The 288,358-nt window shown below is 39.2% G+C and overlaps 3 protein-coding genes across 6 annotated transcripts in view; 2 read left to right on the forward strand and 1 right to left on the reverse strand.

The window, feature by feature from the left end:
• Positions 1 to 18,643: 18,643 nt before the first annotated feature.
• On the forward strand, positions 18,644 to 33,369 carry LOC150087416 (nuclear receptor-binding factor 2-like). 2 transcript variants are annotated; one of them, XM_090372058.1, is made up of 4 exons: positions 18,716 to 18,731; positions 23,153 to 23,237; positions 27,660 to 27,781; positions 32,457 to 33,369. In XM_090372058.1, the coding sequence occupies exon 4, from the start codon at positions 32,474 to 32,476 to the stop codon at positions 33,143 to 33,145; it is 672 nt and encodes a 223-aa protein (XP_090228184.1). In that variant the 5' UTR covers positions 18,716 to 18,731; positions 23,153 to 23,237; positions 27,660 to 27,781; positions 32,457 to 32,473; the 3' UTR covers positions 33,146 to 33,369. The 2 variants fall into 2 exon arrangements, with proteins under 2 accessions (XP_090228183.1, XP_090228184.1); XM_090372057.1 differs by lacking the exon at positions 27,660 to 27,781 and having other exon boundaries at positions 18,644 to 18,731.
• A 22,490-nt stretch (positions 33,370 to 55,859) lies between these two features.
• LOC150087417 (uncharacterized) lies at positions 55,860 to 205,370 on the reverse strand. 3 transcript variants are annotated; one of them, XM_090371168.1, is made up of 2 exons: positions 205,247 to 205,370; positions 55,860 to 58,237 (listed from the first exon to the last, which is right to left on the reverse strand). In XM_090371168.1, the coding sequence occupies exons 1-2, from the start codon at positions 205,311 to 205,313 to the stop codon at positions 57,225 to 57,227; spliced, it is 1,080 nt and encodes a 359-aa protein (XP_090227294.1). In that variant the 5' UTR covers positions 205,314 to 205,370; the 3' UTR covers positions 55,860 to 57,224. The 3 variants fall into 3 exon arrangements, with proteins under 3 accessions (XP_090227294.1, XP_090227295.1, XP_090227296.1); XM_090371169.1 differs by lacking the exon at positions 205,247 to 205,370 and adding an exon at positions 155,691 to 155,920; XM_090371170.1 differs by lacking the exon at positions 205,247 to 205,370 and adding an exon at positions 104,203 to 104,731.
• Positions 205,371 to 263,746: 58,376 nt separating this feature from the next.
• The window catches only part of LOC150087418 (uncharacterized), a 99,106-nt gene continuing 74,494 nt past the window's right edge, over positions 263,747 to 288,358 (forward strand). The window contains exons 1-2 of the mRNA XM_090371171.1: positions 263,747 to 264,040; positions 280,942 to 281,064. Of these exons, the coding sequence (XP_090227297.1) occupies positions 263,849 to 264,040; positions 280,942 to 281,064 (315 nt within the window). The 5' untranslated portion in view covers positions 263,747 to 263,848. The remainder of the gene's footprint in view (positions 264,041 to 280,941; positions 281,065 to 288,358) is intronic.

Consider the following 288,358-nt stretch of genomic DNA (forward strand, 5'->3'; position numbering starts at 1 on the left):
ACAGCTGGGGTGCTGGACCTGATTCGTGGTGTTGGGTCTGGTGCTCTGGTTAGTTGTCTTTTGTGCTGCGATCATGAATACTCCATTCTGGATTCTGCCGTGCTGGATCAGATTCATTGAGTCGGGTCTGGTGGTCTAAAGGTTCTATTATCCATGGCGTACAGTTGGAGATTGCTGGATAGCACCGTTATTGGTTTTGGAGGTTCCAGTGCATGTGAAACAGAAACTGAGGAAATATTAAGTTGAACTGTGATTTTTGAAGTTTATAGTTGTGCCATCCAGACTATTGAATATTATTGTTGTTTTATTATATATATATATATATATATTATTATTTTTTTTTTTCCCTGCTGGCTCCCTGGTATGGGCAACCCGGGGCGCGGTATTGCTGGCACTCACTGGTATTGCACTACCTCCAGTGGGTGCGGGATTTCAAGTGCGAATAGCGCTACAGTAAAATCAGACTCAGGTAATTTAACATACTTTTTAAGGGCTGCTTTGTAAAGACTATATATTCCAAGTTCTCAAGGTAGATTTGGGCTTATGCCTGGGATCTACCCTGAATAAGAACACACTTGCACACACACACGAGAGTTTAATGTTTGTCAGAGCATATAATTATATGTAAATATATCTTGTATATAAATCATGTATATACTTTTATGTACATAATTTTGAGACTATATTGTGTGTAATTAATAAATGAATGAAAAAATGAAAAATGCTTTCATATTCTAGGTAGTAGTAGAGACATGACGCAAAAAAAACTTATGTAGCATCAGCCAAAAAAATACAAATTATTATATTAGGGCCACCCGTAATTTCTAACATATACCCATTTATACTGTATATTATGTCTGTAAATTTCGTGTGTTCTTTGGTCGATTTGCCTGTTTTGCTGGAAGAAAAAAACCCCGATTTCTGGGGGAGAAAACCTTGCTCTCTACGCCTGAGATCCACTAACTCAGCCACGGAGTGAAAAAGGCCCATTAAAGTTCCTTGCGTCATAGATGGGATTCCAACCCGGGCCTTTTCCACCCGGTGTGGGGAGGACGGTGACGATACCGTTGTACTACAAGCGCAGACATCATCAGTGCGTATACAATCATCTGTGTCAAACAAGACTTTTCCTTAACAAACCCATGCTGCGTCTGAATTATTACTGTAGTCTTGTCTAGATGATCCTGCAATGCTTCTTTAACCAGTGACTCCATTATTGTCCCCGGAATAGAAGTTAAACTAACAGTTCTGTAATTACTCAAAGCCCCCTTTGTGAATTGAGGATACATTTGCACATCTCCATTCCATGGGGACTTCCAGTGAGTCCGAAGATGCTCTCATAATTATGGCTAAGGGCTTGCTTACTTCCTTTACTGCCACGCCAAGTGCCTCTCTTATGTTTAACTTCAACAGTTTCTCCTCCACTTTTCTCTCAGTTATTGCAAAATCATTAAGCTCCCTGTTAGAGTTTAATAAGCTTCTGTACCCCACTTCCCCACAAAATTCCTCGTGTGTCAATGTACATGTAAAATATTCATTCAGTTTGTCAGCTATGTGAGCAGGATCATCAACAGTCGAACTACCGATATCAAGTGGCCCAAACTGATTCATCCTTTTCCTTCTAGAGTTTATATAAGTAAAGAAGTCCTTGCTGTTTTTCTTTGAATCCTTTGCCAAACATTTCTCATAATCTCCCTTCGCTTGCCTAACCTCCTTTGCGACTTGATTACAGACTAGTTTATAACTACCATAGGCTTCTGAATCGCCTCATAATTTTCATGCATCCCATGCACTTTTCTTCTCTGTCACGGGTCTCATTAGTTATTCTGACATCCATTTGGCCTAAACCTAGAACAGCATTTCTTAACCGCTATGTAAAGCCTAGTAACTTCCTCGATTAATTCCTTGAATGCTTCCTATTTAGAATTTTCTGTTGGTAATATCATCAGTTGGACCCACTGTATAAAATTTAAAAACTGTCTGAGACCACTGTAGTCACCTTTACAGAAGCAAAAATTCTTCACTTTACTCTTGATGGTAGTAATATCTTTAAGTAAATCCCACATCAGTACACTGTGATCCCTGCCATCTAGTGGTTCTTTAACCGCAAACTCGAATGCACGAATAATCACTGCTGATAACCAGATAAAGAGTATTACTCTAGCGAACACGCTGCTGTAGAAAACAGTCATCCAATAAATCCACAGAAGTCTTGCTAGTGTGAGAGTGACCAATCCACAAGTTCCAATCAATATCAGGGAAGTTAAAATTCCCCATTATTAGACACTCTGATTTACTGGCCCACTCTATTTCTCTATACAATTGTTCGTTGTGCTCATTAGAGTCATTAGGCCTATAACACACTCCTACTCTCATTGTTGCTTATATCATACAAAACTGACTCAAAAATGCACTGTCCATCTATGTCAACTGGATGCACTTCCTTAGATTTTATGTTTCTTGTCTAACAGCATAATCCCTTTTTCCTTCCTATCCTGAATGTCTTTTCTGTACACAATGTACTCCCCAAATTCCAATTCTCCTATATAAGTAAAGAAGTCGTTGCTGTTTTTCTTAACATCTTTTGCCAAAGTTCTACAAAAAATTAGTATTACTCGTGATAAATGATAGAAGGAAGCAAGTTTATACAGCATCCACCAAAAAAAAAAAAAAAAATTCCTATCTTTTAATTCTTGTAATAATCCGTAGTAGTAGTGGCATGTGATGCAAGAAAGAAAGTGTATAAGCTTATGCAGCATCAGCCAAAAAAAAAAAAAAAAAAAATACAAAACAATCCTCTCTAAATTTATTTAATCTATCAACTTCCACAACAACAGATGGAAGGTTGTCCAGCAATTAACTATCCGCTGGCTAAAGGCAAATTTCCGCACATCTATACTACATCTGTCTTTCCTTAATTTGAATTTATGCTCCTTAGGTTCGTAATCTGAACAAGTTGAAGAATCCCATCATATTCAGCGTGCTCAACCCATTCAAGGCCTTATACACCTCAATCAGATCACCTCGCAGGTGCCTAGTCTCCAGCTGCTGCAATTTGCAGAATTTAAGCCTCGTCTGGTAAGAGGATAACTTCATTCCCCTCACCAATCTTGTTGCTCTTCTCTGTACACGCTCAAGCAAATTTACATCCTTCCTAAAATGAGGCCTCCAGACCTGCACGCAATATTCAAGGCGTGGTCTGACCATTGTCTTATACAGAGGGACAATCACCTCCTTTTCTCTTGTATTGATTCTAATTCTTCTGCCGTAAATTTATTCAAACCCACTTCCACAACACTAGACACTAGTTTGATCCAACAAGCAAATCTTCATAAATCTAGCCTGCAACCATCCTTTTCAATATGATTTGACTCCCATGGTGTTTGTTTTCTGAGACAGAGGCATGAAAACAGACAAATCAACCAGAACACGAACACGCGCTGTTGTCTTTCGTTGTTGTACGGTTTTAGGTGCATTGGGGTCTTAGACTTAGTGTGTTCTGTGAGCAGTTTTCCTGTTTAAGGTAAGCTAAACTAGAGTTTCTAGTATCAAGACCATGCAACTTTTACCTGATACCGAATAACTCAGCCACACTGTGAAAAAATACCATAAAAATTCCTCACGTCATCGACTTGGATTTTCTGTCCAACAGGAAAGGAGTCGTTGTTGTTGTTATTTGGTTTTTAGGAGCATTAGCAACTAAGGCCATATTGCTCCGAGGATATGCGGTGGTCAATCCCTGACCTTCCCACATCCTCCGTATTTGGTGGTGACGGGCTCGAACCCCGGGCTAATCAAGAAGCGTGTGCTACGCACTTTAGGAAAGGAGTCAAATCGACCAATCAATACACGCAATTTAAAAAATTTATGGACATTTCACACAGGGAAAGACGTGTAAGTTCTCGGGTGGCCCCAATGCAACGCTTAAAAAACTATAAAAAAATAAAAAAACTTTTATGCGAACATGCCTTCATGTAATTTTAAAATGACTTGAAAGACGTATCAAAGGTTCAGCCACAAAAAGGAGCAACTGGAAAAAAAAAAATAGATAATGCGGTATGAAAGCCATATTGATACTCGGTTGTGTAGGTTGTGTACTTACCTGGGGAAATTTTTGATAAAGCGCATCCCAAGGAAATTATATTAGTATTATTATTTCACTACACCTCAACTTATAAAAGCTAACAATTCATGTCTCCCACTGCTGTCGCAGGAGCTGATGATACATTGAGAGGATTAGCCCTCGAAAAAGTCCCTTTCAATGTATCTATTTACCTATAATTAACATAGTTTCAATTTTAATATAATTTTTATATGTAAGGTTTACCTTACTTTGTATTGCATATATATATTTTTTTTTTCCAGGATACCATTGGCGCGTACATAAGATTTTATGTTTCTTGGGCCGTTACTGGTTTTTCTCGGTTTGCACTATAACCTGCAATCTTTGTGTAAATTACAACATTAGCCTCTACAACTATTTTACAGATATTACAGTACTTAGACAATATTAAAAAATATACAGACGGATGTAATGTTTAATCTTATATAGATGGCATTAATCGGATCTGGAATAGTTTATTTATTAAATTTAGTTTTTGATTAAATTTATTTATTAAATTTATTAATGCAATTTACTTACTTTGGATATATATATATATATATATATAGTCACGTATAAGAATTGAATTCTCCGTCTATCGCTTGCAAACCTATTGATGACATTTTCAATAAATTTTTTCTTTACCACTTCCTCCTCTAGTTTCTTTCTGTGTACAGTATCATACACAAACCTGATAAGCGAGTTTCTGAGATAGTGGACACCTTAACCATGTTTTCTCACGTCTCAAGGTGCTGAAACTTCTTTCAATGGTACAGGTCGTAACAGGTGATGTCATACCTGTAGTTATTGCCGAATTAATAGAAGGGAAATAGTCGCAATTTTCCAAAACTTCTGGTAAAGTTTGGGGAATATCAGTCGATGAACCAAAAACAGGAACATGTGTTCTATTACTGCAATAGATGAAACACGTGTTTTATGGTTATCCCGCTGAGAGCCGAAACCGGCCAACCAGTAATAAAATTTTAAAGCAGACAAAGCGTCCCATGGATCTCAATCACTTTTACGATTATAATTTGTGGAAATTTTTACTCAATCCCAGGGAGGAGTAAGTGCCCCGTTTGCCCCCCTCTGCGGGCGCCCATTATCCTGCATTGTGGGGAATTGTAAAAAAAATTACTTATTTCTTTTCCAACAACATATCTAGTCGAAACCGGTTTCAGTGCTGAATCTCAATTGCTAACAAAACAAAGAAATTGTCTGGATGTTGTTAAACGTGGCGATTTACAACTTTTACTTACAGATATTAAACCTAATATTGATAAGCTAATAAATCTCCATCAAGCTCATTCATCGCATTAAATATTAAAATATAATTAACTATTTCCATTAATATCATGACTTATTTATGTAGTTAACTTTAATTTTTGTGACTTAATTTAAGTGACTATAACTGATTTATTTATGTAGTTGTACTTTTTTACGAAGAAGAAATAAAATGCAGTAAATAGTTTTCTTTATAATTCACACACATACATGCAGGGCTGCATTTACGTTTTTGGAGGCAGACAGACAAATATTCATTTCAGTTATTTAGCTTCACTTTATATCGGTTGGTTAAAAAAAAGCCCAGGGGAGGACTTTTTTTAGGGGGCGGTGATCCAAAAAAGTTTGAGAAGTACTGTTGTAGCTAGACACCAGTGGTTGATTAATAAAGGGGTTCAGGCACTTAACGAGCTATCCGTTTCTGTTGTCATCGTCCAGCATAACCGTATCCAAATGATAGTTAGGTAGTATATGAATATATATATATTCTTGTTTCCTTTATATTGTAAATTTATATACATTATGTATGTGTTTTTGTATTGATGCTGTATTCTATAATCTACTTGGTTAATTAAATAAAAATTTATTGATATAATTATTTGTCTCCAAGCTTGCCCCCTCTGGAAAATTTTCTGTGGGCGCCCATGGTCAGGGATTTTCTTTTGTAACCAAAATACCTGATATGAATTTTGAAATTTTGGCTTCAGTTCAACTTCATTTTGTAATTCAATCAATTCTTCTACAAAGCGTTCACCATCGTCGTTATTTAAAAAAGGATTTATAACCCAATTTGTAATTTTCAAATTAAGGAGATCTTCGAACCTTTCCTGCATATCTCTGTGCAACATTTCTAGTTGATTACAAAAAGTTAGTAGAGTTTCATCAGCTATTTTTTTCTTTTTTCTCTATTTCCAACAGATTTGGAAATTGATACAATTCACGTCGCCCTACGTTGCGCATAAAAAGCTTTAATTTTAAAATAAATGCTGAAATTTGAGTTTTCGAAATCTTGTCCTTGTAAATGTAAGTTCATTGAGTTGAATCTAGTAAATAAATCTGCAAGATAAGCAATATCAGTTTTCATTTTCTTGAGGTCATTACTAAGGTCGTTGTTCCTATCTTCAAAAAACTCGACAACAGTATCAAAGAGTTCATAAAATCTGTTGAGACAGTTGCCTTTTGACAACCACCGAACCTCGGAGTGAAGTAGCAATCGTTCAAAATCTTCATTGTTTTGATCACAAAACTTTCGAAATATACGATCATTCAAAGAATGTGCTTTAATTTTGTTTATAGCAGTAATAACAGTTTGTAGAGAATTGTGCAGTTCATCACCAAGTTTTTTCGCAACTAAATGCTGACGGTGAATGACACAATGAACAGTAATAATATTTGGCACAGCATTTTTTAAATAAACCATAAAACCCTTCTAACGGTCAATCATTGATGGTACTCCATCCGTTGCACAAGCAAGTACATTTGTAAGTGGAATTTCCCTGTCTTTAAAAATCGCCCCCCCCCCTGTAGCCCCTTTCATGCCTAACTCCCCCATGGATAATTCCCCCCAGAGGGCGATATCGCCCACTTTGAAAAGCATTGATTTACAATGGCATCCTGAAGACGCGTTCATTCCCAATTGAGTGGAACAGGTGTAGCGTTAGGCCAATACCCAAGGTCCGTAATCCATCGCTAATTAATCATTACAGTCCAATCTATAACCCTTCAACAATTCTGAAGTTATCTGAAAAAATGCTGCTACCAGTCGTCACCATAACGTTTCTTGTAGATAAGCTTTCCCAGATTCATTACGCTCTCTCTCACAGCGATCGACGACTACAAAAATATCCTCGCAACTACAAATGCCACATTATCAGCGTTCGAGAGCAATCAGAAATTAGCCATAACTTATTTAAATATAGAAACTGAGTTTGATATGAACGTCCCTTCTCTACTGTGGCTTTTAGAATCACATTATCACATCAAGAGAGGCATTCTGTGCTCTCTCTCTCTCTCTCTCTCTCTCTCTCTCTCTCTCTCTCTCTCTCTCTCTCTCTCTCTCTCTTTCCTTGCCAAGAGGTTGTTGCGACTTGACATAGAAGGAAGATGCTATTGGAGGGCTGTTACTGCTGTAGTTCCCTAGGTGGTATCAGTGGCGAACTAAGGAAAAATCGGGCCCTAGACAAGATTCTCATTTCGGGCCCCACCTAGGGTTGCCACCTTTCAGAAATTGTAATGGAGGTGATAGATGAATGGGTTAAAAAAGGTCTTGTATTACTTATTTACTTAAAATTCTTGTCTTGTTTACTTGAAGTTCACATAAAATTCACTAAAAATTGTTCGAACACTTAACGAGTGTTCGAACAACAGAATAAATAATAACACATACAGAATGAAACATTTGAACTCTATTATTGAAACTGCCAACTAAAATCAAATGGTTCATACCAACGTACAACAGAGAAATTGATTAAGTAACTAAATCTACCTAATCAATGTGCGGCATGTAAAGATGCTTTTATTGATTGAGACGAAATAAGAAGAACATTATAAATCTATTTAAAATAAAATAATGAAAAAATGTATAATAAAACTGTTTTACGGGCCCTAGGCAGTTGCCTAGGCCAAAGTTCGCCCCTGGGTAGCATCCTCTCTCTGGATTGTAATTCACGGCAATTATAGACTCACTGGTGCAGAATAACCACCAAATCATCTCGTACGCCTATGACCTTAAAATTCTTATCCCAGTTGAGCTCACTCCCAACCTCAGCCTGACCAATAACCACATTAATAATAGTCTAGTCTAACGAAAATGGCATCCTTTCTTCAGCACTTTAGCCTGACGATCAACCCGAGAAGACCAAGAAGGTGATCTTCTCTTTGAAGACCAATCCCAAAGTAATCGCTCCGACTTTTGGTAACATCCAAATCTCTGTTGTAACTACGCATTCCGACTTAGGTGCAATGTTCGACCCAAAGCTCCGTTTTTATACTCAGCTAGAATAAATTCACCTCAGGAGCCTCGAGTCTGTGCTGAAGAACAAATCAAAATCTGCTGCATATCAAAGATCCTAGAATCATTAAGAAATCCATTAGAAGTATGGGCTTCGGCCAACCTAACGACCAAAAACCTCTCATTGCATTTGATATAGCCTACTGAAGTGGGCCAATTGGAAGTGCAATCCGCCACCACAAAACGAACGAAAGAACACTGAGCGAATGCAATGAGGGACTCCCAGTCTCTCAGAGCTTATTGATTCCCAGAGGCTGGTCATCACGGTGTAAATGTTGCAGAACTTATTTCTGAACTATCTATATGGGATTCATGCTGCTCGTGAATTCCTCTCCTGGCTTTGTGGACTGCTCCAAGACTGGTATCCCAGAATACAAGACTTTTCCTGACAGATCGTTTCTTCCTTTTTCAGATGCTGTCTAAGGTCTGCAAATTTGATGCTGTAATTTTCTTTCATGGTTTCTTAGCATGTTAACCCTTGGCCTGCGTACCATGATCGGTATGTTGCAGTATTAAGCGTATTATGGTCATCTTAATTTCAGGTTACAATAAAGACACTCTCTCTCTCTCTCTCTCTCTCTCTGATGAGAGTGTGAAGTGCAGTTTGGGAAGTAGTGCTCTCTTAAAAATAAGACTTGATCATCGAAGGTAATATTTAGAGATTTGTAGGATCTACAGTTTTCTTGGAAGACTTCTGGTGCCTTTTGGAAGTTTTCAGGTACCTTTTTAGTTAGATAAATACATCTATTCATCAGTTGAGGGACAACTTAAGTAACGCTAATTATGGCACCATAAATGGCGACTTGGGAATGAAAGTTATATTAACATAGTAGTTTGTGGTTACAGATTGTCTAGTATATATCCCTTGACCTTTGGGATTAGGTTCAAATGTTTATTATATTGAGATCATCGTTATCTTTGTTGTTGGGTTAATACTGAAAAATACTAATTTTGTTAGTGTTTACATTTCAGAATACTAATCTGGTTATTGTTTTGATCCCTGTTTAAATTACTGGAAGTATCAGCTTCTGTATTTCCGTTATAATTGGATAGGAGAGATTATTGTGTATAATTAATACTGAGTTAATTGGAATTTGTTAGTTATGACATGGATAGCAGGAATTCCAGGGTTAGCAAATCTTCAGCAGGATCTGAGGGGGGAAGGTATTTCACCCCTATTTCCACCCAAGATACCGCAGTCGCAAGCTGATCTAAAGAAATTAGGTAAATTTGTATACTCTAGTGGGTATAGTCATGGTTCAATGAGACCATATGGAGGCACAATGGTTCAAGTATTACATGATAAGGCAGGTAATCAGGCAACTGATAATGGACAAGGTAGTGATCATGTTAATAAAAATGAGGAGGTTATTCCTACTAATGATAAAGTTATACTTACGAATGAAGTTGGTACAATGATGACATTGAGATGGTGCAAGATGCGTCTTTTATTTACAATGAAATATCAAAAATGAGTAAAGGCATTACAGGTTTTATTTTTGGTGAGACTAATAAAGTGACGAAAAAGGCTGGCGATATAATAATGGATAAATGGGCAAATCTTGAGACTGATTGATAATCGAGAATGCATTATCAATCAGTCTCAATTAAAAGCAATCCATGATGAAATTATTAAGAGGACTCAATTATTGGAAGGAACAGGTGATATATATACTTCTTCAACATTACCTATAAAAAGGTAGAGGTTGATAAACAGTTGGGTATTTCTTTATGTGAAGCTGAGGAAATCGAAGTTGACCGGGATAGTGAATAGTTGGTTGGCAAAGTGCGCAGACGTTCATATGCTGATACTGTTAGGGAACCGCAGAAAAAGGTAGGTGAATCTAGAGCAGGCAAGAATGTGATGATTCTTAGAGCTGTAGATAACAGTAACTTGCAAACCAGTTTGGAAGTCAATAACGCAGTGACAGATACTTTAAAAACTAAATTTAAGACGGTTAAAGTAAAATCGTTGAGGATGGTTTGGAATAAAGGTGTTTTACTTGAGACGGATTCAAAGTCAGATTTAATAAATATTTAATCATCAGGTGATTTGTCTGCAATGGGAATAATTACAGGGGCCCTAAGAAAAATAATCCTGCTATTATAATTTATGATATTTCTAAGGATATGAATCACGACGAGATTGTTGAAGATCTTTGTTGTAAAAATCTTGAGGAGTACGGGTTTTAACCTCCCCAAATGTTAACTACGGGTTAACATTTGGGGAGGTTAAAAGAGAAACAAAATTTAGACTTATGACGAGGTCAAGGAATTCAACTACGGTCCATTGGGTGATCAGCTTTTCTCCTAAGGTATATAAATATATTGCTACATTAGAAAGAATATATTTGTCATTTAATTCACACAGACACCGTCCGTTTACAATTGTGTCAAAATGTTTCTTATGCCTTGGGTATATGCATACAACTAAGTATTGTTCTCATAACTCCCACTCTTGCAGATATTGTGCTGGGAATGGATATGTATTTGCCGAGTGTCCGAGTGACCAGGAAGAGTGTTGTGTTAACTGTAACAGGAGGAGACAGGATTTCCATCATTCAATCCGTGATGTTAGTTGTCCTGAGTATGTAAGAGCCATGGTGTTAGTTAAAGCAAGAGCAGCAAATGAATAACACATCATTACATGATTTAAGAAGTAGCACTGGTTCAAGTTATTCGGGAAGTGTTGAAGGAACATTACCTAGGGGAAATTCTTTTAGAACTAGTATAAATATTATGCAAATTAATGCAGAATGTTCAAGGCTAGTAGCAGATGAAATACGTCGATCTACTGAGAAAAATCAAATTGATATAGTAACACTGCAAGAGCCGTACCGAATGAGGGCGCCCTCAGACTTAGATCAGCTAAGATAGTAAGATATTCTTTGTGCTCTAGAGTAGTACAGCCTGTTCAAGATGATCCTAAGGCGGGAATAGTCGTTATAAATGAGGATAGGGATGTGGTTGTTGTTCATGGCCTGGTTTTGCAACTTTTTTTTTTTTTTTCTTTTGGTAGTTGTTGGCGCATCGGCCTCTGTGGCCATAATGCACCTCCCGAGGTTTTTGCAATACTTTGATCCAAGCTCGAGGCGGGATTCGAACCCGCGACCTTTTATTTGGAGTATGCACTAAGTTGTTTAAGGTCCAACAATATTATTATTACTGTTGATGCCAATGCAAAATCCCAGTTATGGCATAGCCGAATAACGGATATGCGTGGTTTACGGCTTGAAGAATTATGCTACATGTCATTAATACACTAATCAATTGTCTACTTTCTATGGTCCAATGGCAGAGTCGAATATTGATGTAACCATAATAACCGCGGGACTGAGACGGCAAGTAGGAGACTGGCAAACAATAGTTGACTGGACGTCGAGTGACCATCGGGCTATTTTGTTTTATATTGATATTTTTCCACAGCCTACAGTTGGGGTGCCTCAACTTCCCGAACTTATTAGGTTCTCATTTAAGACAATACATTGGTCTTCATTTGACGATTCTATTCGTCTTGATTTTCCTTGTATAAGCAAAATCAGTTGGTTGACAGCTCTGCAATAGAGTTAGTTAGTTTTGTACAAACATCTATTTTACGGGCAGTTTATAATTCTACTAAAAAGAAAGTTATCAATTCAAGACCTTGTCCATGGTGGACAAGGGAACTAACTGTTTTACGTAAATCTATAAACCGAGCTAGGCATCAATGTCAATGTCATCGGAATTGGTCTCTTCTTAGTGAGGTGAATCGGCTGCATGAAGTCTACATACAGTAAAAGAATACATACAGGAAGGAAATTGAAGATAGGAAGCATGACGCATGGCGTTTATTTGTTCAGGAATTTGGGAATGCTAACCCATGGGGGTTACTTCATAAAATAACTAGAGATAAACTGCGAACTGGAGAGGTTTTTGGAACATTTACGGAAAATGATAATGAAACCGTTGGATGGAAAGATTCCCTTGAAGTTATATTAAATCAATTATTGCCAAAGGATGATTCCACACATGACACTCAATTACAATTGGATATTAGATATGGAAATCGTGAATATGGAATAAATACGGCTACAGTTCCATTTTTACCTGAAGAACTATTGGCAGTCATAAAGAAAGTTAAGATTAATAAGTGCCCTGGACTGGATTTATTAGAAAATGCTTTCATTGTGAGGTTTCACGAGCTGTTTCCAAATGTGCTACTTCCGATGTATAATAAATGAAGGTGTCTTTCCCAGTGATTGGAAAATGAGTTTAGTAAAGCTTATCAAGAAACCAGGGAAGCCGGCATTGTACCCTAGATCATACTGTCCTGTGACTCTCTTGGCTAACTTGGGGAAAATACTTGAATGGCTTATGTCATTACGAGTCTCTGAACTGTTGACATCTAAAAACTTGATATCCTCTAGACAGTATGACTTCACGCCTGGGAAATCTTGCGAAGATGATTTGGTTGATTTCTTGGCGCACATTGAGAACTCTGAAGCTACATATGAATTAACTATATATAGATTCTGAAGGGGCATTTCATTCAGTGTGGTGGCAGGCTGCCCTGGCTCAGTTGTGGCGTGCAGAATGTTCATTTGAGATCTGTAATCCCTTCAAACGTTATTTCTCTGACAGGTGTGATATAGTTAAATCTAAGTACTTTTATGTCAAAAGACAGGTGACACGTGGGTGCCCCCAGGACTCGGTGCTGGGGACTCTCATCTGGAATTTGGTGTTGCAAGATTGGTTGGAGCTGTCCTATTCGGATTGTAAAATGCTTGCTTTCGCAGACAATCTTACTGCAGTGATTGCTGGAAGGTCCAGGACGATGCTAGAACAGAATGCTAACAGCATATTGAATGATTTATATTCCTGGTCTCAAACTAACAAACTTACTATAAGTTCTCGGAAAACTAAAATGATGATTTTTAAAACTGAATTGATTTAAATCTTCCCCCACGAATAAATCTACAAGGATATCAAATACCGTTAGTGGCTGCGATAAAATATTTGGGAGTACTTATTGATCAGAGATTATTATTCTATTCACACCTGAATTACCTTAGTGAAAAGGTTAGGAAGTTTTCTGGATCTGTTATTAGAATATCAAAATCGGACTGGGGCCTATCATTAAAAACTTTTAAGTTGTACTATCGGGTGGTATTCCTTCCTATAACGACATACGCAGCAGGAGTCTGGTTTCGGCGTACTACAATTATACGGTTTCAAGCCAATTTGAACTCTATACAGCGAACAATGTTGCTTAATATCATGAGAGTTTGTAGAACGGTTTCAACAAACTTGCTTTACAGGTGCTTGCCGGTGTGTTCTGTTGAATTTGTTCTTGGTGTACAGAGGTCTTTGTTACCATATAAAGAGACAAATATCCATTAGGATCTTGGATATAGAGTTAAATTTTAATACTGGCATTAAACAAGAAAAGAACCGATAGTTGAATGAAATCTTTAAATTGTGACAGCATAGGTGGGATAATGTTGAGGGTGGACGAGTTACCTGGCGTTTTATACCTGAAGTCACATTTTTAAACAGTGGACAGATAACAAAATGGTTTACACCAAGTTTGGAATCCTTGTTTTTAATGACGGGACACGGGTCACTTAATGCTAAGTTGTTTGCCCTGGGATTGTCGGACACTGATTTATGTTTTTGTGGTGTTCAGGAAAGTTGGGACCATATACTTTATGATTCTGCTATTTACGAGAACTTAAGGATTCAAATTCGAGGAATAATGGAAGATTTGATACCAGGCCAGGAAGGATTATATTTGGCCGGTCAAAAGAATTTAGATCTTTTTCAAGAATTCTCAAAAGTAGTGCTCAGACATGGATGATATTTAATGCCAATTTTACGTACTTAATGTTCGGGTTCATTATGGTGAAATCTTGATCATCAGAGGTCATCAGAGACTGTGGTCGAGGTGTAGTGTTGAGAGTTTATTTTATTTATTTAATATTATTAATATATATATATATATATATATTTATTTATTTATTTATTATTTATATATATATTATTTATATATACAGGGTGATTCACTACCAGTGCGACAAACTTGCAGGAGGTGTAGGAGGCACAAAGACGAATCGGAATCACATAGCATTGCAGGGTCCGAAATGCCTTCGTCATGCAGTAGAGGACGTTGAACGGGAGGTCGTGTGAACAGTGATCCCGCTGGAAGTCAGCATTTGCGAACCGTTTCTGTTGAAGAAACCAAGTAGCAAAAGTCCTCCGGAATGGATAATCCGCAGGCTCCAATAATTGACGCGTTGCAGATGGTATGAACTCATTTGGTTTATTGACAGTATCCTCCATACAGTGGATTGGGAAATACCCAATCGTTGGCTCGAGCACTCGTACTCAGATTGCCATCTGCAAGACGTAGGACATTCTCCTCATTGTCTGGCGTCCTCGTCGTTCGCTCTCGATTCATGGTACCTCTCGTGAAACAACCAGTCTCACGTAACCTTCTGTGCACACGTGCGAAAATCGTATGATGAGGAGCACGCCTGTGTGGGAAACGTTTCTGGTACAAGCGCAGAGCGGCGCGCCCGTTACAGTCCGCAGCTCCATACGCGAGGTGCATGTCGGCCAGTTCAACTTTTGAATACTCGTCGGTCCTACTGCCTCGGGAACTGGTTCGCAAATGCTGACTTCCAGCGGGATCGCTGTTCACGCGACCTCCCGTTCAACGTCCTCTACCGCATGACGAAGGCATTTCGGACCCTGCAATGCTATGTGATTCCGGTTCGTCTTTGTGCCCCCTACACCTCCTGCAAGTGTGTCGCACTGGTAGTGAATCACCCTGTATATTTATTTATTTATATATATATTTATTTATTATTACTAGTATAGTTTTATTATTATTGTTGTTTATCATTATTATTATTTTTTTGTCTCATCTGAGATCATAAGAGTGTTCCATCTACTGGACTTGGCCCACCTTCCCGTGGTGTGGACGAGTACTCAGAAGCAGCTTTCCTAGTGATTGCTGCTTCTGGGTAGTCAAGAGGCCAGCACCACACAATGACACAACATTAATACACTCCCGGCCTATTTTATAGAGTCTGTTCAACTAACATGGACACGAGACGGATTTGAACGGATGTTCTAGGTGCCGCCCCCTTACATACACGCATGTCCACGTGCGCATGTCTCTCTCTCTCTCTCTCTCTCTCTCTCTCTCTCTCTCTCTCTCTCTCTCTCTCTCTCTCTGTTATAATGGCTAAATGATGCAAGAAGTGGGGAATCCATTGAACTTTATCAAACCCTTTACCTTGACCACCCTGGCAGTTAATTTATTGCGACGAAATAGAAATACGATATCGTTGTATCCGTGAGTAAGTGAACGGAAGGTCTAAAAGACCTTCCATTCACATCATAGACGGGATTCGAACCTGGTGTGGGGAGGAGGGTGACAATACCACTCTGCTAAGGAAGCAGACAGCATTATATTAAGAAACAACAATTTTTTATATATATTTAAAAATATTAAAATATCATCGGAATTCGGGCGCTCTACATTCCCGACGGCCACTCGGTCTGCTCGTACCTAGGCACAGCACTGGCCGACCGAGTGGTCGTCGGGAATGTAGGGCGCCCGAATTCCGATGATATTTTAATATTTTTAAATATATATAAAAAATTGTTGTTTCTTAATATAATGCTGTCTGCGTGCATAGCAGAGTGGTATTGTGTACCATCCTCCCCACACCAGGTTCGAATCCCGTCTATGATGCGGGGAACTTTAATAGACTTTTTTCACTCTGTGGCTGAGTTAGTCGGTCTCAGGTGTAGATAGCAAGGTTTTTTCCCCAGAGACTGGGTTTTTTACGTCCAGCAAAACAGGCAAATCGACCAGAGAACACACGCAATTTACAGACATAATATACAGTATAAATGGGTATATGTAAGAAATTACGGGTGGCCCTAAATATAATAGTGTAGTTTGAGTTTTTTTTTTTTTTTAATATAATACTTTAATTATACAAAAAAATTGAATATTGGCTTATTTATATTACGGTAACTTTATTTATTTTATAATCAGATGTTAAAATAAAATTAATTTTTGCCTATTTTTACATCCCAAAATTATTATTATTAGCTATATGGTGCAAGGAATCCTGAGGCTTATGCTGCACCAGCCAAAAAAAATATCCGAGTTACCCTGAGAGAGAGCAAGAGTCAGAAGTAGAAGAGAATCACCAAGAAAGAGGAAAACAGTGATATACATAAGCTCATACACTTGCTTTCTTGCATCACATGCCACTACTACTACATTTTTTGGGATACTTAGCCGTTTCTGATACTTTAGGGAAAGGACTAACAGAATCTAAACTAAAAATGTTAGAAACGAACAACATCGACCAAAGTGACTGCCGTGGGCAAGTTACTTAGGTTGATGATAACGATGGTTATATGAAAGGTAAACGTAATGGCCTACAAGCAAAAACTTAAAATAGAAGGGCTTTTTATGTTCCATGTGTTGTGCATTATTTAAATTTAGTTGTATCTGATGCAGCACATTCTTCAACAACAGTAGAATTATTATTTTTTTGGAACATTACAAAGATGATATTCGATTTGTGCTGCTTCGTGGGATATTTTAAAAAGGAACCTAAAAATTCTGAGAAATCTCTACCAGAAACAAGATGGGAAGGAAATATAAAAGCTGTTGAAGCAGTACGATATCAGTTACGGAATATTACAACTGCATTAAATGAAATCAAGGAACAAGAAAAAGGAAAAGATACAAAATTGAAGTCTGAAATACAAGGTTTGTTAACAGAAATTACTTCTTTTAAATTTATTATAAGTGTAGTTGTTTGGTATGAAATATTGAGTATTATAAATAAAGTAAGTACGCCATGAATGCAATTATATTGATAGAAGGTACCCTTAGTCAACTAAACGAATTTAGAACATCAGGGTTTAAATTGTGTATGGATAAAGCTACAGGCATTGCAACTGAGTTGGAAGTGCCGTCAGTATTACCAGAAGTGCGAGTTTACCTATGAAACTTCATCAGATGAGCTCTCTATTGATCAACGTAGCTATCGTTAGCTTACAAGAAATATTTGATCAGACGAATGAAATATCCTTCTAAAATCAGAAAACTTCATGAATTTATTTGAAAGCGCAATAGAAACGAAATGTCAACACCTTGAATGAATTCTCACTGGCGAAAACGGAATCAGTGACATCGATGCCAAACAGTTAATTCAAGAAATTCAATCTTTGCATCATGTTTTAAAAGGGAGGGGGGAAATGGTTACTTAAAATTATTGACATTTATTCAAGAAAAACTTAATTGAATTATATCCCAACATCATCATTTCTCTTCGGATATATTATTAATATTGCCAATTACGGTTGCGTCTGGAGAGAGGAGTTTTTCAAGACTCAAAATGATTAAAATATATTCACGAGCAACAATTGGCCAAGAAAGAATTAGTGGATTGGCCATTATGTCAGTAGAACAAAATGTACTAAAAGATATAAAAACATCAGACGTTATAGACAAATTTATATCAAGTAAATATCGTAAGGTAATGATGTGAAAACTTTTAAGTTTACATAAATAATGTACTAGTCGTTAAAGTTTAAATAAATAATTATGATTTGAATAATTTTTAGGTGTTTCCTTTATATTTCGATTTTACTAATTCGACCTTTAATTTTTGCGAGGGGACCCCCCAGATGAAAATTTCACCCGGGGTCGAGAGAACTCAAGGTACGGCACTGATAATGGCATTCAGTACATCGTGGAGTGCCTTCGCTTCTAAGAAAAAAAAAAGTATTACACACTCTCATTGGGACACAGCAGAATACTGTACATACGTAGATCAGTACAGATCAGTTTGGATTTTATTTGTTTCCCGTTGAACAGCCCTTCTCAACCGGAAAGAAGAAAAAGCTGAGACGCTCTGAAATGTTTCTCGGTATTTGTTCCATTTCATATTACTATTATTATTTCTGGAGGATACTGAGTGAAATAAGAAAAATGCTGAACCCCGTCTACTCGAAAAATGCTGAACCCCGTCTACTCGAAAAATGCTGACCCCGTACTACCCGAAAAATGCATACTTAGCATCATGTGATATTCCTACAGAAAACCTAGAAGTAATGAAAAAATAGTAAGGGAATGCTAATAATGGAGTCCATTATTAGCATCGCACTCTGATATGTCGGAGCGTTGAAATTAAACTAAATTATATGGATTTTTTAATTTTCTGCCTAATCATGATCTTAGTGTTCTGAGATGGTGACGCCCTCTATAATGATAATTATTATTTCACTTGAGTGGATGCGATGGATGGACCGTTGAATTTGGTAAGTTGCATGTAAATATTTTCATTTTATAACCTGTGAAAAATTAGTCTGAAAGCTGTAAAAGTTGGGTTAGCTTTTGATTGTCATAATTTAAAAATATCTGATGGTTTTTTTTTCCAATAGTAAAGTAAGTGAGGGAATAGTTACAATATGTTGTTTTGGTATTTAGGTCAATTATTTAAATATTTTAGTAATCTTTCATGTATTGTTGAGTGATGTGTGTAGAATTAAATTTTCGAAGAACGTCCAGATACAGGTCATAAATGCTCCTAAAGACAGCTGAAATCTCGATTTCGTCTTTCGAGATTCATTAATATGTTCAGCGGTCAATATCACTTGCATTCAGTATCGACTCGAGAGAACTCGAATTTACAAAAAATTTTAGTTTATTTTATTTTTTCTTCTTTTTGACCTTATTTAGTTCATTATAGAACAGGATGGGTGGCTGTCTAGTTCGTTGTTGTTTTTAGTTGTAGATGTGGAATTATGATGCTGCATATGTTTCAGTTTCCACAGAACAGCAATAAACATTCTTGAATTATTCAATTGCGGATTCAAAATTTCAACCTTTGATACTTTTTTTTTGTCAGTTGAGGCATGACTGAATTAAGATACTTGGCATGTTTTCTCTCTCTCTCTCTCCTTCTGACTTTAGTGTTTTAGAGTGCAATTCCCATTAAGAAACAAGAATTTTTTGTCGAGATTCAGTTTAAAACCCCAAAGCTCAATTTTGCAATCTTTTCCTCAGTATTGACAAAACAAGAAGTAATTTCTTGAAAGTAGAATGAATGAGAATATCTGTGTATTTAATCCTCATTTGCTAGTATGGCATCTGACAGATGCCACTTAAAATTTTTCTGTTATGTTTTTAAATTTGTAAATGAAATCAAATCCTCCCATGTACCTTTGCTCACTAATATACTCCCACTGGTTATACACTATTTTCTGTTTTCATTTTGATGTGTTACAAATTACAAGACATTACTTTTTACCATTGTTTATTTATTTTATTATTATTATTTATTGTTTATTTATTTTTTTTGTGTATGTGTGTGTGGCATTTAACACAATGCAAGGTGAGCAAAAATGTGTCTTCTTGGCAGATTCCCTTTCCCATATGGCATTTATGAAATGCCAGCAACAGATATATAATTCTGCCTTAGAGCTTTGATTTTGCCAGCTAATGTGGAGGGCTGACAAAAGTACAGATGTTCCCATTGTGCCTAGGTTTTAACAAGGGGTCAGTGACCTTAAATCAGTGGTACCCTGTCTTTTGTCACTCAAGTCACACCTAAAGTTAAAAGATGCATATTCACAGCATTCCTAATCTCGTGGCACAACTTGAAAAGGGTCATAGCACATCAATGTAGTAGTAGTCGCATGTGATGCAAGAAAGCATCACATGTTTTCATGTAATGAAAATAATACTAAAAATGTTCCCAACCTGTGTGTCCCGGCACACAGGTTGGGAACCACCACCTTAAATTAATTTTTTAAAAAAAGATAAAAACTTCCTTATTGTTATTTGTTTCTCTTGTATATTTTCATTCAGTATTTTTAATTGGGTTTTGCAAATCATAATTAATAGATCACTGTTTTCAATTCAGTAAAAAAAAAAAAAAAGTTAAAAATTTATTTATTTATCATTAAAACAAAAAAGGGGTATTTAGCGAGTGTCTGTTAAATTAACGATCCGAGTGACAAGGTAGTAGTAGTGGCATGTGATGCAAGAAAGCATGTGTATGAGCTTATGCAGCATCAGCCAAAAAAAAAAATCACACCATTCCCTCCAAATGCCTGTCCAGTTCCTCCTTAAATTTATTCAACCTATCAACTTCCACAACGACAGATGGAAGTTTGTTCCAGCAATTAACCACCCACCGGCTAAAGGCAAATTTCCGCACATCTATTCTACATCTGTCTTTTCTTAATTTGAATTTATGCCCCCTTAGGTTCGTAATCTGAACAAGTGGAAGGATCCCATCAGAATTCAGCGTGCTCAACCCATTCAAGGCCTTATCCACCTCAATCAGATCGCGTGCAAGTGCCTAGTCTCCAGCCACTGCAGTTTGCAGAACTTAAGCCTCTCTTGGTAAGAGGATCCCTTCATTCCCCTCACCAAATCTGTTAGCCCTTCTGAAATCTGTTAGCTTAGTATAGTGTAGTAAGCTAACAGATTTCTAATACGGTGCTACGTGTTTCACTACGAGCCCGTCACCACCAAATACGGAGGATGCGGAAAGGTCAGGGAATGACCACCGCATATCCCGGAGCAATATGGCCTTAGTTGCTAATGCTCCTAAAAAACAAACAAACAACATTGCATTGGGATATAAGTTTAAGGTTATATTTTTGTATTGAAATTGAAATTTTTATTTAAAATTGAATCAAAATCATAGTAGTAGTAGTGGCATGTGATGCAAGAAAGCAAGTGTATGAGCTTATGCAGACAAAAAAAAAAAAAAAAAAAAAAAAACACACCATTCCCTCCAAATGCCTGCCAAGTTCCGCCTTGAATTTATTTAACCTATCAACTTCCACAACGACAGATGTGGAAGTTTGTTCCAGCAATTAACCACCCACCGGCTAAAGGCAAATTTCCGCACATCTATTCTACATCTGTCTTTTCTTAATTTGAATTTATGCCCCCTTAGGTTCGTAATCTGAACAAGTGGAAGGATCCCATCAGATTTCAGCGTGCTCAACCCATTCAAGGCCTTATCCACCTCAATCAGATCGCGTGCAAGTGCCTAGTCTCCAGCCACTGCAGTTTGCAGAACTTAAGCCTCTCTTGGTAAGAGGATCCCTTCATTCCCCTCACCAATCTTGTTGCCCTTCTCTGTACTTGCTCAAGTAAATCTACATCCTTCCTAAAATGAGGCCTCCAGACCTGTACGCAGTACTCAAGGCATGGCCTGACCATTGCCTTATACAGAGGGATAATCACCTCCTTTTCCCCTTCTAGCAAAATTCCTATATATCATTGACAAAACCCCATGACCTGCCCTGGCAGCCTGTCTGCATTGCTCAGAAAACTTCATATCTGCCTACACAATTACTCCCAGGTCTTTTTCATTTTCTACCACCTTAAGTGTAGTACCACACAGTTGGTACGTTTCTCTGGGGTTACTTCTACCCATATGCAGTACTTTGCATTTGTCAAGGTTAAACTTCAATTGCCACTTCTTAGCCCATCTGCCCAAATTATCTAGATCCTGTTGCAGTAGCACACTGCCATTACTGTCATTAACAACCCTGCCAACTTTTGTATCATCTGCAAACTTCGACATTAAGTCTGATATACCTTCATCAATATCATTGATAAATATACAAAACAACAGTGGACCCAACACCGAACCCTGTGGAACTCCACTAATAACATTAATCCACGAAGAGTAACACCCATTGATTACCACCCTCTGTCTTCTCCCACTTAACCATCCTTTTATCCATTGTAGCAACTTACCCTTATACCATTCTGTTTCAATTTGTACAATAGTCTTCCATGCACAACAGTGTCAAAAGCTTTCCTGAAATCATAATATCCTGTCAAATTTGTCAGACAAGACTCTCCCTTAACAAACCCATGCTGTGTCTGAATTATTGCTGCAGCCTTGTCTAGATGATCCTGCAATGCATCTTTAACCAGCGACTCCATTATTTTACCCGGAACAGAAGTTAAACTAACCGGTCTGTAATTACTCGTGTCACCCTTCGATCCCCTTTTGTGAATTGGGGATACATTTGCACATCTCCAGTCCGTGGGAACCTCCCCTGAGTCCAAGGATGCTCTCATAATTATGGCCAAGGGTTTGCTTAGTTGCTTTGCTGCCTCCTTTAATATAACTGGATAGATCCCATCCACCCCAGGCGCTTTTCTTATGTTTAACTTCAACAATTTCTCCTCCACTTTGCTCTCAGTTAATGTTATGTAGTAATTGTACACTACAGTATAGGTTTTTTTGGGGGGGTAATCAGTTTTGGGAATTACCGACAAAACCAAACTAGCATTTATATACTCTTGAACTAACAATTCCTAATTTTCACAGTTTATTTTTAAAGTAGCACATTTTATATGTAGATGGATTTGAAATTGATCTTCCCTGTGCTCATCTCTTAACCTTACTTAGCACATCACACAATCTGAGCATTGTGAACTTCATAAATTCTGTAGAAGAGAACAGTTTTATTGATTGGTTGCATACATCCGTGTTTAAATAGTTAAAAGCATACTTAACTAGCAAAAAAATATTTTGTTTAATAAAGGTTTTAACTAATTTTTAAAATACTAATTTTAGACCACCTTCTACGTACATCAGAAAAATAACTCCCAGAAAGAATATTTTTGGATTAAATTTAACGTTTCTTAATTAAAATTTTTTTAATTTCACAAACATATTGAATTTTTTTGATTTTCATAGGCACATCAACAACAGCGAAAGGCCGAAACATTTTTCAGAGCTGGACAGTTTGATAAATCAGTAGCATGTCATCAAAGAGCAGCAGGTATATTAATTACTTTTATATACCAAATTACCATATGCAATTAATCAGTTATTAATTTATTGCAGAAATTCTGTATTATATTAATTAAACAGTGAAAGCTGGTTTTGATTAGCAATTGAAAAACATTTGCAGCAATTATTAATTGCTGCAAATGTTTTTCAGTTAGTGCACTCCTCAAGATACATGTTGTTATAATATTTAATTCTTTATGACTCAAGCTCTAAGTTGGCCAGATATGCCCATGTGTAATTTTTTTTTAATTATAATTTGCAAACATCAATCACAAAATATCAAATAAAAGAGAAATGTTTTTATGATATTTCTTACTACAGAATTTTGAGACATTTTAATCTTTTTCTGCTTCACTGAACTGTTTAAAAAGTTTATTTTGAATAAAATTAACTTTTCTATTTGTTGCTTTTTCCTATTGTTAAATGTATAATTTCAGCCTGCATGTTATGCAGGCTGTGAGAATTTTTTTTTTCAGCTTGCACAACATGCAAAATGGCCTGTGAACATGTACGTCTACAGACAAAACAGACATAAGTGTACACTTGGGGGCTGCTAAAGTAATAATAAATAAATAAATAAATACACTAACAAAAGTAAACTCTATACTTCATGGAGCAGAATCAGCCACTGCAATAGCTTTCAAAGAGTGGCCACTGAGCCAATGTATTCTCTTCTGTAATATGTTTCCTCAATTAATTCCAGGGCACACTTTTTAAACTGAATATTTTCCTCTGAAAGGAAGCCAGCTACTGTATTTTTCAGTTATGAAACATTCAGTATAAATTTTTGTAAACAAGAGCATGTGATGTTCTTTTCAAGAATGAAAACTGCTAAAGGTGTGATGTGCAAAAGGTTGCATGAAATGTAAAATTCATTTGTTTTGTATACCCCTAAGTGGGAAATCCATGGGGGAGGGGTTGATTGGCAATTTAGTGGTCAATATTTTAGTTTACCCGAGAGCTAAGGGGATTAATGTTCTGCAATTCACTGGCGCCCATAAAACCTACCCCATCGCATACTGAGAAGTTGCACTGGTCAACTGCTTTCTCTGTGTTCATAGCCTGTGAGAAGTTTTAGCTGCATGTTTCTACTAGTTCCAGGTAAGCAGTCACCTGTGTTCTTCATGTGAGCACCCTAAGTAGCAGGGAGAAGGTAGCAGCGATCTTATCAACTAGTCTTGAGTGAATGTCCAAGCAGAATTGAGGATGCAGCAGAATAATTCGGCAGTTTTTGATTTTAATGAGTGTAAGAACATTAAATATTGAGTGACAGGAAAACACTGAAAGCTGAACTTCTTCGATAATAAGATTTTTAACTTAAATATCATAGGCATTTTATTTTGTTTTTAGAACATCCATTTTTATTTTGTTTTATATTAAATACAGTGGATACCCGATATATAGTGATAAACTCATGGCTTCCATTTGTTTCTTAAAAAACAAACTTAATAGACCGATTTCTTTAATTTCATTTCATGTAGTTCGGGAATTCCCCACTCAGATTGGAATGTCTTGCAACCCTGCTTGTATATCAACTCGGTATATATTAATGTGTCAGTCAGTTATGTTTATCGTTGATTTTTTGTGATAGTGTAGTATCAATCGATTCCTCACTTCCTCCTATAATGCAGTTGTGTTATATTGGATTTCCATTGTCTATTAATTTATTAAAAAATTTAATTATAAAAAAAATTTATTAAAAGTACAAAAATTTTTAAATTGTAAAATATAAATCTAAAAATGCCATATTTTTTTAAGGCCATAAAAAGAACATACAAATATGGTGCACAGAAAAGGAGAAAGTTAAAAATTGGAGAAGTGGAATTAAAAAAACATCAAAACTCACAACATTTTATTTCTATAAAAAATCGAGAAGAGTCTCAAAATGGCACCAACATCATTACAACAGAAGAAAATAGTGCAGACATAGCTTCTACCTCTTCATTATCCCCAGACAGCATTATTGATGATGCCATCAACCTTTTGGCATCAACCAGGAAGATAATACTAATAATGGAAAAACCACAGCACTCTCAGATACTATTAATGATACTCCGGATACGATCAAACATATAGTAAAGATATTGTTTTATGGCCAGAACCCATCACGAATAACTTCCTTGAATTTTGCATTCATGAAAAACTGCAAAATGTAGGCAACATAAAATATTCAAAAATAGATTTAATGAAGGGGGCAAAATAGTTACAGGAAAGCTAGAACCAATCACATTTCTATTTAACTAGAGCTAACAGTACTCAGGAAAAAAGAGAATGGTTAATATTTTCAGAAACAACAAAATCAGTATACTGTTTTATTTGCAAATTGTTTTCAACCAAATTGAATGCATTAGTTACTGGATGTAGTGATTGGAAAAATATCAGTGATATTTTAAGAAGGTATGAGTCTAAAGAACATAAGGAATGTGGATGTGTGTGTACATAAAGTGCTTGAAAGATGTAGGAAGAATTGATTCGGAGATGAGAAAAGCATACGAAAAACAAACTGTTGGCGTGAGGTTTTAAAAAGGGTTGTTGCTATTGTGAAACTTTTAGCTACATTAGGATTGGGAATTTGAAGGCATGATAGTTCGAGTTCAGGAAATTTTATAAGTTACTTAGGGTGCTTAGCAGAATTTGATATCTTTTTAAAAACTCATTTAGAAACTTACAGCAAATGTGGTAAAGGACATGTAAATTATCATTCAAATACTACGTGCTACAAATTGGTTGATTTAATGGACACAAATATTAAGAAATACAATTATTATCAATATAAAACAAGCTAAATACTTTTCACTTATTGTTCTCAACTTCTGATGTAAGTCATGCAGCTCAGTTATCTTTTATCATACGATACATAGATAAACAAAACCAAATACAGGAACATTTCTCATCTTTCATTCATATTGAAAAACATGATGCTAGTTATTTATAAAATGTTATAATATCAACCTTAATGGAGTATGGTCTAGATATTCAAAATTGTTGCGGCCAATCCTATAACAATGTGGCAAATATGTTCGGTATATACAATGGATTACAGGCGAAGGTTAAGAGCCATATTAAAAATGAATTTTTTATTCCATGTGCAGCTCATACCTTAAATTTCGTTGGAAATTGAGCTGCAGAATCTTGTTCAGAAGCAAGTCATGTTTTCAATTTTATTCAAAATTTATTTGTATTTTTTTCTTTGTCAACAAAAAGATGGGCTCTTTTAATAAAGACAAACTCAGAAAGAGTAAAACATTAAAAATAATTAGTGATACCAGATGGTCCACAAGGGCACATGCAATTATAGCTTTTAAGATGAATTTTTTTTTGCCATAAAAGAAGCTTTATTTACATTCTCTAATGATTCAAATGAAAAACCTTTGACAAAATTAGAAGCAAAAAAGCTGTACAATTTCTTTGAAGGTTTTTAAACAACTCTTTTTTTTTTTTTTTTTTTTTTTTCTTTTCATTTGGCGTTCAATTCTACAGCGATTAAATTCCACAAACGAAAATCTTCAAAATAAAGATTCAGATTTACAACATGCTGTAAACCTTTTAAAATCATTGTCATTATATATATCAGACATTCGAGGTAACAATGAATTTTTTGATGCTATAGAAGCTGAAGTTTATGCATTAACTGGCAATAAAAATTATAAATCTGATAGAGTTAGAAGTGAACAGAGAAAATTAAACTTTGATGAAAAAAGAGATCGGGGTGTGCAGTTGGGAGGCAAGCAGTCGTTTGGAGACATGTTAGGCATACCAAAATATTTTAAATTATTTTACTATATTTACAAATTTCAATTTAAGGGAAACGTCACCAAGAGAATATGACAACTGTATTATTAATTTAATAAATACTTATTCAGATGACATTGACGCTAAATGTCATCAATGTTTTTAAAGAAGTATTAACGCATTTTATGCATTTTGCAAAAAATGAAAATTTATATTCACCTTTAATGTACAAAGCAATTCAAGGAGGACTAATATCAACTTTTCCTAATGTGAACATAATTTGAAAAATATTTTTGCCAATTCCTGTTTCGAATGCGTCAGCAGAACGATTGTTCTCTGTGCTTAAGAGAGTTAAGAATTACATTAGAAATTCACTTGGACAAGAAAAATTAAGTAATTTGGCAATAATTTGTATTGAGAATGATATTACAAACAGGATTGATTATAATGAACTGATATACAATTTTTCAGCACAAAAAGTCCATATAAAATAGTATGTAAAATAATTATTAGATTAAGTGTATATATTATTTCTGAATTATTCTTCTGGATTAGATATTCTTCTTATGTCATATAATTTGTTTTGTTGCCACAATAAAATGAAATTGAAAATGTTCTTAATTATTTTTTTTCTTTATATGGGCCTCCCAAATTCCATTTTGCCTTGTGCCCTATGAAGGTATAATGTGTCACTGACACTGACGAAATCCATACTGGCGATCGTTGATCAGAGGGAAGGTTTCTAGATAGTTCAAGAGTTAGTGGTTAATTGATTTCTCCATTACTTCAGAAAGAGTAGAAGTAAGTGCAAATGGGGTTATAATTGTATGGAAGGGATTTGTCATCCTTTTTAGGGACTGGCTGGATATTGTCAAATTTTCCAAGCAGAAGAGAAATTTGCCTTTGTAATAAAAAAGTAAAAAAAAGCTACACAGAACAGGAGTAAGTTCAGAAGCACAAGTTTTGAGGATAAGTGGAGAAATACCATCAGGAACTGGAGCTATCTTAGCATCAAGATTGTTCAAAACCCTTCTGACATCCTTTTGACAGAAGACTACAGGACATATTGAATGCAGTGTACTGAGAATGGTAGGAGATGGTTTACCAAGCTCATATACACAAGTTGGAAGAAAAGTAGGATGCTAGCAGAGCAGGTCAGCTTTATCTTTGGATAAATTGGCAATAAAACCATATCCAAAATTGCCACTTCAATCCAAAAATATTTGGATTGAAGTGGCAATAAAACCATCTGGTTTTGATGGAGGCGGGAATAGCAATGGGCAAAAGTTGCAGTCAATAGCTTTGAAAAGAGACCAGAATGCTCGACTACCATTTGGACAAGAATCGGGTTTCTACTCTTGTTTGTTCAAAATCTAGTTTGGACTGATTAATAACTTCTTTGCAGTTCTTGCAAGCTTTGGTTTAGGCAGAAAATGAACCTGGGGAATTGGATAGAAGCCAGTTGTGATATGCAACATTCTTATCTTATGCCTTATAAATGTGCCTTAGCACATTTATTGGAAAACCAAGGTTTAGATAAAGGATGAGATTTTAGTGTGGAATAAAGGATTTTATCCCTACAATAATAATTTCACTGACATGATCTGAGACGCCTCTGTAGCGAGGTGGGCAGAAGCAGCAGTGCGTAGCACACGCTTCTTGATTAGACCGGGGTTCGAGCCCGTGACCACGAGCTCGGGCTCAAATACGGAGGATACAGACAGGTCAGGGAATGACTACCGCATATCCCTGGAGCAATATGGCCTTAGTTGCTAATGCTCCTAAAAAACACCAAATAACAATAATAATAACGACATGATCTGAGCAAATGTTGATATCATAAGATTTGAAACAGTAATCCGACCAAAGAAAATAAATCTTTCAGATCATCCCAATTGGCATTCTTTTAATGCCAGACAACACGAGGTTGAGCATGCCCATGGGAGAAAGGCTCCATTGGAGAAAAGACCATTACCAAGTTGTGATCTGAGGTGCCTAGAGACAACTCACCTCGACCGTGTACTTAGGTTGTTTGTGAGAAAAGGATCAAGTGTGTTGGCTGCACAGTTAGGATTGTCTGTTATTCTGGTAGGTAAATGAACAATCTGTGTGAGATCGTTAGTAATTGCAAAAGCCTCAGAATCTTGACCAGCTGTATCTGTGTGACTAGAAAACAGAAGTCAGCTGGAATTGTGAACCTTATCTGACTGTTAAGAAAGCTGGACTGGAGAAAGTCAAGTTTCGAAGAGAGGAAGTCAGAGTTCCAAGTGATTAGTGGAATTGGGATAAGGCTAGAGGCAACAGATGAATTTGACAGAGAGGTTTTAGAGAGTATGGTACAGAGATTTTAAACCAGAGAAGATCAAAAAGAGGAGATTCCAAATTTTAACTCTCTGACAGGGAATATCAGAATAGACATATACACAAGTACCACCTTTGAAGCAAAAGGAAACATACAATGAATAATTTGGACAACTAATATGAGCAGTGGTCGAATCAACTGATAACTAGGATTCTGGCAGAAAAGGTACATGAGGTTTGGCAGACTGTAAGTGGAAATGGACATCATTGAGATTGGAACTGAGACAACATATATTTCTGAAATGAACGAGGAAGTGTTTGGGAGGTTTAGATGTTTTCACAGATAAGTTTGTTCTATTAATTTGACAATTCATGATATATTCAGTAGTATGAAAAGGTGGGGAGGCCATGCTGTATGAGGTAATGACATTTTTGGATATGGCGTACACATAGCAAGAATATACTCAGCTCCTTGACATAACATGGGTACTGTAATTCTATTCAAAGGGCCGACCGGGCTAGCCGAGTGGGTAAAGTACCTGCCCGGCAACCCCAAGGTCGCGGGTTCGATTCCCGCCTCGGGCTTGGATCAAAGTACTGCAAAAACCTTGGGAGGTGCAATATGGCCACAGAAGCCGATGCGCCAACAACTACCAAATCAAATCAAATCATTCAAGGAGGTTTAGACTAATTAATGGTAGGAATAAGGAATGAAAGGGTTTTTTTATTTTGCTGGTACTGTATCAGCTTCACTTCCTTGCAGCATGTTACCAACACACTTACTAATTTTTAAATGCTAAAATAAAGAATAACATTGTAAAACATACAACTGCCTCTGTGAAAAATATATTGTACCGTGCTCCTGCTCATATAAAGTGACCATTATATGCATTTAGTGCTCAATGTGTAAAAACTAGGCTTTCCTAGTTTTTGCACACTGAGGGGCATAAATGAACTAATTCACATTTTTTGCCTAATCAGGACATGATGGATATCCTTCTAGATTAATTAACAGAATCACCAATCCAGTGCTCCCCTTTTCCCCATAATCAATTCAATATTCAGTTTATAATTATAAAGCACATAACTTCCAGACATACTGAGACATTTGAATCCATAAGAAAGATGGGATAGAGATATTTTGCTTTCATTATTTGATACGTGGCATTGTGAGTCTGTATCATCCAGATGCACACCCATAGCCATATCTAGTATGGATGTTGTGGTTTTTAGCTATTAGGGCTGTCTGCCATTGATTTCGAGTACATAAATTCAGTACTTTCCTTGGCACCAAGGATTTTGGATTATTAAGTTGCTGTGGTGATTCTGATGGTCCTGTTGGTGAATGAGGATGAATAACCTTTACATACAAAAAATATAAATTAATTTGTCTTGTAGAGCCTGATGTTTACACATTCTGAGGGTTCAGCACAAAGGTAGCTAATGATTACTAAAATCTTACATGAGCAGGTATGCAATGCACCATTTTCCAAATAGAGGCAATTGCACACTTCATGACGTTCTTTAATTTTAACTTTTAAAGATACATTCACAGATTTTGTCTGTGATTGTGCAACACACACACACACACACACACACACACACACACACACACACACACACACACACACACACACACACACACACACACACACACACACAACGAATGCATACTTGTTATCTGATTTCCTGCAGAAGTTCTCCAATTCTATTATTAATTCTGTAGATCATGTTCAAAAATCATATGAAATGACAACTAAAATTCGCATTAGATTTTTTGATAAATTCTTCTAATGCAAATTTTTGTATCATTTCTTTCTTCTTGAAACACAGGTTTAACTTTTTTTCTTTTCTTTTTTTTTTTTTTTTTCCTTCTGCAATAGTTTTCAATGTATTCCTGCATTGTGGATATCCCAAAGTGTAAACAGGAACTTTTTTGTTAAATTGCTTATTTCTCTCTAGGCCCACCAGTCTTGTGACATAATTGGAAGGGGTTTCAGCATCTGTTACACAACTCACAAAGCACTTTTTTAGTAAATACTGTAGCAATACTACTGCTAGTTTATCACTTACACAAATTTCAATTGGTTGTATAATATCTATCAGGAAAAAAATAATAATAAATAAATAAATAAACACAGTTACAAACTCAGAATGCCGTTTTTCAAATAATGAAGAAAAATATCTTTCAGTTAATAGGTTCATTTCTATGTTATCATAATGTGATGGCTGATTCTGATTATAATAATATTCAGTTAGTGTATTGTGATAACATAAAAATGATTATAAAGTTGTTATAAAATGATTACAAAAATTATTATCAAGTTGCCATTCTTCATCACACGTCTCCTTTGACCACAGGAACCTTACTGTAACAGTGCTGCCAATGGTTTAGCTACAGTGTTTCTCAACCTTTTCTTTTCTGCAGCACACTACAATCACTATTATACTCATATATTCACAAAGGGAAGTTATTTCTGTTGGGTATATTTAATAGTACACTTATTTGTTTTAAATGCTTTTAATAACTCTTTTTTTGAACATACATGAATTACATGAAATTTGTTGAAAGAATAGGTGCACTAAGAAACAAAATGCGACATCAGGTTGACTGCCAGAAAGTGCAGTGTAAATAAACAAATTTTTTGTTTGAATTAATTTTTATTATAAAACTTGGATTTATTAATTTTTTTAAAATTTGCATTTTCTGTGGCACAGAGGTTGAGAAACACTGGTTTAGCATCTATAATTAAGAATGTCAGACTATCTTTGTTGGGAGTTGCACTAACACTTTGCAGGATACTAATTACAATCAAAACAAATAATTTCATGTTCAGCCTCACTACCACAAAATAGCTGTAAAATACTAGGTGCCAAAAACTTTTTAGGCATTATGGCAATCTTCCACCTGGAATTTATTAAACCTTGATGTAGACAGGATTGGACAGAATACTATGAAATAATTTTTGCATATAATTGCTGACATTTATCAGATACAAATTCTCTTTCAAACACTAAAGAAATTCCAGCCTCCTTTAAAGTTGGTCTCTGATGGTATAACCTAACATGATAATATTTTACTGATAAGAACGTTGTAGTTTATGTAAAATGAAAGTAATTAAAAAATTGAATGACAAACTATTTCTATATTGTTGTTTGTTTTGTTTTTTTCCAGAATTGCTGGTCGAAGCTATGACTTTGGCTCATTGTGCAAAAATCAAGGAATCCCTTGAATTACAAAGACATTATAATATAAGACAGCAGGCAGTTGTGAAACATAAGCAAAGACATTTAGAATCCTTACAGAAAGCTCAGGAAAATGCAAAACAAAATAAAGATGGTGATAACACAGGAGCAGCAGCCGGTGATGTTAGTAGCATCTTTCAGACAGAAGAAATACGGCAAGCTATTTATCGAACCTTAAATGAGCAAGACTCCCTGCTGCAAATTCTTCTTCAAAATCACATAACTATGAGACCAGAGAATTTTTCAGAAAACATTCCCATGTCACACTCTCTGGATAGCATTATAAAAAGAGGAGTGAAAAATCCTAAAGATGATAAAACCAGAATTGAAGAATTGAATGTTGTTAATCAAGACTTAAAAAAGCTTGTGTTCCTGCTCTTCACAGAGTTAGAAGAACAGAGAAGAAAGAATATGTGTCTTCAACATCATATTGGTGAATTAGAAAGAAAGTTAAAAATATTGGAATCTCATCATATTCATGCAACAGTCATTAATTCTAGCTCTCCCTATGTATTTTCTCCGGTGAGTGAACTCAGTCCAGGGGATAGCATTCGTGAATTACCTGCCCTAGCTCCTTTGGAATTGCCAAATGTGGATTTTGGATCTCTAGAAATCTAAAAAATGTTATTTATTAATTCTGGAACTGTTCAAAGAAAGATGTTTGTAAATGAAAAACAAGAACCATAGCAAAATGAATTGAACATAAGTATGGTATGGTGCAAAACTTATTTCTTCCATAAATTTTAGATTACTTAGACTTGAGCATAATTACCTTCTGGAATGCAAATCCCAAACTGCATGAATCTGAAAGATGGAAAGAAATCTGATAGAATTATTCCATATTGAGCCCAGTGTGTTCATTTTCAAGAGTTTTAAACTCTATTTACAAAATGATCTTATATACATAAAGTAAAATATGTATAAATGTTGTGAAAAGCTTGAATCTTTTTCATAAATCTCTTCATAAACTTAATTTTTATAATGATGATCTTAAAATCACAGATATAGTTTGGAAACGAACAAAAAAAAAAAAAAAAAAACTCTTAGCAAACATACTATAGACAACATTCGATTCTTCTATAGTTCTAATCTGATCTAGCATTTTGGCTTCAGCTATGATATTTTGCCCTTTTTTTTTTTTTTTTTTTCCCCACCCATGTTTAATTGAGAAAACTTTTAAGCAGTAATAAATAACTGTTGTTAAAACAAATAACACAGTATTGTTGTGTTTTTGAGAGCATTGCCAGGATCCTTATACTTAGAATAGAAGAATTAGGCTAAATATCTTTTGATTTAGTAGAAATATCAATATAGCAAACCCTCCCCAATCATGGGAGAGGCACATTAGTGAAAAGAATTGTAATTGGGGAAACAGAGAATTTCGTAGAAAATAGAGGAATCCCCAGATAATCTATAAAATTAAAGAAACATTGTGTATTGAAAAGGAAAAAAAAAAAAAAAAAAAAAAAAAAAAGAATAAATTATATTACTTATATAAATTGAGAGAGATCAAAAAAGTAAGTATACTTTGCACCTAAATCTCAAACAATAAAAGTGCCTCACTCTTGATATTAATGTTACAACAACTAGCCTACATGACTTTTGACGTATACATTGTCTCCTCTCTTCTACACACCCCTTAGTTCCTTCTCAGGCAGTTTCAGTCCATTATTACTTTTAAATTAAATCAAGGTTTGTCATGTTACAACTGTTAATGCGAAAATGGATTTATCACACAAGGCACAAGTGTTTCATAGTGCCGGCGAATATACAGAAAAAGTGCAACAGAAGTTTGTGGAAAAATTTCCCAACACTCAATTGCTGCAGTGCAATGGTAAATTCCCAAGTTTCATAAAATTGAATCAGTTTATGGAGGCACAGATCGGGCAGGCAGCAAGTGCTGACAGAGGAAAAGATGCTGGATATTTTGATTTGCATATTTAAAAGTCCATTTGTAAATAGGCACAGCAGGCAGGACTCTCATATGGCAGCACACGAGGCACAAGAAAAATTTGCACCTGCATCCTTACAAAATAGTGTAGGAATGCAGGTGCGTGAATTAAAAGAAACTGACACTATTAAGCATGTAGAGTACTGCCAGTGATTTCAAGAATTCATTACTGCTAATTGGGAGGTTATGCAGCGCATCACATTTCATTGTGATGAAGCATGGTTTCATTTATCCGGTTAGTTAACGACCAATATTGATTATTCACTGGTCCCATTTGGTCAGTGACTAATCTGTATGAGTATCATTGAGACACATACCATCAGAAGGTTGGTATATGGTGTGCGATTTCTCAAAATCGATTAATCAGCCCTATATTCTTCGATGACACCAAAATGGAACATTATTGTGAATTGATTCCTTGTCCATTCATTGACATTTAACCAAGGATGAAATTTTCTGCAGCTATTTCCAGCAGGATAAGTGCTGCTGCTTGCACAGCCTGTGTGCCTCCATCACATTAATGTGCAATGTGTTTTGGGTCAGATTAATTTCAAAGGACACTTGGCCTCCATGGTCGCCTGACCTTAGATATCCTGATTTTTATCTGTGTGAGCAATGAAAAGTGCTGTCTATAAAGACATCCCATTGCAACATTCATCAGGAACATCCCTCTGATTGCACTGTCAGGTGTATTTACAAATAAGAGCTTCCTTGGACTCAGGGGAGGTACCCACAGACTGGAGATGTGCAAATGTGACCCCAATTCACAAAGGAGGATCAAAGGCTGACACAAGTAATTATACACCTGTGAGTTTAACTTCTGTTCCAGGAAAATTAATGGAGGCACTGGTTAAAGAAGCATGCAGGATCATCTAGACAAGACTTCAGTTATAGCTCGGACACAGCATGGTTTTGTTAAGGGGAAGTCTTGCCTGACCAATTTGATTGGATACTATGATGCAGTCACAAAAGAACTGGATGCAGAGAATAACATTGATATTATATACTTGGATCTTAGAAAGGCTTTTGATACTGTTGCACATGGAAGACTGCTGCACAGATTGGAGCAGTGTGCCATTGGAGGCAAATTGCTGCTATGGATAAAGGGGTGGTTGACGGGGAGAAGACAGAGAGTGGTAATCAATGGACACTGCTCATCGTGGACTAATGTTATCAGTGGAGTCCCTCGGGGTTCAGTGTTGGGTCCATTATTGTTTTCTTTATTTATAAATGATATTGATGATGGTATATCAAGCTTAATGTCCAAGTTTGCAGATGATACAAAGGTTGGCAGGGTTGTCAAGGACACTACTGACACTGTGCTGCTGCAACAGGATCTGGAAAGGTTGAGCAGATGGGCTGAGAGGTGTCAAATGAAGTTTAACATTGACAAATGTAAAGTACTACACATGGGAAACAGCAACCCCAGAGCAACGTATCAACTCTGTGGTACTACACTGACAGTGGTAGAGAATGAAAGGGACCTAGGGGTGGTTGTGCAGGCAGATATGAAATTCTCTGAGCAGTGCAGACGGGCTGCAAGGGTAGCTCATGGTGTATTGTCAGTGATATATAGGAATTTTTCTAGCAGGGATAAGGAGGTGATTATTCCCTTATATAAGGCAATGGTCAGGCCACACCTAGAGTACTGTATACAGGTCTGGAGGCCTCATTTCAAGAAGGATGTAGAGCTGCTGGAACAAGTACAGAGAAGGGCAACAAGATTAGTGAATGGAAGGCTTAAGTTTTGCAAATTACAGTGTCTGGAGACTAGGCACCAGCGAGGTGATTTGATAGAGGTGTATAAAGCCTTGAATGGTTTGAGCATGCTCAGTGCTGATGGGATTCTTCCTCTTGCTCAGAATAATTACCTGAGAGGGCATAAATTCAAATTGAGGAAAGACAGATGTAGGATAGACGTGCAGAAATTTGCCTTTAGCCAGCGGGTGGTTGGTTGGTGGAACAGACTTCCATCCCTTGTCGTGGAAGTTGATAGCCTAAATAAGTTTAAGGCTTAGCTGGACAGGTATTTCGAACAAACAGAGGGATGAAGTGGAAGTGGGTTTTTTTTTTTTTTTTTTTTGGCTGATGCTGCATAAACTTGCTTTCTTGCATCAAATGCCTCTACTACTAATGCTGAGAAAAGAAGATAACGTGTAGATGCTTGTCTGTGAACAGGTGGTGGTTATTTTCAACATGTCTTAGTAAGTACTGTATGGAAATATATTTGTTAAGATTTTAGTAGGTGCATGGTGACTTCAATCACTCAGTATACATATATTTATAAAGGAAGCACCTCCATAGGCAGGAGCAGCAGTGCATAGCACACACTTCTTGATTAGACCGAGGTTCGAGCCTGTGACCACCAAATACGGATGATGCGGAAAGGTCAGGGAATGACCACCGCATATCCCCAGAGCAATATGGCCTTAGTTTCTAAGCTCCAAAAAAAAAAAAAAAAAAAACCAAACCATTTATAAAGGTATGCTACAGTGGGAAAATATTTTGCATAAAATATAATACATCCATTTTTGAAAAAGGAAAGGTGAAATTCACTTTTTCCTTTTGCCTGCCTTCCTGCAGTTGGCACCACATAAATTTCAAAATATCAGCTTGTTAGTAAGAACGGCATCTCATTGTTCCATATAGTCATTCGAGACACTAAAGTTTATATTTGAGCACCTTTTTTATTGATGAGAAAGTTTTTATTCAACAGAAAGAACAAAATCCTTTTCCCTTTCGATGTCTTGGGTACACAAATTAATAAAACACCTGAGAAGAATGTTAAAATTTAACTGTACAACAGTGTAAAATTGAAGGATTACTGAATTGTGACTACGGTGAGCTGGTCAGCAGAAAGCAAAGGTGAGAAATTCAAGGATCTTGTTTACGTTATAAAATATAATCGAAAACTTGTGATGGATTCCATCACAGGTTTTGTTATTTAACTTGGACTGATGTCGACTTCTTGCCATAAAGATGCTATCTTAAATCCATGACCGGGAAGGGATTACTGTATCTCAAATATATGATTTCTTATAATTTGTGATTAGTGCATTTGTTTGTTTTTATTAATTTAAAAAGATTATTGAGTACTTGTTATACTCTTGCTGTCCTGAAGAACTAAATTGAAATTGACTTTGTTTATATAAACCAAGTTGTTTCCACTCCAAAATGAAACATGTCTTCAAACTAGAATCACTAGGCTCGATCTCTCCTTAATATCTATGAAATAACTATTTCATAGATATTAAATTTGTGTAGCATGGGTAACTTATACTGCCAGACCAATCTTAATTTCATTTTTGACTTTATCTCCTCTCATCTTGGACTTGGTCTTCACAACAGTCATTTAAATCCTCTGTACCAGTGGTGTCCAACCCACGAATAATTTTTATACAGCCCGTCCAGAAAGTGAACAGTAGTCTTCGCAATAGTTATTTAAATCCTCGTTATACCAGTGGTGTCCAACCCACGAATATTTTTATACAGCCCATGCAGAAAGTGAACTAAAACAGCATTTTAAATTTTGTTTATTATTTCAAGAACCATGTACATTCGACACTAAAATAAGTGGAAAATAAAGTTTTCCATTTACGTACTCTATTGGAAATTACATTATTTAATATAATATTTTAACATTTGTTTTATTGTCTTGTCTATTGGCTCACAAATGGCACCTCCATAGCCAGGTGGGAAGGAGCAGCAATGCTTAGCACATGCTTCTTGATTAGACCGGGATTCAAGCCCATCACCACCAAATACGGAGGATGCGGAAAGGTCAGGGAATGACCACCGCATATCCTGGAGCAATATGGCCTTAGTTGCTAATGCTCCTAAAACCAAATAAATAAACAAAGCTCACAAACTTTGATGATGTAATATGCATTATTTGTATAAAGATAAACTATAAGTTGTCTCGAAACAAAAATGAAAAAAAAGTCTTATGGGGAGGATCATGGAAAATGAGTAACTTTGTGATCTTCAGACCATTACTTAATAATATATGCTCTATGAGGTGTAACATTTTCATCCCAGATGGGCATAAGTACTGCTGCAGGCAATTGCTGAGGATGGTCATATAACTTGTGCTGGACACATTTCTGTCTTGTGGGATTGAGGAACCTAGATAATGTCCCATACTATATAGAACCAATAGAGCCTTTTGGATGCAGATCCTTCAACTTGTATAGGTGAGCACATTTGTCGACCATGAAAATGGCAGACGATTTGCAGATCATATTCTTCCATTGCCCTGTGGTCCATGGCCTAGCTCCTATTATGTCACAGAAAAGCAGTGGTTGGTGCACAGCAAGCCAGTCATGGTATCCAGCCTTTGTGGCAATGTTGAATTGTGTACAGACTTGGTTTACTGTTGTGCTTTGCGTTCCAGATTAATGATTAGATATCCTATTGCCTATTATGTTTGCTTATTACATTTTGATAGTGATATTTTCTTGTTTTTCACCTAATTTGACATCACTCTTAAGACAGTTCCTCGTGACTCTTCATTGACTCATGCAACCTTTGTCACAGATGCTCATGCCAATCACTCTAACAGTTACATCCTGCTCGCACAGCCGTCTTCACTTATACTCATACCAGACTCAAGTTGTACGTTCCTTTTATATCTGGGAAGTTTGCTTTGCATAGATGTCACTCCTTGGTTCACAATATTATTACTTTCAGTATGACATAAGACAGTCTTCCACGTTAAGCAGGATCAGTGGGTATATATTCTTCATAGGGAGACCATTTCCACTCGGTTCCTTAGATATTACTGTATTTTCTGGAAGACCTGGTACATAATTTTTTTTTTTTTTTTTTTAAATAGAAGCAGAAATTTCGATGTGCAACTTATTCGCCAATTTAACCGAAGCTCGAAATTTCTCCCTACAACTACACGAAAAAATAAAAATATTTTAATTAAGCATTTTTACTTTTCATTAACCTCAGATTTTTATTCTCTTGTCTGAAAGAAGTATTTGTGTATTACCAACAGATATTTATTAAAATGCAGAAAATAAACTCGCATTAAAAAATTTAGTGGGAATACACTTATCCAGTACACAGCGCTCCTCAGTTTGGGTATTACCATGGCACACCCACAAATTTTGTACTTTCTGCACAGGTAGCTTTTACAGTATGTGACAGTACAATTATATAAATAAATATATTTTCTGCTTATACTCCGGGATGACTAGATGAAGCCATGTTTGCTTATATCGGTACCAAACTCCAGTCATAGGTTCCTTTTGTATCTGGGAGGTTTGCTTTACATAGTTGATGTTGAGTTTTTATTTATTTATCACAAAACGAGGGGGGAGAGAGAATACAAAAATATTTAGCAGTCAACCAAGCTTGAACCACAGTCACTCAAATTGCATATCCTTATGTAGGGCTGTCTCAAGGGTACATGGGGCACTTAGGCCACATTTACTGATGTGAAGATTTTCAATTTTTAGAATGTGAAAGTGCAATAATAAACAGTAACTAAAGAAAACTATCCGTAAATACATTTATTTGAACCTATTCAGTCTCAAATAAATATAGCAGTTGCAAATTAAGATGGTGAAGGCCGTTTTGAAATATTGTTTAAAATACTGTATGTAAAACTAATTCTTAAAAGTTTTAATTTTGAATTTAATAAATTCAAATGTTTTTTTTAACATGTTAACACATGAAATACACAAAATATTCCTTGCGGGCTTTGTTTTTTAGGTTATTGTGTTGGTGCCCCTAGGCCAGTGCCTACTCAGCTCTTCCCTAAAGTCTGCCGTGTCCTTGTGCAATAAAAGTATCCTTATGCACCCTCGCATCTGACCACTTCACTGAGGTGAAAACAATGTTTTGTGGCAGCTTCAGTCCCATAAGCCTCCCCTGGTTGCACCTATGGGGTATATACCAGGTGGTTATGAAATGTTTCCCTATTCAGGAGACCATAGTGTCAAAACGGTTAGAGATAGTGCTGTGAAAATCATTGGGTATGTCACTTAGGGTATAGGGAAGCGATTTGTAGAAGAAAAATATTAATTCAGATTTTGTGTAGCATCTCATTGGGAATATTAGCTACGTGCTGTTTAATGCTTGCTTTCAAATCAACAAGCGTCTGTATGCTGCCATGGTAAACTTTATTTCAGGTATCCCCATAGCCAGAAATCACAGGGATTGAAATCTGAGATAGGGCTGGCCAGAACTGCGGAAATTCTCTAGAAATTATGCGATCATTTCCGAATGTTGAAAGGAGCAGTTCCTTAATTTGTCTCACAACTTGGGAAGGGGCACCATCTTGCATGAACACTATGGTCTCCAAGCATTACCTTTCTTGCAGAGAAGGAATAATGTGATCTCTTAGAAGAGCGCAATACCATGCACCAGTTAGTATACACATTCGGAACCATGATGGGTAGACTCTTCAAAGAAAAATGGTCCAATTATAAACTGCTGTGAATCCACGTCATACTGTAACATGGACTTTGTAGTGGTCTTTCATGCACAGCATATGGACGAGAAGTTCCTCGTATTTGGTAGTTTTTTTGCATTTATAGCCCCTCGAGGAGTGAAATGTGCCTCATCAGACCACAAGATCATTTGAGCCCATGTATCGTCAAGTTCCATACGAGCCAGAAATCATAGAGCAAAGTGTATTCACTGTTGCTGATCACAAGACTAGTTCTTGTACGGGAACCAGTGGAAAATTATTCGAAGCACTTTACGTACAGTAGACAAGGGAGGTTCATAGTCTCTTGACACACCTGGCACTACTGACTGGTAATATTTCGCATTCTGACCTGGAGGCCATTGCAACTGCCACTTCATCCACTACCTCTGTTCTGATACGTGGTCGTTCCTGACTGGAATTAAACACCTCCCCAGTTGCTTCAAATTCTTTATTAGTTTTTGAAGCCCCGCTGACCTCAAAGGTCATTTACGCAAACCTTTAATTTTCCGATATTCACGTAGTTCTGCATTACCATTACTATTATTCTGGTAGAATAGTTTTATTAAAAGAGCGTGTTCTTTTTTGTAAGAGCAATAATGGTTATTGATGGTGACCTTTCCGCTTTTATCTAACAGGATGTCATTTTCGTAAGTAACCAGTCTTGAAGTAAATGACAACTTTTACATATGTGCACCGCAGTTTTCCCCCTGACGGCATAAATTTGAACAATTTTTTTTTCTACAAATCACTTCCCCATACCCTAAATGACATACCCCCTGATTTTCACAGCGCTAACTCTAACCATTTTGACACTAGGGTCTCCTGAAAAGGGAAACTTATTTTATAACACCTGGTACATATGATGCTTTCAATACTACGGCAACTTCTAGAAACTCAAATTTTTCGTTCAGCAAAACAGACAAATCGACCAGAAGACTTGCACACAATTTACAGGTATAAACAGGAGTATTAGCATTAGTAGAGACAATGCAAGAAAGCAAGCTTATGCAGCATCAGCCAAAAACAAAAAAAAAAACCTCCCATTTCACCCCACCATTCGTTCCAAATGCCTGTCCAGCTCAGCCTTAAATTTATTTAGGTTATTAACTTCCACAACAAAAGATGGAAGTGTGTTCCACCAATCAACTACCCGGTGGCTAAAGGCAAATTTCCACACATCTATTCTACAACTGTCTTTCCTCAATTTGAATCTATACCCCATCAGGTTCTTAATAAGAGGAAGAATCCCATCAGCATTCAGCTTGTTCAACTGATTCAAGGCCTTATACACCTCAATCAGATCACCTCGCATGTGTATGGGGTGCTGCAATTTGCAGAACTTAAGCCTTTCTTGATAAGCCCACTACTTTGATCCCCTCACCAATCTTGTTTCCCTTCTTTCTACCCATTCTAGCAACTCTACATACTTCCTAAAACGAGTCCTCCAGACTTGTACACAGTACTTAAGGTGGGGCCTCACCATTGCCTTGTACCACAGGACAATCCTCCCTGTCCCTGCTAGCAAAATGCTATATATCATTGACAAAACTCATGACCTGTTCTGGCATCTCGTCTGCACTGCTCAGAGAACTTCATATCTGAATACCCCCAAATCTTATTCATTTCTTACCACCCTAAGGGTAGTACCACAGATTTGCAATGGAATAGCTAGGGGGGGAAATCCGCCCCAGGCAGCACTTTTCACTTGAAACAATTTTATTTTTCGGCGATTCTTTTATGTTAATTTTTTTAATTAACATAAATAAAAATTAACATAATAAAATTTAATTATGTTAATTTTTATTTGTTTTATGTTTATTACTTAACAGAAAAGCAAGAAAATTAACATTTTAGAATGTTGGAATTAAAGTTTTACTTCAAAAATAGTGTTTTAATTTTTTCCCTATACGTCGTTTTGACTTTTTGTAGTATTTTTGGTGTGTATTGAGAGGGGTGGCTATAGCACAGCACAATTGGTACATTTCTCTGAGGTTACTTCTACCCATATGCAGTACTTTCCATTTGTCAATGTTAAACTTCTGTTGCCACTTCTCAACCTATTTGCCCAACTTATGTAGATCCAATTGGAGTAGCATACTGTCATTAACAACCCTGCCAACCTTTGTATCATCTGCAAACTTGGATATTAAGCCTGATATACCCTCATCAATATCACTGATGAATACACAAAACAACAATGGGCCCACTACAGAACCTTGGGGAACTCCACTAATAACATTCATCCACAAAGAGCAGTGTCCATTGATTACCACTCTGTCTCCCACTCAACCATCCCTTTATCCATTGTAGCAACTTACCTTTAATGCCATACTGCTCCAATTTGTACAGCAATCTTCCATGTGCAACAATATCAAAAGCTTTTCTGAAATCCAAATAGATGATGTAATTCTCAGATCGCCCCAATATATTTTTTTCTTGGTACTATGGCATAACAATGAGAAATCTCAACATGTGAGTTCATCAGTTGTCCACTTGTGAAGCACGTCCATGTTTAAGGTGTTATCCAAGTATTAGTATTAGCGAATGATGCAAACTTATACTGCACAAGCAAATACACCAATGAGCTAAAACATTGACTACCTACTTAATATGTTGGACTTCCATGTGCATCTAAAACAGCTCGTACTCGGCGAGGCATGGATGCTACAAGATTTCTAAATGTGTCTTGTGGTATCTGGCGTAACCGGCAGAACCTTTAACTCCTATAAGGTCCAGGGTTGAGGGGCCACAGATCGGAGTTGCTGTTCCAACACAAACCACAGATGATTGATGTCTGGGGAATTGGGAGAAGCCAGGGCAAACCCTGGAAGTCTTCCTCGTGTTCCGCGAACCATTCTTGAACAATCTAGGTGGTGTGGCATGGCGCATTATCCTGCTGAAAGATGGCACACCAGAGGGGAAGACTTGCCATGAAAGGGCGTAGCTGTAAGCAATGATATTTAGGTGGGTGGTAGATGTCAGAGTGCCTAGCACATGGATGACTGGACCCAGGGTATCCCAGCATAACATCGCCCAAAGCATGACGCTGCCACCACCAGCTTGTTTTCGTCCCACAGTGCATTCAGATGCCATTACTTCCCCAGGTAAATGACACACGTACCCGGCCGTCCACATGGTGCAACAGGAAATGTGATTCATCAGACCAGATGACCTTCCAACCACTCGAGGTCCAGTTTCAATGCTCGTGCTTATTGTAGGTGCTGTCGCCAGTGAACGGTGGTGAGTATGGGCACTCGGAGCAACCTGTGGCTACACAGCCCCATTTTCAGCAGGGTTCTATGTACTGTGTTGTAACACATTACTCCCATTACCAGCTAGTTGCCCTTCTGTTCCGACATACCATCTGGGAGAGCCTTCGTTCACCTCGAGCATCAATGAGCTGTGGTCATGCAACACCTCGCTGGCGGTTCATTGGTTTTCCCTCCTCGGACCACTTTCAGTAGGAACTAACCACGGCTGACCGTGAGCATCCCACCAGCCGTGCCACTTCAGTTATGCTCTGACCCAGTTGTCTGGCCATTACAATTTAGCCTTTGTCAAACTCGCTTAAGTCCACTGCCTTTCTCATCTGAAAAACCGCAGGTGAACTACCGTGCACGTGCCGTAGTTCACCTGCAGTTGCTTCCATTTGCACAATGACTCGCTGGTCATAATGTTTTGTCTCGTTGTATATACCCCTCATCTTTTCATTCCCTCTAATAATCTAATTCTTCCTTAAATTTATTCAAACTACACAAATCCCCAAAACCAGAAGTAATTTGTTCCAACAATCAATTACTCTCTCGATTAAAGAAAATCTTAACACATCTATCCTGCAGCCAAATTTTTAAATTTCGTCTCCCGATGTGTGTTAGTATCAGTAATGGCAAATGATGCAAGAAAACAAGTTTCTACAGCATCAGCCAAAAAAAAAAAAAAAAAAAACAAGTCACCCATCCATACCCTCCAAGAACTTGTCAAATCTAATTCTCCCTCGAAAATGTATTCAACCCATCCACTTCCCCAACAACAGACAGGGCAGTATTTATGAACAAGCATATGAGGTGCTAGCCTTGAGCCTCACCATTGAGGGATGGAGACCTCAAATGGCTTCTGTGATGTCAAAATTTTAAAGCGATTTATTTTTTTAACGCCCTGATCTAAACTAGGGCCCACTTATACCTACTACTATGCAAACACAGGTGAAATTTACCGAAAGTGTGGATGACTCATTTCTGCAAAAGGACAGATTAATTTCCAGAATAAATGAAAATCACTCTCACCTAATTCTCTAATGTGGTCAACCTGTGTTGTAACAGTAGAACACAGGTTGACCATGGCATATTCGCGTCGGGAACATGCTTTAATGTTTTCTACTGGTTACGAACACAAGAAAGCAATTGATCAGAGCGACTTCTCGGTACAGCATGTGGAACTCGGTTGTAAATTTGTTACGGAGACCAATAAATTGTGAAATGTCCCTTTAGTTCTTAATTCGTGCATTCTACAGCATTAGCTCTATTGCCTAAAGGCTAGAGGTAAGCGACACAGGTTAGTTCAGTATTGTTTTTTATATTGCGCGGTACTACGTTTGTTTTAAACAGATCGGTAAAAATAATTTATTTTTTCTGATTATGTTTATATATGCAACTTTTTTTTTTTTTTTTTTGGACTGACTCTGGCTCACAAGAGCTTAGCGCCTCAGGCCCCGAGAAGTGTAAGTATGGTCCTGAGAACAGGTAGAAGCTTGTCCCAACAATCAACCCACGGCTGGCTGCAGGAAAACTTCTGCACCTATCCTGCAGTAAACCTTCCTCAACTTGAATATATGCCCCCTCATGTATAGGCTCAGCAAGTTGAAGAATACCATTAACATTCAGCTTACTTAATCCAGTCAAGACTTTAAACATCTCAATAAGATGTTATCGTAGGTGCCTGGTCTGAAGATGCTGCAATTTTGTGAACTGAAACCTTTGTAGGTAAGGAGCACCCTTTTGTTTACTTCCCCAATCTGCTCTGCACCCATTCCAGCAGTTCTACATCCTAAAGTGAGGTATCCACACCTGTATACAGTACTGTACTAGTTACAGAAGAAGGTTCAATGGTTTTGCTCCAGAAAACTCGAGTATATCGTTTAGTAGACACGGGCGTTCATAGGGTAGGTTGCGACCAGATGTCAATTGAAAATTTCCGCTGCCCCCTTTAAAATTTTCTTCATATGTGTATGTAAGTGTCATGGTTTTAGGCGACCCTTGAACACTGGCGCCCGAGTGCAGTGCACCCTTTAACCCTCGGGACATCCGGCCCCTGAGTAGACAGGAAAATCAACCACAGAATGCACCACATTTGATATAATTATTATCCTCTCTGCACTGGGTGGAAAGGGTCTGGGGTCGAATCTTGTCAAAGAGGAGAGGAAATTTTATCAGCTCTAGTCATGTGGATCAGTTAGTATCATTCGAAGATCGCATGGTTTTTGTCCGATAAATCTACCACAGAATATACGCAATTCACAGACACGGTATTCTGATGCCTCGTAGCTTTCGTTGCTTTGGCATTTAAGACACGTGCATATTTTGTGGAGACGCCCTGATCAGCTGCCAGCACCCTACCGACCTAGGCGAACCATGCAGCCAATACCCCTTCCCCAGATCTCAGGGGCAAATGTAGGCTCAGGTTTCTTGACACCCTAAACGACTGCCTAGGTGGCCTATATGGATAGGCCGTCATCCAATTAAGTCAACTTCCCTATTCGAGTTTTAAATTCGAATATCACATTAAGATAATTTAAACAACATAACATTGAAAATTATTATCCAGCTACTCACATTGTGAAGATAAAACATTGTCAATCTTACATTAACGTGTGCAGTTCTTAGAGAACAATGTTGTAGACTTTATGCACAGATTTTTGTCATCTATATTGTTTTCTTCAAGTCTGGAGAAAGACATGGAACCTTTCTTCAAGCGCCACTTGAAGAAAAATATAGAATTTCTAGAAATGGTTTAGAGAAGAGCGACTAAATCGGCAAAGAGTGCTAACCGATGTCAATATGAAGAAAGGCTTAGAAAGTGCAGCCTACATAGCTTGGAAATTGATATCGTGGGGGGGAGGGACCTGACAGAGATGAAGAAGGCCCTAAAGAGAATCAATAAAACGAAAGAAGGTGTATTTTCACTGGCAAGAGAGGAATCGGAGGGGCACAAATACAAAATTTTGGAGAGCAACAGAGGGCTGAGGCTCATGAAGTTTACCTCCAAAAAGCATATCTTAGATCATTGGAATGAATTACCTGTGACACTTGATCGAGGTGAATAGTCTGATAAAGTTCAAACCAGAATCTGCAGGCACTTTTTTTTTTTTTGGCAGATGCAGAAAAAAGTCAGCAAAAGGTTGATGTTAGAGGTGAGCGCCGGTTCCGGCGACTCGTAGAGGCGAACAGGCACAGCACTGTTGAACAGTTGACTACCCAATGCAACGCTCGTACGTATGGGCTATACCAGCAGAATACCACTACTGCATCCTCTGCTAACCCAGGTTCATCGACATAAAAGACTCGTTTTGTGCAAAGAGCATGCAAGTTGGACGTTAGAAGACTGAAAGGTGTGCTGGTCGGATGAGTCCCGTTATTTACTGCGCACCATTTGATGGTCGTGTACGGATTTGGCATCACCAACATGAGGCTCTTGAACCATCATGCATGGTATCAAAGGTGGAGGCAGTTGTATGGTGTGGGGCATGTTTCACTGGCAGGAACTTGGACCTCTGGTGTATATGAAACAACGTAACAGTGGTCTCCGCTATCGTCAACTGCTTGCTGGCTTTGTACACCCCGCTATGTTACACTTTTTCCCGAATGGCGATGGTGTCTTCCAAGATGACAATGCGCCGATCCATCGGGCACTTGTGCAAGAATGGTTTGAGGAACGCAGTTCTGACTTCCAGCTTATCGATTGGACTGTCTGCGCGTGTAGCACAGTGGTATCGTCACCGTCCTCCCCACACCGGGTGGAAAAGGCCCGGGTTCGAATCCCGTTGATCACGCGAGGAACTTTAGTGGGCTTTTTTTCACTCCGTGGCTGAGTTAGTCGGTCTCAGGCATAGATAGCAAGGTTTTTTCCCCTCAGAAACTGGGGTTTTTTCGTCCAGCAAAACAGGCAAATCGACCAGAGAACACACGCAATTTACAGACACGAATACGGGTTAATGTAATCATTTACGGGTAACCCTAATATAGTAATTTGATTTTTTTTTTTTTAATCGATTGGACTCCACTCCCCCGATATCAATCCCATAGAGCACTTATCGAACACTATGGAAAGGCATATCAGGCGTCTGGATATACCAATCACCTCCATACCTGCATTACACACAGCTTGGTTGGCCATACCTCCCGAACGCTTCCGACATCTTGTTGAATCAATGCCACATCGGATAGCTGCTGTACTGAGGGCAAAAGGAGGTCCTACGAAGTATGAAGCCACAATTCAGTGATCACTCAGTGTATATATACAGGGTGTCTCAAAAATACAGTGCATAACTTCAGGAATAAGTTCCTCATATGTAGACAATAAAAACATTTTTTTATACTTCATACGAAGTATGAAGCCATAATTCAGTGATCACTCAGTGCATATATACAGGGTGTCTCAAAAATACAGTGCTTAACTTCAGGAATGAGTTCCTCATATGTAGACAATAAAAAAATTTTATATCAACATAGTTCAGGAAATGCTCGGTTCCCGAGTTATTAACTGAAATGTCTTATCTCCCGCAGGTGATTTCCTTCATCACAAAGTACTGACAGAATCTGGTGGTTTTCCATTCCGACCATGTATTCAAATCAGGAGCAAGCGGATATGCACTTTATGTACGGTTTGGCGGACGGCAATGCTGTGGAGGCTCGTCCTTTGTACCACGAAAGGTTCCCAGAACGAAGATGTCTAGACAGGAAAACGTTTGAAGGTATCCATCGCCGTTCTTTGTGGACATGGGACCTATTGAGGATGACAAAGATCTACAACTCCTGTAGTAGAGGGGTGGACCAACTGTCTGGCCTCCACACTCATCTAATTTGAACCCACTGGATTTCTTTTTGTGGGGCCATTTAAAGTCATTTTTGTATTTGACTCTGGTAGCTGATGTGGAAACTCTCCGCAATCGAATTGTGGCGGGTTGTGAGACAATACAAAACATGCCAGGAATTTGGCATCGTCTTCGCGAGTCCATGAGACGTCGATGTGAGGCCTGTATTCAGGCAGAAGGTGGACATTTTGAGCAATTACTATAAGGTGATGTGAACAGTTACGTGTCATAGACAGACCTTCAAAACTGGGAAACCAAGCATTTCCGGAACTATGTTGATATAAAATATTTTTATTGTCTACATATGAGGAACTCATTCCTGAAGTTATGCTGTGTATTTTTCAGACATCCTGTATAAATATACAGCACAATATGGCCCTACTCGCTGATATGCCTAAAACAAAAATCCACCCCACAATCATCCCTCCTTACTAGAAATCGACATCCTTCATGTGTGCAGTCTGAGCAAAAGGAAGGAAAGGACTCCATGAGACAGTTCACTGAATCCATTATCCATTCAGAGCCCCATATAACTCAAACTTCACCACAGGGCACCCAGCTGCCAAACGATGCAACTTGCAGGACCGAAGTCGCTTCTAGCAAGAGTACTTTGCCCCTAACAGATCCACTCTACCACCCCCCCCCCCTCCAAAATGAGGCCCAACGAATGTTTCTCAGGATGGAACAATAACCTGCTCGGCGAAACTCCTGTATATAACCGACAAAATCTTGTCAGCCGCGCAAGCACAGCTGACAAGATTTTGTCGGTTATATACAGGAGTTTCTCTGGGCAGTATGGACGAGCTCACACAAGCTGTGCTTGTGTCAGCTCGTCCATACTGCCCAGAGAACTACACAACCAACCCAGGTTCCCTCCTCCCTACCACCCTGAGTGCATGCCAATCCAGGATGACCGGTATACACATTGAGCACCCTGCTTTCGCCAATGTTAAACTTCATTTGCTATGTCTCAGTCCATCCAGATCTTTCTGTAGCAGCAGCTTTATTACTAAGACTTGAATTAGCTGAGTGAACTTGTGGCTGCTAAGTAGGTTTATTGATTTCTGTCGTTAGTAAAATCACAAAAACATTTCTACCGAGTGGCTAAACACTGATTCTAGCAAATCTACTGGTCGCATTTAACAACTGCAGTGGCAACTTTTCCATATTGTTTCCCTAGTACAGCTGTAACATAGGATTGAGTTATAGTTTTGGATGGATTTGTCCGTAGCTGAATATAATAACAAAATAATGGCTTGAAACATGACACATCACATGTGATGGAAGCCAATGTTTGTTTGCCAGCTCATACCAGCCTGCAAAGAAATTTCAGAAATGATGCCATTTTGATTTGAATCTGATTTATTAGTTTTACAATTCCTTCCATCTTGGAAGGAATTCTGAAACTAGCAAATCAATAAAATAATTGCAACAGATGTTACAGAAAACTTAATTATCTGTAACATATGAATATCGAAATTTGTATTTACTTCTGTGATCTGAAGAAGAAGCCATTTTTAGGAGACAGTCCGAAAGCGAGATCTTATCCTATATCTCTGAACGGTGTTCTCTTAACTTTTTGAAATTCACCTGGTTTGGTTGTTAAACCAAGAATTAATTTATTAGGTAACCTACCTAATAGCGAATAGGTCCACTTTGTCAGGGCATGCACTCAACGAGGTGTCAGAAGCATGCCACAGGGATGTTGGTCCACATTGACCCAATTGTTTCCCACAGTCATTGCAGATCTCTACTCCAAAGAGCTGTCCACGCAGGTGGACCACTTGTTATAGTCACAATTCTTCCCACACTGGGTGAAAAGGCCCGTTTTTGAATACTGTCAATGACGCGAGTAACTTTAATGGGCGTTTTTCATTCTGTGCCAGAGTTCGTCGGTCTCATGCGTGGACAGCAAGGTCGGCCTTTCCCCCAGAAAATGACACTTTACTACTCCAAAGAGTTCCTTCCTTCCATCCCATAGAAGCCTCATTAGATTGAGATCTGGTAATTGGAAAGGCTATGGTAGTAGGCTGGATTCACTCTCATATGCCTTGAATCAGTTCTGTATAATTCTGACTTTTGTAATGTGGCACATTATGCTGTTCGAAGAACCCATTTGCAGGCGGATACATTGCACCCACGAGGGCATGTGCCTGGTCAGAAACAATTTCCAGGTGACCTGTAGCATACAAACATTGCTCCACGGGCCACTACCAACCAAATTGTTGATACTAGCAGTATGGTTCCATGGATTCATACTATTTTCATCAATTCTGGTTCTCCCATCAGCCATAATCTGGATTCATCAGACCAGGCAACATTTCTCCAATCCTCCAGTGTTGCTGTTTCTGAGCCCACTGCACTGCACTACTTTTTTTTTTCTTTGTTGTGCTAAATTGTTATTTGACTGACACTATTACCCTGACGCCTTACTATTACCCTGCACAAGTCTTGTGGGTCTCTCACATCACCGAGAGCCATAGGAACAATTTCGATTACAAGATTTCCTTTGGCTGGATATGATTTGGTTATTGAACCAATCTCAATGCACTCAAGGCACAATCATACATGAAAATCCCAGCAGTATTGCAGTGTCCGAGATAATTTTAGTCTGTAGAGATAGGGAGGTCATAATCCTACTGTATAAGGCAAATGTAAGACCACATTTGGAATACAGCATTCTAGTATGGAAACCTCGTCTAAAAAAAAAGACTGAGCTTCCTGATAGGGTCCAAAGACGGACAACTCGAATGGTGAGATGGCAGGACCATATGAGGAAAGACTCCGATTATGTGGGTTACAGAGCTTGGTAACCAGGCACTGCAGATGTGACTTGATTGAGGTTTATAAGGCTCTGAAAGGGATTAATAAAATGAATGAAGGTGGAATTCTTACTGTTATAAAGAATTCCAGAACATACAGGTGTTGAGGTTTAGATTATATTATAGCAAGTTTTCTTTTAGCCAGCAGGTCGTTGATTGCTGGAACAAGTTGCCTGCACAGGTAGTTGAAGCTGAGTTTGAATAAATGCAAAGGTCAACTGGACAGTTACCTGTGTGAGGAGGGAAGCACATAATTTGTATTTTTTTTTTTTTATCTAGTTCCTTTTTTTTTAAACCAGTGCAGCAAAATCCTGTGGCTTCCTTGCACCATACGTCAAATACTATTACTATTTAATGTACTGTATTTGTCAAACGCATTCGATAAACACAGAAGAAGGAATGAAAAAGGTGTTTTCGTTGGCATGAGTAACTGTGAGAAACATGCCTTCAAGCTATTCATATTAACATCTATGAATAGCTTGAAGGCATGTGAAAGCCGAAGAAATTCCATCATTGAGATCAAAAAGCGGCCAACAATGTACGCCAAGCAGGCTTGAATTTTGAACAAACCAAACATTCAACCCATCCTACTTTGAACTTAGCCAGACTTACTGACTTTGCTGCATTGGAAGACAACTTATTCGGAGATCGATAAACTGCTGCCCATAGGTGAACTTCGTGAGAGCCAGCCTTCTCTTATTACCTGAGCTTTTATATTTGTATCCCTCAATTCTCACCTATGAGTGAAAACAAACCACCCTCATTCAATTTACTTAACCCCTTCAACATTTTATACACCTCATTCCGATCTCTCCTTAGATGTGTGGTTGTCAAACTTTACAGTCCACACATAAGCCATTCATCATATGTGCATCCATTTACTCTCGTCGCTAATGCGATCATCCTTCTTTGAACCCTCTCGAGTTCTGCCTTTTTAGGTGGTATTCAGACCTAATTGCGACATTCTAAATGTGGTGTAACCATTGACTTGTACAAGTGAATAAACACATCCTTATCCAAACTAGCAATGATCTTGCAAATCATAGACAGGACACCTTGTGCCTTCTTAGCCACTTGTTTTAATCGCATTGAAAATTTCGTGTCTGAGTCGTAATCCGTATATGACTCCAGGATTTGTGTTCCCTAAAATAGCCTTTATAACCTGATGATTAGAAGCATAAATCTTAGTTGCTGTTTCTCGGGCCATATATGCAACCGACCTTGGTAGATGTTTCACTATTTTTCTATCAACTGAATTTTACGACGTACAGTACAAAGCAAAATTTATATTTACATTCCATTATTTATTGAAGTCCTCTTGAACTAAAGCAGTGTTAACCGATTTCACGGGGAGGGTTCTCCCCCGTAATTCTGGATTTGCAGTCTGTCAACACAGTTCTGCTCATGCAGATATGAGCAACTGGTTCGTTAATTACTCGAAATTTTTGTTGCATCGATAAACATAGAGATTGTGCCCACCCGTATAGCTGAGAATATTCTATTGATAGAATTCTCTATTCACATTACCTTTGCAATGATGGACTACAGAAAATAAGCTGAAGACCCCAGCAGATAGGAAATATCGCAAACCACGGGCTCAGCAGATGGTTAAACCTCATGAAGACTTCGTGGTCGAGTTTTTACTGATTAGTTGTTTCCAACGATTTTTTTCTCCTTGAGGTGCACCTCTCACGCCCTCCTCCCCTCTCCACCCAACTGTTTGCAAATGGGTATAGAGGGGTACGTTCACATTATGAAAATAGCTGTTATTGATGTTATCGATTTTCAACACTTGATGACTGACTACAGATCTCCCTTTCAACAGAATTATTTATGAACTGCGCAAACTTGTCCTCAACAATAATTTCGCGGCTCGCAAAAATCCGATCATTAAATCGCGCAACGAACCAAAATATAAGACTCGGTGCTAGAAAATCTGAGAATTCACAATGCAAGGATATTACAAAACACTAAACGTCTGTACTTTTTACTTTTTATAATAGGCCAAAATAAAACCACAATTGTTCACTTTATTCAGACTGGACATTGCAAATATAAGCCTTCCGAGTACGGTATCAAGTAGTGCATGCGCCTGTATTAAGCGCCAAAGCTATGACGCGTTTAGTTTGTGTCTGTTATTTCGTGTATTCTTCGGTCAGTTTGCCAAACCTAAAACCCTAGTTTCTGGGTGGGGGGAATAAAATGCAACCATTGCCTGAGACTGATTACCTCTGCCACGTTGTGGAAAAACGAAGGCTTATCTACTAGCACTTTCCTGTATATACATGATTCTCCACGAAAATGAATAACGTCAGTTAATAAAATAAAAGTAAAAAAGAATTCAAATAAAAACAGTTAAAAAAAAAAAACGCTGATACAGATATTAATAAAATAGTAAAAGTGTGCTTTTTTTCCTCTCCTTCTGGTTGCACAACTCTTTCGAGGGATTTTCAGATTTCTCCTAGAGGCGTTTTAATAGCAACTTTTTTGCAGAGAAAATTCCCTTGTGACATACAAGCATCACTAAATAAGAGGAGGCTGCGTCATCACGGAAGACGTCCGCTACGAAACACTTCGTAAAATTTATTAGGTCATAAATCTCAAACCTTTGCCGACTAGATACATTTAAGAACTTCGTTATCTTTTGTGTCATTCGGTATTTGATTACAGCATCCATCTTTTCGCTTTTGTCTCATTTTATGCCTGTACATTTTTCAGGAATTTGCTTTAAATACTAGTCTCGAATTTAACGTACACTACCTCAACAAAAGATAGAGATGAGACCTCACTGTATTGACTTAAAACAGTGAGGTCTCATTAAAAACTAACGGTACCTCTTAGTAGTCCTGATTACAACACCAGAGTCAGTTAACACGATTTTTTTTATATATATATATTGGATAATGAGCAGATTAGAAACCTGAAAAGCATAAAAATGACATAAAACTGGCTGGGAAATTTCTGATTGACAATGCATAGACTATTTGGCCAAAAAAGTACTGAAAGTAGAACACTAGGCCTGACGTGTCAGTGCAAGATGCAGCACTACACCTGTTCGAGTTGTCCGTGATTTGAGTCCACGTGATCACTAAATGACTAATCATATTCTCGTCAAAATAACTAGTTATGAAATCTTCTACCATAACTTTATAGTCGAACACATTGTATTTAATTTTTATTGATTTTTTTTTTTTTAATTTAATTAAATGCAACTATTATTAAAGCAGAGGCACGAACTCTTAAAGAGAATCCCAAAATTACATATCTATGACCTGTTTTGATAAAAATTTAGTTCAGTAAAACTTATGGCGTATGATCCTGTGGTGCAAGTGCACAAAGGCCCTGAGGTCATCGTGGCCGAAAATGAAATAAGGTTTTGTGGGCCTATAAATAAATGTTGCACCGCAAGCTCATGACCACACGCCACTTACTCTAACTTGATATCACAAGATTAGCTTTCAGATGGAACCTCTAGTTAAAATATAAATTGCTCTTAGTCTTATGTGAGTGATAATTGTCGTGTGGTGTGATCTTTTTTGCGAAGTAATCATTTTAGTCCTTGGGTGTACATTAAAAAAAAACATTAGGGATTGTCTATACATGTTGCTTGCAAGCTGTTTCAGATTTTTTACTGGCATGCCAAATTTAGATCACTAAACTCGTGAATCATTTGTGGGTTAAGTGAGAATACACCCACTAACACAGACAAGATTAACCCCCTCACTCGCACAATGTGCACGCTACTAAAAAATAAAACTCTGAACAGTACTTTTGTTTTAATATTACCAACAATTTTTGCGAAGAGTTTTTTTTTAAGAAGACAAACCTGCAAAATTTCTAACACGCAACTCGTAAACTGGCCGCTAGATGGAAGCACACTACTATAAGTACAAGAACGTAACAGCCTCGCAAGTTATCACAAAGCATATAAATTTTAAACATATATTATGTTAGAGATAATTTACAGGTACGTGTTATTTAAATATTGTGATGTGTAGCAGTATATGTATAATTAAAAAACAAACACAAAATTTCATTGAATGGGATTTTATTCTTCACACACTACCCACCCCTACCACACCTTAGTAACATCCTGGCATTTGAGTACACTCAAACTGTACAGCAATCTGAACTGGTAGTACGGAATGTACAGGTGTATCATAGCAACATGACTAGGCATTTCGAAAGGGAGGGGAATATGTACGCTTCTCTTTCCATCTTCGATCCATTCGCAATATCATCTAAAAAATGCAGCTATGAATAACGAGAGCTCTAAATATACAAAAGTTGCATATTTTTTTAAATCGAGAGTAGCATTAAATATGGGAGGTTATCTCTCAAAGTAGGAGACATCAGAAGATGAAAAAACGGCAATAATAACCTTACCCAATTGTTATTTGTACTCTGAATGCTTGAGGTTGATTCGCAGGCAGGCATTGGGAAATCGAGGGATAGAATAAGGGATATTGCAGATGTAGTGAAACCAGTGGGGCGTCTTTTTTTTCGGCTCGAATTAGGATACAATAAAAGTTCAGGCAACAAGTTTCAATGAATGTTCTCTAAAGTAATTACCACTACAATAGGCTTATTACTTCTGAGACCAAAGAAACAATGCGTAGCGCCCTCTCTAGTCTCGATTCGTAAGTCTATATATAAACAATAAAGAAAATTCATTGAATTAGTATTATCGGGAGGGGGAAAATGCTGCAGTGTTACCCCTTATTCATCCCCTAGTTACAAGGCACCAAATGCATACAGAACAAAATACACTTCACTGTACTTTTTTTACAATATCCCTTTTCAATACTCTAAGTACAGCAACTATCAAAAACCCGTTTAATGAACGATTGCACTCGTTCGGGGGTTAGGCATATTCTATTTCTAGTATGGGCCACCTGGCAATAACTTTGCCGACTAAATTTTTGCTTTCACGATTACATATGCCGTACAAGTTTTCAAGCTACAATTTCTAAAAAAATAAACATGCTTAATGACCAACCATAGTATCTAGTTTTGAATATCTTAGCCTTTGGCCTACCCCTATACAGCAACAAGTCTTAAGTGCAACAACAGGGGAAGGGCTGAAACCTAATGCAGTGGTGGATGTACAAACCAAGATGTCACCATAAGGAAAAAGAAATCCTATGTCTTATCTAATGCTAACAATACTCTGTGAATAAGTGCGCAACCCAGATGTATTAAGGCACTTAGTTAATAGACCGTGTGTGTATTTGTGTAAGGCCTAGTTGGGCCTACAGCATCAAAGCCTCAGCCTACAGGATATTCACAGTCCTAGCATTTTCCTCCACACACCTCGGGCTAACTAACAACTTTTTATTTTTATTTTTGAGCACTTACTGCTACAAGAAAGCTGAAGGAGGTAGGAGCCACCAGAGTCATAAGTCTGGTGATGAAACTGTTATTGGGGTTTCTGTGGCGGCCTGTGCTTCAACTTCTTTTCTTCGCTTTTCGAGTTCTTTTACTGCCGCATCCATTAGGATATAAAGAAAATAGAAGGGGTCCTCTTTGTTGTAGGTTGTGGGGGGTGTGGGAGGAGGTGTATTGGTAGAGGACTGCCACCCAGCCTTAGCATCGTCATCCATCGACGTTTGTTCCTCCTCTTCTTGCAATCCGTCTCGTATCTCTAGTTGCCTTCCATTGTAGCTCTCCAGTGTAGCCGGGGGCTCAGCCTTTAAGATGTCGATGTCGTCACTTCGCGAAACAAACGCTTCACAGTCTGCATAGTGTTCTTCGTATTTAGGTTTTTTCCGTAGAATATCGTCATCATCTTCTTCGTCTTCTTCGGCCGACAAGGGGGTCTTAACAAGTAGTTCCTGCTCGTGTGAACGCTGCCACCTTTTTGTTAACTTGAGGGGACAGTTTGACGGCAGGTCGTGAGACGAAGTGAGCTGTGATGAACTGGAGCTTCGGCTGGCATCGGAATCTTCACTGTCTACATCCCCATCTGTGGCACTGTCGTCAGTCAGTGAAACGGAGCGTCGGGGAGACACTAAATTTCGACTGGATTTGCACGAGGGTCCGTTTGCAGCTCCGTGACAAACACTTTGCATCCGATGAGAGGTATTGCCTTTGCGCGTGATGGTGTACTGTAATGGGTCGTTGCCTTCCTTTCGGATAATGTCGGGCAGAATCCGCCGACGAGCATTGATAAACCAATTGCACACCTGCAGCACACTCAGATTGGCTTCCTTTGATAGCAACAGTTTCTCCTGGTCCGACGGGTAAGCGTTGTACCGATGTTCATACAACCACATGCGAAGTATTCTGACCGATTCCTTCGGAAGATTCCCACGGCGTTTACGAGGAGTCAAATCATTCTGGTGCTTTGACTCCGATCGAGGATAGGGCATAGGTTCGTCACAAAGATGCATCTGTAATCGATCTCGCCCTGTTAAAAAGAAGAAAATAAATAAATTACAAAAAAAATATACAACGTACCTCTATCTGAAAATGTGTTATAGCTTTTAAAACAAATAACTTTAAAAAAGAATCACATTAAAATGAATTTAAAAAAAGAGCCACATCATGAGTGAACAGATTACACATTCTGGAAGCCTTGTCCAATTAATTCGTAGTCTCTTGATCTTGCATAAGATAAACCACACACATTGTTAATTCAGTTGCCTCATTTAAAATGTCCACTTTTGTTGTATTTTCATTAAAGATTGGTATTTATTACTTGCAATGTTCCTTGGAAGTCAATAAACGCAAGACACTAACGGCTCAGAAGATAAGTACAAATTAAGCGAAAGCAGTTCAAGGCTACTGAAATAAAGGTTTGTGGGATTCCCTGGATAGCAGCGCGGATATTCGAGTCACCAGTAGGTGTAATACAAGGAAAAAAAAGAGATGGTAAAAGTGATGAAGCAAGAAGTACGGTAATTGAAATGCAACATTCAAAACAAACAACCCGGAAAAAGCAGATAATGAAAAGAGGTTGGGAGCAAAAAGTAGCAGAGGAAAGTCATTCTAAAACAACAAAACTATAAAATAAAGCAAAATGCAGCCATGTTGATCCGCAGAGATAAAAGAAGGAAATGCCATAATGAAGAAAGCGAATTAGATACACTGAGTATCGGAAAAGCAGAAATGTGAATATTCGAAAACAAGAGAAGAGCATGGAAGGCAACTGTGCCATGTAGTGTGGCTAAAAGCTCTCCGCAAAGTTGGTCCCACAAGAGCTAGTTATTGTCAGTGACCGTATTGTCAAGGAAACAGGAAATATATTGAACAAAAAGGATAGGTGGGATAGGATCAAGGTATGTCTGCCAGAGACAAAAGTAAATGACGTTGTAGAACAGATATCTTTTAAGGGCACAAAAGGTGATAATGTTGTACAAGTTGGCACTAATGAGTAGGAGATCCTAAGACTTACTTAACAAGTAAAGGGCAATGTTGGACAGACTGTGTAGAATTTCCTTAGTGTAGTCTGTGCTTGTTAACAGGAAAACTGTTTTTACAGTGATGGGATGCACTGCACTTAGATAGAAGGGATGCCAGAACACTCGCTGTTGCTATCCAGGCAGTGTTAGGCGGGACGAAAAACATAGCTTGGGGAGGGAACAGAATAATATATTAACTAGAGTTGCAGGCAGAGGTGAAAGTGATTTTTGCACTGCTTCTATTGGAATATACAGCAGCCTGGAAAGCTAGGTATCGGGGATTTCAACCACTACTGCGGGTCATCATGGAAAAAGTAAATAGATGGACTGTGTTAGGATAACCAAGTGTAAGAATAGGTACATGTACACTAATGCTAGGTCCATAGTAAATAAATTTGATCAATTTGAAGTACAGATTAAGTCACAATGTGTACAGCACCATATTGGAGAGGTATTCTTTATCTGATTATCAGCAACGATTCTTCGTGCATTAAGATTCTGAAAGCAAAAGACCCATTGGGTGGCAGTGATCACAGTATACTACATAACTACTTAAAAGACATAACTGCCAGGGATAAAAGGAAGGGCTTTTGCTTTCGTAAAAGTGACTACAGTGGAACCACGTGATGATGTAACTGACAGCAAATTCTAAGCGAAAATCATTTATGGAAATAATCATAGAAGTTACTAAGCTTTTCATACAAACTAAAATATACTGTTTAAGGCTTAGACCTATATGAATATCAAATGAACTGAAATTTGTGGCACAGAAGAAAAATGCGTGGTAGGCATATAAACTGTCAGGCGACACAGGCGCTTATGGTAGATATAAACTAGTCTGTAATCAAAGGTTAGGAATATTACGAGAATGTCTCTGCAAAGAATGCCAAGAAATGCAGCAAAGACTTCTTTACTTATTTTAACAGTAGAAGGAAGCGGGTTGATTCACACTGGTCACTTGACGTCGACGGTTTAACTGCTGACAAACGAAATAGATTTTTCGATGTACATGAAGAATTTCTTTACGGAAAGGACTGCCAGAAGTTTATCAAACTAACAGGCAGTTATATGATTTTGTGATAACTTAAAAATGGAAGAGAAATCGTTGAAGCTAAAAATTAATAAAAAAAGCACAAGGGGTGGTTGGGATCTATCCAAGTATATTAAGGCAAGTAGCAAAGGAGCTAAGCAAACCCTTAGCCATAATTATAAGAGAATCTTTGGATCCATGGGAGGTCCCTATGGACTGGAGATATGAGAATGTATCGCCAATCCACAAAGGGGAATCAAAAGCTGACACGAGAAATTACACACCTTTTAGCTTCACTTCTGTTTCAGGGAAAATAATGGAATCTCTGGTTAAAGAAATAATGCAGGGTGACCTGGACAGGAATGCAATCATACTACAGCCACAGGATGGATTTGTTTAAGGGGGGATCTTGTCTGACCAATTTGATTGGATGCTATGATGCGGTCACAATGGAACTTGATGCAGAAAATTAATTTTTATATCATGTACTTCATGAAAGCTTTTGATACTGTTGCACACAAAAGAATGCTGTACAAACTGGAGCAGTGTGGCATTAAGGGCAAGTTACTGTCATGGATAGTTGAGAGGTAGAAGACAGAGTGGTTATTAATGGACACTGCTCTTCGTGGACTAATATTATTAGTGCAGTGATGGACCAATTGTTGTTTTCAATATTTATTAATAATGTTGATGAGGGTATATCAGGCTTAATATCTAAGTTTGCAGATGATACAAAGGTTGGCAGGGTAGATAACGACAGTAATCAAGGTAAGTTACTACAACAAGATCTCGAAAAATTAGGCAGATTAGCTGAGAAATGGCAGTCAAAGTTTAACACAGACAAATGCAGGGTGCTACATATGGGTAGCAGCAATCGCAGATTAACCTACCAACTATGTGATAAATGAAGAAGATCCGGAGTTAATTGTGCAGTCAGATATGAAGTTCTCTGAGCAATGTAGACAGGCTGCCTGGACAGCTCATAGGGTTTTGTCTATGATATACAAGAACTTAGCTATCAGGGATAAGGATACGATTATCGCGTTTTATAAGGCAATAGTAAGGTCGCACCTTGAATACCGCATACAGATCGAGAGGTCTCATTGTGGAGCTGCTGGAACAAGTGCAGAGAACGGCAACGCAACGAGATTGGTGAAAGGTGATCTTACCAAGAAAGGATTCAGTTCTGTAAATTGCAGCGTCTAGAGACTAGGCGCCTGCGAGGTGTTAAAGCTTTGAACAAGCTCAATGCTGATGGCATTTTTCCTCCTCAGAGGAAACACACGAGAAGAGCATAATTTGAAATTGAGGTTACAGGACTGTGGAAAAGTTTGCCTTTAGCTAGCTGTTGATTGTTGTAACAATCATTCAAGGAAAAACTAGACAAATTATTTGAGGGGATGGACATGAATGTGGGAAGTTTTTTTTTTTTTTTTTTGGATGATGCTTTATAAGCTTGCTTTTTTTACATCATTTGCCACTCTAATACTAAAAGAGGCGACAGGATATCAAATGTCTGGTAAAGAAGTATTCTGGTACCACTACGTATGTAGGGAAAACACCTTGAAGCGTAAAAGTATATAGCGTATCATCTGACTAAATAATTATAATTTCTATCACCTGCAAGTACGAAACGAATTGCAGGTGACAGAAATTATGATTCTGGATTTAAGCGCGTTAGGACATGTCTTCAGAACGTCCGTCTGTTCGCATGCAATAACTCGACTTCTAGTGGACTGATTTTCGCGAAATTTTATAATATTTGGCTCCTTTGGCCTTAATTACAATGCTCTTGTAGCCAAAACACTAAATAGTTTGTTTCTTGCTGTGCGGTCATTGGAGGAATGTAATATGGCGGATGAGCAGAAAGGAAATGTTCTCGTTTTCGGCATGTTCGAGAATACAAAACGTTGATGTTGTTCGTGAAAACAGTTATATATTATCAGTTAATTATTTGAATAATTGCTGTAATAACTCTAACAAGTTATTAGTTGTTTACTTTTCACTTCAATTAATCACAAATTGAAGTGAAATCTAACGTGTCTGAAATACAGCGCGTTCCGTATATTAACTAACTTGCTGCTTTCCATCTTTGGTCATTATTTTATCACTGCAGCCTTATTTTTAAATTTTGATGTTTAAGTTTTAAAATAATTTCGTTCTTCTCCACATGAAGATTAGTTGTAGCGAATCTTCAGAACGAATACAATACACCGGTGCTCACGATCGATCAGTTTTTTGGGAAATGACCGAGGGAAAAAATTCTGGAAGAAAAGATACTCATTTTGCCTCAGACCGGATAAATCGACTCTACGTGAAAACGTTTTCGGTCAACAATGAGAATTGAACCCAAATCCTCCCAAACGGATTAAGAAGCAGCTAAGTCATTGCCGTCAAAGAGAACGAAGGAATGCTGCGTTCACATATGGAATTCACAAGCAGAAGTCGCAGTGTTTATTTGAAATTCAAGAGCCTTCACACCTCTTTACTTTTAATGTTGCAATAAACAATGCCGCATTCGCTTCAGTGCCACGTATGTGGGAACTACAACTATAAATATAATTAAATCACACGCTTTCTCCATGACAAAATTATACAGTACTTTATCGGCGCATCACGTAGTGTTCTTTACAAAACTAATCAGAACTGAAGACACCTACGACAATGCAAGAAAGTACCTGTAGTGTCATCTCCGTGCTACACCCCTTCAAATCAATTTACTTTTGTTTCAGAAGTACACCGATGACGTTGTTAGATTAAAGTGAAGAAGGGAACTTTCCCGTAGAGGGGAAAATAAAGCATTTTAATAGGCAAGATTTTAATTTATAAGTTGTAAAATCTAATCGGTAATACTTAAGTCTAATTTTAATAGCAAATACTCATGGGGGACGTTTCTACTTCCTCCACCTGAGATCGGCTAACTATATACTCAGTTGAAAAGGCCTTTAGAAATTCCTCCAGTCATCGACGGGACTCGAACCAAAACATCCAAGAGAGTGACATGTAGTGAAGCCACTATGACGTCATGAAGGACATTCTGACTTGCATAAAGCAAGTGATGCTCCCTAAAAAAGCATGCCTTTTCTTATCAATTAAAATATTTTAGCTATAAAACGATACCGAACAAAAGACAACAGACTGTGGATCAACTATAAAAGCGATTCTGAAAGTTAATTCCAACTAAAGCTAAAGTTGGGAAACACTGTGACTAGAAGAAAGGGTCGGGTTGCTCTAAGTTATTACGAGGAAAGTCAAGACATAAGCATGTCGCGTTTTAAATTGCTTGTGTTCTTAAGACTGATTTGTTTGCGTGATGGACTAAAAACTGGAGTTGCAACGTAACAGGCAAGGAGTACCAAATCCAGCCAACCACGACAATTCGACTTGTGTACGAGGAAAAGAAGAAAACATAATGACGCTTGGGCAGGAGCCACATGTAGAGAACAAACCAATCAAAAAGGTTATGGAAATAAATACAATAAAAGGAAAATTTGTATAAAATGGGAAAGGTTGTGTGGCTTAATTTAAACGCTAAGGCAACTAAGGTCATTCGGTGTCGGTAAATTGTGAGATTATCGGAGCTGTACCGGTACGTGAGAGGAAAAAAAGTTTTAGGCTTTTATCATCCCAGTTGCGTTGCCATGGAAGCCAGGTGAAAATCATTTTGACGATGGTTGATGTCTTTTCTGAAATTTCATCAATTCCGCGGGGTTTGCAGTGGGTTTAATGATCGAAATCCGCATAAAACCAAAAGACTGTCGAAATTAGAAACGAATGCCCAAGTTGCCGGCCGTGGGATATTACGAATTTCCAGCGCTTTCCGGCCGCAGTCGTCGTAAACGAAATCTCGCCTCCACTTGACCACGCTAATGAGTTCCCGCTCACCGCCTGCAAATGTGTAAATAGCCGTACGAATTCACACGACCCGAAGGAAGTACGAAATGCCGAACCGCTCTCTTTCCTGTTCTTGAAGCTCCGTCGGACACGCTATGATCACACTCACTTCCGTTTTGCATCTCCGTACGACAATCAGCAGGTGGATCCGAATTTACGTGTTTCGTGGATGAGTAGTTTGCGTGTTGATGCACTTTCTCTGGACTCTTTAATGACGGAAATACAGGTTAGTATGTGACGGCCGCTGAAAAGGAAGATGTTTTACATCCCGTCTTTAAGAGTGGCCGCAGTCCTCTTTGATGACGGCTGTGGTTATTACAGTTCTCAGACAATTTACAGAAGTCGCGTTGAACTCTAGTACGAAAGGATTCCACCAAATCTGTGGATAATGTTCGCGACGAAAGAGCAAAACAAACCAGTAAAAATACAAACAATGCACGATATTTCAGTCTTTTAATCTGTCTGTTCTGGGTGGGTGGCTGGAATGGTTACGCCTTCTTTTATTTTATTTAAAAATAAACAAAATATTTGGTACATTTGCTCGCATAAAGGACTATACCTCCTATTCGTCTTGTAGTTACAATCCATCTCACTTTGGGAAACAAAGCTGTAAATACCTGCATTATCGTATGTTTGTAAAACAATGTTTAATTTAGTGTTTCTCAACCTGTGCCGCGAGTATGCTTCAAGTGTGCCACGGAAAATGCAAATAAAAAAAAAATGGTAAATGTAGAACAGGATGCCACTCCATAATGCTTGAATCCGTCCCGAATTAGCAGCGTATCATAACCGGCCCTTTTGATTTCACTGTAGTGCTAATTACTAATCAATAATTGGTTGAATCTGTCTCGAATTGGTGGCGTAGCTACCTACTTTTTTTCACTGGAGTGGCACCCTGTTCTTCATTTGAGCCAAAAAATTTACAAATCCGAGTTTTATAATAAAAATTAATTGTATTTTTATATAATTATGTTAATTTTTTTACATTTTAAATTTCATATACGTTAAAAAAGAGATATTAAAAGCATTATAAAAAAACAAGTGCATTATTAAATATTCACAAACTTCCCCTTTGTGAATATGAGTACAGTCAAGTGTAATGTGCCCCAAAATTTAGGGTCTTTAAAAGTGTGTCGCAGCAACGAAAAGGTTGAGAAACACTGGTTTAATTGTTCTAAACATAAATTTAATATAAAGTCTGTATATAAAATAATTCGGGAAGAGGCTACATGTTCAGTACGTAACCTAGTTGCATGCAATTCATCCTACCCTAGAATGCAAATAGTACCCTCCTGGGGTATGGCTCCTTTGTGGAACAGCGGAAGCTCCAAATCAAGTTGTAATATTTAAATAATAAGAAGAAGAATTCTTTATTATATATACAGAAAGCACATTGCTGTATACAACTCCCTTCACGGCTACAAGCCAGGGGTTGTAGCCGTGAAGGGCGTATTTTATTTATAAGATTGACATTTATAAAATGTCAATCTTATAAATAAAATACGATTGGTAGTTTACTATATCAGTCTGACACTTTATCGGGACATCCAGTAATACTCGTTTGTTCGCAGTTAAGTGTTTAACAGATTTAATTTTCATAACTTTTGCTTGATCAACAACTAAGGGTTTCACGGTTGTATTGTATAAATGAATCAAGATAATATGTACCCGATCAATTATTAGTAATTTTGAATACTGCAATTCACGCGGAGCAGTGTAGTTTAACTATATACAATAAATGAAAACTTCTGTTCTGAACTGTGATTTTTCCATGAAAACAGAATTAGATGAAAAATATAATCGAATATATACTGCATATCTTAGGGAGTATTTCCAAGTTGGGTTTAAAATACTGTACATCGATTTTCTTACATCAAACTTAAAAACGTAAAAGTCTTAATAAGTTTCACCTTTCCATAAAGCCTAAAATGGAACTATAACTGTATGAATATTACTTATATCCCCCCCAAAAAGAAAGAATAAAACGTGTTTTTGTTTTTTTAAAGCTTTTGAAAACCCTGCCCACATCATAATTGTTTTTTTTTTTTGTTGTTGTTGTTTTACCAAAGAATCAAAAATATAAAATTTTAACTTTCAGCTATCAATTCATTTTTTTAAATGAAATTTTTAAAAATGAACTGAACGTCCATAACTCGATTTGGACTCAATGGCAATATTACCATGAACAAAGTAATCACAATCTAGTCACACAAAAAAAAAGTGGACTTGGGTTGGGTCTCGTACAAAGTCGTTACTACAAATTCTGATTCCCCCCCCCTCCAAAAGCGATATCAGTACAGTATAGTAGTTTACGCCACTATTCCCATATAAAGAGACATCAAGCTTTTTATCGAGTATATATACAACGAAAACACTGTGCGAAGTAATTCATATATGAAACTGAGGGGCAGTGAGGCTAAGACGAACTGGACCAGAGCAGTTTAATTAAAGAGATCGTTATGAAAACTTCTGACAATATTCTTTAGATTGAACTGAACATTTAAAATAGAAATTCACTACTACAGAAAAAAAATATGGTTATAAATAACAGCAAGTGACTGAGATGAGACATTACGCAAATTGCTCTGTAGATAAGTTTCAGCAGACATGATTTTTTTTCCCTTCTCCGCTTTTCCACTGCACAAGGAAATATTACACCAAGTATGCTTTTTATGAGCACTAATATTAATGCTCATCAAAACGACAGAAGGCATTTTGGCAACGAACTGTATTAAACGATGCTTATAATTGCTTGTATATCAGTTACAATTGTAACCAAATCAGTACGACCCTTCTTTCATATAAAATATGCATAAATCGTTAGAACCATATTAAAATTAATATCATTACAAAGTTATTGACCTCCTTTGAGGAGGGTGAGAATCATTGACTAACACACGCTTGACTTTCGTACCATTTTCAATATCGTAATCGTTATTCAAGCCATGATAGTGACAAGTCAAAGTGAAATACCTAACGAGACAAAAGAGGAATCCTGACTCTTATAAAGAGTTCAAAATAAAGCAGGCACATTTACGTTACTCACGTTGCAGAAAAAAAAAACAAAACACTACCATTCCCCGCATATCAGAACATTCATTTTTATCCTCTGATAGACTTTTGGGATTATCAGACAAGTTCACTCAGGAAATTTACATTTGATCTAATTTCAGCGTCAATGATAGTGAATAAAATTTTTCATGAAGAATCCACTCGCAGTTGAATCATATGAAAAGAAAAAAAAAAAAAAGGTTTCCTTTCAAATTTAACTACTGCTTGATTGCATTGACAGTCCAGTACTAGGATTTTTTTGTCTAAACGAGTTCAAATGCGAGTTTCATAAAACATACTGACGTTTAAGAGCACATTGATCTGATATTGCACATGACCTCAATTATGCAATTTCGGAACATCCAATTTAGTGTTTGTTTAGTCAATATGCCAAGCACGTTACAAATACAACGGAAGGAAATTTCATTTAATGATGATTCAAAAAAATGTACAAAGAATTTCGGAAAGTCCGTTGTTTTTTTTTGAAAGAAACAATGAATTTAATACTTTGAAAATTGTGACTACTCGATGGATCGATCGCATGGTGTTTTGAATGCGTCAGTAGCTTGTTACTTCTACAGAACAAAACTCTCGATCGTTTGGCGTGTGGTTTGCAAAATTTGACAATATTTTACCAAGACCACTTCCAAGACAATCTCTGAGCTTCCGACTGTATTTGCATACGACTTTAAGAAGTCGTATTTGGTAAATGTTTCGCACTGAAAATAAATTTGCTCAACGGAGATACGAACTGCCAAGTACACCATTACGTTTAGTTTTAAATGTAAAATCGGGCGCCCAATGACCTCTATGTTAAGCGAATATTGCGCGTCACATCTCACTTAAAATATAAATTCCTAATTGCCCAGACTCAATCAAAGAAACAGAATTAAGGGATCTTAATTCAATTATGATTAAATGTAAAGTTTAATCATAATTTAGGGATATTTCGCGACGACACTCTAGCTTTATCAATATGCTGTTAAGCCTTACTTGGCAAAGATATCTCTAGAACAGTTATTTCCCTGTGGTTTTTGTAATCGATGGCATTACAGCTCCAACATGTCCCCCACCTCCATCTTCCTGTCCCAGTACTACCCTAGTTGTACCCCATCTAAATCGTCTGTCTTTGTTAACAGACCTTAGGAGTGCCTATTTGGGAGGGAACTAATTTATCTTGCCCTACTGCAAGATAAATCCCAAAATTAAAATAATTTCAAATTATATAGCGCCATAATATTGTGCCCAGCCCATTTTAATCTATAATACCCAAGCTCTTATTGTTTTACGTTTAAGATCTTAACTCAGTGAATACTCTATCCATCCCAACGGGGCAACCAAAAACTATACCGGAATACTCCTGCCCTGTTTTATTTGTTGTAATCATTCTAGGACAACTATCATTTAGTGCTATCAATTGTTCTTACACCGTGACAATATCGTTTCAAGATTCGTACGTTTAAGTAAGGTTCTTAATCTAGAAGGGATGAATCATCAACTATAATTTTTGCTTATATTATAGTCTTACAAGCACAACTTATCTACGCATGTACATATTTTGCTCAGTCGCATTCAACATTAGTGACTGTTGCTAGGTTACAAAAGTTGCCTAGCAACGGTCACAGGACAAGAAACACGTGTGTGGTCAAATTCGCCTCTGTCAAAAATGGCGGGAAACGCTGCCACTCGCGCCTTCTGAGAAACACTTACCAACCATATTGAAATAACTGATTATTAACCACACTGCACTTAATATCTCGGTAACTAAGACGGAGATAAGGTAGCGTGTGAAAAAATTTATAAAACCAAGTCTTCGTTTAGATGAGGCAGGGAACATAATCTAGCCAAGAACAATGGTAGCCCTCAAAGATTGAGGACTTCAATTGTTCCTCTTACCCTAGATCTCAGGTAAAAAGAATTGCGTTAACCTACTCTTCCATTTAAAGCTATTAGAGGATTAAAATTTAAAGGATTAGTTTCTTATTGTGAAAATTGCTGTAACCAAAGTATGACGTCACAGTGGAATATCCCATTAGATGATTAAAATAGCTACAGAAGTGAAAAAGAAATCGGCGATAACAAACACCTCTAATCACTTGTGATAAAATATATCGGCTATAAAAATGAGAATAATTTAGAGAATTGTAATTCTGTAAATTCCGAAGATCCTTAACAGAACTTAAACGTTCTATTTCATCGAGAAAAGAAAGAATAATGTAAAACATCCATTTAAATATTATATTAGTTCCGAAGGTCGGTTTGTCTGTTTTGTGTCAAACTACAGCTTCCTACTTATTTTGGCGCTAAAATGATCGCAGAAAAACCATCCTACTTATTTTGGCGCTAAAATGATCGCAAGGAATAAGCAGGTCACGCACGTAAAATACAGAATGACAGAAAAAAAAATAATTAACGCGTTTCTTCTCGTATAAAATAAGTTTCCATAAAAACCAGGCCCATTGTTTATCAGCTAGCTATAGAATAAAGTTAATTGTTTATACGCGAAACTTTGTAATTGAGCATAAAGGGCAAAATAATAGCAAAAATAAAATATCCACGTCAGCCTATATTGGAAGGAGATATGAAGGAAAGGTTAATATTACAGTACTTGAACAGTCTATGGACTAAATACAAAATAATATTTTATTGCTGAACAACTTCAAAATGGAAAGCCAAAACTGACTTTCATATTTTCACTCGGCAAAAACACGTGGCTTTGGAATGCATAATTCATGCTTTAAACTGTTCTCAATCGAATGTCCTAGAATAACTCAACCTTTATATAATCACATTGTCTTTGTGTTGCACGCTCAAGATGGCTGACTGCATCTTGAAACGGCGTACATTTGACGTCCATCGGTGAAAACAGCAATGATCTGTTGTGACTTGTAACAATGTGTCAAAATTTCAAGATGGCTGCTGCCATGAAAAAAGCATGCATGTGACAGATGCGCACAAGTAAGTTACAGCGTAGGAAAATAATACTAAAAGCTGTTCAGCTTTATTAAACTTATATAACCGCAATAAGGATTTTAATTTAGGGGAAAGAATTCAATGAAATATTCACGGAGTGAGAGAAAAAAAAAAAAAGTCGTATTCTCAGGCCGATCAATTAAACTGAATTGAATTAATATAACTGCAAAGCACACCATTTACTAAGGTATTTTCTTTACAACGATGCAGTCATCTCGCATTATTTAAAACACTTAGCCGCACAAAAGTTCATTCTAAACCAAATCCTTGAAAAATCTTAATTGATTAATCTACCCTAGCCACGTGCTTCGAGTCGGCGTTGACATTGCGGGAATATTGAAAGCTTTTACAATTCATAAATAATTTTAGCTAACAAATTACTTAATTTAATGACCAGTTTAAACCCTTACCTTCTTTTTCTTCTGCGAGATTGTTTTCTTGCGATCCGTAAAATGAAAACTTCTTCATCGTAGATTCACTCTGACAAACGTATTCAAACAGCTGTGGACACTGACCAACCCGCGCGATGTCACTCTAACCGAACAAGTGTCTTGACCCTATGCGCATTACTCAGGGCGCCACCGTTAGTCACGTGGTAAAGAACTGACCGCCGTGTGTCATACCCAGCAGTTCTAGGTATCGTATTAAAAGTTTTTAAAAAAATATCGCATTAAAGCATTTAAAAAAATTTATTAATTTTAATCGTCTGCCAATTCTAATTAAAATCGTATACAGTATATTATTATTTATTTATGACGTTTGATAACATATATACACAAAGTTTGACAGTTACGAAACCCCAGCAGCAAAGCATGACGTCATCAGTCAACAGCAAATGGGGGTGTTAAATTGAAATGTCACTATACATGGCTCAGAGGATTAACAAATATATTTACTGTCTGCTGATGGATTAGTTCGTATTTTTCCTTATAAAATCGTCTGCTTTATTTCCGATTATTTGCATTTGATTATGCTTCAACTGATCCTTCGTGATTGGAATAAATTTTTATTTTGTCAGAACAAGAAGAACAGCAATGCTCCCTGGAGCCCAAATAGTCACACTATATTCTAGTATAGGAAGAATCAACATGAAGGTAACGAATGTGGTGTTGCATTCCTAAACAGATATGAAAATTTTCGAATAAACCCTAGCATTCTGTAGACAGACCTGGAAATATGTGTAATGCGAGCATTAAAACATTACAAGTGAAGAGAATCCCTAAATCTGTTTGCTTAGAAAATTGATGAATAATAAAGTTATTTAGCGTACCTTTATAATAAATATATTTTTCATGTTATGATGTCATTAGTTCTACATTTAACAACATTGAACTCTAAACATTGACGACCAATCAAACAGCAACTAAACGGCATATTCAGACTAAAAAGTCTTCGGATGAACGGAGTAACTAAAACAAGTTTCATGTCGGAATATGACAAAAATTACTGCAATGGATAAAAGGATGGTTGAGTGGGAGAAGACAGAGTGGTAATCAATGGACAGATATGAACACTAATGTTATTAGTGGAATCCCCCAGGGTTCGGGTTCTTTGTTTTCTATATTTATCAGTGATATTGATGAAGGTATTACCAGGTTTAATGTCGAAATTTTCAGACGATACAAAGGTTCGCAGGGTTGTTAATGACATTATGCTACTGCAATAGAATCTATAGAAGTTGGACAGATAGGCTGAGAAATGGCAACTGACAAATGCAAAATACTGCATACTGATAGCAGTAACCCCAGAGAAATGTACCAACTGTGTGGTACACTCAGGGAGGTGGAGAATGAAAAAGACCTGTGGGTATAATTGTGCAGTCAGATAATGAAGTTTTCTGAATAGTGCAGACAGGCTACCAGGGCAGGTCATGGAGTCTTGTCAACGATATACAGGAATGTTGCTCGTAGGGATAAGGAGGTGATTATTGCTTTGTATAAGGTCAGGCTACGCCTTGAGTATAGGTCTGGAGGCCTCATTTTAAGAAGGATGTAGAGTTGAGAACAAGTACAGAGAAGGTCAACAAGCCTGGTGAGGGGAACAAAGGAGTGCCCTTACCAAGAAAGGCTTAAGTTCTGCAGCGTCTGGAGACTAGACACCTGCGAGGTGGTCTGATTGAGGTGTATAAGGCCTTCAATGGTTTGAGCAAGCTGAATGCTAATGGAATTCTTCCTCTTGCCCAGATTAATTGCCTGAGGGAACAAATTCAAATTGAGGAAGGGCAGTTGTAGAACAGATGTACGGAAATTTGCCTTTAGCTAGCGGGTAGTTGATTGCTGGAACAAATTTCCATCTGTCACTGTGGAAATTGATAGCTTAAATAAATTCAAGGAAGAACTGGGCAAATTTTTGAGTGGATGGATGAAGTGGGAAGATTTTTTTTTTTTTTTTACTGATGCTGTATAAGCTTTCCTTCTTGCATCATATGCCTCTGGTAATGCTAATGTTAAAAAAATATATATACAACGGAAGGCTCCTTAAAACGTATAGATAAACATTAAAAAGGGAAAGCCAAGCAAGGAACCCTGAGGAACATCCCTTTCCAGAAAGAATGTCCGAGATGTGAACTAGCTCCTTCATTAAAACTTGCACATTTCTATTGGGGATTATCCGTCTATATCCAAAGTAAAGCTGCTACGGATAATAATATTGAAAAGTCATAGGCTTCGTCTGTGAATTGACCTGGTGAAAGGGGCATTAATAATAATCAATGCATACACACGGTGATGTTTGCTCAATTCTATTCACGATTAAAATCAAGGTGTAACCTCTGGAAATTAGATATTCAAAAGGCACGGACGATGCAGTCTAATTTATTGCAATTGTGCAGTTAAAGTCAAAAACCTGTCTGCGGAAAGTAGACCCCAAAAGGTTAATGCAGTATAGTCCACCACTTTCGATGATAGTATATTAACCTTTGGGATCTACTTTGTTGAAGAACAAACGAGAAATGCATCCAGCACAACGTTTTGATAAATCTTCGTACGTTTTATCAAGCATATTTTCTACAAAAAATTTACATAATTTATGCAGTCTTCTGCCTGATGGCTGTGCGTTACACAACAGGTGTTTAGTGCACGATTATTTTTTTGTTCTCCAAAGTAAAAATCGATGGCTATACTAAGAATAAACAGAAAGCGGTTTACAATAACTGTGCCGCTCCATAAACCTGATTTCTTCGCTAAATACTAAGCAGGAAAAGTGTGTGTAGATCATTAACAACACATGAGATGACAGGCGACAGAAACCCGGGTCACCTGCATTGATCCCAAAGTTCCCTGCTCCGCTACAAACGCGACATTTCATGCAGGACTTCGACATGTCAGGGTAAGCTGTTCGCAAAATGAGATGGGGAGAAATGCTGACATAACGATTCTTATCGACGGCCTATGTCGCTTCGCCTTAAATCCGGCGCGGACAAGAGGCAAGTGTCAGCATTTAAATGCCGCCCAGGTGGAATACGTCAGGACAAAGTGAGTCGTCAGATGAATGCAGCGTGACCGCGGATACTAATTAGCCTCGTTATGTTGCTGTGACAGGAGAGCAGAGACGCCACCCAGGTATGTAAAATAAAAAAAAACAAGGTGCAAAGATGGCTGAGGATCCGTTTTTTTTTTTTTTTTTTTTTCTTCTCATTGGGGATGTGTCTGTGGGGGTAAACAACATAGCGAGAAAAATACTCACTTCAAAATAAACAACCAGTCTATAACTGGCACTTCACGGTATAGATTCTTCACTGCATTTTATAACCTGTGGTACTTTGTAACAAAGCAGCAATTTATAAACAGGTGTGATTAAAAACTGATCTTGAAATTTCGGCTCACAGTCGGTTGCAACTTGTCGCTACATGTTGCATGACTCGTCTAACCATAGCAACCCATGAATCTTCGGACTGACTACATTTATCTGTCGAAGCTGAATCACCGTGCTTTGAGTACGAAGTACTTCACGTGTTTTATTTCCATCTCATTTTAAAATTAGTGCTTTTACTGAGCAACAGAATTTTCATAAAAATTTTGTTTCAAATTAGGGAAAGGTGCAACAGAAACCCACGAAATGTTTAAAACAGCTTTCAGAAAAGATACTGTGTCGTTCGAAGATTTTTCTATGATTCAGAAAGTTTAGTGGGCCGCTTGTCCGTTGAAGATTATGCGCTCTAGCTGCCCTTCGACTTTAAAAACCAAATGGTTCCATTGGGGTCGTATTCGCGATCTGATCAGGAGTTACCGACGTTTACCTATCGGGGGAAGGTTCTAGTGAAATTGGTCTTTCTTATGAGACGTCTCAACAATTTTAACACAAGATCTGAGAGTACAACATGTTTCAGTCAAGTTGGTTGCTGTTGTTATTGAGTTTTAAGAGCATTAGCGAGGCTAAGCCCATATTGCTCAGTCTTAGACTGTCTATAAATTGCGTGTGTTTCGTGGTCGATTTTCTGTTTGATGGACGGAAAATCCGAGTTTATGAGAGAAAAAAAAAACATGCTACCCTCGTCTGAGACCGACTAACTAAGCCAAGTTGTGAAAAAAGGCCTATAAAAATTCCTCTCGTCATCAATGGGATTCGAACCCAGGTCTTTTCCACTGGGTGTGGGGAGTACGGTGACTCTACCAAATGTGCTACTCACGAGGGCGGTCAAGTTTGTACTTCGCAGCCTCATCATTGATCGATCACAGGTTCTAGTATGTCAATATCTTCTGACATGCCAGAACGTGCTACCGCTCACCTACACTGTTTCTTCCATCTGGTGACGAATCGTGAGCATACGGCAATGACCCGAAAACAAACGACCACTCCTCTCATTGGAAGATTCGGTTTTCGCCAAAGCTAGAAAAAAATGAAGACAATCTCGATCAAATGTGAAGATTATGCTTATTAATATTTTTTTTTATGAACAATGCCCTTTGAGTAAAAAAATAAATAAAATGGAACAACACTACAAAACAGTTCTACGGAAATTGTGCGATGCTCTTTGGAGAAAAGGACTGAAAGAGCGAACTCTCCCTCCATTGAAAGGTCACTGATTTGCCACGACTGTAGATATTATCCTGAAGGCCACACAAGAAAATCTTGCCCTTCGGTTGTTTCCGCTTCCCATCCCTGATGTTCCTAAGTAGTCTTGCACCGAATCATGATCGGGAACAGTTTGGTCGAGAGGATGTAGTTTCTCTCCTGTCTATCTGATAGATAAGAGGATTAGGCATCCCTAGGCCTATGATCCATGCGTTGTCATAATATGATGCGAGCCCAGTGTTAGAAACAATATCTCTCTCTCTCTCTCTCTCTCTCTCTCTCTCTCTCTCTCTCTCTCTCACACACACACACACACACACACACACACACACACCGTGAAAATAAGATATTGCATTTTATATTAACTCCAACACATGCTGTCGTTTCTGGAAGAGAAGTCATCTTCAGATGGATTAAATAATAACAATATTAGCAATTCCAAAAGAAGCCTATCACGGTTGCTTCGGGAAGTTGCAGGGAACATACATCCGAATAGCCTACTGTAAGTTTCATTTCCCAAATACTAATTCGGTACCCCAAATTATGATCATACCTCGTAAATCACTTCGACAACTCTCCAGTATGTTGGAACACCTGACAAGTGAGATCCCTCCAGAACAGGTGAGATAGCAGGTTTGTCATATAGCAGACATGCTCCAGATAGTAGAAGCGTCAAAGAAAAGGGCTCTTCTCATACCAATACCTTCCACGATGTAGGTAAAAGTGTAACTGCGCTGCATTAAATTTACTGTTTCAGGAACAACAGGCAATGGTCAAAGCCCAAATCACGAAAAATCTCTAGATGGTAAGAGCACTTCCAAAGTTCATAGCTGGGACAACACCAGAAGGTGTTGTCCGAATCTCCGGGCATCAACCAGACCCAAACACGTCCATCAGATTGGAAAGGCGCGTATGTACCGTAATTTTCATCACTCCATCACACAACGTTCAGGGCGGGGGGGGAGACAAATTACGATGTGTTATGCATTAGGCAAGTCCACCATTCGCTGTCCACCGCGTGCTGTAATGTTTGGTTTGTGTGCTGCAGTTCTGTAAAATCTGATGAAGCTCCCTACGTATCCCTCCTTGTACTAACATCAGTTCCTGTGGTGTTCCTGGTTTTAAAGTATTTGATGAGGACTGGCGGAATCTACGTGCCATTCTTCTGAGCACCCTCTGGTCTCTTAGCCTCAATTTCTGAGGTCTTCCACGCTGACCCGTGATTTTACAGTTTTTTTAGAATGGCACGAACAAACTGGTCGAAATCATGGCATCCAATGATGACTCCCCGAAACCATTAAACTCAATGCGACGACCCATCCACCGTGCTTCGTTGGCGTACTTAATTCATTGCATGAACGCAGCTGCTTTTATACTTGTTTTTTAACAAGTGGATGGCAAATGGTGCATCTTTCCCAAATCCCAGGAATATCCGGATACTTTTGGCAACACAGTGCTGTTAATCTACAGAATTCCCTCCCATCTTCTAACAAACTATTTTCATTACACGCTCTTGGAAACAATGAATTATTGTTTTTACTCGGTATGTACAAAGTTACGTCATCCCATCACTCTTCTACAACCATTTTACAGTGTGGCGACTAAACTCTAGATTATCCTATAGTTTGTTTTCCTGGACCATCCAGCCATATGTACGTTCCTCACTAAAATATCCTCACAAATAAACCGAAAAGCGAACTGACGAGCGATCATTCCAATGCTCGCAAGAGGGCGCCTCGATCCCACTTCATTCTACTTAAGGTAACATTTCAAACCTATAATTGGCTACGGTATTGATTTTTCCGGATGGTTTAGAGTCATTAAGCCGCAACTAACTTTGGGGGCTTACTAATTTGTTCGAGTAAAGTACATATTGGGGGGAGGGGGGCTTTCTAATTAAATAAATTAGTATCTTGTCGCACGGGTTACTTTCAGGTTCGACATTTGATTAAATGGTCTATTAGAGTAATACTTGGCGCGGGAAGGAGGGGTGGTTAAAGCCTTTAGTAAGTGCCACAAAAAAAAAAGGAATATTTTTAGACCAATGCATGCTGAAAAGTAACGCAACTATCATAATAAATTACTTCTGGTTGCGCGACTTCTTCTAGCTAAGCATCAAGCTACTAATTCCAAAAGATCAGCGAAACAATTCGGCATTCAGAAACCTCTTGAATGATTTTAAGTTATAATTTCCCTTTTCGTTGACATTTTTCGCATTTTTAACGATGGTCTTTTTCCTGTTTTTGCAATCAATCGCTTGGTTGAAATTTAAGTCGGTAGATGTCACTAACAACCACCACGATATTTTTTGCGGAGCCTCCGGCAGTAATTAATGCGTGTCAACTGGCAACCTGTTTCATATTTACCACAAGTGATTATATTTTTGCGGCGATGACGTAGGCGATGGGCACAAACTTACGCAACAGAACCAGGAATGCTACCTGGGGAAGACTGACAAGGCTTTTTAACAAGGCCGGCCTGGACGGGCCACCTTTTTATACTCCCAGAGCACGTTCAATATTTCGAACGTGAGCCAGCTTCATGTTGGCAACCAAATACATTCTGCTGCAAAGGTTCAACGCTGTCTTGTGTCGTGTTTCGTACCGTATTTAAGAGTTCGCTGGGTGGGTAGACGTTGGTGGAATTTGGGTGTAAAGACTCAGAAGTCGATCTTCGGTTGCCTCAAAAAGGGAACAAAATAGACGCTGCTTTGAGCGGAGGTTATATTCATTAACTAATGAGAAATAAATACTTTATACGGTACACGTCAGCGTGATGTTTCGTGCTTTTTGCGCGTGTCATTTCAACAATACTAAACTACGCGTGCCTACTGAAACTTTGTAATTTTGGTAACTCGCTAAAAGCTGCTGCAATTCATATTTCGCACCAATATCTAATGTTAATTATGTATAAAACCTTATAAATACTTCATTAAACACTTCGTCATTGTGACAACAAAAATGAGCTTATTATTCGCAATAATTTTGTCATCGGATGAGAATATCACTTCCGTTAATATAGCCAAAAAACGATGTTCATTACCTGAAGAACTCAAATTAATTATCTCGAATATGATATGGGCAGGGGTAAAAAGGACGGACTAAATTTGACCATGTATTTTTGAGGCAGCGAGATTGCCTAATCCAATGAAACAAGGATGAAAAAAAAAAAAAAAAGAAAGAAAAAAGCCTCTATGACAGTAAATTCCGGCAGGTGGCGCAACTAAATCAGTAAATAGCAAGTTACATTGGCCAATTTTTTTTTTTTTTTATTTCCTTTCTGGGAAACAAAAAAAAAAAAATTGCTTCGTTGACAGTCCACAGCTTCCTCATCCGTTCATCTATCGGATTGCAATCGAAGAGGTCATAACCTTTTAACCCAAGCAAATCTATGCTCGGGAGTTACGAACTTTGGATCATTTTTCTTTCTTCGGTTCAGCCACAGAACCCGGAAAGGGACGCGATAACGTGAGCTCATTAGATAAACCAAACGATAAACCGAAAACAAAAAATATGAATAGATTTTATAGCATTGCTTCGCTTAATGAGAAGTGGTCACGCGCGGGAACTGTACACCGATAGATACGCTTACAATCTTCGTGTACATTCCTGCTATTTCTGCGGTAAGGTGGGGGGGGGAACGTACACCAAAGTTCTGAAAGCGAAGTAGAATTTATGCGTTTGTTGACAACTTTTCTGTGCACAGTCCTTACGTGCTCCATTCTTTTAACCACGGCTGTCCACAGCGTTCGAGAGTTGCAAAAGTTGTCGATAAATATCACGTGACAACCTGGCTGGGAAATGTCACTTTCAGTACGTGGCTGCCTCATCCACAAATGTCAATTTTTCCTTTACACGCCCAGCCCATCCACTGTTAAAGTCTCCACGGATGTAATAATGAATTAGAGATAAGGGAAGAGTCCTACCCACCTCCTACGAGTAACGTTCTAGCAACAAACAAACTGCTATTAAATCCCATTTTAATTATTATATTTTAGGATATAATTAGCGCAGCTAAAAAAATAATAATAAAAGGAGTACCCGGAAATAAACTTCACAACAAAACCCAAATAAAAACGCAAAAAAAAAAAAAAAGCTAGAAAACGTGGCATACTACCTTAGATATTAGGTTTGGTCTCAAATGACAATGGAAGCAAGTGTCGATTTTCTTTTTTTTTTTTTTTGTGCGTGATCCAGCGTGAAAACTGGTTGAATGAAAGGCTGACAAGTGGAGAAGAGGCTAAACAGTTACCTGTCATAAGATTGCTACATTAGAAAACGATGGTTGTCACCTATATAATACACTTAGAATTGATCGTTGGCATATGACCCACCTATTTCCTTTTTTTTCTCCTTTTTTACTCCCCACCAGGTGGCGTTAAAACCCAACTCCACCCGTCTCACTTCCCGAATATGAAATCATTAACAAATATTATACGACCTAAATGCATCGCATTAACTGTTCTATACGAATTTGTGATTATTCCACCAGGTGGCGCTGTATCACTTGTAGTAACTCGTATTTCGATTAAGATTAAAACGCGAGATGGAGCAGATTAGCTGCAATGGTTTAACCATGATGTTTATTGAACTGTTCTAGTTCACTCACTTGCCGCCAGAGAGCGCTGAAATCCTAAGTAAAACAAGCTGGTCGAAGAATTTTTTTTTTTTTTAATCTGATCGCATTCCAAATAGGCCGTGATAACAAGAGTAAATGTAATTAGTCCTATGACGTGACAAGATATCATTTGATTTGTATGATAAATGATAACCCTTAGTGTGGCTGGGGGTCTTTTGCCCTATCCCAACACTTTGGACCCCAAGATACTATGCAACGATCTATTTTTGTACTTTTGGCGTTATTTTGGATGTATTGTATCTAAAACCCGATAATAGTGGTGCCAACTGAATTCGCAGCGGTTCGGGCCAGTTTCATTAAGGATCACATGGATTCTCTTTACAACAATAATTGACAAAAGAAACACAAACTTCAAAAGTAGTTTGTCCTTGTTAAGTCTCAGAAAGCTAAAGTGTATCCGAACTAAGCAACCCATAGCTTTAATGCATCCTCCACGAAAGCGCAGAGAGGCGACCCAATTTCTCCACGGGCGCCTGACTGTCAGTATCGTCTTCCCACCAAGTCCCTAGAAGAGAGAGACTGCGTATCACTGACTTCCGGACAAAAGACGTTGATTGATAGCAATGCAGAAAAGCGAACTAACATTGTTTTTACACTGATACCTGAACAATGTACTGGGGGCAGTAGGGAAGAAACCGTTCAGAGAACGAACAGCAGGCAACAAAGCAACCATCTCTGTTGCTAAGGTAATCTCCAGGGAAACGACTGCATTGGAAATCTACAAGCTGGATGGATATCTACAACAATCACAACCACAGTAAACATAAAACAGAAATAAAGGCACGCGCTCCATTGTTGCGATATGACGTTGGAGGCGTTTTTCAGCTGCATTTTTTTTTCTTGTTATTTTTATTGCAAAGATGTTACCATTCGAGGTTATGAAACAAAGTTACTTTTCCGTGTAATCGCCGGTTTCCACCCCTCCGTTATATGACCCAGTATGGTGACGCAGTGAAGTCGACTGCGACGAATCGCTCCATTAACACTGGGCTGGTCCTGACAGGTTGGTCAAAAATAAAAAATAAAATACAAAAAAAGAGGGAGGGCAGAAAAAAGAAATGATGCTCCGTTGCCTGGCAACGACCGCTCGACGCCCCAGTATCCATTAAACCCAGACTTCATATTGACGACGCAAGGAAAAGACGTACGTAATGGGTAACGACAGAAGTCGCAGTGACACGGACGATTCCTTGTAGGCAGTTTAACTCATCGCCGAGGTAGCGGGGATTTGTTCTGGTCACGTGACTTTATTGCTACCGTGATCCGTGCAGTCTTAATTAATCTGCCGTTATCACCGTATAAACTGCAACGCTACAATTTGCGTGGGTCGCATATTACCCACCCCGGCAATCTCCATTTGCATCTTCAACACTTCTTTAATCTTCTAAACCCACAAAGGATGAACTCGTCATCGCCTGGTTATAAAAAAGGAATCGCACAAAAGCTTACGTGTACTAAAACTAATATGCGATTATCTGGATGCTAACCATCAACCTCAGAATGTAGCTATGAGTAACTGTTTTTTTTTCTTCTTTTTTCTTTTCTTCTTTTAGGTGTAAAAACAGACTCCCACTCCCTCTTCTTTCAATCTTTCCTTTAGCTTCATAATCTCATAAAAATGGCCCATCTGTAGAGAAAGTTGTCACATAACGACAAAAATATTCTTGATTTTGAGCATCATCTATACTGCCCTCCAAAAAGTACTCATACACCCCTATATTCATGGTCCGCCAGACCTTCTCGGATAAACAAGCGAGTCGGACCAGCATATAAAGAAGGCGTATGACCCATAGAAGTTAGGTGTTGTTCTTGTCATGGTACTTAAGAGTCCAGCTCGGAGGGGATGGAGTTATGATTTGGGGCTGTTTCTCATGGTATGGCCAGGGACGTTTTGGTGGTTCTGAAGGAAACCGCCAACCTTAACAACTTGGGCAATTCCTTGTTGCCAACGGCGTGGTAGTTTGTGGTACATACTCGTGATTGTCCAATATGAAACAAGCAAGGTGATTACTGAAACAGGTCCACGAAATTGAGGATGCGTCTACGATTTCTGCGATGAGTTTTGCTGAATCCGTATTTTCCACGGGATTAGATCGATTGGACTGTCATCGGAGAGAAGTATCTTTGGATTAGTGTAGGCTCCGCACCCTCAATAGCTCTTTCTTGCCTAATCGCCCAAGTGGCTGCGTATACTTTGACTTTTATGTAATCAAAGCGCCTTCCAAAAAGGTTCCGCATACTTCTTGGAGGGCAGTGTAGAGGTGATTATTTGCCGTCTTTCCTGCGTAAACACTTGTTCTAATAGATTTGGAAGTGTACTAACAAAGTTGAGTCTTGTTTTTAGAACAGAGCGTTCAAATCAGGTTTTGGGTAAATTTGATGAACGCTACAAGATGCAGAAGAGAAAAGTTTGGATTGTGTCTATGACAGGTGCTTTGACTCGTTTAAAAGATTTAAAGGCGGCAGGGAAGATGTCAATCATGATGCACGAAGTGGATATTCAACAATTCACAAAGACTGAAGTGGTGGAACGCTTGCTTTGACCAGGTCGATGGATTCTACACCATGACAATGCGCCAGCGCAAAGTGCTTTTTGCAAGGTTTACTGAAAGAAAAAAAAACACACACACACATGCTGTACATAAATTTGATTATCTCGCCAGATTTCACTACTCAGACACGTTTTTTTTTTTTTCCCACGACACGACAAAAAACAGAATTTTTGCAGCATTAATGACATTACGAAAAAATACAGCTCCCGTATGTTGATTCCGTATTAACGGCACTAATACACGTAAAAAGGCGATGCCAGTAAAACGCTAAATGATTATGCAAAGCATCTCTTTAGAGGTTTAAAATCTCTTGGAACGAGGTGGCAGGTTGAGTCAGCACTCGGCTGAACATGACTTTCGCCGAGTCTACTTTTATCAGCACAGATTAGCGAGGAATTTCCGACTGGCAACAATCCTCGAACTCAGTGGAGGTGTGGGTCAAAGTTTGTGGAGGGAAGGGAGCTCGCAGCAAAATCAAGGGTCGCGATACTGATCCGTGATAACTGTGCTAGCAGCGTGCTGGTACGAGTGACTCTTCAAATGGGAATTCCGACGATATCCAAATGCAAATAAGGCTGGCTCCTTCCCGCTACGCGTTACTATTCACCGGTGTTTGGCATTCTTACGGGGGAGGTTCAAGGTGCGCGGGTAACGAGACACCATTACGGTACACGATGCAAAGTCCAAATATGCAAATAATCATTCCCTGCATTAGAATGGGGAAAGTGTGCGTCAACTAACGACACTGGATAGCTGTTTCGCACGCGGTGACAGTTCCGGGGATAGCGCAGCTTTCCATCTGACTCAAGGAACAATTAAGAAACAGAAACGCTATTGCTGACGTTATGTAATCTCTTAACTTCTAACGCGTGTTTATGCTGTCATATAGCGGGCGGACAGAGCGATAGGCAATCTCGTTTCACGAACACAATACCGCTTTGTAGTTATAGCGACACGAGATGTTTGTGAAAAAAATACAATTAAAGTTGATGGATGCCGGATCCCCCCTTTTTTTCCAATCTGTTTTCAGTCAGGTCACGTCCATGCAAAGAAATCTTATCAGAACCGTTTCGGAAAGAATCTCTCCGTGTCCATTCGGTTGTAACCACTGTCCCCTTTACAAGATCACCCCCCACTGTTCCTTTACAAAATCGGCACCATCCGCCTTACCATTAGGCCTAGAATCGAGCGGAAGACCTCCCCTGTTACGCTGCTAGCTGGCGTACCACAGCACCGGATGCTGCTGTAGGCTAAAGAAGATGTTTCATTTCCTCTTTTTCTCCGTCACGCGCTGTGCTCGTGACGTCACTGATCTATATAAAGAGAAGGGGGGGCTGTAGCGTACAAGGAGTCTGGAAAGAATGTCAAGTTGGTAAATCGAGTCGAAGTGTTAATGTCTAGGGAGGTACCGTACTCCATTTGACCTTATGGTAATTGGCACGTTCGGCTGTAGGTGGCGTTAGTGGAATTGGGTGTAATAGCCTGCTAATTAGCGGTGTCATGGGTGGGGCATATTTAATGATAAATTATCGATTGTGGGCGGAGGCCTATCGATTGGATTTCTGCTCTTTTCGATTTTTTTTGCGTTTTATGAAATATCTTCCTCGATCTCAGACACTTTTCTCTAAACCATTTCTTTTAAAGAAATTTTGCGTCTTAACCATACGTCGCTAGTGTTATGTGATGACTACGCCGTTTGCACAGCTAAAGAAATCAGTCTTTGCTTTCATCACTATAGCAACGTCCAAAGAAAGACGTTCTGCGCATGCGTAATCAAAAAACAGCTACATTGTATTAGCGTTTAAGAGTGACTATTTTTTTTCTTTTTTCAAGGTACTGAACTGCAGTACGCGATGCGAAAGTTATTTGTAAGTTCCCTCAGTCCCATGGCAGGATTAAGGCAAAGGCCAACTAGTCTGCAGCCTAGGACATATTTTGCGGATGGAAAAAGGGCTAAATACTTACTCATACAACTTAGTTCTTGTCTTGTCACGTAGGGTAGAGCTGACTCATTTCGAGAGGAGTGTGATTGTCGGATGTGGCATTGCTGACTTGTCAATCCTTGCAATTGCTGACAGCCTAGGACTAAACACCATCCAAAGGTCGACTGCAGAAGTTATCATGAGATAGAAATGTCAAGGTACAACCATCGTCCAAATAATGCACATGAAGACCATGAAAGCATGTAACCACTCGTAATCACAGGGTACTTGAAAAAGGGAGTTACGATCTGTAGGAATACACTATGTAAGGCGCTTCACAGCCTCGGTTTTCACGGAAGAGCAGCAGCGCATAAGCCAAATACCACCAAACGGAATCAGAGATCTCGCTTTGCATGGGGCAGCAAAAACCGTAATAATGGTAATTGATCTATTGAGCAGGGAAATCGATTGTACGGAATGGAAAATCTCGATACACTATTTCAATCAGTTAGTTGGATTTGGGAGTTTTCCATGGTGATGTGGGTCTGTTCCTCATGGTATGGCGAAGGACCTTTCCGTGACAGTGAAGGGAACCACGAACAGCGACTTCGATTTGAATCCTATGAAAACACTTATAAGAGGAACTGGAAGACGTTGAGGGAGAACTAGACCTGCTGAAGTCTGTTACCCGTTGATGGAATATCTACGCAGGAGAACGAAGTGGGTTTAGCTGACAAAAGGGGACCAAGGCGCTACCTGAAGTTAGTAGCAGTGACATAAATGTGAAACGACATGCCGCCTGGATACTTTTTGGAAAGGTAATGTACTTGCATTGCATACTAAGTGCCACAGACTGTTAACACAAACGCTTCGCCCCCGTATGTGTCACATTTGGTAGAATCACTGTCCTCCCTACACCGGATGGAAAAGACTTGAGTTCAAGTCCCGTCGATGACGTGAAGAATTTTTATGGGCCTTTTTCACGACGTGGTTAAGTTAGTCGGTTTCAGGTGACGATAGCGTGGTTTTTTCTCCCTGAAACTCGGGTTTTTCGTCCAGCAAACAAAAAACTGACTCCAGGACACACGCAAATTTACACAGAGTATACACGGAGCAAAATGGCCTAAGTCGCTGATGCTTCTAAAACCCTACTACAACAACAATAACCGCTTCCAAACAGATTGGTTAACCGTTGCAAAACCAAATATTCAAAAGAGTGGCGAAGACTGCGCCAAACCAGCTCCAAAAACGTTTTCGCTTTCCACTTATCAAATTGGCATGAAGATTTTGATAAAACTGACTGATTCTAGTGACGTGGCCTTCGGTCTAAATACATTGGGCACGCCTGCCATTTGAGAAAATTCGATTCACGTCTCAAGATTTCTATCGATGACAGCTGAAACTTCTAAATGGTTTTTAGATGCCAATGATTTAGTCGGTCTTGGACAGCAGAACATTTTCTCCAACAAATCGGGGTTTCATCTCGTAAACCCACCGGAGAATACATACTATTTACTCACATAGTACACTGAGTGGCCGCTTTATTAGGTACACCTATCCTTTACATAAAATGAAGCGTCCGGAAATTGTTTCCAACCAGGCACCCCCTAAAGGCTGTGAATGGGTTCTTCCAACAAGGTAATGTGCCGTGTCACAAGGCCAGAAGTGTATAGAACTGGTTCCAAGAACAAGAACCTGAATTCAGCCTACCGCGGTGGCCTCCCTAATAATTACATTTCAATCCGATGGTGCACCTGTGGGATGAGATGGAACGAGCTCTTTGGAGGACAGATCAGCAGCCATACAATTTGCAAACAACGAAAGCAACTGAGTAAACATGGACCAGCCTCCGTGTGGCACACTTAGGGCACCTCGTGGAATTCAGGCTGTTCTGGGGGACCTGCTCGCTGTTAGATAGGTGTACTTAATAAAGTGGCCACTCAGTGTATACTGATGCCTCAGTGAGAATCTAGAAACAACCGAGCAGTGATTATCGGTACAGATACCACAATACTCTTTTTTAATTTCTCTTTTTTAACCCTTTCTTTTCTAAAAATCAGAAGTACATTTCCACAATAAAATATACGGACTTCTACCCTTCAGAACTTTTTTTGTTTGTTTGTTTTTTTTATTTGTTGAGGAAAGCAAACCTCGCGTCATTGACGGGATTAGAACTCGAGTCTTTTCCACACAGGGGAGGGCGGCGATTATACCAACTGTGCTACCCATGGGGGCAAACCACGTCCAATATTTTTAGTAGTTGGAAGTTAAAAAATATGTGTCCATAACAAATAACCTGTTTACAGCTGGTCATTTTAACAATATCATTTAACCAATCACGTGATTAGAATCATGACGAACTGTTTATCTGAATTCGTAGATGGGAAAGATGTGCTTAATCTTGTCACGGGAAGTCGATGTACGAGAGTGGACGAGCAACAAGTGAACATTCAGTTCGGACACTTAACTTTACAGATACAGCTTTATTAAGAGAATACAAGATATTCAAATAAAACCTTTCCTACTAACTGGTAGCTACAAACAGTTGCAGCCATCTTGTGTGATTGTCAAATGAGTTTCCTGTTTATTACTATCGTAAAGGGAAAAAACAGACCCGAAAACAAGAAATTCAACTACTTCTCTGTATGTTGCGTGAAAGTAGGTGAAAAACATTCGAAAAATTCCATGTATGATGGCAACATTGAGCCTCGAGGGTTTTATTGAACCACCGAGATGTCTTTCTGATAGGCCGAGTTTTATCAACATCGCATATCAACCCGCAACTTCAGCGCGAGGTTCGTCGGAAGTGTACGGCATCATTATTCAATGAGCGTCCGCCGTATCACCGATGTCTTTTTAAAAAGCGGTTTTCCTCTTACATTTATTCATACCAGGCTCTGCCTAACCCTTCATAACAACAACACGAACTAACGATACATGTACACCGTTCAGGTTTTCTTTTATTTATTTCTCCAGATGAGGTTTATTCCGAGAAATGCTCCCCTTTTGTTGCCACGATTACTGGAATAAAACCCAGCAGAGGAACAGAAGAGATGACAATTTTTCTTACGGATGAAAGCGCCAGGAACACCTTTAGGAATTTTCGCTTTCAATCATTTATTCGATAGCAATTTTCGTGAGATCAGAAAACATACAAATGTAGGCTTAAAACAAGATTCGGATTTGGCACCATCATCGTGAGCGCGACGTCACGATGATGGTACTAAAGTTGGCAACATACCGAGGTCTTTTGGTAATAAGGTAAACATGGAGGGGATCATCGCTATTACCTCCAAAAAACTGTAAGTCGAGGACTAAATCTGGGGCTCTTGGAGAGCTATAAAAATTTCAGAAAAAGACAATCATTGGAAAAAAATTAAATAAATAAATCGTCTCTCAGCATCGCCAGTTTCATTGGATGGTTCACAAGTCGCTCAGTCTTACTGAAACCAACAATAAGGTTCGTCATTGTCCATTAGTGCAATCAGCTGGTGCATTAAGTCATATTTTCGTGTGACCAAAAGTCCCTTTGAATGAGACGATGGTCTCATTCAAAGGAGTAATGGCATCCTTTTCCAGTTTTTGAAAAACTAATACAAAATATAAATAATTAAAATAATGCAAATTGCGATAACAAAAAGATAGTTTCCTTGAGTCCGGTTTTCTGTGAGATTCTTGCCCAGCCATAACGATCTGAGATCAGTTGGTAGTTGTGGAGACCACGTACATATTTGGGATAAGCGGTCTATACTTTTTATCATCTATGATTTTAAACAAGTTAGCATCCAGGAATTCGACTAGATGGAGCTTCATAATAAGGGAGGAACCGATCTTTAAAATGTAACCTCGAAGGAAGAGCAAGAAGCTTGGGAGTGGAGAGCTGGCTGCGGGATCCGCCAGCACACGGTGTCCCAAATGTTGGGCGCTGAGACTCTCCCTGCGATCATTTTTAAGGTGAAGATGAGTCTTCTGTCGTGCATTAATACTGAAAACCTGGTTAAATTCAGCGCTTTGGCCTTCGGTGTTGTGTGCTGCTGTGGTGGGAGATGACACTTCCAGGTTGTCCACTTCAGGAGCCAGTATTATGGGGCTTTTAACGGTTTAATTGTAAATGGTTCTAGTTCCTCACAACCACTATTCTGCATGCGGAAGTTTACACATTTTGTAAGAATTGCATATGGTTACAAAAATTAGGTCTTTCATTTTCGGTTGAGCGAATTTTGAGTTACCCTGTACGTAGTAGTGAAGGCATGTGATGCAAGAAAGCAGCCGTATGAGCTTATGTACCATCAGCCAAAAAAAAAAAAAAAAAAATTCACACATCCATTCCCTCTAAACGTTTGTCCAGTTCCTCCTTGAATTTATTCAACCAATCAACTTCCACAACGACAGATGGAAGTTTGTTCAAGCAATTAACCACCCGCTGGCTAAAGGCAAATTTCCGCACATCTATTCTGCAACCATCCTTCCTCAATGTGAATCTATGCCTCCTGAGGTGCAGAATCTGAGCAAGAAGAAGAATGCCATTAGAATTGAGCGTGCCCAACCCATTCAAGGCCTTATACACCTCAATCAGATCACCTCGCAGGTGCCTAGTCTCCAGCCGCTGCAAGTTGCAGAACTTAAGCCTCTCTTGGTAAGAGACCTCCAGACCAGACCAGACCTAAAATGAGGTCTTCAGACCTGTACACAGTACTCAAGGCGTGGCCTGACCATTGCCTTATACAAAGGCATAATCACCTCCTTTTCTCTGCTAGAAAAGTTTCTATATATCATTGACAAAGGCGCCTCCGTAGCCAGGTGGGAAGGAGCAGCAGTGCGTAGCACACGCTTCTTGATTAGACCGGGGTTCGAGCCCGTCACCACCAAATACGGAAGATGCGGAAAGGTCAGGAAATGACCACCGCATATCCCGGAGCAATATGGCCTTAGTTGCTAATGCTTCTAAAAACCAAACAACATCAACATATCATTGACAAAAACCCATGACCTGCTCTGGCAGCCTGTCTGCATTGCTCAGAAAACTTCATATCTGACTGCACAATTACTCCCAGATCTTTTTCAATTTCTACCACCCTAAGTGTAGTACCACACACACAGTTGGTACGTTCCTCTGGGGTTACTTCTACCCATATGCAGTACTTTGTCAAGGTTAAACTTCAGTTGCCACTTCTCAGCCCATCTGCCCAAATTTTCTAGCAGACTTACTATTTTAAGTTATGTGGTAGTTTTACGCTTTTTATTTATTTATTTATTTATCATATAGCAAAGAACAATCCACGTGAATAAATTCCCTTTACCTGTCACAAATGACATATCTACTGGCAGGCTGTTTTCCCCATCTTGATCAAAAACTTCCTTGAACTTTGTTCAAAAGGAAAAATGCAAATTCACCGACTTGTTATTTAAATTACGCACGCGAACTACCGAAGCAACTCGTAACTATTGGTCCACAATAAAAACTTCAAGCACACTTCTTGCACTGAGTATGAAGTAATAAGCCAACAAACTTTGTGAAACTGCTTTTGAATTATCCGGCACAGTATGATGACATGACGTAGCCCAGTGGCAGGCCAGAATATATGCGTTTGAGTTGACTGTGGTTCAAGCGCTAAACATGGTTATGTTCTCGAATTCTTAATCTTGTAAACTCCTCGACCATAACTGGCCTCAAAACAAAAGGGACCTACTGTACCAGTTTTTGGTAAGAGTGTTTTATGTTCACGTTCTGATCTTATAAAGAAAGGCGCCTCCATAGCCAGGTGGGAAGGAGCAGCAGTGCGTAGCACACGCTTCTTGAGTAGACCGGGGTTCGAGCCCGTCACCACCAAATACGGAGGATGCGGAAAGGTCAGGGAATGACCACCGCATATCCCGGAGCAATATGGCCTTATTTGCTAATGCTCCTAAAAACCAAATAACAAACAAGCTTACAAAGAACACACATGATATTAATCCCTCATGATTAGCTGGGATTTTGTCGAGTGAGAGTTTAGGGTAAAATAAACACATGTTCCTTCTTAATTCACACAACGAGCCTTTTTCCAGGAAAATGGCCTTTTTAACAATGTAGAGAAGCTTACGCCATATAGGAAAACGTTGGTTAATTTCCAGGTACATTTGTCTGTCTGGGGCAATGGACACTGTCAGGATGTGAAAGGGATGTGTCAGGTGTCGTAACCACTACACAGCACATCCAAGCAAAACAGGAAACCAGAAATTGATTACCGTCCGAAAGTAATTCAGCGATCTCTCTACGTCGTGTTTCCAAAACTCGTAACTGGATTTATTCTCCCATCTCCTTTGTCTTCTGATTGAACAGCGTCGTAAATTCTCAAGAATATACAAAACCAGAATCATTTTGTTATTATCATTGATTTGTTTCTACTGTTACACCCAATCAGTTCTTTGAAAACGGCGATCCGTTTCCACAGAAAAGAGTAAGGACATCACGAATTGTCTAAGATGTCAATGTACGATTTGGATTGTTGTTCCTGGCAATGCAACCAATGGTGCGAATCCGAACCACGAGGATTCGGTCCACCATCATAACTCCGCTACCTCCGAACTTCATCGTGAATATGATACGCTGCGATTGTCTGGATTGCGGTAAACAGTGGTGGATCCAACAGGAAACGATCAGGAGAATCTCCTTCCATCGTCCCCAAGGGCCTGTATGTTGGATATATAAAGATAATTATTAAAAAATAATAATAATAATAAATAAAAAACTGCTATGGTGTATTTTAGAGATTTGTATGTTGTAGAATTATTTTTCCATAAATGTTCTTCACGCATTGTACTTTGAATTCATTTTATGTGTGAATAATAATACTTTTATAATAAAATAAAAACGATGGGCTAGGGGCACGACTGAAAACATCTGGCGTTCGTGTTTGTGTGATGTGGCACTTACAAGAAGCAGTTTGTCCTGACATTTAATATGATGCAGTCCTCCACGGACCGTGTACGAACTTACGGACATGCGTGTGAACAATCAGAGCTCGTGAGTAACGTTTTCCAAGACGCCAGTTCGCTTTTATAACTTTCTTCAGAGATCACCGATTCCCATCTGTGAGTAAGGCTTTTTTTTAAATAGCTTACAAGCCTCGAAAGACCCCCACTAAAGAGACCTTTCTTCAGCAGTTCTCAGGGCGTCCAAATTATTTCACCTCTCCTCCAGTTCAAAGTTATTTACATTCCAACAAAATTCATTAAAGAGGAGATCATTCTTAACCTTCTTAGAGTCTGCAACTCGGACAGAGAAGTTTCCAGTACTTGAATCTGCAAACTCAACTGGCTGAAATTGCCACTTTAGGAGAATCCATGTCTTTGCATTGAGTGTATCACAAAATATTGGGTCAATAAATCTCTTACACCGATTTTCATTACAATATAGCAGAAGCGCACGCGGCAATCTTATTCCTTTCAAGAGACAAAGACCATCCTGTCTGAAACCTGGGGGGAGGGAGCACAAGATTACGTCACTCAGGCTTACAGCTGAAATCTCTGGATACATCGTATTGTGAACACATCAGCAATTGTGAACACATCAGCAAATACAATAATTATCAAAAACACATTTCGGACATCCAGCTTTGCTTTCCCAAAACTCGTCAGCCACCGAAAATAATGAAGTCGCCAAAGAAAACCTTTTCGAAATTATCAATTCAAAATTCGAAGCTATTGCTTGTGTGGTTGCATTTCCATCTCCGTTCTGAAAATCTGTAGTCCGTACATTGACATACTTCGACACTCATCATCGAAAGTGTATCAAGGATGGCAACATACTTGACCTCTTGAACAATACATAGCCATACCCTTACCGAAAGTAAGAACCCTCGGCAATCCACGAGATTTAAGATCACTATTCTGCCTGGCAACCCAAAGGTAAGTGTAAAGTGTATTCTTGTCAAACGGCACCAGGGGTTTCCCCCAACTCCGTGTAGTTTTCATTGTTGGTGTACCAGTTCACTGGGAAAGCCAGAGATTTAAAAGTGTATGGGGTATGGAAGTATTGTGTTGTGTATCGTTGTTCTTCTGGCCATTTAGCCGCTAGACCCCTGCTGGGGCCCAACGTTGCCCCACTTACGCCCCGTGGAGGCAGACCAGGTACCCAGTACATATTTGTACACTCTGGAAGGCCCTGCCACCTAATTTCCTGAGATTTCAGTGGCTAGGGTCTTAGAAAAAAAAAAAAAAAAAAAAATTTTTTTCCCCCTTTTCCGGGGGGTAGTTCGCTACCGGGATTTACGCCGAAATTGGTGCGAGATTTGGCTTTCAGAATTGGGAAGTATATTTAGATTTTGTCGTGTGGGGCATACGGTGTGTATAGGAAAGGCGACCCCAGTTTTCAGTGTGGCATGCCCATGCCACACCAGAAGATAAAGTAGGGGTGGCGGGGGAAGGGGCGCCTCCGTAGCCAGATGGGAAGGAGCAGCAGTGCGTAGCACACGCTTCTTGATTAGACCGGGGTTCGAGCCAGTCACCACCAAATACAGATAATGCGGAAAGGTCAGGGAATGACCACCGCATATCCCGGAGCAATATGGCCTTAGTTGCTAATGCTCCTAAAAACCAAATAACAAACAAACACACAAACAAACAAATAAGCGGGGGAAGGAGACCATGAGATAGTCACCTCCACCCCGCCGAGGATTTGGAGTGAAAGAGGACAGTGCAAGTGTGTAGGTCCAGTTCGCCAATAAGGCGCGTCAGCATTGTGACAGCTGTAAATTTCTATTAGTGAAGCATTACTTATTTGAGGTAGTGCACTACCATGGCAACTCGTTGTGAAGGTTACAATGCGGACATTGTAACCTTCATAACGAGTGAAGGTTACAATGAAGGACGTTGTTACTCATCTTGTTACTCTTGTTATTCATCTAATCGTGGATTTCCGTCATTGGGTATTTTTCTTGGCGGCTTGTAGTGGTGGTCTTTTGTCCCGCTCTATTGGCCGGTTATTTACGGATTTAGTCGTGGATGTCATCTATTGGTTTGTCCCTATCAGTGGTGGTCCTTCCCTACGTTTATGTCATTGCTCGTTTGAGTTGTTGTGGATGGCTATTTCGGTTCTTCTTCTTTTGAAGATGTCCTGTGCGAAGCGGCTGAGTGCAGTGTACTCTTCTTCTGAGTCTAATAGGTGCTGTTCATTGTTTGGTATATATCGTATTCTGGTGATGAGTAATGATCTCATCTCCTCATAGCATTCGCGCATTACGTGCTGCCATGTCTCTATATTACCGCAGGTACACGTTGGATCTTCTGTTATTCACAGCATTAAACGGCCCATGGCCCGTCAGCAGAAAGGTGGTGTTTAACCCTGGGTAGAACCAATTTGGGGCCTTGTGGTAGGTTTTGTCCACTCGGGGCATCGAATCCCATCTCGGGCTTGGATCAGAGTAAAATGAAAAAACCTTGGGAGGTGCATTATGGCCACAGAAGCCGATGCGCCAACAACTAAAAAAAAAAAAAAAATATCACTATTTTAGTCACCGCCCACAACACCTCCATTCTGCCAAGGGACGTTCAACTTCTAAAATACGCTGCATCGTAATGCAAAACTTGACACTTCCTTTCTGGATTATATCGGCAACATTTGACAGCCCAAAAATCTACGCACTGGATTAATTCTCCAGCTAGATTTTAGGATGTCTTCTAAGACAGAACCCCTATTATCAAACACGATCGAGTCCAACGTAAAATGTATTACTTCCTGGACTTCCTCTCAGGCATGTTTGCTGTAGCAGTGGTGCCTTTTTTTTCGCCGCCCATGAAAACCTGACTTAATATACAAACGAGCTGAAACTCTTCACCTCCTCCAACACCTCAATGGATGCAGAATATTTCCGATATTTAGCTCTTATTGAATCAAACCAAATCAACTCGACTCGCCAAGAAACGTATTCCAAACAAACTCCATGTTCATGGCAAGTTATTAAAAAAAAACTTTCTTCCTCTGCGAACTTCCGATCATTTAAAATGAACATTAAACTTCTCAAAGCACTTAGACTACCAAAGTTAAAAACTGACCATGCTCTCTGGACCATCAAACAGGAATTAAAGTCTCACTATTCCTCATGCAATTATATTCTTCTGTCCCTCTGCGATCTGGTCTGCAAATCCGTCTTCATATTTCCAAAGTTTTTTTCAGCACAAAGTACTGAATCTTGAGATGGCTGAATTGACAAGGTATCTTTTTGCACTCACAAGATTCACACGTGGTTCAAACCCGGGGCCCTTTCCACAAGGTGTAGAAGCACACGGTAGTCGTCGCTAACGTAATAAAATGGCTAGATCGTGTACTTATCGTGTTGTTTAATGATAGTAATCATACTGCAGCTATGTTTATACTCCGATAACACAGGATCCAGGCCAAAAAAGTAGCAGAGAGAAAAACAACAATCAGCTCGTGGTCACTCACTGGGTCTTCTCTTCCACAGCGTTAGCATAGGGTGGAATGCCGTGCGAGTGAACGTGACAACTCATTTGTTCATTTCATACAAATAAACAATGTGAAATGACGTCATTGTAATTTTCTTTTTAATGGAGGGGAATCCGTCTTAGGTCGATCGATAAAAAAAATCCGCTTTCATCAGTGAATAAATGCATCAGCTGATAATTCTTTCTTCGAGAAATTTGCATTAAAGTTCTAGTTCGATGATTTTCCGTAGAAAAACACCAGAGTGACGGGACAAGTTCAAAACAGATTTAAGCTACTTAGAAGACAATGACACAGAATCGGTGAACCGTGCAACTCCGATCCATCAGATAACCGAATATTTGATCACACTTCGCAGTGGCAACGTCGTTTTCACACGAGAATTTAAAGGAAGAATCTGCCCCCAACTGTGGGAGGAATTAATGATTAAATAAAAAAAGGAGTCCCCAAAGACAAAGCCAGTGAAACGCGGAAAGTACATTGTAAGTATAGTAAAAGCAACACGGGACATTTTCCTGCCACCGAAAAAGGGGTTGAGCCTTTCGTTGGAGTACGGCGATGTCCTTTTCAGGTCGGTTTCAATTCTGAAGCTCGCATTATCCATTGCCAATATTTTTATGGGCACGTCCTGCGTTCTCCTAAGCCTGTATTCGATGTAAGCGCTGGCTAAATTCTTCCCGCCCATCTTCTTGTTATACTTCCTCTCCGATACCACCCTCCGTGCAGCCGCTGCTAAATGTCAATAGGTAAAAACGAACACGTGACATTAGGCTAGACTCCACGGCTCCACGATTTAGGATGAAATTGTCAGGAACGCGAAGTCTCTTTTCGTGGCACAAATCCAAAACGTGTCGTCCCCCCCCGTATCCCCACGGCCCATCATGTGAGCTAGGTCACGTGACGCAACAACGTGGTATTTTGCAAAGTGTCAATTCTTCTTCCCTTACTCACGCGGTTAAGTGAGAAGAGCTATAGGGGGCGCTGCTACCTTTTACATATACACGGTTGTTGGGCGGAAGTTGCTGACGATCACGGAACACACACACATACATACAGTCGCACGCATACACGCCATAAAAAATATATCCTCAGTTAGAATTTGGGCTGATTGCTTTGAAAAGCTAAAAATAGCGCAAATGATGCCACGCAGGAAAATGGTTTCTGCTGTCCGTTTTATCATGGTATCGGTTATATTACGTAATACCGAAACCGCACAATTTAATATAATACTCCGATGTCTCATTTTACAACCGATATTGTGAAAGAGATGAAACACTCGATTCTGCGATGGCACAACGTGCAGTGAGCACTGATCACGTGGCTTCAAATTGAGTTTCTATAGCAACGCATTGCCTTTGTAATGGATGACAATTCTCTAAACAAGTCCCAAACGAAGTTGTTTCCTTCCCTTAAACTGATATTTTCAGTACATTTTTAAACGAAGGTATTGGCGAAAAAATAATAATAAAAGCACACAATTAAGCGGCAAGGGGGAACTTTCCAGTAAATATGAAAGATGGCTGCCGCTAAGGCGAAACAATAGTCAGTTCAGATGAATAGCAGAGTCTACACTCCTTGGAATGTCAACTTGCCATTGATAAATGACATCAAAACAACGCAAGTGGACTACCCAATCTAATAACTCAGGGCTCGCTTCACTCGAATACTCCTATTGTGCAAACTGCAAAAACAACTTTTCTTTTTTTTGCACGTAATATCGAGGCATTTCTTAAAACAGCTGGCTGACGCTGGTGGCGCCCATGTCGTTTATAGCTGATTGCTGGCATAAAATTTTAGTCAAACCGCCCGTGTAGGCTTACAGTGGCCGATGGGAAAGTGCTCAGACACTTGAAGGTCTCGACTCCTCTTGAGTACCTGAAAAGTCAACGCGAATAAGATGCAATTGTCGAAGAAATGCTCTAAGGTGCAACTAAGTTTCAGCAAGGAGTGATTCACCATCTTTAAACAATTGAGACATTTCTCGAGTGAAAATGCCAATAATTATGGATATTTTATAGCTGATTTCTACCAAATTAACTGTCTGCGCCGTGACGTGTTCTGAGAAATCACAACGACGAAAACATGTGAATGGTATACGTAAATATGTCGTTAAACCATGAGGACATCGTGGATTGATCAGTTTCGTCAGGTGGAAAAAAAAAATGGTGTTTTTTGTACAGGTAGTGATTGAAGCTTACTTTTAATCAACTGTGACCAGAGTGGTGTGGTTAGGAATTATGTTAAAACCAAAGATAAGGGCTAATAAATACTCGTGCAACCACTAAATGAGCCCTTTTAATCGATCCTTGCCAGTATTCAACTGTTGTCTTGTAAGCTTGGATTTGCTGTCTCAGATTTTTTGGATTCGTCCTACTATCACACGAGAATGTCTTTATCCTCGTCCCCCAATTCAGACTTGGGCTCCCCCTGTAAAAATACAAAAGCAGTATAGCACCACTAATGCCCAGGGAAGTCGCCAATAGGGGGAGGGAGCTCTAGGATCATTCCAAATTAAACCTGTGCTCTTCTCTCCCTCCATATTTCGCTAAGGATTAGAAATGACCTGTTTTGACTACTCCAGGTTATATTACGTAATACCAAAATTAAAAACCCTGGCTACTCCACCGCCCGTACTATAACCTCGCGTGATAAGTCATTCTTAGCAAAAAAAAAAAAAAAATCGTCTGCCATACTTGGCGAACATAAACCGAAATTTATCTCACATGGAAGTGTACCAAGCTCAAATTCCGATATCTATTGCTCAATTGACGGATGGTCGTCCGGCAAGCACTTCCTCTTTTTCCCAAACGACAGTTAATACCGCATCGCGTGGTGTCAGCTTTTTGTCATCTCACTTAGGCGCTGCTACAGCGAAGCGGAAAAACCTTTCAAAACAGACCACTAACTTAACCGCGTCTTATAAGTTACACACCAACAGTCGCGCATGCGCAATAAGTGTCTCCTACGATATTAATAAGTGTGTCGAGTAAAAGCGGGGAGAGAAAATTCGAAATAGCCCCCTCCCTCTCTCTCTCCCCCCCATAAGAGTGCGACAACTGAAACCGATGGCATGACGTCAGAGCGAAGGCGTTCTGACATTTCCGTCCATGTGCGTATCACCAGCACGCGCATGGTTTGCTGCAGGAGACAGCTCCCGAAGTGGCACAAACTCTTGTAACAAGACCAGGTGCCAGATCCAGAAATATATGTCGGAGCAGAGACAGGAATCCCCTCCCCCCTTGCCGTTAGCCTTTTTTGGTCCCTCCCGGGCTACTGCCAATGGCCGCAGCAGTGTCAGGGCACATAATGAACACTTGTCTCCTCTCTACGAACGAAACAGATAGAGGGAGGTCGAAAGAGTTGACGTGTTTACTGAAGCATGCTTCGTTGTCGTGTTTATTTTTGTCAGTCGGCACCGTCTAGGTGGAACGCAGACTCTAGCGATCTTCTTACTCAACAGAAACCTTGTAGGAAACGCAGTGGGTTAATATTTTAAGCAACCAACGGCGCTGCTGATTGGAAAATAGCAGGCAAGAGGTAAAGGCTGCACTCAGCTAACTCGTAATGCTCTTCAAAAGGAGAAAAAAAAAAGAAGTCCAAATGGATTTAAGAAATAGAAAGGATTTCGATTAATGAAACGAAAAAAAACTTAATTGTTTGTTCTTAAAGATTTACGCGCTAAACATTACAGTTCCACCACGCAGACGAACAAAATTCCCCACGTGCCAGTTACGTCAGCGCTTGTATACTTCATTGTTCAGAAAACTACATTTCGGCCATCAGTTTTCGTTTCACCAACGATCCGACTGGATATTCTCCCAACAAGCAAAAAGAAAACCGGAAGTACTAAAATTTTAGGAATTCCATCGTTTCACCGCGTACGATCCCCCACCTCTGGGAAACAACTCTGCCGTTGCCAAGGCAACAATCCCATGATGCGTCCTTGTGAAGGACCTTATGAGTAGCATCAATATTCACGGCGTAGCGAGAAAATCTCTAGTTAACTTTCTTACTTATAAATGAAAGTGCTTCGGTGGAAATGGAAGACATCCGTTATCGATTCTCGGGCCCTCCCTTGCACATTCTTTTAATAATATTAGCAACGTAAAAATATCAAATGATAGCAGACAACCATTAGTTGACGAAGTGCAGTAAGGTTACGAGGGAGGTCAAATTTGAATAATTCAGTCATTTCTTATGCTGGCACCGTGCCAATATCATGATCGCCAGAGTTAACAGTTCCTATTTATAGAATGCTCTCCTCCCCTTCAGTAACTTCAGCGAGACGGCATACTTTTGACGTAACTAATGAAAACATTAATTTTCTGTATTGTGAGGTTTCGGTTTTGATTGGTAGGGAATTCTTGGAGCTCGTGAAGCGAGCTCTTACGTCACAATGGTATTAAGCTCTATGGAAGTTTTTTTTTTTTTCTTTTAAGCAGCCAGGTAAAGCGATTCTGTGGCCGGATGACATTAAAATGAATGAGTTTTCCCTCGTAAAAATATGAAATCGGTCACATCGCTTGGTGCCATCTATTCTGCTCTGGAAACTTGGGTTACGAGCAGGAACTTCCTGAGCGTCGGCGAATTCAATTTCGTCTGGCTTTTCAGGTCATGAAACGGCGTCTCCTATGGAATGCAGTTTCAAATAGCGATCGCTTCTGGACGTTAATTAAGGAAGGATTCATTCATTCTTTTTTTCACTTTTTAAAATTATTTTTGAACGTTGAAATTCGAAGATTGAAGATATACAATATAAAATATGGCCCTAAAATTATAAAGAGTTCCCCACCATCCACTCAGCCAGAGGGAGATGAAACTGATAAGACAATCTTAAGCGCAGTACTTCGAGTCATAACTGATACCTTTCATTGGATGGATGAAAAACCAAACGATGAAGACAAACACAATAACTCTATGAAGGGCCGGATTTCTGTGGCAGTTAAAGACGTTTTTCTGCACAACTGTAAAACATCTCAACCAGGTGTCAAACGGCGACACCTCTTTTTTCGTACAGTTGCACGCATAGCTCGCACTCCAAGGCCATCCTTCTTGTCTAAGCCGACAACTAGGCGACACTGTGCCAGCCAAATAGTTTACATTTCCTAACGATGAGGAAGTTATGTTGCGTACTTTAACCGACAGATGTCGTGGTTATCTTACTTTTTTAATGACGATAATATCGTTAAAAATCTGCCTTCTCACGACCCGTCTGTGGCAAGCTTTCTGTTTAAAGTGACCTGCCCAATAAGACGCCGAGAGGGTTGCACAACTTAAGGAACCGATGACGTTAGAAACTCAAGCGTCAAGGTGTGAAGAAATAGCGTATATTTACGTAATTCTAGACTCCCCTTACATACACAAACAGGAGAAAACACGAAAGAATTCTTTCTCCGAAGAGTACTGGCGAAATATACGGCAATCAAACGAACAATTAACCTCGTGCACCAGATAGCAAACAGCACGCGGTATTTTAGTTACAACTAAACGACCTGTCCAAAATATTAGAAACCTCACTCGACAGTCGTAGGAATACTAAGAGCTTTGACAGTAATGAACTGCCTGCCTATATAAGACGTTCATACATCTCACAGTTAAGTCAATTGAGTTAAGATATCAAGATTAGGGTGGTCACTACAGAATATTTACAATTAGAGTCGGCGCTAATTAAATGACGCCCACATACACGTCCTTAAGTACTTCAGGCGTCGAGAGGCGCTCCGAGTTGTCCAGAAATGGCACCTCGACGGGTCGACGCTCTGGGGCGATCATGGCATTCGTCAGCAGTCCTGTTTGACATCCCTTCACAAGTGAGGACACAGATTCCACGCCGTAATGTACTCCACAGCAGTTCCACCAACTCCAGTAGCTGTCACAACAAAGGTAAAGCTCTGAACTGTTTTCCAGTGCTTTAATGGGTCATGGGTCAAACAACAGACAGTCGGAAACGGGGTTGAACAACAGGTAATGAGAACCCCATTTCACAAGTTGTTGGAGAGCACTTTAAAACCTGAAAAGGGTGGTGCACCGGTTTGGGAAACCTATTGTACAGCATTTACCCTGGACACTTGAGATATCAAGAGAAACTTTGTTGGGACTGCTGACAGCCAGGTTGTTGAAGCGCAGGTAAGATAAAAAAAAAGAGAGTTGTAGATACTTCCATGTTGAAACCAGAGTGAAGTTTTATTTGCTGAGGCTTAAAAAAACGATATAAGAGGAAAGATTATTGAGCAACAAGGATTTTGTCCTCTCGTTACAGAATGTGGGCTACCTGAACTTGCGAACTTGATCAAGTTCCGGTTTGGCAGCCGTTTGAAAATGTCGTGCAACTAACAAGTGTACGTTAAAAGAGATGAAATGTTGTTCAAGTTCTGTGGGACAAAAATTGTTAAATCTGCCGAGATTCAATCACCAGTTGATAAATGTTTATAACGACTCTACTGCCCCTCATTGGAAAATTAAACTTGGCAATATGCAGGAAGAGATATGGGTTCGTTACTGACCCCTCGTGGCTTACTTCCCTAGGCACAAAATGAAAATCCAACCAAGCCCAACATACAGTCCAACTGGTCAAACATTAGTTTACATTAACCAGAGGAAAACGCAAAAATTTTATGTGGGGGAGGGGCCTCGTACCGTCTACATTGGTAGCATCAACACGTGGCAATTTAACTCCCTCAGCCCCCACCCGGCAGGTGGGCTTACGGCATAAATAGTCGCATACTACTTTTTAGCCAAGTGCCCAAATATTCAAGTAAAACTAGAAAGCGCCAATCACTGTCATTTCAACAATTATCACATCTGAATTCAAAATGCTTCAAAATTGGACTACGATGCAGTTACAACTGTGTATAATTAAAATGTGGAGCCACATCGCCACATTAACTGATTTTTCTTAACCAGAGTACAAACTACGTTATTTAAACTATGCACAAAGTACGTTTGAAGAACCGCATAATTTAAGGTCTGAAATCAATTTGGGATGGATCCTTTTATAGATTTTTCTACTTTTATGATTGAACTTTGTTGTGTATTTATCTAAAAAAAAAAATGTAAATAATTAATAAAGAAAAGCTACGTTAAATATACACTATGCAACTTCGTAATGCATAGTGTCCAACGGCCCTCAGAATAGTCTGGATTCGTCGTGGTATGGACTCAACGAGGTGTCGAAAGCATACTACAGGGATGCTGGTCAACGTTGACTCAACTGCTTCTCATAGTTGTTGCAAATCAGGCGATTGTGGATCTTCCTAAAAAGAGCTCGCCCCACAGGGGCTCAACTGGACAGATCTGGTGAATGGAGAGCCAACCGGTACACTGAATTCACTCTCATGTCAATGGAATCAGTTCTCAGAAGTTCTTGCCTTGCAACGTGACAAATTATCCTGTTGGAAAACCAATTCGCAGATGGATGCACTGCAGATAACATATGACATCTAAAAATTCGGCCCTTTAATACTGATTGAGTCACACTGGTATCAAGGGGCCGAATGTGCAACACGAATACATTCCTCGCAACACCTGACAAGATGGGTCCCTGGACTTATCCTGTTTTCGCCATATTCTGGTTTTCTTATCAGCGTAAAACAACAGGAACAGTGATTCAACAGACGTTTTTTCCATTGTACAGTGTTAATACAGCCCACTGTAACCATGCCTTCTTGGTTTTTGCTGAGAGAAGTGGAACCCGGTTCGGTCGTCTACTGCGATACCCCATCCATGACAAGGTACAATGAGTTATGCGTTGCGAAATGTCTCTTTGGTTACCACTGTTTTATCGGGTTGCTATTTGACTACCTGTAAGCTTTCTGTTACCCTGCACAAGTCTTGTCAGCCTCCTTTGGCCTCTCACATCAACGAGCTGTTTCCAACCACAGGATCGCCGCTGACTGGATGTTAATGGACCAATAGCGAAAACCAGTAGAGTTGGAGTTCCAGAGATGCTCATACTTGCGCGTCTAGTAACAACTGTTTTGCGACATTCCATCACTTAAATATTTAGTTTTGCCCATTCTCGCACTAAACGCAGCCATACATGTCCGCCTGCTTTATCGCATTGCTGTTCCATGTGGACGCGTAATCTCAAAGAGGGATGTACCTAATAAAGCGGCCAATCGGTGTACACATTAATGAAGCTATATAAAGATTGCGTATCCATTTATTTTATGAACGTATGGGTTACGATTTATTTAAAAAAAAAAAAAAAACATTAAACCAGCAAATATTTTGGAACTCCAAATTTGGTTTCATTTGCTCAAATAAATTTTTCAGCTTCTGAGAAAATAGATTAAGATGATGAATGAAATATTGTACTTGGGGGAGGGGTGTTAGCATACCGAAGAATACTACTAATATTTATAGAGACACGTTGTGTCTCTGTAGTGAAGAGAAAGTATCAATGTGAACTGGACTCCCCCCCCCCCGCGAGCCCAAAAGCATTTTATATTGCAAAACTTAATATTCACGTGCTGACGAAAACTATACCACAAAATAAATTATTCTTAACTTCCGTTATCTGATGCCGAATAATTTACAGAAAACTGTGTTGCATGCAGAAAAGTTGGCAGCACCCAGATGGAAAGATAGTAGAAGTGCCAAAAATGTCTTTAAATCTCGAGTATTCAAACTTATCTGATTACGGTGCTAAGAACCGTCAGGTACAGCATGTGGTGGTTTAAATCGACTCATTCGCAATCAAATGACGATATATTCACGTGATCGGGGCCTTTTTTTTTGTCAACATTCCAAGATTGGGCGGGAGTACAACAAACTGTAAAAATAAAAATAAAAAAAAGACTCTTGGCATTTCTTCACGTACGTGAAGTAGTGGCGACTTTTGAATAAGCAAAAGAATGAAAAAAAAATAAAAAATCGTTCAAGTGTTCATCTTCGTATCAAAATTTGATACGATTCTGTAAATAACCTGACGCTTAATATTATAAAACGATTCGATACTTAAAAGGGGGTGGGGTAAGAAATCTCGAGCGTCCATTACGGCCTATGGCTTTAAGGGCAACAACCCGTGGTCGTCCAGTTCTTGGCGACATGTTAGCAGAGCGGCAGTCACATTAACCAACTTTTCAGACATTCCGCTATACAAGCGGGGAAAAATCGATTCGGCTGTAGAGAAACGCCTGCCTGCCTGCAAGCGCGCAAAGCATTTATACAAATATCAGTCACGTGGTAATCTTATGGGTTGTCCCTATCGCGCAAACATTGCGCTGTCTCGTGAAAACGTGACGCGAACTGCTCATTGATTGTGACAGTACGCATGGCTTGTTCAGAAACTGAAATAAAATTGACACGACGACGGGTTTTAGGGCGCTGCGCGGCACTGGTGTCGATTTGTCCACGCTTGTATTTAACGAGTTAAGCACAATAAGTGCGGGAGGGATTATTCGGCTTAAAACAACGCTCAGAAAAAAGCCGGATTTAATTGGCCGTTACTTACTGTCCGATGAGATTCGTTATTTCAGTCCTCTGTATACCAAGCGACGAAAGCCGTGCCAGTCCATGCACGTGGCCATCAGCAACTGACAGGAAAGTGCACGTGTCGAGAGCGGGGCGAAGCGGACTTCCATTGCTGGCGAGAAACGAAGGATATCCTTGTTGCGAGTTCGCTACGCACGTTCTTCACAAAAAAAGGATTGATAAAAGCTCTTCCAGATGGACACTTTCTCTCTGGTGGAAGAAGAAGATCGCCGCTTTGCTTCCCCCCTCCAGAAACACAGGTGTAGGACGACGAGATAAAGCTAAACCCTACACGCTATCTCACACAACGTGGCACTGCAAACATCCGGGTACCTGGCAGATCCATCTTTGTCGCTTACACGTCGGCAGCTACGCACAGGTAGCTTTTACAACTGCAAGCGTTGCCGGCGTTTGCTTGGATACACTCAGCGTCTCTCCTCAACGCTCACTCACACACATACACATGCAGTTTTACAAAGACCTGCCCACGCGACCTGAGCGCCCGCAAAGGAGTCACGAAGCCTTGGAAATGCCGATGTCGGAAGTTTTGAAAGGAATTCTGAATCGTCAAGTGTTAGCCGCTAGAGGGCGTGTTTAATTCTACGGAATGAAATGAAGTCTATTGACACAACAGGCATTGGGAAACTGAATATATTCCCTCGCACTTTGCGATGACAGTTAATCACCTAAATTCCAAATCAGTATATTAAAGTTTATTTTTTGGAAAAAATTAAATATTTATTTGTTTTTTAAAAGTTTAAAGTTTATTGGCAGAACTGTAAAACTGAAGCACTTATTACGTGTGTACCGGATGCTGACCAGTATCTTTGGGAATACAAATGGAACAAGAGCATCTTTGTCAAGGGCTCTGTTGGGCCTATAGTGTTAATTGATTGGCTGCGAATGTCGTTGGCTTAATAATACTATAATATTAATTAAAGACATTCTAATAAAAAAAAATCAAATATTTCAATGCAAATAGCACAAAAATGTTGTCTAAATAACGTAACACACTTCCACGTAAAAAATACTTTTTTGAATCTTGTTGCATTGTTTATTATTTACCACAGGGCGTTCCATAAATTCCAGGGCAATGTCCGTTTTCGTGCCTATTCAAGATCTGATGATAATCTGTTGTTTCTTTTTGGATATACCCAGCATTTCGCATTAACAGCTACTAAAGTCCATTTACAGTGGAAGAAAGACTAATAGGAGTGGTGTGGTACCACGAAAGGACAGTAAACCAGGTGCAAGAAGACTTCAAAAAGAGACCTGGAAAACTAACGCAGTCGAAATCGAAAATTCGTCAGATGGAAATGCAAAATATTCAAGCATTCGTTCTCAGATAACAAACAAAACATCATTACGAAAACGGTCTGCAGGGTTGGATGTTTCGCAAAGATCATTACACCTCACACAATGAAACATGACCTTAAAACGTATAAAACCAACTGTCATTTGTGAATTATCAGATGCAGGTCACGAAAAGAGATTGTCGGCTTATGACAGATTGCTGCAGCATTTTGACACCACTCCTAAAAGATCGAAGACCAAGTTTAGTGATGGGTATGCTGTTTACCTCAGTTCATGTCCACGCAATGTTTGCTTTTAGAGAGATCCACATTATGCAGAATAAGTGCAATACTATCCACCACATGTTATGGCTCGGGCGGCATTATCTGCCCACCGCCTCTTACTTTTTTGATGGGCTGGTCAACCTGAACATGCTGGAAAATTACTTCACACCAAACTTAGAGAGACGTGGAATAGCCCATGAAATTTGTTTCATGGCTATTGATGGGCACCTGCCATCATGCATCTGCAGTTCGAAATTATCTCAATCAAATTTTCTCAAACCATTGGATTGGAAAGTATTCGCCAACACTTCAGTGTCCAGCGCACAGTTCCGACCATAAACCACCAACCTGTCCCTAAAGAGTGACCATAACGTCCGATTTTATTTATTTATTTTTTAAGTGTGTTTAAGATGAAGTTGCTAAAGAGCTTAGACATTCAAAACAAAGAACATCTCTCTTATAACGCGGTCGTGTTGTCACGAAACATGTTTTTCTTTCCTTCGCATATAACGCGGCTGAGTTATAGGTGGGTTCAATGAGGAGTCCCGTTTTTCTAGTTCAGAAAATCTGGTCAACCTATGAGGGCATATTTTGGGCAGTCGAACATCCAGTTGCCTTGGAAACGCACTTATACCTCCTCGTACATGCGATTTAATGAGAGTAGGCAATTTCCTAATTGGCAGTAGCTCACTCCGCTCCAGGAAGGGGAAATCGTGTTTGTAGCAAGTGTACAAATACACTCGTGGATTACACTAATTTCTGTCCGTGTTAATCGCTTGTCCCTGTGCCTGATACCATTACCTGGTGGGTGGGCTTCAAGCCATGACGACAGTCAAATCAAGGCCGTTTTTTCGCTGAAAAGAAAAAAAAAGAAAGAAAGCTCTGGCGTGGGAGACGCGATGTCGAGGTACGCCATTTGCCTCTGATTGCTATTCGCGGTGGGTTTATTCTAGCCCAGCGACCTTGGAGGTCAGAGTGTAATTCTGAAACGCACTGCTCCACTAAACATCTCAAACAAAGGGGGAGTTGCGACCTTCGCCGCTTATCACAGCGCTGCCGATGGATAATTTAGTGCCCTCCCTTCGGACACGTGATTCCGATTATTTTATCGCCATTTGCAGCTTCCGCTGATGCCACAAGCCTTACGGTGACAGAAGGTTGGCGGATCGTGTCTTCCCTCGTGCGCACGCGACCTTGATTTACTTTATTATTATTTATTTTTTTTTTCGCCTTCGAGGCTACAGTTACCACTCATTACGTCACTAATTTCGGACGCTTTGTTTGCCGGATCATCGAGTGGCAGCGAGTTAATGGCGGTCCCTTGTTTCCGATGCCGAACGGGAGTTAGATTAGCGATCGGAGCTGCGAAAATCGGTTTGATGGGCCAGTGAAGGTCGCATGCATTACTCCTTTATGTGTTCGCCTTCCTCGTTACTTCTACTTCCCCTCCTCCCCAAGATCTTGGAGGATTTCATAACAGCCAACGGAAGAGGTGTGGTGGGATTTCGAGAGAAATTCTCCGAGTTGGAAGAGAGTACAGCGTTAGGAAAAAAGTGGATTTCGAACACACCCCGACATGCAGTGTCTATGCGGGAGATGGCAAGCCACAAAAAAAAAAAAAAAAAAAAAAAGGATAAAGACGAAAGGGTGCATTTCATTGAAGGGTACGAAGCAGATGATTTAGAACGGAAATAGCATGAATCACACGGGGGAGGAGTGATGAAAAATGGACAGAAAGAAAATCAAAATTCTGTCTGCGAGGCAAGATCCTCCCCGTGTCGGTATCGTGGCATCGCCCCCCTTTTGAAGACCGTCTGAGAGTTCGGTTCGTGTCGCAGAGCGGAAGAATTATCCATTTCGCACTCGGGAGGGGCTGCAATTAGTTTACGTCAGGGTTTTTTATCCTACTGGAGCGCATGCAAACGCAGAATACATTGACAACATCATGGCCTTGGTTGCCTTCTCGCCTACCTTGAAGAATGCAACCATCTCTTTTTCAGCGTCTTCGTTCAACATCAACCTGCCCCTTCCCTTTCTCTCTATTCATTACAGACAAAGTTTTCCTTCTTTTTTTATTTTTGTATATTACTGGTTCTTTCTCTGTGTAATTCGTGTTAATCTCTCTCTCTCTCTCTCTCTCTCTCTCTCTCTCTCTCTGTTTATACAAAGCTATAATTTTTATCTTTGTTTTTTCCTTTATCAATTCTATTTCCTTCATCTTGTTTCTCTCGTAATTTTTCCTTCTGTCTTCGTGCGAATAAACAATGTAAAAAAAATTAAAAAGTTAATTTTCACTTGAGGAAAATTTCATAAGTGGAAACAAATGCCACTTGCACGTCACATGACCTCGGTGTATCCCATAAAAGTACTTAACATTTTTGTTAGAGAGATCTGCTTTCATTTATTAGCTAACAACAGGTTATCGCTAGCTGCACGCGATGGATTAATGGATAATAAATGCAAAAACACCATCTATTAACATCGAGTTACAACATAAAAGGAGCTACTTGTTAAAAACTCGCGAAATGGCCTAGAGGTGGTGGCGAACCCACAGGGGTGAAATGCCCACAAAGTATCCTGGATGTCAGTGACCTGGGAACATCCCATCCCACGAAAGCGCAGACAGCAGCTGATAGCTTGCAAAGTAGGCAAACACTGAACTGCATCACCATGAAAGCTTACTGGATTTTCATCCCACATAACGGGATTTCTTCTCTTTAATATTAGTTGCAGTTATTATTATTTTTTTTTTTTTTTCTCACTGCAAGTATGGTGTACGGACAGTTCGTTTATGAAACTGACTAGCCCTAAGGAGGGTGGGGGTAGGATATCAGTTTCCCGAACTGCCCCTCCATCTCACAAAATACATCCTATAAGGTCCTTTCGAAAAAATGTAATGTAAGCTAATGTACTATAACCTTTCTAAGCATTATCATATTATCAATACGTGAAAGTTGAAGCAGTTTAATTAAAAATTATAAAATTTGAAGACAAAGCTCTTAGTTTAATTTGGACAAATGATTTAAACATTAAAGGGAAAAAAAGGAAAAGCATAATAGCTATTTGAGAAACCCTAACATTCATGGTGCTGCCAATCATTTGTAACCAACTACCATGGATGATGAAAGAGAACAACTGCTCTTCAACCAATGGAATTTATTGCGTGTCAAACCGCAGACTGCTCCAGGACTGAATGCAATTCCGTCTTACCATAACCTTTGCCCAAATTTTTTTAAATAAAAAAAAAAGAGACTATTACGGGTACAAAAATGCTGTTAAAAATAAAACCAGCGAAAGCCTTTAAAAGAAATACTTGGTTTGAATCGTGACAGTTTATTATTATTATTTAAACATTTTTGTTGTAAAAATGTTTTTAGCAAAGCTAGTGTTATAATAATAGAATTTGATTCTGCAAGAGATGGCTGAAATTTGTCATAAAAAAATAAATAAAACAGTCCGGAGTATTTAAACAAGCCATTCACACAGTTTATCATTAAAGGCTTTCGCTAGTTTTTATTTTTAAAAGATTTTTTGTGTTTCCCCGGTGTCCCAGTATTTACATAGGTGGCCGTGCAATACTTGACGTGGCTAAAATCGATAGCTGAAAGATAAGGCACTAGATAATCATCGCGAATTGGAAGCTACCGCATTAATTGCCTTTCATTAACTATTAAATTCCCGGAAGTTATTAGAGACGCTAACAAGTGGTGTAAAATAACAAAACAATCGCTTTTAAGCGATATCGCGTGCCAAGTGACGTAATTACGTGTATGGATGATATTTAACTGCTCGCAGTATCGTTTGTTAGACTGACATCACATTGTTGCACTTCTACGTTATAAAACAAGCTCGCGCCAGTCTGCCACGTGATAAAGCAGCAACTCGAGTTGTCAGTTTCACGAAGAGCTTTAAAAAATGTACAAGTTACAACAATTGAGAAATTTAAATTTCGCTTACAAATGATTTATTTATTGATTGATTGAAATATTTGAGCTATGAAATATTTTTCTGCATATCATGAGCACAATTTTGTTCCACTCTCTCAACAAATAAAGGCTATTTTCTATATAAAAATATGCTTTTTTTTTATAAGTTGACTCGGGGGTGGGGGACAGTGCTGACGATATTAGACAAAATTCGAATACCAAATCACTAATTACGAAATACCGACAAAATCACTGTTGAGAAAGTTCTTTCGGGTGACCTTGGAGATATCCTACTCGGCAGATTAGGTTCTGGATCTAAATTTTCTTACTTTTTTCCATTCTGTACTTATAAACATCAAGTCTTAGCTAACAAAAATGCTCGTAATTCCTGTTTATGGCAGTAATGTTTCTTTTATTACAGCGAACACTATAAATTGAAGAGGACACTGTTGGGTTTTCTGGGAAAGATAGAATGTACAGGCTCACCACCTTGACATTGACAGAAACCAGTAAGGAAAATTAGATATGATAATCACTCAGTCAATTCCTAGAAGAATAAAAGGATAAAGTGAAATCATTAAAAATAATTACACGTGCCTGAAAACCTCTCTATAAACATTACGCTAATTTTCCTCGTTTTGCATTTACTTCGATACGCCAAAAATTGGGAGAAGCATCGCAAGCGATTTGTAGATGAGTGTGTTGTGGCGGTGTTATAAATCCGATACGTGTGGATAAACAACAAAATGCGAAAGTGGCTTCAATTTTAAGGACCAATCGGAGCGAGGCAAAAACAGCTAATTAAGCAATGGGTAGGTTGTGATAGGAAAAAGTTTTTGGGGTGTGTTCCAGATACTTTTACGTATCTTGCGTCTTGGATTTCCCCGTTTAGATGCAAATGTTTTGCAATGCCGTTCTTGCAGATGCAGCAAGATACGGACTACGAAGACACAAAAATCCTGGTTGATTGGCGGGTTCAATGACCGCACCAGATGTCGTGTTATCAAAGCGAAAAGGGGGGGATTACTACCGAAATAAAAACAACTCCCTCCCACGTCGTATTTGAAGACTATACACAGGGGGAAAGAGGGGTGAGGAGTGCTTTCGTGCAGAGCAATCCTGCGTTGGTGGTGTTTGAAGTGAGTGGGCCTCACTAACGGACTATGTTAAGTGCAAGCTGACTTTGGATGCGCGAATGCATCCGAGTGCTCGCTGCTGTATTTCTCGCGGGGCCACATCTGTTAAAATAACCGGAAGCGGCAAATATCACAACAGGAACCTCACTTTTCCTTTTGCCACAGAGGGCTTCGGCTGCGATGCCGTGTATCGTTAGTACAGCTCGGAGGAGTCTGTTCGGAATACAAAATGATGTACGACACGAAGTAGAACGAGTCCTGGTGTCAAGGGTGATTTTGCAAATTCATCCCCAGATACGACGAAACACTGCCAGTCAGTATTGCTCGTGGAACAATCCCCAACAATGACTTGGCAAAACTTCATCAACGCGAAGGAAAATTCATCAACGCCCGAACTTGATGTCTTAACAGAACGAAGGGGAAAGTGATACTTTTATTTAGGATTATCAAACTTTTAAGTGCGGATGGAAATTCGGTAATTAATCGCTAACCCCCCCCCCCCAAGGTTATTATTATTTGTAAACAAAAAGTACTCGTTAACTGCATTTCACTGTTGCAACTGACGCAGACGAAACTTTTGCGTAAATCGAATATTCCCTAATTGTCAGTTTCAGAAGAAGCGCGTGCATCTAAATCTGCGCATTAAAAAAGGATAAAAGCAGATATTTTATAGATGCCACACAAAAAAAAAAAAAAAAAAAAACAGCCTTTGGACACCCATCATATTTCCATCTATGCGAGTTCCCCCGGAGGAAGGGGGAGGGGGCACGAGAAACGGCCTACTTTGACGTTGGTTATTTCCGACACACTTACCTCGGCCGTCGCCTGTTAGTCTGTATCGATCGATAGCATAGCGATCGCACAAACTAGCAGGTGCTTTACGTCGTCCACAGCTAAGCGGGACCGTTTTATCCGTCACTCCAAACGTCACCAAGACCAGCGCATTCCCCCCTTTCAATCCCCCCCAACGTTGACACGCCTACTACCATAACGACCGGTCGCGTACGCGTGCCCGATGACCTAGTAACGTGCTACGTACAGGTGCACCGCTAGAGTTAGTACCAAGCACCGACACCAGCCTGCTCCAGCAGCGCACGGTGGGGGCAGGGCACGTTTGAAAGGGATGCGCGGGAGTCGTTTTAATTTTAGAGCAACGCTATTGTTTATCGAGATGTTACGTGGGATGCTGTAATGAGCAGTCGGCGCATCTTCCACGATAACAACAACAATCGCGAGACGCGGGAGTAATTGTTTGCTGGGGCTCATTGTTAATTTCGTAAGCATTACATCGTATGCTAATCGGTGTTCAGAAGTGCGAATAGCACGAAACAATACTAATTGTTTGTTAGAGCAATAATGACATTTGACAACAATAGCCAGTGTGATCCAATACGTTTACAGAGAACGCTTTGGATAAATGCGATAAATTGGATGAAGTGTTTTATCCTTTCGTGTGACAAACTACAAAGTGCGCTTTGAAAAAAAAAAACAATAATAATAAATAAAACCTACGCTTTAAAACAAAGATAACGCAACCGACCGACTAGAAGGGTGTAACAAAAAGGCAATAATGGTAATTGTTTACAAGAAGCAATACTAATTGTTTGTTAGAGCAATAATGACATTTGACAACAATAGCCAGTGTGATCCAATACGTTTACAGAGAACGCTTTGGATTAACTGGATTAAGTGTTTTACCCTTTCGTGTGACAAACTACAAAGTGCGCTTTGAAGAAAAAAAATAAATAAAACCTACGCTTTAAAACAAAGATAACGCAACCGACCGACTAGAAGGGTGTACAAAAAGGCAATAATGGTAATTGTTTACAAGAAGCAATTCTGTACAGTATCTTGCAAATATTTATATGAAGATGTTTCGCTATAAATCAAACACTATTTTAAATACATATTTTAACTAATGTCAGCACTATAAGAGGCATAAGTAAAGTTAAAAAAAAATTACATCTGTTCATTATGGCCCACATTTTGGTCTTTACAAAATTGCAGTCTTCTGGGTCCAGAGCAAGGCGCAATTCCTCAGAAATTCTCAAACTATTGACTTTCAAAGCTGCAGCAGAGACTTGTGCTTATTGCCGAACACTTTATCCTTTAAGAATCCGAACAAAATATAGCGACAGGGTGTTAAATCCGGAGAGCGTCCGGTCCATTGACCAGGGGCCGTTTCGTCTAAGAATTCGTGGAAATTTGCGCAGTGAGATGGTGCTCCATCCTACATTAAAAAGCAATGCTGAAAATTGATTTTGGACTGCATTAATGGAATCATTTTGTCTTTTAGCAGTCTCAGGTAGCTTTTCCCTGTCCCGGTCCCCTCAAAGGAAAGAGATCCGAGAAAACTTATTCAAATTCTAAGCCGGACTGGCAAAGCCAGTAGCATTTAAATCCTTAAAGAATAAATACAGTTATGGCGACTTACAGTTTCATTTAGTGCAAATGCGGCTTCGTCAATCCACGAAACATTGTCAGCGACATCTGGGTTTGTAAAACTATTGACTTTCAAAGCTGCAGCAGAGACTTGTGCTTATTGCCGAACACTTTATCCTTTAAGAATCCGAACAAAATATAGCGACAGGGTGTTAAATCCGGGGAGCCAAATCCGGATTTAAATCCGGAGTTAAAGCCAAAAAAAAAGAAAAAAAAACTGCAGCCATTATCACTGCAGGATGGAAACCTCCTCAACGATTCACATGAGGGAAATGGACCATAATCTTCCACGCTGGTGCAGTGCGGGTTGGTAGATCGACCGTATTTAGCAGTCAGGGGCTTGAACCCCGGCCTACTCAAAGAGCGTGTGCTACTGCACTCCTGCCCCTGACACCTTTTGGCATATGTGGCCAAAAACCATTCGACAAATTCCAATCTTCTATCTGGATCGCCCTCGATGAAACTTTGGAATGATAAACCTTATGTTTGAGCTCTTTTATGTTTCCATTTAAGCTCGTTTTATGTATTTTTAGTTTCAAATTTCGCTTTCTTCGAGCTTTTTTTTTTTTAATTTCTTTCGATATCCTTTCTTACAGATTTTAAATTGGCAGATGTAAAGTTTACCAGGTTTTGGTAGATTGTCCGCTGTTCCCACTTCCTCGCAATTTGCTTTTTTGTGGGTGGTTTATGTCCAAAAAAACATCTTAAACTGGCGTGCAACGTCTTCGACAGATTTCATATTTTGCATGCCATTTTAAAATGTCCGGTGGGTGATACTGTACTATAGCAACAAATGTCAACAGGCCCACATCGCTTTGTATATTTTAAAATTGCAATGTTGTAACAATGAAAAGCAATTAAGCCTTCAGAACAACCCAGATTCGTCACGGCATAATCTCAACGAGGTGTCCAAAGCGTGCCACACGGATGCTGGCCCACGTTGATTCAATTAATTCAATCTTTTATAAGGTGACAAATCTCAGGAAAGTTGTTATATACAAAGCGATCGGCCCACAGCCCCCCCCCCCCCACACACACACACTTCATATCTGGCAACAATTCGTGTTCTGTCACTGATGCTGGTTTACTCGCCATTCTTTATCTGAAATGAAACAGAAAAGAAAAAGGTTCAACTGAACAATTTAAGTGGCTTGTTTGTTTGTTTTATTGCTTTCTTTGGGTTTTTATGGAGCTTCAGCTGTTGAGCCTGCAGTGTGCCAATTTCAGTAACATTTATCGATAGTTCCCTCATACATATTAATGAAAGTTTCAAAACAGAGAGTGGATTTCCAGTCACTCTGTATATCTTTCGAATTACAACAAAAACGATGTCGTAATAAATACTGCAGATCTGTATAGTTAAAGGCCATTACATGGAATCTTTAGAAGTATTTAGAGTTTAAGGGCCACACACACTTACCCCGCGTGTTTAATAAAATTAATAAAGTTTATTGTAACTACTCGCCTGATATATAAACTCCCTCGCTCGATATACGAAACTCTTCCTCGGGTCAGTAGGAAGGCTAATTAGTGGATAGCACTCTTCCGCGCTTGTGTATATGTTTATAGACGCGTGTGTTCGGGGCTGGTTTGTCTATTTGCGGAGAGAGGGGAAAAAAAAAAAAACTCTTGAGACCAGCTAACTTAAACCCAGACCTTTTCAAAAGAGTGAAAACGGAGTCATATTTGAAAATCCCAGTTTAAATCGGGTTACGTCCGATTATTTCGTTCATGGCAAGTTAGGGATCGATTAGCGAGCTTTTATCACTGAAAAAGTGAGGTGGGAAAAAAGGGGGTGGGGCGAATAGGATTCATTCAACACGTTAACCCTTGAACCTCATCCAACTTAATATACGACCGCGAAAACGTCATATGCTCACGATCAGACAAGGGGGTAAAGGTCAACAGGGACTTCTAAACGGGATTTATTCTCGCATTTCTCAAAACAGCAAAATCTGAGTGATCCTTTCAATTATGAGGCGCTGCTCACCTTCTGGTAATATTTTCTGGTGTGACCAGTGTGAAACGTTGGACTGGATTATCTTGGAAACTGAGTGTCAGCCTGAATTACGTATTTTAAAATAAATCTACTAAATAAGGAAGACGTTAGAATCAAATGAAACTTATCCAACGCTTGTCAAAGGAATATGTTTGTACTTGGTCTTGGTTACGCATTACTTCGCGACCTAACAACAGTCTATCAAAGGGCAAAACAGATGTGGAAATGAAACAGCAATTTGTTGTTTCATGGGGCGGGGGGGGGTCTATTACGAATTGGCAATATTTCTTAGGGATTCTATTAAATGGACCCCCCCCCTAGAAATGTTGCTACGGATGCTTTAAGCCCACTCAGATCTGATATCCACGTGAACGGTTATCTGAAGAAATGGACAGTTGACAGGAGAATTTTTAGGAGTGGGCCGGTTATGGGGGTCGAACGCCTTCATTAATTCCCCACACGACTGCCAATGACGGCGCACCTTTTGTAATTGTTGCTTGTCATACAGAAAAAAAACAAGACTGTCGTTAAAGGTCACATGGGGTCGAGCTGTCAACTATGGCACGCGTGCCAGATGCTGCCGGATATATCGCAGAATTCTTTTCTTGGACAAGAAAGGTAAAAATATGACGCGAGCACAAAAATAGTCCGTCCGTCAACGGCGCTCGGGGATGCTGCGGTAGTCGCCTCTTCCAGATGCGCAGTTTCAGGAAGTTCTGGCACGTTGCCATGGTGAATAATGGAAGTCACGTGATAGCCAGCGAGTTCTGACATTTTATGGATTAAGTGCAAGGGGGCGCACAATGGCCAGTCTACAGAGAAACACGGTGACAAATATGAAGCGACAACCTGCCAGAGAGTCCCGGATGTGGCGACTAACTTGGATCAATGTCGAGGATGTGAGGATGGCGCTCGGGGACTTAAACTTTATATTATATCCGACAAAATGATCACGCACGAGATACGCTGCAGTTCTTGAATACGTGCACCAGTCAGTGCTACTTTTGGAAACTGTAATTTCTGAATAACAAATTTTAGTCTAGGAAATTAGGCTTGGCGAGTAAACCTACTTTATCATGATATTTATAGCGTTATAGTTCCCATTTGTGGTACTTAGAATTATACAATGCACCCCCCTCCCCTTCAATTTATCGCTTGTAAGCAAGCCATTGTACTCTGATAACGCATTCTGTAATCAAACAGTTTTATGTTTGTTTTGTTAGAGAACGTATGGCCAGCGAACCTGTCAGTTAGCGATAAGTTTCTTGTAAAAAAAAAAAAAAAACAGAATTGCGTCCTTGACTTACTTTTCAAACTTCCGGATATTGAGTGGTTCATCTTCGCTTCAAAATCGATAACAATGTTACAGATCGGAGACGCCTTTTCGTTTCCCAAAGGAACCCGTGAGATGGTGGTGGGGGTGGAGAAGAATTGTACGTTCATCAGAAAGCAACCACCGGATAAAAGCAAATTAAAATCATCGTAACAGAAGCCCTTAACATCGAGTGCAAAATCATCTTACTAAAATAAGGACCCTTTGAACGCATGCGCATTATAAATTTATTTCAAAAGTCATTTAGGCCTTCGCAATTTCGGTGATAGCCCACAAATTTTTGTACCCAGTATATACAGTGTCGTTGATTAGATTGAGTTCGTGTAGCTGACAGAGCCATCTGGTGATTTTGTATAAAAGCCTTCGACTTTTTTGTGGACCAGAGAGATCGCTATAGTTTACTTCAGTATAGAAATGCTTCTTACAGTCCTCTGAACTCGCTCAACCTCTCTCCGCCGCAGGGGTCACCTCCCACTGTTCTGGAGGATGCTCATCATGAGGATTTGACACTGAAGGTTTCCCAATGAGAAAACAAAGGTCACCGCTCGTAGATCACAGTTTACATTCAAAACGGAAGGAATCCGGAGGATATGAGCCACTATCTCTAACAAGGTCTGTTTATAGTGGGTCTTCAGGGACAAGGAAAAACCTGGAATCCCTGGCCCCACTTATCTGCGTATCCCACGGTCAGTGGGCATCGGAACTATCACGGATGTTGATAGGCAGATCAGAAAGATGCAATCACTGTCCACACAAGTGCCCTTGACTCACTTCTAGAGGTCACATGGATGTTTGTAGGTCAAACCAAATCTATAAACCGCGGATCAATAGTGCGGAAACTTTTACGGTGCACGGAAAGTCTGACAAATGTAGGTGTCCGCAAGCCCATAAGCCTCATCAAAACACGAAAACAAGTTTAGATAGACGCATTTGACAATAAAAAAAATAATAATACGCCTACACTTCCTCTGAGCATTTTTAAATGCATTTTTATTACACAGAACCGTTACGTCATAATCGCAAAAGGTACTCAACAAACAAAATCAAGTTTTTAGATCTATTAAAAAAAACCGAAATATTTTAATACCTTTTTTGGTTTTTTTTATTTTAATTCCAATGGTGAGTATCGGCAAGGTCGTTTATGGCTATTTCCGGGATCTACTGTTTAGATCCCGGAAGAAGATACCAACCTCACCACTGATGAGGAGCCAAACTGCTGGAACAGTTATGCGTCCATATCTGATGGTGAAAATAAGAAAAGGCTTCGTTATCAAGTGCAAGGCGTACTTTTTTCTGATTGCAACATTTTGAAGTCCTTTGTATCAGCAAGCGGAGCTAGACTCCGCCCGAGTTCCTCAGACTGATGCTGTTTCCTCCGCATCCCTTTGGCTGCACGTTCTACTGTGGATGACGAATAGAAGCCATCGCCGGGAGATGCTATCTTGGCACCGAGCCTAATTGCTTCCCTTGTGTGCTGGCGATGCCCCTCACCGCACCGTGTCTAATATTTACAATGTTGCCTTGTTAAGAGCTGAATTCCACTCCATCCGCCGATCTTCCCGTTGGGGAAAAATGGATGCGGGCTACGTCACGTTCCCCCTATTACGGGACACACCTTATAAACAGGTAATTCTGCAAGGGAAATTTCCTTTTTTATGGCCGGCGCATACTTTAATACACTTCTTTAACAGCGTATTAGACGCGTATTTTTCGAAGCACGCGAGCAAATGTTCAAACCCACACCTCGGGCTGTGGTACTGGTTTCGAGCAATATACGAAAGTAAAAAAAACACACACACACACACACACGGACGTGTTGCCATGTTTACAAGAAGGAGTGGGGGGAGACACGAAGAAACGAAATGCCAAAAATCCCCAGTTAGTTCCTGTTTTTTCGAGCTCGGAGAACTAGAAAACATTGCTGACGTTATGCGTCAGAAACAAGAATACAAACTTGATTCTGACGCAACTACAGTTGACATGACGTAGGAGGATAATCACTCGCTGAAATATATAGCGCTGAAGACTGAGATGTACTGATAGAGCACTTTATTCTAGACTTACGGAATAAGTTGTTTTTCCTTTTGGTTTCTTAACCTTCGCACTGAAGAAAGGCGTACGAATCGTACTCTATTACGTCTACATCGTTTTCATTTAAATGTACAGAACAGGATAAGGGCCCCAAAATATTAATTAATTTTTTGTTTACTCTTTTTAAAAACTATCGAAATCGAAAAAAGGGAGAAACTGATGGATGTTGAGATATTCAACTAATAAAGTGATTTTTTTCCGGACACCCTGTACACTATTGATGTAAAATGGACAAAAGTGTAATTCCAGAAATGCTCAGACAACAACTGAGGGGATACAATAAAGAAGGCGGGTTCTTGGAATGTAAGAAAGCAAATTCTATAGATAAAAGGAAAACAAAAGTGAATTAAAAGCGTTTTAAAAGGGTGGTTTTACAGCGTATTGTTCGGAACCGAGTTGAGCCAGTTAACTGTGACGCGTATTCGACGAGTAGGACTCTTATGACAATGAGAAAAGGGGAGAGCAGTTCGTATGAGTTTTGGAAACAACCGAAGACACAGGGTGATCCCACTTTGATGACAATTCAGGGCTTTGAATGCGTGCTTTTAAATCGTTGATAAAGACGTCGGTTCTTGGAAGTGTGTACTGTTGGTTGAGCAACTGGCGCTGTTATTAGCCAGAAAACAAGTTCCTTCTACGAGCATTCTTCATAATTAGTTACCTGAATTTAAAACATTCGCATAGTGCTCATCTTCAGATCCACGCATGCGTAATAAAATGAGGATAGAATAAATGAGGAAGGAGAAAAGTTGGTTTTGTGAGTTTGAAGCTGTACAGTAAAAGGGAGATATATGATCTTGTCTAGAAATCAGAGTGTCATCGAAGATAAGCACAGGACGGAGTTTTAGAAGGATTGAAATCAACTAATTTATCTTTGCCCCGCTGGAGAATTACCTGGAGATCAGCATTTAAGGAACTGGTATTGGATATTCGAGAAGTTGAAGTTGTTTGAGCAGGGCAAGGTTTCTCAAACTGAAAAGTGAAATGCGATGTGCTGTCATCAGCAAAACTGTGGATAGAATTATAGACGAAGAACTGAATCTTGGGAAACACCAGCATTAGTGGAGAAATAAGAAGACAGCCATCTACCATCACCTGCAGTGAGCGGTCAAAGACAAAACTGGATACCCAATTACAAAAAACAGTTGGAAAACCATAGGATGGAAGCTCATTTAGACCTTTATATAAAACGCCATCCAAAGCCTTTGAGATGTCAAGAAAAACTGCTTGAGTTTCACGAAACGTTTCCATTGAATTTGTCCATAATTGGATAAATAACATAAGCCAAAATATCAACACCAGTGGATTTACACTGACAGAATCCATACAGGATATCGTTGATCACATGGAAGATCAAGATAGTTTAAGGAGTTGGCAGTTAATAGATTTCTCCATTACTTTAGAAAGAGAAGAAGTACAATGGGACAATAACTGGATAGGAGGGATTTGTCACCCTTTTTAGGAAATGACTAGGTTTGAGCAAATTTCCAAACAGAAGGGAAACACTTTTGAATGAAAATGAAAAAAGGTGCCACAGAACAGGAGTAAACTCAGAAGCACAGGTTTTGAGAACAAGTTAAGAAATACCATCGGGACCTGGCGTTTTCTTGGCTTCAAGACCGTTCAAAATTCTTTTGACATCCTTTTGATGGACGAACTACAGGAGACATTGAATAGAGTGGACTGGGAATGGTAGGAGGTAGTTTACCAAGATGATCATTACACAAATTAGAAGTAAAATAGGATGATAGCAGGTAAACTTTATCTTTGGCTGAAGAGGCAACAGAACCGTTTGGTTTTGACAGAGGTGGGCAAAAGTTGTGGCCAATAGCTTTGGCAAGAGACCAGAATTCTGAACTATCATTTTGGAAAAGAAGCAAGTATTCTACTCTTAGCCATTTCGAAATCTAGTTTGGAGTAATTAATAACTGCTTTACAATTGTTACGAGCTTTGGTGTAGGCAGAAAATAAATCTGGAGATTTGGATACAAGACAGTTGCGATATGCAACATTCAAGATTTCTAGTCAATGGAAGAAGGTCATTTATATACAAGAGTAGGAGAAAGAACTGAACCTTGAGGAACACCAGGATTAGTGCAAAAGTTAGAAAACGGAGTCATCCACTACCAGCTGCAGTGAGCGGTCAGAGTTAAAACTCGATGTCCAATTACAAAAAACAACCGTCTGTAAGATGGAAGCTTATTTAGCAGACATTTGTGGCAAACACGATTAAGTCTCATCAATGTCAAGAACAACTACTTGAGTCGTCAAAACTGTTCCATTGAATTTGTCCACAGACGGGTAACATAAGCCAAAATATCACTAGTGCAGTGGTTTTCAACCGGGGTGCCACAACAACGTTCCAGGGGTGCCACGTAATTTGGGTTTAAGTTACTGAAACTTATTTTATTATTTTTTAAAATTTATATGTTTATTTCATTATAAAAAGGTGTACAGTATCTTTTTAATTTTGTGGTGATCTATAATTGATGTTTATTTAGTACTTCTATATAAAGAATAAAATTATTATATATATATATATATATATATATATATATATATATATATATATATATAAAGGGAGAGGAATCGGATCTAACAGGCAGAAAATTTAGTAGGGGTGCAAAAAAAGGTTGAAAACCACTGCGCTAGTGGATCGACACTAACAGAATCCATATTGGATGATTCATCAGATAGGTTTCTAGATATTTTAGGGGTTGGCAGTTATTGGATTTCTCTGATACTTTAGAAAGAGTAGAAATAAGTGCAATGGGACAACAATTGGATGGGATTAGTTTGTCCATCTTTTTTGGAACTGGATGGATATGAGTAAATTTATTCATTGAGGAGATAATATATACATCCGCAATATATCCTACATGGCCAAGGATTAGGCTATAATGCCAGTGAAACAAAAGACTAAAGAGGTGAAACAAAACAGGAGCAAAGTCTGAAGTATTAGTATTGAGGGAAAGTGGAGTTTGCTTTTTTTTCCCTTTTGATAACTTGCACCGTATGCGTTCTTGAATAGAATTATAGGGTGAATTAGGTTTAACTGATGCATGCTCAAATGTTTTGCTCTTTAAGATACAAAGATTTTATATACGATTTGATGCATCGTGAAACAGAAGCATCATCAAGGTACAAGGTTGTGTACTGCTGCAAAGATGCATATTTTATACTGATCCACTGTTGGCGATAATAAATTGCATTTCACCCTTGGTAATTGTCACGATGTTATTATTATAGAGGGAGGTGTTAGCCAGTGTCATTTTCTAAGCAAAAATATACACAAATTCTTCGCTCAAACACGAATAAAATAAAAAAAAAAAAACAGAAGATATTTTCAGTGTTATCATCTTTTACAATCACGTAAGAAGTGACCTGGATCTTGTTCTTTATCACCAATGCCCGGAGTTTTGAAACGAGTTTATCTGAAGCACTACACGAACGACATCTTGGGGCCAACTTGTGGTTTTTGTACCCATTGATGACAGAATAGGCCTCTCAGATAAGATAGCTTCTACGGCTCGTTACACGAATGACTGGCCGTGTTTCGATGTATGGGTACAGCGCACTGCGGGTTTATCTGACTAGGGATGGATGGCGGTAGAAACTGGCTGTCAATCGCGAAGACGTTCATGATTATAAATGACGCTTACTAACCACCCTTAACGGGTTGTCCAGTGACAAAACTGCAAAATGAGTTCTGTCGCCAGTCAGAACGCATTCAGAAATAAAGTTTCGGTTAACTCGTCAAATACGGGCTAAACAGTGACATTTCGGTGCGCCCGGCCCGCCATTAATCATGATATTCGCATAAACGAATTTTCGCACAAGCGAAACAGCAAGTTTTTCCTTCGGGAAACTGGCTGTTCTAGTCCTGATATTTATCTGCTGCCGGTTTGGTTTTCCTGTAGTCTTCTGGGTATTGCCACAACCACCAGCAGTTACCAATCAGATATTTCGCCATTAATAAGAAAAACAATGTGTATTGTCAGGAGGTTCTGTCCGCATCAAATGCGAAGTTTTCTTTCCTCGAAGGAAGAGAAGCCTGGGAAAACAACTCACGGAAAATTCAGCCACGACAAGCCGAGGTATAAATCAGATAATCTCCTCTGCTAAGTAGCGGAGGAATTCATAATCCCATCTCATGCCTTAAGTGTACACGCAATAGAGAAAAATTGTCGAAAACAAAGAAGCCATTTAGGAATAAATCCGAATAAACTTCTATTAGTCGGGGATCTCTTTGATGCCAAACACAAGTGCCGATTTTATTCTCTGGATTAGGAAAATCTGCTTAAATTCGTGGTTTTCGCTTTATGGTAGCGCCACCTGCTGGCTGAAATGTGCATTCGGTTTCCTCAACCAGATAGCGTTAGTAATTCTAGCGTTTTATATGCTATTGTAAGTTTCAAGGTCAGAAAACTGGGAAGTTTTTGGACGTGGACAATACCAATTGAAAAATGAAAGAGAGAGAGAAAATGAAGTAATATTTTATTTAACTTATGTTGAAAGGGCTGGGAAAAGAACGACTTTCGCGATTTATTTTACTGCCGAGAAATAATCAGCCGTAGTCTGCCCCCTGGTGAGAGGGCTGTCAACGTAATGCATGGCATTTGCAGACAGTAGCCTCCACGCCAATTTTTCCTTCTTTCCTTATGTACAAATAGAGGTCTGTCCTGTCGCAATTAGGCTCGGCTTCCTTATTCCTCTGGCACTGGCTGCCCGAGCGCCTAACATCCAGCGCCACCCCTTTCTCCACGAGCATTTGCTTCCCCATATCTAAGGGACCCTTTGTACTTTCTGTCCATTTCTTAGTCTACTTGACAAAAATCTCTTAATCTGTTTATAGTAGAAGCTGCCCGTTTGCTTCCTGGAGGGGTTGGCAAGTTGCCAGTACCAAAAATGCACTTTCGGAGCGCGCACTTGCTGCAAACAGAGTCGACGGCAGAATTGCTACTTGTGGCATGCCGCAGAGTTCGCGCATATTGTCGCATGACAGGGAATTTTCGTGTCTAGGGCACACACACACAGCACGTACGCCAATGACGGGCAGCTTTAAGACGTCCGTGATCATTTCTGGGGGGCATTCCAAGAAACCTAACAGGTGCACACTCCAAAGGGTCTTCTTTTCGCTTTCGTTATTCTTCGTGAAATGGCCACCGAGATCGGGGTCGAAGGTCGCCGACTCATTCCCTAGGTTAAAGTGATGACACTGCGAAACTGCTGAAAAGTGGAGATATATTCGTTTCTGCTAAAGAGGGTCAAAGGTCACTGAAAGGTAGACAACAGAAAAGTAAGAATGTGACCTTAGATTAAACTCCTTTTTGTGGAAAATAAAGTAGAGACGTAGGGGGGGGGGCTTAAAGTATACTTTACAGACTGAATTTTCGGGGTTGCTTACAATTTCACGCATAAATTTGTTTTCCCCCCAGTAGCCATTCATTGAGCCTCCACAATGAAGTTTGTCGTGCTCATTTCAGCGAGTATGACCACTTGAGAGGTAACTAAGCCTAAAACTGCTCTCCAGCAGAGTCACTGCAATTCACAAGAGGTGTTGGGGATAACAAGAGAGATTTAAGTTCCACAGATTGGCGATGAAATCATCATTTCGGCAACGACTGTGTTTTGACAACTTCCAGCGACTTCATAGGAAGGCATTTTTAAACATGTATGCAATATCTTTGAACGATTTATACAAAATGAAAAAAAAAAAAAAAAATGGAGAAATAAAACACAGCTAAAAGTTGGTTGTTGTCTCTTTTTTTAATGTAAAAAAGCTTTAAAAAATAAAGCTTTTTTTTACATTAAAATATAAATACTAAAAGTAATTTTTAATAGTAATGAATAGATTTTGCAGCATAATAAAAAGTAAAATTAAGAAAAACTGTTTGGCAAACCTTTCACAAAGTCACGTGTACTAAAATGAACACGTTAATATACGCAATGCATTCAATTTCAAGCGCGTTAACAACAACAAACAAAAAAAGAAAAGAAAAAAAACAAGCGCTCTTATGCGCCAACCGAGAACTTTTCGTTTCTGCGCATCCGACATAGTGCCCATTAATGGCAACAAACAATATCCAGTGCTTCAGCCTCAATATACGGTATATGGATACTCTATGTATGCGTATGCATGAAAAAAAAAAAAAAACCCAATAATAATTGCCACATTTCTGTTGGTACGATTGTAATAAAATTTGGGATGGCTGTACAAATCTTTAAGGGCCCAAATATACTCGTAAAGTTTTGTGAAAAATCCGCCCACTAGGAATACAGTTGTCACATGCGGACGGACAGACGGACATGGTGAAGACAATAGGCGCTTTCATCGTACAGGCTAACACGCCTAAAAGTATAATGCATTCGACGATGTTTTAGACCTAAGGAGGCAGTTTGTGCTAATGAGTGACAACGCCTGACCAAACGGAGCTCCCCGAGGTCCAATCTGTTAGTTTTTCCCAACTGTATATTTTTATGCCTCGTAGTTTTTTGTCCCAGTTACAGTGGATTTCGAGAGTTTGCGCACAGAAAAGCAAGGTTGAAAGTCAGAGCTTCAATCCATGACCTACACTGACTTAACGCACTGCTACTGCACAGATAGACCCCGTGAAATACAGCGGTAAGTCTTATTTTTAGATACTTTTTTGTATTTAAATTTTTTCTGAAAATTACTGACCGTACATGGTTCATTTACAATATGTAAATAAAATAATTAAAAAAACAAAAAATACTGGGATCTCGATAATCCGAACTAATTTGGGATTCACCCGTTCAAATAAAGGTTATAGTCGGTTTTTAAAGACTGATCTCCCCCCCCCCCCAATCCCGTCCCTTTATGTCCGAAAATAATCGTTTCCTTACTCCACATTCACTCTTCTATATTCATTCTGATAACTTCAACATCTTTCTTCAATTTTTCAACGATATTAATATTTTGCCATTGAGAGATAACTAGAAAGGATGCGTTTCATAGCCGTTTTGCCACACAGTGGACGGCAGGTCATACGGAGGCCTTTAACGATGCCTCACTTAAAATATTTTTAAGTGAGGCATCTATCCTCACTTAAGAATTCCGAACGTCAACAAAGGAAAGTCCATCCTTCTCATTAGCTTTGCTTTACTGTTAAAATATTTTAAATGGCGTAAAAGTAAACCGATAACTGTAGTTCGTATGTTTGGTGCTATCTCCGGTTCCGACTTGTTCGGATAATCGACGCCTTACTGAAGAAAAATATAGGCAGGAAGGGCCCCTTAATATTTTGGCATGGCGCAATACTGCTCACCTTGTCAGTAGCTCGAATTGGCTGTGCCCAGTTGAATGCAAAGTGATTTGCTAGATCTCAAATCTTTAATACACACGGTCGAAGAAATTTGTTTTGACCACATTACGCCTCAGACATTTCAGAAACGTCTTACATGTTGACAAAGAAACGAAAGTTCCATATTGTCCATAATTAAGAGGAAATATTGATTATAACATTTCTAAAATAAAGATCGTCCTCCGAGACCTCCCTCTTTAAAGGAATGCGCAGAAATTTCACCTGCTAAACACTTGACGAGAATCCACCTTTATTTGAAAAGCACTATCTGAAGACGAAGTGACGGAATGGTGTGCCAAACGACCTGCCATTCGTTAAGCGTCTGCCTTATCAAACGTACTCTAATTGCACGGTTGCCCTCCCGGTAAACCTTCCACTCCCTCCGTCGAAAGTAAAAATTTTTATCAACATCTGCGCTTTTCTCACAATCTGGGGTTATCCACTGTATCCCACCAGGTGGCGCTTCTTACGATCTGTGCAATGTTTGATATGTCTTATCGACGCTGTGCTTGTCATACTCCTTTTGTGTAATTAGTTTCGAGCACTTCTTATCAGAAAGAAAGGGAGTCCTCTGTCCAGCTTTCTCGTGCGTTTTACCACTCCCGCACTTCACAGGTTTTATTCTGTTAGCTTCTCATGACACCGAGTGTCATGAACCTTTCTGTCGCCAACGAAAATCGTTGAAGTCGGACTGACGTGGAAAGAGAATACTGTCCACGTCAATCTGACCTCAACTCGGGTTATTTAGCACCACAGAACTCTCCAGAGACATACTAGCCTCGCCACTGGAACTCGCTCTAAAATTTGCTTCTTTTCCCGAGTACCCGGAACAAAATCTTACCCTTTATGAGCAAAAATAAATTTTCACAATCGTGCTCATTGATTATGCAACATTCAAAAAATTCCCGGAAGGAGTAAAGCTTGAAAACGTGTTACGTCATTTGACCGGGATTAGAGCCCGTGACTGCTAAATACGATGCTGTTACTCGTATTCGCTGTATTTTGTGGACTCCTCTGACCGTGTGGTCGTACTGGAGTATAAACAGAAAGTTTATTTATGATACGTCTTTTTTTGGGAAGCAATATGCATGACTTGACATGTCTAAAAGGTGACAACAACTTCATTACATTAATTACGTCATCAAGTTGAGGAATTTTGTTTATTTGTTTTTATTTATTTAACCTGTATTCCCTCCCATTAGCAATTTACTTAAGTGACAAGCATTGTAATGCCGGGAAGCATCTTTTTGCAAATACTGTACCCGTAAACCAATACTGAATGTTTTCCCTGTTGGGGAGCGTGCCATGGGATACACACCTTCCACAACGTTTGCCGAAGGTCAAAGGGGCTTTCATTCAAAACATCAGGTCCCACCCGCTGTGGCTGCGACGGAAGTTAACCGTCAGGAGTGCATGGTAATCGACACTACAGTAAGGAGAAAGAGGGGCGTGATCCTAATCCTCCGGTATTATATCGTCTTGTTGACTTGACCAACACTCGAAACATTTCGAGGCGCCTTCGGGGGGAAACAAGTCGTTGAAGACACGCCTCCCTCGTTCTGTTCCCCACTTTTCCAGGGATGTTCGGCTCTTTTGAGGACGAAACCTTGGCCTTTACCGCAGCAAACAAAGCGAGGATGGAGAGGGTGCACTTTCCGCTATCGTAGCCTCGCGGTCCCACCCCGTTGAACTTTCTAACCGGAAATATCTTCGAGACATTGACTTTCAAGCTGGTGTTGGCACGTGGAAAAATCCTTCATTACGTTACTTTCTTCCGCAGATAACCCCGAGATGATGTCGACGGATCAACTTGTCAGAGGATGGTAGCAGAAGGCTTCGATGGAACACGACGAAGCCAGGGTGTTTTAACTCGCTTGAAAATTAAGTGTGTGTTTCTTGACAGCATTTGGCTCGCTTCTCAGGTCTGTACGGGATGAGGCAATCCTCCAAGATAACCGTGATAAAACACAGCTGGGTTCGCAGATGCGCAGTATTTGCAAGTAATTTAAACGTCTCCTCCCAAAAGCACACTAAAGGATTCGCTACAACTGATACTGCAATCCAAACAGGCGTGTTTTTTCTTAATTTCTTTCAAAAATGGGAACACGAGTATGTATATTTTCCGAAAGATGGTGTATTTTGGATAAACAGAGTACTTCGCAACTGAGAAGTTGGCTGAAAAGCACCACTGGAACGTGCAGTCTTTGGAAGTTTCTGGAAGTTTGGAAATTGAAAGGAATAAAGAAAATGGTAACATGTCACTGCAAAAATTTTGTTATTTAACACACAATAATCCAGTGGTGACATGAATGCGATTTTAATTTTGATTCTGATCGAGTTCTCTTTATGTAGAATACAACTTCGACCTTTGGAATTCTCAGAGGACGCCCATGACGTCCTCTGAGAATTCTTCAGACCTATAATCGACAACCTGACCAGATCACCTTGTAGCAAGACTGATCTCTCCACAGGACCCCTTCCAATCATTGCAGCGTCTAAGAATAAATGTGCAGTGGACCACGCCGGTGATGCTGGGCTTATGAGTTGTCTCTCCCATGGAAACCAAAGCCACGCTACTTCCTACGGATAGTGGACATACCCAAAGCCATTTCTGTTGACTGTGACTCCAGTGTCTGCAGAGTTAACTGGTCAGACGTCCTTCTGACGCAACGCGATTGGTCAATTCAAGTGTTGAATAAAACGAAGAATCAAATTTGCAATCGCAACTCAGCAGATCACTAACCCGAGTGTGGTAAGTGTTAACTTGGAGGTTTAAACAGATGACTGACTTCGTATCTCATAAACCCCTACTGGAATGAATCCCTTTAAACTTCATATTTGTAATCCACGTTATCCGCTGCTGATATCCTTTGACACTTTTACAGCTGCTCCCGCTTTTCGTACGGATTGTCGGATGCTTCACTAACGTCAGAATCCTTTGGTTTGGGGGGGGGGGAGAAATATTGCGCGTGTCTGTGTGCGCGCGCGCGTACACACAAATGTAAAGGATGTTAATGCGAGTGACAAATCTATTGTTTATTTTAAATCAGGATATGTATTTTCATATGGGAAACGCACATATACACGCGTTCGCGCACGCGCGCTTTAAAAACAGACGCCAACAATTTTCGCATGTGTTATCTTTTGTTGCAGGAGGTAGCCAGCGCGCGCAAGCATTGAAAGTGCATGTACCGGTAATCCAGTATGGAAGACACGCAATATGACCATCAAGAAAAAAAAAGAGAAATGGCAGGGGAAAAAAAAAAAAAAAAAAAACACAGAGATAAGAACCCCTTCATTAACCAAAGTAAGAGAACGCCGATTGCTATTTTATCTAAACGGCTGTTCGGCATTGCACACAGTAGAATGCATTCTTCGTCCAACCGAGCATATAACGGTGACGAATGGAAAAGGAAGGGGGGGGGGGGGAGAAGAAAGGGGACTTATACAATTATGAGTGTCATAATTCACTTTAACCGTTAGCGAAAATATCTTTCTAAGACGCTAATGACAGCCAAAGCGAATGGTAGTGATGACTGAACTTTGGTACTATTTTTAGTAGCGGATTACGAAAATGTGTAATTCTTATAATCGAGAAAGAAAGGGAAGAAGGTTTTAAGGCTCGTTGCAGGAATAAAATGATATGGAAAAAAGCCCGCATCTCGCTATTTACTTAATCTTTCAAATTATGTAAGGAAATTAACGAGGGACAGATTTTCGCGCTGACACGTGACCACTTAGCTTGGCAGACTACGCCATATTAATGCTCAGATATCGTGCTTACAAACAACGAAATAATTGCGACAAATGCGCACATCGCGAACGAATTAGATGTTTCGCCTTAACAGCGAAGAACTACAGGCAGTGACAAATTAATGGGAACACACGGCCAGCTACCATCCTAACTTATTTCTAGTCCTATAAAACACGTGACACCTCTAACAAAAACGCGTCCAGAGGCGCTTTTCGCCGTTTACAGCGCATTAGTTAAAAGGAGGAGGAGAAGACGGAGCACTTCGTGGTACCCGAGTTGGAAAACCGGATTGTCGATTCGCCCGAAAATCGTCACTGACGTCAGCGCATTTCCCAACACGACATTTTAATGAGCGAACCGGTTGCTCTTCGTCTTCCTGGAGATTCCACGCAATGTCATCGTAATCGATTATCAATCTCGGTGGGCTCCGAGAGCCTCCTTCCAGCCGTTCATAATCAAATAATTCCGCTGATCGCAGTCTGTACGGTATTTATCAGCCAACGCCAACAGCTTTCTGAAAAGCACGAGCCGGGAAAGTACCCCACTTGTAGCTGTAAGTGGTATTGCATAGACACAATGGGATGCGGTTACTTGTGCTTGAGCGGCGAACGTTCAAGGTCACAATCCAGGCTTTCAGAAGACAGGTTTCAATGGCAAACTTCCGTAAACAGCGCGGAAAGGGAGGATTATGCAAAAACATTCAAATTTGTAATCGGACGTTAGGTCTAACTGAATACAGTTCGGTTAGGCCTAACTGGATAGAAGTTAAGCCTAAAGTTTAGTTTCATCTTGCAAGAAAAGCAGACGATGAAATATAAATTTTCGGATATGCGAAAACTAATTACAGCGATAAACTAATTGCGCGATAAATAAACCTATTGGGGGCGAAAGACTGCGTATATTAACGTCAAACAGCGTGTATGCACACGGCGGAACAGCACCGACAGTGGAGGTTATTAACTGAGGGGTTTCGCTGCTTGGCGGACACCTTGCATTCTATCCTCGTTCCGAGCATTCACCTCTTCTTGGAGACCACTGACGGGGTAAACGATTCAGCGGGTTCGAGATTAGACGAGAAGCTGGTTGTGGTTTTACCGGCTTTTTTTTTTTTTTTTTTTCGGCTTCCTTCAGATCTTCGCTGCTCGGAGGTATGCGCAGAAGGAGATGAATGAAAAACGGTTAATGGGAAACATGGTGTCTGAATCCCAAATCACCTGCTTGGCGTTCCTGTTCTTCCATTTCCGTTGCTAGCAGCGTTCTGAGGTCAAGGTTGTTCGTATCGGCGGTCATATGTAAAAACGGGATTAAGAATTTTTTTTTTTTTTTTTTCCCTTTCCTTTTCCCGCAGCCTGGACACTCAAGCGTGATCTCAGTAATCACTGGAAGTCTTCCCGCTGCGAGCTGGTCCATGCAATATCACGTGATGACAGAGGGCGACACATTCACTCTGTGAACAGACATCCCAAACAAAGTTCACTTCGTCGAAATTTCGATGGAAGGATTTGCGCATAAAACAGCCTCTCTGACTAAGATTTATCTGCTTGTTTTTCTCATTTTGCTGAAGTGGCTATTTTTGGCGTATTTTTCATTTTCCAAAACCGCGGTGGGTCAATTAACTTGCTCTTCGTAAGCATCCTAAGAGGGGCGGAAATTTAGAGTCCACGTCATGCGACCTAACACGTGTGGAAATTTTTCCTCTCGCTACTTGGATTTCGCGGGTGACAGACGAAAATATTGTACTTCAGGGTCCAAAGATACAAGGGTCTTCCTGGTCCCCGACCGTCGACAGTCTGGCTATTGGTCAACACAGTTCATCGGCTAAATGTGGAGACGAGATAAGTTGGCAGTCTATTTAAAAGTACGAGTGTTGCACTTTTCCTTTCTGGGGGAAACAGAGGGTCCAGAGATAGCCTCCGCAAAGCCAGCCCGCAAATCTGTTCTCCTGTCAGTTGTTGAGAGAACGAGGCTAATAACAGGCTAACAAAATGCTGCACAATCCAATTTATTTCGCCTTTAATTTAACCCAATCACCCACCTTTCAATATATTAATAAATTGAAAGACTTTTTTGCGCACGTCCCAAAAATGGATTACCGTATTGTTCGGACCATACGACGCATTTTTGTGTGTTTCCATTCCAAGCAGGTAACTGCGTGTTTATTTTCTAAACGTTTCATCGTCAACATGCGTACATTCAGCCTGTATTAAAAAGATACGTTGTACTGCACATAGGGTAACAGGGAAATTTAGTGCAGTAGTCCAATTGTAATGGAACAATGGGATAGAGCTACTGAATATTTTAGGCACTCGTCCTTTTTATCTGTACTTGTATATTTTCCTGCAAAAGACCCAGATGTCTCATTTACAAAAATGCATTATGTCCTACTGTATGTTCTTCCCAGCCCTGACAATATGCAGCGTCCTGAAATTAGTTATTTTATAATCTTTCTTATAATAACGGTCGAGAGAGAGAGAATGTTCTAAGTTAGGTTCACTGATTAATAGTGTTTTACTCTTCAAGCGTCTTGGTCTTGATTACTGCTTGAAAATATCAACGATTAAAAGCAGTAGAGTGAGGGAAGAGGTGTTGTCTGTTATGGGACGACACCGCTGCATTCCGAAAGGGCACAGACAATTATCCCCGCCCCCAACCCCAGCAAACAGCCTACACTTCTAACATTTCACAGGCAACTGGGCCACACGAAATAAACGGCATTTAAATCATTCTAATTTTGCCCAAACTCCGACACCAACCTGCGTAACAAACGCCAACAATCCGCCTACGTAAGTGTCTAAACTTCGACGAAAGCGCTTTGTCATCTGGGCCAAGGCATTCCTAACCTACCGAAAATAGTTACCGTACCCCCCTTGCTCGCAAACTATTACGGCACTACCCTATTGAAAAAAAGAGACATTTTCTATAGAGAAGGCCACGAACGTGATCTAAGACGAGCGAGGCCATGACGCATCGGTGTATTCTATTTACAAACTGTATGTTCTAAAGGTCGGTTTGTCTGTTTTAGTGAATAAAAGGTCGCAGTTTCTGATACGACTTTCTCTTGTCACCCTGGGAATTTAAGAAAAAATAAAGCACGTGGGAAAATTTCCTCCGACATCGACCAAATCGAACCCCCGGACCGTTCTTTCCCTCTACAAGCCGCACAACGAATGGTTCGGATGAAGCAGGTCATCGAGTTAAATCAGGAAAGATGCGAAGGTCACGATCTTCTCGCTGAAGGTCACCGCTTAAAATGTGTTTAATGTTGATCGAGGAAATGTCAGTTGACAGTAGCGCAGGAAGGTGTCTGGGTTGCCATTAAGGGCCGCACAGAAACAACGAAATTCGCCACTTTCCTCCTCCACTTCCTTTTCCACTTCCACTAAAAGAATTACCGGCGCACGTCTTCTGTGTTCGGCCCTCGTACGCCAATCGGCGGTAAATCAGTGACTGTTGACCTAAATTGCTACCAGCAGTCGCTCTTCCCCCGCGTTAATCGCCATGTCCTTTCTGACCCGGAAGTGCCGAACTGTCGCCATCGGTATCACAATGAGCACCCGTCAGGGGTAGGTACTGACGACACGAAACAATGACGAAGGTCGGAATGCTGGCGTTCGATTGCTTGACATTTGATGTACAACTGGAGTCACGTGCAGGAGCAAGGACGATTTCCCAATGGAAGGTGAGAGGATCACCCATAATGCCCTGCAGATGCCACGGGACGTGGACAATAACAGGCGCTAGCAGAGGGGTGCTTCTGTTTCCGCGTGCATCCTTTTCCTCTTTCTTTCAAGCATCTCAACTTTCATTTTGGAGACTTCATTTAATCGAATTATTTCACTTTCTACGAGGCGCCTCCATTTCTGTTTTCGTGCACGCGCTAAAAGACAACGAAATGGGTCCTATCTCGCTACAAATAGCGAGCGAGCAATTTGGCAGCCCATTCTGAGGTTAAAAAAAAAAAAAAAAAAAAAAAAAGGATCTTGCATAGAATACCAGTGGAGGTTGTTGCACCATGAATAGTGTCGACAAGAGATGAGACCAGATTACTGAGTCCTAAAGGTAACGTTCAAGCATTCAGGACACACTTGGTCCCGTTAATCCATGTGACTGTTTTTTTTTTTTTTTTTTTTTGGAAGAGGGCCCATTTATTGGTAGCATGACATCTGTTCTTAAATTATTTCGGCTGCTACGAATGTGTGGCAAAGGCATCTTCGAAGAGCCGACTCACACACAAGTTGAGTTTTTTTCTTGTCTGAACCGCATGCATTATATCTCATTGTCATTTGGTAATGTCCACGAAGAGTTCCTTTTGTTTTGGAAACAAGCAGAAGTTTCTAGAAGAAAGGCCGTGGGGGGAAGAAGAAAGAGTTTGTAACTATTCTTTTTCTCCTGTTTTTAACGATACGATATATGTAGGTTAGTGCAAATGCATCATTTTAACATGGGTATCTACCAAAGTAGTTAAATTAATTAATTAAATTGGCATCGTTTTGGTTACCTCATATTGTGATTGCCTTCACAACGAGTTTCCATGGTATTGTACTACCTCGAATAAATAACACTTCACCAGTGGAGAAGACTATTGTTATTTATTCTCAGCGGATACCACCAACCAGACGGCACCTTTTCAAAGCTTGTTGGCTTCTCTTCTGTGGGTGGGCAGGTACCCTAGTGTTGCAATAGTGACAACCCAGTTATGAAGTATAACTTCACAATATGAGATGCCTGATGGTGCGTATCGATATAGACTATAAAGTATTTAAGAGCAAAGGCCTCATGCTACGAGGTAGAATGACTAATATGTAGGTTAGTGCAAATGCATCATTTACACTAATCTACATATTAATCATTCTACCTCGTAGCACGAGGCCTTTGCCCTTAAATACTTTATAGTCTATATCGATACGATATATAAATTTTGATCAAAAAGTTCGGTGAATGTCACAAAATTAAATTTTATTCAACGCTCCTGTTCTATCGTGCGTAAAAGAGGATGTTGCACAAAAGGGATATTTTTATCGGTCAAAAATTGCCAGACAGCGAGTGATGTGTGACATGGCGCATTGTCGTGGTGAAGTACCCATCCGTCCTCCACTTTTGTGGCATTACAAAACATCTTTTCCAGAGCCGTGCAAAAGAGGGTGGACAAAGGGAAGATTCAGTAGATGTGAAGCATCTGCACTGCCACACAGTAAGGAAAGGGCGAGGGGCCTTCTTCCCTTAGCATAAACACAAAACACGTTTTGAAAGGAGGAAATGGTTTGCTTCATCTTGTGTTGGATAATGCTGTTTTAGTATCAGCAGCCATCAATTAACATCCCACTGAGCCTTGAGACAATATTTTGATTCCTTTAGAAGTGTTTTTCTTGAAAAACAAGTTTTAATTTGTGTGCTAATCGGTTGCGACAAGTGGTTGACGCTTTTATAAAAGAAAACGTTATTACGCGAAAATTACCGTAACTGCTCAACCAACGTTCCTCTCTTTTCTCAGAAACGAAAATAAAATAAACTTTATTGGACAATATTGCCTCTTTTCCACTGTAAACACAAAACAGGTTTGAGTGAAATACTTAAAAGGAAGTTGGAACAGAAGTACTTGAAAAAGACTTAAAAAATAAAAATATGGCAGGAAAGTGTCATGTTTATTGATTATAGTTCAGACTGTTTTCCCTTTAGCAACGTCAATAAGTCAAGCTGTCGTGGCTTCGTTTTTGAAATAAAGAATTCTAACGTTATTGGAGCATTGGTTGCAAGCGAATCCAGAGTTGCCACATGATGCAAAGACGAGCACTGTCCCAATGCTTGGTTCATCTGGGATTTCAGACCAAGTGTGCGCTTAATTCGGCTTTCGCGCACGTGACGAGATCAATCAGACTTCTGATAGTTGGCCTTTGAAGGCCCCTTGACCAGCGGCAATCAGCTGATCCGTAATCGTGGTTCCCTCGTGCTGGCGAAAATCAAAGCAGCCACGTCTGTGCTGCTGTTATAATGGGGAACAGCCATGTTTACATGCGTGAAGCCAACTGCTTTGTTTCCATGTTTACCACCACTGCAATAAATATTCGAAACCTCTGTGCGTCTTCCCCCCCCCCCTTTTTATCACGGAAGACAAAGAATATGGCGTGACTACTCGTCCGAAGTGCCCGCATAAACTCTCTGATGGCTTACACACTTAACCGGGGAGAGGGACAAATTCAAACCAGGAGTGGGCCGCACCCCTTGTCCTGCAGATGTTTACAGGCTCTACCCTCCATTAACTTTTCAACGAAAATAAGTTTTTACTCCACTGACTTCTCATTACCATTTAATCTGTCCATCGGTGTTCCTCGTGCGTGTTTTCCAAATAGTGATTGGCCTTGGAAATTTGTACTTTTGAAATAACATTTTCAGTTCATTCCAGTGGCGATCCAGGAGGGGAGATTGGAGCATTCGTTCCTCCCCCACTTCCAGAGTGCCTAGGTAAACTGTAACAAATGCGAGTATGAATTTAAACTGATTGAAATGAAGGTTAGTGATCATAACCATTCTCTTACATGGGTCAAACAATCTGGCACGGAAATTCATCGACTAGGTTTGGTGTTATTTCGTTTTTGGGCAAGGAGAAACCAAAACCATGAGGCGTCAGAGTGTTGTATCTATAAATTCCGTTGAGTTTTCCAACTTATTCAAGTTAATTGCCTGTTTCACTGGATAAAAAACTCCAGTTTCCGGAAGGGAAAAAAACCCGCAAAAGTTCCACCCGTCCAGACAGGACTCGAACCAGGACCATTTCCACACATTGTGAAGGACGGCGTTCATAACCATGTACTACCACGAGCGGCCACTTGGCTAGACAATTTCGAATGTACAACAGGAGTCATCAACCTTTTCAGTCAGGATGAATTCAACGTGTCTCAGTGGGAGGGAGGTATTAATAATTATACTTCGCCCTCCGTGACAGTATAGTGGTTTCGCCACCTGTCACTCGTTTGGAGATGTCTGTTTGATTCTCATCTGTGATTGGAGGAAATGTTTTTCGAGTTATTCAGCCCACATAAGAAATCGGCCCGTGCATACACACACGTGTACAGAATAACACAAAATGACGTAATATAGCGCTAAAACGAGTCAAACTTATTTTCTCGGGCCAGATGGAAAAGTTGAACCCAGTGAGACACATGGTTTTCAGAATGTGATGAAACAATGGATTTCCGCAGTTTATTCTTATGGGCAGAGTAATACGTCACATGAAAGAGCACCCAACGATGAAATTCACGAACCAAAAAAGACGAATAATAAGGGATAAGCTGTTTAATCGCTAAGAGAGAATTCCTGGTTGCCCCCAAGACAACCTTAAAAGAGTCAGAGGGGAAAAACACGAAGAACGAAAGTTTACAAACAGATAAGATTCAAAACAAACACGAAGATACCGGAAAAGCCGATGAGTGAGGCGTTTATACAATACATGGGAAGTGCAGAAGACAGTGCAATGGTCACGCAAATAATGGTTTCCCATTAAGATAAGGGTGCGCATGATTCTACACCCACCTGAGAAAATAAGAGGTCTCGGGTAGTGGACCTTACGTCACTGTACAAGCAAAACAGGAGCGATGGATGCTGTCACGTGGCGCGACTATGGCATCTCAGATGCTGCTCGATAAAAGAAGACCTGGACTTTCAGGCACGCTCACTTCCGAGATGGGGAGAAGGAGACAGTCCCGATTTTTGTGGGGTAAAGCTTAAACCAAAATACGCGCTACTTAATGTATCGAGGAACACGACAGCATTGGAAAGTCTTTCAAGATGGTATCCAGTCACGCGATCCTCTACCTTCCACGCACTGATGGCCTGAACACCCACTATTTACTTGAAGCAAGATTTCTAATATTTTGGTGATTAGTGTGGCTTACAATTAGTTATACGTGCATATACATGCATGCAAGGTTTTCAACATACTTATCGTCAGTTATCTTTTTTTTAATGCGCTAAAGGACCCAAATTAAGAATTACAAGTGTATTATCCCGAAATAATTTTGCTTTCATACAGTTACGTGGTTATTAACACAACAAGAAAGTTTGTGGAACGAATGCTTTAGTAGCGCGAGTTGCGATGTAAATCCCCAGTCAACGTTCACACTTTACTGGTTATATTCATCATTTATCACATGTGATAGTGCCTAAGTGCTCTGTAAATACCAGCTGCGTGTCTTGTCTCGCTCATTATCTGCTTGACAATATTTAGCACTGCATTTCAAAGGAACCCCCCTCCTCGGTATGCACAAACTCCGAACGAAAACCATTCTCCTTAATTACACAAAATGAGAAAAAAAAAAATTAAAGTAATTTACTGTAGTTAAGGAATATGTTAATTAGTTTGGAAAAGAAATCCGCCGATATCCAGTGTGTAAGCATCCGGGACTGTAAACATGAAATTTATTCTATATTGTTAATTAAATTAACGCTCTCTCTCTCCCAGATCCAACGAATCGCAACTTGATCCTTTCTGCAGAAGAGTGTCGCTTATGGCCATACTCAGCCTGACATTATCATTGCAAAACACTGCCGGACCTGATAGTTTTCCTGTTCATGTTAAACGCCTGCCTTCCTTCATAACTGATTTCCACCTATTCACCTTTCATACTATTCTCGATTCTCCCATTTTACCTTCAATCTGGAAGCAGTACATCACAAAAAAATTTGAAAAGAACAACAGACTGAATTCCAGTGAAGAATATAGACCGACCGATCTGCACAAGATTCAATATGTTAAAACTTCTTTGAAACCTATAGAATCCAACAACAGAGGACAAAGGGACATATCGTTCCTCAAAGAGATCGTGTCAAAGCAGACACGATCTCTAACTTTGAATTTTTCAGAACAGATTCGCTATAGAATTACGGACTCCATATCTGAGTTTTTTTAGAGAGCAACTGTCTGGAAGACATATTCTTGTGGTGCATAACGACACTCGCTTCAAGTAACCTACATCATAGAGGTGTTCCCGAGGTATCCTATGTGCACCATTTTTTGTGGCTGCCGTCGACCCCTTCCGGATTTTGCACTTTACAGCACATTTCAAGACTCTTGGTTTAGAACTGAATCCCACCGACTTCGCCAATATCTTATTTTCAAAAACCAGAAAAACAACAACAGCAAAGTCTTCCTGATGTCATCCCAGTCGAAATCGTGCATTACACGGATTTCAAAGTCCTCCATGATAGTCTTGATAACTACTTTCATGGGAGGGGGCTCGAAACTTGTCACTTGTTTGGAGAGAAGTCTGGTTCTAATCGCGGCCGAGGCTGGAAGAATTCTTAAAAGCCTCTTCCGCGTTTTTCAGCCTGCACACCATGCAAATCAGCTCGTGAATATACACATACAGACATATAAACAGCGCAATATGGCCTTAGATGCTAATGCGCTATGTAAATAATAACAGCAACAGCTTTGATTAAGGAGCATCTGGAATGAACTCGTTCTCACAACACCCAGAAGACCCTGTCAGCCCTCTAGAGGGTAATGCAAGAAATAACTTGACAACGTTTATCATCCAAGCCTCGTAATTTAGTATGTTCTGAGGTGCATCTCCCCACAACCTACGCACCCATAAACATCTGCTACTCAAGTCAAAAGATTCCTTTTATTGGACCCTTTGATGGCTAAACGGGGACTCAGGAAAACCTTATAATCTCAAAAAAGCACCATTTATACCACCTTTAGCTGAAATCCTCGAGAGATGATCCTAATACCAACATCATTATCTTTCAGGCAGGGATGAGATCTTTTATTCGTGGTTCCACCCTAAGCTCTCATCCTTTCATCTAAACCACGTTTTTTTTTTTTTTAAATAAATACGGAAGTTCTTCAGGATAACAGAGAGGGGGGGGGGGATTCTTCTATGTGTAATAAACGTTTTCGTGTCTTTCTGGAGGCAGCAATTTTTGCTCGTTCTTAATTTCACTTGTTTTGTGTCCAGATATTCCATTCAGTACTCGGCGGAAATCACTACAGTTAGAAGGTTGAGCAAATGTATGCCATTATCAATATTGAATATTGTTTAATTAACCATTTCAGCCACTCAATTATTTTTCTTTTCTTTTTTCACCAAACACATTAAGGGGTATTTGAAGATATTTATGCTGCGCTGATGTTTTAACACCTCTCCACGGCCTCTAGCCTTCTCCATGAGACCTTTCCTGGTGATTAAGTAGTAGCAAATATTGAATTGGGGGACTACTGCTACCCAAATGCAGTACTTTGTATACATCAATTGCTACTTTTCAGCCGATCTACCCAGTTTATCCAGGTCTTGTTGGAGTAGCTACTGATTTTGTAATAGCTTTTACAATTAATCACTCTGCCAATCTTTATATCATCTGGAAACTTCGACATTAAGCCTGATACACCTTCATCAATATCATTGATAAAATAGAAAACAACAATGGGCCGAGCACAGAACCCTAGGAGATTTCGCTGATAACATTAGTCCACGAAGAGCAGTGTCCATTGATATCCACTCTGTCTCCTTCCACTTAACCATCCCTTTATCCATAGCAGCAACTTGTCCTTAATGGCATACCGGTCCAATTTGTATAGCAATCTTTTCTGCAACAGTATCGAGAGCTTTCCTGAAATCCGAGTACTGTATATGATATCAAAATTGTTTTTTTGCGTCCATTCTCTAGTTCATTCTCTAGTTAAATTAGTCAAACGAGATCTATCCTTAACAAAACCGTGCTGTGACTGCCGTATAACTGCGTTCTTGTCAACACTATCGCGCATTTCTTCTTTGACTCAATTATTTTCCCTGGAAGAGAAAAGTCAAGCTTACCAGTCTATAATTACTTCTGATGATTTATATGCATTGCATGCATTTTTCTTCTGTGCGCATGTCTCATTAATTCTTCTGACAGTCATTTGGGTCTAAGCCTGGAACAGTATTTCTTAGTTGGTATGAAAAGCCTAGTAACTTCTATGATTACTTCCTTGAGTGCTTCCCATTTAGAACTTGTTGTTGGTAACATCACTAGTTGATCCCACTGCATACACATTTAGAAACTGTCTGAGACTACTATAATCACCCTTACAAAGCAAAAGCCCTTCTCATTAACCTTGATAGTAGTTAGTCCCACGTGAGTACACTGTGATCTCTGTCACTTAGTGGGTCTTTTACCTTCAGAATCTTAATGCATGAAGAATCGCTGTTGATAATCAGATGTTGTTGTCGCTCTAGCATGCTGCTGTTGAACGCACTCATCCAATAAATCCCCAAAAGTCTTTCTCGTGTGAGGACGACCAACCTAAGGTTCCGGTCAGTATCTGGAAAGTTAAAATTCCTCATTGCCACAAACGCGGTTTACGATGTCTTGTGCGAACTACTACAAGTACCAAGTCCAGCTGTTCCATGTTAAACATACGGGGCTGGTTCGCTCAAGGTTATTCTTGAAATAGAAGCGGCAGACACGGCGACTCTTCGAGGATTATCACCCCACTCGCAAAATCCCTTAGAGACGAAACTTAAAGACGTCGCCTACCTTCCGCATTCGGCCGGAGTTGCGACTGCACTGAGCCGTGCATTGGCCACCCGATCTTTCACATGCTTCGCCATGTGAGGAAACATCTCTGCGATGCTGTGCACCCAACCCCATCGCGCGGTTTTTCCGCTAAAGGTTACACCAGAATTATCTACCCGGATCGTTTTCAGTCGAGTGCGGTTTGTCTCGTACGACTGTACAGAAAGTTAAAATGTCAACTAATTTTCTTTCCTCTGAAATTCTCTTGTCTGATGACGAGCCTACAACAGTACGAAACAGTAGCAATCCATGCAAATATTTCTGGGGTCTATTTCTTCCATTTCAGCGCCCTTGCACTGCTGGGTAGATGTACAACTGTACAAGTGCGTACAAACGTAAGACTTTGTGCAGCTTAACGTACAAAAACCATTTTCCGTAGCCGTTGAAGATTTCATTCCTATTATTTCAACTGCTGCAGTTTTTGTTGTTTCCCCCCCTCTCTTTCCCCCATTAAATAAACTGTCGGCAAACTATTTCTCCTATTCCTGTTCCTTGAACTAGATCTCTGCTGGCTGGACCCATTGTGTAATCGGACTCGAGTTCGAAATGTGATCCCTCACACCTGGTGTCGAAATGTTAAACTACCGGCTGTTTGAAGTAGCAGCGGTAGCGGGACCACCACGCGAAGGTAAAATAACCCGTTGGTAATAACAGAAATCCTTTCGGATCGTTTCAGAGCCTGCAGGTGGCGCTGACGTAGCGTGGTAATTTTAGATTAAAACAAAAAACACGAAATCAGCACATCTCTAAGTGCATTTTGTCTGAGTACAGCGGATGTAAGAGAAGTAGCCTTGAAATGGTTCAAAGTCTGACGAATAGCAATCCGAAGAGCGAAATTTCTTTATTTTTAATTGGAAAGTCAACGATCTTTGAAAATTTAGTTATCAGCCTCGCTTGCAGGATAGAGTGCTTGGCTGTTTCTCTCTCTTTCAATGACCAGGATATGAAATAAACGTCGATGATGTCCTTGCAAACATTTTCCACAGCGCTAAACTCTGTACTTGTCTTTATGTTATCGTACCACGCGATCTACTCGCAGGCTTTTAATACGCACCCAGATGTTTCCCACATTTCCACACGTCAGAAGCTCCACCCTGCCATCCAGATAGGCCCGTTTACGTCTACTCATATATACATTTCCGTTTTCATTGGTATAATAAAACAGGTGTTAAGCGAGCCACCGAACACATAACAGTAACGTGTCGTTCAGTTCGAAGTGTACACCGCTTTTTAATTGCCACATTCACTTCACTGCAGTTATCTTCGCAACACTTTTGCTGCAATATAGCTCGGCGTTTTGCAACGATTATGAGCCCGAGGCACGCTGCACACGCTCTGGACAATTCGTTTCGCATCGAGCAATTCCACGGCAGACTGGTATGCCGCGGCACACTAATTCAGGAACACTGCCTCAGATGACATTTCGATATGCCTTCTTTAAGGAACTTTGTAATTACAGAGACTGCGTAAAACTCCGAGTTACTGCGGTGGCTTCGCGTGACAAAAGAGATTTTCTTTCACAATTTAAGAAACGCCAACCATCGAAACGTAAAGTAAGGGAGAATATTAAAGATTTGCTCAATCAACGAACGTGAAAGCATATTCAATAGCGCACTTGACAAACAAGAGTACGAAAAGTATGATATAAGTGTCAAAATAGTGAATGCCATGACAACAAGCAGAAACACAAAAAAGCGAGAAAAACGGCAACAATGATAGCCCTATAACAATGGCTATTCTTGCCAGCGTGCAGGATGAGCATTGTTGGCAGTCCTGTGTTTCTTTTATACACATTTAATACATAATGAAATATTTTACGTTTCATCCTTCAAAGCATACCTATACGAAACATCGGTGGATTTTAAGGGAATTTTGTAAACACTTGAAGAGGGAAATCCCAAGAAGAAGGAAAGAAGACAGAGCGCCAATTATTTTCTATACCTTGCTTAAACGTCTCCTCCCCGAAGCAGCCTCAACCATCATCCTTACTAATCACACATTCCAAACAGATACGCGCACAATTCTAATCCATTATTTAAAGGCCACTTCCCCGCTGAATATCCCTTCGGATACCGTTCAGAAGAAGCAGAAACGGACAATGCAGCTGTGGCTGCGGGGAGAACTGCAGCCAGCCAAGTTGGAGACCGAAAAACTATCTGGCGAAGAGGCCTGTCTATCGATATAGCATCGCCATGGCTATAGACACGAGAAAGCGAGTTTTAAATGTCAGAACAGCAGCAGCACACAGGGGTGTTGTCTGGTGCCAACTCGTCATCAATTAAGCGGGTGTCACCAACCTTTGCATTTTTGAGCAGGCACGAGACGAAAACACACTTTTAATCCGCTAAAATAAACTCGACGACTCATTAACAATATCAATTAAGCGCGGGCTAATCCCCGCCCCCTCGCTCCCCACCCTTCCGCCCTCCAGTATCGACACGAATTCGTTTTGCCTCATTAAACTCAATCAATGAAATCGGTGTCATAACCGCGCTGCCGTCTGGCGGAAAAACCCTCCGACTACCCCCTCTCGGGCGATCCTCGGTTAACGGCGTTCCCAAAATATTACGCTTCCGTTAATTCTTAATACGCGAGAGCGGTTGGCTTTAATAAAATAAAACTACGACCGCCAGAAATGTAAAAGTCGGCGTTTCCGGTGCGCATGCGCAGTGCTTCGAGGTCGTAATTACTACTTCGGTTACTGTCACATGAGAATTTTATATCTCCATTAGTAACAGTGCGTTGTTTCATTTCAAAACTCTTAAAATTAAAGGGGAAAGTAAGAAGTTACGACTGGCATAAGGCCATTTGGGGAACCGCTATAAGGAAAAGCTATTCAAAGGAGAAGCACGCAGAGTTCTTGAAGGAAAATTATCCTTCGAGATCATTCTCTCGAAATACATACTTCCAACTACAGGTAAAAAAAGAATTTATTATTTTTTTTATAACGAACTATTACTGCTTCAACTTTGCAGAGGCAATTACGTGTCCAAAGTTCTTTTGAATTACCGGCGACCGACTCGTATTGCCACAATAGAGGGAAGGGGGCGAGTTTTATTAGACCTTCGTCTTCACGTTCCGCGTTATAGTGGTGTGGACAAATTGTATAGCTTCGAATGGCTTCGTACGGCACCACGAGGCCGAGAAATATATTGCCGAAATACAGCGCCGTACGTCACGCTGTTATCGCAACAATGAATGCAAGCGAGAAGCAAACATTGTTGAGCATGCAGCCGAGACTTGTAGATTTATAGTATCAGAAAAATGACAGGGGCAATATAACAATATATTTGGCAGGGCGGAAGTACCTCTTTTACTTCTATTTCCTGTGATAAAGCACTTGCTAAGTAGTCGTAAAAAACGTACTCAAATAATACTCCGGTCTGCCCGAGAATCATTTCTGAAGGTTTTTTCTTCAACGCATTCCGAGATGCGAATATTTTGAATATTAAATCGATATGCAAGCGCAACTCGATGTTAAAAGACAGCGAGATCCTGTAAACGAGGAATTACGCACGTTTCCCATGGGTACGCCATCCTAAAAGTCTGTCTGAGTACAGAAGATAATCCAGATGGAAAGCAGAAGCCACTACATCAGAACTACGAAAATTTATCGTCTGCAAATGACCTTAGTTTTTGCATTGCGTCGATGTTTATCCCGGAAATGAAGAGCAGTAAATGCGCAATAGTATCAAAAAACAACTCGAAGTTCCTGTTTATACTCCATCACGACAATCAGGTCGGAGAAGTTTACAACAAATCACGATTACAGTCGTATTTAGTAGTCACGTGAACTCGAACCACGATCCAATCAAAGAGCACGTGCTTCTGTACTCTCGCTCCTGACTACCCTGTATAGAACAGAGTAGTAACCTTTGCTACAAGTAAACGACAAGCTAGAAAACTGCAGATTAAAAAGCAGAAATCCTCCTCGGGTTTGTCTTCACTGACCGCGCCCACATTTCGTCTGAAGAACTCCAAGCAAGAGTACAAGGATTGGAGCTTGAATGACTTTGGTTATCCAGTTTTTCCGTAATTTTCAACAACCGTGACTAGTTTTCTGTAACTTTCACTCTCAATGTCACCGAGAAACTGTTCAATTACAAGGAGAAACAATTGCCAGAAATTTCGCTCAGCATCCGTCATTTTGTCTCTCAGTTCTTGCGATTCCGACATCTTAACTTGTGGACTAATAAATATACCATCTTTCATTTCTGGAAAGATGATTGTATACGATATGCTTCAGGGTGTGTGTGCTTGGGTGTCCACTGAATTCTTTCACTAATTTTTTGGCCAATCCCAGCTTAATATCGCATGGTTGAAGCAAAACTATTTCTTGGAACCAAGGGATTGTTTGGTTATGACAACCAAAATCCACTGCAGATCTCCTACAACTCAATTCTCACGATGTCAGGAGCTCTGCAGTGGACTTGATTTCGATCTAAGTTCTTCACTACGTCAACCAATTCTTGACGATTAGGGAAACGTGGCACTTTATTTGAACAGCCTTCCGAGATGTAATCCCAATTATCCTGTTTACCAGATTCGTCATCGGTTCCGAAGCCTCATCTCTGGAAGGCGGATTGGACACTAGTAGGTCTTCATTGTGTGGAACTAAAACAATACAGGACGGCATCGGGATACACGACAGCTGTTGTCGGCAGATGTTTAAAACTTTGATACAGCCACCGCGCGTTTTGAAGCGTTTATGAATTAAAAACCGTAAAGCTTCTTCGTCTGAGCTGAAAAGAGAATGGGAAGAACGCACAGGAGTGGACTGCAATATCAATGAACAAAGCAAATGTGGAGATATTTGACACCCCCAGACACTTCAAGAGGCAACTGAAACTGCTAACCTCATCCGTTACCTGACTTAAAATGGACTCTTCTTGCAAGTTCTAAGACTCTGATTGTGTAATGTGTGTGAAGAAATACCAGTGCTCTGCCTTACCCCTACCTGTTCACTTAAATAGGACGGATGAGTCCTACTTTTATTTATTTAGTTTTATTTTATCTGTACATTTCAATTCACTAGTCTTCTTATGTACATTTACTTCTCTATTTACTTTGGAAATGTATACTCCAAGCTTCTGCTTTGAAGCTGTGTAATAATGCTTTGTAGCTGCACCCTCAGGCACGTTTGATCGCTGTTTTGTAGCTGTTAACAATAATAATACAAAAGTAGTCACGTGGTTTGTGGGTTATCTCGTAATTCGAGATATAACTGACAAGGAATATCTCGAATTGCACCCATAAGTATTCGAAAATAGGCTTCATGCACCGCAAAAGTTACCTGCTTTGGAACTATATACTATCCACAAACATGGCAGATCGAGTCTGGGAGTAACTTACTTTCCTTTGGTAGTCATAACAACTAAAAAAACCAAAAATGTACTACACTGGTGTTCAAAGAAAGTGCATCACCCCTTAAAACTGTAATTATCGTCCGAATAACGTAAGTATATGACAATATTTCTTACAGATTGCATCAGATAAGATTGACATGCGTAGGTGATGACGTAATATTGCATCAGCTGTTACATTCAGCTATATAAGCACGCTCTGCAAGAGTTGCAGTCATTTCCTGGTTGTGTCAGGATGGCGAGTTACGTGCAGTTGAAGCCATGAAGAAAGAGTGCTATTGTTGCTTTACGTGAGGAAGGATGTTCTTCCTGTCACATTGCTTATAGAGTGTCTCGTAATCAGTCAACAGTGAGTAGATTTATTTCCAAACTCAAGAATACTGGTTCTGCTGATGGAAAAAAAAGGAACCGGATGGAAACGAGTCTCTAAGCCAAAACAGGACCGCGGTTTGAAGCGCTTATGCCTTAAAAACCGAAAGGCTTCTTCGTCTCAGCTGAAAAGAGAATGGGAAGAACGCACAGGAGCGGTAGCAAGCGCAGTAACAGTCAAAACACACCTCTTCAAAAATGGACTTGTAGCCCATCGTCCTAAGAAGAAGCCCCTCCTCACACAAAAAATGAAAATGGACCGATTCATTTGGTGTAAGGAGCATGTCAATTGGACCCCCCGAGCAGTGGAAGTCAGTTATTTTCTCAGATAAGAAATTCAACCTGATGGGAAACAAACGATTCGCCATAGACGTGGTGAAGAATACCATCCAGACTGTATGCTGTCCACAGTGAAATTCCCTACCAGCCAAATGATGTGGGGGTGCATTTCGTATCACCTGCAGTTTATAAAAGATTCCCTAAATGGCAATGGATACCTGACTATAATGGAAGGCAAATTGCTGCCAACCATTAGAGACCATTTCAACCTGCCAAGTAACTGCATCTTTCAGGACGACTCTGCTCCTTGTCATCGGGCGAAAAGTGTAAGTTACTTCACTTCTGCAATTACTTTGGCTCCATTTCTGCATTAGAGGTTAGACAGTAATGTGTTTACATTTGTTACAGGTGAAAACATGGTTGGAAGAACGGTCCATTACAACTGTTAGCTGGTCAGGAAACAGCCCGGACCTGAATCCTATAGAGAACTGTTGGCATCGTGTGAAATCTGTAGTTTCCAGAAAGAAACCAAAGGCCCTACGTGAACTTCAGGAAGCCATAATTCGTGTTTGGAACCACCACGAACTATCAGTTGATTATCTTCACAAATTGATCTTGTCAATGCCTTGACGGTGTATTACTGTCATCAGGGCCAGAGGCAGTTCAACTAAATATTAGTTTGCACCTGGTGAACTTTTCATTTTGTTTTCCATTTAAAATGATAAACTGAAGCAAATTGAGGGCTTCTGATAACATTTCATCCATAATATAAATTATACACTATTTCGGTTTTCATATCCTTTGTTTATTTCGTATTTCAGTTTCATATCCTTTGTTTATATTTCTATTTTGATGCTAGTCATTAATGTAACATACCATCGCGAAAAAGGGTTACAAATGTGAAATTCCTCGGTGATGCATTTCTTTGAACACCAGTGTATATGAAATACGTTTCAATGTCAAAAAATCTTCAGTTTCTGCGGTTTCTGCTTCGTATTATGTAAAGCTGTGGAAAGGCAAAATTTCATAGATGACGCTGCTGGATACAAAACTTACTCCAAATCCAGATCTGTAACGAGGGGTGGAGGAGTAGCCCTGTTTGTACGTGACATAGCACTTCAAATCATCTCGGTCGCCTACTCGGATTCAGAGCTTTATGAGTCATTACTTGTCACTTTAAAAGTCCACACAGTACTCTTAGATATAGCAGTCCTTTTCATTCCACCTGTCCCTAGTCTAGAAATGATAAATAATGTAGTAGACTGGCTTCTCAACAAATTACATGTGTCAGCCACCCATATAGTATGTGGAGATTTCAACCTTCCACCACAGCTCAATAACCTGCTGGACACCATGTTAAATAGACTACAGCCATGCTCCATCTCTCTTATCAATGACCAACCTACGAGAGGTGAAAATAGACTTGACCTAATTCTGTCTTCTGGTAAATATATAACTGATGTACTCCCCGAAATGTTCTTTCCATCCGATCATAGCCCATTTGCAATGCTCGTAATGCTACCGTATGTGGACTTCAATGCCAAGGAAAAAATTAAGAGCCAGCTTGTCACTTCGCCAGCCTTTCTGGTCCCAAATAAATACTTATTTGCTGCCAGCTGTATCCCGTACGAATGTCTACTCAAATGTGATGCCTTATTTGCAACAACTCTTAACCAGTTGGATCAACTCTATTACAGAATTTGCGGCTTCCAAAGTAGTAAGGATGTCATCAAAATCGAAAACCTGGTGGAACTCTAGCCTAACTGCATTGTTTAAACTAAAGCAAACTCTGCACAGAAAATGGAAACTGTCTAATGAAACACAAAATAGAATTAACTACTTGAGGGCCACAGCAATATTTAATAGGGAAAAATCTAAAGCAATCAACCGCTGCATGAAAGACACTTGACAGGGGAAAGCTACCTCTTTGCACACATAAAAGTGACACAAATCAGGGACTTGACAAAGAAGCGTGGATGGATCACATCGGCAGATTCTCCAGCATATATCATGATCTCAAGTCAGGGAATTTGAGTGGGATCAATTAGTTGACAATGAGATGGAGTCTGTTCTTATCACTAAAGAAGCACTAATACAGAGTATTAACTCCCTCAGGGCAACTAAAACAGCTGGAGTTGGAGTCCCCACTTCACGGTAAAGTGTCTCAACCCTTACTTAATTGAACCCCTCCAAGCAATTTATAGCTCTATCCTTGCTAGCCGAGTTTTCTCTGAGAACAGGAATAAGTACGCTGTAATTCCAATGCCGAAAATTACAAAGCCTAACCTCGTGGAGCACTATAGGCCTATATCTACTGCATCTACCCTGTTAAAAGTACTGGAGAAAGCTCTACTGTCGAATCAGATACTGGATGGGCAGCCTCAACAAATTCATTATTCAATAACTACAAGATCAACAATTCACAGTTCAAGCCGCGATGCTAAATGCTTTCCAAGCCAGAAAGGAAATTGCAATAATTTATGGTAATATAAAAGCAGCCTTCGATAGTCTGGATGTACATGCCTTACTTCATCTGCTCCAACACGCCTTCCAAATAAAAGGAAATTTGCTGAAGTTCCTACAGGCCCTACTTACTTGTCGGTCCATTTATTACCGTACAGATAGTCAGATCCTCCAACGCCAACTCCATGCAGGAGTTCCACAGGGTGGAGTCCTATCTGGACTCCTCTTTACCGGCATGACGATCCCATTCTGCAAGGGTAGGGATGATGTATGCACTTATGCAGACGATATTAAGATCCTAACACCCACCCAACTGTCCATGACCAATAGTGCATTGTGTGACCAGATTAATTATAAACTTCAGAACTTATTCGTGTTCTTAGACAAATTTGGCTTGGCCCTAAATCCACAGAAGACTGTAATCATGGTGTACTCGCTCAAAAAATCACCTACACTCGTACACCCGAAACTTAATGGCAAACTTATCCCAGTTGTTGAGACGCATAGAGATCTGGGAGTAACATTTGATACTAAACTTACGTTCAAGTCTCATATGGACCTGATTGTAAAGAAAATGAACTACTTACGTTGGGCAACAAAACAGCACCTCCTGCACGTGAAACAGACTGCAACAACCGCACGATATTTAAGAACCACAGTGTATTCGGCCATTTTGTATGGCGCAGAACTGTGGGCGTCAGCCACCCCTACCCACATTAGGATAATATATGCGAGTGAATTCTGGCTGCTGAAGTGGGCAAACCATAAGCACCATCTCCCTCAACAGTTAAGGACCACGCAGCTTTCTGAACAGTTTAAACTACAGCGTTTACAGGACAATCAAAATGATGGTACGATGACTGGTACGATGTCGTCACCATGCTTCTAGCAGCTTTGTGAGTGGCACATCCCGCCATCCTCATTAAGAGGCACAAAATCCTTGAGTATGAAGACCAACAGACTGAAGATAACCGACAGGTTTATACCCTCCAGTGCGTTAGAATCAATTCAGTGCCTAACATATCGGAATTGACCTACGAAGGCTCACAGAAGATCCGAAATATAGGAAACAAACCGCAGTGTGGCTCGCTGAGGCTCTGTTGCCTAGTAGTTGTGTGAATTTCTGTCAAGAACTGTGTGTACGCAATTGAATCTCGCACAAGTTGATTCAGTGGATGTGATGTTAAGATGAACTTTTGTATTACAATTGCCAGGACAGGACTCTTAGACAGAAATGTAGTGATGAGTAATTCAGTTTATATTTCATCTTTTTGTATATATTTTACCTTTCTTGTATATTTTAGCCATTCTTTTATTTACATTTTAAGGTAATCCCCTGGCATTTTCTGCCGTGAAGGGAATTTGTTACTTACCAGTTTACACCTATATTTTATATTTGGTAAGACAAATAAAGATTTATTTATTTATTTATATATATACAATCTTATGCATAAGTAAAACAAAAATAAATCCAAAAGACAAAATTTGAACAGGATTTCAACAATTAAACGTTTTTGACCTGCGCAGATGCTCATTATTGTTTTTTAATTGTTAGAAAGACAGCTTCCGTAGTTTTTCTTTACTCTTTGAACAATTTTAGGCATCTTTTCAATTAGATGCGCCAATGGAAAAGAGATATCTACAGTAGGTGTCAATTTTCACTTCACTAGTGAAAGCGGCCATTCTTTTAAAAGGACCTGAATTCTGTGAACCGATTCTGAAGCATGCAAATCGAATCCGAGCAAAAGAGACACGGACCAATATAGAAAACGAATATTTTTAAAAGCTGAAAAGGCTTCGGGGAGTAGAAAGCTTCGCTTTGAGAGTGCTCCATGGACTTTAACATCGACTATACCGTTAGATGTTCGCTATCAGACTTTGGGAGAATGCCAAGGAAGCCCGCGTTAACCTCACCCCTATCCGACACATGGTCTGTTAACGGTCGTACCTTCCTTGGGGACTCTCCAAAGAAGACATGTTGACTTTCATTGTGCGACTGATGACAAAAAAATGAGCTGAACTTTGGTCTTTTTCTGTGTTCCGCTACTCGAGTGGCCCAAGTTATCTTTCCGTAGGAGACAAACATCCTCTTCTACTCACCAGACGGTACTCTCGACTACATCGCAATCTGTACACAACGTACATAAATTTCGCTTTTCTCCGGGGTCGAATTAGCTGTGCCCTGTGGTCTCCGGTGTCATTAGATATATGGAAGGGGAACTAATGAAGATAGCTCGCGGTAATTAATAAGTATATATTGTAATACACAGATATGCACTTGGACAGGCGCGCCGTGCGGATTTGTTAATTACATTTCGATATAATTAAGCTCGGCAAAGAATTGCATTTCATTCTGGTGCGGTCGTGAGAGCGACAGACATAAAATACGTTTTAAGTGCTTCAGTTTCACCATTTGCATATTTCATTTTCCTAATTTATTTATCGGTGTACTGCTTCGCTTTTTTGGTGTCGCTTTCCGACAGGTGGCGTTGACAAATCTGGAATGGCTTGTTCAACAGCTGGATGAATACAGTACGTTCGGAAGCCTGCTTAGAGGGTAGTCTGTTATAGCCCCTGGGGTAAGAAAGATGGGAAACTTGACCCAGGTTGGAGACCATTAATACAAGTTATCTATTTCGGCTTATTAGAGTCCGGTATCGGTGGCATATACTGTAATAACCGTTGAATATGAGAGTATCACAGAGGGTGGAGCCGTAATTTGGCACGTGGGGGCGTAATCCCCTCGGGGCTTCGTCAGAATGATGCCAGAGAGTGCCTATCATTATACGGTGAAAGCGGTCCAGTTGACGCGGATATTTAGAATAGTACTGTAACTTGTCGGGGAAATCTTAGGAAGTCCCTACCCCTTTCTTTACAGGAGGGAGAAGAGGACAACTTTTTCCCCATTTAGCAAAACTGTTTTTATCATCGATTTTTCTGATAGAAGACCTTTCCAGTCCACCTGAGCGTGTATTGATTTACCTTCAACGTACACATAAAATGTGTCTATAATTTCAGGCCGACAGACTGAGGAACCCCAATTTCAATATGAATAAGGAATTTTCCTAAATGGTGCTGCCTCAGCCTAGTGTACAACTGCCAGTACAGCACGCGAAGGAAAAAGAAATCGCTGGTTCTGCAGGGAAAACATGAAATATTCCTTGGAATTCGGCGAAGGTCCTAAATATGCCTGTTTTACTACACCAGGGAAGGATACTGTTCGCTTGAGTGATTTGTGCAGTGACAAAAGACGACATAAATAACAGTGACATTGATGAACGCTTGAGCAATCTTTATCTTATGCCTTTAAACAGCACGTGGTTCTTCTCTACCCCATCGGGAGCCCGCTGCGTGCTGACAACCCTGCTACCCAGCAGTATAAGGATCAAATGGAGACCTGGCTCGACGCTAAGGGATGGAGGGAATGGCAAAAAAAAGAAATTGACTGAATATCATCGTGTTGCTATTGGCAACCTGACCTTATTCACTGCAGTTATATATAGTCGGAGAATACCGATTGCAAAAACGGAACACGAATGTCTTTCTTTCTTCCTATACATATACAGACGCACACCCTGTTAGGAAGGGGTTAGCTGGTGTCTTAATCGCCGTACACTTTCAGCACCTATCCGGACCAAACACCTGTCTGGCAGAGCGATGGCGCCAAGGAATCGGATACGTCAAATCCGCTGAATCACTCGGAAGAGGACCCCCCCCCTCTCCAGCGCTACAGATTTATCCGCACTATGCTTCAGCACGTCATATTAATTCCGTTGCAGGTCTTCCAAATGGAATGTGAACATTTAATTGACCCCACGTCCAAAGGTGTTCGGTGTGGCGATTAAACAGTCGTCCCCCCTTTGTATTCAAATTCCGTTAGCTCGTACACGCTCTGCGCTACTCGTCTGGCATATTACGTAACAATAAGCAATGACGTTGCAATTTGCATCTATGCCACAGCATGTGCCACGAGACATGGAAGGTAAAAGACATGCGCGGAGCCTGTCAGCCATACATAGAAATACTCGCATGTAACGAACAGGATTTGCATCCGATTATGACCACGTGCGTATTAGGATGTGACGTTTAACTAATGAACTTTTCGGCAGTTGGCGTATCGCGCGGCCCTCCATCAACGAAGCGAATAAAACGCCATCTTGAGCTTCCTAACCAGAAAACACACTGTAAATACCCGTTCCCTCGCGCTGTCACTTGACATTACAAATGCGAATTCCCACTCTCCAAACAAGCTGGCAATAAATCAGGTAAAAAACTCGTTTTGTAATAATATAAAAAAAATTATGGGAATGGAAATAAGTTTTCCTGTAGTTTCGAGGATGAGAACCACCACGGATGACGTCACACACGTCACTATTAACCGGACCATTCCCAAATTTCCTCGATGACAGGAAATAACTTTTTCAAAACATTCTCCGTGACTGCCTTTCATTCCTTTTATCTTATTTTATTTTCTCCTTTTAGTGCGCTTTATAACCCCCGTGCCATTCCCGTATCATTCGTCGAGTGACGTATGCGATTGTCAAACGAACGTTTTCTCCTCCGACGGTAATTTACCCAAACCTTCCAGCGGACAACCTTTCTGGCACGGATCCAAAAGTCCCCTGCAGTGACGGCCTACCTGCAAGCGACACGCTACGTGTGGCCCACTACCGCGAGGGTGCCTGGCCAACACCTGCCCTAATCCCGAACGGCTACGAACACACCTGTCCGCCAGCCAGGTCCGGGCAGGTTTGTTAGGCAAAGGAGGAGCGTGTCCACCTTTCCACTGGAACCAAAACACACTTCTAAAGAACCAAAAGAATAAAACTAAATTAAAAGAAAAAAAAAAAAATTAGGCCTAATTCACGGCACGCACTCTTGCGGCCATTTTAGCAACCAGGAAGTTTTTATGCAGTCTGCTGACTAACGGTTAATTTTCTGTATTAATGATACAGAGAAAATATATCCACGATATTGCACCATCAGAACTATTGCCAGTGACATGCATTTAATTAAACCTGAATTTTCCTTGGAAAGCAAGAGCAGCGTTAACTCGAACACCGATTGATAGGGCGTTATTGGGATATTAATTTGAAATACAAGCTAAAATAACGTTTTTCATTCGAACAAGAACATAAATCAAACGTATTTAAATAACCTAATTGTTGGCAATCGTATTCACGAAATGCAAAAGACTGAAATGTGACATCCCAACAATGGTTGCCATGGAAATTCTAATTATTGGCAAGTAAACAGAAAAATGGGCATTTTCTCGTTTGCTCGAGTATTACGAATTGAAGCGTACAGACAGCGTGCACCTGGGATACAGCGTTATCGTTGCTATTATTAGTTCCGTAATAGTCAGTGGTCATTTAGTCAGCATGACAGGCAATATGGCGACAGTCGTCTGTCACCTGAATGTGACATTTCTGAACTGCGTATTAACACCGATCTTTGAACACACGCGAGTTGCCGATATTCCTTCCGATTGTCATGTTTTAAGTTGTTTTCGTTACTCAGAGGCAACTGCGCAAGTTTGGTTTTCAGAGGGAAGGGGGATGACAAGCAATCGGTGACAGCGACTGTAAAACTCACGTGGTTGAGGTAAAAGAGTTTTCGTAACCGAACGAGAATTTAACCTCGGTTAAAAATACCGGCGCGCTTGGGGAGAAGCACGAGCTTTAAAACAGACATTAAGAGCGATTGTGTTACGGGAACGTGTTCGAGCAGAAGGTTTGCGGGATCCGCACTGTCCTGTACCACGTGCGCTAATGCCGTGACAGCAGTCAGCTGCTAAGCCTAATGCAGAATACGTTAAAGGTTCGTAGAGGAAAAGGAACAGCAAAACATATGCCTACCTCGCTTTGATTTCATCCTCTCTCTCTCCACCAGATACGTCGGCTGGTGCTTCGGGACAAGCAGGAGTATTTCCAAGTGTTCTGTCTTCTCGTCCAATGTCTTAGTCCACCGTACGTATTCGTCTTTGACAAGGTGAAACTGACAAGTTCAGAGAAACCACGTGGTTCTCTTGTCGTCTGTCAGCCTAACTCTAACACTCCACGAGGCACGCAGTAAGCACTGCTCTACTGCCAGCGCCGCTTGGCAGAACTTGTACAGGACCGGTCTATTGTGCGTCGCTAAAATAGGGAGGTTGGAGTTCGCAGCGGAGGGGAGGTTTAAAAAACGAAACTCAAGGCTCTTGCGATGCACGAATAGAGAAATACGTCGGGTCGTTTGTACATGAGCTCTCCGACAGCGAAGGCCGCGAAATACGAACGAATCTTTAGAGAAATTCGATGTTTTTCTTTTCTTTCGTATATCAGAGCGTGGCTCGGACACACTTCCTGTTTCTCGGTATATTTTCGGACAAACCTGTGTCCTCTGACGGATGCAAGATACAATACCGAGAAGTGTTTTATCAGTTGTTCTATAGTGGGTAACGTTCGGAAAAGGTTTTCCATTTGTAAACATGTCAATGTGTGGCACACTCGGTTGCGAGTGGAGCAGATGATCGCGGATGGATAAGGGGCCCAGTTGGAAGAAAGAGAGCTAATTACGTGTGGTACACCATCGACAGCGGGATCGAAATCTACGCCTTGTGGTTATTAATTGGAATATACGGGTACAGAACGGGCGGGGGGGGGGTTATCCTGTTAACAACTGCAACGTCATCGTGACGCTGAGCTCAGGGGCAGCGCAAAATCTGACTTGGGGAGAGGATTTATAAACCTTACAGAAAAGCGATATTTTTTATAACGTACAGAATTATTTTGCGTAGTTTTTTTAAATATTTTTAGTGGAATTTTCTCTTAAAAAGTATAAATTCCAACGGGTGTCGGGTTCAGTGAAAAGACGCCACAGGAGGCCCTCGTTGATCGAGGGTTTGCCGTTCCCGGATTTTTTTATTGATATATTTTATCGGATTGAACAAAAATATCAACCTCTGGAGAATTTCTTCTTATGAGAAAACTAAAGCATAAACGTTGCTAGACGTCAGTCGTTTAAAAATGAATATGTGCGCATGATGATCGATGCGTTCGTTCAATTTTGGGCCTTCCCTGGAAAGCATCGGTTAGTTCGAGATACAAGGAACTGAGACTCCTAAGCATCTACCAGCTATTGCAGAAAGCCGAGGCGATCCTTGTTTACAATGCTATGAAGACAGCAGACTTTCCCCCTCTCTTCAGATCCTTTTTCATAACCACAGACGAAGAAGAAATATCGTACAATCTAAGAAATTAAGCCAACCTGAAGATTCCGCTTTTCAGAAAAGCCATAGGTCAGAAAAGTATAAAATACAGAGGTGCTAAAACATGGAACAAACTTCCTGCAAAAGGTCAGGGAATGACCACCGCATATCCACGGAGCAATATGGCCTTCGATGCTAATGCTCCTAAAAACCAAAATAACTACAGCTCCTAAAAACCAAACAAACATACAGCCTTTAACCCCAATGACACCATCGAGCCATTTTGCATCGGTTTTGACCAGTTCACTGTAGCAAGCAGCAAACTGTGTCCATTCCTCCATCAGCGCAGTCGCTAGTTCATATGAAAAGAAGGGCCCACTGGCCATCCCTCGATCCAGCAAAGTGTTCGATCGGATTCAGGTTTGGACCGTGCCAGCCAGGCGAGCTGTTGGACCGTGTTTTCCTCGCACCAGGTTTCTACTGTACGGGATGGGCCGCTATCGTAATGGAACATGAAGGGACAACTCGGTATTGATGGTTTTTGGTCTCTTATCCAACCGATGTTCGAAAACCATGAGGATTTGCCCCACACCATAATTCTGTCATGCCGTTCCGCCATCGGCTACCGTTGACTCTGCATGGTTCCAACGCGTGGATGACGCACGCAATGGCAAATTGCTGATATGGCATCCAACGATTAAGCCCCTTCTGAAAGCCCGCATTGCCGCGACTCATTCTGCTTCTTTGTGATATGTCTGCTGTGGCTTGCATACTTTTAAATCTCTTTCTATTTTTTATAAGTACCGTTCGCAACGTTCACTGGAAGGGGTATCCGAATACTTCTGGCAGGGTGGTATTTGTTCTATTAACGTTGTCCTTTCAACATAAACAACTAAATGTTAATAGTGATAAGAGGATTTTTTTTTTTAATAAAAAGAGTATTTAAAATGAGAGTTGGAGGCAGTTGACGTTGTTCTTTCTGTATGGAGAGAGAGAGAGAGAGAGAGAGAGAAAAGACTTTTAGGATCGCCAATAGGTATCAGGTGACTACAGTGTGTCTCAGATTGAGTTGAGAGAGTCGTTCGTGACGTCATAACCAGGCAAAGCACATCAAACCAAACCGCTTATATCCTTCCGCCATCTTTAGTGATGAATTGTGCAATGTTCTGTCAGTCTGTGGTTTAACAACAGCCTTTATAAGTTTGAACGTGAAGTTTTAATTATACTTTATAAGTTAATAACTGCAATTTATGTGTCTGCAGATTAGATTTTTATAAAATGAAATAGCGAATGCTGTTTGGACTTACTGAAATCACGCAGATTTCAGTAAATCCAAATTAGGAGAATGCTCCCGTCTCTTCGTGCGTTTTTTGTGGATAGCTAAATTTAAACTGCTTTAATTAATGCAATGATCTTAATGCTCGGTAGAACAAACTTTGCCTTCACAACGAGTTGCCCTGGTATCGCAATACGTTGTAACATATTTGTTTCAGAGAAGAGCAATTAGTCTTTTACGATGCAGTTTGCTTGAAAGTGGTGCAATACCGTGGAAACTCGTTATGAAGGCGAAGTTTGTTCTGCTGTTGGAATCAAGACCATTACAAAGCAGTTTAAGTTCTGCTGGCAACAAGAGAGAGAGGACAGGACAGTTCTTCTGACGCTATGTAATTCAATAATTATTTTATAATTTAAATTATTTATTAATTAAATAAATTCGTGATTTCATTTATTTAATTCATACGTCACTACTTCTGTTTAGTTCTAAAAATAATCTTAACGACAGAAATACATAATCATAACAAACCATTTCCTTTTATTTATATCATTAATTAAATGGCACGATGATCTACATATCAGCAATACTTGCTTTAAGGAGGAAATTAATGTTAACTATTAATTAACTATTCCTTCCTTGCGGATGAATACAGCCTAAACACGCACTCTGTCATAATCGAGCTAACCTGAGACGTACTGTAGTGAGTATTTTCAATAAGAAAATGGTTAGCATTGGCTGTATACACGAATCCATTCTTTTCCGAAAGAGTGACAATTTTACAAAATGTTACTTTTAATCCTCTTTTTTTAAAAGGCTTTCCGTTTAAAGACCAACGCGATCAACAACTGTTTTTTAAAAAGAAATACGATCGATTTTGACGTCTATATTGTGTACGAAAAGGCATATTAGATATCTTCCTATCTTTAAAATAAGTACAGTATTTCTTTGTGACACATACGTTTGAATATTTCGAAAGTTTTTAATCCTGAATGAAGAATCGGTTTCTCCAGTTGGTATATACTGATATCGATCTGCCTGGCCAATGTCCTTGTACCACTTCCAAACAGTCGACCACTTGGGCGTCTTTTTCACAACTATCACCATACTGCGCATGCGGTTTGTGGTAAGTCCCACTGCCCTCAACTCCTTCAGACATTGAAATTGAAAGAGAGAACCATATTAAAAAGTGACTATCAGTGCCAGTATTGCCAACTTTATATTGCGGAGATGACAAAGTGCACGCTAAGACGTGCAGCGATAAGGGTATGTGATAATGAGCGTGTAATCTTCCTTGCCCACCAAAACACAGGTGTGTGGGTCCACGTAAAAAGTCAGCAGTCCTGATGCGGGCTTACCAAGGAAAAAATCAAAAACAAAACTTTTTTTTTGTTTCTGTTGTCATTAGTTTTGTTTTTTTTAGACATTTTCGCCCACTTGGGTCGTCCCCTCTTTCCACAAAGACATCCGCCAGAACGCTCCATCTGCGCTTGCGTGAAGTGGATTTAGGATTTCGGAACTGTTTCTGGAAGGGACGTCAGCAATATTTTTAATTTTTTAAAGGTGCCGTTTTCTTTGTGTGCGCAGAACATAAATCTTTCTTCGCCGGTGACACGACCCAATGATAAAACGCTTTCGTCCGCTTTAAAATTCGGTTTTATCCGTTTGTTGCATTGTGGCGAGAAGCAAAGAAAGATGCCAATTTCGCCCCGCGTTCCCATTGTGGGTATGCAGATTCGCGCGAGTAATTGAAACGCCATAATATGCGAATGTACGTGTCGTCACATCTCAAATTGTAACCTGCACGTGACCTGAATTCCGGCATTGTTAGGAAGTCCTTTTATTCGCGCGCATGCACAGCGCGAGCATTTGAACTTTAAATTTCCTGCCGTCGACAAAACGTCAACCGAAGACTAACAATCGCCAACTCCTTCGTTTTTTTTAGCACGTGAGGTGTCGTAATGCAGCGGCGGCGGCAGATGTCGTTTCGGAGTGACATCTGCAGTAACATCGGAGTGACCTGGTCACCTCCGATCGCTGCAGGCGAAGTACAGAGCGACCCGGTACTGCACGTAGACTGTTTTCGCCGATTGAACCTCTCGATTAGACTCCACCGATTCAACGACGAATTTGATGGAGCATTCACGTGAGTGCGCGCTAAATGTCCCACGTGACCTCGTCGTGAAACGCCACAGTAATGTACGAAATGTCAAAAAATGGACGTCGGCTTATTTATTTGAGCCTTTAAATAGAACGAATGAGATTTCAAATTTTCATGCAACTTGAAATTCGCCTGGAGAAAACGCGAGAGATAATGATTTTTTTTTTTTTTTTTTTCTTTTCGTACGGCACGACACACTACAAAATCGATCAGGTAATAAAAACATAATAAATCAAATAAATAATAAAATGTTTATCAGTGATAAACGATAATACGCAGCAACCGAGAAATAATAAATCAAACGTGATGAAAAAAGTAAGAGAAAGAAGCTTATTAAAATGTAGTTCGCGATATTCAGCCAAAGACCTCGATATGGACGCTAACTACCTGCTGGTGAAAACCTCATTCACTTTGAATGGGTTCCTGAACACGTTGCTGGCATGAACTGCAAATTACAGCTACGTATTTCCAAACCCCTTGGGGATTCGAACGCCTTCTTTTACACATTCTCAGAACCACAGAGAGAGAGAGAGAGAAGGCGTCAGTAGGTCTGTGGATTCTCGTTTCCTGTCTAAATATCAGTTTAGGGGTTATTCCGAGAAACAGGTTGGGGTCTGTTATATCTGTTTTCCCCTAAAGGAACTTTTACAGACAGCGCCATCTCGTGTACTGGTGATGTGAACCAAGAAGCCCAGTGAACGTTGAAACATCTTTAGTTGCTAAGGGATTAAAGTTTGATTTTTGGAGGTAAAATTTTATAGGGGGAGGGGGGACAGGAGGGATTAAGTCGTCTGGCAGTAATGTCCAATGTTTGGATTATTTATTTTTTTTTTTTTTTTGTATAAGAAGTAACATTTCAAAATGGCAGTACTCAATGGCTTACCTCTTCGTACTGCAGGCAACGAGGTAGGGCCCTTATGTGGGTTTCTTAAAAAAAGTGTATTATTGGATACAATACGGAAAAATACGACATTCCTTTATGCCATTTACTTGAGCACAATTGGTGACGAAATGGAACGTGGCATAGTTGAAGATAAAAGGAAGGGCAATTTCACAGTCCCCAGCTGGGTGTCGTATGCTAATAACCTCCTTCGTGGTGCTTCACTTCGCTGTGGGGAATGTGGTTTGTTACCGCTTAAACTGAGATGGTGCAAACAGGGACAAAGGTTTTATGGGCACCACACAGGGTCCGCTGTTTGTTGACAATAACTCGGCGAGTCGCTGAACAAGGAAACAGGCTAACCAATATTGCACACGGGTTCGCCTCATACGACACTATTTCTGTATTTGATGGCGATCCCTCCCATTGATCTCTTTGTGTGAGCTTTTGAAGGCATCACATTCCTTGCCTAATACGAAAAATCCAGGAAATAAGACCTCGATAAGCATCTTTCGTGTCGAATATTACGGGTATTTACCAATGAAGGTTTCGTGTCCAATCCGGGAACTCTATTCGCGGGGCACCCTGTCCCGAACGAACGCAGTTTAAAGAGAAACACTGCGAATCTCTTTTTCTACACTTATACTCCTCTATAAATGCTCTCCTCACTCGGGTAACTTAATAATGCCACGATTAACAATCTTTATCTAAAGATATTACCATATTCCTCCGGCAGTTTCAAGTGTAGTTGCCATAACAACGTATATATAACCAATATGGGAACAAACATTCCCACAAATGTGTCCGATATAATAATCAGAGCACGTTGACCAGGCAACACTTTGGTTGTCATAATCGTAATGTAGTTTCCATAGAAACTGAGAGTCCGAGAAAAAAATAAAATAAAATAAAATACGCCATTAATACTATCACATAAATATACGCTGCATAACCAGGTTAATAACGTGGAATATGCTTGTTAAAAAAATAAAAAAGTCTTAAGGGTAATGGCAGGCTATTTCAAAATACGCCATCTACCGGTAGTTAAATATATACGTAATTTTTAAACATGATTTTTAACAGCAGTATAATTTCTATTAATTAATGACCACAATACGCAGTTTATAAGAGAGAAAATAACTGCAGATATTAAAATTTATTTTTTAAAAAAGGTAATATTACCGAATAATGCTTTATCTCGCTTGCAGGTGGCGGTGATAGCAAGTGCACGAAGTGTACGACCAGGTGAGTTACACATGTGAGTAAATAGGGACGGAGATGCATCAATATGTAACTCTTTATCTTGCATCCAGGTGGCATTGACTGGTGACACGAAGTTTGTGAAATCTATGAATAGCCGCGCGCACGCACACACCTCAAGAGATGGATGAAACTAAAACAAATAACCGTATCAGTACATAACGTTTTGATATTAGACAGAACAATATAAAGTTTAAGAGAAGAAATTGGTAAATTTTATCATTATCTCCGTTGGGTCAAGGAGTCCTCTTCAACTCTGCGATATTAGAAGTCTTTACATTGTCTTACTTATTTCGCGTAACATCTCTAAAATTCATCCTTGTATTTCGAACAATACACAGAAAAAAGAGAAAAACTGAGACTGGTTCGACGCGAAACTTGTTCAAAATTCTACAACGGATCACGCGTGGACAGAAAATATTTGAAGTATTATAAATTCTGCATTATTTGCTGCCGTTCATCCAGGGAGTCACAATAATTGCCGTACCAGCAGTTGTAATTGTGTCTGACGATAAGCCCTGAGCGAAAAAGTAGTTAAATTCAAATTTATTTGCCCTCAACAACTTCCCATAACAAGTCTGCTGCTGCCCTCTTCTGTTAATCAATCAGTCCTCGTATTTGGGAAGGCCATCCCTACTAGCAATCAGAATGACAGGTCTGTGTAAAGTCCTTGACACATGGGTTTACGTTTCCTTATTGGGAGGAGGGGGACTTCTCATTTCCAGATAATCAGAGGGCATATATCTACTGTTTATCCTCTAAAATATCTTTTTGATTACCCTTGACTAGCATAGTTAATTATATTCTAAACTGAAGCTGTCACTGACATCAGCAACAAACCATTTCTTAAAATAAAAAAAAAAAATAGATATTTTTGATAAGAATAACATGCATTTACTCTAGAACAGGTGGTTATATTGGCAAGTTAGATAATGCACGCGTTATATTACGTTAAAAAGTAACATACCTCAGGGGGTAAAAACTTCTATACTGTACGATAACTCTTTCTAAAAGACAAATGAAATTTCATTGAAATTTTCAACTGCGAGTAGAGTTATTACATGCGGACGGACGGACGAACATGGTGAATACAATATCAGCCGTAAGCATGAGAGGGGAGTTATTTCGCACGGACTCTTACTGTACATTAATTACGAAATCAGAGTTCATGGAAAGGAATTTCGTTCATAATTCGTTTGTGTGGAATTATTTCACGCCTTCAAAATTCGGCGTCGTAGGCAGTTGTAAATCCCGAAATGCTGCGACGCGGTATAAATTCACATTCATCATGAACTTGGTCCGGCTTAGGTCTTTTAAGACCTGTTCCGTTGTAACTCTTGGAGGTGGTCCTGATCTCGCCATCGTTGTCTTGGTCGACCCACATCTCTCTTGCCTGTAGATTTGTAGTTAAAGGCTAATTTTCGGATCCGGTCTGGGTTCATTTTTCCTGATACCGTTTTATGTCATTTACTATGTTATCTACTTTTAATTTCTCGCGGATATCTAAATTTCTTTGGTGGTCTAGTCTTCTAAAGCCTAATAATGGTCTTAAAAAGCTCATTTGTGCTGCTTCTAGTTTGTGTATCTTTCTTATTTATGACCCAAGTCTCACAGCTGTAGAAGAGGGCTGGTTTTGAAGTGATGTTGTGCAGTCGTAATTTTGTTTCGGTTGTCATTTGTTTTCCGAAGTGGCGTTTAATCGTTCCATTCATTTCATTCTATTTTTGTAGTTTAGAGTGGATGTCTTTCCCTTCATTTGATATTAAATTTCCCAAATAGGCGAAGTCAGATATTTGTTCTATTATTTTATCATCAATAACAATTTTGATTCTTTGTATGTTCTTTCCACATAATTCCGTTGATTTTGGTTTTGAGGTGGAGATTTTCACCTCGTACTTTTTACCTATTTTATTCAGTTCATTTGCTGCTATCTGTAGTTCATCTTCGGATTTTGCAATTATAACTTGATCATCAGCATATAATATAGTTTGGATTTTATTCCTGTTGTTCAACTGTAGTCCGTTGTTAATTGTTTGTTTCCATTCTTTAAGAATTTTATTGATGTAGATATTGAATAAATTTGGTGATAGTCCACATCCTTGTTTCACTCCTTTATTGGTGTTCATTGGGTCTGATAGTTGGCCATTAGAATATTTTATACAGACTTTTGAGGTTTTATATAGGCTTTGGATCGCTTTCCGGAGTTGGGTTGGGATATTTTCTTCACGTAGAACCTGCCAAAGTTTTTCCCGGTTTACATTGTCATATGCTTTTTCATAATCAATAAAGAGCAGAAATGTTGGTAGATTGAATTCTCTTCTTTTCTCCAAAATTTGTTATATATATTGTATATATTGTTGTATATATAGTATATTAGAGTATAGCTTTGCAGCAGTTGACAGCAGTGTTATCCCTCTGTAGTCGTTGGGGTTATTTCTGGAGCCTTTTTTGTGTAAATTGATTACTATTCCTGTTTCCCAATCTTTGGGTATCTATTGCTTATGCCATATGATGTAAATAATTTTAGTAGTGCGTTTTTTAGTAAGGTGCCTGCATATTTAAATAGTTCTACACTCAAATTGTCTATGCCTGGGCCTTTTCGGTTTTTTGATTTTTGTAATATTAACTCCAGTTCTTCCATTGTTATATTTTCTTCATCTTTGGTTATCACAGATTCATCTTCCAATTCCCTAGCGCCTGGGTTATACCATAGTTTGGAATAGGGTTGCTTCCATTCTGCTTGGGAGATGGAGTTGGTTTTTATTTGATCATTTGTGTCTAGTTGTAATTTCTTAAAAATTTTAAAACCTCTTCTCTGTGGGCCCGTGATATCACGTTCTAAAGATTTAACAAATTTATCCCAGTCATCTCGTCGGATTCTTCTGGTTAGTTTTCTGACTTCTGCTCTAAGCTTTTATATTTAATGTGTAGATGTAGGTCTTTAGTTTGTAGGAACAGTTTATAGGTCTCTTTTTTTTTCTCATTGATTGTTTGTTTCAATTCTTCATTCCAAGTTCTTAGCCAGTTTTTATTTTTTATAGGTTTTATATCCAAGACTTTCTTCAGTAGCTCCCAGAATTGATTTTTTCATGTTTGACCAGATTTCCTCAACATTATCACTTTCATCTGATTTGAGTTTATCTTTCAATCGACTTTCGTACAGGAATTTAGTGCTTTCATCTTCCAACAAATGTATTTTTAATTTCTTAGTAGTTTTTGTTGGTATTTTATTCTTTTTATTAAGATAATTTCTTTTTATTTTGAAAGGGCTTTCTACTAGGTAGTGATCACTGTCAATTTCACTGCCTCTGAATACCCTAGTGTCTCTAATTTTGTCATTTAATGATAATATAATCTATTATAGACTTTGTGTTTCTTGATTCCCATGTGAATTTATGGATATTGTTGTGTCTGAAAAAAGTATTTGTACTTTTAAGTTTATTAAAAATGCAGAAGTCTATCAAGCATCTTCCATTATTGTTGACCACGGGTTCGCCTTCTGATCCTATACATTTGTCTACTGATTGAGCACCAACCCTTGCATTATTTCACACCGTATATATTTAGTAGACAACAGTGTCTAAACAGGCACATAAGTTAATTTCCTATAAATCACTTGTGGCGCCACAGAGCGGAGGAAATAGAACTAGAATTGAAACGAATAAGAAATAAGGTACTTAGCCAGGTGAGGGATAAAAGTGAATGTATGTGTATGTCCTAGATTTATCTCTTCTCTAATCGGATTATTTCTTAATCCGATTATGTATGAAATTGAACTTGGGGAGGGGGGGGACCAACGAAACCTTACAGTTTAGGGTGGCGCAAGGTGAAGTTGTAGAGATGTAGTCCACGGATGGAGGATAGGATCGGAACACGCTCACATTCATCAGACAGGGGCTGTAATCGCACGCAGGATTAGAATTTGACAAGAAGGTTTTAAATCTCGTGATCTGTTACAGTTTGGCATGTTTACAGTGTTAATCGTCAGATTAAAATATGAACTTGGAAAAAAAAAGTTTGTTGAACGTTAGGAAAAAGATTAATTAGTCTTTGAAACGTTGGGCGATTCTCGGTGACGAATTTGATCAGTTTTGGGGATGGATTTCTGGAGTTTCCATAGATTCACACAATGAAAGGTACATTGTTCTTTTCTTTTTTCTTTTTTTTCGATTTTAGGTGCGTTAGCATATATGCATAAAGCAACGTTTATTTTCTGTGTACCCTTGGGGGTCCCCGCCACACTTTGAGAACCGCTGTCAAGGGGTCTTCGATGTCAAAACTATTTTCATAATAATACTAAGACTAAGACTTTGGGGGCAGCAATAATTTTTAAGAGTGTAAAAGGATCCTGAGACCAAAAGGTTTGAGAACCGCTGTCTTAGGATATGATTTTATTTCTAATTCGAAAAGAATGCAGTGTGTTCTGTTGAGCAATGGACTGCAAACGCGCGTGATTTAGATTTCGGATTCTACTTCCAACATATTCACCAAAAATTGAGAAACGATCACTTTTATTTCATCTTATTTGTAACTGTTTTCAATAAATCCAAGCTTCTTGGGTCATTTTTCCATTTGGGCGTTTTCTGTGATACAGTCCGTGGCTCCAGAAATGAGAGGTATTTTCAATATCCGGTTGTTGCTCAGTGTCAGTCGTGACAGTCTTATCCTCGTCGTCAGCCATCTGAAAAATACATACTAACTAACATAAAAAGAGTTCCTTTATGGGAGTTTTATACGTAATAAACACTTTATCCCCCCCAGCTCTCGACATGTGAGGAAACATGGTGGCTACAAATTCCCAAAGATTTCAATCACAAATGGAATTTCCCCCATTGTCTGAGACCGCTTGACGGGGAACATGTCACAATACAGTGCCCGGAAAATAGTAGCAGCTCCTTTTATAACTTTAAGGGGATGTATAGTATTATTTTGCTGGCTGTTGTAGATGCCAATTACTTATTCCAATGTTGGAACATGTTGGCATGCAAGAGAGGATGTCTGATGGTGGAATATTTCAACACACTTCATTTTACAATGCACTTAACAATAGGGAATTGCATTTTCCAGAGTCGATTGAGCTTCCAGGGACTGATTGGTTAAATCCGCATGTGCTAGTGGCTGACGACGCATTTCCGCTTACAACCCACATCTTGATACCACCTCTGCAGATTTGTCGAAAGGATCTCCAAGAAGAGAATATAATTATCGGTTGTCAAGAGAAAGCCGTATCAAGGAAAATGCATTTGGCGTCAGTGTTCCGAATATTTCGTAAAGCTATTAGCAATTAAAACGTCTACAGCCGAAGATGTGCTTACTTGCGTATACCAACGCAATTTTTAAAGAAAAAATTCGGCTTAAGGCAACTGTACAGCCCACCAGGAACATTAAACCAGGAAAACACTGACGAAGGCTTCCTGGTAGAAGATGCTTGGAGGAAGATTATTGAGAATGGCACCGCGATGAAAAATCTACAGAGAACAACGAGAAATCCTACAATTGATGCCAATATGATTCGAAATAATTTCGCGAATTGCTTTGTGTTAAATGAAGGGCGTGTTTGCTGGAAAGAGAAATATTTGTAGAAGAAAACTGAATATTTTTGTAAGAACTGTTTACTAAATGTGCATTTTATATTGCATAGTTAATTAAGAAGTAAAATCTTCAACACTGTCATCATATGTTGTTTCTTTTCTGGTCCTTAGCTCATCTCCTGGTATAAACAGAAGATGTTTATAAGCGGACCAGCAGGATTTGTAAATATCTTGTGCAGAAGATCCACTTTTTTCTTAATCACTTTCGTATGTCCTCTGTGAAAATAAGACACGAGGCTTTTAACTTTATTTAAAACCAATTTTAAATCCACGGAGCACTTAGACCCTATCTGCTGGAGAGCGTCTTCGTCTCATTTCCTCATTTTTATAATGTTTATCAGCAGAACGCCAAAGCGCGGGGAATTTTGTGCAGTCTCCCAGAAAATTTACAGTTTGTTCCTCACTCCACTCCACTCCACGATGTCGGAATTCCTGGATAAAACAAAAGATAGGGGTCCTCAAAATTATTCATTTGTTGACCCGAAGACTAGTGTTATACAATCGGTATGCTGCAAAGAGATTCGATTCCCACCAGCACTGAAAAACACGCATGTGTTTCTTGACGCATGCAGTGTTGCATGAAAAGAGGCACCATCTAAATGAGCCATAATGCCCCCCCCTTTTTTTTTTCTATATGCTAAAGCGCCCGAAATGTAACGCACTGCACACATTATCTAACTTGTTCTTTTAATTCTATTTAAAAAGTACAAAGTGAAAATCAACATATTAAGCCTAACAATAGGTAAGATTTGAATCATCCATGGTTTCTTATCCCAACCAGGAGGTTGACGCACGCACTTCCTAAAATTGTGATAAACGTTTGTTTGAAGGAAGGAAGAAGTGAGATCACTGTGTGTTGCTTATGAATGCCAGAGGTAGCTATCTCGTGAGGTTTTTGGAGTGCTTGGGGAGTCTCACGTGACCGTATTAGAAGTGTTTTGTTAAGGAAGTCATTGGCCAGAGAAACGTATTTCTGCTGGAAAATAAGACAGCGCTATCTTCATTATTATTTTTCAGTTGTTGATTCCGATGTCATTCTCCGTTCTTTTCTTTTTTTTTACTCCTCTCTGTGACTTCCTGTCTCCATAAAGGGCATCAGTATTCACGGGGCAAGAAACGTTGCCACAGAATATGAAGTAGACGTACTTAAACGAGTTGATCTATAAGCTAAGCAAAAGCACGTATTGAGGTCATTGTAAAGGATGCCGGCATGATTTCCCTTTTATCGGATGATGCTCGGTGTACGATGGCGGCAAATTCGGAAGACTCGGATTCAGATGTCGTAATCCAAACGTGAAAGCTAACCCACCGTGCGTTAATTTCTAAGTACGTAGGTCCAAGCTGGTTCTAATCGTTAATTATGAACACTTTTCTTCCTCCGACAGTTTACATTTCCTGTAAGCATCGAATGACAATGGCAAACGTGACGCCACAAAACGTCATATCCGCCTGGCCAATGTTTACCACTAATAATGGCTGCAAATCTTGTTTTTCTCCTCTAGAATTATAATCCTGTAGGTGTAGGATTGTTCTTTCACCTTCAGACATGACACTTTTCTCTTCCACTTTGCTTTCCTGGTGCCTTTCAGCCTCATGCGCCGGTGGTGTGCATCATGACGACGCCAGTGGCAAAGGTCTCCGGCGAAATGACAGTGAATCATTTTTCAGCCTGTCACTTTATTTTTGCAGCCTCCTGAACCTCAGTTAAGTATTAAAGAGTACCACATAGGTGGCGTTTCTGCTGGAACGACCATTTCGGTGACAACAGAAGAATCTCTGGCAGAGTGCTCTGGTCTGGATATATCCAAGGTTGTTCTGAATAGAGGCCTGAAATATTGTTATGTATGAGCGAGGGTTAAACAGGAACAGAAAAAAAAAAGAAACGAAACGAAAAAAAGGAGCGAACGAGGATGACCTTGTTCCTGACACCTCTTGTTTATGGGACAAGACACTTTTTTTAGGTACAACTGTTAACTGTGGTAATAAATAATAATATTAACTGTGGTAACAAGTACTTTTTTTTTTTTTAATTTTCATAACGGAACTTGTTAATTATACTTCCGGTATAACAAATTGAAACTCTTACTATCGCAACCTCGACAACTATCGATAAGGCTGAAATAATCGATTCTCCGATTCGACGTTACTGGAAGTCCACAGAGTATAAAGACAAACGAGGAATCGTCAAAAATATCCGAGTTCAGATTGAGACCGACCTTGATCAACGAGTCCTCAAATTTTTCTGATGCCGCCTTCTTGTTAGAAGAAATATAACAAGAAACAAGCTAATATTAAGGTGTGGCTATAATTTCATTACAAACGTCTACTGCAGTTCCGCGATTGCCAGGTCATTTGGAGGTCATTTCTCACGCTTATGACGTCATCCAACAACATGGTACATTATTTTCTAAACCAGTCCCTGGAAAGTGCGAAATTATTTGGCGCCTTCAAAATCTGCACCGTAGGCAGTTGCCTATGTATACCTTGCAACGTTGTACACGATGTAATTTCATAATGTACACCTTTTGTAGTCGATACAAGAGCTAAACAGTTGCTCAGATTCATTTAAAACATATCTTTGCTTAGTACAAGGGCAAGAAATTGTTTTCATGCTAGGGGACCGCGTGGGGAGATGTAGTGACCACTGATCAACTTCAATATCCCTGAACTATTGACAGGGATACGACATGCTTTATCACTGGTCTGAAACAGGAAAAAACCTTGAAAATTCCCATTCATTAATAAAAATGACACGATTTCAATGACATCAAAAATGTCATTTTATAACTGTCATTAGTGAAATTAATTGCTATTTTCTGTTTACAAATCTATCGTAATCCTTAAAGATCATATGTTAGCGAATTTACGGTAAAAATTTCCATCGATTCCCTCGACTTGCTCCGTTTTGTGACTGTTGTTTAAGTTTTGAATGCCCAGCGTATTCTAATCTCTACTACGAACCCTTTGTAGGTTATTCTCCATTGAGGGTAGCAGCTAACTGAATTCAGTCAGAGGTTTTCAAAGTATATCCGATGGCCAGTTCAACATGCAAATTACTAATAAAAATTCTACACTCACGTGAATAAGTTTATCCTAGATGAGCGATCGGCAACATTTTCCTTATGGGTGCCAATTTTGTTCGTTACAAAAAAAAAAAAAAAAAATCTTGTGTGCCACTTGGACAGGTACCCGAACATAGAAACAAGCAATTGAAATAAATATCCACCGTCAAAAGTAAAAATCTTCCGCGCGATACCTGGTGGCAGAGTGCCTGGTTTTACCATGCTACCGGTGAGCAACATCATTGATGTAATCATCAAATGGAAACATAAAGGGTTACTCCAGACGGGAAACAGTCGGATGGACGTCAGAAATGGACTGGTGGGAGTTCATAGGAATGGTACGCAGATCCTGTCAGTCGTCCTCATTAAATACTACCAACCAGGAACTCAGAATGGCACGCGAACTGATATTAATACAATGCACAGCGTCAACTTGTTTGGCGCAGTAACTGGTCCCTCGAACGTTGGAATGCTGTGTTATGGAGTCACGGATCACGGTATACGGTTTTCGATCTGATGGACGTGTGTGGGTGTGGCGGATGCTAGGACAATGCGATTCACAGAGTGCGGCGTCCCAGTATCGTCTGTCGTTGTAATTCGGAAATGGTTGTTTCTTGTGGTATGAACTTCGATCATTGGTCATCATTCCTGGAACAATGCTTGCCACGCAGTGCACACCCCATTGAACACCTTTCAAGTGAGTTAGCTTCGAGCCAAGCCAACGTGCCACAATCACTAGCTGAATTGATAACTGTGTTGAAGAAGGGATGGACCAACATACACCCCCCTTTTTTTCTGTTTTCAAAAATTGACTTGTCCTTATTGATAGTATAATGATTTCGCCACTTATCCTCGTTTCGAGCAGTCTGGGTTCGATTCACGTCAGCGAATGTAGACAGTAGTTAGCCGATCTCAGGTGGAGGGAGGTGGGTTTTCCGTAGCCTGAGTGGTCAAGCGAGAGAGATTGAGTACAAAAATGCAGGAGCTTCGAGAGACCGTGGTTCGAGACTACGTGACTACTAAATACGATACAATTCTTGTATTCTTCTATTTTGTAAGCTACTCTGACCTTATGTGGTCATCTCGAGTATAAAAATAAAATTTATTTATTTAAATTTCCCTTATATAAATCAATAAATTCATGTTTTATATAAGAGACTTGGCAGCCATCAATATTATTATCATTATTATTCCTCATGAAGCTTCCATTCTTCCATTCTGGAATAATTATTATTCCATTCTAGAACGGAAGAAAATCAAGGACACGCAAGGATCTCTTGCGTGTCCTTGATTTTCTACCGTTCTAGGTCCACCCAAGGGGACCCGAGCGTTATGTCTAATTTCTGCTCCATCTGTTACTTCAGAACTCCTCGATCGCCTTCTGGTCGAGTGGTCTGTTAGCTTCCTTTCCCTTCGGTCCGATGCTCCTGTAGAAGGCTCTTTGGTTTTCAAAGGGCCGCGATAGCCCAGTGGTTACGCAGTCAGCCGTACAGCGGCGAACCGGAGTTCGATCCCGGTCCGACGAGAAGCAGAATCGCGAAAGTCGCTTAATCGGACCTACCTCCCTAAGGTCGAGGTGACAACTGAAGCCGGAAGTGGCACCATCTAGTGCCGATCCTACAAAAATAGAACAGATAATATGGAAAACACCAAACCAGAGCTAGAGGAGGGATAGCAAGAAGAAGCACAACCCGGAGCAATCGAAATGGGAACAGACGACATTATTATTATTATTATCAAAAATGAGTTCGGATTCTACCGACGAGGATACAGTGGGTAAATATTATCAATTTACTGATGATATTCATTGATACAACTGAACGTTGTTCAGTTGTATCAATGAAATGTTCTTTGAAACATGCAAGTGTCCGATTACTTTTGTCAATGTATTTACATTTTTGTTATTTTTACTTCATTAGCATTAGCATTAGCATTAGTAGAGGCATTTGATGCAAGAAAGCAAGCTTATGCAGCATCAGCCAAAAAAAAAAAAAAAAAAGTAACATAAATAAATAAAAATAACCACTTCCACTTCACCCCTCTGTTCGTTCGAAATACCTGTCCAGCTGAGCCTTAAACTTATTTAGGCTATCAACTTCCACGACAAGGGATGGAAGTCTGTTCGACCCACCAACCACCCGCTGGCTAAAGGCAAATTTCCGCACATCTATCCTACATCTGTCTTTCCTCAATTTGAATTTATGCCCTCTCAGGTGATTTTTCTGAGCTAGAGGAAGAATCCCATCAGCATTGAGCATGCTCAAACCATTCAAGGCTTTGTACACCTCTATCAGATCACCCCGCTGGTGCCTAGTTTCCAGACACTGTAATTTGCAAAACTTAAGCCTTTCTTCGTAAGAGAACCCCTTTGTCCCATTCACCAATCTAGTTGCCCTTCTCTGTACTCGTTCCAGCAGCTCTACATCCTTCCTGAAATGAGGCCTCCAGGCCTGTATACAGTACTCTAGGTGTGGCCTGACCATTGCCTTATACAAGGGAATAATCACCTCCTTATCCCTGCTAGAAAAATTCCTATATATCATTGACAATACACCATGAGCTACTCTTGCAGCTCGTCTGCACTGCTCAGAGAACTTCATATCTGCCTGCACCACCACCCCCAGGTCCCTTTCATTCTCTACCACTGTCAGTGTAGTACCACAGAGTTGATACGTTGCTCTGGGGTTGCTGTTTCCCATATGTAGTACTTTACATTTGTCAATGTTAAACTTCATTTGCCACCTCGAAGCCCATCTGCTCAACCTTTCCAAATCCTGTTGCAGCAGCATAGTGTCAGTAGTGTCCTTGACAACCCTGCCAACCTTCGTATCGTCTGCAAACTTGGACATTAAGCCTGATATACCATCATCAATATCATTTATAAATACAGAAAACAATAAAGGCCCCAATACTGAACCCTGAGGGACTCCACTAATAACATTAGTCCACGATGAGCAGTGTCCATTGATTACCACTCTCTGTCTTCTCCCCCTCAACCACCCCTTTATCCATAGCAGCAACTTGCCTCCAATGCCACACTGCTCCAATTTGTGCAGCAGTCTTCCATGTGCAACAGTATCAAAAGCCTTTCTAAGATCCAAGTATATAATATCAAAGTTATTCCCTGCATCCAGTTCTTTTGTGACTGCATCATAGTATCCAATCAAATTGGTCAGGCAAGACTTCCCCTTAACAAAACCATGCTGTGTCCTAGCTATAACTGAAGTCTTGTCTAGATGATCCTGCAGTGCTTCTTTCACCAGTGCCTCCATTAATTTTCCGGGAACAGAAGTTAAACTCACAGGTCTATAATTACTTGTGTCAGCCTTTGATCCCCCTTTGTGAATTGGGGTCACATTTGCACATCTCCAGTCAATGGGTACCTCCCCTGAGTCCAAGGAAGCTCTCATAATTATGGCTAAGGGTTTGCTTACCTCCTTTGCTGCCTCCTTTAATATAACTGGATAGATCCCATCCACCCCAGGTGCCTTTCTTGTGTTTATCTTCAACAATTTCTCCTCCACTTTGCTCTCAGTTATTACAAGATTCTCTAGCTTACTGCTAGAGTTGAATACACCTCTGGCATTCCCCTCGCTGAATAACTCCTCATGTGTGAATGTCGATGCAAAATATTCATTTAGTTTGTTAGCTACCCGAGCAGGGTCATCAACAGTTGACCCATCGATCTCAAGTGGACCAATCTGATTCATCCCCTTCCTTCTAGAGTTTACATAAGTAAAGAACTCTTTGCTGTTTTTCTTCGCATCCCTTGCCAAGGATCTCTCGTAATCTGCCTTCGCCTGCCTAACCTCCTTTGTAACTTGGTTACAGATCAACTTGTATCTATCATAGGCGTCCGTGTCACGTGTTAATTTGTATGTATCCCATGCATTTTTCTTCTCTGCCATATGCCTCATTAGTTCATCTGACAACCATTTAGGCCTAAACCTTGAACAATATTTCTTAGTTGGTATGTAAAGCCTAGTAGCTTCCACGATAAGTTCTTTGAATGCTTCCCATTTTGAATTTGCTGTTGGCAATATCATCAGTTGATCCCACTGTATAGAATTTAAATACTGTCTCAGTCCATTGTAGTCGCCTTTACGAAAGCAATACCCCTTCCCTTTACCCCTAATGGTAGTTACCTCTTTGAGTAACTCCCACTTCAGCACACTGTGATCACTGCCACCAAGTGGTTCATTTATCTGCAGATTCTTAATGCATGAAGAATCACTACTGATAATCAAATCAAGAGTATTACTCCCTCTAGTTGCCTCCCGAACATGCTGATGTAGAAAACAATCATCCAATAAATCCACAAAAGCCTTGCTACTGTGTGAGTGACCAGCCCCCAAATTCCAGTCAATATCTGGGAAATTAAAATCCCCCATTATAAGACTCTCTGATTTACTGGCCCACTCTATTTCTCCGAACAGTTTCTTATTATACTCATCAGAGTCATTAGGCCTATAGCACACTCCTACTCTCAATTTTGATCTCCCAATGCTTATGTCACACCAAACTGACTCGACACTGCACTGTCCAGCGATGTCGACTGGCTTCACTTCCTTGGATTTTATGTGTTTTTTAACTAATAGCATAACCCCTCCTCCCTTCCTATCCTGTCTATCCTTTCTGTAGACATTGTACTCCCCAAATTCCAGTTCTGCATTTCTTATATCTGTGTGACACCACGTCTCTGAAATCCCCACAATATCTGCCTTTGATGTTTTGAGCAATACCTCAAATTCATCAAATTTATTTACTAAATTTGATGAATTTGAGAGAAATACATCAAATTCATCTGTTTAGTTAAGCTCTGCTTCGTAGGCGGGGCTAACAGTGGGCCTACAGATTAGTATGTACGTATTAGTGTTATCATGGCTAAATGATGAAGTAAGTGTACTTTATCTGAATCTGCCAATGAATGGGATGGGGGGGTCCCTGTCTCTTATACCCATCGCCAAAAATTAGCTAATTCCGCCTTGAACTTTATTCCAGTGATCAACAACACAGTCAAAAGGCAAACTTCATGAGATCCAAACTTCCGTTACTCCCCAAAACTTTGTTTATGTGCCCCGCCCCAGGGTTTTTTCTTCTACCAGTAAAAATATCTGCGTTCATTTTATTGACTCCCTTCAGGGATTTATCAGATCCCCAGCCCCATGGATAGGTGCTGTCAAGCTTCGCAGTTCGCACAAGTCAAGTTCTGTCTTTCTTTTCCAGACCTGAATAATACAATATTATGAGTGCGGGCTTACCATCGTGTTATACAGAGGGAAAATGAGATCCCTTTCCCTAGATGCGAAGGTCCTATATAAAATATCACAGACAGGTCACCATGTGCCTTCTAGCCACTTGTTTACAATTACGATTGGAAAGTAAATAAACACATTTTGATTTAAATTCGATATCACTGTCCGAACAATGCCAAATCAGCTTTTAAATCACAGCAGCAGCACGCCTTTCTCTGTTTTCTTCCGTGTTGCATTAATGATCAGTAAATTGATAATAAGAACTGTCACTTCATCAACAGATTATCAAATTTCGTTGGCCGTTCTCGGGGAGGTTAATGATATTCGTAATGTCGATGTTATCGGCAATCAGAAAAACGCGCAATCTTTTGTCGTATTTATTTGACTCCCGAGCAGCGTGTAAATAAGTAATTTCCCGTAACAAAGATACTGTAAACAAACAAAAGAAGGTCACTTAGTTGGCGTTCTAGGTCACTGAAACCTGTATAGTGTGACCAGAACGGGCGACCGTTGTTACGTCACAGTAAAGAGGAAGCACGCACCACTAATTGAAGCTTCAGGAAATGCTAAGTGAGGGTCGGGAGATGAGCCTTTAATCGCCGTTCTAGGTCAGGGAACGAAATCTCCGTTGTTAAGTGTGCGCCACACATCAACGGAAAACGAACGTGGCTTGTGTACGGTCTCTCGTCCGCTAATTGAATGTTCCAAACCAAAACGAAAACGCCCTTTTTGTTTTGGTTTTCGATAAACAAGTTGTAAATATTTTTCATCCCAGAAAAGAATTCCAAACTAAAACTCTTAATTTGAGACGAAACATCATCCTCAGCGGTTTAAATTAAATAAATAAGAAGAATTACTCGTTACATTTCGACACGTTAGCAAATAGTAATTCATGATTTATAACCAAAATCCGCCATCACTCCAGATATCGGCGGGCAGTACCTTCATTCCAACTGCTTCCCGTCATAGAGATCTGGAGGTTTACGTGCTTCGGTATATTACTGATAAAACGACAACCACCTTTCCACCTTTACTCTATGCAGCTGAGATCTGGCTTCAGCAGCACCGACAATAATTAAACTGCTGTTTGATGCAGAATTCTGGTTCCTGAAATGGGCCAACAGGAAACACAACCTCAGAGTTGAAATCTGCACCACCAAGCTAGCAAACACGATGGAGATTCCACGGCACCCATCTGAAATGAAGCCCAACATCTCCTAGCAACGGTCAAGATGATAATGAGCAAAATCTCCACACCGTTTTCGGAGACTTTGGCTGAAGGATCTCTCCCGCTGCACTAAGGGCCAATTTTGAGCTGTTTTCTGCCTTATCAAGTGCTAAAACAGACACAGAATCTTAATGCTGATCTGAACAAATTTGTTTTTGATCAAAGGTACAAGAAAAACTATCTCAATAACAGATCTAACTTCCCATAATTTAACTGTTCCTTGAGGTCCGCTCCATCATCTACACAGATCGTCCTGACAGAGCCAAATATAAAATTTCATGAAAATTCAACGACTTGGAGTCGAGTTATTAAATGCGGGAAGATGGGAGAAAATAATAATAAATAAATAAATAAATAATAATTGCTGGATTTCTCTTGGTCCGATTTTAATTAACGAAATTTGATATGGATCGACAGATCTTTCTTAAAGAGCCAATAATTTTCTTAAGCCAATAAAATTCTTAAAAATTTTCTGTTTATTCAGAAATGGCTGTGTATTATGATGCTAAGCACTTTATATACATAGTCTAAATTTGTTCGCAGCTTGAGGCTCTAGCCCTAAATGCGCCTTAGTTTAAAGAGCCAATATAAAATTTTATGAAAATCTATCCGCTAGGAGTCGAGTTGTTACATGCGGAATGACGGACGGACATATTGAAGACCTAGCTGTACAGTTGTGATGTATATTGAGTATCATGGTAACTGTGCCATAAAGATTACAAACCAAGACAATAGGTGCTTTATACATACATAGCTGACGCGCCTAAGAAAGGTGGTAGGGGAGTGCTGTGTACACTGCCTTCAACACACAGTCGTGTTTGGCCTGTTAAAACTGTCCATTATTCCAGAAAAGCATCACTAAATAAATAAGCAGTGCCTGGGTCCTGTACGATGCCCTTGGCTTCCTTAATTCACTGTATCGGACTTCAGGTCACATCGCACACACACCAAGGGCAATGAAATAGCTGATTCCTTGCCAAGCATTCTTTTCCCCCGTCCCCCCCCCAGCTGCATTTCTGTCACAGTGATTGATGTCGGGCTCGACGAGGCATATTAACATAGGAATTGTAGTTTGGCAGTAATAAAATCGCAAATAAATACCGCTGTACGCCGGTTATCCTTCAGACTCTTTCGTCACTGAGCCTACCAGTGCCCTCTTGCGGATATTTCACTAAAAGATGCATCGGTAGTGCGAATTTAAGATCAACTCGAATGAAATTTTCAAACACGAAAAGGTCGCACGGAACCGTTCTGGCAGGCTGTCAGATCCTCCCTGATCGTGAAGACAACGCAAAGGCTGTTCCTTCTTAGATTAATCTGAGTACTGTAATCTTCCTTCAGCAATCCCCTCACCTTGAAGTCTAACCTGACCCGTCTTCCTAGAACACTTACACGTGTTTTCCTCTTTCACGACCAATTTGTTGTTTGGCGTGCGACAACACCCCTACCCCCTTCCCCCAAGCGAAATGCGTGTACGAAAAATATCGCTTTGCTTTAATTCCTGCCAGTAAATATTTAGCGCTGTTTGAAAAGCCACCAATTATTTCCTACTGTTTGTTGTGTCCAACTTTTAAGGAAATCGGGTGAAATATTTCTCTTCGGCTCAGAATCTCCACTCTGTTTATCATTTGTCAATAACCATTGGCTTTTGCAGTTCACATTCCGTTCTGCGAATATTCCCAATTTTGTCTGCTTGCAGATATTACATTTCCGTTATTATTATTTTTTAAATTAATATTTTTATATTCGGTGCACATTAACGTTTAACTTGAAGGGTATTTTGCAATTAAATTAATATTTTTATATTCAGTACACATTTTAAAATTATTTAAGGTCGTCAGGCTTGCGTACCTAAAGCAACAAAATTAAAAAATGAATTATAATGCTGCCTTACACAATATTCACTCAGTACGAATTAAGGTAGCGAATAACAACAAAAAAGTGCTCACTAAAACTGGACATTTTCTGAGAGGACGCTTTCTAACCAATTGGGAATAAACATTCGCAACTTCGCCAAATATTTCAAACATTGTGTTCCAAAATCAGAGGGCTTACTTGGTTACAAATCGATCAACCTCCACCTGAGATCGGCTAATTACATCCTCGATTGAAGAGGATTGCCACAATCTATGATGGTCTTGAATCCACACCTCTTCCAAAGAGATTACATTATACAATGTTGTGTATACGCGATGTTATCAAAAGTATTGGAACACCACAGGATAATCGTGTGATAAAGGGGAAAAATAGTGAAAAGTTTAACAGTTTTTCTTTTCCTTTTTCTATCAGTTATATGAATGTGCTCCGATACTTTTGTTAACGTAGTGTATATTAGCGTCTCGTTAAATTATATATAAAAAATAAGTATGTTCTTTGCTTATTTAACTAAGATTAAAAAAAAAAAAAATTGTCTCGACTATGCAATTTCCTACTACGCATGCTCAACACATGAACTAAGTTTACTAAGAGTGCAATTGAACGAGCTCGTTCTGGTACCTTATTATAAATTTCGAGCAGAATCTCAGAAGATTACCAAGCTATTTTCATGCGCTGTTATCTCTAAGTAGGGAGGAATGTGTCCCTTACTGTAATACGTCTTGCATTTTCCTCTGGTAAAGGACACACAATTATCTCACAATGAATTCAACTTAAGATAAAACGCAACAGAAAACCTTGAACAACTCCAGTTGTAAATTAGTGTCACTTGCAGGGCTTCAGTAGAGTTACGAGTTAATATTAACGCCTGCCTCTAGGTGCACAACAAGCAGCGGATGTTTTATTTTTGCTTACTTTGAGCTCCAAAAAGAAATGTCTTCCAATGCTTCTGAAGCGTAGGGGATTTATTTAAAAGCGTTTATTACGAACGAACTATCCGATATTAAATTTAAAATGGTGAATGAGAAAAAAAGGAAACTGATGTCATTTTTATTCCATTTTCTGCGGGCCACTTGCCCCCCTAAGTTGTTGCTAATTCCTGGACTTAGTTCCAAAGTTGAAAGCAAAACTGTTGACAGTACGCCACCTTGTGGCATGCCACAAAGTGCCGAGAATTAGCTTTTTTTGTACTTTGCACAATTCTCTTGCATAATGAATACTTATTATCAGAAGTGGCTACATTCTGTCCACCACACATGTGACTTGTGCCACAATACATACGACTTCCACGGACTTAAGTGGCAGTTTCATGTGTCGTATTGTTAAGTGGATTACTCGAGCGAAACCGTATCTTGGAAGGAAAGTCGATTGCGGTGTGGACTAGCTTAGCCTGCTATGGAATTAAAACTAGGAGCTAATGGAAAGAAAACTGAAATATTCAACTCTTTTTTAAGCAAACATGGAAAACAAGAAAAGGTTCGGGTTCAGAGATTTTTAGACTTCAAATATTTTCTGCAGCTACCAAAAGAACGAGTACCCGTGACACTTGGATCAAAAAATGGAAATAACTTTGGGGCAAAAAAAAAAAAAAAAAAAATAGACGCAATAAAGCATTCCAAAGCTGGCGAAAGCGTTTTTTGCACCGCAGAAATAAGAATTACTGCTGAAATTAAGAATTTTCAGAACCTGCAGATGCGTCATCAATGGAGCCATCTGTAATAAGATGGCTCCATTGATTAAGCAATGGACGATTTGAAAACCACTTCTGTTTTCGATGTTCAAATAACTACCTTCTTTTAGGCGTTCCTCATCTAAAGGCTTTATTCATCCGCAATATATTTCCCGATTAGATGTCTGAGAACGCAACACCAGTTTATAACAATGCGTCTATGGGAAAATCCATTTCAGTTAAAGTAATTTCCGTTTCAGCAACGTCATATCCGTTTCATTTAACGTTAACCTGAACGCCGTTTCGGTTCATCACCTGCATTGGTATTGCCACGTACGTATTTGATTATTAAAATCAGATATTTTATTTTCAAAATTTCCGTACAAACTTTTCCATTTCGACTTGGATTTATCTTAATTTTTGTAATTCTTCAATGAGAAGAATGCACGGTAGCCCCTTCTCTTCTTGTTAAATTTATAATTTTAGGGACTTCATTTTTGCACTGTCATAAACCTTGTGATTTTCGTCTTCTTTTATATTATAAATACGTCTGGAAAAATTGTATAGCTTTAGTTTACTAGTATTAACCAACAACCTTCTCTTCGATGACAATCACGAGTTTTGAAGATCCCGAAAAGCTGTTACCCAAAATCACGTTTAATTCTTCCGAGGAAATCGGTCTCTCGTAAATAACGGAACGTCCTTGAAACTGGATTCGTATTTGCTTTAGCACATTAATCATTTCATGACTTTGATAAAGCGAAATGAAATTAAATTACGTTATTTGGAAACGTGTTCTCTAGCGTATATTTTACGTATTAGCGAAACAGAGCTCGATAAGTTTTTATAATTTCTGTCGCTACAGTTTTAGATAAATTCGTGTAATCCATAAACTGCACTATTCCACCGATTCCTCAATGTCTTGGCGCGCTTATAATTTGTGGGATTTTTTCCTTTATCTGTATATAATAAATAAGAGATAAATACTGCATGCACCGTGATTAATGAACTATACCTGAGCCAATCTTTCTTTTTTGTAAAGGCGCTAATGTTGTTATGCCTTTATTCTCCGAAAGGGGAAAATACTGTGTCCCATCACAATAGATTCTCTCTCTCTCTCTCTCTCCTTCAGTCTTTTCTGTTCAGCTTTCGTCACTTTCTCTTTCCTTCTTTCAGTCTTTCCATCTCTCTGTCGATCAGTCTTTCTGTTCAACTTTCAGTATCGATAAACTGCACTATCCACAGATTCCTCATTGTTTTGGCGTCCTCTTTCTTCTCTTTCTTTCTTTCAGTCTCCTTCTCTTTCCCTCTTTCTGTTTCTTTTTCTTTCTCTTTTTATTCTTTCAGCCTCTTTATCTTTTAGTCTCTTCTCCTCTCTTTTTCTTTCTCAATCTTTCCCTCTATCTCTCAGTACTTTTCTCTTTCTTTTTTTTCCTCTGTCTTTCCGTCTCTTTCACACTCTTTTTTCCCCTCTCTATTCTTCACTTTTCTTTTTTTTTTCGTTCTTGTCTTCAGTTCTTCAGTCTACTTCTCTAACTTTCAGTCTCCTTCCCCTCCTCTTAATTTTTTATGCCTTTAATCAGAGTCGTGCAAATTTACTTGGGAGGTCAGGATGCAAAAGGGGTTAAGGGGCCTCGTTTATTTATGTAGAGATATTGATGGCTCCCTCTAAATCGAGGTTTCTGTCGCGGCGCATCGAATGCACCCCCCATTTGCATGGCCCTGCCTTTAACAAACAAATCATGTTTATTGCGTGCTATATTACATATCTTGACAACATAAACAACCCTCCACAGCCATAGGCTACGAATATTTCATATGTTTGGGACTTACAAATCGTACAACGCAAAAACAAAATTAAAAAAGTGAGATAATCTCAATGCTAAACTGAAATAAGAAAAAAAAAAAAAAATGGAAATATCTGCCCCTATCGGACAAACAAGGAAATAAGGACACAAAACGGATGAATAGGCACTTAACTAATTTTAATATGTAGGTGATGATTTAATTGGCATAAATATCGCCGCGTTGTTAGCGTTCTTTATGGAACTATTACGGCGACACATTTACCACTAGATAGTCACGTGACCTGCATAACCATTTCTGGGGACGCGGTTGGAGGAAAGGGAGGGGAGTGCGCTGGCTATGTACACACTGTACACGTGAAACGAATTCGAAACAGGGTCTGCTGTAGTTATGTAACGAACACCCACTGATGGCCCTAACTTTCATTGCTAGTAGCACAAACGTAAGTGGGACACTGCGGGAAATCCATTGCGCGAGAACCACAGTAGCATCCGATGCTTGATCGGCATCGAGGGAAAAGTTGAAAGCGTGTATGCGCCACTCGTGCACGGAAACTTGAAAACAGCCGCATTCACACGCAGCGAATGTAGAAAAGTGCCACGTTTAATATTCTCAAAGCCGTTTGTGGGATTAAGCCACGATAAGTACGAATTCCTGAGGAGGGGGCGGGGAGGAAAGTTAAAAAAAAATTGAAAGGAGCGGGCACAGAAAGAGAGAGAGAGAGAATAAAAAATAACTGCAGCGTATTTTGAAGGAATCGTTCTGCTCGTGGGTTAAGTACGTTTATACGCACAGGCAGAGTTGAATATTCCAATTGTTTGTTTAAAAAGATTCCACGCTGATCATGGATCCAGGTCGTGAATCCACGTTGCGTCACAAAGCTCATTCGGAGCATTTCGAAAGTAACTTGCAGCGGAAGCCCTTTGCAAGGCCGTAAAGGTCACGCGGTGAAGTGTGATGTAATTCAAAAGCTGTCAGACATGATGACGGAGACTCAGCTGCGTTGCATGCGTGGAACCGAAGCTTATGAAAGCAACCGCCATAAAACATGCATGGACAGAACGTATACGGTATCGACGGATAGTACCCTACCCTCCGAGGTACAGAGAGGGCGGGAGAAAGAATATTGCACGGCCAAGTGATCGAAAGTAGGCGAAGAATTGCGATGAAAGGTCAACGAATGCCAGCAAAGCAACCGAGTCTGCGTGACACAACCACTTCAGATCGACCACTATCCTTGACACATTTCTGAAGGCCAAGGCGTTAAGCGAGGTCAACAAAATGAATTTTGGGACTAACGGAAGAACAGGGCGATAAGATACGGAAGATGACAACTCTGTTTAACCCCTCGTCCGGTCACTGGTGGATATTTTGTGCCATAAGACGATAAGCCACCCTCCCATGGGTTCCGGTTGTGGAAGGGAAGTGGGCTTCCATGATACGATGCAAGGTAGTCGCTGCTTTTGTTTCTCAGAAATGACTGATGCCACTGCGTCACCTCTTAACTTGGGTCGACTGTTATTGCGTTGTTTTTCTAGTGGATGAGGCACATTCACGAGCTACCGGGACAGTAAACAAACTTTTTTCACCCATGGTATTAATAGCGCTTCTTTGATGCTGCTATTTAGAGCAACAGAGACAACAATGGCATTCCCCGTAAAAACTATAGCGCTATTGTGTGAGAATACGAAGCATCAGCACTTAATGTCTGTATCCATTCATGCCTCGCATGGTTCGATCCCTACGACGGTATCTTTGATGCGGCCGCAGACCGATCGATGTGTTTTACAGAGAGGTGGGGGGGGCGATGATGACCAGCTGTCAAGGATGAAATGACCCTCGCATACCTGCCAACGACAAGTGTTTTCGGATCTCTCAAGGTCAGCCTGTACTGCAATCCGTAATCTTCGGCCACGAAGTGCATCTGTTAATTTACTGGTTAGGTCATTTGCGTCGATGATCGATTGGTGCGGCCAACAAATATCGGAAACTCAGACCACACAGACATTACACACTACGGAGCTGCTGACCTTCGAAAAAGCGAAAGGTTATCGAAATATCCCAGCCAAGTGCTGAATATTATCGACGTTACTCAGACCTTCGACTGTCGTAACTTCCTCAATCAGTACAGTACTGAAAGCTGTCATAAGGAACAATGCGAGGATAAAATACGAAGATGGGTCAAAAAAAGCGACATCTCAAAAGCGACATGACCATCCATTTTACGAGCTCGGACAATAAAATTCCAGAATTAATGCAATATAAAATTTTATCGTAATTTTACCAGTACTGATGCTTTTCCAACGTCCTTGCCATGTTCTTAAACACCCTAGAAAAGTCGTTTTGTAAAAAGTCATTTGGTCCCAACTTCCAAGGTCACGGCTCTCTGGATCTCTACAGTCGAAGCGAAATGAATTCTTTTCCTGAATCGTCATGGAAACGAAGAAATCTGGGGATTCTTTTCTTTTTGTTCGTAGCTCAGGTTCTCTGGGAGCATCTTGGGTATTTCAGCTGGGATGAGTAGAACGAATTTAATTCGTTGTACTGATTCCAGACGAATTTTTATATACTGTGACTTTAGTGTTTTGCACCAACCTTGCGTAGAAGTAGAAATAAAAACACCAGGGAAACTAAACTTTTGATAACTGTATTTATAATAAGTCAAAATAACCCGCATCTACAATAAATTTAACTTTACAATAAACTCTACATGTAAAATATTAAAATCTGCTACATTACAATCAATAAAATGCATAAATACACAGATTAAAACGATAAAAACCGTAGCTTTCAAAGGCTCAGCCTTCTTCTTCAGCGGTAACTCTTGCTATGCAGTACAACTTTAAATATCAGCAGGCTAACGGTACTCCTCACGTGTTTCCATTCTCGTGTGCCTCGTTCTCTCGCGTTGTGGAACTGGAAGTGGCCCGAGTGGAAGCCACACGGAATCGTTCATCTCTTCTGAGGATAATGGTCTCAAAGATGGGATGAATCCGCGTACCTCTATCCCTATTTATGTTAATTGTAGAACAAATCCGCAAACTCTCGAGCCACTTACGGTCCCAAAACTTATGCGCCCGATCGGTGATGATAGCATCGTCCGGGGAGATCTGGTGTTGTTTCTCCCAAAAATGCTCGGCCACGGCGGACTTGCCATATTCCGCATTTCTTATTGCCTTAGTGTGTTCCCCCAGACGATCTTTAAGACGGCGTTTTGTTTCCCCTACATAACACTCCCCACAATCCGGGCATCTAATGCTATATACGACCCCACTAGTGTTCTCTTTTTTAATGGGGTCTTTAACCTGAGACACGATAGTGCGCAGCCTCCGTCCCGGAAGCTGCACACAACGCGTCTGGTACTTTCTTAGTATTCTAGCTATATGATCAGTCAAACCCGGGTAGTAGGGAATGTATGCAGTGGCTATCGGTGTAAATGGCTCGCCTCTCCTCTGATTTCCTTTAACATATTTCTCTATAATCCTCCGGGGGTAACCACATTTTGCAAGATCCGTTGCGACCCGTTCATACTCTAATTTTCTATCATCGGAGGCACTGCAATGTGACTTTGCTCTTTCAACTAAGGCTCTTACCACACTGTTCCTATGATGGTTGGTTTGGGCTGAGCTGTAATGCGAATACTGCCCTTTACACATGGACTTCCTATACACCCTAGTCCTCAGCTGTCGACCTTCTCTACAGACCAACACATCCAGGAACGGCAAGACTCCTCCTTCTTCCACCTCCGATGTAAATTGTATGAATGGGGAGAAGCCATTTAAGCTGTTCAACACTTGATCCTCACTCCCCTTTCGAATGATTGAAAACGTATCATCCACATACCTTTTCCAGGGGCGCATAGGGAGAACACTAGCATTAAATATTCTGGCCTCGAGCTCCTCCATAGCTAAATTAGCTATAATTGCGCTGATGGGGGAGCCCATGGCTGCACCATTAACCTGCTTATACATAGTATTACCAAACACCATAGTGGTACTTGAGAGGCATAACTCTATTCCTTTCTCAATATCCTCTAGCTTTAGCTGTGTTCTAGTACTTAGGGTGGTGTCCCTCTGTAATGCCAAGCGTGCACACCACACCCCATGATCAATCGGAATACATGTAAATAGCGATTTCACGTCGAAAGAAATCATGATCTCATCTTCTTCTATGGGTTGGCTTCTAATAAACTGAACAAAGTCTTTACTATCTTTAATACTGTATTCTGAAAGCCCCACTAGTGGGGATAATAATTTGGCTAAGAAACCAGACAGTGCATAGGTTGGACTGCCTATAAATGAGACTATGGGTCTAAGTGGCACATCCACTTTGTGAATTTTAGGCAAGCCATAAAATCTTGGCATTTGGCTACCTGTAGCGCGCAACATCCAATACTGTTCCTTAGAAATTTTGTTGGACTTAAGCCAACCCTGTACCATACCGTTCACTTGGCGTTCCAACCTAAGAAGAGGACTTTTCTGAATAACTTTATAAGCTTAAGTCCAACAAAATTTCTAAGGAACAGTATTGGATGTTGCGCGCTACAGGTAGCCAAATGCCAAGATTTTATGGCTTGCCTAAAATTCACAAAGTGGATGTGCCACTTAGACCCATAGTCTCATTTATAGGCAGTCCAACCTATGCACTGTCTGGTTTCTTAGCCAAATTATTATCCCCACTAGTGGGGCTTTCAGAATACAGTATTAAAGATAGTAAAGACTTTGTTCAGTTTATTAGAAGCCAACCCATAGAAGAAGATGAGATCATGATTTCTTTCGACGTGAAATCGCTATTTACATGTATTCCGATTGATCATGGGGTGTGGTGTGCACGCTTGGCATTACAGAGGGACACCACCCTAAGTACTAGAACACAGCTAAAGCTAGAGGATATTGAGAAAGGAATAGAGTTATGCCTCTCAAGTACCACTATGGTGTTTGGTAATACTATGTATAAGCAGGTTAATGGTGCAGCCATGGGCTCCCCCATCAGCGCAATTATAGCTAATTTAGCTATGGAGGAGCTCGAGGCCAGAATATTTAATGCTAGTGTTCTCCCTATGCGCCCCTGGAAAAGGTATGTGGATGATACGTTTTCAATCATTCGAAAGGGGAGTGAGGATCAAGTGTTGAACAGCTTAAATGGCTTCTCCCCATTCATACAATTTACATCGGAGGTGGAAGAAGGAGGAGTCTTGCCGTTCCTGGATGTGTTGGTCTGTAGAGAAGGTCGACAGCTGAGGACTAGGGTGTATAGGAAGTCCATGTGTAAAGGGCAGTATTCGCATTACAGCTCAGCCCAAACCAACCATCATAGGAACAGTGTGGTAAGAGCCTTAGTTGAAAGAGCAAAGTCACATTGCAGTGCCTCCGATGATAGAAAATTAGAGTATGAACGGGTCGCAACGGATCTTGCAAAATGTGGTTACCCCCGGAGGATTATAGAGAAATATGTTAAAGGAAATCAGAGGAGAGGCGAGCCATTTACACCGATAGCCACTGCATACATTCCCTACTACCCGGGTTTGACTGATCATATAGCTAGAATACTAAGAAAGTACCAGACGCGTTGTGTGCAGCTTCCGGGACGGAGGCTGCGCACTATCGTGTCTCAGGTTAAAGACCCCATTAAAAAAGAGAACACTAGTGGGGTCGTATATAGCATTAGATGCCCGGATTGTGGGGAGTGTTATGTAGGGGAAACAAAACGCCGTCTTAAAGATCGTCTGGGGGAACACACTAAGGCAATAAGAAATGCGGAATATGGCAAGTCCGCCGTGGCCGAGCATTTTTGGGAGAAACAACACCAGATCTCCCCGGACGATGCTATCATCACCGATCGGGCGCATAAGTTTTGGGACCGTAAGTGGCTCGAGAGTTTGCGGATTTGTTCTACAATTAACATAAATAGGGATAGAGGTACGCGGATTCATCCCATCTTTGAGACCATTATCCTCAGAAGAGATGAACGATTCCGTGTGGCTTCCACTCGGGCCACTTCCAGTTCCACAACGCGAGAGAACGAGGCACACGAGAATGGAAACACGTGAGGAGTACCGTTAGCCTGCTGATATTTAAAGTTGTACTGCATAGCAAGAGTTACCGCTGAAGAAGAAGGCTGAGCCTTTGAAAGCTACGGTTTTTATCGTTTTAATCTGTATATTTATACATTTTATTGATTGTAATGTAGCAGATTTTAATATTTTACATGTAGAGTTTATTGTAAAGTTAAATTTATTGTAGATGCGGGTTATTTTGACTTATTATAAATACAGTTATCAAAAGTTTAGTTTCCCTGGTGTTTTTATTTCTACTTCTACGCAAGGTTGGTGCAAAACACTAAAGTCACAGTATGGATATACCCAACCTCAGAGGCCTGTTTGAAGAATTTTTATATGTTTGGGATCCCAGCAGTATTTGGAATAACCTTCTTTTGGAAGATTATCCGAAAGACGATAGGACATTGACATGTGTTTTTGTAAAGGGCAGCTCCTTGAACGTCAGTTCAAATCCACCTCGTGTATCATTGTTAAAGGGCCAGATACAGAGACAATCTTTATTGCCCTTCACTGCCATAAAGCCAGTAGTTCACAGCCTCCCGAAACTTCCGGGAAAATCGAACAATTATTTACAAAAAAAAAAGGTACAAACGAAAACATATTTTAATACAATGGAGAGAACTCCTCACGAGAGTTAAGTCTGATTGAGCTGGCTTAACATCGAGATAAGAGCACCAGCTCCATCAGACAGGAATAGATGCAAGGTACACATCAGTCATTGCTGTTCAACCTAACCATCATGAGCAGCATCCTCCTGACGGACACTTTCATGCGAAACTGAGAGCTCCTACCCAAACCACCCCATCTTTATTATCACATGACCCCTCTCCATCCCCCATTCTTACAATATGTGAGTCTGAAGTTGTGTGCCCTGAACATAGCACTAGACCAGTATATGCTGAAATCACAGCAGATGCCAACGGATACTTAGGAAATACTGCCTCCCAGAAGATCCAAAGAAGTCATCAGGAGCAGAACCTGCCAAATTGCACCTATTCGCGATCACAAAATTCAGATATGGGGGTCTTCGCTCTCGAAACCGGATAATGCTTTGGCTGCGGAAGTACATCGCAATTGTGGCTCCACCTTAAACAACGTGAGAGGTAACCATTATACAGGGACTACGATTGTATCTAATGTAAAGACCCACAGAGACACTACAACGTATGCAATGATTGCAAGCCAACGAAAAAAAGAACAAAGAACATTGACCCGTAATCCAACTCTTAAGGAACTGAACCCCAATCTTAAAGTTATTGGAACCAATCTGCACTTCAGCAAGATGCAAATTGCGAACACTGGAACGATGGACAAGCGGACACGTAATGTCTTCATTAGTATGCTACCACAGCTGATGATGTGGAAAACCTTCTTGCTGCATTCAAAATGAATGGTAGAGTCACCAAGCTATCCACGAAATATCCCACCTACGCCTCCTTTAAGATCGATGTAGCTGATGCAGATTTTGAAGCACTCTTCAATCCTGAAATCTGGCTTGGTGGAGCTCTTGTTATGCCATATCTCGGGCATAAAGGGCAGCGATATAGAAGTAATGGAAAGGACTTCCACCAATGGTACCCTGATTCATAGAAATCCCAGATCTCGTCACCGCAACCAGAACCACAGACACAGACCACCAATATGCCGATCCCTGTGCTCGTCAATCCTAGACACACCCTGCTGAATCGAGTAGTGCCATGTCAGAGACCACCCCTCCGCATCAAAGTACCTAGAGTACCCCCCAATTCATGCTCAAATGCCTAAGTCCGTACATTATCTTGAACCAGTTACTCTCGAACTAGATTTTCCCACAGCAGTGGAAAAACTATCTCATCAAACCTTTAGCTAAAGTTCAGTCCCCATCGAAACCAAAACACTTCCGACCCATCTCCAACTCCTCCAGCCTGCTGAAGCTCCTGGAGAAGGCCTTACTCCCCATCCTCACTAAGCATATCTTGCCCAGTAATCCAGCCCAAATTCACTACTCCCTTCCAAACAGATCAACGATCACCAATCTGCTAGCGACCACGAATACTATCTTGTCAGCATTCGAGAAAAGGCAAGAACTAGATGTTACTTACTTAGACATTGAGGCTGCATTTGATGCCGTCCAAGTAAACCAACTACTCACTCTCCTGGAATGCCGCTTCCAGATCACAGGGAACATACGTTTTCTCCTGCACAAACCTACACTACTCAATATGTGAGTAGTGTAGGTTTGTGTGTATTATGTGTTTGTTGTGTTGTTGTATTGTTCTGGCCACTTGACTACAAGAAGCATCAGTCACCTGGAGAGATGATTCTGGGTACTCGTCCACACCACGGGAAGGTAGTGCAGTCCCAGTACAGCACGTGCTGTCCTAATTCGAGACTTTGTCCCACCTGATGTTGCCAGATTCCCCTGGGGGCCCCACTCCAGAGGAGTAAAAATAAATAAATAAATCCTGGGAGCCCTCCCGAGAGAGAGAGAGAGAGAGAGAGAGAGAGAGAGAGAGAGAGAGAGAGAGAGAGAGAGAGAGCTGGGAACCATTATGAAAAAAAAAAAAAAAAAAAAAAGAAACCTAAGTTGTTGCTAACTATGTACTCAGCAAAACCTAAGATATAATATATCCCAAAGACGATAACTACCCTCCCATCCGTACTCGCTAACTGATCGAAAGGGTGTGGGTCCTAACAACATGAGTTGTCTTGCAGCAATACAATAGCCGCCAGCCCAATGCGAACTGAAATCTGATGTCCTACCTCATCTCCCATGTAGCCTGATCTTGCGCTTTTTGACTTTCACATGTTTGGACCACTTGCGCAAATTCAAGGATGTTGCTGTTCAAAATCCAGCGCGCAGTGAATACTCACCACAAAGCGCCATCTGTCGACTAAAAGTGTTTTTGTTTTCTCCTTTAATTGGTGTTTGCCATAAATTGCGTAGCAAAAATCTAATACAGTATTTCGTCATCACTTAAAACTTGTTTAGGCAGCGGCTGGAAAATAAGGTTGTCTTTCTATTATGCAACTTACTGTTTCTTTGAAAACATTTTCATCTTCCATTCTTGCTACATTTCCTACATAAGGAAGAGAGTAGAAGTTTGCAGTTATTTACGACACTCTGTCCCCTCCTTTAATAGCCTTATCTCGGGACGAACCAGTTTGTGCAACTTCTGTTTCTGCTTCCTCCACTTCGTGGCTCGCTCCACATAAATCCGAATGTAGAACTTTATCTCCGCACTACCTTCGACTTCGGCCCACCTGTACCGTGTCGCTAGAGAGAACAAACAAGCAGGAAATGTCCTTGAAGGCCGTGAGCACCCTTGAAGAAGGAAGAGAAGAGGCAGATAGTGGAAACAGACGACGATCTGTCAACAATTTCTCTTCCGATACTTCCCGCATCCCTTCCATTCATACTCCGCAGGGTACTGCAGTCTCGGCTGGCTGACTGTACATGACCTCCCGATTAGTGGGGTCTCTCGGAGCAGGCGAGGTTACCTGCTCCTGTAAGATAGCTCCATGGGAACGACAAGGCGAAACGGGGAGGGTGGAAATGCAGGGAAAGTTGGGATGTTTATCAAATGATGTAAACCTCGGGGCAACTTGAAACCAACTAAAGGAACTGATCAAGTGTTTAGTGTCGCCCTTTTGAACCCGTGATTACCTTCTACGTAAGGCTGTTCCAGCAAACATTTAAAAGTAGTCTCAGAAGGCATCGTTATGCTCCCTCTCTATCTGTCTCTCTTTTGTTTTTATTTATTTTCCCTTTTCCTCTGTCTATTAAGGTCACCCGCTGGGCTGTGACTGTCTAGCATTGGTCCACTGAATAAAGTAACATAAAATGTCTGTTTTAAAATGTGTTTTATAATACATTAGAAACAGTGGCGTAGTTGTTGGACTATAACAGAATCATACACAAGGCCATTTTGTTTCGAAATGGCTGAAATCGGTTGCGTATATGGTCTGGAAAACAGACATTGAAGTTTAATTCTTTTAAATGTAAGGTTGTGTACACGGGAAACACAAATTCTTTCCTTAATTCAGTAGACAAAGCAGTGGGGTGGGGCGGAACATGTATGAATTAATTAAATTATTGGATATGGCGTACGTATATATAGCGAGACTAGAGCCAGCGCCTTAACAGAAGCCCTCGCAAGTAGCACAGTGGATACAATCAGTTCGAATCCCATCAGTGACGGGTTTTATGGCTTTTTTTCTGCTTTGAGGCTTAACACATAACTAACCAGCTTTACACAATGTGACCTCGACAACGCCTCCCGTATATACACTACTTATTTCCTCCATTTATAAGTTGGCGGCCCTCGTGAGTAACACAGTTGGAAGGATCATCGTCCTCCTCACACTGGGTGGAAAAGACCTGAGCTTGAGTGCCTTCGATGGCGTGAAAAATTTTATGGGCCTTTTTTCACAACGTGGCTGAGTTAATTGGTCTCAGGAGAGGGTACCATGGTTTTCCTCCCGGAAACTCGAGTTTTTCGTCCAACAAACAGAAAATCGACCACAAAACACACGCAATTTACAGACAGCAATATATAATCTTAGTCGCTTATGCTCCCAAACCCTACAACAACAACAACAAGTTGGCAGAGTGGAGCTAACGAGATTATACACTAGCTGATCCAATTGCATCCTAGAGAGTTACCAATAGGTTCGGTCCAGTGATCTAGCCGCCGACCTGTGAAAACCTTTTTAGAGCTGAACCCCTGAAAAGCAGTGTATCGTCACAATGCCGGCCATAACCTCAAAAGACATCAATCATACTGCACGATGGAAGAGAATGAGGGTTGCAGGAGCTTTGCTCTGGAGACTAAACATGGGTTTTACCATTTCAAGCTTCCAACTAGCAAAGTAGTGGAACTGCACCAGATGATGACAGTCATCTACCACCAAATTTCCTGGTGACAAAGAGAAACGGCATACTTCTGTGAGATGCGGACGCCACGCCTTGACCTTTACCACTGCTTACATTGGCTCGCACCTGAGCGGTCATCTCCAGTATACGGCTTTTTGAATACCAAGTATTCTTCCATACAACACGGAAAATGGCTGCGTCAGAATCCGGTCAAGATGGGAATACTGTTGTTTTGATTTACACTGTGGCGAGGATTGCATGGATTTTCGTTCAACAAAACAGGCAAACCGACCATACAAAACACACTATTTGCAGACATGACACACTGACTTTCTATAGCTTTAGCTGTTTTGGCAGAAAAAAAAAAAAAAAAAAAAAAAAAAAAAATCAGAAATGGATCGCAAAGGTTAGTTTGCGGCATGTAATTATCAAAAAATAATAATAAAATAAAATAAATAATAATAAAACTCCCGCTTTAGGGTGATCTACGCCTGAGGCCGACTAACTCAGCCACAGAGAGAAAGAAAAGCCCATAAAAGTTTCTCGCATTCATTGACAGAACTGGAACGCGTGCCTTTTCCACCGCGTGTGGGGAAGGACTCCGATTACCACCAGTCAGTGGCGGATTTCCGCACAGGCGCACGAGACGCGCGCCTGGGGCCTCTTAAATCGAGGGGGCCTCAAATCTCAGGTCTCAAAAAAAAAATAAATTTGTTTCATTTAAAATTTTTACTCATCTTTATTACCGTTACTGAATGAAACTATAATTTAATATGAGAAGTTAGTAAACTCTTATGCAAATATCCCTACATATTATTATATGAAATATCTATGCGAACTAAGTGAATCTGAAGTAGAATACTTATTATCATTAATGCTAGATGTTATGTATTAATGTTAGATTTGGGAGGGATGGTAGTTGTGTCATTTTTTCATTTAAACATTAGTTAAAATATGTACGAAAGAATTGCGCAACCAAAATGATTAAAACCGCAACACCAAATCTAGAGGGCGTGCTATAGTAAAAACGTGCGCGTAGAATGCACACTGTAGTGGTACCGAAAATATTTAGAGGGGGGCCTCAAAATTGAATTGCGCCTGAGGCCTCTCAAGTGCTAAATCCGCCACTGCCACCAGTGAGCGACCCGCTAGTCTTCATCGGTCGGGCACGTAGCCACTGAAAGAAGCAGCTTGGGCTTCACTGCCACCACCTCAGGACTTCTTGTGCTTTTTTGCTAATTTGTAATTTTTTTTTTTATTTTCAATAAAAACTTGGAAAAAAACAGCACAGGATGGCACAGATGCAGACGATCTGCGCCCGAGAACAGTCTTGGGCGCAGAAAGTGCGCCTTCCTGTTCAAAGTCACGTGAACCTTTGCATGATGTGCAAATAACCTCTTAGAGAGAGAGAGACCGGTGAAGCTAGCCGGGGGCCCATCCTCAGTGTTTTCACCATCCCCGCACCAAATTTCACCTCTCCTGCTTTCCTGGAAATAAAAGCGCACGTAGGTCAGTAGCGAAACTACAAATCTGTTCCCTCGCTGATTTATAAATGACTCCCCGTGCTCTTTAACAACTATGCCAAGCCAATCGCCCGAGTTTCCGGACCCAATGGGGACACCCCTGTGGTGGCAACCTAGTGGTATGGTAGTTTCTCCACTGACGTAGGCCAAGCCTTGAAAGACCATCGCAGCTTCATCTCTACAGTATGGGAAACCACTTCTGTTCAACGATGTTTTGCACCATGATTTAGTACTGCAGTTACCCGCTGCGGAAATCTTCAAAATATCCATATGCAACTGAACAGGATGTGCAAAACGTCGAACCCACCAATCAAGGGACAAAAATTTAGTAAAATTTTGTCCTTTGTAATGATATTATTATCAGAAGAACAAAGAATTTTCCATACCCTTGAAGCTCGAGCTGAAGGGTGCATTTTGAAATTGATCAACGCTTCTAACTACTAAAACTATAAAAAAATATATATATCAAATTAAGACCATCCAAGAATTGCTTCAACTACCCGTATGTATTATGTCTGTAAATTGCCTGTGTTTTCTGCCCGGTTTGCCTGTTTTGCTGGTCGAAAAACCCGAGTTTCCGGAAGAAAAAAACCACGCCACCTCGCCTGAGACCGATTAACTCAGCCACCTCGTTAAAAAGACCCGTACAAATTCCTCATGTCAGTGACGGAATTAGAACTCAGGTCATTTCCACCCGGTGTGGGGAGGACGATTCTAACACGCGAGTACAGCTAATGTATGTGACACACCCACGCATCTCAGAAAAACGGTAGGTTATGTTCAAATTTCAACTTAAGAAATTGCCACTCGAATGGCAACGTTTTCTTGGCAAAATATCACCCCATTTAAAAGACCCAGAAAAAAAGAAGTCAGCTTGATCGAGTTGTCTTAATACCAATGTTAGTAAAGGTAAGAAGCCAAATCTTAACACCAAATGTTATGGTCCCAGCTCACCCAGTATATGCGACGTTAGGCCATAGTTGAAGGTACTGAATCTCTTGGCAACACATCAACAGACAGTGAGTCATCTTGTCCTAATACCGATGATGAATCTACTGTCTCCTCCTCATTGCAGAATGACTTATCCCTCTTAAAAAAGCTGTAAGCTGAGTCTAGGCACATCCGGACTCCCGACTTATGAAGTTCTTGAGATCAAAACTTACCGAATCAGTTCGTAACTTGTTTTGTAAAACTTTGCTAAAGGGCTTAGATTTTTTGACCTGATAAACGCAGTGAAAATTAAAAAGAAAAAAAAAAATATATATATATATCCTATATTGCCAAAACTAATCGGACATCTGCAAGTTTCAAACAATCTTTTATTGATACAATATTTATTGACGCGTCTGTCCATCTTTGACCTTAATTACACACTGTGTTCCTGCAGACTCCGTTTCGTAGTTCGGTAGACTCTGAACCAATTTTTGAAAGAGGTATATAAAAGGGAGGAGGTATTTTGGTTCATTTCTCCTTCAACCTACGGTCAATTCAGCTATTGATTGGGTGTGTGTTGGCCTGGCCTGAACTGACATTCCAATTCGTCTTAGAGGGGCTAAGGTCGGGCTCTGGACAGGCCAACGAAACTTTTGCATACTCATGTTTTCAAACCAATTCACTATAAGATGTGCAGTGTAATATGGTACATTGTCGTGCTGAAGCAGAAAAGGATCCTTTTCATACTGTTTCCACTGTAGGAAAGTGGAACTGTCCAGCATGTCAATGGACCGCATGGCACTCATTCTTCAAGAACTACGACGACCAAACCACGAAAAATAAACCCTTTCGCCAAGAGTTGCAACGTCCTCCGAGAATCCGACAGAGCCAAATACAACCATCAGACCATCAGATCGAGTAATCTGTACCGGGATTCATCACTCCAAAACACAGCATTTCAACATTCAAGTGGAAAATTACGATAGGTATGCTGTGGTGTTTGGAGTGTCTTCAGGAATTCTTTCTCTTTGGAGAAAGATGCGCCATCTTAACAAGCTCGGCAGGTTCAAAACCGAGAAAATGCAGATCGTATTTCCGTTATATTCTCCTCAAAAGGCAGCACTGGTAATTATACTTATGCAATGATGACAATGGGTTATTCATATGCCCTCGAGGTAAATAAAAGTTTTCGTCTGCTTCGAGTTTGTTTGTAATGGCGATAGGCTTACGCTATCAAATAAACCAACTGCTGATACATTCTCATATAAAATCCGATACTTTGAACATGTTAGAATTCGCCCAGATGGTCATAAACTATTCACAATAACCATAGTATGGTTAAAAATGTCGACCCCAATATTTTAAAAAGACACTGCTAATCCCAAATTTATTAATCAATATTAACCTAAAGTGACTTCCCGGTTTACAGCCATCCGATTTACGAACGCATATATTGATCGTTCAAATTTTCCGTATCTTCACTTGAAAGTAAAATGGGTAAGAATGAAATATTTTCAGCTTTTATGTACTGTTTTTAAACATTTTACATATACTGCACATACAGTTAAATATAGCACACTGTTTTAAAGTAAAATTTTGGAGGAATGTAATATTAGCCTGAAAAAGAGAAAGGAAGGAATAAAAAAAGACATAACAAAAAAGCACTTACATGTTGCTGGCTGTTGCAGAACAGTACATCCATACAGTAAAGTCATTCCAAGATGTTCCTATGTTCTATACACGCGTTCGTCCATAACTGAATACGAAAGTCTCTTTAATAACGAGTTAGGCCTCTCCAGACGTGGAATGTCTTGAGCCATCGTGGTACACTGCATAACTGTGGTACTGTGGCAGCGGAGGATTCATACTTTGGTCCCATTGGCTCGTTGTTTCTACGACATCCACGTTCCTGCCAGCCACGTACGACGAAACACAAATTCATTTAACGAACAGATCCCTTACCTAGATAGTCCAGATCCCTTGATAGTCCAGTCACGATGCTCCTGAAATCTGCGAGTTTCTGTTTCTTGTGACGTTAGTAGGCTACAATAACGGATTTAGAAAGTATTGCAAGTCGTTCACATACAGCCTTGATAAAGCTATTGGGGGAATTTTCGTTGTATTAAGTGATGGTTGGTTGGTTGTTGTAGGGTTTTAGGCGGACATCAGCAACTTAGGCCATAATGAAATATGTCTGTCTGTAAACTGCGAGTGTTCCATGGTCTATTTGTCTCTTTGCTGGACGAAAAACCCGATGACAAAGGAATCATTCAGAAGGAATTAGTTCAAAGATAGTGAGTAAAGAGGTGCACAAGTTTTGTATAGTTTGGTTAAAAAAAGTTCACCCGTAAGGCCTCAATTTCGAGAAAACGGAAGCTGGTTCCTGTTGCTCAACTAGATCCCATTTTTCGCTGATTGTCAAGATTTTCGTAAAGCGTGGAACTGTGTTGCTAAACCATCTTCTTATTCGCCTAATTCTACTGGATGTTTTCTTGTTCTCAAATGTTTTCAATAGCCCCATGAACGATCTTACAAATCTGTAGTTGCACAAGGCGGTTACTTTTAAAAATAAAAATAAAAGCTTTTTTCATTATAATACCTGTTTTCGTTAAACTGACTCAGTCCTGGAACTTAATTGTCAATTCTAGTTATTAATGAACCTGCAAGCGAATTAAGTATTTTTCCTACACAACTTGAATGTCACAATGCTCATGTACAGTCGTAAGTCCAGTGTTGACTCTTTAGGCAGGAAGTCCAGAAAGATTACTCTACGAATATTCCATAAAACGGTAATCGTAACTCTCCGATGGATTCCCTTCCCTTTCCCCCAAACCGCTTCGTATTTTTTGCTGTCGGAATCTCCAGGATTTGTTTAGGGTTCTGTTTAGTTTTTGAATCCAGGTTCGCCAGCAATTATTATCTGAGAAAGAATGCTTCTCAGCTGTTTGCAACACTGAACCAGTTGCGACCACATTGTTTCTTCTCTACTTTGTGCACGCTGGTAAGCACCCAAAGATCTTGTTGTATTCAACTAAATTGTTTGTTTCATTAGAGTTTCGACAGCCTTCTGGACACTATCAACACCATCTCCAATTCGGCTTGATGGACCGCCAGTTCTCCTGTCAGTTCATCCTTTGTCTGTCGCAGACAGAGAGTATTTTTGCTGGCTAGCACTTCCTGGTCGGCATGCACCTCCCTTTTCGATGGTACCTGGATACGCCACTGTTTGGTTGATAAACAGTAAGCCAGCAAGCACTTCGTAATAACTACTATGACGGTCCATGGCGGCCCATATGTGTTTTCTTATTCGCTTTGAGTTGGAGGATTTTTTTTTTTTTTTTTTTTTTCTGAGGAGGGCTTTAAGGAATTGCAGAGTGTTAATAACCGTGTGGTTATTAACAGGCTGTTAATAATGTGAATATAATTTTCACTGGTAAACGCAAACTTAAGTTCCAGTAGGTGATCTCTTCTAAGTATATTAACACGCCTAAGTTAGCACGCCTTCATCTTCTTGAGTCCAGCTTAAAAAATAGTTTCATTTTATATTCCGATACAATCCGGTTCACTGGAGTTTACAACTTCATTTTAATTTGTGACAGCCGATATACCAACGCCACAGTTAATAATAAAAGGCATAGCATAATGCACAACAGATGAACGTGACAGTAGTTCTTTCTGTACAAGGATGACAAAAAAAAAAAAAAACCTCTCATATTAGGGCCACCCGAGATCTGCCCATGGATAGATTTATCTGCCAACGTGCACATAATTTGTGTTCTCTGGTCGATTGCCTGTTTCGTTGGGGGGAAAACCCGAGTATCCGGGGGTAAACGAGGCCTAATTCAACGGAATTAAAAAAGCCCATAAAAGTTCCTCCCATCATTGACGGGATTCGAACCAAGGCCTTTTCCACTACGCGTACGGTGTGACTATAACCACTGTGTTACCTACGCGGACTCTGTCCTAGGACAAAATCGTTTGGAGTCCCTGTCACACTATCTAACCTTGACGAAGAAACTGAAAACGTTCAAAGGAGATTAATTTGATTTGAAAATGAATTCGCCCACAACTCTTCCTCCAATGACGATTCCCACTTTCATTGCGCACCTGTTTTTACCACAGACTAACTAAGACGACATGGACGTGAATGACCTTTTCTTTCCTGCACAAAATTGGTAACTGTTGTTGATTGCCTTCACCTTTTTGTGTTGTCGAATTTAATGGCTTAGCTCTTCAACTTCGCTCTCATCTCACTTTCACCACTTACAACGTCAGAACTAATTACTGCGAGTGCGGCGTCATTAATTATCTGATGAGTGAAAGCAATGAAACGGATTTCAATTTTGTCTTCGGTCTTCGCTCCTTCAAGAAACCTCTATTGTTACTTCCGTTAGTGTGTGTGATCAGAACCTGTACCACCTTATTAACGTTACTTCTCCCGCTAACTCGGTTGTTCTCTATTCCCTTGAGTCATTCTGCGCCCAGACGTCTAGCGCATTCGGGTTGCATTGACTTTTCTCTGTTACATCAAGAATGATTTCGGATTCGATATTAGCACACCTTCAATCACCAAGTCCCGCATTTCTCTAACAAATCGCTCTATCTTCTTTCTCTCTTTCTCTTTTTATGACTGTTAGGAAGTTATTCACTGCGGTAGGATGCATTTCGTATGTTCATTACATTTATGCATGTATGTACAGTAGTGTACAAATAAAATGTCACAACCAGAAAATTTCTGAAAACACGTTTATTTAATTAAGTCTTTACAATAGCGACCATAACTGGAAGTGGAATTGTTTTTTCTTTCCACTGTCAACTTTCTTTACACATACCCGTTTCTCGATACCCTAATTTATAATGGGAAATATTGGTTTATGCGTGGCCTTAATTTCAGGTGTTTATCCATCGCCAGAAAAAAACAAATTGAATTTTCCAATCTCAATATAAAAACATTATTTACGAAGCACCATAATTAACGCTGACCTACGCACGTAGCACCGTTGAAAATGAAGTTTCAATGCATACCAGGTGTGATCAGCAAGTTTGGGACTGTCTTTATATCTTAAAATTGCGGCGTAGTGAGTTGCAACTTGTCACAACATGAACATGTTCTGGGTCTCAACTAGTTAATAACGCACGAAAAACAAGTTTATTTGCAGTCGGTCTGAATTAGAGTGTGAACAGGTGTTTTATGTGTTTCATGCATTTTAAAACAGTGATTTTAACGAGCAGCGAAATTTGCATGGAATTTTGTTTCAAGATAGGGAAAATGCAACAGAAACCCAAGAAATGCTTAAAATCATTTTCGGAGAAATTGCTGTGTGTGTGTGTGTGTGTGTGTGTGTGTGTGTGTGTGTGTGTGTGTGTGTGTGTGTGTGTGTGTGTTATTCGAAGAGTTTTCAGTGGTTCTCAAAGTTTAAAAAGAACCGCTTGTGCATCTGCGATGATCTTCATTTTGGCCATCCTTCAAATTCAAAAACCAATGATTCAATCGTTCTGTTCAGGAATGACCGATATTTAGTTAGTGAAATTGGTATTCTTATGAAACATAAGGATACCTATTTTAACATAAGATTTGGGAATGCGACACGTTTCAGCCAAGTTTGTGCCTCGTACCCTCACTGATGACCACAGACAGCAGCAAGTTCTCGCATGCCGCCATAGCCGAGTGGTCACTCGAGGGACGCATAAGTACACTAACTTTGAGTGACCGGGGTTCAAGCCCGTGACTGCTAAATACGGTGCTGTTCTCATATTCTCTGTATCCTGTGAACTCCTCTGACCGTGTGGTCGTTCCGGAGTATAAACAGAAAATTTATTTATGTTAGGATCTTTGTCAACGTGCTTCTGCTGACCTACATTCTGTTTCTTCCATCATTATTGGTAATGAATCGTGAGTGTACTGCTATGACCCGGAAAAAAAGCCCAGTCAGTGGAGGACTGGTAAATGATCCTTTTGATAGACTAAGAGCAATTCAATATTAAGTGACACTTTTGAAATTAACTAAATTAATTAAACTTGATTAATTTAATTTTAAAAAAATTGGTTCCAAAACTGTGGATCCCAGCACCTCGATGTGCCGCAACCTTCCACCGCATGACTGGGAAAAACTTCATTGAGTTCTGAGGCAATCACTCTTTAAGCATTTCGAAAATATAGCGTCTTTTAACTACGGGTGCACGCGAGTTATAAAAGATTGGGGCCCACTGTGATAGAGCTCAGACAATTCTCTCCCTCTGCGCCACACGCTATACCCATTCCCACGATCTGTGAGAAACAGGAACAATAATTGGTCTTTTTCCTAATGAGATTGGACTGAATCGCGTATACTTGAAAAAAAAAAAAAAAAAACAATGCGAACTGTAAAATTTTGGTATATAAAATTGGAGCATTATCTTATATTTGCAGTTGGAAAACTCGAAGTTGGAAAGGGATTACTGTTTTCACTGGCTGTCATTGGTACTGTAGTTGTGAATTAGAAAATCAAACGTATCAAAAAAAAAAAAAAAAAAACAGGAAGGAAATGAATTTCATAGCTAATGTTTCGTTCGAAAACTGCATTATACTTATGAAAAAATGTCCGGAATCCTGTGCTGTATGAAAGATGATTAGAACGGACTAGTCATATTCTTACCACAGATTGAAAACTAAATTTTCATAATTAATTACACAATGATGTTTTAAATTTATCTTTAGCATTCTCCCCTCAAAACTTGACACTTGCAACCACTATACTGTTACAGAGGACGATCTATCGATGATAAGACGTAGATTAATTATTGAAGCATTTCGTTTCAAAAATTTAAACTTTCGATATAATGGCAAAGAAATATCGATTGCCAATCAGTGACCTTTTCATCCCGTCAATAGATTTCTAAATCGTCTCTTAGTAAGTTTTAAATTTCGCCTTTTTCGTAGGACGAATAATATTTGTCTGTTTTTGTTTGATGGTTCATAAAAACAATAAACACCAAATAAAATATCAGACAGACATGATCATTGTTATTTAATTAATGCAGTAATTCTCTTATTTATTTTATAAATTTAGCTGCAGTTAATATTTATATCTAATGGGTAATTATGATTTTATTCCTAATTTTTAAGAGAGCATAAAGCTGATATGTATTGAATGCCGATTGTTTATTTCGTTAAAATATGATTCATGTGTTACATTAACTGCATGTAACACAAGTAGGAAATAGGTAATGTAATTCGCTTAACCATATTTTCGATTAACGACGTTATTTTACCTCATACAATTCAATAACTTTTAATGCAACGGTAAACTTCGCTAGAATTAAAAAAAAATGCAAAATAAAATATATAAATAAAATAACAATATATAAACATATATACAGTATATATATATGCAATACAACATAAATATAAAAATAAATCTTAGATTCAGAGAGAAACGGGTCTTGTAAGTACAGGGTCCCATGAAGCATATGGGCCACAGATGTTTCATCTTTGTTGGCGCCATACTTGGTTAGGAAAGTTTAAGCTTTGAGTTCCATTTGTAACACTGTATCTAACAAGGATACAGTGACTATTTATTAGCCATAACCAAATAAACAGTCTAACACCAAAACCCATTAAAAAGTAATTTCGTATTTGCAGTTTTTTTTTTTTTTTTTTACGACAATCGTGCAATCTATTTATTTTTTGTTGCTTGAATTTCTTACTGGATATCATAATGGAGCTTTTAATGTGTTGGGAACTAGTAATATTATCAATAAATCCACTTTACTATCATCGACTTATGCATTATAAGATATCGGTCTTCAGATTAAAGTAACCTTGACTCCAGCTTTCACTTGATACACAATCAAGGTAAATATCGTCTGATCACAAGAGGGCGCCATTGAGGTCAACAAATGTTACCATTCTTTGCAATTCTCAGTGTGGAGTGAAGGCCAGCATACACAAATGATCGCAAGATTGGTATACTTATTAGGGATATCGCATGAAGCAAATATGTCACGTTTTGCAGTCTATGCATCAGCGCCATCTAATGGGCAATAATTTAAAATTTGTAAATGAAATTTCATTATCAAATTTTGAAAAAATTATATCAGCGATTTTTCATCCAGTGCTAGGCGAGGTGTATATGATCAGAATAAAAACATTGTATGAATTTCAGATTAATTTGTAAAGTGTCGAATTAAAAAACATTTAAACCACAAAAAATGCATCAAAATAATTAATGCTGTTAATAGGGTTATAGGTAAGGCAAGGTGCTATATTGCTTCTATGAATCTCATCACCCCTATACCAAAGCAAAAATTAAATAAACATAAAAATTTTATTTTTCATTCTCCATAATTTTATATTATGCATAATATAAATGATATGAATACAAAGAGATGTAGGGGGGGAATAAACTTATGAAACACTTGAAATACGAAATAAATATAGAAATTAATGCTCTTAATTTTCACTTTCCTTCCCCATAAGAAATTATATATACGTATAAAAAAGAAACCACTTCTTTTGGCACTTAGAATAACAAAGTAGAAGTTTCCAAAAAAAATACATATATATATTTTTTAAAATTAGTTGCTGGTAAAAATATTATCAGTCCTAAAACGTTGCATAATATTTTTTGCAACCCAAGTTCTGAAATTTATTGCCTATTTACTATTAAACATAAACCGCTGAAAATAAATTGGTAAGCCTACCATTTCTTTAGATCAGTTTGCATTTCAGTAAGTTCAACGGAAATTTATACCTTAATTTTAACATAACTGGAATTCTTTAGCTAATTAAATTTAATCTGATTAATTAAAACTGACCTTGATTAATGGGTAGTCGTGATACCAAATCAAACAATCGATAAACACCACCCAGCTTAACGAACATAATTACTTCATTTATATCTCCACTTCTAGTTTACATTTACAACTTAAAAAAAAAAAAGGCTGCTGGCATAAGACAAAAACTCTCGCCCAACTTCCATAGTAACGTCTGCTCTAGCTCTTGTTACTAAGTAAGCGCGTGCTCGTGAGCTCGTGAATTCAAGTACAGCAATGACATCTATGTGCTATTTAAAAACAGCTTTAAAGCAACAACATTAAAAAAAAACTACTTCAAAATAATAGCTTTCCTGAAGTAATTTTTTGTTTATTATTTTTTTCCTCCTTTTATTTTCTTTTTATTTATGAGCTGCGAATATATTAATCTCACAGAGTAGCAGGGACTGAACGTTCATTGCTGCTTACCGCTATTAAACGCATAACAAGCAAAAATGGTCTACATTTATTTAATTTAATAACATTCTGTTTCTGGGCGTGACCATTTTTCTTGGAAATGACACGGCTTATGCGCTCATTTCTAAGAAAAGAGGTGTATAAGTGTTGCGTGGATGTAACTTTGCATATAAAAACCAGTATAGGAAGGAGACAATATCCGAAATTAAATTGCTGTTTATGTGTTAACCAGTGGCTTTAATTTAAGCTGGTTAATCACTAAATTACAACAATAATTAAGCAAAGACACATACATAATTTCAAAATAAAAAATCACCTATTTACTGTAACCTTAAAAAAAAAAATAAAAAAAAAAGACAGAAAGAAACCTAATATGTTGTTTTTATCCATCGAAACTATAAACACTAAAATGTCTGCAGTGCGTAAAATTCTTTAAACACCAAAACAAGTCTCTCTGGCGTAAAATAACAGCAAAGTAACAGTTTGGGGGGATGCAGACTAAAACTCTTTTTTATATCAGCTATATACTGAGCTGTCAAAGAGAGACACTGTGGTTTGAATTTCCTGCATTTATTCAAGTACAAGGTTATTGATTCATCGCGAAACCCATTGGTCAACAGTGTGTATCGAGGTAACTATGGCATAGAGCACACGTTGATTACGGACTGGGTTATTTTTAAACAAGTGAAAGAGGGCAGTTGCATTGTGACCGCAGTGGCACTTGAGGAGTAGTGTAGCATTTATTAGTACCCTGATATTCCCCGCCCCCCAGAAGAAACGTTTATTTTGTAACATTTTAACATTTTATTTCAACATTTTTTGTAACACATATCCAAATACTTAAAAGAATGAAAGTGCAGTATGTCTACGCAAGGTAGACATACTTTCATTCCATTATGAAGAGTTTTAATTAACTTCTGTTATTATCATTATTTTTTAAATAATATTTGGTTGTATTGCAAACTGGTTTACATTTTAATTGGATTACCGTATACTTAGCTTAAATTAATTTAGGGTCACAAAACGTGTAAAAATTGGAAGTTCATTACTGGCCCATGAGTCAACTTTTACTGATGCTGAAAAAGAGACGTTCAGTTTTTTGTAGTCCAATTTATCAATTTTTGGAAGTATTAATAAAGAGAAAAACTCTTTATTATTAAATTTTGCAGTCCATATATAGTCGACCTTCTCCTTCACCTTTTCAGACAAATCCTGCAATCTGGAATAGTTCCTTCAATTTGGAAAACCTACCATGTTAAGCCCATTCCAAAGATCAAGAAACCCAAATCTCCTAAAGACCTGCGACCAATATGCATCAGTTGTTCTTTACTCAAAATTTTTGAAAAAGTAATTCAGCCAACAATTGCCTAGCATTGTTTTAGACACAGGCCCGAGTACCTGCATACCGTTCTGCACAGGAGATCGACAACTACCAAACTTCTTGATACCCTCTTCAGAATTCAGTGCACCCTTAACAACAAATCACAGATTGATATCATATTCCTCGACATAAAATCGGCTTATGACAGAATACACCTCCCAGCTCTTTTTACCATTCTGAAACACTACTTTGGCCTGGCAGATACCTTACTTCAAATTTTGAAGTCTCTTTTGCTCCCTAGACATCTGTCTGTGACCCACAATGACTTTCAAGTAACTATTGACGTCTCAAGAGGCATCCCACAAGGAAGCGTATACTGTCTGCTATCCTGTTTGCAGAAGTTTTGGAGCCTTTCCTTGCTCAGAATCCGAACTTTGTCTCTTATGCCGACGATCTGAAGTTTTTGTTTGTTTGTTATTTGGTTTTTAGGGGCATTAGCAACAAAGGCCATATTGCTCAGTGAATATGCAGTGGTCATTCCCTGACCTTTCCGCATCCTCCGTATTTGGTGGTGACGGGCTCGAACCCCGGTCTAATCAAGAAGCGTGTGCTGCGCACTGCTGCTCCTTCCCACCTGGCTACGGAGGCACCGATCTGAAGTTCTACGTGAGCTCAGATCATAATCATCAGATTCATGATATCAACCAACAAGCTTCTAGGCAGATATTGAGCTTGGAAAGTTATTTTGCCACAATTGGGCTGCATCTGAGCCCTTCCAAATCAGCACAACTGACGATAACCAAGAAGAAAGTCAAAAATCATATCCAAATCTTTGTTAGTGGGGAACCGGTGCAAAAGGTGAGCTCTTATACTGATCTTGGCCTCACTTGGGATGTTGGGCTCACATTTCAGCCCCACTTTGCCAGGATGAGGCAGAAGACGTATGCTGCTGTTTGGGCAGTGCGTCAAGAGCTCGTTAGTGTGAATCAGCCAGCGCTGCTTATTCGGCACATCCTGAGGTGTATTACGCCGATTCTTCTCTATGCTTCAGAAATTTGGTCATCTGCCCCTGCTCATACCTTCAGAAGTATCTCAGTTTAGAGTACTGGTTGCTTAGATGGATGAACAGGGTGGTTGGCCACCCCCTAACTATCTCCAGAGCGATCCTACAAGCAAATCTGGGCACCACTTCCTGGAGACATCATCATGACAAAAAATGTCCTCACGCTTGCACGGCTTATAACGAGGCGAATTGATGCTCCATCGGTATCCACATTAATCTCTGGCCCGAGGAGGGCAAGAGGGGAGCACCCCGACTCCTGTATCCCTCTGCGTCTTACGCTGTCAAGCATTGATTCCCTGAGGAACATGTTTCGAGCCAATTGTCTTCGGATCTTCAATAAATTTAGGATCCACCCTGATAGGTTCTGTCTTAGTCCTGATAGGCTTGTCTTAGCCCTACAGGAAGGAAATCCTCAAGAACTGCTACCAGATAATGAACGTATAATACTCATCTGCTCCTGGACATGACAGATTTAAAAAAAAAATTTTTTTAACTTGTCTATTTGTATATGACAAAGACTTTTTGTCTTCATGCAATCATATATTTTATATATTACTGTATATTTTGTACATTATTGTATATTTAATTCTGTAAAAGTCTCGGGTCGAGCACGCATGTACTCTTGTTTATTGTACATTGTGTTCCTCGCACCTTAGTCTGTAAATATTCACACCCTTCTGGCACAGAGCCGTCCTGGGGTGACTCAAGGTTTCTTGGGAAATAAACTGATTTTAATAATAATAATAATAAAAAATTCAGACATAATCATGGAGAGACCTCTGTATCCCGAAAAATGTGCAGTCATTTGTTCTGTTTCGTCTACTGGAATAATCAGGTCAATATTTCACGATGACATACTGCGGGTCCATCATGACCATTTCATTTCAGATCTTCAAAGCATTTCAGTTAATAAGAAACAATTTTTGCAACCTCATAGGAAAGACTATAAGGTAACATGATTCTTGATTTTCATAGTGAATGTTTTCGTGCTCAACTTGATAACCTGGACACTTTGGACTTGGTTGGTCCTAGTCGCCGCACTGACCAGATTCATGTGTTTTTCTTATAATGTTGTATAGGATGATGTATAGGTATAACCTTGACAAAATATGAGGAAATACCTATTACACGCTATTTTCTCGTACATGCGACGAGGCTGTTGAAAAGTAGCGCAATACTACTGTGATAAGAAAAAAAAAAAAAAAATTATATATATATATATATATAACTATTTGACTGTTACATTATCACTAAACATACGTAAGGTGACCGATGCCATCGGCAACCTAGTTCATCAAAGACTAGTGATGGAGCAATCTACTGCTTGCAGTATGCCTTGCATTGACCGAAAACGTTGATCCAGCTAGGTGGTAGATGAATCTCATCAACCGGTGCAATACCACCACTTTGCTTAATGGAGGCTTAAAGTGGTGAAACCCATGTTTAGTGTCCAGAGCAAAGTTTCCGGCATCCCCCTCTCCCCATACTTCTCCTTCAACCCATCGGTACCAAGTACTATAGGTTTTGATACCTTTCGTGTTTGGAGATTTCATAAAAACAAAAAAAAAAAATTTTTTTTTCATCTTGTGGAGCAAATCAAAGTCAAAAGGATTTGTCTGAGGAATGGGGGATGCTGGGTTTCCCATTACAGCGATGGCACCAATCACATAATTGCTCTGCTTCCAGAACATACCCATTTGACCATATACAATAGGGCATGAATTGAATAATGCCCTCATGCTTATTGCAAACCACTCAGGGGCCAGACTACCTGCATCACGTAAAAGTATCGTGCTTTAAAGCTGTCCTGTCTTCTTTTATATGTAGTCTACGCCACGTGATTCATACTTACTAGTGTATACAGCAAGGTTCCATTTTTTAAGTGAACTTCTTTAGGCGCACCCCAGACAGTTTTCACATGGGAGTAACTTGCGTCCTCGGATTGACAAAAATCGCCACGAAAATGCGACACGAAATGATTCATTAACCCTCTCCCCTCCACACCCCCACCATTGTACCACTCCGTACCAGGCACGAGCGACATGGCGCCGTTCGTTGCAGCGATGCATGACGCGATCAGTACCCCTGCAGTGCGCCCACGGTGTAACTCCCAAGCGTTTCGCGTTTACGTTTTAAATCACTATATCTCAGCTTCTAGCAGTCCGATTTTAAAAATTTAAAAACCAAAATATTTCTTTCGTCATCCTCTACCGTATATCATAAAAAATTTAGAAGGAAAAAAATTTATAATTGAACATGCCGAAGAATAATAGTGAGCGTTGTAAGGCATACGCGCAATGCGATCACCGAAACCACCCCCATTGAGTACAAAAAAGAGATCTCTAAAAACTTTGTAATAAAATTGTAAAACAATTGCGAAATATTAAACCACTGCAACATTGAATTAATAAACGGTTCAAAAGATTCTAAAGAAGTTTCATTTAACTTCCGCTATGCGTGCTCGGCACACACACATTTTTTTTTTATTTTGAACAACTCTCGTAAAATCTCACCTGCTACGTGAGTGTTCTGATATTGTAAACAAATACTGTTAGCTAAATATTTCAATAAACAGAAGCAATTCAAAAAAGTTTTCTAAAATGTTAAATAAATTCCCATAACTTTTAGGACAGCACCCCGTGGACTACGATCAGTCCCTTTATATCCTACTGCTGGTATGCCTATTTTCTAATTATATATATATTTAATCTTTATTATGAATAATTATCTGAGTTAATAATTTCGTTTTTTCCCCCTTTGTTTTCCGTCCATTATTTTGCCAGTGTAATATAGAATTTTATTTTTTAGTAAAATAGTATTAGACAAATAAAATAAAATATTACTATGTGATAATAATATGAATTTAACGCGGCGAGTTTTGGGTGTAATATGTAAAATTAAATTCCAAGCGAATCACAGAAAGAGAAACAGACGATTGATCCTCGATGCTGTCTCAATCATGTGACTTACTCTTGTTTGGTTTTTAGGAGCATTAGCAACTAAGGCCATAGTTCTCCGGGGATATGCGGTGGTCATTCCTTGACCTTTCCGCATCCTCCATATTTGGTAGTCACGGGTTCGAACCCCAGTCTAATCAAGAAGAGTGTGCTACGCACTACTGCTCCTCCCCACCTGGCTACGAGGCGCCATGTGACTTACTTCTGCGAGCATGTTTCCAGGATTTCTATTGGTTTCAGTAAAACGTATAGGCTACTTTCATTTAAATTTACATAAGTTGTCTCTTGGAAGTTTTAATCAGTGAATTACGAATAAATATAAGTTTTTGTTTGAGTTTGAATTTATCTCTAAGTGTCTAACAAAGAAAAATGGATCCTTCTTCTCCCGGTATGTTATTAATGTAGTTTGTGATAGGTATGCTAACCTTTTTGTCGTTTCAGAACGTTTTTTCGGCATGCATTATATTTTTAACTGTTTATGTTTGGTTATAAATATACCACTTTATTTCATAACGTATAAAAAATAACAAATATCGACATGTGTTACTCTAAATAGCAACAGATATCAGTTAATGATGATGTGACGTCATATGTAATGTGAACGTTTAATATTTCCTAATTATTATGTAATATGGAATCTCGATTTTGTCTGCAATTTATTTCCTAAGAGAAGTGGATGGGCGATTTACTGCATTGTGCTGTTATTTAATCTTAAATGGAAGTTTATCTGGGCATACGTAAAGAATGTAATACTGTATTTCTTAACTTGTTTTTTCTTTCTTTTGAATATAGTGTTTTTATTTATTCCTTTTATGAGATTATACTTTCTTTAAACTTTCATAAAATCCTTGTTTTCTCTTTTAAATTCACTTTATAAAGGAATGCAATTTTAAAAGGCTTTTATGCGTTTATTATTTCTATCTTTATTTTATTTTATTTTTCGTATCAGATTATTTCCTTCGAAAAATCTGAAAGAATAAGAGATGAAACAGAAGTTATCTAGTCGCTTGAGATCAATGACTTCTAATGTTTGTTATCAGGATGGTCTGTCAAATGAATTTTTCCGATAAAAGATGTGAAGTCAGCTTTATCTTCGTTCACTGTCAGCAAATAACTCTGGAAATGATGCAGAGATATTTGCAGGGATACTCGCACACACATTGGTAATCGGCAATATTTGTACTATAGCAAAGAGAAAAACAATAAGCGGTTCACTAGGCGAATATATCATCCCTGAAAACTGAATATTGGAGAAGTCAATAAGAAAGTCCATAAGTGCGCATGTGAATTGTCCAGCGAGAGTTGCGTGATTGTTTTTTATAGAAAAAAAAAGAGCTGCAGATCTGAAGTCCCCACATAGCATCAATGAATGCTAAATATTGTTTCGAGTGGTATGCCATCCATCGTTTTTGTGTAGTCTGACGAGAAAGCATCATGGTGGGGGCAAAGATTCGGCGAATGAAGAATGACACAATTTTGTTCAAGATGGACCGCGCGTTATTAATTTTTAAAATAAAAATCGATTTCCTCGGGTGTTAACAGTGTCCGAATACTTTTTGCCATTGTGGCGAAAGAGAATCATGGGAACATATTATGTAGAACTGTGAGGAGTACAGCGATCTACGAATTGAATTGGTATCTCGGGTTAGTAATCTCAATCTTATGGCAGAAGGCTGCGAGACAATTCTAGTTGATAAACAGACGAACTTCTTGGATTTCCAAACCTTTGCAACTGCAATATTTCTTAGGCGGAAGACTCTTCTGCATCTGGAAGCCATGGATTTGTAAGGCGGTATGGTGTAGTGCTGAATTACCTAAAGTTCTCTGAACTCGTTCTTAAAGGCTTTTCTTTGGTGGAGGCATGAGTCTGCTATATCCACTGCAACTCCAGCTCCTGTGCTGGCATTTCTGTTCTCGGCAGCTCCTTGCGCTGCTGGCTTTCCAACAGACTGTGAACAGATGCAGTTCTTTCCAATGAAGTTTGGACTTTGTCTGAAATTTAATTATATATATATTTATTTTTTATGTGATTTGATTATTCTCAGTTTGTTCATATCAATCTTTTTTGGTCATGGTAGTTTTTCCCTCCCTGTACTTGGGAAAACAGGAGAGGGAGTAAATAAAGAGTACTGCTAAATTATGTGTAACTGACAGCGGGGTTCCCATTGGTTGGCTAGGACTGCTTTAATTAATAAATAAAATATTAAAAAAAGTGTCCGAATACTGTACGAATGTAAGAGTGAGAGTTGTGCTATCTGCTGCTATCACCATGTCCCTAAATACTTCACAAAAAAAAGTGTACTATGCAAGTATGAGTATGCCAAGTATTAGTAGGTTTGAGCGCATGTAGAGTGTGTGTTGTTCTGCCAGGCCTCCTAAATTAGACTGTAGAGGGGAGCAACCTAGTTAGAACCCCCCCCCCCTTCCTTGTGATGCCATGTCCCTCACTTTGGAGGCATGACGTGGGACTAGCTGACACCGGCTGCAGCTTGTCTGGCCGGTGTGGGATCATAAAATACTATCCACAGTGAGATCCCCCTCCCATATAGGACGCTCTGACCTACATGGGAGGGGGATCTATGGCTTTTCTCCCCCTATAAATCCGGTTTCTTCCCCACTTCTCATCCCAACTTTACGCCTGGTGGACACTCCACCACCACTGATCTTAACAGTCACCCCTCAGTAGATGGGCTTCTTCCACAGGGATGTCCCTCTATGCCTTTAATTTCCTATTTCCCGGGAAAGTCTTCCTATCATCCACCTTTATCTTCATCTGTTCACTCCCCCTTTCACTGTCACTCCTGCGGTCTTTTTCAATAAAATTTTCCTACCATGTTTTTTTTCCCCTAGAACTCTCACTGTCAAGCTCAAGCGCAGTCCACGGTTCGTCCCGCCAAAGACTATATCTAGTCCCTACTATACCCGGCTGCCTCCTGGTGATGGAACGGGCAAAGTGGGATCCCACTAAAGGTCCGGTGGCTAAATGCCGGAGGAACAACGGAATAACATAACCCAACACAGAGTTTGTATTGCGACACATAGTATAGTATACTACACGGAGGTAGAACCCATGATGACGTTTGACAAGAAACACTATACATAATGCTCGAATACTTTTGAGAAGACAGTGTACATCACGCAATTCTTTTCATTACTCATGCAAACCAAGCTGTAATTCTTTTAAGCTTGGTTTGCATGAGTACTGAAATTCTTACAAGAATTACAGCTTGGTTTGCATTTGACTTGAGACAAGAATTTGAATTTGTTTTGAAACATTCTTGGTTTGAGACAAGAATCGTTGCTCCAGTTTATGCGGTAGTTAAACTGGACAATCACAGAAGCGACGGTGGAGTCAAGTTGTGCAATCACAGAAGCGACATTGGAGTCAAACTGTGCAATTAATGCAATCGTGCTAAGATGACGCAAAAGTTTAAAGTAGAGACAGCGATAATGACATTGGCACACTAAACTGTGCAATTATGGGAGGAGGAAATCACTATGACTTTCAATAGTTGTTTAATTAGTCGTTTAATGGATCGTGATACATTTGTCGTACAGTTCGAGGAACTATTATTTACGCATCGCTAGTGTTATTATTAAAGACCAGTAGTGGCGCCAGTGTCTTTTAGAAACCTGAAAATTATAGGGTGCGTAACATCTTAGTGTAATTGCATTAACTGCATAGCTTGACACTGATACCATCTGAAATTGCTGCTTAATTTAAGTAGCAGTGACGTGAGATTCCTGAAAATCTGTTTGTGGTCGGTGAATCGCACAGTTTGTGTCCAATTCATCTACTTGATTCTTTCTTTAGTAAAATATATATTTGAATATGGTTGGAAGCAGTACGGGGGAAATAAGAGGTGGAATAAGAAATAGTACGCGACCAACATACCTTCTACAGCACTCCGATATCCACGTGGATTGTGGTGTTGATTTTCTTTGGAGATTAACTGCAAAACTGGAAGAAGACTTCAATCCATCTACTGTGTGTGTGTGTGTGTTGGGGCACGCCAACCCGCAGTAGATAAGGGTGAGAAGTTTGTTTGGGATTCAAAGGACTTTGACACATCAGCAAGGTTTGCATATCTATTCTATTCGGTTACTGTTTCGTGGTCGGATTCCAGGACAACATTCACTCTCCTGTGTACAATACAACCTCGAAAGGTTGTATTGTACACAGATTCATTTTTTCAAAACAATAACAACTAATCTGTAATTTGTAGAATTCGATTTTTGAAATGGTAAATGATTGCCATCGTTACCATTAAGCCATCGACGAAAAATAATTCCCAATTATTAAAATTCCTTTACTTTCTAGAGTTTAGTATAATTTGACTTCTATTCTTATACCTTCTAATCTTATGTAGACTTATACCGACAAATGAAAGCAGCATCGAAACATTGCTTGCCATTTATTATGAAATTATTTTAATCCGTCCAGTTTTAAAATAAAAAATCATGCTCATCTGCATAAGAGTAGTTTATTTTTAACTAATATTAAAATCTTTAAGCCTACAAGATTAATCATTTTTATTTTCATAGATGATAAAAAGAAGAGGGCCAAGAATGAATCCTCGGGGGACTCCATTCTCTAGAATAAATTTCAGACTGAGCATTGTTGGAAATAAATTTATATAAATTTTACTTTTACTATGAATGATTTGTTTCAATATTTGTTCCAAATGTATTTTTGCATCCCATTCATTTTAATAGGATTTATTTTCAACTTATATGCTTTAATGAAAAACAAAAAGTACTGTAATGCAATTATGGCATGGGAAAGTGTCTATTGATGTTTGGAATTATTTTTGCGTGATACTGGCGCACAGCGCAACAACTTTTGATTTCGTGGGAAATTAAATTTACGAAATTAAACTCGTACAATGATAGGTTTATTTAATGAAGAATAGATAGTTTTTCTTCTTATTTGTTTCTTTTTTAAGTATTTAAAAATATTTTTTTAACTTCCCGAGACTTTCACTATTTAAAGCGGTTTTTAAATTTTAATTAAAGGATGGGAAACTTTAAAGCTGAAAATGAAAATTCCACTTAATAGCGGTTTCCCATCACACAATAAGATGGAAACTCCTTTCGCTCAAATATTCTTTCTTAGAATTAAGGAACGATAAAGAAATCCGGGCACAGATCGATTCATGCTCTACTTCCTGAACGCAAGAAACCAAAAGTAGGTTGCGAGATATTAATATTGTGTTCTTCTTCAGGTCAATGACTACCAATAACCTGGGCGTTCTTGTGCCAGACTTAGAACTTTACGCGAGAAATGAATAAATAACTTACACTTGAAGAATCCAAGTGACAGATGATCGCAAAATGTGACAACGTAAAAGGCCCTTTGTGCCTTTCTAGGCTTGATCTTACAATTAGCAGTAAGTGGTATTGTGTGGACTAATGTTTTCTGTTGCCTAGGAGACAGTACCTCGTCAATCGATTCTAAAGAAACCACTAATATCGGCATGGCAGCTCTGTGGAGTTTTCTTCCGGGTGCTCCTGATATTTTTCCATTTCGGCCTTTATGAAACATCTAATATACAGCGGTCAGCGTTTCGGCTCATCAGGAACTTAGACCATATTGCGCCGTATATAATATGTCTGTAAATTGCATGTGTTCTAGGTCGATTTTATGTTTGCTGGTGAAAAATCCGAGTTTCCGGGAGAAAAAACCATGCTATCCTCGTCTCATTGACTTCACTTGATGTCTGAGGACTTCCGTAGGGATCTGCAACCATGCTGTCTGCAAGGCCGGCTTTCCAGAGTGTCTAAATAGATGAAGGATGCGTGTCCATACGCCTCACTTCCCGTTCAAAAACATCCCACTGTTCTTCAATTGGATTGAGGTCAGGCGAATTTGGTGGCCAATCAAGATGGTTGATATGGTCGCTGTTCCTCGACTACTTGTGCACAGTGCGGGCCCGGTGACACGGCGCATTATCGTGTTGAAAGATCCCGCTTTTGTCCGGGAAAAATGCAACGTGGCAGGGTGCACATGGTCTCCTAAGAGCCGCTGGTAGACCTCACCAGTGAAACGTTGGTCCATACTCACCAGGTTCTTGCCAGCAAAATATGCCCCATATTAAGCAACCACCGCAAACTGCCTGGACAGTGAACACCATGCATGATGCTCACTATCCAGTTCATGGACTCGTGTTGCTTGTGCTACACAGGAAGGCGTCCGTCGGCCTGTTGCACGAGGTATTTGGACTCATCCGACCAGTACACTCGTTTCCAGTCCTCCATGTCCAACCAATGTGTTGTTGACGCCACAGTATTTGCCTCGACGATGATACGCAGCAAGGAGAGGGTGTCCCTTGAGTCGTCTGCTCTGGAACCCCACACGTCTGAGTGTGCAGTGCATCGTCATTTGGGATATTGTTCTTGCATTCCCCATATTGTATTGCGATGTCAAATACCGCACAGTGACCTGCCGGTGAGTCTTTACAAAGCGCTGCACCCTTCGCTTACCACGAATTATCCATCTTGCGTAATCCTTTACAGCTCTGTCGGCGGGAGGTGGGTTGATCAGTTCGACTACATTCTTTGTACACCTTACCACAGTGGGCCGTGAGCAACCAACAAGAGACGTGCCGTTTCCGATATGGATTCCCGACGCACGAGCTCCACAATCATGCCTTTTGAAACTCCGTGATATCTTTACTACTTCCCACAACTGCTATTTTATCACTTTGATTTGCATGACCAGATGCAAATTACCACTACTCTAGCATACGAAGCTATTCGAAAAAATATGAAAATAAAGGTGCAACTTAACTTTTGACACAAATATATAATAGGGATAACAATGTCAGAGTTGTAATAAGTAAAGTAAAAAGCTTTCCAGCAGTAATGCAACTACACTGTATTTTCAACATTAATAAATGTTTTAAATATTCATTTTAGCACGTGAAGGCCCTTTAAAAATATTATAATCCAAATTTAAAATACTTGACGTTAGTTTTGCCATGTGTTGATATATGTATGCGTACTTTTGTCAGTATATCTGGGCTGAGTAAATTTGGCAACGCCGAAAAAAAAAAAAAAAAAAAAAATCGTTGACCAAGTTCAATTCTACACATTGCACAATATAACCCTCACTTTGTACTAAAGTCTAAATTTGGAGACCTTTGTACCAGTGAACTGTTTTTAGACGTATAAAAACACATCTATTTATGATACTTTTCACGTTTCCATTCTCATTTTAGGCGAAATTATTTCTAGGGAAGGATTCCATCCACGAAGCGTTCACCGACCCCTCTAAGTCATGACCTGTTCTCTGAGAGTCACTGTCTTAAAAAAAAAAAAAAATGTTACTTTTGCTGCAAGAACAAATGTGTAACTTTAAGAAATATAACAAGACCAAGTGACGTCAATATTGTGTCTAAATTGAGTGTATTCTAAAGCTAGTTTGTCTGTTTTCGGAATAAAAAAAAAAAAACTCTAAGAGGTTTTGACCTTGAATAACCTTGAGTGACCTCGGGTTGTTTAAGGTCAAAACCAATACCAGTGATTGCTAGTCTACGATATCTTGGCAAATATCGATATCACGTGTACTGAAATAAATATCGATTACATAAATCGCTTTGGAATCATCGTAAAAATTTGACGAGAAGTGAATTTTTGAAAAGTAGGTAACTGGTTCTAACTGATCGTTTGGAACATTTAGCCCTGTGCTCATTAGAGAGGGTCCTACACAGTGAACAGTAAACTTCAAGAGTTAATTTAAACTCTCGGTTGACGGCAGCAAGTCCAAAGCTAATGGAGATTTTGATGTCGCTATTGCGAACACAGGAGATACCGTTAAGGCGAATGAAGATAAATTACCTAGTTTGAAGCGCCAGCTTCCGTCAGAATGGCAAGACGATGGGCGACGCTACATAGGGTGGGAGGGATTTGTCATATAGTAGCTCGTAATGCATCTACACATTAAAGTCTTTACTGTACAACCAACTTTATGAAGTAAAAACATAATTTTTGACGTGATTTTGGAAGAGGAAGGCTAGCGGAATTTTGGACGTGTAAGACAAAAAAATTATAAAATTTTTAAGCTCCCTGAGTAAATCCCCTTATGGCCTAATGTGGCCCATACTGTTGGGCCTGTTCTTCATGTGTAGTACGTAATGATTTCGATTATTGTTACTAACTCCTAATCATTCGATCAAATGATTTTCTGTAATCGAATGATTCATTGGAATGATATTGAGCATCGAAAGAATGATTCGAATGATATGAGCATAATCGAATGATTTGCTATATTTGAAATAATCGATTATGACCTCTTTGATTATGCCAGTGACCGTAATGGAAATAAAACAAACGGTTTTATTTCCGGTTACCTTTTAAAATAGAATTGTTATTGTTGTTATTGGGTTTTAGGATCAATGGCATCTAAGGGCATGTTGCTCGGCGTATAAATATCTGTAAATTGTGTTTTGAGGTTGATTTTCTGTTTGCTGGACAAAAAACTAGAGTTTCCAGGGAGAAGGGACCATGCTATACTCGCCTGAGACCGACTAACTCAGCGACGTTGAGAAAAAAGACCCATAAAAATTCCTCCTGTCATCGACGGGATTTCAACTGAAGTCTTTTCCAATGTGTATCGGGAGGACAGCGATCCTACGAACTGTACTACCTAAGAGGGCTAAAATAAAATAAACAGAATCATTGAACACACAGTGAGATTCGTGGACTATATGTCAATAATAGTATTCATTGATGTCCATCCACTGAATAATATTTTTTATATGTAATTAGTTTGAATTTTATTACGAAGTAAGACATACAGTATATAATGATAACAAATGCAAAGCAATTGTTATTTTACTATTAAAATTATTATTTTTAGTAGTAGCAGAGAAATGGCAAACGATGTAACAAAGCATGCTTAAATAGCATCAACCAAAAAAAAAAAAAAAAAAAAAACAGTTCACACATCTGTATCCTCCTCCAAGAATTTGTCTAGTTCTCCCTTAGAATTTATGCAACCCATCCATTTCCACAACGACAGACAGATGGAAGCTTGTTCCAACAATCAACCACCCGCTGGTTGAAGGCAAACTTGCGCACATCTATTCTGCAACCACCCTTCCTCAACTTAATTTATGCCCCCTCATGTGTATGCAGTCACAGTAGGTGGAAGAATACCATTCACATTCAGCTTACTCAATCCATTCAAGGTTTTCAACACCTCAATCAGATCTTCCCGCATGTGCCTGGATTCCAGACGTTGCAATTTTCAGAACTGAAGCTTTTCTTGGCAAGAGCATGCGTTTGTTCCCTTCACCAATCTGGTTGACCTTCTCTGCAGCCAGTCCAGCAGAGCTACATCCTCCCTAAAATGAGGCCTCCAGACCTGTACACAGTACTCAAGATGCGGCCTAACCATGGCTTATACAAAGTGATAATCACCTCCTTATCCTTGCTAGCAAAGTTTCTGTATATCATTGACAAGACTCCCATGAACTGTCCTGGCAGCATGTTTGCACTGCTTACAGAATTTCATGTCTGACTGCACAATTACCGCCAGATCTTTTTCATTCTCCATTACCCTGGTATAGTATCACACAGTTGATAAGTTACTCTGGGATTACTGCTACCCATGCGTAGTACCTGCATTTGTTAATGTTAAAATTCAGCTGCCATTTCTCAGCCCATCGACCCAATTTTTCCTAGATCTTGTTGCAGTAGCTCACTCTGACGACTGTCGGTAACCACCCTGCCAACCTTTGTATTATTTGAAAACTCAGACATTAAATCTGCCTTCAACAATATCATAGATAAATATTGAAAACAAACAAAGGACCCAGCACTGAACCTTGGGTAACTGACTAACTCCACTAATAAGATTAGTTCATGAAGAGCAGTGCCTATTGATAACCATTCTCTGTTTTCCTCCACTTAACCACCTTTTATCCATAGCAGTAACTTAGCCTTAATGCCACAAGTTTTGTAATGAAGTTTGAGAACGTACTTTTTTTGGCTACTCTTCTGGCAACGAGATTCCTTGCTATGGCACTGACTATTGCATACAGATGTTCAATAATAATAATAAGAAGAAGAAGAAGAAGAGAAGGGCAAGACCATCCAGCCCTACCAACTGGAAGTGCTTCCTGCGCTAGTGACCACCCAGGAAGGAAGAAAACGCCAACGCATGAAGTGGAGCATCGAAATGAATACGTACGTCATGCAAGCATACTACTAAACAACGAAGCTGGAGACCGATATGACAACGTATAGGGTGAGACTACATACCAAGTGGCTAGAACGATTCCCGGATATTGAGGTCACCGAACAGCGAATAGCGGACCAAAGAAGGACCATCGTCACGAAGAACCTGATAACTCCTGCAATCTTGGAAAAAATCAAGCAGGACGTGAGCGATCAACTACAAAGGATAAAGAATATGGTCAATACGGAACCAGAGAAGGAAGAACATACCACCACGAAACCAGAGGAGGAAGAGCAAGAAGAAATACAACCCACAGCAGCTGAAGTGGAAAGAGGCGAGGCCATGATGTCCAGAATAATGGACGAGTGGAAGAAGGCTCTAACAGAATTCGAAGGAATGGACCCCATAAAGACCCACGTGATACCGAAGCAGAGGCCCAATAGAACCTTGTGGAGTCACAGACCACCTCAATCGGCAAATAATACCACATTACCTCGACAACAATGGTGCAACACTGGAGGCCATCCACACAGCCGTGTATTGTGCTGCCGTAGCAGCCAATAGGATTAATGGAAGAGAAACGAGAGACCAGCACCAGGAGAACCGAAAACAGAAGGAACTGCCAGCTTGGAAAAGCAGACTTCAGTAGAAGATAGAAGAATTAAGAATCAAGAGAGGCCAATTGACTCAGTACCAACGGGGTAATAGGAGTAAGAAATTGTTTGGAAAAGTGAAGAGCATCCTCAAGAGAGATAGCGTCCACGGCAAACATGAGACAAAAAATCAGAGAATAGGAGAGTACTTGGACACACTGAAGCAGAACCTCCACGCACTCAGGAAGAGCCTACGCCGATATAAAGAGAGCTCCAAGAGGAAAATAAACAACTGAATCTTCAATAAGGACCAAAGAGACTTCAATAGGAGTCTTGGAGAAGACGGAAATGAAGGGAATGGACCAATCGAACAGAAGACGATTGAGGAGTTCTGGGGCAACATATGGAGCAGGAAAGTAAGACATAACAGCTGAGCCGCCTGGATAGAATAAGAATGCAAGAAGACCAAGGACGTACAAGAGATGAGAGAGTGGGCGATTCGGGAAGAAGTAAAACAGACGATCAAAAACTCTCAAAACTGGCGAACTCCAGGAATAGATAACGTCCACAACTACTAGTACAAGAAGCTCACTTGCACACACACACATACACACAAATACCTGGCAGAGCAATTCACCCGAATGATAAGGCACCCAGAGACGATCCCGAAACTTCTCACACAAGGAATCACATATCTGAAGCCTAAAGACGAAGATACAAGAAAACCAGCTGCATAACCAGGAAGATATCAGACCAATTGGAGAGCCAGAACATAATGGCCGAACAGCAGAAAGGATGCAAGCGGCTGAGCAAAGGATGCAAGGAGCAATTAACCATAGATGCCGCGATTATAGAGCAAGCCTACAAGAAGAGCCGCAACATGTACACAGCCTACATCGATTACCGCAATGCCTTCGCCTCCGTGCCTCATAGCTGGCTAATAGAGGCGCTGAACATCTACAAAGTCAATCCAATAGTGACAAACTTCCTAGGAGAAACGATGGCGAAATGGAGTACCACCATTAAAGTCGAGAACATCACAACCAAGCCAATCCCCATCAGGAGAGGAATCTTTCAGGAGATGCCCTGAGTCCACTTAACCCGCTATCCACCATGCTCAACAGCAGCAAGTATGGATATAACCTCAAAGAAGGAATGAAGAACCTGTACATCCTCACCCACCTGATGTACACGGATGATATCAAGCTCTACGCGGGAACCGAGAAGCAACTCCAGCAACTATTCCGGATCACAGAACAATTCAGCAATGATATTAGGATGGAATTTGGTCTAGACAAATGCATGACCCACTGATTGCACCAGGGAAAATTAGTCAACCGAAACTACCAGCTGCAGACTGGTAAAGAGATCGAAGCCATGGCAGAGGAAGAGGCCTACAAATATTTGGGGATGATGCAGGCTCAGCAGTTACAGCATGAGGAAATTAAGGCCTGCCTGACCGAAAAATGCCATCAGAGACCCAGAGGCCTGCTGAAAGTAAAGCTGAACGGTGAGAATACAGTTAAAGCCATAAACACCTATGCAGTCCCAGTGCTAACATACTCCTTCGGGGTTATAGATTGGACTAACACTGAGCTGGAGGATATCATGAGAAAGACAAGGACAATGATTGTCGTCTTGAAAGAGTAACAGTATTGTCGTTTTGAAAGAATCCATCAATTCGGCTAAAAATGAAGCAATGCAGAATAAAGTTGGTCCGATATGATAAAGATAATCATTGCAGTTAACACAATCGTCAAACGGTATTAGTATTAGTAATAGTAATGGCCACATGTTGTGCTGTGCAGCACATGGCTTATGCTGCACCAGTCAAAAAAAAAATAAAATAAAATAATAATAATAATAAAAAAATAATAATAAAAATAAAATAAATAAAAATAATAATAATAATAACAAAATAAAATAACAAAAAATACGTAAAAAAATAAGAATAAAAAAATTAATAATAATAATAAGAAAATTAATTAAAAATAATAATAATAAGAGGAAAATTTTAAAAAAATAATAACAATAAAAATTAATAAGAGAAAAGGACAACCTATGCATTTCCCTCCTCCCTTAGATAATTATCCAGCTGACCTTTGAATTTCCCCAGACTGTCAGCCTCTACCACCCATGTAGGTAACTTATTCCAGTAAAATGATGACCAAGAGTTGCGAACACCACCCGAAGTCAGCCGTGGAGAGACTGACAATTGCTCGGAAAGAAGGAGGAAGGGGCCTGATAGACCTCATTGAGCAACAGAAAACAGCGATTGCTAATCTGAAGGATTACTTCCAGAAACACACAGCAGTACTCCAGCAGGCCACAAGGAAGATAGACAAGCGATATACTCCACTCAACCTAAGCGAGGAGTCCCCTCCCAACCAGGAGGCACAAACGAAGCTAGAAAGATGGGCAGAGAAGACACTCCATGGCAGACACTACAATGATCTTCATCAGGGTCACACAGATAAAATTGCTTCCAATGCATGGCTCATGAGCGGGACGCTCTTCCCCGAGACTGAAGGATTCATGCTCGCCATCCAAGACCAGGTAATCAACACCAGAAACTAGAGAAAATACATCGCCAAGGAGCCCGACATGTGTCATCGGACACGTAGAAATACGTGTCCGATGACACATGTCGACGATGCCACCTGACCTCAGAAACGATCCAACACATCACCGCGGGATGAAAGGTGATCACCCAGACTGAGTACACACATAGACACGACCAGCTAGCCAGAATAATACATCAGAAGCTAGCAAGGAAATACCAGTTGATCGAAGAAAGTGTACCGTACTACAAGTACGAACCCCAGGCAGTACTAGAGACCCTGACCCACAAGCTGTACTGGGACCGCGCCATAATAATGTATAGAACAATCCCGCACAACAGACCGGACATAACCCTTGTGGACAAGAAGGAAAAGGCTGCCTATCTGATTGGTAAAGCGGTACCCAACACTGGCGACCTGCAGAAAACCCATGGGGGAAAAAATCAAGAAGTACACGAACCTAAGACAGGAGATCAAAGAGATGTGGCATATGCAACAAGTAACGACCATCCGAATCATCATGTCGACCACAGGAATGGTGCCAAAGACCCTACATAACAGCCTAGCAGCAATAGGTCTCCCAGCGAACACCTACAAGGAACTCCAGAAAGTCACAATCCTGAACACCTGTAGGATAGTCAGAGAGTTCCTCGACCAACAGTAACACCAGATATTACAACAATCACTCTGTGTACTTGGTAGCAATACCCATCACGAGGTGGAACCCCCAATCAGGGAGAAATAATAATAATAATAATACAATACAATTTATTTTCATAATAATAATAAACCTTCTGGACATGTTTCTAAGATCCAAAAAGCTGTCAACAGTAGGTTTCGATTAGAGATAATATTTTTCCTATGATAGTCTTTCCACCTTGCAACACTATTTCAGCATTACTGACTAATAGCCAACGGATAAAGCAGGACCATGCCACCACAGTTTGCAATCATCATTCAGGAGATTTAAATATATTCTAAAACAAGGGGATCGGATGATAAGACCTGGTCAACGATGATTTCAGGACATGGACCTAACTTCTCTAGTTTCTTCTGCGGAGTTAGCCGAAGTTTATTGCTTGCTTTAAAGTCTCAAAAGCAGAACACTTTGTAAGACTTAAAGTCTTACAAATATATTTCTCTTAGTAAGAATAGTGTGTTTTTACTATAATCTATATTTATCATCTGTTCGAGATAATGAACATTAAGTAAATCTGATGTATGACAAATGTCAGCAGGATTGTCTTGAATTTGGAGAAGTCCAGTGATGACAGTTCTATTGAGTTTTCTGGACTCTTGTCCAGCAAGTTCGTCGGCAGGTAATTTGGATGCATTTCTAGTCGTTGTTGGTATTTCACACTGTAATTGCGTATTTCTACGTTTACCGTTGACATGTTCAGATCTCTACAAATCATTTTATTGGTGACATACCAGGCCGAGTAATGGTTCTTATCATGTTTGATTGAAAGCGTTGTAGTATTTCTATGTTTGAAGTGCTGGGGGTACCCCAAAGCTGGATGCCCATAGGTCCACACAGGTTTCAGTATGACTTTGTATATAAGTAGCTTGTTTGCCAATGATAACTTGGTTGTTGTTGTTGGAGGTTTTACGACGCAACGGCAGCTAAAGGCCATTATGCGCCAGATAACTTGGAATCTCTTCCAATTAGTCAATACAAATTGCTAGCCTTTAGCCCAAGTTGTTTCTTCTTTGTCCAAATGTGCTTTATCCAATTTAAGCGTCTGTCTAGATGGGTGGCAAGGTACTTAGCATCATCTGCTTGCGGTATGTTGTTGCTATTTAATTTCACTGGTGGGCATGTTTCCTGTCTCATTGTGAATGTAACATGAGTAGATTTTGTCTCAATGGTTTTCATGCGGCATTTTTTTTGCCAAGCTTGTGTCTAGTTAAGCCGTTCTTGTAACCTTTGTGTTGCGATTATTGAATCTTCATCGGCTACAAGTCATTACGGAAATATTTCCATTAGTGGGCGTACACCTTGCGGAAGGGCACTTAAGGAACATGGTAAACAATGGTGTGGTCAGGTGCAGAAGTAGGTTAAAATTAAAAGCTTCGGAACAATAGTTTAATCCTACTATTACACCGCTACTTGGGGACGCGACACTTTTAATGCATTTTGGGGAAGTTCAAAGGTATGGCCAGCAGGTGATCTAGAGGTAAAAGATGAACGGGTTCCGTTATGCGGGAAAAACAGAATGTGAGTTATAGACGTATGGGAGGAGTGAGTTTAAAGAATTACACTGTGATTGGGCCATGTTTAAATTAGATAGGGAGAATAAATAAATGCGAAGAAAAATAAGGTTTTCACGGCAAAAGTTTAGTGGGGCGTGGTTGTTGTTGAAGTTCCGAGGGGTTGCTGTTGTAGTTCTGGGTTCAATTCGGGATCCAGTTCTGGGAGAGTCTCGATATGTAGTGAAGAGTTCTACCAGGCACTACAGAGGCTGTTTTGATAGCGTGTTTGTGTGTGTGTGTGGGGGGGGGGAAGTCTCAGTGTTTGTAAAATGCTACCTGTCTTGTCCAGTTACCCCATAACTTTATCGGGGAAAGTTTAGCTAATCTGTCTTCGGGCATGCTTCTGCATTTGGTCAGCAGCAGGGTCTGATGATGGGTATCGTCAAAATACCCGAAACGTTACTCGATGTATATTAGTTTAGGTAACACTAAATAAAATATATTTAAACTCCACGTGGTATAAGAATGGTAATTTAGATATATAATAGTTTAAATGGATCAAAACCACGTAAAGTTCTTCCCTAACCATATTAGAAAGCTGTACTAAAATAAAACAACAATTGCCACTGACGGCAATATTAAGGAACAGGGGGGAATAAATATAAATAAAAAAGTAAGAAGGAAAAATCACCTTCCACAACGCGAAAGAAAAGTCTTTCTTCGAGTCTTTTTCATGAAGCAGATTAAAGCTAGCTTTGATTAAAGCTAACAGCGTTAAACTTGGCAGGTTTGCTTGAAAGTAGCAGACGATTTGACGTAATTTTTCTTAGAATAACGCCTGCTATTCACTGATTTACCTGCAGTGGACTGGTCGCTGGCAATTTATCAGGTAGGGGTTGACGTTATGCGAAAACACCCTGCAGAGAAACGGTTACTGTAGTGAGTGTAGTTGATTCACGCACAACTTGGAGGTAAGGTTTCTTCAATTGACTGATCTTACTGACGAGACGGAGAAAGAGGTACTGTTACATTAATTAACTTCGTATTCATGCCATTAATTAACTATTTAATGTTAAGGTATCCTGACTTGCGAATTGTTTGGCCAAAAGTAATTGCGAAGAAAACAAAAAAAAAAGGGGGTTTATAAGCAATATTCCTTAATTTATAAACCATAAATATTAAAAAACACCTTAAACATAAATTATTTTAAATAATTATTAATAATCAGATTAAAAATAAAGGGACAGGTTGATAAATAAGACAGCTTTAATTTAATCTTTTGAAATGCTTCATCCAAACTAATTGCCTTGTAGAGCAGACGAACAATTTGTCCAATAAATTCGTGATGATGTGAAATGAACAATCCGTTATAAGTGAAGGCAGACGATATTAATTTAAAAAAGAGGCTGAAGACGTTTGGCGAACTTCTGCTTTGTTTATATTATAAAAATTGATGGAGATTTAAAATAAATAATAATCGCTATTTTACTTATTAATCTTATTAATTTCATTCCCTTTAACATAACAAGACATCTGGTGGGAATTACTGGTACTCACACATTTCAGAGGACAGTGAACTTGCGAACTTATTCAAATAGAGTTTATCTTGGAGAAAAAAGTAATCTCGAATGGTTTATGATTTCTCTTTAACCGGCATTAATGTTCATGATGACGTCACGGTATCAACAGAAGGAATGTTGTTTACGTGTTATGCTGACGATTGCTCTGCATAACATGTAAACAACGCTCTGAAACATAGGTCGTCTAGTGGCTAAAAGTAGCATCGGGAAGACGGTATTCTAAATTTAGACAATGGGAAGCGATGGAGTTATTCCAAAATTAATAAGTTAAAGTAGAAATACAACGAATTAAAGATAAGGTTTCATTTTAAGCTGGTAAAATTCGGAAGGACTATGAATGAACTGTTACAATTTAGTACTGTATTTAGAAATGTTTTAAAAAATTGAAAATTAGGCCAGTTTTGAGTTATTTGGTTCCAAGCGGAGGGGTAGGGTTTTTCTGACCCTAGACACAGGCTTTGAACCACTGCTACGTTCACATACAGCTTGTATAATCCCACGGGGTTAAGGACCTGCCTTTTGAAAGAGTCATCAACATTAGGCCAATTCTGAATACCCTTCGGGACTTTATCCTTTGCCCCCTGACCTTCTTCAAAAAAGTCTAGAGTTATTGTCCGGAAATAAGTCAACCTCAATTTTACTGTCTTTTGAGTACAAGGCATTTGGAAGCAAGACGATCAATAGAATGTTTGCATATTCATTGATAGTCATACTTTCCATCTTTGACTTCTCAATCTAACTCATTTTGAAATAGTTAGATTGAGCTTTTAAGGTAGGGGATTAGGCAACTAAGGCTGTGAGGCGCCTGTGTATTATGTCTGTAAATTGCCTGTATTCTGTGGTCGATTTGCCTGTTTGTTGAACGAAAACTCGAGTTTCCGGGAGATACAAAAAGCTACCCTCACCTGGGATCAACTAACTCACAGTCACGTTGTTAAAAGGCCCATAAAAATTCCTCGTGTCATCGACCTGGTGTAATGATGACGGTGATTACACCCACTGTGATACCTCTATAAGGCGTGAACGTATCATCTCTGTAAATTGCGCATATTCCAGGCAGCCACTGTATACCCCAAACAATCCGAATTTATGAGGAATCAATTCTATAATCGTGCGCAGATTTCTTTAAAAGGAATATCTACTGTGCAGTCGTCAGGCTAGGCTTTAAAAGATGTTCTTAAGAAGTAATTGGTGTTGATTTCTGTTTAACCAACAACAGTCTCTCATTAAGTTAAACCATATAGCATCATTCTGTTGGATTTGCATGTTGTGCGGGATGAAAATCCGAAATAACTCACGCAAATTTTTCCAGTCATAGACTGGAATCGAACCCATATCTCCCCAAACGAGTGATAAGTGACAAAACCATTATACTGTCGCATAGGATTCTTAACGCTGCTTGTAAACGATGAAATGAAAGTCTAATTTCTAATACGCTCCCATCATGCAGTGTGCATGCCACAAAAAAAGTCATTTTTTTAGTTATGTACTAAATTATCAGGAATTAAGAGAACTTAAAATATCAGCAGCTTTTTTGATTTAAATTTCGATGTTATTTTAATGAACTGTGATATTAAAGATTTGAATTCCGTTTTTAGATTTTTTGTGGTGATAAAAAGGCAAGTTTCCGGAAACCTTACTGAACTAGTGTCACCACAGCATCCCCATATATATATACTATAGCACAAGTCAGGTGCATAAACAACAGAGAGAGAGAGAAAGGAGAAACGATCAGTTTGTTTCGCTATCCAAAACTATACGTTTTGGTTAATGAAGCGACAAACTTGGTGACTTTTGTGGGGGGGGGGGAATTGTTTTGGTGGCACCGAGCCTTCTCTTCCCTTCCCTTCCCTGACAAGTTAGTGGAGTGCGCAGTTAGCGCAGACTTGAGGTTCGGGTAGTGGTCTCAATCATTCTTTTTGTCTGCCACTTTTAGCTTTGTCATTTGTTTTCATAGCTGCGCTTGTCTCGCGTTATCAGCACTGACAGAGCTGTGTGTCAAGAGATCTCTGCTTCGACGTGTTATAAATTACCACGCGGCTACCGCGAACACAATATTTAGGCTACTCGGGAGAGACAAAAGGAATCAGGGAAGGCATGGAAGCAAGCTCTTACAGAGAGAGAGAAAATAAGAAGGGCGGGGATAGAAAGAATAGATAGAATAAGTAGAGAGAGAATTAGAAACAGACAAAGAGGAAAGCAAAAGAGAGAGAGAGAGAGAGAGAGAGAGGAGAAGGAGAATAAAAAAGGAAAGAAAAGAGAAAAATAAAGGGAAAGAAGAGAAAAAACTTTTCTCGTACATAACCGAAAATGAGGCAAACAAAATCGCTTTGTGCTGCCATCTACCGAGATAATCGCAAAATAATAATCGTAAATAACAACGTATGACGTCAGCAATCTGTTGTTCAGACATTGCTGTACTCATAATTAACCGATGCACACAAAAGGAAAAACAACATTAAAGTTTCCAAGTAGAACTAGGAAAACACGGAATGACGAAAAGGGGGCGTATAGTAAATATTTATTCGTCTCACGCACCAGAAGACGGACATGACATTCAGCAAATTTCCCCTAAAGGTTCCCTGCGGCTTTTAAGTAATGCTGGGAAGTTATTTGTCTCGCAAGAGAAGGCAGTCTGTCATTTCTGTTTACCAATTGTTACTCTATAATTTTTATGATAAAAATATACCTTTAATTTGGCAATGAATTTGCTAAATTAAAGGTATATTTTAATAACACAATAAATGAAGTTGCCAGTTTAAAATGCAAAATAAACTTCCAGTTTTGTCCCGATGCTCTTCGATCCGATAAAGTGCGCCTATGCACAGCGTTATGCGGAGAATGACAAAGAAACGCAGCGTTTTTGCTCTCTGCAAGCCCCCACAGAATTATGATTAATTGTCTGTTGAAGCTTAGTCTCGGGCTAATAAGTTAGGGACAGTTTTAGAGCTGAGTGAGGCTAATGAGACGTTCCTTTGCTGCAATTTTTCATTTCTACCATCAAAAACTGGAACAAGAATTCCTTTTTGTAAATACGGTGCTGCCTCTAGTTACCGCTTCTCATAACTTTTAAAAACTCGTTTATTGGAACGCTGCATGTTATTTCCTGTTTATTTTAGAAATAATGGCTTGGATTTCTCGTAACAAGAAATTAAAAAGAATAATAATATTCTTATTATGACTCTTTTTAAAGAATAATAATAAAAATAAACGAAAAACGGATTCGCTTAGAAACACTGCCTTTCTTTCATCCATATTGTAAATTGAACAACACTTACGATAAATTCTTCTGCTTTTTAGTGTGGCAGACAAGCAGACGAACACAAAACGTTGCACAAAACAAATGAAATCTACAAAATTAGTGAAACTTTTGGCATTTAGAAATCGGAGGTGTCGTCTGCTATTCCATGTGTAAACAGAGTTACGTTTATTGATATTTGGTTATCTGTAGGAGCAATTTAGTGAATGGAAAGATAGTAGAAACGCAAATAGTAAGCTGCTTTTATCGAACTAGCAGCTCGGTTGACCTTAGCCATCGCATGGTAATATTATTCATCACTAGTGACTTTTGAAAGAAAGAATAGAAATAACTAGCAGAGTTCTCGTATTCATATTTGTTTTATCAGATTAAATGTAGTATATTTTAAAATAAATAAATCAAAATTAACATATATACAGCAAAAGAAGTAGTGATGAAGTAGAATAAACGCTATAAATAAATAAGAATGTATTAATACAGATATTATAGCATGGAAAGTATGTAAATAAAATTATAATTTTGAAACATAAAAGGAGTTTCGGATTTTTAATAAATTAGTGTATGTTCTTAGCTTGCAAACCTGTTAAGGATTGGTAAATACAAGCGTACCCCTTCAGGGAGGGTAGCATGCCATGAAAGTAGATCTTAACCCAATTAATGCATACTTAGCCTGATTTTCTTTTCTTTTAAGTGATCAATCTTATTTAGACTAACGACTGGAGTGATTTATGCACAGAATAAATTTCAGCATTTTTGGAGATTTTTAACCCAGTATTATTTGAATTTATAACGGTTTTTGGCGCATGCGTACTTGTGTAACTGTTACTATTCAAAAATATCCAGAAATTGATTTGTTTTGGATTAAAACGCAAATATAAATATAATACATAGAAAAAATAAACAATTAAAGCATCTCTCGACATGCTTTTCATTTTTTTATGAAACTATTTATGAAATGCTTGCACTCTAAGTATAAAAAAAATTTAATTTTATTTTTAAACGATTTAAATTTAAATTTAAAAAAATATTTTTTAAAAGTATAAAAATATTAAAAACTATTTTTAGCAGAGGTTCCCACTCTGTAAAAATATTTAATTCTACTTAATTACTGAAATATTTCAAATATTGTCATTTAGAAAAATAATTAATTTAGATGCTTCTGGTTGTTGACAGTAGAGGGGAAAATGGCAGAGTGAATTTAATACTGAGAGGTTGCACGTGCCAAAGACAATAATAATATGCAATAAACATAAATTATAAAATTACGTAATCCATTGAACAAGATATCCGCAAGTGGAGCCATCTATCGACAATTTACTTAACTGCTATTATACAGAATTTATTGCAACATAGAATGATGTTGAGAAATACTGCGAGTGATTTCCTGCTGTTTATCATTTTATTGCTAGGCTCGACTAGTAAGTGCCTAGATTTTCCCCCATCCAGTAGTTATTAAACCTTATTTGCCATTATTATATTCAGTAGAGATTTTTATCTTCGTATCATTTCGTGTGTCGTATAATCATTTTTAATGTCTGGTATTGATCTATGAGGATGGCGTCAAGGCTAACGAGTCTGTTTTCTGCAGGAAACCAAACAAACAAAATCATGAAATAGAATAATATAATATTCATTTGCTTGAATTGCTTTCCTGATCTAGAGATCCTTGAGAAAGATTAACTCCGCGTATCATTTCCTCAACTCCCTTTTGATTTTCTTAAATATGTAGGAAAGGGGATTAACATAATATATAAATAACTTGGGGGGGGGGGGGGGGGCGGAGAAGAAGCTCACATCCAGATAACCAGGAACCTTCAACCCCTTTAGGGGTTATTAGAATTATACTAAAGTCTATCTAACCAAACTTCAGACTTTTCGAAAGCTGCAATTTGGCAACCGTATCACTGCATGTCATTGGATTCATCCGCTAAGTGTGACTATTCGGAAACTATAACTATCGTAAAAATATTCCAGTGCCTTCCTGAAGGGCTTTGCAAAGGTACTTGGGGCCCCGGATGCAAAAAGGGTCAAGGGACCTCGTTTATTTATGTTGAGATTTTGATGGCTCCCTCGATTGAAGCCCCCCCCTAGATCGAGGACCCTGGTGCGGCGCATCCAATGCATCCCCTATTTGCATGGCTTTGCCTTCCTGCATATTTAAAAATGTATATAGCTTAATTTAATAACATTTAATTTTTTCGCGGTACCGTTTTCTTTATTTAAAATGTAAATAGTTTAATTAAAATTAGATATTTAAATATGTCTCTTTTAATTAAACTTATACTGTTTTATTCTTTAATTAAACTTTTATTCTTTCTTTTTGAAAACTTTTACTGTTTTATTCTTTTAATTCATCTTTTACTGATTCATTTTATAACGCCATGTTTTTAACTGATTCGTTTTATAATACCGTCTTTTAAACTGATTCATCTTTTAAACGTTTATTGCTTTATTTTTAATTAACCATTTACTATTTAATTTTTAAACTTACTGTTTTATTCCTTTAATTAATATTTTATTGTTTCATTTTTTAAAAATTTTTATGTGTTTAATTTTTTAATCTTTTACTGTTTCATTCTTTTAATTACTATTTTATTCTTTTAATTAATATTTACTGCGTTATAGTAAAAGTTTAAATGAATAATACAGTAAAAGATTAAGCTTTACTGTTATTCTTTTAAACGTTTCCTGTTCTTTTAATTAATTCTTTACTTTACTTTAATTTTAAATAATATTAAAATTATTTAAATAATTTTTTAAAATAATTTAAATAACTTTCAAATTATTTAAAACAATTTGAACATGACCGCAACAGTCCGGGAACTTTATTGCCACACCTAATATATGCGTTTTCCCGCTGAAAGGTATATAGAACTCAGTTTGTGGAAATGGATTGGCAGTCTGGGTTTCATCCACTTTGCCTTAGGTAAAGAATAGAAATGGAAAGTAGCATGTAATAGTGGAAGGTAGCTTTTATCAGTTAATAGTGAATTGAAAAATTGGTCACGTTATACAGTGAAGAGGATTAAAGAAAACAAGTTAGTTCGTTACATTTCAGGCGCCTTAGAAAGTAGTGATAATTCATGATTTATAACAAAACAAAGAGCAAAAAGCAAAAACTTTTACCCCGAACTGAGAACATCCTTTCCTCCATTCAGCTCATGGCAACAAACGTAATATTCAGTGCATCTGCTACAATATACGGTAGGAAAATAATAGATAATAATTGTCGGATTTCTATTGGTCCGGTTTCAAGGAAATTTCATGGACGTCCTCTACTGGGAGTCGAGTTATTACATGCGGACTGAGGAACGGAAGGATAGAGAAATGATAATTGCCGGATTTCTTTCTATTGATATGATTATAATGAAACTTGGAAAGACTCCAAAAATCTTTTTAAAAGTCCCAAATATAAATTTTCATGGAAATCAGTCCATTGGGTGTCAAGTTGTCACATGCGCGCGGACGGACAGCCAGATGGATATGGTGAAGGCAATAGGCGAATAATGAATAAATAGGAGAATAAATGATGAATAGGCAATAGGAGAATAAATATCAAGTGATAAGTTGAAAACAAATGTTGAACGTTAAGGAAAACTGGAAAATAAATTTCATTATTAAGATTCAATAAAGAAGGTGAGTGGAAGTGATTGAATTGAATGACAATGAGGACTAGGACAATGATGATGAAGAGCCACCAACACCATCTGAAGGCGGCCGCCGAGAGACTAATCATAGCCTGGGAAAATGGTGGAAGTGGTTTGACAGACCTCACTGAACAAAAGAAGGCGATTAAGAACCTGAGGGATTATTTCCAGAAAAAGACAGCGCCAATCTACCAAGTCATAAGGAAGATAGACAAACAGCACACACCTCTCAACCTCAACAATGAGAACCCACCCAGACGGAAGAAACGAAGGTAGAAAAATGGGTAAAGAAGGCACTCATGGAAGGCACTAAAATGACCTCCAAAGACTATGGAGGCTTCCAACGAATGGCTGAAGAGCGGAAGGCTCTTCCCCAAGATCGAACGATTCATGCTTGCCATCCAAGACCAGGTAATTAACACTAGGAATTACAGGAAATATATCACGAAGGGCCCTGTAGTGACAGGTGACACATGTCGATGACACTACCTTGTCCAGAAACAATCCAGCACATCATCTCGGGATGAAGGGTCATGTCTCAGACACGACCAGGCTGCCAGGATAATACATCAGAAGCTAGCGAGAAAACACCAGGTGATCGAAGAAAGTGTACCGTATTAGGAGTACTAACCCCAGGCCGTTCTAACTCACAAGCTGCACAGGGACCGTGCCATCATAACAGACAAGACAGTCCCGCACAACAGACCAAACATAACCCTTATCGACAAGAAGGAACTGGCTACCTACCTAACTGATCAACATAGCGGTGCCCGACACCAGCAACCTCCAGAAAACCTACGAGGCAAAGATCAGGAAGTACACAGACCCAAGACAAGAAGCCAAAGAAATGTGGCATATGGAACAAGTAACGACCATCCCAATTGCTGTGTCAAACATGGTGCCAAAGGGTCCCCATAAGAACATAGTGGCAATAGGCCTCCCAGAGAACACTCACATGGAACTCCAGAAAGCCGGGATCCCGAAACCCTATAGGATAGTCAGAGAGTTCTTCGACCAGTAATAGTAACCGGACATAACAACCACCTCACGCGCCTGGTACCACTACCTGTAGCGGGATGGCAAAAAAAAAAAAAAAAAAACCATTAAGAGAAGAAAGAAACAATAATAATAATAATAATCTTTACTATTATTATAATTCAAATTCTGCCCGATATACATATTTGTAAAGAAATTACAAATATGTATATTGGGCAGAATTTGATGGTTGCATTATTGGCAAAATGGTTAGTTGTAAAGTCCTCTGGCCTATGTGCTCGTGCCGAAGTGTAAACAGGACTTTTTTTTTTTTTTTTTAATACAAATATATAGAGAAGGCAGCGTTACGCGTACACACGCGCGCACGTGTGCTTGTCTTGGCTGCTGTGAATCGTAACGTATCCAAAAATCTTGGCAATAAAGGCAATGCCTAAAAATACTGTTCCGAAAGTGTGATGTGCGCCAGAATCCTACGTTACTAAAGCTTGCCACACTCTAGTCCAATCGCTTTAGAGAACTTATCTATTAGTTATTTCTAGACACACCTCTAGCATTTGTCGTTTGGTAAGACGCCATTTTGATTACTGCACGAGGCAGGGTTGGATCGAATTGTTTTAGAGTAAGTGCCGAAGCAAAGTGGCTACATCCGGTAGGCAACTAAGGCTGCAAGGCGTCAACATATCGTGTCCATAAATCGTGTACATTCTGTGATCGATCTGTCTGCACTGGCCGGATGAAAAATCCGAGCTTCGAGAAGGAAAAACCTCGCCCAACTAACTCGTCCATTTTTTGACAAGTTATTCTAATTTTCTCACTGTCGATTACAGCTGGAATAAAATGGAGGTTATATTCAAGTAATTTGTATTTAGTGATAATACTGATTACAGAATTTGAACTATCTATAATTCATCGTCATGTTTATAATGTTTATTATCTAATAATTTCGATCTTTCATGGCCTATATTACCGTGTTGATCACGCTAACCGATAAATACGTATTCATGGTTTAAATGTTATTGGTTGAACAACCATGACATCACAGCAAAGTTAATTCTCACTTATGCCTAACGTGATAAATACCACTTCATGTTTATGATGGTTTTATTGGGGGGTTTTCATTTCTCCTACTTTAACTCTGCTGTCTTCATCTGTATTCATGTTTAGCAGAACAATCTAAAAATACACCAGCCACTCCGCTTTGACAAAAAAGAAAAAAAGAAAAAGCAATGTTGATTTATTTTCGTCTTTCCCATCTGACAGATGTAGCTATAGTTCGTCCTGGAATATCATCCTCAAAGCTTTTCTAAGTAAATAAATCAAGTATTAAGGTAATTCAAGGATGCATTCTTGTTCTTTGAAGTAATGGACCGAGAGGTGAATAAAACTTTTTATAGACGAGTCTGCCAAACTCGTGTCTACACGCACACACAGTAAGATTAAAAATATTTATTGAGAAAATTTGTTGTTATTATTATTAAAATCTGCTTGATTTTAAAATCTTTAAAATTTGCTTTATTGGTCCACTCCTGAACAGCCTACAGGTTAGAGGGGTCGAGTGGAGGGGTAACCAATAGTAGGCAAAGCAAGACTAGTTTAATCAATACTCAGCTTCATTTCAGAGGTAAATGCAGTTCTGTTAATCAGGGCATTGTTATAGGATTTTGTCGAGCAAAGACGTGAATCCGGGTGAAATTTTTACCAGATGACCTTAGGACGGTGATGGATGTTTATTGCAATCATTTGAGGTGCATTTTCATGAAAAGATCATGGCCTGAGTATGAAGGGTTCATTTAGGAGTCTGGTAACGTATTACTTTCAATATAGTCACCTTTGGAGTCAATACTCTTTTGTTACTAATCCTACAATACATTGATTGCACTGCGAAGAAAGTTTTCTTTTTGGCCCCCTGGAATGCAGCAACTGTTGGTAGGAAAATGTATGCTATCCAGGTATTTTTTCAAGTTAGGAAATAGTTGAAAGTCCCATGGTGCTAGATCTGTGAAATATGAGGAATGGTCCAAGATTTCAAAGCGCACTCATGCAGTGCAGTGCAGTGCAGTGCAGCCATGGCAATGACAGACTGGTCCTGTTGGAAAAAGAGTTTTTCGCTGAGTTTTCCTCGGCGTTTGTCTTTGTTGTTTTCACGCAAACCGCTCACAAGGTTGGGAATATGCCCTCAAGGTTGGGAATATGCCCGATGCCATCACATAACCAGCAGAAGGAATCGACTTTCAATGGAGGGAAAGAGGAGATATTTCCATTGTTTGGACTGCTCCCTTGTCTCTGGCTTCAAGTAAATAGACCCACTTATCATCCGCGGTCACAAACCATGCAAAGAAATTGCTGGATCTGCTTGAAAACGTTCACTTGACAACTCTTCTGTATATTTGATCGGATGCCAACAACTTTGGGACTCATCGTGCTTACACCTTTTTCATAGCGAGAACCTGTTATTATGTGGTGCACGCTGGAAATGTACCGAACTGTCATTCATAGTTCACTCATCACCACATCATGCACATTGTCAACAACATCTGAAGTGCTGGACGTTGCAGGTCTTCCACAGTATGGGTCATCTTCTGGCTCTCCGTCTCTCGTTTAAATTCTGCTGCCCACTTTTTAACCATAAAATAAGAAGGGACATCCTCCCCCAATGTTGTAACAATATTCTCATGAATTGTCTTTAGCATTAGTCCCTGTTTTCCCAAATATAGGATGATTGCACAGTGACGGATTTTGTCCATCTTTCCCCATTCATGCAACTTTACTGACTTCAGAGCCTGTAAAAAAAAAAGAAAAAAAAAAAAAGAAAAAGAGACGTTATTGAAAGACATTAAGTACAGAAAATTTTAACACTGTACTACTACCCAGTCATACTCAGGCCATGAACTTTTCGAGTCCCTCCAATAAATTCAAGGCTGTTTCTTCTGCAGGAAAGTAAATCACTAGTGTCTTCTATGCTGCTAAAGCTTCAATAACTTCCAATATTAATGCGGATTAAAACTACATGTTATTGAAGTTTAACGAGAAGTCCGCGATATCGTCAAAATGTAGGGATTATAAGTTCAAAAGAAATTGCGTCCACAGAACGGTTGATCAATACATTAACAGACTCAGTGTAGCATTTTTACTTCAATTGCTTGCATAATTTATTTCTTATTTGTTAAAAGAACTACATTTTCATGCTCTGTAGTTCCTAATATATCACATACTAATAGTTTCACGTATTATCTACTGTGTCATATTTCTGAATGTGGTTTTACTATTGAATAATTGCCCTCGTGGATGGCACAGTGGGTAGAAACGCCGTATTCCCCATAGCGGGTGGAAAAGACCTGTGTTCGAGTCCTGTCGATGACGTGAAAAAGATTTATGGGCTCTTTCACAACGTGGTTCAGTTATTCGGTCTCAGAAGAGAGAGTAGCATGGTTTTTATCCCTGAAACTCGGGTTTTTCGTCCAGCAAGCATTGAATGAACCACAGAACACATGCAATTTACAGCAGTGTTATTTCTTAAAACCCTATTACAACAAGAACAACAACAACTATTTAATAAAACATGCTTTCAAAACGATTCTCACTGGATAAAATATTTTTACATTTGACATATTTCGTCATTTTATTTAAAGTCGATATTTAAGTAAAAAGAGAGCAGAAATTACTACTTTAATATAATAGAAAAGTGCAGCAGGATCATTTGAACAAATATCGATTATTTTGAAATCTTTTTCAGCGATATTCATTAGAATGAAATTTTGGTACAACGAAATGATTCTGAGAAGTTTGTTGTAAAGGAATTTTACTGTACTGGAAAAATATGCAAGGAAGCATGCTTTTTTATCATCAACAAAGAAAAAAAACTTTTTTAATCCACTTCATTTGCACATCTCTTCCTTAAATTCATTTCAAATATGCATTTCCATACATCTATTATTTCTGCAGAAAAGAAATGTGACTTTGTAATGGGAATTTCTGCTGATCTATACTTTCGCCACATCTTAATCTATCTTGTCTTTTATTCAGGACTTTTCAGCATTTGCTTGACGGAAGAAGATATAAGAGTCTAAGAGATATGAGTCTCTAATCAAGCTGAACTTAGACTTATCCTTTAAGAGAATTTCGCTCCATTATGGTCTTGAGAGGCCAGTCACAGAGATTTCTACTGCAATGTACTGTAAAGGGAACGCAAACCATTTACTAGTGGGTATAAATCTCCCTTGGAAAGTTGAAAAGCATCTGGTAACTTCAGAAAATTCATGTTGGAGTTGTATTCAGTTGTTGATCGCATTGAGCAACTTAAAAAAAAAAGCGTAATAGCAACCGAAGTTGGCGGTCAATGAACGTTGACCTTGTCTTCGTACAATTCGGGTCTTTTAGAATCGATTTCGTTGTTGTGGTAGGGTTTTTAGACGCATCTTAGACCATATTATGTCTGAACGAAAAACACGGGTTTCTGTGAGAAAAAACCACGCTACCCTCGCCTAAAACCGACTAACTTAGCCACTCTTTGAAAAAGAAAGGCTCATAAAAATTTCTCGCGTCATCAACAGCATTCTAACTTGGGTCTTTTCCATCCGTTGTGGGAAGAGACTGTGATTATATCAAATATTATACCCACGAGGGCATGAATTTCAAAGAGTACTGATGGTTTGGCCATCAGTACTCTTTGGAATCACACAAATATTAAAACTAATGAAAACACACAAATATGCCAAACGCTTGTATAGAAATAAATGCATAACTTTAATGATTTTATGGTTCATTTTTCGTTAGGGGAGAATCTGAGCACAAAACTTCTTTTATTTACCCCACAAGACCTCTTCTTTTTAAGAACCAAGCTGCCATCACCATACCACGATTCTTGTAGCCCCAGTAACTTAAAATGGCAACTCCTAGTACGAGAACAATCCCGACAATTAATCTCAAAATAATCGCAACTGGATTTAATTTTTTGGCTTTTTTAGCCTTTGACACCTGTAGTGTATTATTGTGAGTTTTATTACTGATGCTGGTAGGCGTTACTAGCTGATGTTCGGTGCTGACATCTACCGATGTATTAGGGTATTTACCTGAAGTTTCTTTGACGTTTCTAGGTTTGTTGAGTTCATTTGATTTTTGTCTTTTCGTATGCTTCGCTGACATGCTGTTGAGGAGTGGGAAAATGGTGTTAAGAAGGAACTCCCTCATAGCTTTCTTAAAGTCCTTTTTCTTTTTCGCTCTTTCCTTTGGATCTTTAATTTCAGCCATCTTGGCACTCATATCGCTAATATAATCAGTTAATGCTTTTGGTAACTTTGGATCCAAAAGATCGTATTCTGAACTGTAAATCAGTACTTTAATCTTCTCTTTGCCCTCTTCAATAAATACGGTCAGAGCGATGTGATCCAAGCCAGGAAACTGTTGAGTCATTCCCATAGTTCGTCTGTGTTTTTCTAATATGCCTAAATGCGAATTGGAATGATCCAGCATATATAAAAGAGGAAGCCACCCATCATTGCCGTGTTGTTTTAACCCCTGCAGTGAAAGTTCCGTATGTATCAAAATGATGCTGATCAGATACCAGTCCATTGTTACTACATCTAATTAAAAAAAGGAATTAAAGAAAAAAAAAAAAAAGGGAAACTTGCTTTGTTATAGAAGGGAAGCAGTCAGTTGGCACCGTCAACCTGTAATTAGCGTTCTGGGTCTCGCACAATGTTATTGGCGTGGTCCAAAAGACTACAGCGACCTCGATAGTGAAGAGGACTTCAAGCAAGTTTTTATATAGCTGTATGTGATAGAAGTGCTAACAATAGCCAAAAGGACAGACCTTTCGTTCCTACAAAGAGCTTTAAATTGTCATCGTTGACATAGTAACAGTTAGCGCGTGGTATACTGGGAAGATTTTTTTTTATTTCTTTAACAGTCTCTCTATTGCGTCATATCTATAATGAGAAATTTAACAACAATGTTTTTCCTTTCTTTCTTTAAAGAGTAATTCGTAGTTTGGCAACCAGCAGTTGACTAATCTAGGGCGCACTACAGATTATAAAATACCTAAAAGGTCGCCTTGTGACGATGGTTTCATTTGAACAATTTATAATAACTTCCCTCTTTCAGTATAGATTGTGTCCACATGGGAATTATTTTAATAATTGAATATTTATATTTTATTATTTATATTGATAATTGTATTTATTATTTCTAATTTATATTTGTTATTTCTATTTATACCATTTATATTTGTATAATTAAAATCACTTTGAATATAAATATGTAACCAAAAATATAACACTAATTGTATTTTGGTCGCTAGATGGAGCCAGAAGGAAACGAAAATAATTAAGCCTAACCAAATGTTTGCGAATTGTAGTTTTATTATATTTTCAATTTCTTTGTAGAGTTCTTTATGACTGGAAAATAAATTAAAAGGATTAACTTAATATCCGAAATTTAAAATTGGTGCGGTTATACATTCAGTTGGTCTTTCTGCTTGGGGCCCACTGACGGGGATTCGCCAGGAATTTCCTGGTAACTCTTGACGGCCCAATCCAGATAATATTGAGATCTCCCTCGTTAAAACTGTTGTCTAACTAGTTCTAAGCCATCTTACTGCCACGTTGTCTTTTGGTAAGCACATTAAAGATAAAGTCATGGTCCACGTTGCTGAAAACAACTGTAATTCTCGCTTAGCGAAAAGCTTTTCCCACGACCTTGATAATATAACACCTGATTCAACTCCGAAGGGATATCATCTGCTCTAAAATACGCGACCTTTGGATAGGAAGAAAATAACTGCGTCTGCACGATGAAAGTCCAAGAGTGGTGATTAGGAAAATGATGTTATTTTTGATTTAGCAAGAAGGGGGATGGAAAAAGAACACGCGGAATGTTGGATACACATTGGAAGGGAGCGGAGATAAAATTACGGACATCTCACCGAAATAAATAAATAAATAACCTGTGGCAGTCACGATTGCCACCTCTAAACACCACGACATAATTTTTCAGGTTCCATACGCCGTGTGGTTTGAGGTTAACCCTCACCGATAGGCTCGCTGACACGTCTTTCATCAGTAAGGTCAAGGATCAGACTGTGCAGTTATTACATGTTTATAACATTTGGCAGAAGAATTTAGATAATATGTGCAGTCTAGCCGCAGGCTTCACGTGATAAAAGGGGGTGATGAAGGAAAGGGAAAGAAGTTAAGGGTCCCCCAAGATGGGGTCAGTCAGTTTAAGTTTCGATGATATATAAATGGCTGTCCTCATTCAAGATATTATATCCTATTTATAATCAATCCTAAGATACTAATTTTTGATTGAAATAACTTTTTGATGGATTGAACATTTTAAAGATCAAGTGTAAATATCGTATGCGTGGCACTTGTTTAAATCTTTACACAACTTGACTTTTTGTGATATTTAATCGGTAAATAATAACAGTAAATAAATGACAGTATTCATTACAATTTAAATAATATACATATTCATATTAAACATGTTTCGGTACTTTCATATTCATCTAAAAATTATTAAAAGTGGTTAAAGTTAAATATTTTGAAATATACCATTATAAGAGAATAAGATCAATTTAACATCGCCATAGTTATAATATTATGTACTAATTTAAAATAATTACGAAGCTATGGGAATCTTTTTATTTCTCTCATTTTTACCATTAATGCAGTATTGTTAATAAAGTTAATATTTAAAAATAATATACTGCATATATTTTTCCTTTCTATATGTGGAACACAAATGCACATTTATACTTTTTTTATTATATTAGGGACCAAGGAGTATTTCATTTTTAATCATTAAAAATGTATTATTTTATAAGAGGGGTCGGCATTTTCCCCCCTGTGAAGGCCATTTTTGTTCAAGATGCTTTATTCTATAATATTACTAACAACATAAAATTTTCATTGTAGTAACCACCAATATACTTTATTAAGTAAAGTCGATTAGTTTAGAACAAATATTAATAATAATTTTTAAAGAAGGGCTATATCCTTGCATCTTTTGGCTTTTACTAATACCATTTTCCTTGCATCTTTTGGCTTTTACTAATACCATTTTCCTTGCATCTTTTGGCTTTTACTAATACCATTTTCCGTGCATCTTTTAGCTTTTACTAATACCATTTTTCCGTGCATCTTTTGGCTTTTACTAATACCATTCAAGTATATATATATATATATATATATACTTGAAAAATTAGTTAATAAAGGGGATATTATTGGTGTGCTCTTAATTAATTTCAAAGACTGAATAAAGCTTCTCAGTAAATTTCTTTTATTCCTTATTTCCCCTCCCTCATATCCTATTTTAAGCTTGAGAATTACTACCATCTATCTCAAATGTTTGTATGGTTTCCTAAGTATATGTAAGCTCATAATAGGGAAGAAAAAAAAAAAAAAAGTTGAGCACTTGTGAAGACCAGACTTGTGTAAAATGTAACGGACGTTAATCCAGCAGACTGCATAGCTATGTATTTTATTTTTTTATTATTATTTTTTTAATTTTCATTTTGTTCGTGTTTGCGTGGCACGTGATAAAGTAGCACGATAAGATAGATAGTACTGTACATATCTTGCAGCTGTGCAAAGTCGTAACCCGAAAAACACGAGCGGAGCACGCCCCATGCGGACATCGTGCAGACGAATAACAAACAGCCGAAGTTGAACAGTTTTGTTTAACTTTTGTCAGAAGATGTAACTGTTGAAGGGCGTTGTTTGCTTCAAAATAAAGTTTTGTGCAAAATATGATACTTAAACTCACGAAGGAGCACTTGTACAATCACTTACTGAGCACAGATGTAAACACTTAGGAAATAAATTATTGCTATTTGAAACTTTCCGTAAGTCAAAGTACGTGCTTTCCTTATCGAAATACATTCTGTAGATTATTTGTAGTCATAAAAAGAAATTTTTAGCGTATATACGTAAACAAAAAAACAAAATTGCTATTGAGCTATGAACCCCCTTTCCAGAAATATGCCCATCAACACGAAATTTTGCAACATTTAATTCAGTTATTGGTGACACATCAGCTTTGATATTTGTAAATACATGCCATTTCCTTGCCTACCGAACAAAAAGACAAAATTATAATGAGCAATTGAAAAGGCAAAATTTTAACCTTAAAATTCACCTCGATTGTTGGAGGGATTTAGGCGCATCAGCAACTTAGGCCATATATAATATGGTCAATTTGGTTTGGTCTATATGGTCAATTATAATATGGTCTATGGTCAATTTGCTGTTTGTTGGACAAAAAAATTCGAGTTTCCCAAAGGGAAAACCATGCTACACTCGCCTTAGACCGACTAACTCAGCCAAGTTGCAAAAAAAGCCTGTAAAAATCCCTCACTTATTTATTATAATTTTATTTTATATTTTACCTATTTTAACTCTAATAGTCGAAATCATCAGCGGCAACTGGCGACTTTAATTTAAAAATAGAAGTGTCAAATAACCTGACAAAAAAAAAAGAAAAAAATATATATATAATAACAATTTAGAGTACAAAGGTACGAGCGGTGAAAAATAGTACATGTACTTTTTAGAGTACGTTTAGTATTCCCACTCAAGGCCTTAATGCCTTGGCTCAAATACTACTACAATTAAAAAAAATCCTCACCACCTTTGCGAGGAGAGGCCTACTTCTGTACGATGTACAAAGGACTAGCATTAGTAGAGGCATATGATGCAAGAAAACAAGCTTATATAGCATCAGCCAAAAAAAAAAAAAAAAACCCTTCCCATTCTACCCATCCATTCGCTACAAATGTTTGTCTAGTCATTGAACTTATTTAAGTTGCTAACCTCCACTACAACAGATGGACGTTTATTCCAACTATCAACCACCTCGCTGGCTAAAGGCGAATTTCCGCACATCTATTCTACAATTGTCTTTGCTCAATTTGAATTTATGCCCCCCTCAGGTGAGTAATCTGAACAAGAGGAAGAACCCCATTGGCATTGAGTTTGCTCAATCCATTCAAGGCCTTATACACCTCAATTAGATCACCTCGCAGGTGCCTAGTCTCCAGAAGGTGCAATTTTCAGTACTTAAGCCTTTCTTGGTAACACCAACCCTTTGTTCCACTCACCAATATCGTTGCACTTCTTTGTACTCGTTCCAGCAGCTCTACGTCTTTCCTAAAATCAGGCCTCCAGACCTGTATACAGTATTCAAGGTGTGGCCTTATACAAGGGGACAATCACCCGCTTATCCCTGCTAGCGAAATTCCTGTATATCATTGACAAGACACCATGAACTACTCTTGCAGCCTTTTTTGCACTGCTCAGAAAACTTCATATCTGACTGCACAATTACGTCCAGGTCCTTTTCATTCTCCACCTATCTAGTGTAGTACCACCCAGTTGGTACGTTACTCTGGGTTACTGCTACCCACATGCAGTACCTTGCATTTGTCAATGTTAAACTTCAGTTGCCACCTCTCAGCCTATCAGCTCAACTTTTCTAGATCTTGTTGCAATAGCGTACTATCATTACTATCATTAACAACCCTGCCAACCTTCGTGTCGTCTGCAAACTTAGACATTAACCCTAATATACCTTCATGGATATCATTGATAATTACAGAAAACAACACACTATACAAAGGCACGGGTTGTACTTTTCCCTATTCTTCCTATAGTATTGCAAATTGTTTGCTGAACACGAAGACAAATGTAGGATATTTCTTCCCCCCCCCACACACCACAGATTATGAGGACACATTTATAACGATATGTAATTCACTTGCAAGTAAACAAGTTTTCTCAAAACACATCATTTATCCCTCTAGTGACTGCTCTCATTAAAATTAAGTACAGTAATTAAAAGAGTTCTTTAATTCAACATATTGTTTACACTAAGATTTGTTCATTTAGTATATCATCTCAACCGTATTTACATTTGTTTACCTTTTACAGTGATATTTCGCCAGAAAACTTACCAGTATTGTTTGCAGTCGGCGAACTGATAAAATTTCTGTTTCGCACCGAAAAACATCCAACCTTTGATGTTTTGTGAAAGGCGCCATTTCTTCACTTCAGTTTCTCTATTTTCAATGTAAACTTATTCTCGCCTAATTTTTTAAAAACTATTTACACATGTCCGGTTCCTTCTTTACAAAATGCATCGTAGGGAGTTATCCATTACCATAACAACAACGCTAACAAAGAAAATTTCCTTGGATACTTTTATCTTGCATTTCCACACTTCCAAAGAGAAACTATGTTAATTTTTATTAATGTATTTTTACGACTAAAACTGAGATTTAGGATTTTTTTTAAAAACCTTTTTAGTTACTTTTGGGGAACAAAGAATTCTGCTGCACCAATAAACATGTAAGTCCTCGCTGTTAGCTTTTGGTTATTTATTTAATTTTAATTAATTTATCTATTTACATATTTCACAACCACAGGGCATGCGGACCCTAATCTGGTGAGAAAGTAAAGCAAATATGGTAGAATTTATAAAAATTGGCACGCTTAATGAAGTAGAATGAATCGTAAATTCTTATACATTGGTGAGGCATATAACCAATTTGATTTTTATTTATTTGCTGTAGAGAAGGATTATAAACTATGCCACTTTTAAAAGCCGAAGAGAAAAAGAAATGCGAATACTCCTAAAAATACAAAACAGTATTTGCTTTTATGTTTTCAGTTTAAGACTCAATGTCATCAGCCGCTACTGCTCCAGTGCAAAGCAAATAGTTGCTGGGCAAGCGTTTCGAATGTAAACAAACATAGCGTATGTGGGCTTTGATTTTATCACGTGATTCGATTTATTTTAGCATATATCGTTTATTAAATCTAAGGTTTTATTTTTTGAGTTAATTTTGTTTTTTTAATAGAGCGTTATACAAATTGGAGCGATGCATGGTGGCATATTAAGAGGTGCCACTGATCTGGGAAGCAGAGTCGAGTTAAGTAGAAGCAAAAAAAGGGAGTTTGACTTACACAGCGAATTTATGATCAATCACAAATTTTCAGGAAAAATCTAGAAATCTTATACGTCTGAACGATTTATATGCCACAATTTATGGTAACAGATATGAGCATAACGCAGATGTACGCCTTTGAATTGAATCCACTTGGTGTCCCCAGGGAGGGACAACTTCTGGACATATTTTTTTCAAAAATAACCAGAAACAGCAAGCAGCTTATTGAAATTCCAATCCAATCATACACAATCTAATTAGCGTTTAATTACTAGACAAAGAGGCCTCATCTGCAGTACGAAAGCATTGAAGAATTACCAATCACAGAGCCCTCGTAGTAGCACAGTTGGTAGGATCGCCGTCCTCCCCACACCATGTGAAAAAAACCTGAATTTCGAATCCCGTCGATGACGGGAGGAATTTTTATGGGGTTTTCACAATGTGGCTGAGTTAGTCGGTCTCAGGCGAGGGTATCATGGCTTTTTCTCCTGGAAACTTGGGTTTTTCTTCCAGCAAAAGAGAAAATCGCCCTCAGAACACACGCAATTTACAGACAATATATACGGCGCAACATGGCCTTAGTCGCCGATGCTCCTAAAACCGAACAACAACCAACCCACCAACCAGTCATGGGAGAATCGTTTCTATAATGTTGAAGGTAGAAATTTCTTTAAAATTTTTACCTTGTCAAAATCCTGCAAAAATTTTTCTTTACATTACTTTATTTGTTTTACTTTCTACCGTTCTTTATCTTTTACCTTACTGTTGTAATTCAACAAATGTTGTCCATCTTCGTGACAAAAGCTTCCCTCAAAGTACTAATTTTCACAATGATTGTTATGATTCTCTTATAATTATAAATCACTTGTTATGATAACAAAAGCTAAGAGATATTTTCTGTACGCATAAATGCGAACTTTTTAAGAGAAAATGAAGCAGACAGAATATAGAATAAAAGAAAACACTTAATATTCATTTATAGTTTGTGGCCAAAAACAAGTTGTGAAGTGAGAGGCTAATGGAGGCTAACAAGACTTCTGCAGAAAGGACTTCAGTTAGCCAAAAACAGAAATAGTCCGAGAATTCCCAGAGTGAATTCAGCCTACTGCGGTAGCCTCCTTAGTCACCAGCTGTCAATCCAGTTGAGCATCTGTGCGATGGGGGGATCAATAACGCTCAGCATCCCTGTTTCCTGTGGCATGCTTTTCTTAGAACCAAGGGGTGTTCTAAAGGCTAAAGGGGAACCTACTCACTATTAGGTAGGTGAAACTAATAAAGTCGCCACTGAATGTACATATACTGCAAAATACACGTGGAATATAACCCCCCAACACAATATATAATATGTCTGTAATAACTCTGTTTATATTATTACATTAATCAAATTAATCAAATATAACCACAATCTAAATCTATACTCTATATGTAATTACAATTTATATTCTCTAAATTCGCCTCCGTTTTACCTTAACATTGCAATATACAAAATTGCCTTTTAACCAACTTTTCCGAATTCAGTGAAACTTGTAATGGTTACCGTAATCAAATCTGTTACATTAAATTTGCTTTCTCATTCAAGCTTTCGAACGACATCTCCATTCCACAATACCTAACATTAAGGAACAAATTATCATTACCATTGGTATTCAGTAAATAATACCATTATACCGCTCCTCTTTATAGCGCTATTCCACTATTAACGCACTTTGCTTCTAGTTCCATGATTAATCCTATCAGGAACCATGCATTTTTTAACATTTATAGTTCTCCCAATTAAAACTCTTCTGTGAAGGTTTTCAACTTGATTATTAAATATTGCTTCATAAACAATTAAATAAAAAACAAGCAAACAAACAAACAAACAAACTGAAAAATCAATGTTGTTTACGAAAATATTGAAGAAATCTAAAAATCTGCTTTTTGGGGCTAATCCCTTGGAAAGCGCTGTAATGGAGTTTACTGCATTAACAAGTAAAATCCATCGATATAGTTTTATAATATATATCAAAATTTGTCAATATAAATTGCTCCTTAAACCATAAAATGCTCTCTAACCGATGCAATGCCTTTTAAATAAATATAACTCACTTCAGATCAAAAACTTTTCCAATTAATTTTCTTTTCTTTTTAAACTCTAATGATATTACATTATCTAAAACCTATCATTCATACACCTGCCATTCATAATGCTTATCTGTCATTTATCGGCTTCGTGGGCACCGTCCTCCTCACACCGGGTGGAAAAGACCTGAGTTCTAATCTCGCCAATGACGCATTTTCTTGTTTTTTTTTTTTTTTTTTCACAACGTGGCAGAGTTAGTCGGTCTCAAGCAATGGTAGCATAATTATTTCTCCCGGAAATTTAGGTTTTTCGTCGAGTAAACAGCAAATTGACCACAGAACACACGGAATTTACAGTCATATTATATAATGTACAATACCGCTTAAGTTTCTGATGCGCCTAAAAATCCTACAGTCAATCAACCATTTATCACCATCGCAGGTTATAATTCCCATCCTCCCACATCAAATGGAAAAGGCCCGATTTCTAATCCCGTCAATGATTCGACAAATCTTTAATGGGATTTTTAAACATCTTGACTGAGTTAGCCAGTCTCAGGGGGAGTGTAGCATGGCATTTTCTCCCGGATACTAGAGTTTTCCGTCCAGTGCACAGAAAATTGATCAAAGGATACAAGCAATTACCGAAAACAGTGACGCCTCATAGTCTTATTTGCTTTGGTGCCTAACACACCACCACAATACCTATTATACGTAATACCTATTTCATAAGGGATAAATTTATCATTAAATTCAATTATCCATTCTGAATAATGATAAAACTAGAAAAGTGCAGAGGGCATCGTGTGGCGAAGGATACAAACGATAATAAAAATATTAAACATTGTTTTAGATGATTAAATAATTAAAAAATTATTTAATAATTCGTGATAAAAATTAAGAGAAGTATTATTATAATTAATTATATTACTCATTATATTAGAATATTAGAACATTCATCTTTAACTTATCTTACTATTTTTTTATATTATTTATTTTTTTACTGTTTAAATTAAAGCATTATATTTTGTTCTCTTTCTCTAATTTTTCTCTCTTCTTTTTATTTTCGCTCTCATAACTGTATTGCTATTAAGCGCACTCATATTTATCATTACCAACTTACATTTTACTCTGCAGATACCAGATTTATTTCTACTAATACAGTAAAGTTTAAAATTTAAGCTTTCCTGTGTTAGTTGGAAAATTAAGAGGGAAAATTTTAATTGTACATTCCTTTATTTCTTTTTTAATATAGACTGTCCTATGTACATATACAAAATAATAATATTATTTCTTTCATTTTCTCTCTTGCTATTATTAAAATAAAACTAGAAGTTTTACAAATTATAATGATTCCTCTCACTAAATGCAAATGGAACGAGCTTTTATTTGAAAATCAGAATTTAAGCATTGCAGGATCATTTAGACCGGACTACAGTAATAAACCAGACACAGCATGGGTTTCTTAAGGGGAAATCTTGTCTGACCAATTTGATTGGATGACATGATGTGTTCGCAATGGAACTCGATGCAAAAATAATTTTGATATCATATACCTGGATTTCAGAAAGCTTTTGATACTTTTTTGAAATCTTTTGTACATGGACGACTCCTGTATAAATTGGAGCAGTATGGCATTAAGGGCAAGTTGTTCCAATGGATAAACGGATGGCTGAGTGGGAGAAGACAGAGAGTGGTAATCAATGGACACTGCTCTTCGTGGACTAGCGTTATTAGTGGAGTCCCCAGGTTTCGGTGTTGGGCACACTGTTGTTTTGTATATTTATCAATGATATTGATGAAGGTATATCAGGCTTAATGTCGAAGTTTGCAGATGATGCGAAGGTTGGCAGGGTTGTTAATGACAGTATGCTACTGCAACATGATCTAGAAAACTTGGGCAGATTGGCTGAGAAGTGGAAACTGAAGTTTAATATTGACAAATGCAAAGTACTGCATATGGGTAGCAATAACCCCAGAGAAATGTTAAAAAAAAAAAAAAAACTATACCGAGTGTAATATCAACTGTGTGGTACTACACTCAGGGTAGTGGAAAATGAAAAAGACATGGGGGTAATTGTGCAGTCAGATATGCATTTTTCCGAGCAGTGCAGACATGCTACCAGAGCAGCTCGTGGAGTATCGTCAATGATATACAGGAATTTTGCTAGCAGCGATAAAGAGGTGATTATCGCTTTGTATAAGGCAATGTCCAGTCCACATACTGCATACTGCATACAGTTCTGAACGCCTCATTTTAGGACACACGTTGCGCTGCTAGAACGAGTACAGAGAAGGGCAACGAGATTAGTGAGTGGAACAAAGGGTTGCTGTTACCAAGATAGGCTTCAGTTTTGAAAATTGCAGTGTCTGGAGGTAATACCTGCTAGGTGATTGATTGAGCTGTATGCCTTGAATGGTTTGAGCAGGCTCAATGCTGATGGGATTCTTCCTCTTGCTCAGATTACGAACCTGAGAGAACATAAAAGTAAAATTGAGGAGAGACAGTTGACGATAAGATGTGTGGAAATTTGCCTTTAGCCAGCGGGTAGTTGGCATCCTTTCGACCACCGTATTAGAAAGGACCTGAACTCGAGTCCCCTCGATGACGCAAAGAATTTTTGTGGCTGAGTTAGTCGGTCTCAGGCGAGGTTGTATGGTTTTCCTCCCGGAAACTCGGGTTTTTCGTCCAGCAAATAGAAAATCAATCACAGAACACGTGAAATTTACGCATAGTATATATAGAACAACATGGTCTTAGTCGCTGGTGCTCCTAAAAACCGCACTACTACTATTTTATTTTCAATGTGTACGCTTTTGAAAATATTTCAATGTGCGCTGAAATACAACACTGCAACATTTATTACGGATTGAGCTTTATCCAGACACTGACGAGGCCTTAATAAAGATTGCTCATGGAATTCACTGCCCTCACTGGCAGTCAGTGGTTATTCTCAGTTTACTCCCACACAGGGGAGAAAAGGGCAGAGTCAAATCCTGTCAAGAGAGCGAGGAATTTATATATATGTTTTTTTTTTTTTTTTCTTTCAAAATTTGGTTGAGTTAGCGGGCCCCCGAGGCGAGCGCTACATTTTGTTCCCTCTCCTGAAAACTCATAGTCTTAGTTTCTTTGACGCAATACATGCACGTAACATAACTCTTTAGTATTGCTTCCGAGTGTGATTGATAAGAAGTAAGGATGGCAAACTTTATGAAGGTCTGGCTAAATCCTTTTTACCCGCGCTGGTAGCACAGTGGCTATTCTCCTTACACTCTTCTCCCTACACAGGAGAAAAAGGCCTTGGTTCGAATCCTGTCAATGACGCAAGGAACTTTTATGGGCTTTTTTGACTACATTAAGCTAAGTTAGGTGGTCCCAGGCAAGGACAGCAAGGTTTCTCTCCCCGGAAAGTAGGCAACTATCTAGTGCACATCTGAATTTATTCAAAATGTCAGCCTCAACTACCTGTGAAGGAAACTTATTCCGGTAATGAACAACTCACTACCTGAAATAAAACTTCCTACAATCTACTATATATCTCTTCCTCTGTAATTTAATTTATGGCCCCTAGTTTTAATTCTTTAAAACTGAAAATTTCACCATTCATTCATTTTACTAATTCCTCTCAGAGCCCTATAAACTTCAATCAGATCCTCTCTGAGGTGCCTGGTTGCCAAGCTCTGTAGCCTACATAATCGGGGTCCTTCCTCGTATAGTCGCTCTTTGGCCCATATCACCATGCAGGTTGCCCATCTTTTGATCCTTTCGAAAGTTCAATATATTTTTTTCAGATGAGGTCTCCATACTTGAATACGGTATTCCAAATATGGTCTTACAATTGCCTTATACAGTGGGACTATGGTCTCGCTATCTATACAGGATAATGTTCGATAAATCATCGATAGAGGCAGGACCGGATTTAAACTTGTTGTGGCCCTAAGCTTTAACATGTATGAGGCCCTTCTCTCTACAATTCTCCTGTGACAATATTAAAAAAAAAATAGGATTTTTTAAGATGGAGCCCCTTGTAATGAGAGGCCCTAAGCTGTAGCTGTTTAGTTTATATGTAAATCCGGCCCTGGATAGTGGACACTATGGGCTTTCCCGGCCGCCTATTTAAACTGCTCAGAAAACTTCATATCTGCCTGTATTTAACTCCGTGATCCCCTTTCTACTATTTTTTAATTCTACCCCACCCAGAGTATAAGTTATTTCGGGATTGCTATTACCCAAGTGTAAGATCTTGCATTTTGATGCATTAAAACATAGCTGCCGCTTTTCTGACCATTCTTGAGGTCTCTTTAAATCAACCTGAAGGAGTGCTGCTTGGCGCTGATCAGTAACGAATTTCTGAATCTTTACAACATTTTCAAATTTTGACATCACCCTCTTTATTCTTCGTCAATGTCGTTTATGAACATTGGAAAAAAAATAAAAAAAATCAAATTATTATATTAATGTTACCCGTAATTGATTATATAAACCCGTAATTGATTATATAAACCCGTATTTGTGTCCGTAAATTGCATGTGTTCTCTGATCGATATGCCTGTTTTGCTGGACGAAAGAAACCCAGTTTCTGGTGAGGGGGGAAACCTTGCTATCTATGCCCGAGACCGACTAACTCAGCCGGAGTTAGTTAACGGAGTGAAAAAAAGCCCACTAAAGTTCCTCGCGTCATCGACGGGATTCGGTGTGGGGAGGACTGTGACGACTCGCGCAGACGAATTGGAAACAACAGTGGTCCAAGAAATGACCTGATCCTTGGTTCACTCCACTTCTTAGGCAGACAGAAGGCAGAGCGGTGTGATATCTGAAGAATATCCAGATATCACACCCCTCTGCCTGCTGCTGTACAGCCACCCTGCAATCCATCTTAGAATCTTTCTAGTAATTTCAACATGCTTCAGCTAATACAATACCTCTTATGAGGGATTGAGTCTAATTCCTTGCTAAATCCAAACTATGTGGAAATTGTTCCTTACATTTAGGTCAAGTATTATTCAAAATAGCTTACTAGACCAATGAAATATGATTTTCCCTTAACAAAATCATCTTATGTGTCCTTCAGAATGCCATTTCTGTCCAAATGTCCCTGGATTGCGCTCTTAATCATTTCCTCTAGGATTTTCTCTATTACTAAAGTCAGACTAACCGGTTCTGTAGTTACTGAGTTTACTCCTAGAATACAATCTTTATCGATCACTTCTTCGATCCAAAGGAATCTCTATAAAGTCCAAAGACATTCTCATAATTAACCACAATAATTTAGTACCCCCTCTGCTGCCTCTCTCAGAATTATTGGGTATATGATATCGACTGTCTAGGGGTGGATGTTACCTTTCCTTTTCCTGTACTTAAACGAATAAATAATAAACTCCAAGAGCCTTATTTGCCTGTAGGCTCGAAAGTTTTTCTAATAAACATTCATGTGTAATTTCGAAATCTCAAGGCGCAACCTCACTCTCACTGGCTCTACTCAGCATGAAGGTTCTTTCTTCAGCAAAGACCGATGTGAAGAATCTATTCTATTCATCAGCAACATCAACCATGTTATATAAGACTTTTACTGCACCTAGTGCATAAGGGTCCAACCCAATTCGTTTATACGTGCACATACAACAGTGCTAGGAGCATAGTAAATAAATTTTGAAAATTTAAGGTGCTGCTCAAGTCATCAAATGCAGACATTGTGGGGATATTAGATATGTGCCACCCAGATGTAAGGGATGCAGAATTTGAATACAGGGAATAAATGTATACAAACTCAAACTCAAATTATTATATTAGGGCCACCGATTATTTCTAATATATATCCATATATGTATTTTGTCTGCATATTGCGTGTGTTTTCTGGTCGATTTGCCTGCTTTGATGGACGAAAACCCCCAAGTTTCGGGGGGGGGGAAACCTTGCTTTCTACTCCTGAGACCGACTAACTCAGCCACGGATTGAAAAAGCCCATTAAAGTTCCTCGCGTCATCGACGGGATTCGAACCCGGGCCTTTTCTACCCAGTCTGAGGAGGACGATGACAATACCATCGTGCTACCCTCGCAGACAGTAAGTAAATGTATACAGAAAGGACAGAAGAGGGAGCGGTTATGCTCTTAGTTATGCTCTTAGTTTGGTGTGACGTAAGCACTGGGAAAACAAAAATGAGAGCAGTAGTGTTTTATAGGCCTAATGACTATGATGAGTATAACGAACAACTATGCAGAGAAATAGAGTTGGCTAGTAAATCAGAATGTCTTATAATGGAGGATTTCAACTTTCCAGATATTGACTGGAATTTGTGGGTTGGTCACTCGCCCAGTAACAAGACTTTTGTGGATTAATTGGATGGATGTTTTCTGCAGCAGTACGTTAGAGAGACAGCAATATTCTTGATGTGATTATCAGCAGTGATTCTTCATACGTTAAGAATCTGCATATAAAAGAAACACTAAGTGGCAATGATCACTGTGATTGATGTTGGATTTACTTAAAGATGTAACTACTAATAAACGATAAAGGGATGGTTTTTTTTTTGCTTTCGTAAAGAAGCCTGCAGTGTTTTCAGACAGTTTTTAAATTCTATATAGTGGGACAAACTAATAACGTTACCAACAAAAAATTGTACATGGAAGCATTCAGAGAAATACTCATAGAAGCTATTGGACTTTTCATTCCAACTTACAAATGCTGTTCAAAGCTTAGACCTAAATGGATGTCAAGTGATCTAATGAGACACCCTGAAGAGAAGAAAAATGTATGGGATGCACATAAATTATCAGATGATACAGAAACCTATGGTAGATATAATCTAGTCTGCAGTCAAGTCACAAAGGAGGTTAGACACTTCAAGGCAGATTATGAGATATTGTGGCAAAGGATGCAAAGATAAACGACAAGACTACTTATGTAAACACTAGAGGGAAGGGGATGAATACTATTGGTCCACTTGATATCGATGGTTTAACTCTGGTGATCTGATGATCCTATTCTGGTTGGTGACAAACTGAATAGATATTTTGCATCTACATTCATACATGAAGAATTCTCATGGCCACTTTATTAGGTAAATCTTCCTAACAGCAAGTCTAGACTCTTTGGCCTCACCTCAGAACAGCCTGGATTCGTCGCGGCATAAAGGCAACGCTGTGTTGCAAGCATGCCACAAGGTTCTTGGTTCATGTTGCCATAATTGCTTTCCACAGTTGTTGCAAATTGGATGGTTGTTGATATCTATTCCAAAGAGTTTATTCAACTTCAATACAAGGTGCTCAATTGGATTGTGATCTAGTAAATGAAAAAGGCCACTGCAGTAAGATGAATTGATGTTCTTGTTTCTCGAACAAATTTTTTACAATTCTGTGTTTGTGAAATGGGGCATTATCCCGTGGAAAAAAAATCTTTTCGCAAATAGATATACTCAGGACCAGACAACAGTATCTGGAGGGAAGACTGCATTGTTGGCTATTTTGTGTCGGAGACCGAGTGCATGTCACATTCAGTGCAACCCCCTTCTCCCTTTTGCATTGCAATCGATGTATTGAAGCCAGGAACGGATGTGTCTAGTTAGCAACAATTTACGAAACGCAATATGCACAACGAAAACGGTCCCCACACCATTACTCTGCCATAGTCAATCTGCATTTTTGACACTTGACAGGATGGATCCTTGGACATGCTTTTTCACCACATTTTGGATATGGAACGAGCGTGAAACAACAAGAGTCCTATTCCTCAGACTAGAATATTTTGTAATCCTTCACTGTGTAGAGTTGATTTCAATGGCCCATTATAACCATACCTTTTTTTTTTTTTTTTTTTTTTTTTTTTTTTTGCTGACAGGAGTGGAATTTATCCCCTGAGAGGAGAGTATGCAAAATAAGGTAGATTTTGAGAAGTCTCTGGCAAAGAAAATAACTAAAGACGTCTTTACTTATATTAACAGTTGGCAGTTATTATTATTATTGCTCTTACATTATTTCTCCCTGATTGGGGTTCCACCTCGTGACGGGCATTGCTACCAAGTACACAGGGTGGTTGTTGTAATGTCTGATGTTACTGTTGATCGAGGAACTCTCTGACTGTCCTATAGGTATTCAGGATTCCGACTTTCTGGAGTTCCTTGTAGGTTATTATTATTATTATTATTATTAGCCCTATGGTGCAAGGAAGCCTGAGGCTTATGCTGCACAAGCCAAAAAAAAAAAAAAATTCTGAGTTAAGTTACCCGTGTGTGTGTGTGTGTGAGAGAGAGAGAGAGAGAGAGAGAGAGAGAGAGAGAGAGAGAGAGAGAGAGAGACTGAAGTAGATGGAAATTATCAAGAAAAAGAAGAATGATGATATCCAGCTGAGGACCCTGGGTGTGCCAAGCCCATACTCACCAGATGTGAGCCCTTGCAGTTGACTGTAGTTTAAATTATATTGGTCTTCTTCAATTCAGTTGCACCCAATTCCTTTGTTATTGACATAACAAAGGAATTGGATGCAAAAATAATTTTGATTTCATATACTTGGATTATGAAAGCTTTTGATAGGCAAAGCTTTCATAATCCCCAATAAAGCTTTTGATAAGATGTTCATGACATAAAAGACTGCTGTACAAATTGGAGCGGTGTGGAATTAAGGGTAAGTTACTGCTACGGATAAAGAGGTAGTTGAATGGGAGAAGACAGAGAGAGAGAGAGTGTTTATTAATGGATTCTGCTTTTCAGATTAGTTATCAGTAGAGTTCTGCAGGGTTCAGTGTTGCGCCCATTGTTGTATTCTGTATTAATGATAATGATGAAGGTATATCAGGTTTAATGTCTTAGTTTTCAGATGATACAAAGGTTGGCAGTGTTGTTAATAACGTAATCAAGGTAAGGTGCTATAACAAGATCTATAAAAATTAGCCAGATGGGCTGAGAAATGGCAGTTGAAGTCTAACTTTGAAATATGCAAGGTACTGCATATGAGTAGTAATAATCCCAGAGTAGCTGCCCATAGCGTGGTACTACACTCAAGGCAGTAGAGAATGAATGAAACCTGGGGGTAGTTGTGAACTCAGGTATGAAATTATCCGAACAGACAGACAGGCTGTCAGGACAGCTCATGGGTATTGTGAATGATATCCTGGAATTTTGCTAGCAGGTATAAGGGGGTGATTATTCCATTGTAGAAGGCAATGGTCAGGGCGCATCTTGAGTATTGCATACAGGTCTGGAGGCCTCATATTTTTTACGATTCTGTGTTTGTGATTTTTTTCCCACATTATCCTGTGAAAAAAAAAATCTACCGGAGAGGGTGCAGAGAAGTGAACGGGACAAAAGTGTGGTCTTACCATGAAAGGTTTCAGTTCTCCAAACTGCAGCGTCTTGGAACCAGGCATCTGCAAGGTGGTCTGACTGAGGTGTTTAAGGCTTTGGGTGGGTTGAGCAAGCCCAACACCGATATTCTTTCTATTTCTGAGATCACACATGAGTGTGCACAAATTCAAATTAGGGATGTATGGTTGCAGGGTAGATGTGCGAAAGTTTGTCTTCAGCCGGCGGGTGGTTGATTTTTGGACAAACTTTCTTCTGTTATTGTGGAAGTGGGTAGTTTGAATAAATTCAAGGACGAACTAGGCAGCCTATTAGAAGGGATGGACAGGTGATGTGGAAATTTTTTTGGCTGATGCTTTATAATCTTGCTTTTTTGCATAATTCCTATTAGTAATAATACTAATACGAATTCGATCTTCGGCTTGTACCCTATCATACAAGCCGATAATTTTTCCAAGTTTCTGGTATTTACAACTTGCATTGAACATGATATTCCTTTTTCCATTAAGTTAATCATTTACCAATTGCTAGGATTTGCTGTTCTCTTCTTTCCGTGATATGCAATGGATACCTGTAGTCTATAAAAGTGAGAGCGACTTCTCTGAACATACCTAATTTATTAAAGCGACAGTATTTTTCTTTTCCATTTTAACCATCACCCGTCTTCCAAAAATTGAATGCACCTGCTGAAATCATCTTTAACTTTTATTGTTTTTCTTTTGTTAATCTCGGGTAGAAGGGTGCTACAGTTTAACTATGACTTTCCATCAAATACTTATCGTTATTATCCTTATGGACTGGTGAATGTGCTGCTCCAAAAGAGGTTATCTGACCCACACTCAGAGGTTTTCTGTAAACATAAGTTCTAATGTATGGGTCTTCTCATTTCATTAGCTTACCCATGAATGGCTAGATGCTGTTCAGTTCCAACGGCGGTGGATGGCGCTCTGGAATGTCATGCTCATAATGCAAAATCAAATGAGCAAAGGAAAATTGAAATGCAAAAACTGAACTGGAGTCACCAAGACGTACAGCTCTGTTACAAGGCTGGAAGGGACACAAGAATTTTTTTTATTTTTTTATTTTTTTTGCCTCAAGAGAGAAATTGGCTAGTTTAAGAGATTCGTGACTGACTGGGAAGTTATTTTAACTGAACAGGTTTGTTACTGATAGGTTAGCTATTGTAAATGAACAGATTTGTTATTGACGTATTATACTATTATCAATTTTTCCCAATCGTAGATTTTTTCCATCATCTTGACCAGACTTTATTCATTTTCAAATATTAGTCAAAATGAATTCTAACTGATTTTCCATTATATTAATTCCTTTTGGCAAAATCAAAATGTCACTCAGCCATTTCTCGCTACTTGAGTCACTTTCAGGTGCATTCGCATGGGTACCAAGAAGCAATCACGTTCAGGTACAGCTGTTGGGAACAGAATCAAAATTAGAATCGTATTGCTGGACCCTCTCATAAAGTGTGATGGCAGCAAAATGAGTAAAGTAATACTGAGATTTTTCATATAGTGGAGAGGAACTATGCTACTATTGGGCAGAAACATTTTATTGTTTCTGCCCGATAGCAGCATGTTTAGATCAGTTGGAGTTCTAAGATACAGGAATTTTGGAAACAGGACTGTTAAAATATTTTTATATTTGTGGGTGGTTTGATGTCTTGACAGTCCTACTTTTAGCTTCCACTTGAATATTACTTGTATTATATCACATCTGAGGTATGAGAACCAATTTTCATATTTTGAATTTATCTATCCCTTCGAAAAACGATAATTTTTACAGTTCGATTAATTCACTCCTGCAATAATCTGCAGCAGAAAATTGAGCTCAGTGTTTGTGATACAGTTTTAGAAAGCTTTCGCGACTAGCATAGTCATTGTGTGTGTGTGTGTGTGTGTGTGTGTGTGTGTGTGTGTGTGTGTGTGTGTGTGTGTGTGTGTGTGTGTGTGTGTGTGTGTGTGTGTGTGTGTGTGAACTGGATTAGAGCCCCATCTGATTGGAAAGTCCTGTCATGATGGACTTTTTCACACTGTAGCTGAGGCAATCTGTATATATAGAGGGCTGCATAGTTTTCACTCCAAAAAATCGAGTTCTTCATCCCGATAAAAAGCTAAATCGATAATATAATACACCTAACTGGAAGATGTGATAAAGTGACTCTTTATCGCCTTAACCTGGTCCTAAGGCTGGCTACGTAAATGTTTAAATACTGAAGAATAATTTTTATCAAAAAGCATGATCAGGAATAAGCTTTAAAATATTGCTGTCCATCGACAATAAATTAACACCGGGTGGAAAATACCCGAGTTCGAATCCCGTTAATTACACAAGGAAATTTATTGGACCTTTATGACTAAGTGGCTGGGTTAATCGTCTCAGGTGAGGGAATCATGGATTTGTCTCCAGGAAAATTGGGATTTTCATCCAACAAATAGACCACAAGTAATTTATAGACATAATATATACAGGGTGATTCACTACCAGTGCGACAAACTTGCAGGAGGTGTAGGGGGCACAAAGACGAATCGGAATCACATAGCATTGCAGGGTCCAAAATGCCTTCGTCATGCGGTAGAGGACGTTGAACAAGAGGTCGCGTGAACAGCGATCCCGCTGGAAGTCAGCATTTGCGAACCGGTTCCCGAGGCAGTAGGATGGACGAGTATTCAAACGTTGAACTGGCCGACATGCACCTCGCGTATGGAGCTGCGGACTGTAACGGGCGCGCCGCTCTGCACTTGTACCAGGAACGTTTCCCGCACAGGCGTGCTCATCATCATACGATTTTCGCACGTGTGCATAGAAGGTTACGTGAGACTGGTTGTTTCACGAGAGGTACCATGAATCGAGAGCGAACGACGAGGACGCCAGACAATGAGGAGAATGTCCTACGTCTTGCAGAAGGCAATCCGAGTACGAGTACTCGAGCTATAGGTCAACGATTGAGTATTTCCCAATCTACTGTATGGAGGATACTGTCAACAAACCAAACGAGTTCATACCGTCTGCAACGCGTCCAATCATTGGAGCCTGCGGATTATCCACTCTGGAGGACTTTTGCTACTCGGTTTCTTCAACAGAAACGGTTCGCAAATGCTGACTTCCAGTGGGATCGCTGTTCATGCGACCTCCCGTTCAACGTCCTCTACAGCATGACGAAGGCATTTCGAACCCTGCAATGCTATGTGATTCCGATTCATCTTTGTGCCCCCTACATCTCCTGCAAGTTTGTCGCACTGGTAGTGAATCACCCTGTATATGTCTCAGTCGCTGATGTACCTAAAACCGTGTACAACAACATCAGTAAATTAAGAGATATATTCAGTTTTGCACTCAAATTAAGTTCAGGCTTAATGTCCTAATTTGCAGATGATACAAAGGTTGGCAGGGTTGTTAATGACAGTAAAGACAGTATGCGACTGCAACAGAATCTAGAAAAGTTAGATAAATGGGCTGAGAAATGGCAACTGAAGTTTAACATTGACAAATGCAAAGTACTACTTATGGGTAGCAATAACCCAAGAGAAACATATAAACTGTGTGGTACTGCACTCAGGGAAGTGGAGAATGAAAGAGTACTGCACTACAGGTCTGGAGGCCTCATTTTAGGAAGGTTGCAGATTTGCTAGAATGTACAGAGAATGGTGAGAAGAACAAAGGGGTACTCTTATGAAGAAAGGGTAAAGTTCTGCAAATTTCAGCGTTTGGAGACTAGGCACCTGCGAGGTGACCTGATTAAGGTTTATAAGGCCTTGAATGGTTTGAGCAGGCTCAATGCTCTTTCGCTTGCTCAGATTAAGAACCAGAGGAGGCATAGATTCAAACTGAGGAAATACAGTTGTAGAATAGATGTGCGGAAGTTTGCCTTTAGCCAGCGGGTAGTTGATTGCTGGAACAGACTTCCATCTGTTGTTGTGGAAGTTGATAACTTAAACAGATTCAAGGCAGAACTAAACAAACATTTGGAGCGAGTGGATGGGTGAAATAAGGGTTTTTTTTTTTTTTTGGCTGATGCTATATAAGTTTGCTTTCTTGCATCATGTGCCTTTGCTAATACTAATGCTATAAAATCGCACCCCACGGAAAGCACGATACTATTTATTATAAGCAGGTGCCTGTGTAGCCTATGCATAAACCCAGGTGTAATCACAATATACCCTGGAAATCAGAATAAACTCCTTGAAATATAACCCATTTCATTTTATTTATATTCTAAACGTATAATATTTAGGGGAAAAAATAAATGACTGTTGATCTGCATTATTGAAACATTGCCTACATGCAAACACTATTGTCGATTCGAGACTAACGTATAAAATAATCGTTTTTTCAATTTCCTTTTAACCCATTATTTGTGCCAAGTTCGACGTTTGTGTCTGTAATCAAAACGCTGCTTACAGGTGGCGAGCTTGCAGCTGGCAGACTTCAACCAACTCTCAGCGTGCTGACGTCAACTGCTTGACTGTGTAGGATGTGGGATGTTTGATTTACGGTTGATTTTTGTCGAACCATATTGTTCATGTTTGTTACAATGGAATTTACCGAGGTTGTAAACCCTCATTATGCTTTTCCTATAGTGGGAGTTATTCTATGTGCCCTTCTTGTTTTTGCGTTCGGATTTAAATCGCCTGGTCAACCACCAAGTTTCAACGCAGTAGAGGAAGAGCGAAAAGTTACGAAGAAACGAAAGGGCAAAGACAACAGCCAGAAGGTAAACTGAAATTTAAAGAGCCGAAAGGATAAGCAAAATATGTGTTGTTTTGGTGGAAAGCGAAATATTTAGACTAGTAACAGTTTGGTTATGTAAACACCTCAGTTTTTGCATTTTCCCTTTATTTTTTATTACGAAATTTTTCGAGGAAAGGAATTGCAACCGTTTTCATTAAAAATGAAACAAGTCGAATGCCTTAGCTAATTTAAGTCGATGTACACTTTCAATATGTAGTTGTGTTGCACTCCAGAAGTTTTAAGCATTTAATATTACATTTAGCAATTTTTACTTTGGCTTTTTGGAGAAGTGGTTAACAATGGCGCAATTACAAAAAAGAAAAGAAAAGAGGTTTGGGGAATAAATAAATGATCTATATTTTAGATCACGATGAACTTGTTCAGGCAAAGTAGTGTGCATGTGATTTTGCCATGAATTACGATTACAGTTTTTGATAGCTTTGATTTGTTTTAATTCCATATTTTTGTCAATGTCATTTGGTCAAAATTATATCCGTTAATTAATTTTCTGAAGCTGAAGGCATTAAATGATTTAAAATTCCATAAATATGGCATAAACTGGTTGGAGGGATCGTGTTAGAAGCACAATCATTTTTATGTAATGGGAAGAATAATAATATTCAGAGCCAGGCACAGGATATAGCAAACGAGAGAGAGAAAAGTAGAAATTCATGGAAAAAAAAAGTGTATATTACTGCTTCTGGTTGTGAAAAACGATATTGTTTTAACCCTTAACTACAAATTTGAGTGGTGCATTACATAGCAATCTCGTTAATTTTTGTTCAGCAGTTTTTTTTATGTACAAAAGTATCAAAAGCCTTCCTGAAATCCAAGTATATGATGTCAAAATAATTTTTTGCTTCCAGTTCCTTGGTCACTGCTTCATGGTAACCTATCAGATTGGTTAAGTATCAAACAAGATCACCCCTTAATAAATTCATGCTGTGATTGCAGAATAATTACCTGCCTGCCCACATGTTCCTGCATTACTTTTTTAACCAGTGATTCTATTATTTTCCCTGGAACAGACATTAAGGTAAGAGATCTGTAATTACTCACTTCACCTTTTAATTCTCCATTATGATTTGGAGATACATTCACACATCTCCAGTCCATAGGGACCTCTCCTGAATATAAGGATGCTCTCATAATTATGGATAAGGGTTTGCTTACCTCCTTTGCTGCCTCTTAATATAATTGGATAGTCCTTCCATCCTAGGTGCTTTTTATATCCATTTTCAACAATTTTTCCTCCACCTTCCTTATATTTATCAGTCTTTTAGCTCATTAGTTTGATAAACTTCTAACATCCCCTCCCCCCTAAAGAATTCCTCATGTGTGAATGCAGATGAAAAATACCTATTCAGTTTGTCTTCAACCTGAGCAGGGTCATCAACAGTTAGCCCATAGACATCAAGGGGTCCAATGTGATTCAACTCTTTCCTTCTACTGTTAATGTAAGCATAGAAGTTTTTGATGTTTTTCTTTGCCAGACTTCTCATAATCTGCCTTAGCTTGCTTTAATCTCCTTTGTGACTTGTTTACAGACAAATTTATATCTCTCATAGCTTCTGTATTACCTGATAATTTATATGCATCCCATGAACTTTTCTTCTCTGCCACAAGTCTCATTAGTTCATCTGACATCAATTTAGGTCTAAGCCTTGAGCAGTATTTCTTCATTGGTATGAAAAGCCTAGTAGCTTCATTGATTACTTTTCATTAGAATTTTCTGTTGGTAATATCAGTTGGTTCCACTGCACAGAATTTAAAAACTTTGAGACCACTGTAGTCACCTTTAGAAAAGCCTTTCCCTTTACCCTGACAGTTGTCTTTAATTAAATTCCTTATTAGTACACTATAATTGTAAATCCACAAGTCTTGCTAGTGTGTGAGTGACCAATCCGCAAATTCCAGTCAACATCTGGAAAGTTAAAATTCCCCATTATGAGACATTCCGATTTGCTGCCTCACTCTATTTCTTCATATAGCTGTTTGATATGCTCCTCTGTTATTAAGCATATAACATACTCCTACTGTCAATTTTGTTCTCCTGCTGCTTATATTGCACCAACTGATCAGCGTTGCACTTTGTCACCCATGTAAACTGGATGCATGCCTTAGATTTAATATGCTACTTAATTAAGAGCATAACCCCTCCACCTCTTCTGTTCTTCCTGTATACATTGTACTCCCCATATTCAAATTCAGCATGGCTTATGTCTAAGTGGGTGCCTCCGTAGCCAGGTGGGAGCAGCAGCAGTGCGTAGCACACGCTTCTTGATTAGACCGGGGCCCAAGCCCGTCACCACCAAATACGGGGGATGTGGAAAGGTCAGGAATGACCACCGCATATCCTCAGAGCAATATGGCCTTACTTGCTAATGCTCCTAAAAACCAAATAACAAACAACAAACATATCTGAGTGACACTATGTGTCTGCTGTTCCTACATTGTCATCAAATGACAATCAATTCATCAAATTTATTTACAATGTGCCTAGCATTAGTGTACATGCAAGTATACATGTGCATATTCTTAGTTACCCTAACAGATACTAAGTATTTATTTGTTCAGTGATAGCTCACAGGGGAAAGCATTGATGACCCACAGTAGTATACATTGGGCCTGAAATTCCAGACACCTTGCTTTTTAGGCTGTTGCTGTAATATAGTCATCTTTCTATTTTTCCATTTCATATTTATCTAGAGGTTCATTTTGAATTTTATTATGAACTTCATAATAAACTGATTTAAATGATTCAAATATTTAGGTTTAATGTGTATTGATTTCTCTAATTTTTCTTTGCATTTCTGTTACAGAAATTGTGTTTAAAGATCTTACAGTATTCTCAAAAAAAAGAAAAAGCAGCTAATTGTGCTTTTTTTCATGAATATAAATTTGTAATTTTATTTGAGAAGAATATTATATGGCAGTACTACTAAGTTAGTTTTTTGAAAATACACTTTTCCATGTGATATGTTTTTCAGCATAAAATCAAAAAAAATTTTTTTAACTCCATCAGTCCCCAGTTGTTTTACAAGATTAAATTAAAATGCTGACATTTCTGAATTTGTGTGTTACTGAAATAAGGGCAGTTAATGATTCTTACCATTTACAGATGTAAAAAATGCCAATTTCATTTTTGATAGTGTTAATACAGAATGGCCCAAAATAAACTGTACTGAAAAATTAACTTTGGTGAAATAATCTTTATTTAAATATGGATTGAAATATTTTTGTCTGTAGTACACATTAGGCAATCAGTCAGGAAAGTGTTCAACATCTGTGATTGATGAACGGTAACACTCACTGTATAACCTCCTGATCAAGACTTTAGATGTCTGATGAGATTCACAGTTGTATTTCAGAAAAGGTTGTCATGTGAGTCATAAACAGTCTTCAGTTCTGGAATGGTGAGGGTGGTGAATGATGAAATATGATCTCCCTGAGCATTCCTAAACATATGCACCAGGTAATGTTAAAGTTAGTTGAATGAGAGAGATTGTATGAAATCATGTGGTTTTCAAAATAGTGGTGGATCATTTTATGGAACGAATGGCAATTGGATATATGCCATGCCATCTTGCTGATAGCCCTGATTGAAAAGTTGTGTATTTCTTCCACTGAAAAAATATTCCAGGTTATTGAAAAATGGAGTGAGAATCTTGAGTTCAATTGCTGTTTTTGCCTTTGAACTAAATTGCCTGATTATGTCATGCTTGCTAACAGGCACATCAAATTGTGACACACTCAGTGAAATGAAGTGACACACTCAGTGAAGTTTATGTAATGATTTTATCAGTTCATTTGAATTCAAGAGATATATTGGTCTGGACGTTGTGGTTGGACAAATGGATGGGACTTAGAAAACTGGAGAAGTTTTTCTTTAGCCAATGAGTTGTTCATTACTGGAAGAAGCTACTTTCCTGGGTAGTTGAGGCTGACAGCTTGAGGAAATTCAAACGTCAGTTAGATAGTTACCTATGTGAGGAGGGAAAACACATAGGCAGTTTTTATTGATTTTATTATTATTTTTGTTTATTTATTATTTTAATTGTTGATTATTTTTGGCTGGTGGAGCAAAGTCTGTGGCTTCCTTTTCTTATTTGGCTAATACTGAAGTTTGATCCTTGTGTGTAGCAAGCACATATCATGACTTCAATGAGTTTACTTACCTATATGTGGAAAAAAAATTCTTCAATATCTTGCAGCAGTTATTGGCTTAGTGACTTATTCATTTATTGCAGTGCTTTTTGGATGGCTCAACTGGCTCTTTTTCTGTGTCAGGATACATCCTGTACTTTTAAATTTCTATACAATGGATAAAATTATGCTATTACTGGAAGCCTGTTTCTAGAAATTGCATGTGATTTTGCAAATACTACAGTTGGGCCCACCATTGTAACCTAGACTGTATGATATAAAATAATGCCCATATGAGAATATTTTTTTCTTTCATTGTCAACGTGTTCACTCTGTGTAATGGCATCTTTTTTTGTTGTGATTTACACATTAGCATGGAAATTGATTTCACAGTGACGCATGAAATACACGTGCTCAACATGAGTTAATTTCAGTGCTGTGCCTTGGATCTTTCCTTTTAAAGTTTTCTGCATTTTATTTTTTTAAATTGCTTGTGGACTTGAAAAAAAAAAAATCTTAAATCCTTAGTTCAGATTGCATCAACCATGCTAATTATAAAAAAAGGGCTTACACCAAAATAGAAAAACAAAACAAAAAACATAGGCATACATTACATATTTGTCTTTTAAACATAGCTTGTTATAATTACAGTCGTTTCAGCTTAGCCTGAGCTTTTCAAATATGGTACTAGAGATTGACAAAATTTTGGAAATGTTTGCCAGTCTAATGTTCAAGGGCAGTACCAGGATTTTTCAATGGTGGATGAGAGGTTTAAAGCAGTGTTCCAGGGAATTAAGCTTTAATCATGTGGCAGTAAGAAAAATATAATTTTGTTCATGGGAGGGGTCCATAGTCCTTCTAGTCTCTACCTGAGACCATTCCTGCTCATGCTTGTAGCACAAATTGATGAAGCTCCCATGTGGTGGCCAATTCAGTGATTCTTGTGCACAATTGATATCTCAGCAATAATTACTGCATGAAAATTGGTTGGCCCCTTCATTCAACCTTTAACTTTTCAGCAGGCACAAAAAGGTTTGTTCTTTCTCTAGTCATCTGGAATCATTTAGACCCCACATGCTTAAATTTGAAAAATCAGCAAATAATAATTCAGTTCACTTTTTGATGCCACATCTTATAGAGTGGAACTAATAGACTGGCAACACACCAGGCAGGATCAGTTTTTAACCAACTGAATGACTTCTATTTATTCCAGCTGTTAAAGGAAAGTACAAGGGGACACAAATATTCTTGATCTTGTTCTCAACAAGAATCTAAGCAGTGTCAAAAATGAAAGTGCATATCCAATAGTGAGTAGCCACTAGAGTCATAATACTGGATATTGTACAAAGAAATTAGTGGTAAAAGGAAATGGCAAGGGTTTCAATTTCAAGGGAAGGGAACTTTAACAGATGAGATATTTCTTTGGTTGTGTTAACTAGGTTGACAACTATATGCTGCTGTTAACGAGTACATTTTGGCAAATGCTTAAGGGATCCTTGATGTTTGAATAAATTCAAAGGTCAACTGGATACTTACATGTGTGAGGAGGGTAGCATATAATTTTTTTTTTTTTATCTATTTGGTTAGGTTTTTTTTTTTTTTTTTGCCAGTGCAGCAAAAGCCTGTGGCTCTTTGCACTATATGGTGAATACTATTACTATCTTGGAAACCACAAATATTTGTTCTAATAGGAAAAATACTTTAAAAAACCTCCAAAAATATACGATAAGAACTGGCTGGCTTAATTGAGTGAGAGAAAGGCATATGAGGTGTGGCTATTAAATGAGACTATGCATGCAGCACAGCAAGCACTAAGTGTGAAACAAAGGCACAGCAGTTCATCTTAAACCTTTCCCTAGTTGTCTGCCAAGTCATGATCCAGCATGCTCATTTGCTTTGCTGTGAGACATGTTTTCATTACCTTGTGTTTTTGCAAGTTTCCAGAAAAATGACAGGCAAAAGAATCAAACAATAAATCAAACCTCAAATTTTTAACAAAACTAAAGAAAATACAATAGACTTTCAGAATAACGGCACCTTCAGGGATTCAAGGTGCCGTTATTTTGATTTTTCCATTATCTAGAAAGTTGTATTTTTAATGTATTTAATGCAGAAATAATGAGTCTAAATAAGAAATAGAGAGATTAAGGATGCAATTTTATTAACTGCACATAAAAAAACATAAACATGTTGATGATCCAATGTTATATTGTGCCATTTAATATGTACTCCAACTTATGCCGCTGACCGTTCCCTTTTCTTTATAATATCAAGTTTGGTCCTTGAGGTTGTCACAGACATTCTCTCAGATATGCCAGACAAGCTGTACTTGCTACCTGGGAGTCTAAAAAACTGATGGAACTGATATTTGGGTGACACTCAAGTCAAGTGGATCCAATTTCGGTTCATTCGGCGAAGGTGCAAGCAGAATCCTCTGCTTGCGCCTTCCCAATGGTGTGACTGTTAGTAATCCTGGATATAACCTCCATGCACAAGTACATGATGGGTGACCACCCAGGTGTGAACCAACGTAAGCAGGGGTCGAGGTGTGGCGCCCACACCACATGGAGGAATGCAGCCTCTCTATGTTACCAGGCAGTACTAGGTGGTAGATGACTCTCATCAACCGGTGCAATACCACCACTTTGCTTATTGGAGGCTTGATGTGGTGGAACCCATGTTTAGTCTCTAGAGCTAAGTTCTGGTCAACCCTTCCCTATCTCTTCCATCATGCAGTATGATTGATGACTTTTGAGGTTATGATGAATATCGTGGCAAGATCCAACATTCCTTATATTTCAAGGGTACAGCTCTAAAACGGTGTTCGCAGACCAGCCGCTAGTTAGTACACCGGACCAAACCTATTGGTAACTCTCTAGTTGGCTTCCGGATCAGCTAGTGTATAATCTTGCTACCTCTACTCTGCCAGATAGTGACTGGAGGGAGTCAGAGTAGTGTGTATGCGGGGAGCATTGTCAAGGATCTGCGTATATTCTTACCATGTGTATGCCATATCCAAAAATTTCATTACTTTATACAGCATGTCCCACCCACTTTTTTCTTACTATTGAATATACCATGAATTGTCAGACTTATAGAGCAAGCTTATCTGCGAAAAGATTTAAACCTCCTAAGCACTTTTTAATTAATTTCTCAAATATACGTGGTCTCAATTCTAATCTCAGCGATGTCCATTTCCACTTGCAGTCTGCCAAACCCCCATGTACTTTTTTCTGACAGAATCTCAATTATCGGTTGATTCAACTACTGCCCATCTCAGATGCCAAATTATTCGCTGTATGATTCCTTTTGCCTCAAAGGTGGTACTTGTTCATATGGCCATTCCGATATTCCCTGTCAGAGACTTGTCAATTTGGAATCTCCTCTCTTTGATCTTTTCTGGCTTAAAATCTCTCTACCTTATTTTGTCAAATTTATCTGTTGTCTCTACCGTTCTCCAAAATCCACTAATCACTTGGAGCTCTTTGACTTCCTCTCTTTGCAACTTGATTTTCTCCAGTCCAACTTTCCTAACAGTGAGGTAAGTTTCCTTGGTGATTTTAATGTTCACAACTCCAGCTACACTTTCTAGTCACACTGACCCAGCTGGTCGAGATGCTGAGGCTTTTGCAATTACTAATGACCGTGCACAGATTGTTCATTTACCTACAAGAATACTGGACAATCCTAACCATACAGCCAACACGCTTGATCTTTTTCTCACAAACAACCATTCTAAGTACACGGTCGAAGTGAGAGGTCCTTTAGGCACTTCAGATTACAACTTGGTGATTGTCTCTTCTCCAGTGGAGCCTTTATCTTGTGGCTATTCCCAACCTCGTGTTGTTTGGCATTACAAGAATGCAAAATGGGATGACCTGTGAGATTTCTTTTCTGTGGTCAGATTACTGTTTCAAAACTTCTGATGTCAACATTTGCTCAGATCGTGTCAGTGAAATTATTCTTGCAGGAATGGAATCCTTTATCCCACACTCCACTTTAAAATCTCGTCCTTTATCTAAACCTTGGTTTTCCAATAAATGTGCTAAGGCTGTTCAAGAGAAGAATGTTGCATATCGTAATTGGCTTGTTTTCGAGCATTCTGGTCTCTTGCCAAAGCTATTGGCCGCAACTTTTGCCCATCTCTGCTCCCACCTCTGTCAAAACCAGATGGTTCTGTTGTCACTTCAGCCAAGGATAATGCTGACCTGCTAGCATCCCATTTTTCTTCCAACTCATGTATTAATGATCTTGGTAAAACACCTCCCACCATTCCCAACATGCTCCATTCAATGCCTCCTGTGTCTTCTGTCAAAAGGATGTCAGAAGGATTTTGATGAATCTTGATGCTAAGAAATCTCCAGGTCCCGATGGTATTTCTCCACTTGTTCTCAAAACCTGTGCTCCTGAACTTACTCCTATTCTTTGCTGCCTTTTTTCACTTTCTTATTCCAAAGTTTTTTCCTTCTGCTTGGAAATTTGCTCATATCCAGCCAGTTCCTAAAAAGGGTGACAAATCCCTCCCATCCAATTATCTTCCCATTGCAATTACTTCTACTCTTTCTAAAGTAATGGAGAAATCAATTAACCACCAAATCGTAAACTACCTAGAAACCTTCCACCTGATCAACGATTGTCAGTATTGATTCCCTGAGTGTCAATCCACTGGTGATATTCTGGCTTATGTTACCCATTTATGGACTAATTCAATGGAAAGTTTCGGTGAAACACAAGTAGTTGCTCTTGTTATCTCAAAGGCTTTTGATCGTGTTTGGCATAAAGGTCTTCTAAACAAGCTTCCATCTTATTCTTTGCGAACTGTTTTTAATAATTGGTTATCCAGTTTTCTCTCTGATCGCTCACTGAGGGTGATGGTAGATGGCTCTCTATCTTCTAACTTCTCCATTAATGCTGGTGTCCCCTAAGGTTCAGTTCTTTCCCCCACTCTTTTCCTCTTGTATATTAATGACCTTCTTCCATCGATTGGAAATCCTATCCATAGTTTTGCCGATGATAGCGCATTACATTCCATTTTGAGAAACCTTGCCCTGCCCAATCAGCTTCAACTTCTCGAATATCCGCTACCAATTCCTTAAATGCTGATCTTCAGGTAGTTCTCCAGTGGTGCAAAGACAACTTAGTTGATTTCAGTCCTTCTAAAACTCAGTCTTGTCTTATATCTCACAAAAAGGATTCTTCTGCTCCTATGCTCCTATGACACTCCGATTTCTAGGCAAAATGAGGGGATTACCCTGACTTCTAATCTCTCTTGGCATAAGCACATATTAAAAATATTGCTTTCTCTGCATATAAAAAACTTGGTTTTCTCTTTTGCTCTTGGGGTTACTTTTCTTCTAAACAGTTCCTCACTCTGTATAAATTGCAAACTGCCCTGCCATGGAATATTGTTCCCAAATCTGGGGTGGTGGCCCCAAAACCTCTCTCAGGCTTCTTGATTCCGTTCAGAAGAGGGCAGTTAGGTTAATTAATGATTCATCTCTATCAGATCTCTCCAGTCGCTGTCTCATAGTCGTACTGTTTCTGCTGCATGCCTCTTCTACAGATACTTCGATGGGCACTGTTCTTCTGAATTGGCTTCTATAATTCCCGCTCTCTCTTTCGAAACAGTCCTAACACATGCCGCCACCAGCGAACATCCATTTACTGTCCAACTCCAAACTCACAGAACCAACTTTTCATCTTCCTCGTTTATTCATTCAACTGCCGTTTTCTGGAATAACCTTCCTTCGTACGTATTTTCTGAAAATTACAGTCTACAGAAGTTCAAGGCCAATGTTAACAAATATCTTCTTTTGTCTTCTCAATATCCTCTTTTGTCTTCTCAACTTCCAACCCAAGCACGGTACTAAGTACTATAGGTTCTAATACCTCTCGTGTTGGGGGTTTACATAAAAAAAAAAAAAAAAAAAAAAGTTTAGTCTGTACGGATAGCACAGTGATGGCATCACCATCCTCCCCACACCCGGTGGAAAAGGGCTGGGTTTGAATCTTGTCGATGACGCAAGGAACTTTTATGGTTTTTTTTCACTCCCTGGCTGAGTTAGTCAGTCTCGGGCGTAAACGGCAAGGTTTCCCCCCCTCCCAAAAAAACTAGGGTTTTTCATCTATCAAAACAGGCAGATCGACTAGAGAACACACGCAATTTATGAATTTACTTTCCGGGTGACCCTAATGCAGTGTTTCCCAAATGGTATTCTGCGGAACCCTGGGGTTCCATGAAAAAAAAAAAAAAAATTTAAATATTTTACACATTAAAAGTTAAAAATATTGTAGGTATATTTATATCTGGTGGACGAGACAATATTTGGGTCTGGTCACTTTTGCTGCACAGCTTGCGTACTAAACTGTCTTTGTAATTGTAATCCAGAACCTGCACATTACACAGGCTGTATACTACTGCACCTACCTATCTAAATACTATGAAACAGCGGCCAAATGGCTGTGATTGGTTATGCTCGGTGTTTGGATTCATATTTCGCATGGTGGGACTTTTTTTTTTTTTTTTTTTTTAATATTGATAATAATAAACAAAGAATTTAAAGATATCTGACCTTGAACCAAGAAAATTTTTAGCCTGTGGGTGCATTTATTATTTTTTTTGTGCTACGCTAGAAATATTTAAGGAGTTTAATTATTTTTGTTGTGCTACATTAAAAATATTTATATGTTGTACAAAATATAAAAGGGTTTCGTGACTAAATTTAATTGGGAAACGCTGCCCTAATGTAATAGTTTGGATTATATCAAGTTTATCACTAAGCTTTAATGTTGTTCCTATTTTCTTCTCTGTATGAGGTTTATTCATTAACTTTAGGAGCCATGGTGAGAGGTTTTTAATTTAAAATAAATGGAAAACAGCCGTATAATCTGTGATATCAGTATAGAATTTACTTTCAAAGTGGCAAATGTAAACAAATACAGTATTCCTGTTACTTGCCGTTTTCTTTTTTGGCACTGCAAGGCATTTACACTGTATGTCAACACCCGATCTCGGTGTGCCATTAGCTCAAATGTTTCGTTATTTGGGTTGCCATTATTTCGACAGTCTACTGTACCAACTGAAAGTTGAGTTGTTACATTAAATTTATGGGGAAATTATTCTATCAAGAGCTTGTGTGTTTGAATGACTTAAAAGATTTTTAGAAGAAAGAGAGAATGTGGAAGACCAGACTGTCTGGTATCCAGAAAAACAGATGAAAATGTGGACTGGGTAAGGACATTGATTAGAAGTGATTGTTGTTTAAACATTAGAATGGTTGCATCAGAACTTTTATTGTGGACAAAAACAAATTAACTGAAAATTTAGGCATGAAAAAGTGTCAAGATGGTGCCAGAAATTTTGAACAAAGATCAAAGAATTTGAGGGCATCCAAGTTTGTTAAGATATTTTGAAAAAAAAAAATTTAAAAAGATCCAGACTTTGTGTACTGTAATTACTTGTGAAGAAAGTTGGCTGTTCCAGTATGACCCAGAAACCAAAAGACTGTGAATGCAATGGCAGACAAAACAATCCCCCAGACCAAAAAAAAGCAAGGATGTCAAAATCAAAAATGAAAAGCTTGCTTCTTGTTTTCTTCAACATTAAAGGAATTATTATGGTGAATATATCCTACCAAATCAGACTATAATGAAACATACTACATTGAAGTTCTGACAAGGCTGCATGAAAAATTTCGAAGAAAGAGGCTAGAATTGTGGAAGGATGGTTGGATGCTTCTTCTAGACAATGCTCCAGCATGCAATGTGCTCTGTATTCACTAGTTTTTGATCAAAAAAACAAATTCCAGTGTGTTAATGTGCACTTTACTTGCCAGACATAGCCACCTTGTGACTTTTTCACTCTTCACTAAACTGAAAAGTGTACTTAAGGGAACTTATTTTTAGTCCATTGAAGATATTCAGAAAAAAAATGGTCAAAGTGTTAAAAAGGGCTTACAGAAGATTACTTCCATTTGGAACAGTGTGTGCGTGCAAGCCCATGGCAATTATTTTGAAGGGAATAACTTTTTAAGTTACAAAATATTTCATTATATTTATTTTATTGTAACAGTTGTCTTGTCATTTAATAGTCACACCTTGTAAGAGATAATTATATACTACTGCAAGACACTGATTCGTATGTCAAATATTTTATGTAATAAAGGCTTTGCTTGTCTTACCTATCAGTGGTTGAGTAAAAGAAATCACTAGTGGAGAGTTAAAAATAAGAAATTCTACTTCCCTATAAATATTATTATTAGCCATATGGTGCAAGGAAGCCTGAGGCTTATGCTGCACCAGCCAAAAAAAAAAAAAAAAAAAAAATCCTTCATGAGACAGAGAGAGAGAAGTAGATGGGAATCACCAAGAAAGAGAAGAATGATGTTTACTAGCTCAGGACCCTGGGTTTGCCAAGCTCATACCAGATGTGAGTCCCTGGGGTAGAGAGAGAGAGCAAGAGTCTTTATATTGCAACTTGAAATTAAGATGGCCCTGTACACTTAATGTTGCTACCTACCTATCATGGCATGCAGGCCAGTGGTGAACATGCTAAAAAACAAATGAGAGAAAATTATATACAAAGTAACAGGTATTTACAAATAAAATATTTGAAATTAATAACAAACAGAGAGAGACAGCTCTTCACATCTCTGGTATGTATATCATATTACAGTTAATTATTTTTGGGAAGCATTATCACAATGCAATAGTCAAAACCAGGTTTTTGCAAGCCTGACAAAAAAAGAAAAAAGACACGAATGTGCTTACTCCAACTATTCTTATTGCATGGATAAGACTTCTTTTCCATAGCTTTTGTTACATGCAAATTTGTGAAGGTTGGCATAAAGTTTATAGATCTTTATTCTGGGGGACAGGTCTTGGAGCAGGCTGCAATACTTGGCTATTTCTTGATTGCTCATGAACGTTGATAATATGGCATTTGTGGTTGCAAGGTTTTAGTTGTCAATTGCTATGGGAGAGCATAATGAAACTGGGAGGGCTTGTCTGCAAGAATCTGTATGAGGATTAGTAGCAGCATTTTTTCAAATAACTTTAGAAGTATTGAGGCCTTAGAAATTGGATTATTTTTTGAATGTTGGTCATTTTTGATCCAGGATTGCGTTTAGTTATCCAGTGCTGTTTATTGACAAATGAAACTAATTTGTTTATATTGGAACTGCAGTTTAGATTTAAATTTAACAGATCTAAAATGTTATTTTTAGATTAATTAATTTTTGGTTTTAAACTGACAAAAATCTGGCATAATTTTGCTCTGCTAGATCAGTGATATTGCTTTGCCCCTGCTAATTTAGCTGGTGAACTGTTTGATTCTGTTTCATGAACACTTCAATCCCATTAGAATTTTATTATTAATTGTAACTACTTTTTTTTAACTTTTTTTTTTGTTTATTTTGATAGCAGTTGTCCATTTATGAAATTTAGAATGTTTAATTATAGGAATGCTTATGAAATCTGAATGCTTCACATTCAGTCATTTTTTTAAAAATGAATTTAAATAATAATAGGAGCTCAATTAGTAAAGCAAATTTGGCAAAAGTAGTAATAAGAAAAGCAACCCCCCCCCCCACACCACCAGCACAGTACGGAGACAAGTAGAGAGCATTGAAGCAATTTAGTATAACTAGGTAAATCATATCTTAGTCACAAGAAAAGAGGTCACATAAAAAAAAAAAGTCATCACAAAGAGAACAAGAGGCAGAGTTACATGCTGTTGTTGCATTAAATCTTATTATCATTAGTATTAAAAATATTAGTGTAAAAAAATTTATTTAGTGAGAAATATCATTTTTGGATGAGAGGAAGGTCATGACATTGAACTAAAGAGAAATTCATTTAAGGCCTTCAGTTGTTGAGCTTGGATATTCTTTATCTTCTAATAAGAGAAATGTATATTTGATGGTGTGTAATTGGCAGAGTTTGGGAAAGATATGTTGTCTTGTTAGCAATTAAGGGAATTTCTTTAGAAATGGAATAAACTGGGCTAAGAACCATTAATCATAATTTAAAAGTTGTAAGAGTAGAGAAACTATATGTGCATGCCAGTTTCTGGATATTGTTGGTCCATAGTATTTATAAAATACATTAATCTCTGATTTTACTTTGACCATTTCATATAATACCTTTTTATAAAAAATATTCACAATTTATAGTTAACACAGTATCAAGTTAATGAAGGAAAATAAATGGTTCTGTGTAATTTTGAGTTTAATTCAAAATTATATTTTTAAAAATTGAGGCCTATTCAGTAAAGAAGAGCATAATTTTTTGTGAACACCTGCACTGCTTACAATTTCTAGCTGAGCTGCAGAATTTAAGACCAAGCTGCATCACATAGCAACAGTACAGTTGGTTCATGGTCACAGTGTGACCTTGGTGGTTGGTCAAGTTTATGCATGTTCAGTTTTGCTTATGTAATAATAGATGTGACGTGCAAGGAACAGTATCTTGCTTTCAGATTTTTTTCTGTTTCAAGAAAAATTAATTGAAGCACATAAAATGTTAAACGAGGCTTATGGTGAATCTATGCTTCCATACAGCACACTCACAGGTGATTTAGGATGATTAAAGATGGACGTGATTCATTCACAAAAACTGGTAGTCGTGGAGCTACAACCACTGCTGTTACCACAGACCATAAATATTGCTTCTGTAATTGTGAGAGAAGATTGTTGTATAAGTGTAAGGCAACTGGCAGAGATGTTGAGAATGTTAAGGTGTTGAGTTTGTTGATGATACAAAGGTTGGCAGGATTGTTAATGACAGTACACTATTGCAACGTGATTTAGAAAATTTGGGCAGATGGGCTGAGAGGTGGCAACTGAAGTTTCAACATTGACAAATGCAAACTACTGCATATGGGTAGTGGTAACCCCAGAGTAATATACCAAATGTGCAGTACTACACTTAGGGTAGTGGAGAATGAAAAAGATCTGGGGATAATCGTGCAGTCAGATATGAGGTTTTCTGAGCAGTGCCGACAGGACCAGAGCAGCTCATTGGGTCTTGTCAGTGGTATACAGGAATTTTGCTAGCAGGGATAAGGAGGTAATTATCCCTTTGTATAAGGCAATGGTCAGACCACATCTTGAGTGCTGCATATGGGTCTGGAGGTCTCATTTTAGGAAGGTGTAGAGCTGCTGGAATGAGTACAGAGAAGGATAATGAGATTGGTGAGGGGAAAACTGTTGCTCTTACCAAGAAAGTTCTGCAAATTGCAGCATCTGGAGCCTAGACACCTGCAAAGTGAACTGATTGAGGTATATAATGCCCTGAATGGTTTGAGCAAGCTCACTGCTGATGTGGTTCTTCCTCTTGCTCAGATTATTCACTTGAGGAGACAAATTCAAATTGAAGAAAGACAGTTGTAGAATAGATGTGTGGAAATTTGCCTTTAGAGAGTGGGTGGTTGATTGCTGGAACAAATTTCCATTTGTTGTTGTGGAAGTTGATAGCTTAAATAAATTCAGGGAAGACCTGGACAAACTTTTGGAGTGAAGGGATCTATTAATGCTAATATCAGTAGGAAGCTGTTTGTTTTTTGTTTATTATTTGGTTTTTAGGAGCATTAGCAACTAAGGCCATATTGCTCCGGGGATATGCGATGGTCATTCCCTGACCTTTCCACATCCTCTGTATTTGGTGGTCACGGGCTCGAACCACGGTCTAATCAAGAAGCGTGTGCTACGCACTGCTGCTCCTGCTCACCTGGCTATGGAGACACCCAGTAGGAAGCACACGATTATGAATTCTTTGACTATATGCATATGACATGTGTTTGTGTACACTGGGTTCCAAGACAACTCGCACCTGAGTAACAAGTTTACATGGAGGTTTGTCACCTTGTACAGAACCTCACCATCTTCAGTAACTATCTTCAGCAATGGCTACTGAAGATGGTGAGGCCTCCGTAGCCGAGTGGTCAGGAGCGGGAGTGCAGTAGCACACGCTCTTTGAGTAGACTGGGGTTCAAGCCCCTGACTGCTGAATACGGTCGATCTGCCAACCCGCACTGGACCAGCGTGGCAGATTATGGTCCATTTCCCTCAGCATGAATTGTTGAGGAGGCTTCCATCCTGCAGTGGGTTGATAATGGCTGCACTTTACTTTTATACAAGGTGATGAAACATGGTTTTATCATTTTGATGCAGAATAAGCAACAAAACTCTGTTTGGAAGTCTGTCATTGTCAAAAGATAGACTTCCAATAATGACATTGGAGACTTCAAATAATAAAAACTACTGGGTAAACCATTAAATTTAAAATTACAGAAAATCAGGACTAATGTGCACTCCCCCCCACACCAAAAATAGACTAACAAAACATTGAAACCAGGATGTCTGGTTACCCTAGACAGGTGTGTGTCTCATCTATTAGTAGTCCATGTGTAATAACTGCCTCATGTTTAGCTAAGTTGAGTATTTGGTACAATTGTGCTATGAAGAAGCTTAAAAGGATATTGTTAAAATAATTTTTTTGCCAAATATATGAAAATTTCAATGTTAGTTTGCAGTAAAAGTTGTATATGAATACTGAATGGAAACTGGGCTTATTTGCATTGTATGTGCTAAGAAGGCAGCAGCTCACAAGGGATTGTATGGTAAATCTCTCTCTCTCTCTCTCTCTCTCTCTCTCTCTCTCTCTCTCTCTCTCTGTGTCTGTATGTTAGCTATTGTCTTAAAATTATGCTGATTTTGATAATTTAATTTCTTTGTTAAGGCAAAAAATCAACAAAATGGACGAGCTGGAGGAATAAATACGTCTAACAAACCTGAAAGTAGTACACATTCTAGTAAAGGAAAATTGGCACCTGAAAAGCAGACGGGCAAAATTGAAGCAAAGGTGAGAAATAAAAGATGTAGAAGATGTTGTTGTTATATTTTATTAATTTCTTGGTTGTATTTGCTGTATTCAGTATTAAATATAATCAGTGATATAGATCTTTTTATTTATTATCTGTTTAAATTGTTTTTATTAAAATGGGGGAAAGTATGTTTTTGTTGTTTGAGAGAGACTATAATGGTTACTTATTTTTGAAGTCTTTCTGGTCAGAGGATTCAGTTTCTTGAAGTAACATCTTTAACAACTCAGAAACTAGTTCCAATTTTTAAAAAAAAAAATGTCGTGCGCAGTCTCGCTCACCAGTAGGTGATCTGTTTGTTGTTATTTGATTTTTAGGAGCATTAGCAACTAAGGCAATATTGCTCCGGGAAATGCGGTGGTCATTCCCTGACCTTTCCGCATCCTCCATATTTGGTGGTGACGGGTTCGAATTCCGGTATATGCAAGAAGTGTGTACCACGCACTGCTGCTCCTTCCCACCTGGCTACGGAGGTGCCCAGTAGGTGATCTCAGTGAGGGCATTGAATGAGACTGCTACTAACTCTTCTGAACATGTTAAGACTTATACAGGGGCATATGCTATTCAAAAATACCAATATTTTTGAGACACCCATGAAACAGCTTTTCCACTCCTATTTTTTTTCTCCATAATAGTTTTAAGTATATAACTTTTTTGCTGTCTTGCAATAAAGGGGTATCAAAAAAGTTACTTGACATATATTAAATGGTTATGTTTCTGGACATGCTCTGATATTTATCAGAGTAGCAGTACAATAAAGTATTTGTAATGACAGAAACATGATTTCTGAAATATGAAATGGGGGCAAAATAAAGACAATGATATAAAGAAAAGAATCTTTAAGTCACTAATGTTTTAATGATTAATTAAAGGTGATAATTTATACAGGGTGTCTCAAAAATATTGGTACAAATATTTAGGGGAGATAGGTAACATCTAAAAGAATGTGAATCACATAGGAACCCATAACTGGAAACGTCACCGTAAGTCAGTAGACGTCGCTGTTCATCATTTCGCGAGAAGGAAAATTTCTGGTTTACTCATTCAAGCAGTAGTCACTGCACAAAGAGCATGTATCGATATATGAACTGTGAGCTGGCAGACATGCACCTAGTGTATGGATTAGCAGAGAGCAATGGATGAGGCGCTCAACGAATTTATGGAGAATGCTTTCCCAGACAGACATGTACTGGACCACCGTTTGTTTGTGCATGTGCATCAAAATTTGTGTGATTATGGGTTATTTAGAGGTAACAGGAGTAGTGCTGGCAGACCACTTTCGACGCGAACTTCCACCATGGAAGAAAGTGTGTTGAATGCCATCCAAATAATCCTACTACCAGCACACATGCCGTTGCCTCTGCCTTAGGAGTGTCTTGTTGCAGTGTACAGAGTGTCTGGCACAACGATTCCTTACACCCCTTTCATCTCCAAAGGGTTCAGTTACTGCTTCCCCAAGATCATCCTGCATGTGTGCCTTTTGCGCAGTGGTTTCTCCAAGAAAGTGTTCAAGACTTGAATTTTCCAGCCTATGTTTTGTTCACGGATGAGGCTTATTTCACTCAGGAAGGCTTATTCAATCAACACAATGCTCGTGTGGGCTCATGGTGTGCCCCCATGTGGCACAACATCGCTTCACAATAAATGTGTGGGCAGGTATGGTCGGTGACTGCTTAGTCAGCCCATACCTGTTACCATCCCGCATGAACTCCGCTAAATATTGGATCTTTCTTGAACAAGTTCTACCAGGGTTACTTGATGATGTTCCAGCAAATGTGAGGCGCAACATTTGGTTTCAACATGACGGGGGTGCCTGCCCATTATGGAAGGTGTGTTCGTGACCATTTGAACAGGCGTTTTGGGCGTTGATGGATTGGCCGTGGTGGACCCGTTGCCTGGCCCCCACGCTCACCTGATTTATTGAGCCTTGATTTCTTTCTGTGAGGGGCCCTCAAATCTATCGTGTATGAATCTCCTGTGGAGATGGAAATGGATCTCGTGGAGAGACTCGTCTGCGCTGCTGCTACTGTCAAAGAAACTCCAGGTGTGTTCGACCGTGTCCACCAGTCCATGCTGCGTCAGTGTCATGCATGCATCGTGTCTCATGGTGGAACCTTCAAGCATCTGTTGTAACATCATGAAATGCATCCACCTCGTACTCCATTGTTAATATTATGTCAAATAAATGTTTGCCACTAATTACTGTCTTGTATCATTTCTGCTTCTTGTGCCTCTGCTACTACTTTCCCGTGACATTTCCTTTTATGGGTTCCTATGCGATTCACATTCCTTTAGATGTTACCTACCTCCCCTAAATGTTTATACCAATATTTTTGAGACACCCTGTAGATAGTTAAACTGGACAACTGCTTACTCATTACTTGTTTGGAGAGGTCTAGACTCAAATCCCATTGGAGATTGCTGAAATTCTTTAATCAGGTAGAGGCAGGGACAGTAGTTCCCCCCCACCCCAAGTTAATCTAAGGATTTTCAGCCTGTACAATGTGCAAATTAGTCAGTAAATAAATATTTGTACAATCATAGCACAAAAAAAAAACTAAAGTATTATAGGAACTAATTCATTATGGCTAGAGTATTTGTTACAACATAACTAAACTTACCATTAAACTGTTTTGGTGAGAAGTTATTCTCTAAATGTAAAAATGAGCCTAATCTGTCTAGTGGATACTTGAAAATGATCAGTTGCTTATCTGTTTCCATGCATGCAGTTATTAGATACTGTTTGTCATCTGTATGATGCAGTTTTCATATATGAATAATCATTCATGTAAGTATTACTCCTGCAATGCCTTCTTTAATGTGATATCAAATTTTGTAGTAGTGAAATATAAAACTTATTAACTTATTTGAGTAAGTTTTTTATAACTGATTCCACTCTTTATGGGAAAAAAATTTCATTCACCTTGCCCTTCCTCTTCATATTTTCTCTAGATTTTGGAAAACCCCCAGAGCACTTTAAAATATTGAATATAATACCAATTCATAAGAATGGATCTAGAATATGTGACCATTAATTATTCAGTTCATTAGTGAAGATTTTTGACCCTATTTTTCCAAAATATCTGAGTATTCATAGCCCACTCCCAAGCTAGCACTGTTTTGTAAAAGATAGGTTGCTATTATGGACCTTGCAGTCTTTCTGAAAATATTAGCAGTGGCAAATGATGCTGTATAAGCAAGCTTATACAGCATCATTTGCCACTGCTAATATTTGGTTGACGTATAAGCAAGCTTATACATTAGCATTAGTAGAGGCATTTGATGCAAGAAAGCAAGCTTATGCAGCATCAGCCAAAAAAAAAAAAAAACCCACTTCCACTTCACCTCTCTGTTCGTTCAAAATACCTGTCCAGCTGAGCCTTAAACTTATTTAGGCTATCAACCTCCACCACAAGGGATGGCAGTCTGTTCCACCAACCAACCACCCGCTGGCTAAAGGCAAATTTCCGCACGTCTATCCTACATCTGTCTTTCCTCAATTTGAATTTATGCCCTCTCAGGTGATTTTTCTGAGCTAGAGGAAGAATCCCATCAGCATTGAGCATGCTTAAACCATTCAAGGCTTTATACACCTCTATCAGATCACCTTGCTGGTGCCTAGTCTCCAGACACTGTAATTTGCAAAACTTAAGCCTTTCTTCGTAAGAGCACCCCTCTGTTCCATTCACTAATCTTGTTGCCCTTCTCTGTACTTGTTCCAGCAGCTCTATATCCTTCTTGAAATGAGGCCTCCAGACCTGTATACAGTACTCTAGGTGTGGCCTGACCATTGCCTTATACAATGGAATAATCACCTCCTTATCCCTGCTGGAAAAATTCCTGTATATCATTGACAATACTCCATGAGCTACTCTTGCAGCCCGTCTGCACTGCTCAGAGAACTTCATATCTGCCTGCACAATCACCCCCAAGTCCCTTTCATTCTCCACCACTGTCAGTGCAGCACCACAGAGTTCATATGTTACTCTGGGATTACTGCTTCCCATACGTAGTACGTTACATTTGTCAATGTTAAACTTCATTTGCCACCTCTCAGCCCATCTGCTCAACCTTTCCAGATCCTGTTGCAGCAGCATAGTGTCAGTAGTGTCCTTGACAACCCTGCCAACCTTTGTATCATCTGCAAACTTGGACATTAAGCTTGATATACCATCATCAATATCATTTATAAATACAGAAAACAATAATGGACCCAACACTGAGCCCTGAGGGACTCCACTAATAACATTAGTCCACGATGAGCAGTGTCCATTGATTACCACTCTCTGTCTTCTCCCCCTCAACCACCCCTTTATCCATAGCAGCAATTTGCCTCCAATGTCACACTGCTCCAATTTGTGTAGCAGTCTTCCATGTGCAACAGTATCAAAAGCCTTTCTAAGATCCAAGTATATAACATCAAAGTTATTCCCTGCATCCAGTTCTTTTGTGACTGCATCATAGTATCCAATCAAGTATACAGCGTCAGCCAAAAAAAAAAAACACGACACCTCCCATTTCACTTATTCATTTTCTCCAATAGTTTGTCTAGTTATTCCATGAATCTATCCACTTCCATGAAAACAGCTGGAAGTTTGAACAATCAGCCACCTGCTGGCTAAAGGAAAATTTCTGCAACCATCCTCTCTTAATTTGAATTTGTGTCCTCTCATGTGTGTGGTCTGAGCAAGAGGAAGAATCACATCAGCATTGAACTTGCTCAATCCATTCAAAGCTGTAAACAACTCAATCAGATCACCTTGCAGGTGTCTAGTCTCCAGATGCTGCAATTTTAAGAACTGAAGCTTTTCTTGGTTAGAGAACCCCTTTGTTTCAATCGCCAATATTGTTGCTCTTCTTTGTACTCATTCTAGTAGCTCTACATCCTTCCTAAAATGAGGCCTCCAGACCTGTATGCAGTATTCAAGATGTGGCCTGACCATTGCCTTATATAATGAGATAATTATTTCCTTATCCCTTCTAGCAAAAGTCCTGTATGTCATTGACAAAACCCGATGAGCTCTACCGGCAGCCTGTCTGCATTGTTCAGAGAACTTCATATCTGACTGCACAATTACTCCCAGGTCTTTCATTTTTCACTAACCTCAGTGTAGTACCACACAGTTAGTATGTTACTCTGGGGTTACTGCTACTCATATGCAGTACTTTGCATTTATCAATTAAACTTAAATTGCCATTTCTCAGCCCATCTGCCTAACTTTTCTAGATCATGTTGCAGTAGCATATTGTTATTACTGCCATTAACCACTCTGCCAACCTTGTTATCATCTGCAAACTTGGATATTAAGTTTGATATGCCTTCATCAATATATCTGATAATTATAGAAAACAGCAATGGGCCTAACACTGAACTCTGGGTGACTCCACTAATAACATTAGTCCACAAAGAGCAGTGTTCATTGAAGAACTGGCCCCTGTTCTATCAGCACCCTGTGTGAGATTTTTTGGTGTGCCCTCTCCAACTTCCTATTCGGAAGATTGCGACTTGAGATTTATAGCAAATCAGTGAATTTGCTGGGGATTTTGTGTCCCCTAAATTTTGGTACCCTGTATGGCCACACCTCCCAATTGCCCCTGAAGTCTGCCCTGGTCCATTGATTACCACTCTGTCTTCTCCCACTCAACCATCCCTTTATTCATTGCAGCAACTTATCCTTAATGCCACACTGCTCCAATTTGTACAGCAGTCTTCTGTGTGTAACAGTATCACAAGCTTTCCTGAAATCCAAGTATATGATATCAAAATTATTTGCATCCAGTTCATTTGTGACCACATCATAGTATCCAATCAAATTGGTCAGACAAGATTTCCCCTTAACAAATCCATGCTGTGTCTGAAGTATAAATGCAGTATTGTCCAGATGATCCTGCATTCTTTTTCTTACCAGTTACTATGTTATTTTCCCTGGAACAGAAGTTAAAATTAACAGGTATATAATTACTTGTCACCCTTTGATCTCTCTTTGTGAATTGGGAATACATTTGCACATTTCCAATTCACAGGGACCTTCCCCTGAATCCAACAATGCTCTCATAATTATGGCTAAGCGTTTGCTTACTACCTTCGCTGTCTTCCTTGATATAACTGGATAGATCCTGTTCACCCCAGGTGCCATTCTTCTGTTTAACTTTAACAATTTCTCTTCCAATTTCCTCTCCTTTATTCAGAATAATTTAGCTCTCTGTTAGAGTTTGATAAACATCCAGCATCCCCCTTCCCTAAAGAATTCCTCTAAAGATTTGCTGTTTTTTCTTTGCATACTTTGCCAAAGATTTCTTGTAATCTGTCTGACCTCCTTTGTGATTTGATTACACATAGTTTATAACTACCATAGGCATCTTTGTTGCCCAATAATTTATATGCATCCCATGCACTTTTCTTCTCTGTCATGAGTTTCATCAGTTCATGTGACATCCATTTAGGCTTATACCTTGAGGAGTATTTCTTAGTTGGTATAAAAAGCCTAGTGGCTTCAATGATTAATTCCTTGAACGCTTCAGTTGGTCCCCACCATCATCAGTTGGTGGGGACCAACTGATGATGTTGCTAATGGCAACATCATCAGTTGGTCCCCACCGTAAAGAATTTGAAAACTATCTGCGGCCACTATTAGTCACCTTTACAAAAGCAAAAACCACTCCCATTGTCCTTGATGGTATTTACATCTTAAAGTAAATCCTAAAACAATACACTGTGATCACTGTCAATTAGTGGTTCTTTTATCTGCTGATTCTTAATGCATGAATAATCACTGCTGATAATCAGATTGAGTATTACTCCCTCTTGTTGCCTCTCTAATATGCTGCTGTTGAAAACAAGTCATCCAATAATTCCACAAAAGTCTTGCAAGTCTGAGTGATCAACCCATTTCCAGTCAATATCTGAAAGTTAAAATCCCCTATTATGACATTTTGATTTACTGCCCCCCTCTGTTTCTCTGTTTGGCTGTTCATTGTACTCATCAGAGTCATTAGACCTATAATACACTCTACTCTCATATTTGCTTTCCCAGCACTTGTCACACCAAACTGACTCAACACTGCACTGGCCACTCTGTTAACTGGATGCACTGCCTTGAATTTTATGTGCTTCTTAACTAAGGACATAACCCCTCCTTCCACCTATCCTGTCTCTACCTGTCTGTATACATTGTACTCCCCATGCTGAAATTCTGTATCCCTTATATCTGAGTGATAACATGTCTCTGAAATTCCAACAGTCTGCATTTGTTATCGACCGCACTTCAAATTCAT

This window comes from Mastigoproctus giganteus, chromosome 4 (genome assembly GCF_048544385.1).
Source record: "Mastigoproctus giganteus isolate SK-2022 chromosome 4, ASM4854438v1, whole genome shotgun sequence".
NCBI lineage: Eukaryota > Metazoa > Arthropoda > Arachnida > Uropygi > Thelyphonidae > Mastigoproctus > Mastigoproctus giganteus.

Bases quoted from the DNA above. Each gene is read 5' to 3' on its own strand.
- LOC150087417 (XM_090371168.1), bottom strand. From the start codon at position 205,313: ATGTTCGTTAAGCTGGGTGGTGTTTATCGATTGTTTGATTTGGTATCA. The intron at 58,238-205,246 runs GTCAGTTTTAAT...TCTTTTTAACAG, and splicing joins ACGACTACCCATTAATCAAG to GGCGAGATCGATTACAGATG.
- LOC150087416 (XM_090372057.1), top strand. From the start codon at position 18,711: ATGGATGGACCGTTGAATTTG. The intron at 18,732-23,152 runs GTAAGTTGCATG...TGATTTTCATAG, and splicing joins TGGATGGACCGTTGAATTTG to GCACATCAACAACAGCGAAA. The intron at 23,238-32,456 runs GTATATTAATTA...GTTTTTTTCCAG, and splicing joins ATGTCATCAAAGAGCAGCAG to AATTGCTGGTCGAAGCTATG.